Below are 218,850 nucleotides of genomic sequence, written 5' to 3'. Positions count from 1 at the left end.
CGATTCCTGACTCCAAAGTCCAGCGCTCTAGCCACTGCGACACCTCCTATAAAGAAAGGGAGGGGAGGGGTTGTTTAAATTATAATGGCAAACCTTTTTGGACATTGCCAGTGTGGTTTTGCTTCAGTTTTACAGAGATTTATTTCTTTTTTCTTTCTCGGTAGGAGAGGGAGAGACAATAAAAACTGGCTAATTAAAAACAAGGTGGTTTTGTTTTTGTTTTGTTTTGTTTTGTTTTTAAGTGGGAAAAAGGGATGAATGCAAAAACTTGATCTTGGATCCAAGCAGGCTGCTGTTGCGGGGTCCAGAGCAGCCAATTCCCTCAGATAAAGGGCAGCATATTGGGATGGTCGCAGGTTGCTGCAGCGCTCACAAGGAGCTCTCTGTCCAAGCTGCCCCACCAAGGAAAAAAGTCCCTTCGACCTAGTTTAGAACAGACCGATTTGTTAACAAGTCTGTCTCTCAAGTAATCCCCAAATTCTCCATCCTCTCCCACAAAAACTCTTCTTTTCCATTCTCCTCCCCCACCCCCACCCCCCAAAAAAGGAGGAAGGGAGGGATCTTTGGAGGCCCAGCCGGGGAGGGCAACCAAAAACGGAGAATGGGTCAAAACAAAACGCGGGGCCGATCACTTCCCAGAATCCGACCTCCCATAGGGTGTCGTGAATGGCTAGAAGCTACCTAAGGTTCAAACTGAGTAGGGGGATAGAGGAGGAGAACAAGGTGGAGCAGTGGCATTAGTGTTCTGGGTGGCCAAGGCAGTATGTATAGCACCTGCAGTATGCATCCATTGCAGCTTCTCTTTTTACCCCAGTGTTGCAAACTTTTCCGAACAGATTTCCCCTTAAGGGTGGGAGGGAGAAGTGACTGGGTAAATTACCGCCCTACGGAATCTCCTGCCGGGTCATGTAACCTGCTGGGGAAGGGGAAGGATTCTGCATACCAGGAGCTCTTTGGTATTTCTTAGAAGAAAGGGTGATACTATCTTTTACAACAGGTTAGTTGTACTGGAAGCCCTATAAAATCTCGCAAACAAGGGAAGTATATTCCAGAGTCCAAGGAGTCACTGAATGCTACATTTGCATAGTCCGCTATCATCTCCAAATCAGGATTTCTCCACAGAATAGGGAACTAATAGAGAATTCGCCTCTTGATTTCCTAATTTCTTTCAATATTTCCAATGTACTCAAGTCTGAACGTGGAAGTCACCCTTGACTTCTCCCTCACTCCTAACACCTAATCCTAGAATAAATGTGGGTGTATGAGGTTCATGGGGGAAAAGGATGGACTTTGGTCTCAGATTTAGCAAGTAAAGAAAAATCAAAATTCGAATAGGACGAACAGTCTTTTGTTTCTTTTTATATCCCCTGCACTTAGCACAGTACCCAGCAAGAAATAATTATTGACTGAGAAATATATAAACAAGAACCATTCCTTAATAAATAAGAGGATATGAATAGGAAATTCTCAAATAAAAAAAAGCAAACTATCAAAAGCCATATGAAAAGAATGCTGCAAATCAGTAATTAAATTAAACAGACTCTGAAATTCATCCTCAACACCTCACACTTATCAGATTGGCAAAGTTGATAAAAATGGGAAATGACAGTTTTTGGAAGAACTGTGGGAGAAGTTCACTAATACATTACTGGTGGAGGAGTCATAAAATAGTCCAATCATTCTGAAAAGCAATTGGGCACTATACGGAAAAATAAAATCATTATGCTGCGTATATCCCAAAGAGATCAAAGAAAGAGGGAAAATATTTATAACAGTAGTTTCTACTGTAACAAAAAACTGGAAATAAAATAAATGCCCGTCAATTGAGGAATGGCTGTGTAAATTATGGTAAAGGAATGCAATGAAATATTAGTGTGCTATAAGAAATGAAGAAACAATTTTTGAGAAATCTGGGAAAATTTGTACATATAAGTTGATGTGAACTGAGCAGAACCCGAGAACAATTTGTATAACATTGTAAAGAAAGTTTTAAAATAACTCTTTGTAAAACTTCGATTTAATTGTTTTCAATAATGATGAACCATGATTCCAAAGGAAAGATAAGGATATATACTAAGCACCTCGTGACAAAATCGATATAGGTAAGAATGGGACCTGGAACATCTAGGTGGCATAGTGGATAGAGTGTCAAGCCTGGAGACAGGTAGACATCTTCCTGAGTTCAAATTTGGCACAGTTACTAGCTGTGACCCTGGGCAAGTCACTGAACCTATTAGCCTCAGTTTCGTCATCTGTAAAATGAGCTGGAGAAGGAAATGACAAACCACTCCAGTATCTTTGCCAAGAAAACCTCAAATGGGGTCATAAAGAATCAGATATGACTGAACAACAAAAAAGAATAACACATTTTTCTGACGTGAATATGGGGATTTATTTTGTTTGACTATGAACAGTTGTTATTAGAGTTTTGTTTTTCTTTTTTCAGTTTGTGGATCGTGATTTTGAGAGGGAGAATAGAGTTGACAAAAAGAAAGAAAGAAAAGGTATTGAAGTAATGAAATTAATTAATTAATTATTTAATTATTTTGCGGGGCCATGAGGGTCAAGTGACTTGCCCAGGGTCACACAGCTAGTAAGTGTCAAGTGTCTGAGGCTGGATTTGAACTCAGGTCCTCCTGAATCCAAGGTCAGTGCTTTATCCACTGTGCCACCTAGCTGCCCTCTATTGAAGTAATTTTTAAAAATTCACAGAAAAAAAAATCCAAACAGAATGAAGGTTAGAAAGAAGCAGAGACAAGGCAGAAGAGCTTTAAATATTACGTATTGAATTTTTTTATATGTTTAAAAGGAAAAAGCAAGCTATATATAACCAAGATTGATGATTTCATGTAAAATCCTCTTTTTTTCTGAAAATACTCATTTTATATGGTGTCTTTTGAATTCAAAAGAAAATAAGGAAATAAGAAAAAATAAATAGACAAAAGGACAGATTCAGAAAAACCCAACATGTATGAACTGATATAGAATGAAATGAACAGATTCAAAAGAATAATTTATTAAGTGACCACAACTTTATAAAGAAAATAACTCTAAAAATTTTAAGAATTCTGACCAAGGCAATGACTGGTCATTACTCAAGAAGAATGATGAAGATATGCTTTTGAACTAAAAGGAAGAATGAGACATTTTCAGAAACAACCAGGGATATGCTAAAATCAACCAGAACCAGCTCTCAAAAAGATTATTAAATTTTCAGTGTAAGCATTTACACCTTGGAAATCAGCAAATGCTAAAAATCAGGGCTTTATTAAGCATTTACCAGGACATCCTTGGACATACCCAATGTATGAATTTGTTTTTTGTGATTATATTTATTTGTTACAAGGTAGGAATGATAATGATAGCACTTTATTTTTAAAAAGAAAGGAAAGTGGGGGAAAACCATCAGTAAATCATTAAGGTGTATACATAAGAGAACAGAAGGAAGAAGGCTCACAAAGAAAACTGTTGAAATAACAATTGTAAACAAAATACACAAAAACATCTGTAGGTAGTGGAGATTCAGTTTCATATATGATCTTCTATTTCTGTTCTTTGAATATGGAAATATTCATCTGTTAATGCTTGTCAAGTACATAATGATGTAGATAGGAGAAAAAAAAAGGGGTTAACAGAAAAACCTAAGACCCAAGCTCTAATTCAGATATAGCTCTAAGAGGGATTCAGACCCCAGTTAATGGATAACAAGTCAGGATGCTAGGTTCTGTTACCCACATAAATCAGTACCCATAATGGTAACATAAAGGGGCAGGTTATATAACAATCATACACTGACAAGCTATAGAAATTCAAACTAGAAATAAATGAAAAATGAAGATGTTTTGAAACTAAGCATGGGAATCAGAAAGAGACATGCACAGAAAAGGCCAAATTTGTCCCCAGATTCACCTTATGACGTGTAAAACCCCAAAACACACCTCCACAGAAGAAAGGTACCCGCCTCAGGGGTTGGCTTAGGACCCCAGGAACTCCAAATTAGGATAGGCCCTCCCCCATACCTCCCTAAGGTGGAGATTATTATAATGAGACTGATAATCAATTTATCCGTACTATAAATATAACTGTCTTTCACTATTCGAGAGATACCTTTCTGCTTTTCTTGTTCTTTCCCTGTGATCACTCACAGTATTGCAATAAAACTTGGGAAACGGAGTCACTGAGTCTTGTCATTCTTTTGGGACAACGCACGATTAATTTGACCCTAATTCCATCCCACATCAATAATAATAATGAATAGGAAAAAATTCTTTATAAAACATGATTAAAAAGAAGTCTACAAAGAGTCAATTTTCCAAGGTATATTCAAGAACTTTATAAATATGTTGCCAGGGTTGTTGAATGCCAGGATCTCAATGACTCTGGAGGATCTTCTCTAGGAAGCAAAGAGACTGGGGAAGACCTCTCCTGAATTACAAAGACCTCTCCTGAAGTCAGAGGACTTTCCCAGGATGACAGAGGATCCTGGGACTAAACTATTTATAGATATTAGAAGAGAGCTCAGTTTTGGAGTTCCAGTACCCTTGAAGAATATATTTCTACCAAAGTTCGGGGTATGCAGTTACCTGAGAGTAGCAAGTAAATGATCTGCCAAACCTAGAGAATGAGAAGTCAGAGGAGGGAGTGGTGGCACAGTGGACTGGGGCTAAGAGACCAAGGTTTAATGGACAATTTAAGCAGCTGGTGAAAGTGAAGTCTTTCTTCCTTTTTTTCTAGAGAGCAGTGCTAGAGAAATTTCCATATCATAATTTAAATCTCAATTGCTTGCTTCAGACATCTCCGTAGATCTGCTAGGAGGAAAATATAGACGGGAAGAACAAAAGTGATAGAAACATCTGCTTATCTGAATTTTTACTAGTCTAGTCAATTTTGCTAATACGGCCATTAACAATGAGTTTATCTAATCCAATTCACAATTGAGAGAGTGGAAGCCAGCCCTGGGGAAAAGAGTTTTGCCTGTTTATTCTGAAAATATTCCAGAGCATAACTACTCAACTGCATTTGAACCCAGAAGGAGAGAATATTTAATAAGTAGAGATAATGGAGAGGAATGGAGGATATTTAGGTCATCTCTGAGTGTACCTGAAAGGCCTTGTAACACACACACACACACACACACACACACACACACGTCTATACAATTACAAAATATTCTTTAAGTAAATAAAGAAGGACTTATTTTTCAATGAAGGGATATTCAAAGCTATTGAGTAGGTCACACCAAAATAATTTAAATGATAGTGCACAAATATAGAACTATAACAATCAAACTAACAGGCATTCTTTTTTTTTTTTTTTTGGTGAGGCAATTGGGGTTAAGTGACTTGTCCAGGGTCACACAGCTAGTAAGTATTAAGTGCCTGAGGCCAGATTTGAACTCAGGTACTCCTGACTCCAGGGCCAGTGCTCTATCCACTGCGCCACCTAGCTGCCCCCAGGCATTCTTTATAGAGCTAAACAAATAGGAAATAGGAAAATTCATTTTAAGGAATGAAAACCCTAGGATCCCAAGGTAAAAAAAAAAAAAAGTGAGAAACAAAGGGAAATACAACTTTGAGACCTCAAATTCTACCATAAAGCAGTAATCATCAAACTTAGTCTTAGCTAAAAAAATGTAAAAGTAGATCAAACTAGATGAGTAAAAATCAATATTAATTGAATTCAGTAATTCAAGATCATATAAGACAATGCTACAACTGATGTGGGATGGAATTTGGGGTCAAATTGATTGTCCCAAAAGAATTACAAGACTCAGTGACTCAGTTTCCCAAATTTTATTGCAATGCTGTGAGTGACCACAGGGAGAGAACCAGAAAAGTGTAAAGGTATCTCTCAAATGAAAGAAAAGACAGTTATATTTATAGTATAAATAAATTGATTTATCATTCTCATTATAATAATTTCTACCTTGAGGAGGTACAAGGGAGGGCCTGTCCTACTCATTATAATATTCTCCACCTTGGGGTGTTATTTGGAGTTCCTGGGGTCCTAACCCAACCCCCGAGGCAGGTACCTCTTTCTGTGGAGGTGTGTTTTTTGGGTTTACATGTCATAAGGTGAATCTGGGGACAAATTTGGCCTTTTCTGCACATGTCTCTTTCTGATTCCCATGCTTAGTTTCAAAACATCTTCATTTTTCATTTATTTCTGGTATAAATTTCTATAGGCTGTCATTTCCTTTATTGTTATTTGACCTGACCCTTTATGGTCCTGTTATGGGTACTGATTTCTGTGGGTAAGATAACCTAGCATAAGTTATCCATTAACTGGGGTCTAACTCCCTTTTAGAGCTAATATCTGAATTAGAGCTTGGGTCTTAGGTTTTTCTATTAACCCCTTTTTGTCTCCTACATCACAACTACTATGAAAAAGAAAACACTTTTTTTTTTGGAAGACACTTTCAATGTGATATTCCAAAAGACAAATAATAAAGACATAACCAAGATTAATTTAGCCCACAGAAGTGAATGTAATGATATGGGACTTCTGGGGAGAGAGTAGTGGTGGTGGAATGGATTTTTAGTAGAATAAAGAATTTTTAAGCATTCTTGTTGTTATAGGAAATTAGGTACATTAGCATACTATTGGTGGAACTATGGATTTGTTCAACCATTCTTGAACTTGTAACTATGGAAGTAAAATCACTAAATTCTATGGATCTCTGCTTAAATATACTCCAAGTTCCAATATATACAAAATATTTATAATAGCACTTTTTGTTTAGTGAAAAACTTGAGAAAAGAGTAAATGTCCATCAATTAGGAGATTGCTGAACAAATTATGGCTTCTGAATGTAATGTGATTTTGTTGCACTTTAAAAAAATGCTGAATTATGTATGAACTGATGCAAAGTTAAATAAGTAACCCCCCCCTCCCCAAAATGTATACAGTGGCCATAATAATCCATAGTTAAACAACATTGAATAAGATCAGAACTTTGATCCATGAAATAAACATTCCTAATATTGAAACATGCCTCTCTCATCTTGGCACAAAGATAGGTATGGATGTGGCTATGTTGTTATATTGGACATACTGGATGAGAATATGTTGTCCTCATGATTGGATATTGGATTGTCATAGTATACAAAGACACACTGTCATAAATGTTAGCCATGGTCAGTGTGTTGGTTTGTTTTGCTTCTATGCACTTTGTTATAAGTGAGGATTCTTTTGAGATTGGGTTACTGGGATGGGACAACAAAGGAAATAATAGTACCAACAAAATATTTCTTAAAAGTAGATAAAATGCAGATTATCTAGATGATAACATGTAGAGGGAAGGATAGACTATTGAAGTAATTCATCATTACCTTGAAAGGCATTACAGGTGGACAGCTAACTGGACCAAGTGGTGCTTTGGAAGAGGAGACTGTACAACATTTGGGAAATGGTATAATGGTCTCCATGTTCCTAAAATATTTATTATTTAAAAAGTCATTTTTTTAACACCATTGTTCTCCCAGTGATAATATATATGTGTAGCTCCCCATCACAGAATATGATGATTTCAAAAGAATTTAAATTGTGGTTGAACTTCAAAGGGCAATAAACTACAGCACCAAGTCCTACAGGAAGCCTTTTTAAAAAAAAAAAATCCTCATAGTTGCTAGTGTCCTCACCTCTGAGGTTATCTTCTGTCTACTTTGTGTCAGGGCTGTACCAATTTTTACACACACACAAACACATATATGTATGCATACATATAGGCCTGTGTGTATATATATATGTTGTCTTCCATATTAGAAATGTAAGCTCCTACAAGACAGAAAATCTTTAGCTTTTTTCTTTGTATCCCACATGTTTAACATAGTGCCTGGCACAGAGTAAAGGCTCATAAATGCTTGTTGATTGATTGATTGATATAAGCAGACTGTAGCATATTACTGGGATTACTTGTACCAAAGAAATGACATGACAGATGCCTTTAAGGATGTGTATGACTGGAATAGGAAGTAGAACAGCCATGTGGCAAAAAACAACAACAAAAAACAGAGAGGCAGCTGACTGATATGTTAGAACCTCAGTTTTATGATTTATGGAAGTATGGAGATGAGAATTTCACAGGGTGGGTCATTATTTGCACCAGTAAACAGTATCCACACTAATGAGATTAAAAGTCAATTTAAGACTTAGGTAAAGGGAACATATATCTCTTCAACTCAACTGTAAGAACTTCAAGGGATCAATATTAATCTTTATGTCACCCACATTACCTAGCACAGTACTTTGTATGTAGCAAGTATACATTAAATATTTGTTTGAATGAATGAACCTTGTTTGAGTCTTTCCAGATAGGGTATATAGCACATATTTTCAACTGAGGTTAGAATATTTCTGCATAGCTCCGTTATGTTACACTCAGTGGGAATTTCTAGTGAAGTAGATCCAGGACACTATCTGGCATATGTTCCTTCTGTTGCCCTGTTGTCATTTCTCAAGTCCTTGTAATTAACTCTGGTTATATATGTCACCATGTTTCCAATTTAGGAATCACATGCAAAAGTCCTGAGTGAAACACTGCTATTTTTAACTACAACTTGGAATTAAATTACTTAAGTCTAACTTTTTGGATAACTTCATTCAGATTCTTACTAGGATTCCAGTAAAAAGATAAGAACAGTGCTTCTTTATTAACTCCTTTTATGCAAATTTGTTCTTTATTTGGGAGGGGACTTGCTACTGTAAAGGAGAAATTAGAGAGAAATATTCATTACTTAGTATTCCCATTGTGCTTTGGAATTTAAAAAATTTATTGATCTCCTTTTTGGTTGATTCTATTTTCTTGGTCCCTTCCTACAATATATAAACATTCTACAATCACAGGCTCTCCAATTTCTAATTTCTGCCTTAGGATTATCATCACAATAACTCAATGTTTCAATAAGCCTGAAATTCTAAAACAGCAAAAAAAAAAAATTAAAAAATGAGAAGAGAAATTGAACTTTATAGCTTTAAATGAGGTCTCTCAAGGTATATTTACACATTTATTTTAATAGTCATTCCAGGTTATGAAAGACTGCTGGAAAAACAAAACAAAACAAAACATGTCTCCTATTTCCTTTTGGATGCCCTGTCACGCTTGACAGAAAACATTCCTTCTAATATTTACAAGTTTAAAAGCTGGGGCCAATCAACCATTAGAGCACAGTGTCTTGCACATAGTAGGTGGTCAATAAATATTTACTGAATACATGAATAAGGAGGGGGAGGGCAATTGGATTGGTCAATCAAATAATTTTATCCCAATTAAAATAGGTGACAATATGCTATACCTTAATCCCTTAACAAGGTGAAAATGCATCAATTGAATTAATCCATCATATGGTTAAGACCAAATGAGGAAAAAAGATTATTCAGTTTAGATGTCTTTAAAAGTTATTGGATGGGGCAGCTAGGTGGTGCAGTGGATAGAGCACTGGCCCTGGATTCAGGAGGACCTGAGTTCAAATCTGGCCTCAGACACTTGACACTTACTAGCTGTGTGACCCTGGGCAAGTCACTTAAACCTCATTGCCCTGCCCCCCCCAAACCCCAAACAGTCTCTTTTTGCACATGATATGATATACTTGTGAAATCCTAGAGATTCAACTAAAAAGCTTGTTGAAATGATTAATTATTTTAGCAAAGTAGCAGGATTATAATAAACCCACGTAAATCATCAGCATTTCGATATATCACCAACAAACCCCTGCAAGAAGAGATAGTAAGAGATATCCCATTTAAAATAACTGCAGAGCATAAAATACCCGGGAGTGTGCCTGTCAAGACAAACCCAGGAAGTACATGAATATAATTACAAAACACTTTTTATACAAATAAAGTCAGATTTAAATAATTGGAAAAATATTAATTGTTCATGGGTAGGCAGAGTCAACATAAAAAATGATAATTCTACTTAAGCTAACTTACTTATTCAATAATTTCCTAATTAAATTACTAAAATATTTTATTGAGCTAGAAAAAATTATAACAAAATTCATTTGGAAGAAAAAAAGGTCACCAAAGGAATTAGTGAAAAAAAAAATGTAAAAGAAGGAGGTTTAGCAGTACCAGAACTTAAACCATATTATAAGGCAATATAAAACCTATCTGGTATTGACTAAGAAATAGAAAGGTAGATCAGTGGAACAGAGTAGACATACAATACACAGTATTAGATGATTATAGTAGCTTTGGGATAAGAATTTTTTATTTGGTAAAAATTGTTGGGAAGACTGTAAATCATTTTGGCAGAAACTAGGTATAAACCAAGATAAAGTCAAAATAGATACATCCCCTAAACATCAAGGGAAATATTGTAAGAATATGGAACATATTACCTATAAGATTCTGGATAGAAGAATTTATGAATAAACAAGAGACAGAGAGCACTGTGAGATGTGAAATGGACAGCTTTGATTGCATTAAATTAAATAGATTTTGTACAGGCAGCCAATGTAGTCAAGATTATAAGGAAAGCAGAAAACTGGAGGGAAATTTTATAGACAAAGGTCTAATATCCCAAGTATATAAAGAGCTTGGTTAAATTTATAAGAATGAGTCATCGCCCCATTGATCAATGGTCAAAGGATATGAACAGGCAGTTTTTGGATAAAGAAATCAAAGATAGCTAGATAGATGGATAGATAGATAGATAGATAAAATGCTCTAAATCATTTTTATTATTATTGTTTTTCTTTTTTGCTGAGGCAATTGGGGTTAAATGATTTGCCCAGGGTCACACAGCTAGTAAGTGTTAAGTGTCTGAGGCCAGATTTGAAGTCAGGTCCTCCTGAATCCAGGGCTGGTGCTTTATCCACTGTGCCACCTAGCTGCCCTTGATTTTATTTTTATTATTATTATTTTTCTTTTTCTCTAAATCATTATTGATTAAAGGAATGCAGATTAAAGCAGTTTTGAGATATCATCTCACACCTATCAGATTGGCTAAAATGATAGAAGGGGAAAATGACAAATGTTGGAGAAGATGTGGAAAAATTGGGACACTAATACACTGTTGCGAACTGTGAACTGATCTAACCATTTTGGAGAGCAATCTTGAATTATGCCCAAAGACTTATAAAAATGTGTGTACCCTTCAACCCAGCAATCCCACTATATTAGGCCTGTTTCTCAAGGTGATCAGGGAAAAAAGGAAAGAACCTATATGATCTAAAATACTTGTAGCAGCTGCCTTTGTGGTGGCAAAGAACTGGACATTGAGGGGATATCCATTAATTGAGAAATGTCTAACCAAGTTGCAGTATTTGCTTATGATAGAATACTACTGTCTTGTAAGAAATGATGAGCAGGTTGATTTTAGAAAAAATCATGGAAAGACAAATGAAATAATGAAGTGAAATAAACAGAACCAAGAGGATATTGTATACAGCAACAGCAATATTCTTCAAAGAATAACTGTGAATGACTAAGCTATTCTGAGTATCATAAAAATTAAAATCAACTACCAAGGATCTATGAAGGAAGATGCTATCCAATTCCAGAGAAAGAACTGATAAATAGAAGTATGCATAGCATGATTCTCCATGTGTGTCTGTGTGAAATGGTGGCTTTCTCTAGTACAGGGTGGGGAGGGAGGGAGGGAAATAGCTTGGTACTTAAATATAACATTAAAAAAAAAGAATAACGAAACAACAACAACAACAACAAAAAGATGGAATGATATGGAGGATAGAGAACTGGCCTTGTTGTGAGAATGATCTGTGTTCAAATCCTGACTCCAACTCAAATTAATTGTGTGATATCAGACAAGTCATTGAACCTTGCAGTGCCTCCAGAGAACTCTCTAAGAGAAGTTGCTGATATGATTGGTGAAGGGAGTTGGTACATTGAGAGGTCTTGTACTTATGAAATCACAAATCTAGATTAAGAAATAGTAAACATTAATAAAATATATTTAAATAAATGCACATTCCTGGTTTCAAAATACCAAGGTGACTTGTTGAATACAATTTACCAACAAGGTCGGGGGTAGACTACATATTCTCTTAGGTCTCTTCCAGCTCTAGACCTTACCTAAGACATACTATTACCAAAAAAGTTCACTAGGCTCTCAGGATGTGTGTGAAAAATACACATGTCCTTGGAAGGGGTATTTCTAACAATTTTGGTTAAGATTGTCCATGTGACATTAAAAAGAGAGGTCTCACTAAAAGTCTCTCCATGTGTGTGTGTGTGTGTGTGTGTGTATGTGTGTGTAGAATATCACCTATTACTCTATCTTGCAGGACAGAGCTTTTGATTGCATGTTGCAATACAGCCTAGTCTCTAGATAGATGCTAGGCTTGCAGTGATGGCAGCTAGATTATTGAGTCAGGCCAACAAGAAGTTGCGTATTATTTTTCAAAAGATTGTGGGGAAAACTCAGAATATCTCAGGGCTACTTGACTCTTATATCTACACCTAAGCCACCAAGACGTCTGTTGACCCCTCACCCTTTGCAAAGTAGGACTGATAATGTGGAGAACATAGCTTTGTCTCTGGGTGGTAATGAAATGATCTAGCTTTCACATCATCCTCCAAGTGGTCTTTCTTTTTAAAATCATTTATTTATTTATTTATTTACTTACTTATTTATTTATTTATTTGCAGGGCAATGAGGGTTAAGTGACTTGCCCAAGGTCATACAGCTAGTGAGTGTCAAGATTTGAACTCAGGTCCTCCTGAATCCAGGGCAGGTGCTTTATCCAATGCATCACCTAGCTGCCCCGAAGTGGTCTAAGGAAAACAAAAAAGCACATTTGAACCAAGGATTGAAGAATAATCTTGAGTCTGACATAGAATCAGAGACTAGAAGAACTCTATCATTCCTAGTGAGCATTAGCTTTCTTCTATGTAAAATTTAGCATGAAGTCTTTTCATCTCACAGTTTCTCATCACCCCATGTGTACACAAACACTAGGAAATATTTAAAGGGTACCACCAAACACTGGTTCTGTAGTTTTCTCTAGTAGCTAGGAGGCTTAATGGGTAGAGCACTGGGCTTAGAGTTGGGAAGATCTCAACTTAAATCTGGCCTAAAATGGTTACCAGCTGTGTGATCCTGGGGAAGTCACTCAACCTCTCTGTGCCTCAGTTTCCACATTTGTAAAGTGGGAATAATAATAACACCTAACTCACAGGATTGATGTGAGGATAAAATGAGATATTTATAAAGTGCTCTACAAGACATAAAGTGCTATATAAATGTTAGCTATTATTATTGTAGTAGTAGCCAATAATTTGGAAAATTAATCTTTTATATCTTTGTGTACATACGATGTATATGAAAATATGTTCTAATTAGTTTACATATATGTATTTCTCATTTGTATTTTAACTATCTGCCTCATAAAATCCCATTTGATTAAGGACAACGTCCATGTTTTATTTATCTTTGTTGGTTCTTGATAATATATTTGTTGAATCACTAAATGAATGAATGAATGAATGAATAAATGCAGAGGTCTACCAGATGGAGAAGACTGTCTAGCCACATTTGTATAATCCACATAATCTCCTATGGGTATCACTAAAATGTCTGGAAAATCTCAGTTCTTTTCTCCACTATTCTCTTAAAATTCCTCCAGGATGCCCCCTGGAATCCCAGTTTGAAAACTATTATTGAAGGGAATAAATCTGCTAATAGATGTAGAGTTTGGGGCTCAAATTAGGAATATATAGTGTCACTGAATCTTGAAAATGGGTAAAATGCAAAGGGATGATGTCACAAGAGACTAGACAGCATTTTATCCATATTGCTTCATATTTCTAAATGTAGGAATTCTTAACTTGGGGTCCATGAACTTGTTTTTTTTTTTTTGGTGGGGCAAGGAGGGGTTAAGTGACTTGCCCACAGTCACACTAGTGTCAAGTGTCTGAGGCCAGATTTCAACTCAGGTCTTTCTGAATCCAGGGCTGGTGCTTTACCCACTGTGCCACCTAGCTGCCCCCCATGAACTTGTTTTTAAAAATATTTTGATAAATGGAATTGGTTTCCTTTCTAATCCCATTATTTTATGTATTTAAAAACATACTTAAAAGGGGTTTGTAGATTTCCCAAGACTGACAAAGAATCCATCACACACACACACACACACACACACACACACACATTAAGAACTCCTGTGACCTAGTGTGATTCACAGTTCTCTAGAAAATGTTATTAATGGTTTTTTACACTCAGGCCTTTAGTCCTAATTTATTGTACTTAAGCAACACTTCCATTTAAAAAAATGGACTGCACACACTTTATCTGTATGAGAGTTATTAAAACTTAATGAAATGAACTTGAAATTTATTTTTCCAGTTTCAACATTTTAAAATATAAATACAAAAGAATTAAATAAAACATATAAGAAACAGTGCAAAGGCAATTAGCCAAGTAGAGCGTTCACAGAAATGCATCATACTGTCATTATTGTTTGTCCTGTGCCCCCCACATTCACTTATACAAGTATTGTGAATCTATACAATAGATCCCATGGGAGTAAGAGGGTAGGACTAACTAAAGACTTCATATAGTTCCTATTAAGAACATACTCGGGGAAATAACCAAGATACTATAAGTGGGAAGCAAAGGAAAACCTATCTAATATGTAAAAATCAGGGTTTGATATTCATAGGAATGATAATATCGTGGGATAGTTTCCCACTCTCAATCTCATGCTTACCTTCATCACTGTACAACTGTCTTTGAGACATGACATGCCCCCTAATATTTATATATATTATATATGTATTTATTAATTATAGCTCAGAGTAAACCGGAGCTTAACAGTCTTAAAAGTCAACCATGTACCATGCAGTTACCTTGCTCCTAAACAATAGTAGCTAGGAATTTTTCCTTATATACATTTCATTAAAAAGTAATATTAATTTGTCCCTTTCTTTTGAAAGGCTCTTAGAAGGTTGAAAGTGGCAGTGAATGAGGCTGCTCAATGGTTAGAATTGCCCTGCTAAATGATCTGCATCTTGCTTCCTCTCCTTCCTCTGATCAAACTTTTAAACTGGTCTAAAAGGGCCAGAATCAGGTCTCAGAATTTAGGTTTCAGAATCAGAACCAAGAATTAGTTCAGGGCTTATTCATACATTTTAGTTTAGCCAGCATCTTTACATGTCGGCCCATGTAAACTGCTGCATTCCCAACTGTATAATCTCTCAGCTAATGAAGAGCAGAGTTTGGGAGTTCACTGAATCAGCCAGCATTTCCTAAGTTACAGCTTGAAACAAAATAACACAATCACTTCTATACAAAAGGAAAAAAAATTTACATTATAGGAAATAAATATACATGTTTCTAAAGTAGAAAGAAAATGTTAATGGTCTGTGGCACTTAACTTATATACAACAAGAAGGACCAACCCCACAAAAGGTGTAATTAACAGCTGTTGTATGATATGATAACAAAGAAAATAAGCATAGTCTAAGTTGTCATCAGTTATGGGTTTTACATTGGTACTACTTAGAATATTTATTTTGTATTACTGTAATTTTTTTTTTAAAGTAAAAAACAACAACTCTCTTTGAAAGGGAAGAATAATGACCCAGACTGCAAACATATGTGAGCTCCAATGTAGCTTCCAATGAATCTTCTCTAACAGAATTTTGAAGTTTGTTTTTCCCCCCACAATCCCCAGTTCTTGCCAGTCCTGGATCTGTTCTCCCCAAGGACATGGGGCACTAAATAACTTAGCTTTAAGTCCTTCTCACATTGTGTGAACGTTAAGACTGATACTTTCCCATTACCCAGCACCATACTGGGAATTTTTTTTTTTAAATCACATTTGCTCAACAAAGTGGAGGCTCCCCCTCTTTGAAGTCCGTCTGAGAGAGATTCGGTTTTTGCTGTTACAAGCATCTTCCTTCTCATTAAGCCCGTGTTGTTTTCCTGAGAAGTCATGGAGGCACACATCACCATTCTGGACACTGAAGGAAACTCCATTCTTTTCTGTAGAGGCATTTCCTAGAGGAAGATTAGCAGGTTCACTTAATGAATTAGTAGGATGAAACATTTACTAAAACATGAAAACAGCCCACACCTTCCTACCATATGCATTGCGAAGAAGCTTCCTCCTTAATAATTGTAGGGCATAGTTATATTTCATTCTGGGATCAGAGAATCATAGGTTTAGAATTGGAAGGGACTCTAGATATGGATTGAAAAATCCAATCCATTTCATCTAATCCTCTCATTAATACAACCTCTTCCTGAGGAGATATGGTAAAAAATCCTAAGTATTCCTCTGCCTTTTTTTTTTGGAGACTGTGTCTCCCTGTCTCCTCTTAGATGGAAGGATAGCCATCACTCATGTATCCCAGTACTCATCAGCATTGGAAACTCCTGCTCAGCTCTGCTGACTTGGTCTGTTTTAACCCTCCTTAGACAGCCTGATACCCTTTCACTTCCAAGGTGTCACCATGTTGGTACTGGATTTGTGTGTACATCTGATTACCTTTTGTCTCACTGTAGCTCAGAACTCCTGAATTTAAGCAATCCACCAGCCTCTCAGCAGCAGGAACTACAGATGAGCACAATTGTGGCCAGCATTGATATGCTTCTTATTATGTCCTGTTGCTTACATTGTCAGTGACTCATTGCACACCTATGACTTCCCTTCCCTTTGGAATTGAATTTCTTTTTTTGTGACCCCAAATTAAGCTGATCTTTTTTTTTCCTGCTCAGTATTTGGAAACTAATCTTGCCATACTGCTGTTCATAGTAAATGATGAGAGTGCTCACTCTAAAATGGTATAAAGCTATTAAGGAACTAGCATTAATTACATCCCTCAAAGGGACTGAACATTTTTTATTTTTTCAGAATCTGTGTACATTATGGTAATACCAGCAGATTTTGCTGACTTTGGGAGATCTGGGATTTTGGGGGCAGACATACTAACCGCTTACAAACTGTATTCAATAAGTCATGAAGAGTGATGAAAAGCATGAGAAGAAAAGTCATTCTAATAATTACTAGCCGAGGACAATTACACTGATTTAAATAAAAATAGATATATTAAGAAGCAAAACACATAAAGACATAAAAGATAAAGCTGATTTAAGTAAAAAACACCCCAGTTTTATAAAGGAAGAACAAGTGAATATTTCTGATACAAATGTCAGAATTCCTGGGCTTACAAAGCATAGCAACTAAAATCTGTCCACCTATTGATAATATAGAAAGCCGTGTTTTATCTTTTACTATTGTGCAACTGAACATTGACTAAAAGAATCAACATCAGAAGAAAGGATTAGTAAATAGGATAAGTCATAGTATAGCAAGGTTTAAGCATAGAGGAAGCGTCTAGTTAAGATGTCACAGGAATTGGTGTGGTTATTTGAGCTTTTCAATGTGGCTCTTAAGGAGCACAGTCAATGGAATTTAAAGATGATACTCTGTTCAGACTTTGCAACATTAAAGCTTTGTATTCAGTAACAATTCAAAAGAGAAGTGGATATTCTTTTGAAAATCAGTTCCACTGTACACTAACATGAATCAAATTCTGGATGAGTATTTCTCTTTTATACTGGCAACCATTTTAATGAACAAGTCATATGTGATTATGCTCTGGACTTAGAAATGATGTCACAAGAGGATAGATCTACTTTTAAAAGTACATTAAAAATAGCTCAAGAAATACTTGATGGAGATATACATACCATTCCCATTTGCGTGCACTGAGCAATCATTATTCACTAGCAGGGTGGTAGAATTAGTGGAGTTACTGTTTGATTGTAAGGAATTTGAAGAACTGGACACTCCTTGGTTTACAATCTGCTTCTTTAAACCATTAGTAGCAGTTCTACTCCAGTCTATAGCAGAATAAGCATTACAGAAAATAGTGCAGTTTGTTGAAGCAAAAATGCAAGGGACAGGTATATGGGAGATAATGAAATCTAGAAACTACTATCACACTTCAAGAGCTTACAAAGCAATTACATCAATACCTGATTGTTCAATAAGTAAACCAAAAGTTACTAATTCTATCTTCAGCTCCAGCTGATGAACCTAGTCATGATACCTTTGACCTGTTTGCTCAGTTTGGCTACCATCATGATGGGTACAAGGCACCATGGCTGAAATGACCATGTGGTGATTAGCCATGACTATTTAGAACTTGATTGGACTCTTTGTGCTGCATTCCAGTCTTTTCTTGGCCACAGACTCTAAGATCTCATCAGAAATCACAAACCATACTATTTTAGAAGATGCCTCAAAATAAAATTTATTTTTATAGAAAACGCTTCAAAATAGCATTTTCTCATTATTTCCTATTTCTATTTTTCTCATTATTTCCTTTTTCTCAATTTTCTCATTAAAAATAAATCTGAGGGGCAGCTAGGTGGTGCAGTGGATAGAGCACCGGCCCTGGAGTCAGGAGTACCTGAGTTCAAATCTGGCCTCAGACACTTAACACTTACTAGCTGTGTGACCCTGGGCAAGTCACTTAACCCCAATTGCCTCACTAAAAAAAAATAAATAAATAAAAAATAAATCTGAGCCAGGTGCTGGATAACCAAATTCATAGAATTATAGGATTGTAGAGTTGGAAAGGACCTTAGAGATTATTTAAACCCTCATTTTACAAATTATTATTATTTTAGTTTATTTATTATTTTATATTATATAATTTCTATTATAGTTTATTATTATTTATGTTTATTATGACTAGTTTATGCTTTTACAGCACATTAAAATTTAGGAAGCACTTTCCTCACAAAAATACTATGACTTAGTGTAATTATTATTATCTCCATTTTTCTAATTAGGATACTGAGGCCACAAAAGTTGAATTTATTTGCCCCAAATCACAATGGTAGTGAGAGAGCTGGGATCAGAACCCAGGTCTTCTAAATCTTGGTTGTTATATGTCCAAAGGGAAAAAAAGACAAATTAAAATAATTCAAAATATGCTAAGAACTATATAAAGAAATTGGTTTGCTCATCTACAAATTGATTAATGGAACCTGCCCAATCTAGAATATATAAGATGAATATATATTATGAACAATGAAGCTAATTTTTTAAGTTAATTTTTTAAATTTAGGAAGTGTTAGAAAACAATCAAGTTAAAATAGTCTTTCATAAAGAATCTCATTAATTTAATAAGATATAAAAATAGCAGTTGATTTTGAACTCCACTTCAGAGACTCAAAGAATTTCAAAGTTGGTAGGTAGTTCAATGGCCATCAATTCCAACATGTACCTAAATAATATTCTCTCTCTCTCTCTCTTTTTTTTTTTTTTTGCTTAGGCAATTGGGGTTAAGTGACTTGCCCAGGGTCACACAGCTAGTGAGTATCAAGGGTCTGAGGCCGGATTTGAACTCAGGTCCTCCTGAATCCACTGCACCACCTAGCTGCCCTCTAAATAATATTCTCAACAAACGGTCATCTGGAATTTGCTTAAAGACCTCCAAAGAGGGAAAACCTACACCTGAGTCAAACTATTGCACTTTTGGATACCTGTAATTGTTAGGAAGTGTCTCCTAAGTTTGCCTCTTTGCAAGTGCCACCCTTTGCTCTCAGTCCTGCACTCTCACCAGATAGGATGATTCTAGTCTGTTATTCTTCCTTACAACAGTCCTTTAAATAATTGACAAATAATTAACAAAATTATTACCTCCTTATTCCTGTACCTTTCTTTTAAATTTAAAAATTTTTAATTTCCTGGACCTTTTTTAATGCAAATTAATTGTATTTACTTTTGTGACTGCGCTATCATTTTTGACATTTATATTGAGTATGAGGTCCACTAAATTCCCCAGATTTTTTTCAAACAAATTGCCTTCTCACCATTCCTCCAGAGACATATCTGAAGTTGAGTTTTTGAACCCAAGTGTAAGGCTTTACATTTATCTCAGTTTTTTTAATCTGTAAAATGAGAAGGTGGGCTACATGACCTTGAAGGTTCCTTCCATGTTAAAAGATCTCTATTAATTTCATATTTTTTAATTTAGTTTGGTATTTTAGCCTGCCAAGATATTTTTTGAATTTTGACTATTAGCAGCCTCATTAAACATTATTACCTGCAAATCTAATAAGCATGTCATCTATGTCTTTATCTAATTCACTAATAAAAATTTGAAACAGCACACATCTCTGGAGCATTCCACTGAACACTTCCAGGTTGACATTGAATTTTTAATGAATATAATGGAATGGACTACTAGACTACTGGACCATTGAAGTATCAACAAATATTTGAAATTTTATTTTTAAAAAATTGAACACAACATTTTTTGAGTACAAGACTGAATTTGAGCAGGTTTCATTGATCATTTTGTTGATTGATTAGCATATTTGGAAACACTGTTTTCTACATTCAGGCCTTAATATCTATATCTATATATAAAATCTCTATAGAGTCCACCTTTAGATCCTCTACAAACTTAAATGAAGAAGAAATAATATTTATGTAATAATAATAACAACATATTGTGCATTTTTACCAGAATTTTCAGCCAGCCTGTATCTGCCACAACAAAGGTATCGTCTCCACTGTTTCCGGACATTTTCCTTTGCTACACAATAGAAGATGAATATGAAGAATCCTTAAAAAAAAAAAAAGGAAAAGTAACTTAATGATTTTATAATTTTACAGGGTTAGATGCTGATGAAAGGTAACACAATATGTTTATAGCTAGTTCTTAGATGATGATGAATTTATTTAATGTAATTTTATTTAATATCATTAATGATATCTAAACAGGATTAATACTCTAATAGCATTCTACTTAATAGACAATAATGTGATTTGATAGATTTTGGAAAAATAATTTTTAAAAATTAAATATTTTCAAGTTATTATGGAAGCTTTCTAGCTAAAGGAATCTAATGATGAATCTCTTTTTTTGTTGTTTTTGTTTTTGTTTTTTAGTGAGGCAATTGGGGTTAAGTGACTTTCCCAGGGTCACACAGCTAGTAAGTGTTAAGTGTCTGAGGCTGGATTTGAACTCTGGTCCTTCTGAATCCAGGACCAGTGCTTTATCCACTGCACCACCTAGCTGCCCCGATGAATCTCTTTCTAAAGTGAATAATACTTTTTTAAGGTGAATACTCTCCTCATGCCAACACTTCACATCCCTTCTCCTGTCAACTTCCTTGCTTTGTAATAGCAAGTTTTTTCCTACTGGGGTTCACAGGAAGATGGGTGTCTTGAATGTTGTATAGGATCAAAAGATTATAGATTTAGAGGTGGGAGGGACCTTTGAGGATATCTAATTGTAATCCTTTATTTTATGGATGAGGAAACTTTGGCCCAGAGGGAATTCGATGACTTGCCAAAGGTTACGGTGTAGTAAGGGGCAGATCTTGAATTCAGGTCTTCTGACTCCATATGCAGGACACTTTCCACTGCATTACAATGCCTATCCTGATTTCATTCAATATAAGCATTTGATTTCATTACCTTTTCCCTAAATTTGCTTTATTCGGTATCTTCTTGAGTCGCAGTCCCACATTTTTAACTACGTATTGGATGTTTCCAACTGTATGTCTAAAAGGATCTCAAACTCAACATGACCAAAACAGAACTCATTATCCTTTCCCCCAAACTCACTCTTTGTCTGAACTTCTGCAATTCTGTTGAGGGCACCATCATTCTTCTAATCAATGAGGTTCATAACCTTGGAACTCCCTCCCCCATTACATCCAATTTGTTGCCAACTCTTGTCCATTCTACCTCCACAACTCACACTGCCACCACACTAATTCAAGCCCTCCTCACCTTTTACCTGGACTATTACTACATTTAGCCTCTTCATTAGATACCCTACACTTGAAGTCTCTCCCCTCTCCAACCTATCCTTCACAGCTACCAATGTGTTATTCCTAAAACACAGATCTAACCATGTTATTTTCCTCCTTAATAACTCTAGTAGTTCCCTATAGGTAAATGCTCTACTTGGCATTTTAAAGTCCTTTACAACTTTGCTCCAAACTAGTGTTCCAGCCTTATGAATTATTCCTTCATGCACTCCTCACTCTAGCCAGTCTGGCCTTCTTGACCCACAAAAGAAACTTCTAACTTCCCTCTCTGTGTCATCTCCACTATAAATTAAATACACACCCTCCTCATCTCTACTTTTTAGAATCCCAAGTTTCCTTCAAAGATCTTTGGGACCATTTCCTACCTAAGGCTTTTCCTGATTCTCCCTAGCTTCCAGTGCCTTTCCCCCCAAATTAGCTTGTCTTAATCAAGTAAAGTATTAAGATAAAACTATGTTTCATTTTTGTCTTTGTATTCCCAGACCCTAGCACAGTGCCCGGCTCACCGCAGGTCCTTAATATACCCTTGTTGGTCGATCAATTAGTCCTATCAGGTTATAATGCAACAACTTGGCATGTCATTCAAATTAGGAACTAATATATCATAATAAAGGCAGTAGATGCTTGAATATAATTTGTGGATGACAATGATTTATGGAAATAATTTGCCAGATATTTCATTTACCTCATTCTAAATATTGTAAGTTAAAACAGAGACTTCATGTAACCCGCAGGCATACTTGATGCTTTCCAAGCTGAACAAAATAAGGAGAAAGAGCCATAATATACAATTAAATTAATCTCAGGTTGGGATTTCTTGGAAAATAGCAGAATGATTTGTTGCTCTGAAATAAGTGAAACCACAAAATGACATTTCTGGAGCCAAAAGCAATAGAAGAACGAGATGAGGAAAGCATATGGGAACACAAAGTTAAAAAGCAATCTTTAAGAGAAAGGCTAAAAGCAAAGTGAATCCAGAGACAAGGTATTACTGTTGATATACTTCTGAAGGGCCAGCCTCCATGCTTTCTACTGCCAAAGTGTGGTCTAATCATTACAAAATTAACCAAGTCACTGAATGATGGATACTTTTTTAAACAATAGTGACCTTCACAACTCTGAAATTTTCTTTTTTAAAGAACACAATTATGATTCTTTCGGAACACATGGACTTAGTTGTGCCTAATTTTAAAATGGGGAGCTCTTATTTAAAGGACAATCCACAAGAACCTATCTTTCCAGCTTATTGTCCTGTTATTCCAGTGGTTTGCTTTTCTAGAATTCATCATAAGGAAGACATGCTCCTAAGACACATTTCCCTACCTTTTAAATATTTCCAATCAGTAGCCACAACCTTAATTTTTACTTTAACTTCTTTTCCTCCTACACACACACAGAAAAAACCAGCTAGAATTCATAGAGGGGATAAATAGGACTAAATATGAAAATAACTTCTGGGGCAGCTAGATGGCGCAGTGGATAGAGCACTGGAGTCAGGAGTACCTTAGTTCAAATCCGACCTCAGACACTTAACACTTACTAGCTGTGTGACCCTGGGCAAGTCACTTAACCCCAATTGCCTCACTAAAAAAAAAACAAACAAAAACCTTCCAAGCTTTCAAGCAGTATGACTAGGTAGTCCACATGGCACAAAACAACAGAAAGAGGGTCACTCTGGAATTCCTTTTAGGTTTCTCCCTTGCTGTCCAACTTCTCTGATTTCCTGATTCTCATGCTTTTGGAGGGATGGGCAAATTGGTGGTCTTCATAGGAATGCCGTCTCTCATTATCCCTTGGTAGTCACTACTAGAACTTCTAGGTTGGTTTCCGGGGGGCCCCTTTGGTACTCCAAGTGTCACAGGGGCTGCTTACCATAGTACCTTATACAAACTAGGTACTCAACAGGTGTTTGTGCTTGGACAGAACCTGCGCCTATGTTTTTGATGCTGATATAAATTGGTTCTGTGTAGCTATGAAATAATATTATGTAGTTATATTCTGAAACTCCCATGACCTGTTGTTCACTTTCTTTCATTTGATCTTAAAAAGCTTTGTAAGTTAAAGAGGGAACATGCAGTGTTAGCTTCGTTTTTACAAATAGGAAAATCAGAGAGGAGATGGAAGGGTATTATGCCAAGGCTAAAACAGTGAATCAGCAGTCTTTTCAGGCATATAGCCCTCTTTTGTCCTTCAGGGTGAAATCTTGCAGAATTATATCAACCAAAAATAATTTAATGGATCTAGAAATTGCCTTTCCTTTAATCAGGAGGATCACAAAACACTCTTCTCAAAGGCAACCTGTCTTTTAACTAAAATGCTTTTATCTCCTGAATAACACACTTTGCACAGCACTTCTTATTTCAAGAACCAATTGAAAATTATTTCTATATATTTGTTTATAATAGTCAACTAGATGCTCTTTAGACTAGCTAAAATCAGAAAACTTACCTTGCAAAGTATTGAAGATGGCAAAGAGGTATATGAACAAAAGATTAACTGGTCCCCAGGCAAAAAACGCAAATCCCCAAGTAATCCCCAGTAGAAAGGTCAGGCCAGCAACACTTCGAAGGTCCTGAATGCTTGTTTTCCTTTGGGCACCGAGTTGCTTCTTTTTTTTAATACGACAAAGTTGAACCAGTACTACAATAAACATGCTGACATTCAACAGGAATATCACGCAGAAATAGCCTACCACGGTAATATAAAATACAACACTATTGTTGATCCAACAACTAAAATGGAAAAAGGAGAAAAAAAAAAACAAGACAAAGAATAAACCATGGCATCATAGACTACAAAATAGCATAATTACTCTATAAAAAAGATCTATATGTGCATAAACCACGAAAGGAGAAAAGTAACACAGCTCACTCTACTCATTACTCCTTCCTCTGAAATCTCAAGTAGAATTTACATCTTCATAGAAAAGTAAAAGGAAATTATGAAGGTGGTTGGTTGAAGTTATTTGAACTAAATTACAACTTTCAAGAATTTACCCCATACAAATACTGTAATGACTACTATATTTCATCTGCTATCATCAGCTTAATGTAATTTTTCTTTTTTTATAGGCTTATATAAAGGACTTCAAAATTCTTCCTTTTATTTTCTTCTATTTCAGTAGCCAAGTGGAATTTCCAACAAGCTTGCTATATTACAGTTCTGACCACAAGAACTGTTATAAATTTAACCAATTTTTATTAGGAAGGGAGCCTCTGCCAACATAGTAATTCCTAAATGCATTTTTTTCCCCTGAAAATTCAGTTTCCCAAAAAGCAACAGTAACCCTTCTTGAAGATCTGTGCTTACAATTCATCGGGTGAACCATTAGGGAATTTTCCATAGGAATCAAGTCCATAGTTATCAGGTGAGATAGCCAGCACAATGGCTATGATTACAGCTGGGACACCTGGAAGATTGAGAAAAAAAATGTTATATAGGGTTCTATGTAACAGAGAAAATACAGAGAAAATCAGATAATATTACACAACATTTATTTCTGAGGACTAACAAGAAGAAGGGTCAAGGGTCATGTAAACTTACTTGCACCAGAAGGTAAACTATGTGGGTCGTATATACAACAGAGAAGTGTTGACAATAACTGAAAAGAAAATCTGTAATGATACAAACAGGTGCCCCCAATGAACTATGTTAGACTGGTTGATTGCAGAGCCTGACCTGATTGGCGGCAGGAGATCATTTGTATTTTATATGACAGAGATACATCTCATTGTCTGAGTGAGACCCATTTTAGAAAAAAGAACTAAGATATCTGGCTTTACAAGCTTTAGTAAAGAAGATTAAGATTAGGACTAATATGAAGATCACAATGACTTCTTCTTCAGGTACCCTACCTCTTATCCCAAATAGAAATGAGTTGAAAAAACAGATCGTCTTTTACACTAAAAAAAAATCACACAACTAACTGTAATGATTAAGAGAGTGAAGGGTCTTGAAATCATGACATGGGCAGAACAGGAATACAAAGAGGATAAATAATGGTGAATATTTGACTTAAAGGAGAGAAGGGTGTCATGTTAATTACAGCGTATTAGAAGAGAGATCTGAATTCTAGTTTTGGTTTTGATTATTTCAATTTTAGTTCATGAACTATGAGACATTGGACAAGTTATTTAAACCACTCTGAACCTCTGTAAAGTGGGGACCTCAAAGAATCTTGTGAGGTCAACTGAGATCATGCCAATCATAATTTATGTATATATTGCTTTAGGGTTTCCAAAAGAACCTCTAACAGCAACTCTGGAAGGTAGGTGCATAAGTATTATCATCTCCATTTTGTTGTTGTTCAGTTATTGCCATGTCCGACTCTTCATGACCCCATGGACACACCAGGCCCTTCTTATCCTCCACTAGTTCTTGAAGTCTGTCCAAGTTCATGTTCATTGTTTCCATGACACTATCTTTCCATCTCATCTTTGGCTGTCCCCCTTTCCTTTTGTCTTCAATCTTTCCCAACATCAGAGTCTTTCCAATGAGTCCTGTCTTCTCATTATGTGGCCAAAGTATTTGTATTTGACCTTCCAGTGAATAGCCTGAATTGATTTCTTGAAGTATTGATTGATTTGATCTCCTTGCCGTCCAAGGGAATCTCAAAAGTCTTCTCCAGCACCACAATTTGAAAGCATTGATTCTGTGGCACTCAGCTTTGCTTGTAGTCCAACTCTCACTGTCATACATTCCTACTGTAAAAAACCAAAGTTTTGACTTTATGGGCCTTTGTCGGCAAGGTGATAGCTCTGCTTTTTTAGTAGGCTTTCCAAATTTGCCAAAGCTTTACTTCCAAGGAGCAAGTGTCTTTTGATTTCATAGCTGCAGTCACCATCTAGTGATCTTTGAGCCTAAAAATATAAAATCTGACACTGCTTCCATTTCTTATTCCTCTGTTTGCTAGGAAGTGATGGGACCAGTTGCCAAGATTTTAGGATTTTTTTATGTTAAGCTTCAAGCCAGCACTCTCATTTTTCACTCTCATTAAGAGGTTCCTTAAGTCCTTTTCACTTTCTGCTATCAGAGTGGTATCATTTGTGCATCTGAAATTGTTGGTATTTCTCCGAATAACTTTAATTCCAGCTTTTGATTCATCCAGCTTGGCATTTTACATGATGTACTCTGCATATAAGGTTTTTTGCATATAAATTAAATAAATAAGGTGACAATATACAGACTTGTTATACTTATTTTCCAGTCTTACACCATGTTTGGTTTAAATTGTCACTTGTTGACCTGCATACAGCTTCCTTAGGAGACAAGTAAGATGATCTGGTACTCCCATCTTTTTGAGGACTTTCCACATTTTGCTGTGATCCTCAAAGTCAAAGGCTTATACTTTTCTGGAACTCCCTTGCTTTCTCCATAATCCAGCAAATGTTGGCAACTGGGTCTCTAGCTCCTCTTTTTCTTTGAAAACCAGCCTGCTCCTAGGTGTACCAAATCTAAAACTATACTATAAAGCAGTAGTCATCAAAACTATTTGGTACCGGCCAAGAAATAGAGTGGTGGATCATTGGAATAGGTTAGGCACAGGAAACACAGTGGTAAATGACTACAGTAATCTACTCTTTGATAAACCCCAAAACTCCAGCTTCTGGGATAAGAACTCACTATTTGTCAGGAAAACTATTTGCCAGGAAAACTGGAAAACAGTATGGCAGAAACTAGTCACAGACCAACATCTTACACCATATACCAAAATAAGGTCAACATGGGTATGTGATTTAGACATAAAGGGTGATACCATAGGCAAATTAGGAGAGGAAGGAATAGTTTACCTCTAAGATCTATGGATAAGAATTTATGATCAAATAAGAGATAGAGAATATTATGAAATATAAAATGGATCCTTTTGATTACATCAAATTAAAAAGGTTTTATATAAACAGAAGCAATGAAGCTAAGATTAGAAGGAAAGCAGAAATCTGGGAAACAATTTTTACAACCAGTATTTCTGATAAAGGTCTCATTTCTAAAATATATAGAGAACTGAATCAAATTTATAAGAATACAAGTTATTCCCCAGTTGAGAAATGGACAATGGATATGAACAGGCAGTTTTCAGATGAAGAAATCAAAGCCATCTATTGCCATATGAGAGAATGTTCTAAATTACTATTTATTAGAGATATGCAAATTAAAATAATTCTGAGGTACCACCTTGCACCTATCAGATTCGCTAATATGACAAAAAAGGAAAAATAATAATTGTTGGAGAAACTGTGGAAAAATTAAAACACTAATGCATTGTTGGTGGAGTTGTGAACTGATCTAACCATTCTGGAAAGACATTTGGAACTATGCTCAAAGGGCTATAAAACTTCATGCCCTTTGACCCAGCAATACCACGACTAGCTCTATATCCCAAAGAGAGCATAAAAAAGGGAAAAGGACCCACGTGTACAAAAATATTTATGGTAGCTCTCTTTGTGGTGGCAAAGAATTGGAAATCGAGGAGATGTCCATCAATTGGGGAATGGCTGAACAATTTGTGGTATATGATTTTAATGTTATACTATTGTACTATAAGAAATGATGAGCAATCAGATTTCAGAAAAACCTGGAAAACTAAAGTGCTGAGTGAAGTGAGAAGAACCAGGAGAACATTATAGATAGTAACAGCAACATTGTGTGATGATCAACTGTGATAGACTTGGCTCTTCTCAGCAATATCCAAGACAAATTCAAAGGACTTAGGATGGAAAATACTCTCCACATCCAGAAAAAGAATTGTAGAATATGAATACAGATTGAACCATACTGTTTTCACTTAATTTTTTTCCTTTCTCGAGGTTTTCCCTTTTTGTTCTGATTCTTCTTTCACAACATGATTAATGTGGAAGTATATTTAGTGTAATTGTATATATATATATAACCCATATCAGATTGCCTGTGGTCTTGGGGAGGGATGGGAGGGAGGGAGAAAAATTTGGAACTCAAAATCTTATAAAAATGAATGTTGAAAACTATCTTTACATTTAACCGGAAAAAATAGTATTAAGGAGAAAAAAAGAAAAAAAGAAAACCATCCTGCTCTTCTGGTAATTCTCAGTTCATATATTGCTGAAGTTTAGTTTGCAGAATCTTTAGCATAACCTTGCTGGCCTGTGTACAGTGTCCACAGTGTAATGGTTAGGCAATTTGAACATTCCTTGACACTGCCGTTCTTTAGAATTAGGATATAAACTGCTCTTTTCCCAGTTAGTAGCCACTGTTGAGTTTTCCAAATTTGCTGGCATATTGAGTGCAACACTTTAACAGAATCATTTTTTAGGATTTTAAATAGTTAGGCTGGAATTCTATCACCTCTCACTGGCCCCATTGCTAGCAATGCTTCCTAAGGCCCCCTTGACTTCATTCTCCAGGATGTCTGTCTCTAGATCAATTACCATACCATCATGATTATCAGTGATGTCAAGATCTTTCTTGTATAGTTCTTTTGTATATTATTGCCACTTCTTTCTTCTGTTTCTATTAAGTACAGATGAGGAAAACGAGGCTGAGTGATTTGCCTGAAGCTGGCCTCTCACTCAAATCTCTTTTAGTGGAACACATTTTCCACTGTGACACTGATCTTCAGTGTATAGTAAAGTGCTTTGAAAGCAGAAAAGCACCATACAAATGTAAGGTATCATTATTTAAATACTTTAAGAGCTTTCATACAGAAGAGGACTTAGCTGCATCCTGCTTAGCTCTAGAAAACTGGTCTAGAACCAATGAGTAAAAACTCTAGGGAGGAAGATTTTCGTTCAATATTGTGAAGAACTAGTCCCTCAAATTAGGGCTATCTGAAAATGGAATGATTGTTTCATTAGGCTTTGAGTTCTAATTCCTGGAGGCATCGAAGCTGAAGTTGACCATCTCTCAAGAATCTTGTATGGGACATACCTTCACTGGTTGGTTCATTGTACAAAAAGACATCAGTTTCCTTTCAATGAAAAAAACTCTGTTATTCTATAATCCACTATAGATACAACACATACTTAGAGATGATTTTCCAGTTAGTGATGGTTTTTTCACCTGAGACACTTTTGGATCATTCATGAATAATAGTTGATTTGTTGGTTGTTGTCTTTCATTCTCAAAGAGGGACAAAATGACATCCCTATATTAAAGGTATAGACTGTGTGGCTGATCAGACCAATATGAGCTCTGAAGGTCCTACATAGTTCACATGAACATTTGGAATGGAGATGTCTTTAAATTTGTGCATCTCATATTTCTTTTAATCTACTGCAATTACACTTTGCTCATAGAGCACAGCTCCTTCTTTTGATGTGGGCATAACATGTTGGGCACTCCTTTGCTAGTATCTCTCATGTTATGCACACTTACATGTGGGTGCTTTGCCCAAAGGAATATACATTTCTTGAACTAGAGCTCTGTTAAACCAAGCTTTGATATAGCCCATTCAGATGTAAATGGAACTCAGTTTGTCATTGTTTGGGTTTTGTTAGCTCAGAGTGAGTGCCAATAGAAAACCTGAGAATTTTTCCCTCAGAGATTGTTTTTTTTTTTCTTTTTGAGTAAGTAAAAGGGGTTTTATTGCATTGTTTCTTACCTAGCCTTAATCACTGAATGGGTGTTGCTTCAGACACACTGAAACCTGGGAAAGTCCTTAGCTTAAAAAGGTCAAGGTTTCTCACTACATAAAAGCCCCATCTCCAGTCTTCCTGATCTTGCCACTGGCCCCAGATAGCCCCAAAGGAGAAAGTGAGGCTGATGACTTTACACAGCCCTTACTCATTTAAATCCACTTCACTTGCAAGTCGAGACATCACTTTCCTCATGTCATTGGTCTTTTTTCAAGAAAGAAGGACAAACAACAACAACAACCACCAAAGTTCTTCAGAGAGGGTGTCCTTGTATCACTTCTTCTGACCTCCATGTGAGTGCTTACCTTGTGTGAGTTCTCTGTAAAATAGTCTTTTAGGCAAATAGTCTATTAAATGCTAATGTTTGCTGTGAAGGTACATCTTGAAGTTTTATTGTTTATGTAAACAGAAGACAGTGTTGTTAATGAGGTCATTAGATGCAGAAGTTTTCAGTAATAAGTGACTATTGTTGCTGTTTCAACTTCATTCATCCTAAGGACTCCCTGTCATGTCTGGTAGTCTGTGCCTACTCTTACATTAAAATCACCCAGAATTATAAGCTTATCCTCTTCTGGCACATTGATGATGAGGGTATCCAGGTCTTCATAAAATTCATCAGGGTTGGTCATGGTGGAAGCATACACATTGATATGGTAGCCATGCCCTTTCCTTCAAGTGACAATTGCATTATCATGAGCCTGTCATTCACCCCTTTTGGGAGGCATACAAGCTTGTTGACTAGGTTAGTTTTGATTGCATAGTACTCCCCATGACCGAGGTCACTCCAGAAAAAACGTGTATCCATCTCCAACTTCAGTAAGCTAGCCTTCATTTGCCAGCCTTGTTTCACTCAAGTCTGCTATTTGGATGTGATATCTACTGGATTCTCTTGCAACAATAGCCCTTTGTCCTTCAGGTCTACTGGATTTCCTCTTGTTCATAAGTGTGCACACATTCTGTGTACTGATAGTGAATAGAATGATCTTTGCAAATGTTTTTGGAGATCTTTTTTTTTTGGTGTGTTTTGACCACAGGGTGAGATTCCCACTTACTGAGGTAACCGGGCCAGGATTGAGAGAAGCAGAACATTTTTAGGGTACCTTTTCTAACCCCTTCCTCATGCCAAGAGGTAAGCAGTGTGGTCCTTCAAAAAGGCTGCTCAGACACTCAGGGGGCTCCCAAATTCCATTGCTTCTTCAGTACAGTGAGAAGATGACCCATGGTCTGGACTGCCTATGTGCAGGGTCTTGACTACAGCTCCCAGTGTATCCAAATCTCCTGCTTCATCATTTGCCTGTCACCACAGGACTGTGAAGTAGGTAAAAGTGGTAAAATGGTATGGGTGATGTCTTTTGATTTGCACATAAATTGTATTTAAGTGATGTAGAGCTGTGCAAAATCATCAGCCTCACTCTCTCTTCTGGAGTCATTTGAGTCCAGTGGCAAGACAAAAGTCAAGACAACTGATGATGGCTTGGGATGTAGTGGATAAGCTTGTTATCTTCAAAGTAGAACCAAGCCCTAAGTGCTCTAGTCCCTTTCATGGGTATTGAAAAAAATTGTTCTGATTCACCCATTCTGCTGGGGAAGTCTTCACACACTTGGAGTTGGAACCCTTCCACTCATCAAAGGGTTTGAGGCCCATGGGTTACCCTCAACCTGGTTTGGCCTGTCTGTCAAAATAGTTTACTAGGGTGTGGCCACTGCACATGCTACAGCTTCTTGGAGACACAGATGAGAGTTGGGTGAATCACGTGGACACCGAAGATAGAAAACAGCCTGAAAAGGGTTTGGCACCAGAAGAACTAATTTTACTTGAATGAATCCTACTACACTCCCATGAATAATAACAACAATAATAATAGCTAGCAATTTTATAGAGTCTGACAAATGCTTTACATATTATACATACACATATATATCCATATATATTATGAATCTGTGTAAGTTTGGGATTGAGAGAACACAGTGCAAAGTGAATGCTGCCAGACCTTATAAACATTTGCATTTTAGCTTGGTTTTAAAAACACCATTCTTCAAATAGCAACCATGTTGTTATTTATGTTTATGTTCACAGTTCATCCTGAAATAATATACACCTACTCTTGAAAGTGGTGGCATGTGGTTGCCCTTCGGGAGACTACTAAGAATTAAGGGGTTTGGTGGAAATGAGCAAAATACTCAGCCATTTGTTGTTTTTACCCAACTGATCAAATATAATGATTAGCAATTGTATAGTGCTTTAAAGGTTGCAAAGCACTTTACAAATACTATTTTCTTATTCTCTCTTAAAAACTGGGAAGTAGGTGCTACTATTATCCTCATTTTTACAGATGAGGAAATGGGGGCAGTTTAGTGACTTGTCCAGGTTCACACAATTAGTATATGTAAGAGGAAGGATTTGAACTCAGATCTTCCTCTGAGGATCTTGCAAAGAAAATCATACATACCCCAACCCACAATGCAGAACTTGAGGATATACTTCCTTATATAGGTATTAAACACTTTGACAAGAGCCAGGTACATATGGAAAGCTTCTAGGCCCATCCAAGTAAATGAAACCAACAGGAAATAATGAAGAAATACTGCCACAGAGATACAGAGGACTCGAATGTTATACAGAGCAATCCATGAGTCCAGGAGAAACACTAAATTCAGAAGGAGTAAGGCAGCACACAGCTGGATGAGGATTTTGGAAGGGTAGTCTCTCCGGATTTTCCTGAAAAAGAAATGGGAGAAAAATGGCATGATATCTTCCTGCAAACCTTGGTGTGAACACTCATGTGTCAGGTTCTCTTTGAAAGCTCAGAAGCATCATTCTGTTCATATAGAAGGAAGGGGACCTCTGTATGTCTCACTCTCCTCCTTTGGAAAAAAGCAAATCTAAATAAAAAAGAATGGCAGTGACTAAGAGACAATGAGGGTGCTTCTTGCAGATGTGAGGATTCAGTCTTGGGCATGTGTTATCCTGTCAGTTAAATTAGTTCAGTAGAATCTGAGGTAGATCACTTTGAATAGGCTTACTATTCTACAGTGCCCAGACATAGAGCTGGATAGGGCCTTAGCGGTCCAGGGTTCTTAATCTTGTTTGTGTGTTATGGACCCCTTTCACAGTTTGGGGAAGCCTAAAGAACTCCTTGGAATAATGTTTGTAAAAGTATAAAATCAGCTACATAGGGATCCAAAGGAAACCAATGATAAAGGACAGTTATCAAAATACTGAAGAAAGACAAGTTCATGGACTCCAGGTTAAGAACCTTGGGTCCAGATCAATCCCCTCACTTTACAGAGAAGGAAACTGTCCCAGAGAGTTGAAGTGTCTTGCCCAACATCATCCCACAGTAAAGTAACTAGGCCAGGATCCAAACTCAGATCTTCTGACTCCTAAATCTAATGTTTTTCCTATTACATTAGATATATGTAATTATAATGATATATGTAAAATGTATTTGATATACAATATGTTACACATAGCACATACTACAATATAATGCACATTAATATACACCCATCTTCAAAATTAATAACAATAAATATAATTATATATAACATAACAATATGTTATACATATATATATAATTAGACATTACACAGACTGCTTCTTTATGACATGGATTTATGTGTTTGTAATATCTATTTCTCATGTCTCATCTAACAGAATTTCATCACCATAGAATCATAGGGTTTAGAGCTGTAAGACTCCTCAGAAATGTTCTAGTCTAACTCTATGAAATAAATCCTGATTTTATGGATGATGAAACTGAGGCCCAGAGAAAGACTGTGACTTGCCCCAAATCATATATGTATCTGATGTCAGAGCTGACATTTGGACACATATGATCTGATTACAGATCCAGTGCTTTTCCCACTTTGCTGGGATATTTGCTAAAGCACCATAGAACCTTATAATGGTCACTTAACAATTACAGCTATTTAAAAGTGGGATGGATGTCCTAATAAGAGGGTGGGGTACCCCCAAACTAGAGGATGACCATTTGTCACAAGGATTGTTCAGAGGATTTTCTTAGTCAAGAGTGGTTAGGCCAGATAGTCTCTGAAATCCCTTCATAGTCTGAGATTCTGCTATATCATGATGTTGCTTGTTATAAATATGTAAAATAGGAACCTTAGAATATAAGTAAATTAAAAAAGCATTTAACTAAAGGCTACGGGGATGGTAAAACGATTTCCTTTAAATCATAGCAAAACAATTTAATTTGTTACATAAAAAATTTTGTGCTTGAAAAAGTATCTCTGATTAAATCGTTCCAGGTAATGAATAGCTTTTTGGCAAATTAGTCTGAGAATTTTTCCAAGGACCCACTGGCAGGTCTACATTCCCATTCTGGTATCCAGATTTTTCCAATCTAAGAGTAGAAATGGAAATTAGTTTTTATTAATTTCCTAGTAAGTATCCAGAATCCAAATGCTAGGATTTATATTTAGTTAATATTACAACCAGAGGAAGTTTGGCATGGTGGCTAGAGAACTGGCCTTGAAGCCAGGAAGACCTAGGTCAAAGTCCTGCTCCTGACACACTTTGATTATTTGACTGAGGGCTTAACCTCTCAGTGCTCTGCAGTTTAACCTTTAATTCTCTAAGCCTGAGAAGATTCCAATCTGCACTGGGAGAGAGAATTTCCTCACCTGGAATGGAGACAGAGATGGCAAAACAAAGCAGTATGATTTTCCCCTAAAAATCTACCAAAGATACTGCCTATTTTATGAAATTTTCTATTCCTGCTGCTTGGTATACTAAACTCTTCCCTTCCAATGATTTAGTCAGTTCCTGAAACCCCATGTCTATTTCAAGAAACCTTCTTCAACCAGCTAGAAAAGTAGTAATAGATAGCCTCTGATATATAACTTTTCTGATACTTTACACAACCCTCCACTAAATTGACAATTCCTTGCATCAAAGAATCTTAGAGCTGGAAGAGACATCGAAGATCTCTATTACTTTCACCCATTAACCATTTTTTTCGGCTAAATGGATCCAAGAAAAATATTATATGTTCTCTAGGTCTTCTCCAGTCTAAAAACCCTTAGATCCATCAACTAATCCTTGTACAAAATGCTTTAAAGTCCCTTCATCCTCCTGGTAAGCAACTCTTAGATATGTTCCAGATTTTCAATGTCTTTACTAAAATGCAGAAGTTGGAGCAGAGCCCAGTACTCTGGATATAGTCTGACAAAGGCAGAATACTTTGGGATTATCAACTCCCTTATTCTGAATACAATATTAATATATCATTAACATTATTTATAATTATATTATTATGAAATTATAATATAGTCAGATCAACTTATTACATAGTAATGTTAATATATTATAAATACATAACAAGGACATTAATAGTATGATACAATATATATATTTTTGCAGGGCAATGAGGGTCAAATGACCTGCCCAGGGCTACACAGCCAGTAAGTGTCAAGTGTCCAAGGCTGGATCCGAACTCAGGTCCTCCTGAATCCAGGACTGGTGTCTTATCCACTGCACCACCTAGCTGCCCCCTGATATAGTATTGATATTAATACAATGATACATTTTTATATCAATATGCTATATCAATATAGAGATATATTATTAATATTTTATAAGATATTGATATAGCCTAATACTTGTATTCATTGTTTTTTATTTTTCCTAGTTACCATGTCCAACTCTTAGTTTATGTGGAGGATGAGATCCACCAAAGCCCTCGGGTCTTTTTTTTTAAAATATAAAAACTGCTGTCCAGCTACATTTCTACTATTCTTTCCTTTTGCAATGATGATGTTTTTGTTTGTTTTTTGGTGGGTCAATAAGGGTTAAGTGACTTGCCCAGGGTCACACAGCTAGTACATGTCAAGTGTCTAAGGTGGGATTTGAACTCAGGTCCTCCTGAATCCAGGGCTGGTGCTTTGCAATGATGATTTTAATCAAAGTGGAGAGATTTACTTTATATTCCTAATGAATTTCATCTGAATCCTCCTATCACGTCATCCTGTCAAGGTAATTTTGAATCCTGCTTCTGTTTTCCATTGTAAGAGTTATCCCTTTTTAACTTTGTGTCTACAAATTATCTAAGAAAGCTATCTTTCTATGCTTTGATCAAAGCACTTTTATGAGAAGTCTCCATTTAGGTTCCATTAGTGAACATTCTCTGGAATGGGTCATTCAACCACTTCTGAATTCATCTATTTGTACTATCGCACAACTCACATCTTTCCATTTTTTCCCAATTGACACAAACACTTAATTCCATATGCATTTTAATAGCTCTCCACATTATTAATGTTCCCCTTAGATTTCAATTATTCAGGAGGAGAAAATGAGGAAGGCCTACTGTTCACTGGGCAGATTCCCTGTGGCAAACTTATAGGACAACATAGACAAGGGTCACAGAGGGTGGATAGGTATGGGGCGGGGACTGAGATGTGCATCAATGTAAGAAATATTCAAATTTATGAGCTCACAGATTCTTTGGAGCACATCTAAGTATTCAGGGAACTATCTTTACATGATACCTAGCAAAGAGGTAACTAATGAATTTTTGAGGATGTCATTAATATCCTTGTCAAATAATGAGACCATGATTCCAGTTGAACAGGGGGAATACTCACTCAAAGGCTATGTAGGTTACCAGGGTAACTGAAAGAAAAATTGCAGACAAGCCACAGCCAATATAGGTGATGAATGTAAGAATCAGCATCTGGACAGGTGGTAAAGTTGTTTTGGACAAGTCCTAAAAGAGTAGAGATTATGCTTACTACAGACTCTCTTTTAAAACAACATATATATGTATAACTTATATCTGATTGCTTACCACCACAGGGAATGGTCAGGGGAGGGAGGGAGAGATAAAATTTGGAGCTCAAAACTACAAATTAAAATATTTATTATTTAAAATAAAAAATAAAATAACATGTATATCATACTTTGAGGTTTAGAAAGTGCTTTAGATGTTATATAATTTTGATCCTCAGAACAACTCTGTGAGATAGGTACTGTTATTATTCCTATTTTATAGATGATGAAACTAAGGCTGAGAGAAGTTAAATGATTTTCCCAAAGTCACATAGCTATTGTCTGATGCAGGATTTGAAATCAGATCTTTTTTGATTCTAAGTCTAGCACTCTAGTCATTATACCACCTGGTTGCCGCTAGCAATATTCATAATGAAATAAAAGATGGCTCTACATTTTCTGATGATTATTATATCTGAATTTAGTATTTTTATGGTGTTCTTAGGTATTTTTCAGAAATTCATTTGTGGGTAGATAGAAATGAGGGGCAGCTAGGTGGCGCAGTGGATAGAGCACTGACCCTGAAGTTGTGAGGATCTCAGTTCAAATCTCACCTCAGACACTTACTAATTGTGTGACTTGGGCAAGTCACTTAACCCCAACAGCCTTAAGCATCAGGGGCCATCTCCAGTTGTCCTGATATATATCTTGCCACTGGACCCAGATGGCTCTGGAGGAGAGAGTGAGGTTGGTGACCTTGCAGGGCCCTCCTTCACTTGAATCCTGTTCAGTACAAGTCATGACATCACCCCAATGTCATGGTCCTCTTCAAGAATGAAGAGCCAACAACATCAAAAACAACAAGAGATAGAAATGGATCCAAGAAGACAGTAGTACAAATTGAACCTCAGACTGAGCAAGCCACCTAAGTTCTGTCTACCTCAGTTTTCTCATCTGTAAAAAATTAGCAAGATGCTTGCACATACTTCATAAGGTTGTTGTGAGGATCAAATGAGGTAATATTAGTAAAAGTTCTTTGCAAACATTAAAGCACAATGTAAATACTAGCTTACATATATATATGTGTATATATACATATAACATACATACATAAACACGTATTTGTGTAGGTAAAATCTGTAACAATAAAAATAGCCTTGCATTCTATGCTCCTGTATTTTCATTAGCTCAGGAAAATTAGCCATTCTAAGACATTCAGTTGTGTTTGTTCACTAGTCATTTTATTTGGTAGCTATCACAAGATGGTGTCCATACACTACATAGCACCTAGCCCTTAAAGCTGAGGTCCCTTTAAATTGTTACATTACCAGCAGAACTCCGAAGCTTGTAAGGTGGTTGCAAGAGCAAACTGTTTCATTCATTCTCTTGTCTTTCACTGTGCAGCCCTCAGATGACCAACCTCCTCTGCCACCTGTTAGCATTGTAAAGAATACATATCCTATCAATGAGACCACTGGATGTGTGTGAACTAAGGCAGGGGAAAAGGTAACAGCAACACCTACCATTTTTGCTTAAGTCCCAAAATGCACATTTTACTGTTAAGTTATCCTACAAGGGAGAAATAAGACACTGTTAACAAACACTACATGAGAAAAGTTGGAAAGCAAGTCATATTTGGAAAAGGGATGTGGAATTTACACTTTCTCATTCTTTTTATGCCTTATATTTAGAGGGAGAGTTGTCATCTAAGGTTTGTGTCTAGAGGCAAATGGACCTCACAATCCTTAAATTCCCTTGTTATCTTATTCCCTCAAGCTAATACTGATTTTACTTTCATCGGATATCCTGGTACTTTGTACAATATTGCTCTTAGGCACTTATTGTATTTAAGTTTGTGCATTTGTTTATATTGGATATTACCTCTACTAGATAGTAAAGTAGGGACCATGTCCTTTTTTTCTCTAAGCTCTGAATGTAATGTGTAAGACATAACAGAGAGAATGGAGAGAGAGAGAGAGAGAGAGAGAGAGAGAGAGAGAGAGAGAGAGAGAGAGAGAGGATAGAACATTATTTAATCAGTTACGATGTGCCAGACACTGTGTTGAGCTCCTTCAAGCAGTTTATATTTAAATAGGGGAGAAGACAACATGTAACAGGGATAACACATAACAGCTGGGATAAGTATGTGTTTGGTGTCCATGAAGTTACATGGAAGCCTGATTCCAGGAAAGTTAAGGCAAAAGCTCACCTCCTATTAGAGCCTAAGGTAGTTCCAGGGACAGTCCAAGCACTTGATAAATATTTCTTGAATAAATGAATGAATGAAAGAAGGATGGTGGAGAGGAAGCGCTTCACACACTGGCCTGACTAGAGCCTTGGATGAATTCAAGTTTTCATCCCTCTTTGTTAGAGCTATGACATCTTCCTAGGTTAAATCTACCGAGAAGAATGGTTGGCATAAAATCATCATGAGTGGTTTACCTGGGTAGGACTTGTATTCTGTAGTGTGACAGTCACATTTTCTCTTAAGTCCTTTATTGTTAGATTAGTGACACTTGAAGATATAACATAACTTATCAGAGAGAGATTCTTCAGGGAGGGGTCCTAAAACACCAAAGAATTAATAAAGTGATCAAAGGGAAAAAATCATTAGGCTGACAGATGTTGGGACTTCAAGAGTCCTTAGACTTCCTTGGGCCACCCATGGCAGCAACACTCCAGAATGAAACTGAACCAAATTAAAATGTAATTGGGCAATATTTAACAAAAGAAATAAAAATACAATGGAACATAGATAATGTTAATATGTGATATTCTGAGTCACTATGTGGCCCATAGGGATCCTTAATTCTAAATCCTAGAAGATTTAGGGGCCCCTTTTTCTATCTGAGTTTGACACCACTGGCTTAGTCCAACTCTCTCACTTTTTAGGGGAGGAAACCATGGTCCGGAGACATGGGACTTGCTCAAAGAGATACCCCTGCAGGCAGAGCTGGAACCAAATCCCAGGTTGTCTGATCTACAGTTTGGAGCTCCTTTTATCACTCCCCATATTAAAAGGAAATCAATTGAGAAATGAACATAAATTATAAGCACAATATCTTTTTTTTTAATGAAGTCATTTTATTCACAGTGAGTTTAGGGATATTGAAAGGAAACAGAAGAAACTGGCAGAAACCTTACCTGAAATAAGGTAGGTGTCTCAAAAAAGTTGAACTGGATTCGAGTTGCTAGCTCTGCCTCTTCAGCTGATAAACTGTCCAACAACAGAGTGGGGAGGGTAATAATACCGATACTATTTTCAGGAGCTTGAGTGTCCAAAGTAACCTGAAAATCAATACATAGACATATGATGGATTTCTGGAGATAGTTTAAGAAGGTTGAAGATTTGAAGTAGGGGGGCCCCCGGGGGCAGAAGTCAGTAACAAATTTAAAAGGATGATCTGACAACACTCGATTAGACAATGGGACTGAAGTTAAAGTTATTGCTTGATACCATTTAGGCAGTTTGCCTTCAGCTTAATAAACTACCTTGAGAACTGATAAAGAATGTGGCAGATTTTTACTAGTGCTTGACTACTCTTAGGAAGAAATTACCTTTCCATTTTTCCATAGTGGCCAAATCGAAAAGGAGCTCATGGTATAGTGGAAAGAGCATAGTCTTTGGGATAGGGGGACCTCAATTTAGATTCTCTTCTGGTACTTGTGGGATAGTGTGACAGTGTGGTGCATTAGAAAGACCTAGATTTGGAATCAGAGATCCTCGTTTCAAATCCTAGCTCTGTCACTTACTACCCTACTCTCAAGAAGCTTGCATTTTGATGAGAGAAACAAAATGTACATTAATAGGAATATACAAGATATATGAAGTAGCCTTAGGGGGATTTGCATATGGGAGATGAGCAAAACCAAAAAGAAGGAAGGAATATTTTAACATTGACCAGGAACAAAGGATAGCTGTGGGAAGCTGGCAAATGACAACTGTGGACAAATCATCTTTGTGGACAGCAATAATGGTGGCAGTGGCTTCTTCCATCCATCCATCCATCCATCCATCCATCCATCCATCCATCCATCCATCCATCCATCCCTCCATCCTTCCTTCCTCCCTCCCTCCCTTCCTCCCTCCCTCTCTCTCTCTTTCTCTCTAGCAATGGTTTCAAATGATGATGAATCTAAAGGTGAAATGCCAAATAAGGTCCATCAGGTCAATGAACAAACTTTGCATGTGCCCTAGGTGGGAATGTCTCTTCACTCCCTAACCTTAATACCTCCTCCCCACATACCGTAATTAAAGAAGCATTATTGTCAAATGTTAAATATAATAAAATAGCTCAAATTACATTGAAATACAAATTGTACTGAAATAAAATGAGATAAGATGAAATATTTCCACATTAAATAAAAATAAAGGTACTATTTACCTGAAGATCTGAAGGATCTTGGGCAGCAAAAGTAGTTTTGGTGAAGGTGCTGGCATTGGTTTTGACTACAGCCAGAGCCAAAGAAGGTGAGGTAAAACTGATGGTCTTGTTTGAAAAATTCAATTTAAAGCCAATATCATCCACTACTTTTAACAACCTATTATAGAAGAGAAGACAGTTCAAAATATAAATTCTCCTTGTTTCTAACTGATCATTAATCTCAGCAGAATACACTCTCCAGAATGAGTGTTTCAGAACTGGGAGGGACTTCAAAGATACCTAGGCCAGTCCTCAGCTGTGGCATGAATTACCCCTTAACAACAAACAGGGCTGGATTTGTCATCGGCTGTCCTGTGCCAAGTCAAGTCGTGGCCCTGTTATCTATGTGACTTTGGGGAAGTCCTTTACTCTCTCTGGGCTTCAGTTTCTTCATCTGTAACATGAGAAGTTTGGACTAGACGATTTATAGGATATCTTCCAATTCTAATTCTTTGATCCTATAATCTTCTACCTGAAGATTCTTCAAATATTTGAAGACATTGATCATTTGTCCTTCCCGTCCTACTCCACCCCAACACACACATATGTGAACACCAAGTCCTTTCTTTCTAGGGCTAATATGGCAGAAAAATTGGAACCACAATCATTTCACAACATTTTGATGGACTAACAGAGATTCCCCTGACCACCTGATGGCGTCATGGTGAAAAGTAAGGAGGAATAAAATTAAACAAGTTATGTAAAGAAGATAGTCTTATACACTGTTGCAACCACTATTTGTTTTCCTTGGATAAGAGACACACCCCTTCAGTCTTGTCTAAATGGTTACCTCAACCCTTCAGTATAGTCCAAAAGGATTTCTTTCACAACTGTAAAAGTATTTGGTCACCTCCCCTTGCCTCCTAACACTTGAACAAGAAACTTCTCTCATTCCAGTAACAAATCCTGTCAGCTACATGCCAAATATTCCCCTAGAAGGCCTCTTTTTCTCCTTTGGACTATTCCCCCTTTCCTACCTCTCCTTCTCCTGTGAAAGGTGTTACTTATCTATCCTATGTTGTCACAGAATGCTGCTGACTGACCATGTACTTGAGTAGGCCTGAAAAGTTATAAAAATCAAATAGGTATCCCAGGAATTTAAAAATGATATCTGCCTTCTTCCTTAGCATGCTAATACATTTCTTTGCTTTCAGTTTGGCCTCCAGTCTCTGACCCAAAGTCATTGTATCCTCATTGATGGTATGTTTTTTGTTTTTTGTTATTTTTGGTGCGGCAATGAGGGTTAAGTGACTTGCCCAGAGTCACACAGCTAGTAAGTGTCAAGTGTCTGAGGCCAGATTTGAACTCAGGTCCTCCTGAATCCAGGGCTGGTGCTTTATCCACTGTACCACCTAGCTGCCTCCATGATGGTATGTTTTTTCAAGAGGTCTCAGCCTCTTGGGTTGAGAGAATTCTTTAACACTAAACATGCCTAATTCTTATAATTGCTTTTCATGCTATCTTTGGATTTCTTCAAAATCCTTTAAATAAACTTCAGCTTTTTAGAACTATAAGGGATGAAAATTTAGAGTATTTTCGAGGTGGAAGGGACCAGCTTGTTAATGTTCCTCCAGATTGAGTCGGGGGGGGGGGTAGATTATAGCAAGACTATCATTTCTCATGCTCTGGAGACCATGCTTCTATATGTAGCCAATATTTTAGACTTAGTGTTGGTATACAAGATCATTTCTGGTTTCTTTATCTCCTGAAGAAGTAACCTGGGTTCTGTTGGTTTGGAAACCAACACATACCTTTGAGACAAAGGGGTGAGCAGGGCTGGTGGGGCATGGAGGAGTCTGCTCACTTCACGGATCATTTCCTCTGCAAGACTAGGCTCCAAGCTGTCTGCAGACAGAGACTTTTCCATTTGGGATACTTTGTTCTCAATTTCAGATGCACTTATGCTGCTGGTGGTAAAATTTTCTATGGCAAAGAAACAAATCTTCACTTAGCACAATAATCACATAGGGGAGTAATGAAAAATTATCATCAGAAATTTGGCTAAGCGCAGGTGGAACAGATGTCAGCCTGTGACCCAAAGGAAAAGCGAGGATCCGGGAGGAATTAGAGAAACAGTTCCTATATACCTCTTGTAGCTGATCGTCACCATTCTCCCTGGCCTAATGTATACTACTTTGTTCCCAAGAAATCAACTACTGGAAGGAGAGAGAAGTGGTCTGCTTCCTCACCCACTACCCAGATGCTAGATAGACCCTCCACTGTTTTCTCCAAGCTTTTTCATTGCTGCTTATACTCACTATATACTCCTCCTGTATGTTAAGGAAAGGGGTCTTTGGACACTCTATGTGAATTGGAGACAAGTAGGTTATAGTCTTCATTAGAGCAACATTCTCTCCACCAAGAGCTAGGGAATTGATCTAGTTGTGGCTTAGGGTATGGGGAAGGGACAGAAAAAGGGAAATAGCCCATCAATAGTGAGATAAGTCCCTTGGAATCTAAGTCTCTTAAGGGGAATGAATGGGGATAAATACTGGTCAGTGGTTCTCAAATTTTTCTTTGCTCATTGTATGGTATTATTTGCCATGAGGCATTATGGCATGCTGAACAGTTGTCAACAAATAAGAGCTCTTGGGAAGTTGTTCTTCCAGACTAATTATCTGGGCCTTGGGATTCCTCCATGTCTCTGTCTCCTCTTATTTCTCCACTGCCTTATGTCTTTTCATCTTTAAGATTTGTATTGCAGGAGGTGGTTGTATCCCTTGGCATGGAAAGGAGCTATTGTGAACTTCCCAATGCCAAGCCAGGAAGAGCGGGCAGCAAAATTTGGTTTGGGGTGGGATATAGGGTGGAGCTAGCACCTGGGAATGTGGAAACTTTAGAAAGGGGAATGGGGGTGAGATGACCTTTGGAAATAGACAAAGGTTAGCAATTCTTATCATTCAGAAGGACGCTTCTGTTTTCTTTGGTTTCTGGTGGTTCATAACATTCATAGCAATCTTAAACGGAGCTGGGTTTATGGTGAAGAAAGAAATAGGTGGTTTATAATTTTTTATGTTTTAAAATGGATAAATGAAGAGCAAAATTTTGCAGCACACTTCTGCCATGGCAGAATAATTGGTGTAGGTTCTGTGTGGAAGATGAACAAACATTTCAAAAGTTGCACTCTGGTTTCCATTAGAAACATTGTGATTCAATGGGTTTAACACTTATGTATTCGAGTGTGCATTCAAGTTAATTTAATTTAGCAATAGAGTACAAGCCACTGTGGAGAGATAGAAAGAAAATACTGCCCTTGTCTCTAGGAAGTTGGCAATCTATTAAAAGTCTCTCTCTGTCTCTGTCTCTGTCTCTGTGAATGAGTGAAAGTGACAGAGAAACAGAGAGACAGAGACACACACCCATACATACACAAAGACAGAGACCCTGAACTGCTTATGTGCTTATATATACTGATTAAACCTATGTACATATTTTTTTTTTCTCCAGGCCAAAGCAAAACTTGTGGAAATGAGAATATTTTGAAAGTACCCAAATGTTTAACTTTAAAATCCAGTGAGAATAACCCAGGAAAGTTAATAGGTCTTGTGACACATTCTAACTTTCTTTAATTTGAACTGAATTTTTGTTGTTTTCTGTGATACCTCATGGTCTTCAATATCAGCACAGTGCCTGGAACATACCAGGCATATAAATAAATGTTTATTGACTGACTGGCTGACATCTTGCTTTGCTGTTATTGTCGCTGAATTGTTCAGTCATGTCCAACTCTTTGTGACCCCATTTGGGGTTTTCTTGGCAAAAATTCTGGAGTGTTTTTTATTTCCTTCTTCAGTTCATTTTACAGAGGAGAAAACTGAGGCAAACAGGGTTAAGTGACTTGCCCAGGGACACACAGCTAGTAAGTGTCTTGAACTCCTGAAGATGACTGGCACTCTATCTGCTGTGCTGCCTAGCTGCCCTGACATCCTGCTAGTTTGGTTCTTTTCACTTCTGTGAAGTTGCCCTTAAATTCTCTTGGCTTCTAAAGCCCATCTGTTAAAAGAGAAAGAGGTAGGTGCAGCTAGGTGGTGCAGTGGATAGAGCACCGGCCTTGGAGTCAGGAGGACCTGAGTGCAAATCTGGCCTAAGACACTTAACACTTACTAGCTGTGTGACCCTGGGAAAGTCATTTAACCCCAACTGCCTCACAAAAAAGAGAGAGAGAGAGAGAGAGAGAGAGAGAGAGAGAGAGAGAGAGGGGGGGGCAAGCAAAAAGCAGTTCTAAGTTACAAGTAGAAGCTCAGGATTTTATTCAGGAATTTAGAAAACACTGATAGAGGAATCCTATGATCTCTTCCATCTCTTATTTGTGAGTCAATCGGTGTGAGTACATTTAGCTCAAAGGCTAGGACAATTGACTCTTATTTCCCTGCTAAGCTCTTGGGTGCTGACAGAGGACTTGGCTTTGGTTTCTATCCACCAAATGGAACAAATTTCTGAAGGAAAGTCCAGCTGTCACTCATTGAATTTAAAATCTGGAAAATATTCACAATGATTTTAGTTTCCTTCCCTGCTATTTGTCTCTTTTTTTCTCTTTTCTGCAACTTAATAAATATCCGAGGGGACACACTTCTACATTTTTTTTTTCATTCGAACAGCTCTCAGACCAAAAGTGCTTTTGGAATTTTAAAAATAGCCATTTATAAACTTTTTCTTCTCCTTTACCTCATGAGGACAAGGAAACCTACTCTTGTCAACTGATGTTTCTCTTCATCTCAAAATGATTTCCGGGGCAGCTAGGTGGTGCAGTGCATAGAGCACTGGCCCTGGAGTCAGGAGTACCTGAGTTCAAATCTGGCCTCAGACACTTAACACTTACTAGCTGTGTGACCCTGGGCAAGTCACTTAACCCCAATTGCCTCACTAAAAAAAAAAAAATGATTTCCTCATTATCTTGGTCAAACGAGTCAAACTCAGCTGTATTTGTATTTTAGGAATGATTTCATGGGAAGTTGATTTTTTTTTTTTTTTTAGTGAGGCAATTGGGGTTAAGTGACTTGCCCAGGGTCACACAGCTAGTAAGTGTTAAGTGTCTGAGGCCGAATTTGAACTCAGGTCCTCCTGACTCCAGGGCCGGTGCTCTATCCACTGAGCCACCTAGCTGCCCCAATGGGAAGTTGATTTTAAAACTGATGAGACAAACTTTTGGTGTTGCAGTAAGGTATAATAGCTCCTATTTCCACAGTACTTCAAGGTTTGCAAAGAGCTTTATATATATATTATTGATTATTTTCATAACAACCCTGTGAAGTAGGCACTATTATTACCCCATTTTACAGATGAGGAAATTGAAGCTAAGAGAGATTAAGAGATTTACTTAGGGTCACACAGCAAGTAAACAGATGGGACAGGATTCAAACTCTGATTTTTCTAATTCTAATTCCAACATTCTATAAACTAGGGTGTTGAAATAGGTTTGAGAGACATAGTTTCTGGGTAACTTAATAATTTTATTAATAATGGCAGCATTTTAATAGAAGGATGGTCATTTGGCTATCTCTGTTAGACCAAAGACCCCTCATGGAGCTGGTCTTATGGTTTATATGTCCTTGGAAGAGCAGATGGTCCTGACGATGGTGATCAACTCTGATTGGTTAACAATTAATGAGAAAATGAATACTACAGGGAGAAGGTGGGATATATTACAATGAGGGTCTTGGGGTAGATGACTTAGATCACCCAAATCTTGGTCAAAGATACTTCTCAATTTCCACATCACCTGTCTCACAAAAAGGAAAATTGTGTTGATTCCCAGATATGTCAGAGTAAACACAATGAACAGGAATGTACACATTACCCCAAACTTAGAATTTCTTTTACTGTCTTTGGTTAGATCTCAGCCTTTGTGGCAGGGTAAGTGCTTTAGAAAGATTTCCCACACCATTTGGCTTCTGGATGAGGAAGTAGAAAACAGTAAATACCTTGGTCCCAATACAATAATTATCAAATATGAGAGAGAAACAATAATTTCTCACACCACCGTGCAATCTAGTTCCCTCAAGAAAGGAGCCACATAGTTTAATTGCAAAATTTGCTACCCAGAAGGCTAATAGCTCCAGTATTTTATGTTATATTCTTAACTTGGTTTTTCATACTTACCTGTAATTCCATGAGGTAATCTAGTCGAGAGGTCAGTAACAGAAGTAGAGATGTTGGTAGATGGGACTGAAGAGTTAATAGAAGGAATGGAAGATCTTGTTTCCAGGGTGCTTGGTGTGGAAGCCTCTGGTTGAGGCAGCCCAGAGACACTTTGACTGGATGGTTGAGTGGGAGAAAGATGAATATCCCAGGTCGCAGACTGAATGAAAGGTGTATTAAGTCCGTTCCCAGATGATATATTTGGAGGAATAAAAATTGGAGTAATTTTAGGTGGAAAGGTAATGAGAGGAGAAGCTGGAATAGATTTGCCAGTAGAAGGAAAAACTGGACTGGGTAGATGACTAGAATCATGACACTTGACTGGGTCTTTTAGTTCACTAAAAAAAAGGAAAAAGAAAAAGAAACAAAAATCCAAGAAAACAAACATGAGCCATAATTGAAGGTTTTAGAGAACTATCTCTAGCATACCTTTTAAAATTTACTACAGTTGGGGGAGAAGGGGCTGATGGCAGAATTCTGTCACTCCTACATCTTCTGCTCTCTCTACCCCAACACTCAGAGCATCGAACCAAAGCTAGAGGCTGCTAAGTAACATAGAGAACTTCTACAATAAGACTCACCTAAGATTACTATGATTCCTCTAGTCCAATCCTAGAGCGTCTATAAATGCCCTAATGTATTGAGAAGGAAGGCCTTGCAGCACGGCACGGACAGCATTCTGTGTAATTTAAGATTCTAAATGTGGATTCTAATCTGTTCCCCCAGATTTGGGGGAAACTGACTAAAATCACTGATAAAACGAGTTTAGGTTTTTAAGGGTTTATTGAAAAATAGAAAGAAAAAGATTGAAAACAGAATTCCAACAGCCTGGCATTCCTATCTTTCCTCAAATTTCCTGTGAAGTCCTCTGCCGCCACCACCACCATCAAGTCAGGAACCCAAAAAGAGAGAGAGCTCTCCACACAGGCCCTCTTTCCTCCTTCCTGTCTCCTCCCAGAAAATAGGAGGCTCCTCAAGTTGATTGGCTGGTAGCCTTGATAGACAGCACCCATGAGCAAACGTCATTTCCTGACGCCAAGGAAAAGCCACATGGCCTTGCCCTCTGAGGTATTTTCCTCATGGCGGAGCTTTCCCACAGCAAGTCTCCAGTAGGTGGCATCATTCTAATCATTCCAATTCAAATGTCATTTGCATTTCATTATAGCAAATGCTATAGACAGATGAGCATACTTGAGGGGTCCAAGGCTTTGAAATTTCTCACACATGGAGTGAATTTGTCTTTTCATTCCTTCAACATGCTACATTCTAATCATGAATAAAAATGACTTTTGGATTATCTGTGATTTTGGATAATGGGTCCTAGGTGCTGTCTGTTGTGGTACAGTCATAACACCCATGCAACATAGACAATAACACAGCATCATCTTAAATTAAAATTCCTTCAATGTGCAATTTTAGAATCTCTCACTCAGTGTTATTAGAGAATAACTAAATCAGATGTTCTTTTTTATTACGGAAAGTGATAGAACTTCTGTTTACATACCATTGTAATTCTTCTAAATCTTTGGGACTTGAAGGGCAATGTGTCTTGAAGGAGCAACAACACTGTTCTAAATTGTGCAAGAAGGAAAAGAATATGAACTCTTGTTAGCCATCCTGAATTCAACACAGTTGTCTAAACAAAATATTACACAGAGGATTATAGGTATAGAGATCTAGAAAACCCTAGAGGCCACTGAAATCAATGCCTTCATTTTAGAGATGAGAAAACTGAGGCACAGAGAGGTTATGTAATTTGTCTAGGGTCATACTGCCAGCAAGTGTCTCAGGCAAGCTTTGAATACACATCTCACTGACACTAACTACATCCTGTGACCTATCCATTATTCTATGCTGCCTCTCCATTAGTTCTCATAAGTATATTGTGATAGTACTATATAGTACTATAGTGTAATAGCCTGAAATTGGTTATATTGGTAGAATGTAGGCTTTTTCTTTGTATTCTTAGAGCATAGCATATTACTGTGCTGAATAAATGCTTATTGCTGGATTGGTCATATAAAATGGCTTCTAGTAGTCTGGCTTTTTTTCCTTGGAATTATTTGGATTTTTAAAAAATAATAACATGCCTGCTATCTATCTAGTACATGTTCTATGGACATATGAAGAATTCTTTATTTCCCTCCAGTAACTGTGTGTGGTAGGTACAAAGGAATCAAATTTATTCCACCTAAAATTTGAAATATAAATTATGGGTTTTTTGTTTTTGTTTTTTGTGAGGCAATTGAAGTTAAGTGACTTGCCCAGGGTCACACAGCTAGTAAGTGTTAAGTGTCTGAGTCCGGATTTTGAACTCAGGTCCTCCTGAATCCAGGGCCAGTGCTCTATCCACTGTGCCACCTAGCTGCCCCATAAATTATGTTTTAATAATTAAAATATGCGTGCAGGAAGTGGAACTGGGCCCATGATTTCATTGGTGTAGGGAACTCCTAGGTGAAGAAGCTTTTCCTAAAAATGTAGGTTAGCAACTGCTCTGTAATTAGAGTCTTGGTGAGCTGTCTGGGATGCTGAAATGCTAAGTGGCTTTCCAAGGGTTACATAGCCAATATATGTCAGAGGTCAGTCTTAAACCAAGGACCTCTTGGCTTGGAGGTCAACTCTGTATCCAATGTTCCATGATGTTTCCCACAATACAAGTTTTCTTAAAGGAATAAACAATCTGAAAATGAATATCACAATAAGAATAAAGAGAACATACCTATTAGACGCACTTCTATTTTCTTTAAGGTAAGCAGCAAAGGGCAGATGTTCACTGTCATATTCACTTTTATTGTGAATGTACAATTTGATATGCTACAGTGTGGAAAGAAATCCAAAAAAGAATTGCATATCTAACCAGGATTTTGGGAAGTTTGAAATGTAAGTATACATATGTATATATATTAAATGTATGCATATATGGAATATTTTTAAGCACAGAGAACTTATTTTTGTCCAGTTGCAAATTCTCCCCTTCTCCCATCCAATGAGAAAGCAAGAAAAACAAAACCTATTATAAAAATATACAGTCATACAAAACAAATTTCTGAATTAGCCATGTTAAGCATATTCTTGACCTCCCAAATCAAATGATTGAAGAAACTTTTACAATATTTCTCCTTTTATACATATTTACAAGGATAAATACATATATACTTATGTGTATAGTTAGTTAGCCAGCCAGCCAGTCAGTCAGTTAGCAAAGTAAAGTTCTCATGTGGTAATGAAAGACATTGCTTGGCAGAGATTTCCCATAGGGACAGAAAACAATAGCTCCTCTAAATACCTCTGGTGTTCTAATCTGAATAGCCCTGCTGGTCACTGAAGGGGCTTTGCATTTTTTTTTGTTTTATTTTAGCTAAGATGAAAAGGCTTGATTATAATAATAATGTATAATAAAACTATTACTGCTGCTGCTGCTGTTAATATTACTACTATGACTAGCAGTGGGCATTTATATAATTACAGGTTTGATCCAGAAAATAAGTTACAATTAAATAATGTTTTAAGGGTTACAAGCACTTACATACATTATGTCATTGCTATTTACTACAACCCTGTGAGATAGAGTGCAAAATGCAACCTCTCTATTTAAGATGAGGTAAAGTAAGACTCAGCAAAGTTAACCTAAAGTCATAGAGCTAGTAAAAAGTGGAGACAACTTGAAACCAGGTCTTTTGGCTCCGTGTTAAGTGGGTTTTCCCCTCACTACATCTCATTGCACCCCCTATGTATATGTATATGTATATGTATATGTATATGTATATGTATATGTATATGTATATGTATATGTATATGTATATGTATATGTATATGTATATGTATATTCACATCCACATCACATCCACATCCATCCATCCACCCATCCATCTATCCGTCTATCTATCTATCTATCTATCTATCTATCTATCTATCTATCTATCTATCTATCTATCTATCTATCCATGCTTTCTGCATGTGTGTATGTATGGAAATAGAGAGAGGGTGAGAGACAGAGAGAAATATAGACAGAGGCAGAAACAAAGAGAGATAGAAGAGAGAAGGACAGAGAGAAAAAGAGGGAGACAGGAGAGAGAGACAGAAGAGAGAGAAGTAGAGAGTGAGACAGAGATAAGCAGAAGAGAAAGACAGATTGAGAGAGAGGGAGAAACAGAGATAGGCAGAGACAGAAAGATAGAACAGAGACAGACAAAGGAGAGACAGAGACATAAAGATAGATACAGTGATAAAGAGACAGAATGAGAGAGACAGAAACAGACAGAAGAGAGACAGAGAGACAACAGAGAGAAAGAGGGAGGCAGAGACAGAGATAGAGGCAGAGGCAGATAGGAGAGAGGGAACATAAATCTCCAATAAGATTCCATTAATGTAGTGAGCTCCCAGTGAGGAGATTCTGTATCTGCAATTGTTTTTCTGCATATTAGAGTTTTACAATTTCCCTCCCAGACCACTGAGAGGTTATGGCTTGTCCAGGGTCACTCAGCCAGTATGTATCTATCACAGGCTGGAGTTGAATCCAGGTCTTGTTGACTCAAGCTGGTTCTCTATACACTATACCAGGGTGCTTCTTGTATACTTGATATAAGGTAATATGATATACCTTAATTATATTATTATAATATTGTTCTGGGGCAGCTAGGTGGCACAGTGGATAGAGCACTGGCCCTGGAGTCAGGAGTACCTGAGTTCAAATCCAGCCTCAGACACTTGACACTTACTAGCTATGTGACCCTGGGCAGGTAAGTCACTTAACCCCAATTGCCTCACTAAAAAAAAAATATTGTTCTGAGGTGCCAACATACTATTCCATTTAAGACAGAGCATCAGCATGCCCATTTACAGGCATGATGAATAAAACATAATACTGTAGGTCTGTTTCTCTTGCTAGCACAAACAAACCGGATATATTGAGACTTCTACCCTTAAACTATTGGATTATTCATCTAGGAATATCTTTAGGGATAGGTAGTACAGATTAACACCTAAATCATTCCTATAGGGATGCTATGACCCTTAGCAAAATGTATCTTTCCTCCTCCCACCCCTTTACCTCTTTTTTTTCCTCACTCTCTCTTCTCCTCTTCCCCCTTGTACCAAGATTTTTTTCTGCTTTTCCTTTTCCCTTTTTCTTCTCCTTTGTTAAACCTTGGTCTGCCAGTGGTGCCCAGACACATTTTTTAATGATTGGTTGCACTCAAGACTAAATATAACCTTATTTCTACCAGTAAGACCAGATCTAGGTGGGAGTCAAAATGCCTGAACTTAAATCTGTTAGCTCATCTGCAGAATACCTACAAGACCTTGGATGCCTTGCTTAACCTCTGTGCTTCATTTTTGTAAAAAGGACATAACACCATTTATCCCTCTTTACTTCTAAGATGTGCTCTAAAGAGGAATGAGATAATAGATGTGAAAGTACTGTGAACTTTTAGAAGAAGAACACTACATTAATTTAAATTATTGTTCTGCATGATGCCCTGGAATACCAGATGGCTCTAAATTAGAGATGAGGCAAATAAGCATAACTAGGACTGGGAAGTATTATATTTCTTATTAAAAGTTAAAGAATATAATTTAAGAATTTTAAAAATGACTGACCTTTGGTTCTGTGTGCTGCATGCTATAACATAAGACTGAAAGGGGGAAAAATGTTATTTTGGCAAAGTGAAATCTGTCAAGTACCTGAACCCAGGGATTCACTCAGAATCACAGAATCTAAGAAATGCATAAGATTTGAAAGGTCGTCTACTCTAGCTACCCAAAACAACTCTGACAGACAGTCATCTAGGCTCTACATGAATACTACTATAATGGAGAACTTGATAATAATAATAACTGATTTACATATATTTATACACACATGCATATATGTATATATACATATACCTATTTTTGTGTATATATACAGTAAAGTAGTTATGTATGAATATCTAAAATATAATAAAAGCCATATATGTATATATGTGTACATATGTATGTATATATATAACCGCTTTGCTGCACAAATCAGTCTTTTCTGCTGTTGGATGACTCAAATGATTAGGGAGATCTTTCTCAAATTGAGCTCAAATTTGTCTTCCCAGAACTTTCATCTAATGGTCCTAGTCCTGCCATTTGGAGCAACACACTTCAAATCCCCCTTCTTTATGACAATTCTCTGAAAATTTAAAGATACTGATATCTATCTTCTCAGAAATATAGTAGAACAATATCCCTTACTGTTCTTCCCTGACCCCCATTCCTACAACAGCCCCACCAAGTACCCATACTAATGAGTAAATCAAAGGAATAATCATGCTTACCTCGCTTAGGCTTTCCAGTGTTTTGTTGAGTTCTGAAAGTCTGTAAAATAATGGGATTTGAAATTAAATCAGCTTAAGAAAGCTATTAAATAATTTTATTGACAATAAAATAGGTATACATTTCTTGTGTATGACATTTATAATGTTGATATTGTAAGGGCCAAATTTAGTATGGGAAGAGTTCATTGGGTGGCTCGCCTTAATATTGGGGTAAGAAAGGAAATAGCCTCTTTCAAAAACACAAAACAGGTTTTATTAATGGGAACAAATTCAAAACACAAGTGGGATTAATAGAACTAGAAACAATGTATAAATCTCTGGAGTAAAAAGGCCCCGTGCACTCCGAACCTGCCTCCAGAACAGCCAGCTCCAAAGAGCTAGCTTTGCCTCAAAAAACACAAACTCACCACCACCCGAAATCTGTAGCTCTAAGGAGAATTATCTTGCAGTCTCTTCTGTTTTTGTCTGAAGTTCAAACACCAGCAGCTCCTCTGACTGTCTCTACCTTCCTCCCCCGTTTCTCTCACAACATTCTCCTCAGAAAAACTCCCTAACTGCCTTTTCCTCTAATTCCTCTAACTGTCTCTCCCACAGGAAGGGGCGTTTTTTAGCCATGCTGAGTCTCCAATTGGCTCAGATACCCAAATGGACTGTTAGGGGAGGCTTAGTTACTTAGTTTCCATAAATGTTCCCTGTGGTCAGAATTCCTCTTGTTTGTTCAATTATCTACCAAAGTACACACCCATCTTCTCTTAGGCTTTTCAAGCTTACATTTCTTTCAGTCTGACCATAATGAAGCAAAGATAGGGTTATGAAAACCCCGAATTGCAATGAATTCCTTACAATATTAAGGGAATGTTTGGGAAGGGGTATAATAAGAGATATCTCTTAGGAGTGAATCTCTCACACAATGAAAAATGATATGCATTGATTTAAATTTTTTTTTTTTTGCAGGGCAATGGGGGTTAAGTGACTTGCCCAGGGTCACACAGCTAGTAAGTGTCAAGTGTCTGAGGCCGGATTTGAACCCGGGTACTACTGAATCCAAGGCCGGTGCTTTATCCACTGCGCCACCTAGCTGCCCCCAAATGATATGCATTGAGAATCTGAGTTTCTGTTCTGGATTTGTAATGAATGACAAGATCTTACAGGTGGACCTGAATTCCAGTTCATCTATAGAATTTTGCTATTCATTACAAGTGTGTGAACAAAGAATCAGTTCTGTAACTACACAGGGAAAGAAACAGGGCTAGTATTAAGCAAAATTTCAAAGGAGAGGAAATTTGTCTTTGGTGTTCTCCCACTTCCCAATCTATATTCCTCTTCCACTTTTTTACACTTCCTTTCCTTACACCATGAGCACTTCGTACCCTAATTCTCTACTAGGTCAGCATTCCCCAGCCCCAGTGCACTCTGAATGTTCTCCTCAGAGAACACTGTTGTCTTTAGATAAATTCCCATGATCTACAATCATATCTTCTTCCTTCATCCTTCTTAATCCTCCCCTATAAAAAACTCTTCATTCCCTTAGTGTGGCTGATAGCTTGGAATAGAATCTGATGAAGTTAATCCATACTAAGGTATGCATAATTGAATTCAGGCCTTCATCTGGGGCCTTAAGAAGATGGGGCTAAGAAGAGAGAAAATTCAGGGATGGTTACCCATCAAAATAGTCAAAGCTAATGTGACCCTACTAGAATTAGTGAGTTACAGACACACTAAACTATCTACTGTTTCCAAATGCATGTGAGTAAAATGGCCTGTTAATTAAGACAATATTTATCATCAAACTGAATAAAAACATTTTTTCTTTTTAGATCTATTTTTCCCTTCAAGGATCTTTTACACCAATTGAATAAACATTTATTAAGAGCCTACTATGTTCCAGGCATTGTGCTAAGATCTGGGCATACAAAAAAAAGATGCAAAGATCATCCCTGCCCTCAAGGAACTTACAATTAAATGGGGAAGACAATATACAAACAAATATATACCAAACAAGCTAAATATAGTATAAATAGGATATAATTTAAAGAAAGCAAGTATTGGAATTAAGAGGATTTAGGGAAGGCTTAAAGGATTAGCTACACACACACAGATTTCTATCTGAAGGAAAAATACAAATGGATAGGTCACAAAGGAAATTAAAATTCAGATACAACATCCACCAAGTCCCAGATCCAACTGGTTGAAATCTGTTAGTTTTATGTGCTCCAGACCCATCTTTGCTACATGTTATCTATTCCAAGTGTAATTATAATGTATTTTTCTGGGAGGATTGAAAACAATATTTTGACCTATTTGAATATGGGTCAAAATTTCATTAATATCTGGTGAGATTTTTGGAGAGTTGGGAGATTTCCTCAAAGCAGGAGAGTTCACAGCATGCAAGGCTGACTAATCACTGTAGCTATGGCATTGTTTTTAATCTTTATTTTATTTTATTTTTGGCTCTTTTTAATCTTTATAATGAAAAAAGTATAGGTTACCCATTTTAGGTGATCAAGAAAAACTATAATTGTTCCCTGGTGTATGCCAACCTAAAGAAGGACATTTTGGAAGTATTTGTAATGTATTTGAGAATGCTACTTATGTATGCTTCTTTGTATGAATTTCTTTGTATTTTCTTCTTCAAACTGTTGTTGTTGTTTGTTCTACATTATTGAAGAGGACCATGACATCAGGGTGATGTCAAGATTTGCAGTGAATTTTATTTAAGTGAGTGAGGGCTATGCAAGGTCACCAACCTCACTCTCTCCTCCAGAACCATTGGGGTTCAGTGGCAAGATATATATCCGGATGACTGGAGATGGCACCAGATGTTTAAGGCAACTGGGGTTAAGTGACTTACCCAGGGTCCCACAGCAAGTAAGTATCTGAGGTGAGATTTGAACTCAGGTCTTCCCAACTTCAGGGCCAATGATCTATCCACTGTGCCACCTATCTGCCCTCTTCTTCAAACGAAATGTCTAGGAAAGGTATGCCTTAGACAATCAATCAATTAGCATTTATTAAGCACCAATTATGTGCCTGGCACTGTTCTTGGCTCCAGTGATACAAAGATTAAAAAACATTGTTCCTGCTCTCAAGGAGCTTGTAATGACATTCAATGAAAATCTGACCTCTCCAAAAAAGGCATGAATTCTATTGTTCATTTGCTCAGTCCAACTCTTCCAGACCCCGTGGACCATAGCACTCCAGGCTTTTCTATGCTTCACTTTCAAAGTCTGTCCAAGTTCATATTCATTGCTTCCATAACACTATCTATCTATTTCATCCTCTGCCATCTGCTTCTCCTTTTGCTTTCAATCTTTCCCAATATCTGGGTCTTTTCCAATGAGTCCTGTCTACTGATTATATTGCCAAAGTATTTTAGCTTTAGATTCAGCATTTGTCCTTCCAAAGAATAGTCTGAATTAATATCTTGAAGTATTGACTGATTTGATCTCTATGCTGTCTAAGGGACTCACAAAAGTCTTTTCTAGAGGCACAGTTAGAAAGTGTCTATTCTGTAGAGCTCAATTTTCCTTGTGGTCCAACTCTCACAGCCATATGTTGCTACTATAAAAAAAAAAAATCCATAGCTTTGACTACATGGACTTTTGTCAGCAAGGTGATGTTTCTGCTTTTTAGTATGCTGTCCAGATTTGCCATAGTGTCTTTTAATTTCATGGCCTCAGTTACTGTCTGCAGTGATCTTTAAGCCCCAAAATATAAAATTTGACAATGTTTCCATTTGTTTTTCCCTCTATTTGCCAGGAGGTGATGAGACCAATTGCCAATATCTTGGTTCTTTTGATGTTAAATTTCAAGCCCGCATTTACACTCTCTTCCTTCAATTCTCATAAAGAAGCTTCTTAATTTCTCTTCACCTTCTGCCATTGGTATCATCCAAATATGTGAGATTGTTGATATTTCTCCAGACAACCTTAATTATAGCTTTTGCTTTGTCTAGCCTGGACTTTGGAATGATGTACTTTGCATATAAGTTAAATAAATAAGGTGACAGTATACAGCCTTGTACTTCTTTTCCAATCTTAAATCAATCAGCTGTTCCATGTTTGGTTCTAACTGTTGCTCCTTCATGCGCATACCGGTTCCTCAGGAGACAAGTAAGATGATCTGGTCCTCCCATCTTTTTGAGGATCTGCCGCATTTTGATGTGATCCCCACAGTCAAAGGTTTTAGTCAATGAAGTAGAAGTAGATGATTTTCTGTAACTCTCTTGCTTTCTCCATAATCCAGTGAATGTTGGCAATTGGGTTTCTAGTTCATCTGTCTCTTCAAAAACCAGCCTTCTCTTCTGGTAATTCTTGGTTCACATAATGCTGAAGCCTAGCTTCCAGAATCTTAAGCATAATCTTGCTGGCATGTGAAATGAGCACAATTGTTTGGTAATTTGAACATTCTTCAGCATTATTCTTTAGGACTGGGATGTAAAGAGATCTTTTCCAATCCAGTGGACAGTGTTGAGTTTTCCAAATTTAATGGCATATTGAGTGCAACACTTTAACATCATCATCTTTTAGGATTTTATGTAGTTCAGTTCCAGTTCTATCACTTCCACTAGCCTTATTGTTATCAATACTTCCTAAGGCCCACTTGACTTAATTCTCCAGGATGTCTGTCTCTAAATCAGTATCCACACTATCATGGCTATTGGTGATATTAAGATTTTTCTGGTATAGTTCTTCTGTATATCCTTGCCACGTCTTCTTAATCTCTTCTATTTCTGTTAGGTCTCTATCATTTTTGTCTTTTATTATGGCCATTTTATGTTCAATTTCTCTTTCCCATTCTATTGTTTTCTTTCTTTTCATTACTCATTTAAGAAAAATCTTCTCTCTCCTTTCCATTCTCTGGAATTTTGCATTCAGTTGGGTATATCTTTCCCTTTCTCCTTTCTTTTTCTCTTTTCTTCTTTCCTCCACTATTTATAAAGCCTCATGAGATAGCCATTTTTCTTTCTTCTTCTTTTCTTTGGAATTTTTTTGGTTTTATTCTTGAACAATATTGCAAACCTCTGTCTATAGTTCTTCATATATTATAACTAATAAGTCTATTCATTGCTTCTACTTTATAGCCACATGTAATGTTATTTAGATCATGCCTATGTGGGTCTGTTGGTTTTCCCTACTTTCTTCGATTTAAGTATGGATTTTGTAATAAGAAGCTCATGTTCTGAGCCTCAGTCGGCTGCAGATTTTGTTTTAACTGACTATATACAGCTTCTCTACCTTTGGCTGCAAAGTATGTAATCACGCTGACTTTGATATTGACCATCTGGTGATGTCCATGTGTAGAGTTGCCTTTTGGGTTGCTGCAAAAGAGTGTTTGCTATGACCAGTGAGTTATCTTGATAAAACTCTATTAGTCTCTGTCCTGCTTCATTTTATACTTTAGGGCCTGTCATTCCAATTATCTTTTGATTTCTTGCTCCAGTATTCCAATCCCCTATGATGATGTTTGTCTTCATAGAATTGTTCAATTTTGGCCTTTTCAGCAACAGTGGGATTTGAACAGAATGAGTTCTACAGAGTTCTAACAATAATTCTTCTTATTAAGATGATTAATAAATCTTGCTGAATCTCAGATACCAATGGCATCAATACTCCCTCCAATTTCCAACCAATGAGAAGAGGATGGCACCATATAATTTGGTGCTCAGTGACTATGTACATAACCATACAAAGCAAATTGACAAATCTCTCTTTCTTTGCTGCCAATACCAAAAGAAAAGAGGACTGGGCACTACTTTAAGAGAATCAATCAAATAATATATTACTTACTTTGATTTGTTTAATGGTAGGTCTTCAATTAAAGTGGCATTGACCGCATCTTGGTTCTGTCAGAAGCATAAAAAGTTCAAGACGGTTAAGATACTAGTTGTACCTCATTTCTTACACCTTAACAGGAAGCTATATGGTCACTTTGCAGCTACATTCCATAGCCCTATATAAAAGAATAGAGAACTGGATTCCTATCTGAGAATAGAATAGGCAACCTATCATTTCTGTTGTAGTTGAACCTGGGATTTTTAGGACAAGATCTGGATAAAAAGAGGTCTGAGATATTTATTTCTGACATACCCCATTCTGAAAGTCCCATGGAAGCTAGGTTTTTTACTCCTCCCCTATGAGGTATTCTGGTTACTTTATTGTAATGGGTTTTTAGATAACACCAAACTTTCTATAATGGTAAAAACAATACCCTAAACCTGGAAGAAGGATCTAAGAATCAGCTCAAGAATTACCAGGAAGACTGGAGGACAACCTAGGACAATCCTAGAGTTTTCTGCAGTTGGTAAAAAATCAATCATTCAATCAAGTATTGATTAAATGACTAATATGTGCCAGGCACTATATCTCATGGGAACTGGTTGGAATGGGACCAACTTCAGAAAAGTGTATGGTCAAATAATGTTGGATTTGATTAAATTCTATTCTTTCTTAGTGAGGAACTTCTAACATACACTGTATTTTACAGTAGTAACAGAATAGGATTGTCTCAAGCATTTCCTGCCCTGCCCCCCCCTTTTTATCCGAGGGAAAACTAACTAACAATTATTAAGAACATGCTTTGATTGTTAGGAACTCATATTCAGTTGTAGTACTTAATAAACCAGCAGTTCTGCAGAAGTCATTGTTTAAACTAAAACATTTTATATATTAAATTCATAAGTATATGAGGAGACATAGAGTGAACCTTGGGGTCCAGAAGACCTCTGTTCTTTCTCTCTTTGGTGAGGTCAAACTTTACCTCTAACCCCTATTGTCTGTGTGACCCTTGTCAAATAACTAACCTCTCAGTGTGCCAGGTACCACCTTAAGTCTCAAAACAATGAAGAGATTTGCAATGATAGAGGAACTTTCTTCACTAGGAATTCCCTATTCTGATAAAAAAATCTGCCATTATCTCCCCCACAAATTATTTATATAAACAACAATTAATTTAATCTTAATCATAACTAAATATTTATTATTTTATTTATTTGTTTCCTCCCCTTCCCCAAGTTTTCAAAAGGAATAAAACCTACCATGTTCATATCCTGGGTAATATTGCTTTCTTCATGGTCTTCAAATGTTGCCACACCCCTATAGAACACTAAAAAACAAATAAAACATGTTGAACTTTGTGTTTTTAAAGTCTGAAGACTGAGGTTGTATTTAAATTTTTTTTAAAGACTCATACTTTTAGTCATACGCTTAAAAAAATTCTCATTTAGTTAGAGAGTCAGCAATTATTTATTAAGCACTTACTGTGTGTCATGCACTCTGCTAAGTGTTGGAAGTATAAAGAAAGACAAACAAAAAACATTGCCTGCTCTCAAAAAGTTCATAGTTTAATGGAGTAATGCTATTTAACATATTGTTCTATCTGCAGGATGCTCAATCAATTAAATAATTAACAAGCATTTATTAGTATTTGACAAGTACTATGTGGGGTACAAATATAAGAAAGTCTCTACCCTCAATGAACCTAGATTCTACTGGTTCATTTCCAATTAATATTATGTGTTAACTGTTTTAGAAGAGTAACAATCTCATCAGATGTGCAGAACCTGTGTCCATTTGTCAAAGGCTACCATATTGCTTCTCCTTTCCCAAGCTGTGACATGGAGTGGGGCCACAGTATAAGAGATCTCTCCACACCTTAGAGGTCCATATGTGCATGCTTTATGTTCAGCCCTTCCTTCCCCTCACACCCCCCCATTCAGGTGCCAAATAATTTCCAATATCCTCCCTGTTCAATTAATTTTCATTCCATTCAATACAGTCAGCTCCAAGAGATAGCCTCAGCACCCCCACCCTGGCTTTGGAACTGCTAACAATGCTCACAGTCCAACCCCTAACACTTGATTAGATTGCAGTTGTATCACATTGCATTTCCCCCCATTAGTGCCCCAAAGTGATTAATTTGCTTGTTTAAATAGACAGCAGGAGTTCAGCAAGGGTAAGGGGTCTAAGACACTAAAAGGTTAAGAACCCTTGCCTTTAAGTTAACATGGTAGTTCAGGCAAAGTCCAAGCTGAGGCCTGTGGAGATCTGAGGCCTTCCCTCTTTTCCTTTTAGCATAGGGAATTTCACTGGAATGTTAAGAGCTATGCTTTTTAGATGGAGCAGTGGATAGAACACCAGCCCTGGAGTCAGGAGTACCTGAGTTCAAATCCGGCCTCAGACACTTAACACTTACTAGCTGTGTGACCCTGGGCAAGTCACTTAACCCCAGTTGTCTCACTAAAAAAAAAAAGAGCTATGCTTTTCTCACATTTGTACCTCATGTGGTACTTGGCAAATACTCTCCTCCCTTATGAAATGCTTGATTACTATTTAATTGATTGAATACTCTCCTAGTGGGCAGCTAGGTGTCACAGTAGATAGAGTGCTGGACCTGGAGTCAGGAAAGCTCATTTTCCTGAGTTCAAATCTTCCCTAAAGACACTTACTAGCTGGGCAAGTCATTTAACCCTGTTTGACTCAGTTTCCTCATCTGTAAAATGAGCTAGAGAAGGAAGGGACAAACCACTGTAGTATCTCTGCCAAGAAACCCCTAAATGGGTTCACAAAGAATTGGATATGACTGAAAACAACTGAACAACAAGTCTCCTGATAGACTGGATTTCTTGAGAGTGAGGACAATTTTTTGTCTGTTTGCCACCTCTTAAAAAAATATCCTTAGCACCTTTTAAATAGCCCTTCCCCCTTTAAAAATATCTCTAGCAGGTACAGCTAGGTAGCTCACAGATAGAGCAGTGATCCCAGAGTCAAGAAGACCTGACTTCAAATCTGGCCTTCGACTATGTGACCCTGGGAAAGTCACTTAACCTCGGTTTAACTTAATCCACTGGAGAAGGAAATGGCAAACCACTGCAGTATTTTTGCCAAAAAAGTTTCATAGACTTAGTACATGGGGTCACATAGAGTTGGACACAACTGTCATTGAACAACAAACATGTGTCGGGCACTGTACTAAGGGTGGGGGTACAAAGCAAGGTAAAAGTTCCTGCTGTCAAGGAGCTCACTGTCTAATGGGGGAGACAACATGCAAACAACTAGGCACAAACAGGCTATATACAGGATAAATTGGAAATAGTCAACAGAAGGGACTGGGAAAGGCTTTCTGTAGAAGGTGGCCCTCCACTGAATACACTACACTCTTCTTTCCTCTTAATGTATTTTTCTAACTCTTTAACATCATGTTCATACCTCTATGCTCAAGCGGCTCTGTAAATGTAAACAACTATAATCCCCTGGTGTTTTCCTCCTTGATTCAGGGCCTCTGCTTGTTAGTTTAAGTGAATGAGCACCTAAATGTATGTGGTAGCTATACAATACTTTCTAAGTAGTGAAAAAAATGAAGAATTCATTCAAATAATAGTTCATTTAGAGTAAAAGAGGAAAACAGTAGAAAGAACCCATGATGTGGGATACAGAATTACTGGGTTCAAGGCTCAGTTGTGACACTTACTAGCCCAGTGAACCTATGAGCAAGTCATTTAAGCTCTCAGCCTCAGTTTCCTCAAGATAAAATGGGAATAATAAATATCTATTTCAAGGTTGTATTGTGAGGCAAGTATCCTTAGGCATTATATGAATTAAGTTTAGGCTACAAAGTTAGTTTGAACAACTTAACCCTTCTCTACTTCCTAGACCCTAAAATGACCACTTGTCTTAATTTCAGGTAAATAACAGCTTCTATTAGAGGCACAGAGTAGGACTGGGACTTCTGAGGTTTTCTCAGGGGTACCTCTTCTTATGCTCTGTGGCAGTTGGGATTCAGTCTTCTGTACTCTCATTTAGTCAGTCAGTCAACGGTCATTTATTAAGCACTTAATGTGTGTCAGACATACTGCTAAGTGATAGTTGTTCACTCAGTAGTGTCCAACCCTTCATGACCCTGGGGACCATAGCATGCCAATGGGGTTTTCTTGGCAAAGATATTGGAGTGGTTTGCCATTTCCTTCTGCAGTGGATTAAGGCAGAGGTTAAAGTGATTTGCTCAGGGTCACATAGCTAGTAAGTGTCCGAGGTTGGATTTGAACTCAGATCTTCCTGTTTCCAGGCCCAGTGCTCTGTCCACCACACAACCTACTTGGCACACAGCAGGCATTTCATAAATGTTTATTGACTGAATGACTCACTGCTAAGAAGCAGCAATTATGGCATCAGGAAAACCTGAGTTCAAGTCTTGTCTGGGACACCTGCTAGCCTTTTGATCAAAAGCAAATAATTTAGAATGTGTCTGATAGAATGTAAACTCTGGAAGGCCAGGTACTATTTTATTTTTGTATCCTTAGAACCCAGAACATTGCCTGGGTCATAGCTCTACTTTTAGTAAATGCTTGTTAATTGACTTAACTTCTCAGTGGCCCAGGTGATTTCTTAAGATAATGAATTATAGACCAACTGCCAATTCGCATCAGTGAAAGCCATTTCTACGTGAATAAAAATCATAGGTCTCTTTTGGACCGAAAAAAAAATCAGAAAGGGTACTTTATTTTCTTTCAGAAGCAAAAACAGCCAATATTTTCCTGCCAGACTCTACCAGGAACATGGTGCCCAGAACACAGCTCAAACTAGTAAATTTTTCATTTGTTTACCGTAATATTTGGATCTGAAAATAAGTTGTTTACATGAAACTGCCTTCTTCCTTAACCAAAGCCGATCTGATATCACTTAAAAGCTTCATGCCTGAGCTTTTCAAATAAATTATTAAAAAGTTAACTATGACCACAGCTAAGGGAATAGGCCCCCAAAATACTTCCAGACTGACCCCATTTTTATTACTGAATTCCTAACTCCTTAATATTATAAAATGCTCAGATAGCTCCCACTCTCTTTCCCTTTCCTGGGATCTCTCCCTCCAATTCATTGCTGAAACACATTTTCTTTTAGTCATCTTTTTTGTTCCTGCTCTCATAGGTTTTAATGAGGAAACACAGCCCTGGTGCCAAGATGCTATGAGGAAGGTGGTTGTTCCTTTCCTTCAGGGCCCCAGCAGAAAAAGAAAACATTCAGGTTTCAAGAATAGCATGCTCTCATGAGATTTCCACCTCAATTTTAAAAATAGCGGATAATTTGAGCTGGGGAAGGGAAAATACATTACTGGCATTAGTGTATCAAATGAGCTTGGTAGAGTTCAGGCTTCAAACTCCTAGCATAATGAGTTGATTTATGCTTAGCAGACTATAACCTTTCTATTAACACATTATGTATTATTTATAGATTTATTTTATACAATGGCTTGAAAGGGACTCTTTACATGGGAAGCAGATTTGATAGAAAATGTGCTCATAAGATAATGAGAAGAATTAGTGATATATCTAATTAACACCAGGATATCACTAGCATATTTAGAGCTGGAAAGGACCTTTGATATCATCTCAACTAACCAGTGGTTCTCAAAGGGGGTATGGTCCAAAGACTCCTAGAGACCCTTTCAGGGGTCCTGAGAAATTGAAATTCTTTTCATAATAACATGAAGCCATTTTATTTTCTAATATGGCAAATATTAATAGACACAATCCATATAAACAAAAGCTCTTTGGAGGAGACCTTGATAATTTTTAAGGTATAAAGATACCAAACAGTTTAAGAATCACTGATTCTTGGGCAGCTAGGTGGCTCGGTGGATAGAGCATTGGCCCTGGATTCAGGAAGACCTGATTTCAAATCTGGCCTCAGACACTTGACACTTACTAGCAGTGAGACCCTGGGCAAGTCACTTAACCCCAATTGCCTCACAAAACAAACAAACAAAGAATCACTGATTCTAGTCTAACACCCTCATTTTAAATAATCAAGGTAAGACACTAAAAAAAAAACCAAACAAACAAATAATCAAGGTAAGAGGGGCAGCTAGGTGGCACAGTGGATGAAGCACTGGCCCTGGATTCAGGAGGACGTGAGTTCAAGTCTGGCCTCATACACTTGACACTTACTAACTGTGTGACCCTGGGCAAGTCATTTAACCCTAACTGCCCTGAAAAAAAAATATCAAAGTAAGAGAGGTCCAGGAAAGATATGCAACTGGCCTAATGTCCAGCCCTAAGTGGCTGAGCCAGGATTTGAACCTGGGTTGTTTGGACTCCAGATCCAGCTCTTTTTTTTTTAATCTTTGGTTTCTGAATACATTTAAATATGTGGTAAATAAATTTTACTTAATTAATAAAATAGACATATATTAAACATTCACTTTTATTAAGTTAGTTTAATAGCCACGAGGGCCATTGTAAGATCTTGAATCAAAGAGATAAACCCCATAGAATTAGCTATAGATAGGGGAAAAAAAAGAAACAAAACCTACCTGAATTAGATCATTATTCACAATAAAAGAAATTTCCTGCAGAAAAAAGCCAGGAAAGGTGATGTACTCACCTGAATCACTGCAGACAGATGACAGATTGCAAATGTTACTCTGAGATTTTACTCCTGCAAAGAAATAGTAATGCTTCTGACTCATGTTATCAAGAGTTATGTCACATATAGCCAGCCCCGTGTTTGCAGATTCAGTTATCTGATGGGTGCATGGTCCTGGAGTATTAGTGAAGCAAAAGCAAAGTGTACCTGAGGAGCTCCACAAGAGGCAAATCATTTAATCTCCTAGTTTGTGACTAGAGGAATTTGTCTCTTTACTACTCTTCAATCTTTATCTTTTTTTTCATTAAACTTTCATTAAAAAAACACACCATACCACAACAAAACAACAAACAAGAGACAAGGAAAAAACCCTTAAAGTCTTTCCTTTGTTAAATATACTTGCTTATATGTATGTATGTGTGTGTGTGTGTGTGTGTGTGTGTGTGTGTGTGTGATTCATGAACCTGTAATGAAATTCTATGGTATAAATATAGCTGAACATAAAATATATAAATTATAATAAATGTATATATAGGATTATATTAACATGTGCATATATATATATCACACACAGTAGTATAATTTTATTTGATTTGTTGGAAATATGTATATATAAAGGGTATCCTGAAATTCTTTAAAATTATAAACAGTGCAGTTTTAGCTTAAAACTGCAATGAGAATTTTGGGACACCATATATAAATATGTCTGTTTATCTGTCTATCTATCTATCTATCATCTATCCATTTATTCATCCATCCATCCATCCATCCATCTATCCATTCATCCAACTATCCATTCACCTATCTATCTACATTTGCCTAACACTATGTGGGTACTCTGAAATAAATTCTGTTCTTCACTTAAAACACAATTTAATATGTAATCCTCCAAAAAGTTCTTCTTAAATGCTATCGGCTTTCAGATAAAGAACTGGTGGAGTCTATTAATTTTTGTTTTTTTGGTCCAAGTTTTCTTTTACAAAATGACTAATATGAAAATATGTTATACATGATTGTACATGTATAACATAACAGATTGCTTACTATCTTGAGGAAGGGGGAGAGGGAAGATAGCATTTAGAGCTCAACACTGAATGTTAAAAATTGTTTTTACATGTAATAGGGGGGAAATAAAATATTACTTTGAAAAAGCAGATCTTTTAGATTAAGAATATCTTCATTGTCTAACTCACCAGTACAATAGCCCTGGGGAAACACAAGTACTTATGGTACTTATCTCTCCCTAGGTATACTCAGAGTGCATACTTCAGTATTGTTTTTCTCATTATTAAAGTGCAAGTTTCCTAAGGGAAGGTAATGTAGTTGATCTTTACCATTATCCTGAAGTACCTAGTAGGTATAAATATCTGTTTACTGACCACAGATTTAATAATCAAAATATTGTAATAAATATAAAGAAAATATAAACATTGACTGTATGTCCCATTTTACTTTTTAAAAGAACAAAGTCTTTATATTGATATTAAATCATACCTGATGTATTGAAGGTTTTTAATACAGTGATTTTAGCTTTTTCTGCAAAGAAGCAATTTTTAAAATTAGAGAATTGCTGATTGTTAAAAAAAAGTCTGTTATGAGAATCCTTTTTTAGTGCGATTTTTAAAAAAGCCCCATGGACATTGCTGATACAGCAGCACCAAGGAAATAAGTTACTTTGGGGACCACAAATATGTTATAATTATACCATTTTCAGAAGGGTAGGTACAAGGATTTGTCGTATTGCATTTCCATGCAGTAGCAACCTTGAACTTACCTAATTAAACCTCAATGTTTTCATTTCTCAAAGTTTTGTGAGATTAAAAAATATTTCTGTACTTCCCTTGGCTCATTGCAGTTATTTAGCCTTATTTTTATAAAGCTTGGAAACTAAGGGATGAGTTGGTTCCAGCCCTGCAGGTAGTGAAGGGAAGGCCAATGTATGAGAAGAGAGTGGGTAGGGAATGAAACTTTAAAGTAATGGCCTTGGTTAATGGGGAATCATGTAAGTGTCATTAACATACCAGGACATTCTGCAATCAATTTTTTTGTGTGGGAAAAACTGCCCTTTTACATTCCCTTATGACATAGGTCAGCATTATCCCCATTTTATGAGTTAGAAAGAAGCTAGACACAGCCAACAAGAATCACAGAGCAAAGCAACAATAGAACCATGCTTGTCTAAGTCTCCAGAGTGCCTCCTTCCCACATCCCACCATCCTCCCTATCCATAAAGAAGATGCTCAGAATAGTTTGGCTGCTCTTTTGTACTACTGGGTCCTGAATTTGGCTTAAGAGGATGGAAGAAAGTAAATAGTCATTTTTAGGAAAAGTAATTGTAATTCTGTTGGCTACTGGAATATCAGCCATGGTATGGCTGAGGAAAATTTCCTATTAGTTGCCTCTTGGGGGTAAAGGCTCCACTGGCCAGTACTATCAGTCCTTGTGAGGCAGCAAAGTGCCTGAGAGCTACTAGTCATACTAGCATTCCATTCCTCATCCTCAATTCTCAAAAGAGACCCACCTGCTACCCAAAATGAACTGGCCAGCTCCCTAGGGACAGATGGAATTCATGACTAAAGACATAGAAGAAGCAGTAAAGAGTGTGATTCAGATGCATTCAGTGGAGGGATAGCCAACTGGGAAGCTTTACTAATGTGTACAGGGCATGAATTTTCTGAAGAACTAAGCCAAGGAAGACCATTTGATCCATTCAAATGGTTTAAGGGCTGATACTGGAAAAATTCTTAAGGATAGCTAGGGTTGGATTAAGTAATTCTGCTTTTTCAGTATTTTAGAAATGCCATTCTTTCATATTATCTATGAATTTTTCTCTAGATTTCAGTCTTGTGGGCTGTGGTTGGTGGCATTTCTGTTTGAATTTGGGAAAGACTGGTGTGTAGTCATCCGAACTGCCTAAGATAAATAATCTGTGTTAATACTTTCTTTTCCAGATCTAACACATCCTTTTGTGCCTGGTTCCATCAAAACTGTTGTGACCTTTGCTAAACCAGCAAGTCAAGGTTAAGAGGATATTCAAATTACATTAAAATAATTAAAGAAGAGTGAGCAGGAGGGGACAATTGAAGGCAGAGAGGAGACAGGATGGTTGGGAGAATTTTTAAGCTAAATCCAGCTGACTGGGTGACCAATGAAAGAAACATGCCATTAAAATTTTAAAATAATTGACATTACCTGCTCTGCTTAGAGTGGACAATACACTTGAGGTACCATCTAAAATGAAATGATATAAGTTAGCATAAATATAAGATGGGAATTTAGAAAATGCATTAATTCTTTAGTAACTTAAGTACTTTTGATTCTAGGAAACTTGTTGTTACAATGGTATCCTATGAAATGACTAGTTGTATGATCTTGATCAAGACCCTTAACTCCTCTGAACCACTGCTTATTCATCTATAAAATGAGGTGATTGAAACAGATGACCTTTGAGGCCTATTCCAACTCTCCATCTATGATACTATTTATGTTTATTTTTGGCATTTTCTCTCCTGATGATGGTGAAAATTCCTCGAATGAATCATTATATTTCTTTTTTCTTTCCTTTTTTTTTTTTTTTGGTGAGGCAATTGGGGTTAAGTGACTTGCCCAGGGTCACTCAGCTAGTAAGTGTCAAGTGTCTGAGGCTGGATTTGAACTTCAGTCCTCCCAAATCCAGGGCCGGTGCTCTATCTACTACACCATACAGTTGCTCCTGAATCATAATATTTCAAACTGTATTGGAAAGATCATACCACCCCTGTTGAACCAGATTATCCCGCCATTTTAGGAGACCGACTTCATCCATTTCAATGGACTATAAAACATGTCACCTACTGGCCAAACATTTGGAAACAAACCTCTCCAAACCTGACTAAGCTGATACTTGAGAGATTCCTTTTCTAGGACTCTACTTGAAATGCCCAGAGTATAGTTTAAGTATTTAATGAATGCTTGTTGACTTGCCTCTTTAGCTTTTTGCCAAAGCTTGTGTTCTACTGATGATAACAGTCTCTGAGAGGCCCTGCTCTGATGAGACATGAAAGTAGGACCTTACTGGAATATAACATTTATAGTATCTGTATACATCAGTATATCTAGGATCTGAAATTTCATCACTGAAGTAGCACAGTCAATTTAGAAGGTAAGTCTAAAAACATTTGCTTCAGGTTCAGAGAGATTAAATAAGTTGCCCACAGCTAATTGAATACTGTGAATTCACACATCAGCACATCAGAGGAGGGGTGAGAGTTCAGGTCTTCCTTGCTGAAAATCTAGTACACACATTCCCGGGAGGGGGGAAGGAAGAGGGGGGGAAAGGTTAGGGGAGTGGCATCCCTGCAATCTGGAAAATTTGCAGAAATGTTTTTGGACCTTCTCTTTCTACCAGAGAAGTCTGAATTATTATGGTATTAAAAGATAAAAAATGTTGATATTATACAATACTATACCTTTATTTTATGCATTTCTGAGTTTCTAAACCTTTTCTGTGTTTTCTGTGGGCTCCTCAAAACTTCCCCCAAATTCCCATTTAATTTCTTATGCCAATCCATGATATATTGAAACGGTAATGGAAGGAGTCTCACTGTGGAAGGGATAACTGTAGTTTGTTCACTAAAATATGCCGTTGTTATGGTAGTGTGTATAACAGTGGGCTTGTGTATATATAAGTAGTAGTAGAATAGTAAAAAATGCTTGTTTAGGGGGCGCAGGTGGTACATTGTTCAGCAAGGAAGAGGTTCTCACTGTCCTATGGGGAAGAGAAGAATGGGATCAGGAGCTGATTGCTCCAAGATTGCCACTTCTTAGGGAAAAGTGTTCAGGGGAGTAAAAAAAGGGGAAATGGAGCTGGTGTATCAGTCACAAGCAGTTTTGTTCAGTGTAGGGAGGGAGACTGTTGGATCCTGGGTGGGCCAGAGCAATTGTGGTTTTTCTCTCTTTGTGTTTTTACTTTGATGACTGGGAATGTGTCTGAATTGATTCTAGGTTGTGGTCTGTGCTGCAACTGAGTCTATACACCAGGGTATCAGAATTGGAGGAGTAAGCAATAAATGATTCTGTGGTCCAGATATAATTTAGAGCTATCTAAATACTACTACTACTAACTATGATGATGATAATAATAATGATAATAAGGAGTAGTAGTAATAGAAGTAGTAGTAATAGAAATAGTAATAGTTAGCATTGATATAATACCTACTATGTGTCAGGCATTGTACCGAGTGCTTTACAAATATTAATTGTCTCATTCAATTCTCACAATATCTCTGGGAGGTGTGTGCTATTATTACCCCTATTTTATAGCTGAGGAAACTGAGGCAGACAGAAGTTAAGTCATTGCTATGAATTACACAGCTTGCAAGTGTCTGAGCCCAAATTTGAACTCAAATCTTTCTGACTCCAGACGCAGTGTTCTATCCAGTGTCAACTAACTGCCATGCCTACCTTAGGTGTTCCAGGTATAGTAATGTCCCATCCCTGGATAGAAGATGCCCCAGAGATGAGCTATGGGATGTAAAGTGGTATACACTGCGGTGGCTCAGTAGTGAGGAAAATAAAATCATGGAAATTTAGAGCTTGACAGCATCTTAGTGTAAGGAAGGGAGATTTTGGTTATCCCCATAAGTGATATGGTCACAAAAAGGAAAGAGTAGATAGCAGAGCTAATGAGGTATTAAGGTTGTTAACATGGTATTGATAACAAAAAGGTGATTCCATATATGTGGGGTGGAGAGGGAATCTGGTTCTCTTTTTTACATTAGGAAGCCTCTAGTTTAAACCCTTTCTTTTTTTTTTTTTTTTAGTGAGGCAATTGGGGTTAAGTGACTTGCCCAGGGTCACACAGCTAGTAAGTGTTAAGTGTCTGAGGCCGGATTTGAACTCAGGTACTCCTGACTTCAGGGCCGGTGCTCTATCCACTACGCCACCTAGCTGCCCCAAACCCTTTCATTTTTTATAGATGAGGGAACTGAGGTCAGATGAAAAATAACTGAGTACCCACAAGGTTCTGATAGAGAAATTACTGAGTGACTATTTCTAATTTTAGAATTTACCTCTTCTCCTGTGGTTACTGCCATGATTGATCTTTTCTGTTGCCGTTTTCTCTCCCTTTCAGTCCCTTACAAAGTGTGGAAGCCATTTTAGGCAGAAGGCCATTTTGGATTAAAAAGCAAAAAACAAACAAGCAAAACAACAAAAAAAGACCTCTGCGAAATGACAGTGCCCACCTATATATCCCTTGTGTCTCTGTATAAGGATTGTGAAACTCATCAACTAATCCATTCACTGTTCCAGTGTTTTGTAGGGCTATAAATATTGTTGGTATCTGATTCAGCAATCGGAGAATCTGTCTACACAGGGAAAGCTCTCCATCCATGGAATAAACTGAGTAATTGTTAAATTCCTGTGTTTCAGTCTAATTTAGACAAAATGCATTCTTTCCCCTAATTTCCTACCATTTCTGCCTATCTGCTCTCTTACTTTATTAGAGTGAGTCACATTCCTTCTAAATTCTTTCTAGTGTTTTTAAAGTTTCTTCAGTTCCCCAAATGTGTGTATGTCTGAGAAAGAGAAAGGCATTGGGCAATCTCTTGCAATTATTAATTTCCCTCCTGATTTTGTTTGTTATTCCAATAAAATCACAGGTCTGGATTATTTTGTTAAAGCTTTTAGTGTAACTTTGTATGGATTTAACACTTGGTGTGATAAGGATATAAGTAAAAATGCTTAGTCAGGGATTGTGGTTTTAAATATTATATTCAGCTGGTATTTAGGAAAAATTGATTCAGATTTTGTCTGACTTAGGCGTTAACTCACATCCTACTCTACTGGAATTTTCTCAATGGAGCTCTCCGGCATGCAATGTGGTAATGAAATCTTTCTCCTAAAAATGAAAACCACCAGAGAGTTTATCATTTTGGCTGCAGTTTTGCAAAAGTGGAATCCATGTATCAGCATGTGCCAATTCACTAAAGAACAGATAATGGTAGCCCAAGGAACTTATTTTATGTTTAGTGGCTGAGCCCACAAAAAGCCTAGTAACTGTTGTCATACTACTGTGCAGACAGCCCTTTTCCTGCATAATAATCACATATTTTAAATTATAACATTCCGGGCTGCTGTTTCATGCTTATAAACATGTTGGTTCTGATGCCACAAACTGGGGTTGCTTATAAGGCATGGTAAATAAGATTGTTTAGCTCATTATACCACCAGCTACAGAGGGAAAATGTAATTGTACAGAGGAATCTTTAAAGAGTTGTATAGAGGAATAGTTTTTGTTTTATTTTGTTTTGTTTTGCGGGGCAATGGGGGTTAAGTGACTTGCCCAGGGTCACACAGCTAGTAAGTGTCAAGTGTCTGAGGTAGGATTTGAACTCAGGTCCTCCTGAATCTAGGGCCGTGCTCTATCCACTGTGCCACCTAGATGCCCCGTTTTTTAAAATTATGTTTTGTTTTATTGTCACCTTCAAATTTATCCCTCCTAGGGGAGTTCATCCTTTTAAATAAAGGAGAGAGAGAGAAAGAGAGAGAGAGAGAGAGAGAGAGAGACAGACAGACAGACAGACAGACAGACAGACAGAGACAGAAGAGACAGAGAAAGACAGAGGAGACAGAGACAGAAAGACAGACACAGAGAGCAGGTAAGTAAAATGAACAAGTATGTCAACTGAGTCTGACAAATATGTAATGTTCCACACCTACAGAACCCCCATTTCTACAAAGAAGGGAGGCATGCCTTTTTCTCATCTATTCCCAAGAGTCAAAGTTGGTCTTTATAGTCACATAGCTATCAATGGATGATTTTACTTTTATGGAAAGTGAAGCCATTCATTTAAAGAAGCAGAACAAGGTGTGCCAGTTTGCCTATCCCCCTAGAGAACCAACCAGTTCCATGCCTTTTTTGCTGACAAAATAAGGAGCCAATTTCCATTTCATACTATTAAAATATATAGTAAAAACCTTCCACATAAAAGACAAATTTGCAGTTGATTTTGAACACCTTGTGCCTCCAAACCCAGACTGAATCACAATGAAGTCACTGGATGTGATTTGACCCATTTCAAAATATTATTTCCACCTAAAACCTGTTGGCATTTTCTTGGAGAGCAGGCTAAAAGGTGTAATCAGAATGGGTGGATGGTGCTCCGAGTTTGTAGAAGGAAAAGTATGGGTTTGAGATGACTTTATGGAATGACCGCAAATAGCCTCTTCACTCCATTAAATGAAGAAACCTCAGGAAAGTTTTTTTTTTTTTAAAGCCCGATCAACAGCCATAAACCATTGTCCCTTACCTGATTCTGCTTGACCCACATAAGCATATACCATGGTTCCCACCAGACTTTACTGTTTGGGAAGGAGGTGCCTTATTCCTTCCAACACTCTGTTTCCACCATGCTCCCTGACCAACCCTCATATTACATATAAGTAATATGCCTCAGTAGACATCTAGGTAGTGAGGTGGATAGAGCACAGGGCCTGGAGTCAGGAAGACCTCAGTTTCCACATCTGTTAAATGAGCTGGAGAAAGAAATGGCAAACTATGCTAGTATCTCTGCCAAGAAAACCCCAAATGGGGTCATGAAGAGTCAAAGGCAGCTGAAAAATGAATGAACAACATATTGCCTCGATAAAGCTAGTTTGCTGTAATGTTTCCTTGTATTGTATGGTATCCCAAACTTTCCACAGTCTGTATTGACACTATAATAATAATACTTTTATATGGTATCCTAGTATTTGAGGCATATATCCAGAACCAACATTTTAATCACTTTTAACAGGTTTAAATTAAAATTCAAATAGCATTTATTAAGTTTCTCCTACGGACAAGGCATTGCTAAGTGACAGGGAGACAAAGATGAAGCTTACAATCCAGTGGATGGAAAGGGACGTGAATGTAAGTAACTATAACAAGATTTAAGATGTGATTACATGTAAAGGGCATGCCAAATACAATAGTCCCTAGACATTCAAAAAATGAGTGAATGGGGCAGCTAGGTAGGTGGTGCAGTGGATAAAGCACCAGCCCTGGATTCAGGAGTACCTGAGTTCAAATCCGGCCTCAGAAACTTGACACTTATTAGCTGTGTGACCCTGGGCAAGTCACTTAACCACCTCTACCTTGCAAAAAAAAAAAAAGGAGGGATCATCTCTAGTTGGGGTGACTGGGGAAAGCCTAATGGAGAGGCTAGTCCCTGAGTTTAGCCATAAAGAAAGAGAAGTATTTTACCCAGTAGAAATGTCAGGGAAATCCATCCTATACATGGGGGACAATGTGTGCAAATACAGTGCTCTGGATTCTACTGTCCCATACTCTCTCCCATGATGTGTTAAGACATGTGGAGAATGAATTGGAGGCCAGCAGCTGAGAGCAAAGAGAACAGTTAGGAGTTTATCGTAATAAGGTGTGAAGTAATTAGGGCATGAGTCAGGGTGGCAGTAGAAAATGGGGATCAGAGAGATAGGGGAAAAGCAGCCTGGAAACTAAAAAGGGAGAAGTTATCAATCAAGAAGAAGGTAGGGGCAAATACTAGCATCAAATGGGGAAAAGTAATCAAGAAGGATTAGAACTGTGAAGAGATTAATTAGGGGTGACAGATGATTTTGACATACTAAAATAGTATAGTGGATGATGGAAACCAGATTACAAGAGTTTAAGAAAGGAAGGAGTGTAAAGGAATTTTGGTTTTGGTAGTGAAGGAGAATCAAGGCTTTAGAATGATAAGAGGTATTGGAGTCCAGCTCTCTCGTTTTATCAACAAAAGAAATTTAGGCTGAGAGAGCTTAAGTGGCTTGCTCAGGTCACACAACTAGTAAGGGAATGTGGGTCACACAACTAGTTAGGTCTTTGGGACTCAAAACCCAGTACTCTATCCAGTCTATGACCTGATTTGCCTAAAGAGAGTGAGAAAAGATGATAGTTTGAGAGGGTAGCAGGCAAAGGAAGATTTTTGTCTTTTAAAGACAGGGAAGATTTGAACATAGATGTAAGTAGATGGGATGAGCCAGAAGAAAGGGGAGGAGGAAGAGAGACAGAGAGAGACACACACACACACACACACACACACAGACACAGACACACACACACACACACACACACACACACACAGACAGAGCCAGAGAAATAAGGAGAGAAAAGAAGAGAAGAGAAGGGGAGGAGAGAGAAGGGAGGAGAGCAGAGAAGAGAAGAAAGGAAGAGAGCAGATATAAGGAGAGGAAAGGAGAGGTGAAGAAAGAAGAGAGAATAAGTGAGGAGAGCAGGGGAGAGGAAGGGAGAGGTGAGGAGGAAAGGGAAGGGTGAAGGGGAGGGAGGAGAGGGCAAGGAGAGGTGGGTTGGGGTGAGATGAATAAGCAACAGAGCAAGGTCCTAAAGAAAATAATAGGGAACAGATCACTCAAAACAACATACTATATTCTGAAATAATTTATCAATATATATCAACACCATGCATTGTTCTGATGGGGGGGTTGGAGCTAAGAGAGCAGCACAACAGAAAGTATAGCTAAATTTTACCCCATAACAACTCCAAAGAGATTTAGAAAATGAACCAGACCAAGTCCTAATTGGGAAATCCAATAAAAAAAAAATCACAGTGAGTCATTTTTTCAGCCCAGATTGGCCTCAAGAGACAGACAGAAACATTTGTAGACACTGGAGTTAGAAGTCTTGCTAGGAACAGTCATGATAGCACAGGGAGAGGCTTCATTCCAGGGCAAGAAGAGGCCCAGATCCAGTACAGTGAGGTCTAAAATCATGCAGGGTACAAAATAGATACCAACTGGCAGCTCTGTTGCTCACTATTCAGCAACAACTCAGTTCTATCTCACAGATCCTGGGTAGACTGAGGAGAGGACCTGTGCTTAGGGGTGGCATTTCAGAGTGAAGGGCAGTGGCTGGCATTTGTCTATGAATGAAACAAGGAGGCGCTTCAGGAACAAGCAGCAGATGCATGACTTGGACTCCCCCACCCCCAGTGGTGGAGTGGGGTCTCATTTCCAGCCTCCAGCCCAGTCTGAAGCATTAAGTGGAATAATCAGGACAGGATTCACAGACCAAGGGGGAAAGGACCCAACAGTTTTTTAGGTGGCTGGTACTGCCTGAGTTCAGCACCAGTCTACTGCAGATCCAAAGGAGGCAAGCCCTTAGGCTTGCTGCTCAGACCCAAGAACTGACAAGAACTGACAGAGCTCAGACCAGCAAGCTAGAAATCAGACTTTGCTCTGGACCAGACCTCTCTGGGAACCCTGACTACTTTCAGGTCCCCAGCATGAATGATCTTAGAGATTCTGGACTAATACAAGAGTTAATATCCCAAGAAAGTAGCAACAACAGGGCCAACTCACACATTCTTTTTTTTTTTTTTTCAGTGAGGCAATTGGGGTTAAGTGACTTGCTCAGGGTCACACAGCTAGTAAGTGTTAAGTGTCTGAGGCCGGATTTGAACTCAGGTACTCCTGACTCCAGGGCCGGTGCTCTATCCACTGCGCCACCTAGCTGCCCCATACACATTCTTTCCAGAAGTGTGCAGAGTCTGGACCTAACAAAAAAGTCTAAAACCAGATAATAGGCTGGAAGAATGAGCAAAAAAAATAATCCCAGTATAAAAAGTTACCATGATGACAGGAAAGCTCAAGACACAAACGCAGAAGAGAATGATTCCAAAATAGCTACGAAGTCTCAAAGTAAAATTCACAGATTTAACTAGAATTCCTGGAAGAGATGAAACAGGAGTTTAAAAATGTTTTGTATGGATGAAATGAGAGCACTAGAAGAAAAAATTTTTTTAAAAGAATAGAGCCATGGAAGAAAGATATAGAAAGAGAATGAACAATTTGGTACAAATGGACAAATGGTACAAAACCTCACTCAAGCAACAAACTCTGAAAATTAGAATTGCCCAAATAGAAGATAATGATTCTATGAGATGAGAACTTTTAAAACAAAGCTGAAAAACTAAAGAGAAAGTTGAAGAAAACGTAATCTGTCATGTTGAAAAAGCAATGACATTAGAAAATAGGTATAGGAGAAACAATTTAAGAGTCACCTGAAGGTTATGACCAAAAAAATAAATAAATAAAAGAGCCTAGACATCATATTGCAAGAAATTTTAGAATAGGTGGCAGCTAGGTGGCACAGTGGATAAAGCACTGGCCCTGGATTCAGGAAGACCTGAGTTCAAATCCGACCTCAGAACTTGACACTTAACTAGCTGCATGACTTTGGACAAATCACTTAACCCTTATTACCCACCCAAACAAAAGTTTAAAAAAAAATAGAATAAGAGGGCAAGTAGAAATTGAAAGAATCTACTGGTCACCTCCTGAAAGAAACCTCAAAATGAAAATAACCAGGAATGAAATAGTGGTAGTCCAAGATTCCAGGTTAAAGAAAGAATTCTGCAAGTAGCCAGAAAGAAAGAATTCAGGTACTGAGGAACCACAATCAGAATCACACATAATTTAGCAATCACCACTATAAAAAGATGGAGAACCTGGAATATTATATTCTAGAAGCCAAAAATATACTCTTTTTTTTTCCAGGGCAATGGGGTTAAGTGACTTGCCCAAGGTCACACAGCTAGTAAGTGTTAAGTGTCTGAAGCCAGATTTGAGCTCAGGTCCTCCTGAATCCAGGGCTGGTGCTTTATCCACTGTGCCACCTAGTTGCCCCCCAAAATATACTCTTACAGCCAAAAATAACATCCAGAAAAACTGAATATAATCTTACAGGGGAAAAATGGATCTTTAATGAAATAGAGGATTTTCAAGCATTCCTGATGAAAAGACCAAAGCCAACATATGAGAGAAGTATAACAAGGTAAGCATGAAAAAATAATAAAAGGGACTAAACAAGGATAAACTGTATATATTCTCAAATGGGGAAATGATACATGTGTACCTTCAGAATCTTATCAGGAGTCATAAAGGGAGTTGAATTAGATGGAGTTCCTGGGGAATGGGTCTGTTTTGTTTTGATGATTTAAACAAAATGGAAAGGGAAAGAGGAATACACTGACAGTGGAGGAAAGGAAAGGAAAGGGAAGGGAAGGGAAGGGAAGGGAAGGGAAGGGAAGGGAAGGGAAGGGAAGGGAAGGGAAGGGAAGGGAAGGGAAGGGAAGGGAAGGGAAGGGAAGGGAAGGGAAGGGAAGGGAAGGGAAGGGAAGGGAAGGGAAGGGAAGGGAAGGGAAGGGAAGGGAAGGGAAGGGAAGGGAATCTCTTATATTTGGAGTGTGCAAGTCTATACATATAGAGGAAAGAGTAGAAAGAGCAATTGACACCTAAATATACTCTCATCTGAAAAGATCAAATGGGGGAAAATACATACACAGCGTTGGGTATAGAAATACATATTACTCAACAGGGACACCGGAGAAGGGAGAGGATGGAATAAGAGGAAGGGAAAGTTAAGGGAAGGATTGGTCCTAAGCAAACTAAGCTCTAACTAAGGATGTACAGGAATATTTATTGGAAATAAGTTGTGTACATCAATTAGGGAATGACTGAACAAGTTATGGTATATAAATATAATTGCATGTACATATATACACATGTGTGAACATATGTATTACATATATGCATATATATAAACAATCATAAATTGTGCTGCAAGAAATGATGAAGGGGATTGTTTCAGGAAAAATATGGTAAGTGTGTAAACTGATGCAAAGTAAAGTACCAGGAGTATGTGTTATACAGTGACAACAATCTTATAATGAGAAATAACTTAGAAAGGCTTAGAAACTGTCATCATTGCAATGATTAATCATGATTCTAAAGCACTTATGATGAAATATGCTACCTGCCTCCTAATAGAGAGGTAATAGAGTGAAGAGTGTAGATTGAAACATTTTTTTTTAACATGGCCAATGCAGGAATTTTTTTTGCTTGATCATGCCTATTTGTAATGGGTTTCATGTTTCTAAATTGGTGTGGAGGGGTGAGAGTAAGAAATTATGGTTTGTTGTTGATTAAAAAAATAATTAATAAACTAAATATTGATGCTGGGGCTTGAGAATAAGAACCCTTAGTCTGAGCAATAAAATTCTTACCAAGGCTTGTTGTTTCAACTTCTGCCACCTCTGCAAAAGAAAAGAAATGTTATTACTTAACATGTAACACTTTAAAAGTAGAAAACGCAAATTTTAAGAAAACCAAACAAATTCATACCTGGGGTACCATTGGGGGATGTGATTAAGGTCATAATGGAGGCATCGGCTACAAGGTAAAGAAAAAGGAGAAAACTAAGTAGGCCTTCAAAGCAATCATGAATTTAACTTTGGGGAGGCTGGAGTTTGGAGACAAACTTTTAAAAAGTTAAATTATCTTTATCCAGTCCAGTCATAATCACAGAGGGGCATTATCCTATTTGAGGATACCTCTAGGACACAGCTAGAATGCTTTCTTTCTATTCCCTGATTTATTTATATTTTTATGTGCACCATAAATATTTCTTTAGTCCCATTTATGCCAACTTCATGGAATCTTGCTTTAAAGAGTATGCCACAACAAGACATTAAAACCTACAGGGGTGAGATCAACTTCACAGTGGGAGGGACGAGCCTAACCAATTGCTTTGGAAGCTTTTACTCACATTTTCTTTCATAAATAGAAAGGTGACATGAAAAACGAACGAGAACTTCAGAGAAGAATTTTTAAAGAGGAAATCAAATATGATGCACAACTAAGACCAACAAGGAATAAGAAATGCCATATCATATCAATCAGAATTGCCTAAGACACCCAATGTGTTTTAGGATCCAGAGCTTAGCACAGTGCCTAGCACTGAGTAGGCACTTAATATATGTTTTTCATTAATTGATATAAGAAACACATTGGTTCATGATAGTAGACATGTAAAATTGGGAAAAAAAATTAACTTTTTTTTTGAGGTAGCAAGCTGGGCCATGGGATATAATGCTAGACCTGGAGTCAAAAAAAGTTGAGTTAAAATCTGGCCTCAGACATTTACTAGGTATGTGACCATGGGTAAATCATTTTAACTCTGCATCACTCAGTTTCTCTATCTGTAAAATGGAGATAATGATAGTATATACTTTCCAGGGTTATTATGATGATAAAATGAGATCATATTTGTAAAGCATTTTGTAAGCCTTAAAGTGTTATATAATTTTGTTTTAATTTTAAATTTTGTTGGGGTATTGATTTTTACACAACAAAAAACAAAAGAAGGTTGTCTTTAGAAAATTATTGGTATGGGGGCGGCTAGGTGGAGCAGTGGATAAAGCACCCGCCCTGGATTCAGGAGTACCTGAGTTCAAATCCGGCCTCAGACACTTGACACTTAGTAGCTGTGTGACCCTGGGCAAGTCACTTAACCCCCGTTGCCCCGCAAAAAAAAAAAAAACATTATTGGTGGTAGTTTAACTTTCATGATATTCATCAATCAGTCAGTCAATAAGCATTTATTAAGGGTCTATTATGTGTCAAGCACTGGACTAACTGTTGAGTATATAAGGCCAATGCATGAAGTGTATTCCATAGAACCTCCAAGTCAATTCCTGCTTGAAAAATTTAACACTAGCTGGATTAAGTTGTTAATTTGGACAAAGAAGTTAGAAAATTGAATTCTATTTTTTCTTAACTAAAGGTTCATTAACAACAACAACAACAAGAATTCTAGTGTCTTAGATATGGAGTCCAGAAATAATCTTTATGTTTTTGCCACCACCAGTTTTTCTATATTGGCCTGTTTATGTTACACAATTGCCCGAGTATAATTGGTATAAAGAGGATTTCAACGATTCATTTTGGGATTAAACTACTCTTCAACTCATTGCTGTCCCACAATTTCCTGGTGAGCTCTTTTTTTTTTTAAGTAAGCTCTTAACAAATGTGATCCCTATTAAGATTATCAAGCTATTCATGAATCACTAATGAAACATTTCTAACTATAAGTGAATCTATTCAACATATTTTTTCAGGTTTAAATATTACAAAAAGTGAGTGGATAAACTTCTTACTAAGTATGACCGAATAAGCAAAACATTTTACAACTAAACCAAGCTTATATTTGCATCAGGGTACATATCTGTCAGCCAACAAAGACACATTCTGGGTGTGTCGAGGCACTTGGCTAGCTGTCTGTTTGAGAACGCCCACGTGTACACGTATTGGCTGATACACATACACACACACCCTGTCTGTCATGCATTACTGTTTCCATAGTTTGTCATCTTCATTTAAAATAAAAAAAAAAACAAATAACGACTAGGATTGTTCTTGAAAAATAAGACAGGGCCCAGTGAATAACCCTGGTGATGATATTGAATGAGTGGAGCCTCCTTTTTGAGTAAATTCAGATATTATTCCAGGACACCAGTTTCACTGAAGGAAAGGTCAACTTATGGCTGGTCTACTGTGACTGTAGCAAACCGGCTGCATGGCTGCATTGTCTATAACCTGCTAGGCCAGTATCAATCAACATTTCTTTCAATGAATCTAAGAAGTCTCAGTTACTACCATACACAAAGATATTCTGGGTTATTTGATAGGAGATCCCACGCCATGGTAGAATGAAGGCCTGGCTTGGAAACAAGAGTGCCTCGATTTAATTGCTGATGCTTCCTAGCTGTCTGACCTCAGGCAAATCAGTTTTTTAGTCTTAGTTTCCTTGTCTGAAAAATGGGGAATAATAATAGTACCTACTTCACATGGTTATTGTGAAGATCAAATGAAATAATAATGTCAGTTCCCCACAAATCCTAAAATTATACATATATATAATATGAACATATATACATATGTAAATATGAATATAAATATATATGTGTATGCCCATACACATTTGGACCAAGTTTGTGATTTCATTGGTGAAGGGTGAAGCAACTCCCTTTTCAAATGCATATCAACACCTGTTCTGCAATTGTTAATCTTAAAACACTGCCTGGAAGAATGAAAAGTGAAATGACTTGTTCATGAACACACATCTAGCATGTGTCTGAGCCTGGATTTGAACTCAGGTCCTCCTGACTCCAGGGCCAGTGCACTATGCACTGTCCTAGCTGTCTCTAGACCATCTCTTCTTAAGAGCCTTTCTAGTTCGAACAGCCTCTGAATCATGCCTTCCTCTTATTCCTCCCAACACTAGCATTTTAAATGGGTCCCAATGGATTTCTCGAGTAACTTTAACTTCTTGAAATAGGATGTTGAATTCTCTTGCTCTAGAGCAAGAGAGTACTTAGAGGTACACACTCACATGTGTATATATACACGTATGTATGTATGTATGTATGTATGTGTAAAAAGGCAGACCTCTAAGTATATAAGTGTATATATAGAATATACTTATATATACACTTAGTGTGTATATATAAACTAATATATATATACACTTAGAGGTCTGACTTTACACACACAAATACATACATGTACACATATGTACATACATATATGTATATGCACACACAGGTATATATTAAACAGATATTCCCTGTGTAATCACATATACACACATGTACACACATACATGCACACATACATATACATATATATATCAGGGTGCTGAAGGAAGGCTCATTAAATAGGACTTTCAAGGGAACAAACTGTCTTTCTCAGAAAGGGCATTTCTGAAAAATTGGTCCTGGCATTTGTCTCCTCAGACTTTTGAGCAAGAACACTGAGATTATGAGAAATATAAGGTATTGTCATAATTCAAAACCATGAATTTACTTCACAGAATTCTACATGTTGATATCTCAGGCATGTCCTTTTTCGCATGTGATTGATTTTTGCAGGATTGTGGGTTATTTTTTTTAATGACATAATTTGAGATTGGGTAATTCAGTGGGTTTTTTGTTTTGCTTTTAAGATGGCATATCCATGTCTTATTCAGGCTAGAAATGTAGAAGCCACTCATGGGCCTGACCCCACCAGGGAATGGGCATGGGAACTTTGACCTGCTCTGTTTTTAACCTTGGCTGGTTTGCCCTCCCTTGGGCAGCCTGGTAGCCGTCCACTCCCAGGGACGCACCGTACTGGTGCTATATTTAGTGTGAATACCAATTTGCCTTATTCTTACTGCAGCACAGGCCTCTTGAATTCAAGCTTTCTAAAAGCTTCAGCCTCCCAAGTAGCAGGTATAACAGGCATATGCCACCATGCCTGGCAGGTGCTTGGTTAAACCTTCATTAGGATGTCAGTTATGCTGGATTTGATTCTGGGCCTCAGACATAACTTTATGGGAGGATAAAAAGAATATTTTCCTCAAAGTAATGATATGAGATATATCTATGTTAAATAATATATGTAAAGTGCTGCATAACACTCTTACCAGCCATGGTTGTTCCAGTTGATGGAGTGGAATTATCAGTACTTGCTGTAGGAGGAGGGGAAAGTTTGAAATTTAGTTGATCTATTAAGAAAAAGAAATATATAAATTAATGTTGTTAATAGCAATTGAAAATAAAGTGGTAGTTTCAAATAGCTACCAGCAGAGGGCAATTACTGTCTGTTAAGTTATATTACCAATTAATCTGTCTGTCTTGGTTTCTGATTCTAAATAGGAATGCAATTAAAAACAATTTTTTTTGAAGAGTAATCAAGCCCTTAAAAATTATCTGGATCTTTATATGAAATTCCAAGTTATCTTATGTGTAAGTTGTCTTATGTTACTCAATAAGTTTAATTCTTAATTTTAATACTTCTTGGTGATTCATAAAAAATGCAATTGAAGGTAGAGTTGTCAGACAATTGAGCTCTAATAGCCCTCAAAAATAAATGTAGATGGTGTGTCATGTTAATTTTTTTGTTTCTTTCTTCTCAGACAATGTGGGCCAGAACTTTTTGAGTATATAACTTGATCCCATTCCTATCAAGTTCTATATTTTTAGTAGATGCACAAAATGATTTTAGACCATTAAGTATTTTTATTATCATTATAACAAGGGCATAGTCATAGTCACTTATACAATGATAATTAAGCCTCTAGAGGCAGTGTAGTGCAGTCAAACTAAGTCAACAAGCATTTATTAAGCACCTACTGTGTGCTAAGCACAAGAAAAAGAACCAGACTGGGAATCAAGAAGAGCAGAGCTTAAGTCCTTTTTTTTTTTTTTTAAAACATCAATAAGCTATATGATCATGAGCAAGTCACTTAATGTCAGTGCCAAGTCCACTCTCTAAGACTCCAAGTTATTGACGAGTTGCCAGTCTGCAACAGTGGAGGTAGTTTCCTTTCAAGGAATTTCCTTTAATGATAAAATTGCAGGTCCAAAGAAAGGAAGGAAGGGAGGGAGGGAGGGAGGGAGGGAGAGAGAGAGAGAGAGAGAGAGAGAGAGAGAGAGAGAGAGAGAGAGAGAGAGAGAGAAATGAAGGCAAGAAGAAAGAAAGAAAAATGAAGGAAGGAAAAAATAAAGGAAGGAAAAAAGGAAGGAAGAAATTGATTAAGTAATGAACTTCCAAAGGGGAAGAAAAGCTTCTCAGGCTAAATTTACAAATGGAATATCAAACACTTAAAGATAGATACATGGTGACACATAGATAGACAGATATAGATAGACAGACAGACAGAAAAAGTCCCACTTGAGAAAACTCATACCAGCCATTTTCATGTCAAGCACAGATCAAATTCATGTCTCCTTTGGACAACCTCTCCATCTTTGCTCCAGTGTCCTCATTCAGGAGATGCCTCATCCCTTATAGCCTCTTTCTTTGGTGAGTTTCTTCATGAACTTTCATTTGAGGAAGCTCTCAGGCCAACCATATTCACTTCAAATCAGCATCGCCCCTCCCCCTATGATTCTCCCCTGCTATTTCTCTACCTTCTTGCCTTCAGCTCCTTTCTAGGTATTGCTTTTCCTCTTTGAGAGTAGGGCCTGTCTTTCTTTTAGCCTGTATTTGTATTCCGTGTCCTTAGCAGAGTACTTGGTACACAGTGAGCACTTAAATGTTTTTCCTGTCTGTCTGTCTATCTAGTCATCATCTATCACTTTGATTAGAGCCAAATCTGATATTTTAAAAAATGGAATATATCCTAGGGTAAAAGTTAACCCAGCACTTAGATAGACCTTTATTTTCTATGTAGTAAGGGAACTTGGAGAAAATTTTTATTATTGGAACAAATAAGACCAAAAACAAAGTAGAGTTATAGCCAATAGAGCCAGTCCAGTATGTAATGGGACTTTAAAGAAGAGAGAAACACTTCAAAATAAAAGCTTTTAAAAAATTATTTCCTCTTAGTTTCTAAATTCTTTAAGTTTTATTCACATTTTTTGCTCTCTCTGTCTTTGTCAGTCTGTCTGTGTCTCTCTGTTTCTGTATCTCTCTCTTGTATGCAAGCCAGCTTCAAATTCTTAAAAGTCTAAATGACTTTCTTATATGCCTTATAATTTCCCAGCCATCAGCCTGTTTCCCTTGGGTTGTCTCACTGAACTTCCCCTCCTTTACTTAAAGAGACTGGTTGTAATTTCCAGTGAGTCATAAATTTGAGTTCCCTGCTCACGTTGGCTGGGTGAGGACTGTAATCAAAAGGGGAAAAGTGTTCTATAATTTCTTACTTTCCTTTGGAAATCATGGCAGAGCAGATTGCAAATTATCATCCCTTTGTTAAAATCTCAGATTAAACTACAAATGTACAAGTAAAGCTACAGTCACTTTCCTTTAGTTTCTATATGTAAACCTCCACCTTATTTTTATGATAATGCTTTAGTTGGGGGGGGCAGCTAGCTGGTGCAGTGGCTAGATCACCGGCCCTGGATTCAGGAGGACCTGAGTTCAAATCCGACCTCAGACACTTAACACTTACTAGCTGTGTGACCCTGGGCAAGTCACTTAACCCCAATTGCCTCACCAAAAAAACAAAAACAAAAAGAAACAATACTCTAGTTAGGCTAGGGAGTAGGGAGAGTGGGGAAGGAGGTGTTAGCATGTTGCATTATCTAGAAGAGCAGAGATCAAAGCCACTGAGATGAGCCAGGGCATAGGCATCCCTTCTTGCACAGAGGGCCGGAGCATCCACTCCCCAGCTGCTTATCATAGATTTAGACTTAGAAGAGGCCTCAAAGACCATCTAGTCTAACTCTTTCCCTTTACAGATGAGGAAACAGAGTGCTAGAGGAGTTAAGTGACTTTCCCAGGGTAAAATAGTCAGTAAATTTCTGAGGCAGGATTCAAACTCAGGTCTTCCTTTCTGCAACTACAATACTCTCTCCAATGAGTCACCTAGGGGTCTCTCCTTGACAAAGAGAATCCTTAGAAAATTCTGTCTGATTATTGGTGCTGATGAGACCTTCCCAACTTCATAAATCACAAGATGACAGGGTGTTACAGCATATATCACATTTTGCTCCTATAGTTTCTGACTTCTTTTACCAAGAAGGGAGTGAAATATTGTTTGTAATACAGGCAGCTAGGTGGTAAAGCACATAGAGTGAAAGACTTGGAATCAGAAAGATATGAGTACAAATCCAGCCTCAGATGTTTACCAGTTGCCTCATCTGTAGAAGAGTTCTTGTGAGGATCAAATGAATTAACACAGGTAAAGCATTTTGCAAATCTTACATTGCTATGTAAATACTAATTGCTATTTATTATTATTATTACTATTATTATCACCATCATAATGATTACCAAGAGTTCAGCTTCTTTTTAGACTTTTAAAGGATATTTACATTATTGATGAAAGAATTTCTGGCTCAGCTTTATTAGCTTTATTGAAGATGAGCATTTCCTAGTTAGTTTGCAAATTCTAGAGAAATCCCTTAGTATTTGCTAATTAGGTTATTATTTTACCTGGTGTAGATCTACCCCTTTTTCTTTCAGTTCTTTAGTAGGTAAATCTTTACCTAGTCCCTTACCTTGTGTAAAAATTCTAATTATATCCATCCATGCTGCCTTGTCCTAAATAAGAGTTGTCTTTTTTACTCTGGGACTATGCTCTGAGCACATAATAAACCAATTATTAGAATGTCTCTGCACCTTGATAAGTATGATGGCAGCAGTACCTATCAACAAATACCAGAGGATTTTTATATCACAGTCATGGTGTATGTCCTAATTTGTCCTGATTGTTTTGGTTCTCCTGATGACTTTGTGCAATTCTGCCTCACTTAAATCCAATTCACACACAAGTCAAGACATCACTGGTAACGTCTTCAAAAATGAAGGATGAATAAAAACAGCTACAGCAAAAAACTTCAATAGTCATTAGCTCATACAAGTCCTTCCAGGTTTCATTGTTTCCAATATTCTAGGGGCCGTCTCCAGCCCTCCTGATCTATATCTTGCCACTGGACCCAGATGCTGTGGAGGAGTGAGGCTGGTAACTTTATATAGTCCTCTCTCACTTAAATCCAATTCACTGCAAGTCATGACATCTGTCATGGTCCTCTTTGAGAACAAAGGACAAACAACAACAAAATTCTATTACACTAGAGGGTCTTGGGCTCTGTGATCTTGTTTTTTAAAAACAATATCTTTTTTAAAAAGCATTTTATTATTTTCCATTTACATATAAGGATAGTTTTCAACATTTGTTTTCACAGGATTTTTTTAGTTCTAAATTTTTTTCTCCCACCCTCCCTTCCCTCCCTCCTTCCCAAGATGGAAAGCAGTCTGATATAGGTTGGATATGTACAATCACATTAAGCACAAAAAAATAATATCTTAATAATATTTCAGTATAACTGGTTTTCTTGTAATCCTATGTATTTTATATATTAAAAATACTATTTTGAGGAGGGGACCACAGAATTCCTCAGACTCTCAAAGGGTCTAAGACACCAAAAAAGGTTAAGAAGCCCTGCATAATTCACGTATCAGGTTGTCCATCCATTCTATAGTCAATGGTTATTCACTTGGTTTTCCATTTTTTTCTTTCTCAAAAAAAAGGGATTAACTAGATTCTTAGAAACAATGTGATACAGTAGCAAAAATACTTGCTTAAGTGTCAGAAGCCAAGGATTTGATTTGGTGCATGGTGATTTATTAGCTGTGTAAATTATTAGTAAGTCACTAGAGTATTCTGCATCTCCATTTCCTCTGCTAAAATAGGCAATAGTGATTCTTCCACTAGCCCTTTCTCAGGTTGTTGTGAGGGAATTGTATTTGAAAGGCTTTGTATGTGGGGCATCATTTTAAATGTGTTATTGTTATTACATGTATTACATGTTATTACATTGTTCTTACTTGTATTTTGCCTTGTATTTTAGGTCAGGGTAAAAGGCACTGAGACCAGCCAGGGCATAGGTATCCCTTCTTACCCAGAAGACCAGATGATCCACTCCCCAGCTGCTGATCATAGATTTAGATTTGGAAGGGATCTCATAGACCATCTAGTGCCATTCTTTCATTTTACAGATGAGGGGCACAGCTATATTCTTTCTTTCTATCTATCTATCATCCATCTTTCTATCTATCTACATACATGCATACATATATACATACATATCTATGTAACAATTAAAATATGAGAGATATAGTTTCTAGGTAATTTAATCATTTTATTAATTGGCTAGAGGTTATTAATAAAAAGAAGTCTATTGGCCATCTCTCTCAGACCAAAGACCTGTGATCCCATGGCCAGTAATAACTGTAGGAGGTCCATCACATAATAATCAAATCTAAATGGTTGACATGATTGGAGGTGAGTTATATTAACACATATGACATCAGAAAAAGAATTTAAGACCCCTCATCCCAAATACTTTCCATCTAGGTACTGGCTATGCAAGGCAAAGTCCTTCAATTTATCTAGACAAATGAATCTGTCTCCACCCCAGATTCTTGTAAGCTTGATTTGGGCTTAATCCAGGTGAGGAGATTTGATAGAATCTCTCAAGGAGAGCTTGCCTTTGAGTGGGGGATAGGGAGAAAGGACTAAGAAAGAAAGGGAAATCACTGGGTCCCCTAAGATATCAATGATTAATAAATGCTTCTCACATATATTTACAGATACTGATATTGATATGTGAATTAAATCTGTATATATCAGTATATGTGTATAGATCCACACATGAACATACATGTGCATGATATTATATTTGCATATATCATAACATAAACATAGCCTTTTATTATTATTAGGCTTTCACTCACTCTATATGGCTACATATATAAATAAATGGCAAACCACTCCAATCTTCCTGAGTCCAGGCTAGGCACCCTATCCAAGGTGCCACCTAGCTGACTCATTGTTGTAGACAGCTTGCTTAATAACCAATATAGACTTGACCTTTATGCCCAGAACAATGTGACTAGTTATTAGCAGCAATTTTTATGGAAGTTTTGGGTTTGCAAAGAGCTTTCTTCTTAATAACTCTGTGAGGTAGATAATGGCTCCTCCAGAGCCATCTAAGTGCAGTGGCAAGACACACATCAGGATGACTAGAGATGGCCCTGGATGTTTAAGGCGATTGGGGTTAAGTGACTTGCCCAGGGCCACACAGCTGACAAGTAGAATGCCAAAGGCAAAATTCAAAGACAGATCTAAGTCTGAGTCCATTTTTTCCCACTTTTTAATTAAAAAAAACCCTCCAGATGTTTCTATATAGCCGAAGATGTGAAATTCGGTACACCCAATAGCTGAATGCTAAATTGAATAGCTTCCACCCTGATGTTTGGCAGCAGATAACCAAAGACGTAAAATGTGGAGTGGCCTCAATACTATAAATTTTGTGATGCACATGTGCTCCCCTAAGTCACGTCAATGATGGTAGCAACTGTCTCATACCACAGTTATGCCAAGACAATGTAGCAAAAAGGAGACATGACTATTAAGCTTCTTGCCTGTTAACGGTATAGTTTGTCAGGAAAAGTAAGAGATGAATTCTAGAGGTGAATTCGAAATCTACTACTGTTTCCCATGTGTAAACATTTTTGACCCAATTCAAAATTGTTGTAATCTGGTGGCAGTGTATCTCTGGATTTCATTACTCCTCCACAGAGAAGTGATTAAAAAACAAGCCACCACGCCTTAGTACTAAAATAAATGCACCCCAAACAAAACAGCACTTTTTGTGCAAACATGATTGTATTGGCGCTTCTGGAATGACAACAAAAACTAAAGTGATATTTGCAGAGGGTTTTGATAAATAACAAAAAAGTAAATAAAAACATTTCTAATTTGGCAAGACCCCTCTGGTACTGGTTTCTGTTATGATCATCTCATATCATGTTGCTGGTGCTTTATAAATATGATTACATAACAGCTTAGTATTTATTGAACGATTAATAGTGATGCAATCGAAGAAAATTTCAGTTGTTAGTTCGGTGAACTTCCAGCAAAACTCCCCAAAGTAAATGCATAAGACAACACTGAACAGGCAATAGGCAAGACCCTGAGAGCTGTGGCCCCAGAAAGGATATGGAGTAAATAAGAAATTAAATTTTCGTGATCCCTTTCTCCCCACCTCCCTCCCCCCAAACCTGTCTCCCTACAGCAATAATGCCAAACACAGCCATATGTGGCCCCCAACAGTCCTGAGTGCATCTCAAACAGATTAAAATATAATTGGGAGATATTTAACAATATAAATACAAATACAATAAAACAGAGATAATGTTACACTTTAAAGCTAAATCAAAGTGCAGCCAGCAGGGAGCCTTATGTATGCATGAGTGTGACACCACTACCCTAGAGAGACATCTAGGAATCATGCATATTTCACTCTCTCTCCCTGAGAAATCCCCTTATTAAAACCAGCTTTCATATTCCTACTGAAATCTAAGTGATAGCAATTAAGAGGACTACCCATCTCCCAGGCGACATGCATGATTTAACAAGGATCAAAATGGTTTTAGATAAATGCTTTTTATCAATTTAAGGGAAAATCCATTTATACTAATACTTTTAAGTGTTTTTAATAGAAATGAGATGGGCAGCTAGGTGGTGTAGTAGATAGAGTACTGGCCATGAAGTTGGGGGGACATGAGTTCAAATCTCACATCAGACACTTACTAGCTGTGTGGCCCTGGGCAAGTCACTTAACCCCAATTGCCTTAAACATCCAGGGCCATCTCTAGTCATCCTGATGTGTGTCTTGCCACTGCACTTAGATGGCTCTGGAGGAGAGAGTGAGGTTGGTGACCTTGCATAGCCCTCCCTCCCTTAAATCCAATTCAGTATAAGTCATAACATCACCCTGATGTCATGGTCCCCTTTGAGAATATAGAACAAAAACAACAATAGAAATAGCGAGTGGTGAACTTTATCAAAATCTTTTTCTGCATCTACTGATATAATCATATGATTTTTTAAAACTTTTATTATTAGTGTGATCAATTATGTTAATAGTTTTTTATACCCAAATTAACTAAAAGGGCATATGAATAAAGATGCTATCTGTATTCAAAGTAAAAAACTGATAAATATAATTATTTATAGAATAATTTGATATATCACATCACCATCTGTGGCCCACAGTTATAAGTCAATAAAACAAAACATAAGCATGATGAATATATCATTTCTCCAAAAGAATACTTCTTCAGGTAAAGGCAGCACATTAGAAAACAAAAAAAACATCATTTTACTAATGTCCCGTATTGATATCAACACTTTTCACAGTATTTTCTATTGTCAGAAGAGTTTTAAAATTGCTTTTCTATTTGGCTTCAGCATAACTATTTTATGTGTAAAGAAAATCATACAGTCAGCTGATGCTTTCCTTATAAGAAGGAATTTAGTGAAGACTTCCAATAATTAACAAGATAATTAATTAACTAGTTAAAGGTAAAAGATGACTAACTGGAATGTTCCAAGGTAAAGTGGCTTGCTTCTTCATTGATCACTATTTGGATCCTAAAACATAGGTCAGAGACACTTGGGAGGTGGCTCTTTAAATCTCTGCCCTAATTCTGGAGGATTGTAGTTGTCCCCTCCCTCCTTCTCTTAAAGTGTACGCTGGATTCTTATAGGGATCCCCATCTTGCTGTAATGTCTCTACAGACGGTATGCAAGGGAAGCAGGTTGTGGGTGTTTTCAATAGGTCCTTTCAAAAGCTATCTGCAAAAGGCCTTGGTGGCCTAATGTGGGAGCAATATCTGTTAACTAAAGCTTCCTTGAAGCTATTCTGAGTAATTTCTTCAATTTTCATGACTGGAGGTGGGTGGGAGAGTAATGGAATGGGTGTGTGTGTGTGTGTGTGTGTGTGTGTGTGTGTGTGTGTGTGTGTGTGTGTGAAGAACTGGGTAGAAGGTTTTGGGAACTTGTCCTTTAGAAGTGAATCCTTCCCCTCCCCACTATTCTCTGCCCTTTTCTCCCATTCCCTCTCATTTTTCAGAGAAGGTTATTATAAAAGCCTTCTAATTGGTCTCCCCAAATCATCTCTCTCCCCACTTCAATCCATCTTCCACACAGTTGTCAAAGTGATTTTCTTGAATATAGGTACAGACTGGGGGTGTGCTGGAACAAGCTTCAACAGGCTCTCAAAGAGCGGATTGTTGAATTTTTGGCGTGCGCCTTTTCACCTTGGAAATCACTACAGAGCAGGGCTTGATTTATTGCTTGCTGTCTTAGACTTAAGAAATAGATGAAGAGGCAGCTAGGTGTTGCAGTGGATAGAATATTGGCTCTGGAGTAGGGAGGACCTGAGTTCAAATTTGGTTTCAGTCACTAGCTGTGTGAGCCTGAGAAATTCATAACGCTATTTGCCTCAATTTCCCCATCTGTCAAATGAGCTGGAGAAGGAAGTGGTAAACTAATCCTATATCTCTGCCAAGAAAATGGGGTCCTGAAGAGTCTGAAACAACTCAACAATGATGACTTTGAAGAAGTTATCCCACTGCTCTGGGTTTCAGTATTCCCTTCTATAAATCAGGGAAAGGAGAGGTCTGGCTAGATATTTCAAGTCTGCTTCAACTCTCAATTCATACTTCCCATGATCTTATGCTCCTTCCATGCTTTGGGACCCAGCTTTTTAAACTGTGGGTCACATAACTGAATGTGGGGGCCATGAAAAACTTGGCAACAGTAAAAGGTTTTGTATACCTATTTTATATACCACGGGGTCATGTAAAATTTGTCAGGTGAAAAGTGGTGGCTAGAGGAAAAAGTTCAAGAAGCCCTGCTTTGGAAGATGGAGCTGTCATGATAAAAAATGCCATCCCTGGGTATCAAATCCTCTGGTGATGAGTGGTGTTTAAAAGAGACATACCATCTCACTCTGGAATCATATTTAAAACTTTTCCAGCACAGGAGGACCTGTAGGACCTCTTTTTTCTATGCATTTGGTCTCTGAGAGCCCATCAGTGAAGAAGTGAAAGGAGCAATAATTTTGAAGTATGTATGTATGGGGGAGAGGTTCAAATTCCAACATTGCTACTACCTACCTTGGCAAATCATTTAACCTCTTTGGCCTCAGTTTCCTCTTCTGTGATTTAATTCTATGATCCTAGATCCTATAATTTTGTAGTATGACATCACATCATAATTTAATTTCCTTGGCATGTAAGGATACTAACCAGTGATATATTCTCCCCTAAGTATATTTTAGACAGCTAGATGACACAGTGGATAGAGTGCTAGGACTAGAGTCTGGAGGACCTGATCTCCAATCTGGCCTCAGATACTTACTAGCTGTATGACCCTGGACAAGTCACTTAACCCTGTTTGCCTCAGTTTCCTCATCTGTAAAAGGATTTGGAGAAGAAAATGGCAAACCACTCCAGCATCTCTGTCAAGAAAACCCAGAGTCAGACACAACTGAAAACAACTGAACACCACACAAGTATATTTGGGAAGGAATTACCATACTAGAAAGCTTAGCTCTTTCCTTGCTGTGGATCACTTCCATGGGTTGGGGTGGGGAATTGGAATTGCTAATAGCAAGTGCAAACCAAGCACACCCAGAGGTCTAGTAAAAAAGGTTCATTAATCTCCTGGGGCTACAGCTAGCAAACTAAAACGATCTGTCATAAACTATTAATAGACTTAAAAAACAAATAGAAGGAAAATGATAAGGCATTACTTTGGTATCTGGTGGACCTGAGCTCTCCTCTTGTCTTATGATGAGAGAAAAGAAACAGAAGGGGATAGAATAGAATCCAAGGAACACTGAGAAAGGATGGCTCAGGCACTTTCCTGAAGATCCCTGTATCTCATTAGTTGCATAAGGGTATTAGCACAGGAATTCGACTCTCAGCAAATTCAAGCTTTGCACTGTCAAAGAACTATTAGAGTGACCTGATGTCACATAATTTTCTGCTGCTTTAGGATCATGGATCTGAAACTGGAAGGGACCTCAGAGGCCATCTAATCCAAACCTCTCATTTTACAGATGGGGAAACTGAGGCACAGAGGAAGTTATGGGACTTATCTGAGGTCACACAGTTTAGCTGCAGGGCCCCAGATCAATAATCACCTGCTACATTGCCAGGTATTACTCCAGCAAAGGGGATATGAAGTCAAAGATGAAACAGGCCCTGCCTTCAGTAAGCTTCCATTCTATCTAAGCTTCTATGACGTGCACCTATAAATATATACAGAATACATACAAAATAAATAAAAAGCTAATGTTTGTGGGGGAGGTACTGACAGTGGGGGAGAAGAAGAAAAGACGTACTGTAGATGGTAGAATCTGAGCTGATTTTTAAAGTAGAAGAATCCATTAGGAATTCTAAGAGACAGAAGTGAAGAGGGAGTGTGTTACAGGCATGGGAGGCAGCTTGGGTAAAGAAAGGCCCATGTACTGGAGATAGAATGTTGGGTTCAAAGCACAGCAGGAAGGCTATTTTGGCTGAATTAGAGTGTGGAAAGTGAGGGGGGTAATAGCTGAAAAAAGTAGGTTGGAACCAGGGTGTGAAGGGCATTAAATGCCAAACTGAAGTTTGCATTTGATCCTAAAGGTAATATGTCTTCAGAATCTAGGGACAGATTCCCGCCCCCCCCCTCCCCACCGCCACCTCCCATCGTATCACACTTTTTTCTCCTTGCTGGCCCAAACCTAAGGGCTGCTATCAGTGGCTAAATGTATCATCTGGCACCATCTACATTGCTCCTCTGGCAATTTCAGAATCTCTTTACTAATGGGCTTTTCTATGGAGGATGTGCATATGGAAGAGTGAGTGTGAGGTATCTGCTTGAGTAAATAGGCAGACTACTAACAGTGTGGCCTTCATAGAGTATGAACACTTCAGCAGGATGTTAAAAATTACTGATTGTGGTATTAATCATTCTCAATAGAGTTACTGCCAGCTGTTACCCTCATTAAATGCATTCAACTAATTCAACAGGAACATGGCAAATGCCTAACTCTCAGCCTGTCCCTTATTTTCCCAATGAATAGCTTAATTTTTTTTTCATTATGAAACCCTTAATTTCACTGGTTTTCTTTTCTAGGTTTTGGGAGGCCTTTTTGAATAACAGTATAATAACTATTTATTTATTGTTGCTTTGGTAATCATGTGAAAAAAGACACTGATGGTGGGGTAATTGGAATAGATTATAGAAGAAAGAACACTAGTCTTTCTTTAAGTCTTAGTTTTGTTATTACTAGCTTTGTGACCCTGGGCAAGTCATTTTAATGTTCCTGCATTTCAGTTTCCTGATACATAAAATATAAAAGGGTCATACAATATGGTCTCTAAAGTTCTTTCCAGTTCTAAGTCTATGATCCTCATTTTTTGTCTTGATCAGAATCCATCGATTCGGTCTTGTCTGACTAACACCAATACCATCTGTAAAGTTGTCTTGGCAAAGATACAGGTGTGGTTTGCCATTTTGTCCTCCACTGGATTAAGACAAACAGAGGTTCAGTGACTTGCCCAGGATCACATAGCTAGCAAGTGTCTGAAGCTAGATTTGAACTTGGGTCTTCCTGAATTCAGGCCCAGTGCTCTATCCATTGAGTCACCTAGTTGCCTAAGCACTATTATACCCATTTTAAAAAAGAGGAAATAGGGGCACAGAGTGGCTAATTGACTTGCCTGTGGTCAAATGAATAAGAAAGTCAGGGTTCCTTTCGTTTCCCAAATTTACATTTATGACTGTGGCATGAGATGCAATATTTGAAATTAAAAGTTCTCTTTCAAGTCCAATAATAGTGCACAGTCCTTGGGGCAGCTAGGTGGCACAGTGGATAAAGCACCGGCCCTGGATTCAGGAGGACCTGAGTTCAAATTTGACCTCAGACACTTGACACTTACTAGCTGTGTGACCCTGGGCAAGTCATTTAACCCTCGTTGCCCCACAAAAAATGAAAAAACCAACAACAAGCAATCAAACAAACAAATAGTGCACAGTCCAGGCACAATCTCTTAGTTAAATAAATAACTTCAAAATTAAATTGCAAGCATAAAGTATACCAGACATAGTTACATTTTGAGAGACATAATTTATCCCACAACAAAAAAGAACCTCACTAATTCTCTCACTGAAAATAGAATAGCAAGAGCTTTAGGAGGATTGGTGTATTTAATATTTTATCAACCCTTGCTCCAGAGTGTCTGCTTCTCATATTTAGGTTTGTCTCTGTTGCCGAATGATTGAAATTGGCTATTAGTTTGGCTCTATGGCCAAAATACCTTACTTATTTCTTTTCAGCTAACGAATTACTCTGCTGCTTTAAAATGAAGCATTTTTATATTCATTCACTCAACAAATTTATCCTATCTACGATGTGACGAGTTGTTTTTGTTCATTTTTTCATACTCAAAGGGGAACAGTGACATCACAATGTTGTGGTCAAGGTACAGTGTGTCCAACTGTGACTGATCAGTCTAATATGAGCTCAGGAGTCTCTACCACAGATCAGACACAAATAGTCCATTTGAGTATTTGGGATGGAGATGTCGAGATTTGTGCAATGTGCTATGGGGGATATAAGGGAGGATAAAACGTAAACCTAACTCTCCCATAACAGTGTAGGAAGGGAAATTAGACATGCACTAGAGGAATTAAAATGGGAGGTGTTATGTAGAAGTAAAACGAGAGTGCTGTGTTTGATCAGAGGAGGGAAAATTCACTTCCAGCTGATATATTTACTGCTTCTCCCCACAAATTGGATAGGTGCCTTTTTTTTTTTGTAGAATTTCTTGTTAATTGTAAGAACCTTGGATTTCTTTGAGGATGTGGGTAACAATGGCACTGGGATTGTAGACTTTAAACCCTAACCCTCAGATCTCAGATCCTAACTTGAAACCAAATCCCCAAACAAAAACTGAACAAATTTGTAAGCAACTGACTCAGGGTTTCTGATACTTTGAATAGGAGGGTACAGTTATGCCTTGTTGAATCTTTCTTCAAATTTCTTCCGTACTCAGCTCAGATCAGTTCAATCTGTAATCTCTTCCATGTACACACTTCTTTCACTCTATGCAAATCTCAATCTCTCATTATTTAAAGCGCAAATTAATATAGTAAGCAAGATTGTAGGGGAAGTTTTTTAAATCAGTCGACTGATCAATCAATTTATCAAAAAGTATTTATTAAGCACCTACTACTTGCCACTTTGCTAGGCACTAGGATGCAAATGAAACAAGCCCTACTCTTGAGATATTTACATATGTAGATATATACAGATGTATGTATAGATATGCACATTTAATGAAGGAAAGTATTAGCAGTTGAGGGATCAGGGAAGATGTTATGTAAAAGGCAAGATCTGAGCACAAAATTGAAGTGAGGGATTAGATGAAGTGGAGGTGAGAAGGGAATATATTCTAGGCACGGGGAATGCCCAGTGCAAAGGCACAGGAGATTGAGGGTCATATGTGAGGACCAGAGAAAAGGCTGGCTTGGCTGTACCCTATGAGGAGTAATGTTTAATGAAGCAGGAAGGGTAAGTTGGGCCCAGGATGTGAAGGGCTTTAAAAGTCAAACACAGGAGTTTACACACAGTTTTCACAATTAATATAAGTAGTGGTAGTAGCTAAAAAGCATTCATATTTATTCATTAGCTTACAAATAACCTAATTAGACAGGCTAAGTTTTTTTGGGGGGAAATTAAAATAGCATTAACTTTTAAGTATCATTTAACTGAGATTTTTAAGTAATTCAAATTGGTCTAACCTCAATTATCCCAGATATAATAGAAATTTTACTGTATGTTCAAATGTGTGTTGAAAAAAAAGAATCATAGACTCAGAGTTGGAAGGGACCTTAGAGATCAGTTAAGTCCAACTCTTACCAGAAATATTAATCCTGCTTTCTTAGCCCCCTAACAAGTAGCCATCAAGCCTTTACTTGAAGACTACTAGTGATGAACTCATTACCACCCAAAATAGGTGGCACAATAGATAGAGTGCTAGGTCTAGAGTCAGAAAGACCTGAATTCAAATATAACCTTAGACATTTATTAGCTATGTCACCCTGGACAAGTCACTTACCCTTGTTTGCCTCAGTTTCCTCATCTAAAAAATGGGGATTAAAAACAGTACCTACCTTCCAGGGTTGTTGTGAAGACAGAACAGTGCCAGGCACATAGTAAGCACTATGTGAGTAAGTTTGCTATTATTCCAGTTTTGGGAAGCTTTGATTATTTGAAAATGTTTGTTTCAGCTGAGCCAAAATTCCCCTCCCTTTAGCTTTCATCCACTGTTACTAACTCTGCCTTCTCAAGCCAAAAGGATAGGAACTGGAGCGGAGCTATGATTTTACTGGCATGAGGAACTCCAAGGCAAAGAAAAACCCTCTACCAATGCAGGGCAGCACCTTAGAGTCTTGGACAGCTACCTAGAACACTGAAAGGTCAATGATTTGACCAAGGTCATATAGTCAGTATGGGTCAGAGGTTGGGTGTAGACTCAGGTCTTCCTGGCTTCAAGGATGGCTCTCTATCCACTGTACAACCCTGCCTCTTGTCAGTCCTAACAGAAGTTTGATCCCTTTTCTATAGGCTATTGTTGTTGAGTTGTTTTAGTCTTGTCCAACTCTTTGTGACCCCATTTGGGGTTTTCTTGTCAATGATACTAGAGTGGTTTGCCATTTCCTTCTGCAGCTCATTTTACAGATGAGGAAACTGAGGCAAACAGGACAAAGTGACTTGTCTGGGGATCACACAGGGTCACACAGTTATTAATAAGTGTTTGAGGTCAGATTTGAACTCAGAAAGATGTCTTTCTGACTCTAGGCCCATCACTCTATCCACTGTGCCACCTAGTTGCCCTAGCTCTTTAAAAACCTGACAGTCCTCATGTCTGTCCTAAATCTTTGCTTTTTCCAGACTAAACATTGGCAGTTTCTTCAACTGGTTCTCCTAGGTCATATTGTCCAGCCCTCTAAACATGACTGTCTTTTTCTGAATTTGCCTCTTTTGTCAATATTTCCAAAGTCTGGTGTCCATACAGAATACAATCCTTCAGCTGTGGCCTGACCAGGCCCGAGTAAAGCAGGTTTGTCATTGTCCTTGTTCTGAATACTCTATATCTATTAATGCAACCTAATAACATCCTATGGATTAAATTCCCAGGCAGAGAAAAACAGATAAAAGTATAGATTATTAAATAAGAAAACTGGCATAATGAATAATAAAATAATTATCCTAAGCACCATGAAAAAAAATCTCTAAGACCATTTCTGACTATTAAATGATCTGATTATTTTAGTTTTGAGTATCATCAATCTACTTCCTCATATTTCCTCATTTTAGGAGTCTAAGCATTTGGCTTTAGCAGTATATCAAAATACATTTAACATAGCATTTCTGAGGAACAGCTAATTAATCATTAATAAAAATAAATCAGCTAAATAACTTTGCATTCCTCAGGTCTCTCTTAATCTTTATCCAGTCCTTTGTGGGGGTATAAACCCAACCCAGAATGTATGAGTCACTTTGAAACTTTGGTCAAAGGCCTGATTAAAGTCATTTAAAAGTGCTTCCGGGAATAAGCCTTTGACCTCCAAAGCTTGTGCCAAAAACAAAAGAATAGTCATTGAAATGGTTGTAACTCATAGGTTTTAGGGGAAAAAAAATCAAAGTTTCATAGGGATAATTAGAATCTGAACTAACCAGCTAGTCCAGTGGTTTTTAATCCTTATCATGGGGATGGAGAAGTGGCAAGATTTATGTGCTGTTAAGAAATGGAGAATAATTGTAACATCTTTCTTTAGCTCCCATTCCTTGCCCCAAGAAGAAATGATAATGGATATGGCAAGGATTTGGAGGTCAAGAGCAATGGAGATGAAAAAGGAAGACAAAGGAGGAAAGGAAGAAAGAAAGAAAGAAAGAAATGAGGAAGAGAGGAAGGGAAGAGGAATGATGGATGGAAGGAAGGAAGGAAGGAAGGAAGGAAGGAAGGAAGGAAGGAAGGAAGGAAGGAAGGAAGGAAGGAAGGAAGGAAGGAAGGAAGGAAGGAAGGAAGGAAAAATGTTTTGTTTTTGGTGGGGTTAGAAAGAAGCATATGATCATTAACAGCATGAAGTCCAAGACCTCCACAGACATTATGACTTCCGATTAGAGAGATTGTGTTCGCCAATCCCTACTGCCCATGCAAATCTGCGTATGTGGGAACCAACACTTTTTTTTTTTCAGGCAATGGGGGTTAAATGACTTGCCCGGGGTCACACAGCTAGTGTCAAATATCTGAGACCGGATTTGAACTCAGGTCCTCCTGAATCCACTGTGCCACCTAGCTGTCCCTGAACCAGCACATTTTGGTCTATAAATATCTCACTCCTTTTTAGTTGCTACTACTTAATTAACTGAATCACCCCTACATTCCAAAATGATATCACAGGTTCTCCTTATCTGTGGGAGCAGATTGTACAAATCACCATTTTTGCCCCACCTAAGTACAAACCAAGCACTAATCCCAATGGTTTTTTTTCTTTAAATTTCTAATAGGACTTGGGAGGAGGGAGTTTTTCTGCTTTTCCTGCCAAATCTTTATAACCCAGCATTTAAGGAAGAAGCACAGGGTGTGAAGAAAATATTTTAAAGCTGGATCACAACGTGCAGAAGTCTCTTCAGGGTCACACCACAACTACCCATGACTTTGCTGGAGGCTTATATCTCAGTGGCTAAAGGGATAAAAAGGCCTGGATTTAAATCCAGTTTCTGACACACTGGGCAGCTAGGGGTCACAGTGAATAGAACACTGGGCTTGGAATCAGGAAGACTCAGTTTGCTGAGTTCAAATCTAGCCACAGACACTTACTAACTGTGTAACTCTGGGCAAAGTGGTTTAACCCTGTTTTTTTTCAGTTTCCTCATCTGTAAAATTAATGAGAGAAGGAAATGGAAAACCACTCCTGTATGTTGGTCAACAAAACCCCAGATGGGGTCACAAAGAGTACATTGGGACATTGAGTTGTGCAAGTCTAGGCAAATCACTGAACTTCATGAAGGACAAAACCATGCCTGGAGTACCTATCTCACAGGACTGTTGTAGTGAAATAATGTTTGCAAATGAAAATACACTTCTAAGAGTACACATAGTGGGGCAGCTAGATGGTGCAGTGGTTAAAGCAGTGGCCCTGGATTCAGGAGTACCTGAGTTCGAATCCGGCCTCAGACACTTGACACTTACTAGCTGTGTGACCATGGGCAAGTGACTTAACCCCCATTGCCTAAAAAAAAAAAAAAAAAGAGTACACATAGTATCTCTCTTCCCATGCCCCAAAACATAAATTCTTTGAGGACAGGACAGTATTTTAATTTTGTCTTTAAACGTCTAGTGCTTAGAGAATCTTTTTTTTTTTTTTGACAGAACATGTGATTTCACTGGTTTGGGGGCTTTCAAAGAAGAAACTCGCTTTACCCATGTAATGTATATTGATGTCTGCTCTTCTTAGAACGTTACCTGGAGGCACTAAGAAATTAAATGTTTTGTTCAGGGGCACATAACCACTTGATGTCAGAAGTAGACCTTGAACTGGGGTCTTCTTGACATTGAGGCTGGGTCTCTAATCACTTTTCTAGTTGCCTCTCACCTAGCACTTAGTAGGAGCTTAAGAAGTGCTTGTGCATTGCTTGATAAAATAAATCATAATTATTAGCTTGGCATGCACTGGCTGACACACACAGTTGCAGGAAGAACTTATTTCTGTCAATTTTCCGAATATGAGTGTTGTTGCTTTGCCTGTGATTCTGAACATAAATGGGCCATTTAGGCTTTATTTATTCTATGTACCCCACAAAAAATTATGTTTATCCACCTTCCAATAATACAGCAGGAACTATGAACAGAATAAGGTTTCATAGCCAATCAATGAGTCATGTAGCAAACATAAATTAAGTCAAACTAAATGAATCAGAATCTTTCAAAGCTGCCTAGAAACCAGTGCAGGCCCAAGTTTACACATGAGTCAATGAATTTGTAAGCGACTAATTGAAGCTAAATTGTGAAAGCACATACAGAAAGTTAGGCCAAGAGGGACCTAGTCATTTAGTCCTTTCCAGTTGTGTCTGACTCTTTGTGACCCCATTTAGAGTTTTCTTGGCAAAGATTCTGGAGTGGTTTGCCATTCCCTAAGACAAACAGGGTTAAGTGACTTGCCCAGGATCACACAACTTGTAAGTGACTGAGGCCAGATTTGAACTCAGGAAGCTGAGTTTTTCTGACTGCAGGCTTGGCATTCTAACAGCTGCAGCACCTGTCTGCCCAGAAGGAACCTTAAAAGTCTTTTATTCTGGTCTCACCTTTGTTGATTCCTACCCCTCCTCCCCTTTTAAAAAAATCTTTTAAAAAAATTATGTGTTATGTGGGTTGGCTCTCTGACGAGGAAAGGGATTCTGTGGGAAAATTTGATGATGCAAAAAAAAAAGGCACCAATAAATTTAAAAAACAGCACAGACTTAAGAATAAGAAATAAATTAGGGTACTACTCCAAACTTTAGACTCAAGAAGTGTCTTGAGAAATGGTTTTCAACTATTTCCAAACTGGTTCCTTTGACAGATCTATCAATAAACAAATATTTATTCATATTTACACGGTGATTTTATGGTTTACAAAGGGCATTCCTCAGAACCCTATGAGGTAATGCAAGCATTATTTTTCCCATTGTGTAGCTGAGGAAGCTTGGGTCAGAGAGCTCCATTTCCTCATTCATGGTCACAGTGTTAATGGGAGCGAAACCCAGGATCTTGATTCACATATCTTTCTTTCCATGGTGCCATGTTAAGGGAAGACAGTTTGAAGGATGGGATGATACGCAGGTTCAGATGCTGCTGGGTGATCACAGAGACAAATTCCACTGGATTCAGAGATTAGGAAAGTATTGAGGACCCTAGAGCACTACTGATCACTACTGAGTAGGAGCTGTGTACCATTTTACGCAAGGCAATTATGTTAAGGCTAGGTAGAGCAGTGAATAGGGTGCTGGGCTTGAAGTTAGGAAGACCTGAGTTCAAATGTGGCTTCAGGCACTTACTAGCTGGGTGACCCTGGCTAAGTCACTTAACCCTGTTTGCCTCAGTTTTCTCATCTATAAAATGAGCTGGAGAAGGAAATGGCAAGTCACTCTAATATAATACAATAATATTGACCAAGAAACCCCCAAATGGGACACAAAGAGTCAGACATGATTGAACAACAAAAAATGTATTTAGGACTCTGGAGGATACATGGTAGAGCACATGATTGAGGGTATATATACATACACCTCATATGTTATACACATATACACTTATGTACACATACACACAGATGTGTTTGTACATATATATGTATATACACATATTTACAGGAAGGAAGACAGTGGGTTTTAGAGGTGACATGAATTTTAGACAGGCTGACCTTCAGATAAAGGGAGACTGAAGTGGGAATGTTCACCAGGTAATTGAAAATTAGGCTCAGAGTTGTAGATAACAATCATTCTACAGCCTTTATTCAGTGCCCACCTTGTGACATCAAATGTTCTAGCACCAGGGATACAAAGATAGAAATGAAATACTTTCTGCCCTCAAAGGGCTTATAGTCCACCTGGTACACATTTAAATATACATATATATATATATATATTATTTATATATATATATATATATATATATATATATATACAAAATGAATAAATGGAAGGTCATTTTTTGAGGGGAGGAGGCCCTGGTAGCTGGGCTGGATCAGAAAAGACTTCATGTGGATAGTAATGTTACTACTGCTATCCAGTTCAAATGTACAGAAATGGGAGATAGCATGGTGTGTGGAGAGTTTGGCTATGCCACGGGGTGGCATAAATTTGGCCTGTTTGTCTAGACCTCAGAATGTGTGAAAGGTAATAATATGCAGTTAGCATAGAAAGGTAGGTTCGATTCCGGTTGGGAAAGCTTTAATTTTAAAAAAAAATGGGATCTTTATTTAATCCTGGAGGTAGTAGGGAACCACAGAAGTTTACTAAGCATGGGAATAGGAGCCAATGTTATAAGGGTTCACAGTTCTGTGATATAGGCTGAGCTGGTTTAAAGAGGCTCACAGGGCAGAGAATTGAGAGAGAAAAGTGGGGTTGTATTTCTGGAAGTGCCTATAGCAAAGATAGGCCTTGTATTGGCTTAGAAAGATAATAAATTTGGAGATTATAGTGCATGAGATCACTGGAGCAGCCCAAAGCCATAATTGTTTCCGAATGGAAAACTCCTGTAAGAACAGAATTATAGCCATTTTCTGCCATTATGTCATTTCATACCTCTAAAAGAATCATATCTATTAGGAAGTTCTTCTTCAACTGCAAAAAGGCATGAACATACCCCAGGAGTGGTAGGTAGTCATTGTAGTTGAATCCTGTGCCCCACCACGCAAGTCATCAGCACTTCACCCAATAAGAGAATAATAACTTATGAGGGTCACTGGTCTTCCAAGAGATTGTTAGTGCTACCTTTCTTTGCTGCAAAGAGATACTGAAAAATCTCTTGAAGGAAGGAAGGAAATAAACTTTTATTTAACACCTACTATGTACTGTTTGGGCTGCTATGTGGTGCAATGGAAAGAGTGCTAGGCTCCAAGTCAGGAAGACTCATCTTATGGAATTCAAATCTGGCCTCAGACACTTACTAGTTGTGTGAACTTGGGCAACTGTGAACCCTGTTTGCCTTAATTCCTCAACTGTAAAATGAACTGGAGAATGAAATGAAAACCACTCCAATATATATATATATATATTTTTAGTGAGGCAATTAGGGTTAAGTGACTTGCCCAGGGTCACACAGCTAGTAAATGTTAAGTGTCTGAGGCCAGATTTGAACTCAGGTCCTCCTGACTCCAGGGCCGATTATCTATTCACTGTGCCACCTAGCTGCCCCCACTCCAGTATTTTTGCCAAGAAAGAGTCATACACAACTGAAATGACAATAACAATGTGTCAGGCATTGTGCTAAGCTCTTTACAAATATTATCTCATTTGATCCTCACAACAACCCTGGTAAAATTGTTACCCTCTTTTGCAGTCAAGAAAACTGAGGCGGACAGAAGTTAAGTGATTTGCCCAAGGTCACACAGCCTGTGAGTATCTTAGGCCATATTTGAACTCATATCTTCCTGACTCCTGGCTCATGCTGATCAACTGTGACCAGGGGCCTATTGGTAAAACTACTCTGGTTGTAACTTGTAGAGATAAGAGAACTTATAGATCATTAAGTTCAGCCCTCCCATTTTACAGATGAAGAAATTAAGTTGCAGAGGAACAAAAGTTACTTTCCTAAGGTCACACAAATAGTAAGTAGCATAGCTGGGATTTAAACCCAGGTCTTCTGATTGATACGTTGCACCAGGCTGCCTCTCTCCTCTAGCAAAGGGTAATTTTTAACTAACGAGGCTGATGATGCTTGTCATATATATGACATATACATATATCGACATATACATGCATACACACACATACACACATGTACATACATACACACATACACACATATACATACACACACACACACACACACATATATATCCATTCCTAAAGGAATATCTTGTTTTGGTGTCCTGTCTAAGAGAAAGCATTTAGCTCTTGTACTTAGATTTTTCTAAACACAAGAGACAATTATTACAACTTGGAATGAACTGTGTATTTCATTTCTTTCCTAGATACACCCATACCACTGGGTCCTTGATTATAGAACTTATTACCCCCTACAATATAATTCAGAAATTAATTATCTACTGCTTTGTGAAATTTTCTGATTGTTTCATGTACATCAGTCTTACTTCCCCAACTAGATTTTAAAGTCTTTAAAGGCCGAGATTGTGGCTTATTCTTCATTGACTCCAACAGTTAATGTAGTGCTGGCCACATACAAAATGAATGAGATGATGGGAGCATACTCATCAACCATAAAAGTGTCGCTCAATAGGGCCTGTGATCCATGTTCTGTGGTATTGAAATTTTGGTTTCCCTCACTGGGTAGTTTTTCATTTATTTAGTTAGGATGATTCACAATTAAAGAGTTTTCTGGTTTATCCAGTGAGGTTTCTCTTTGGTGGCCAAGGAAAGTTCTGTCTATATTTTAAATATTGTTTCTTTTAATAATATATAATTCATAATAACGATAATGTACAGTCGTATGGCACTTCATGGCTTTTCAAAGTTCTTTTACATATCTGATCTCCCTGGGGAACTTTGCCTTCTTTACTTTCCTTCTTCAACTTTTAAAAAAAAATTTCCATTTTCAGATATGAATTCTCTTCCTCCCTTTTGCCCCTTCCCCACCCACTGAGAAGGGGAAGACATACACACACACACACACACACACACACACACATATATATATACACATGCATACATATATGTGTGTGTGAAGTCATGAAAAACATATTCCCATATTAACCATGTTTAACTTATTCTTTATAATTACTTGAAATCTTTTCTTCCTCCCCAAATGAATTCTATTTATTTTACGGAATTTGTCTTTTTTCTAAACTTTCCATTTTGGTTTTGTAAAAGGATTATGTTAGGGGCAGGTAGGTGGCACAGTGGATAAAGCACTGGACCTGGATTCAGAAGGACCTGAATTCAAATCTGGAATCAGACACTTGACACTTACTAGCTGTGTGACCCTGGACAAGTCACTTAACCCTCATTGCCCTGCCCCCCCCAAAAAAAAAGGCACCTTACCTTGCTGGGATGTAACCAGAACCATGTGAAACCAGATAATAGCAAAGAATATTTTAAATTTCAGGAAAAGACCTTCAGTTCTGCCAAGACTGTAGTACTGCCCTCCAGAGGAAATCATTCTAGAAAATAAAAAGGGAAGACCATCTATCATTCAGTTCAATTTAATTAAATATACAGTTTTCTAAAAATGTCTATTGTGGGACAGGCACTAGGTATACAAAGAGAAAACTAAAACTAATACCTACATTCAAGGAGTTGATATTCTACTGGGGGGGGGGTGTTGGGAAGGAGGGATATACCACTTATGCATATATGTAAATATCATCTATATGCAAAGTTATACACAGTAATTTCAAGAGGAAGAATGCAGCAGCAATAGAGAGGGATTAGGAAAGGCCTCTTGGGTGGCAGCTAGGTGGTGCAGTGGATAAAGCACCAATCCTGGATTCAGAAGGACCTGAATTCAAATCCAGCCTCATACACTTGACACTTACTAGCTGTGTGACCCTGGGCAAGTCACTTAACTCACTGCCCCACCAAAAAAAAAAAAAAGGGAAGGCCTCTTGTAGGAGATGACACTTGACCAGTGTTTTGAAGGCAGTTAGGGATTTGAAAAGATGGAAGTGAGAAAGGGGTGAATTCCAAATATGGGAGACAAACTACACAAAATTATGGAAATGGGAGATGGACAGTTGTGTAAGAGGAAAAGCTAACAGACCAGTGTGACAGAAAAAAGACTGTGGAAAGAAAATTATAAGATGGAAGATTGGAAAGGTACATGAGGGGCAATCTATGATAGGCTTTAAAAATTCCAGACTGAAAATTATGAATTTTAGCCTAGAGGCAATAGAGAACCACTGAATATTTTTTAAGAGTAGAGTGGTGGGGCAGCTAGATGGCACGGTGGATAGAGAACCGGCCCTGGAGTCAGCAGTACCTGAGTTAAAATCCGGCCTCAGACACTTAACAATTACTAGCTGTGTGACCCTGGGCAAGTCACTTAACCCCAATTGCCTCACACACACAAAAAAAAGAGTGGAGTGGCATGGTCAGATTGTGCTTTAGGAATATCATTTTGGTAGCATTTAACCAATTATTTGTAAAGTACTGTGCTAAACAAAGCACAAGACGTAAAGATAAATAAGACATGGTCTTTAACCTAAAAGGGTTTAAGATCTAGTAAGAGACACCAGTGCCAAGGACATAATTCTTTCCTAGAGTATGGCATGATCTTGGACTAGGGGAAGAATTGTAGGATCAGTCAGTCAGTCAGTCAACAAAAATTTAGCACTTACTATGTGCCAGGCACTATATAATGAGTACTAGAGATACAAAGGAAAGCAGGACCAGTTCCTGTATTCTCTTTTATTAGAAGAGAATATATAAATAACAAGATATATAGATATAAATAACATCTATCTATCTATATTTGGAGAAAGAGAGAGAGAGAGAGAGAGAGAGAGAGAGAGAGAGAGAGAGAATAGATAGAAGGGAATATCAGAGGGCACTAGCACCTGATGGGATGAGGGAAGGCTTTCTGTAGAAGATGGGATCTGAGCTGAATGAAGAAAGACAAAGAAACCAGAAGTGGAGGTGAGGACGGATGGTTCTCCAGGCATAGCAGACAGCCAATGCAAAGGTGTGGAAATGGTAGATGGAGTGTTGCATGGGAGCAATATCAAAAGTAGGACACTATAGCAGGATCACAGAGTGTGTGGAGGTGACCACAATGTGAGGAAATAAATGGTTTGGAACTCCTTGGATGAATTTAATGAATGAATTTAAAACTTTATCATATCATGTTAAAATTAGTATGACTCCATTCTTTATCCTTGCCACCCTATTTAGTCAGTTGCTAAGTGCTGCACATGCTTGAAGGAGGCAGTGGTATAATTTGTTGTTGTTGAATCATGTCTGATCTTTCGTGAGCCCATTTGGGGTTTTCTTGGCAAAGGTACTAGAAGGGTTTGCCATTTCCTTCTCCAGCTCATTTGACAAATGAGGAAACTGAGGCAAACAGGGTTAAATGACTTGCCCAGTGTCCCAGAACTACTAAGTGTCTGGTGCTGGATTTGAACTCAGGAAGATGTGTCTTTCCTGACTCCAGGCCCACCTAGCTGCCAGTGGTATGATAGAAAAATGCTAAACTAGGAATCAGGATATTTGGGCTTGAGACCAGCTCTGGTACTAACTTTTTGTGTTATCATTGAAAAATCAAGTCACCTCCATGGGTTTTTGTTATGTAACCTTAGGAGATGCTAAGTTAGGTCCTGGAGATGTTCTGAAGCCCTTAGAAGTGTAGTAGGGATTTGTGAAAGGCTTCTTATTATGCCCTTGGGATGAGAAAGCTCTCTAACAATAGACTGGTGACTTTGGGATGTCAGTCCTAGACTAGGAAAAATCACTTTCTTCTGTGCTGCTACCAGAGCTGCCCTGTATCCTCATGCCATAAACAAAGGGACACCAGGAAACACAAAGGACACGATCAACCACAGGTAAAACAGCAGTTTAGGAAAAAAATGTTATTGCTTCAGCCTGATGCAGTCCTTAACAGAACAAAAGGACATGCTTAGACACTAGTGCCAGTTGCGATCAGCTGAATTAAGGCAAGGGCAAATTGCTCTCTCTTGATTAGCTTTTTTTATTCATCACTCCTACCACTGGAGTAAGCACCCACAATTAAAAAACAAACAAACAAACAAACCAAAAACATTACAGTCTTATACCTCGCTGCTTGTCTTTTAGCTTTTCTATAAATATTTATCTATTTCATAGCTATTTTGAATGGAATTTATCTTTCTATCTCCTCCTGTGTTTTTGTTACTAATACACAGAAAAAGTTATATTTTTGTGAATTTTTTAAATATCCTGTTACTTTGCCTCGATTATTTTTTGTTTCCATTCATTTTAGTTAATTTTTATGGTTCTCTGAATAAGCTGTTATATTTTCTGCAAAAAACCCCAGTAATTTTGTCTCTTTTTTGTTTTCTTTTGTTTTCTTTCTTTCTTTCTTTTTTTTGCTAGTAATTGCTACAATCAAGTGCAGGTTAGCCTTCCATTTAGAAAGGTTAAAAGTTTAAAGAATATCCCTCCATTCTCCAGATTGTCAGGGAGAATGAAGTGTCCTTTAAAAAATGAGAAAAAGGCTTTCATGTAAAAAGAAAGAAGGAAAAAGATATGAAGAGGCAGAAGTGAATTCTGAGGTATGTTCAAAGGTCAGATAGGGGAAGAATGTGGCATATAAAAAAAAAGAGAAGCATCATTGAATATGTGGGCATAACTTAACCTCTCCAGGTCTCAGTTTCTTCATCTGTGAAATCAAGATAATAATAGTGTGCCCCTCACAGGACTATTGGGAGGACCAAATGATATAATGCATTGTAATGATTGGAATAACGCCACCTGCTGGATACTTACTGTAGAGGAGTTCTGCCCATGAAGGGAAGGTCTTTGAGGGCAAGACCAGGAGTCAGGAAGTGACGCGGGCTAGTGGGAGGAGGAAGGAAGAGACTGGCGCTCAGTCTCGCTCTCTTTCCTTTGGACGCTGGCGGAGAAGGGAGCTAGAAATGTGCTCTCCCTTTAATAGATAGGAATCTAGGCCTTTTTCTCTCTCTTTACCAAACTCTTATTCTCCTTAATAAATGCTTAAAAGTCTAACTCTTGCTAAAGCTTATAATTTATTGGCGACCACTCATTAGATATTTTAGACAGTTTAGCTAGAATTTTAACCCTTGACAGCATGAAAAGTGTTTTGCAAAATTTAAAGCCAATATGTAAATATCAGCTATTATTATTATGTTATCATCACTTTGATTTTTGGATAATATTCAAATTGATCAAGGACAAGTCATTATCATGTTATTTTATTTTCATGTTTTATATTCTTTGGAGTACCGGCACAGGTTGTAGAACTGTTATTTGTAATCGACTTTTTTTTGTAACTGAATAAGATAATTGGGATGTAAGTTCATATTCTATAGAATCATAGAAAACACCTTTGGATAATACCTATTCTGCAGTTGATAAATGGTCAAAGGATATGAAGAGTGAGTTTTCAGAAGAAGAAATCAAAGTTATCAATAGTCACACAAAAATGCTCTAAATCACCAGCAATTAAAGAAATGAACATTAAAATAATTGAGATACCACCTCATACCTATGAGATTGGTTAACTTGACAGAAAAGGAAAATGAAATATATTGGAGAGGATGTGAAGGAACAGGGACACTAATGCACTGTTGGTGGAGTTGTGAACTGATACAACCATCCTGGAGAACAATTTGGAACTAGGTCCGAAAGGCTATACATGCCACTACTAGGTCTATATCGCAAAAAGATCAAAGAAAGGGGAAAAGGAACTATTTGTACAAAAGTATTTATAACAGCTCTTTTTTGTGGTGGTAAAGAATTGGAAAGTGAAGTAATGCCCATCAATTGGGGAATGGCTGAAAAATATGTAACATATAATTGTGATGGAATACTATTGTGCTATAAGAAATAATGAGCTGGATGACTTCCTAAAAGCTTGGAAAGACTTATATGAACTGATACAGAGTGAAATGAGCAGAACCAGAAGAACATTGTACACTGGAACAGCAATATTGTATGATGAACAACTGTGAATGACTTAACTATTCTTAGGAATACAAGGATCCAAAACAATCCCAAAGGACTCATGAAAAATGCTATCTACTTCCAGAGAAAGAGCTGATGGCATCTGAATACAAACTGAGGCACACTATTTTTCACTTTCTTTTTTTCAAGTTTTCTTCTACAAAATGACAAATATGAAAATGTTTTACATGATTGTATATATATATATATATATATATATATATATATATATAACCTATATCAAATTGCTTACCATCTCAGGGAGGGAGGAGATATAAGGGAGAGAGGGATAGAATTTGGAACTCAAAATTTAAACAAAATGAATATTAAAAATTGTTTTTACGTGTAACTGGGAGGAAGTAACATTATTAAAAAAGAAGAAGAGTGAAATCTACCTGGGAAAATGTAATTGTTAAATATTTAATAAAATAAATAAAAATATTTTTAAAAAGGAACTACCTTTGGGACTTTGTTAGCTGAGAACATGAGAAGGATGGCATATACCTCTTCCTGTTCCCATATAGATCTAATTTCTTCCACTATTGTGGTTGTTGATGTTGTTGTCAACTGACTGGACCTATGATTTCATCAGCATAGGGGAGCCCCTATAGATGCATATTAACACTTGTTTTTGTTGTTGTTACATTGAAGAGTCAGAAATGGAGCCATCAGAAAAGAATTATATGACTTCACAGGTGCTACCAAGTAAGATATGAGAGGAAGAAGAGAATAGTAATGCTGGTTGGTGACAACTTGTGTAGGGAAGACTGGGATAGCTATTTATTGACCTGACATTAATAGCAGAGGGGTCAGCTATCATCCCAGGGCTCATATCAGGAATGTGATGGAGAACATCCCAAGATCTGTCAAACCTAATGACTGTTATCCATTTCTGATGATGCATGTGAACACAAATGATACTGCCAGAAGGAATTTAGAAAGCATTGCTGAGGATTAAGAAGCCTTGGGCAAGAAACTAAAGACTTAAAGGGAACAGGTGGTAACTTCATCACTCCTGCCAATCCAAGGCCACAGTGTCAGAAGAGAGAGTCATATTTGGGAAGTGAGCAGTTCATTAAAAAGATAGTCTTTGAGAATAAGTTCAGGAATTTTGAACCAGAGCTAAAAATATAGAAATCATGGGCATCTTGAAAAGAGATACAATACAGACCTAACAAAAATATATCTTTTTCTGGATTCTTGCACTGAATTAGAGGGGCTTTACACTAAGCAAATATGTTTATTGAATTGAACACAATTTAAGCCGAAGGAAAATGGGGGAAGGAGAACAATGTTTATGTATATATGCTAAACTAGATACCACAGAGAATGGCTATAATGTAAGAAGAACAGAAGTAGGGATGACTAGAAATTCATAGAAGATAAAATCCAAGAAAGGAGCCAACTGTTGTCATAGTTGTTATTTTGTAATTAAAAATCTTTTTAAAAAATATTTTTCCTCTTAAAATTTTTTCTTTTTTTCCAATTTTTTTCACAGTTGTCTGTATATAATGTGTCAAATAAGAGCATAAGCAAGGTAACATAGAGGTATTAATTCAAGGAATCAAATAAGTATGAATTGATGAAATGTGAATGGAAAAACATTTATTAACTACTCACTATATGTTAAGTACTGGTCTAAAAGTTTGGCTTTCAAATAAAAAAAAGGAAAGGCGTCCCTTGCCCTCAAGTAGCTTCTGCCCTAATGGGGAAATGCAACACACATTGAGGAGTGTGGACCAGGGAGGGGATACGTTGGCCAGGAAAGTTACAAGGATGCTAAATGGAGCCATTGGGGAGAAAATTGCACTCCAGCCCAATGGCAGAGTTGATTTAATGTCATTCTAGAATTGGAAAAGGAGAAGAACAGAGGGGAAAAGGACACCCCATATATAGTGGTATGGCAGTTGGTCAGTAGATGGTTGGAGAGTAGGGAATAAAGAATGATTAAGGTCTGTCTGAAATTGTGGGCCTGTTGAGACAATTAGGTTTGCTGGGATGAAACTCACTACTAGAAATTGGCTGCATATGGTTATATCTTACTCAAAATAACTGGAAAAATTGGGGTGGGGGTAGGAGGTATGGAGAAGATTAGCATTATCTATTAATAATATATATTCACATGAAAAAATCTAAGAATCAGATGAGAAAGAACATTTGGGTGAAGATCAAAAGAAAGAAACAAAAACATATTATCATTGGAGTATACTTTGGAACACCTGGATAGAAGGATGAAATAGGCAAGGATTTCGGGAAGAAGATCACAATCAGTCTTCAATTAAAGGGACACGTGCTGGAGCTTTCTTCTCTCTCTCCCTCTCACCCCTTCCCCCCCCCAAAATCCCTAGAACATCCAATAATTCCTTGATTTGTCTTAATGATAGTTTATCCTTCAAAAGGTAGAGAAACTCATTTGGGTAAAGTCTGTTCTATATTTGATTCCCATCAACTGAAAAGAATGATGTCTAGAAATGAAGGGAGCTTTGGCCAAAAGTGATTGATCGATCATATAATTTGAGAGAAAGAGGAGGAAAGTTGGGCATAGTCTGACATGCATTTTTGACTTTGAGATAGAATTCAAAGGGGTCAGAAAAAAAAGATAAGTAATATGTCTCATTCTGACTTTTTGTTGGCTCTGCTATTCCATTCCAAAATTTGATTTGAGGCATTATTATAATGTTGTTTGGAGGGGAATGTTGGGAGAGGTCAGGTGGGTTGCTGCTTGCAAACCACCACCTTGGCTCTGCCCCTCTGTCCAATTTCTAAACCTAAACCATCATATATTAAATTATCAGTGTGTAAGGGTACCTGGCCAGAATGGCAGACTTTTAATCACAGGCTTTTTCATTAAAACTGTGAGACACCAAAGCCTACTGTTGAGTTGACATGTATGCAGAAATTCAAACAAATCCTAATATCAGTGTAAGTCAACACATAAGTAGTAAGATAAGTGTGCCGAAAAAAAACTCATAGTGTTTTCCAAAAGAAAAATCCAAATGGCTTTTGGACTATTTAATCATTCTCAACTCTGTTAGTATGTAAAAAAAAGGAGGCTACACTTTTGAAAGGGTATTTTAATTTAGTTTTAATACTTTGAGGTTTCTTTATGTATGCTATTTGAGCATCAAAACATAATGTTCTAAGCTCTCTGAACTCATGACACTATTGCTCCAAAAAACCTCCAAATAATGCCATAGGACAATTCCTGGAGCAGCAGAACCCACAAAAGAATGGGCTGAGATCATTTTGCAGCCAAAGGACAGCTTAGAAGGTTGGCAGGAGGGAGCCCTTGTTTTGGGACAGGAGTGGAGCCCAACCCTGTGGTCACCCTGACACAGATCCAGTCCCAGGCAGGCTTGCCATACAAAGAGATCCCTAGAGCTTTTGAATCAGCTGCAGTGCCAGAGTCTTTTGGTCCTAAGCTCATAGTCTGGTGAAAGGTCTGAGTGGTTATCTTAGGGCAGATTACAGGGTTTTCTGCTGGTGCTGAGGCTGAACTTGGGTGTTTCACCCCTACTGGGAACCTGGAAGTAGGCCTGAGTGGCAGTGGCCCAGGTGGGGAAGGGGGTGCAGGCTCATCAGAGATAACAACCACAGCAAACAAAGTTTTGCTGTCTGGTTAATTAGCAAGTTGGCCTGAGGTAATCTACAGACCAGAAAACAGGCCAGGTGAGTGAAGAACCTTCCCCTCCTTAAATCGTACCACCTGGCACCCCCTGAAACTTGGGACAGTGCAGCCTGGAAACAGTGCCCCACTTTAAGAAAGAATTAAAAGTCAAGTAAAAGACAGGCAAGATGAGCAGACAGAAAAATATGAAGAACATAGAAAGTTTCTTTAGTGACAAGGAAGATCAAGGTATACCCTCAGAAGAGGATAGCAATGTCAGCGTTCCTACATCCAAAGCTTCCAAGAAAAATATGAATTGGTTTCAGGCCATAGAGGCTCTCAAAAAGGACTTTGAAGATAAAGTAAGAGAGGTAGAGGAAAAAAATGGAAAGAGAAATGAGAGTGATGCAGGAGGGTCATGAAAAAAAAAAGTCAACAGCTTGAAAAGCCATATTGGCCAATTGAAAAAGGAAGAACAAAATCTCTTTGAAGAAAATCATTGTTTAAAAATTAGGATTGAGCAAATAGAAGCTAATGACTTTATGAGAAATCAAGACACAATAAAACAAATCCAAATGAATAAGAAAATAGAGGGCAATGTGAAATATGTCCTTGGAAAAACAGCTGGAAAAAAATCCAGGAGAGATAGTTTGAAAATTATTGGACTACCTGAAAACCATGATCAAAATGAGAACTTAGACATCATCTTCCAGGAAATTGTCAGGAAAAATTGCCCTGATATTCTAGAAGCAGAAGGTAAAATAGAAATTGAAAGAATCTACTGATCATCTCCTAAAAGAGATCCCAGGAATGTTATAGCCAAATTCCAGAATTCCCAGATCAAGGAGAAAATATTGCAAGCAGCCAGAAAGAAATTATTCAAGTACTGTGGAGCCATAGTCAGGATAGCACAAGATGCATCGGCTTCTAATTTAAAGGGTTGGAGGGCATGGAATATGATATTCCAGAGGACAAAGGATTTGGGATTACAACCAAAAATCACCTACACAGCAAAACTGTGTATAATCTTTCAGGGGAAAACGGGACTTCAATGAAAAAGAGGACTTTCAGGTATTTGTGATGAAAAGACCTGAGCTGAATAGAAAATTTGACTTTTGAATATAAGACCCTAGAGAAGCATAAAAAGGTAAATAGGAAAAAGAAATTAAGAGGTCTATTAAAAGGTTAAACTGTTTATATTCCTACATGGGAAGATGATATCCCTAACTCATAAGAACTTTCTCAGTATTAGGGCAGGTGATATAAATAAATTTAGACAGAAGGCACAGGTGGGAATTGATTATGAAGGGATGATATCTGTAAAGCATTTATTTTTTATCTTTTCTGTGGGGTAGTTGGGTTAGTCAGGGGGTGACATGCATGGGGTTGCATAGTGGGTGAGTGTCTTATGTCTGAGGCTGGATTTGGGCTCAGGTCCTCCTTGGTCCAGGGTGGGTACTTTGTCCACTGTGTCACCTAGGTGCCACATGCTGACATTTTTAGGGCAAAATTGAGGGATGAGAGAAATACGCTGGGGGAGGGAGAAGGGGAGAGGAAGAATGGGGTGAAATCCTACATGAAAGAAACAGGAAATGGCTTGTGGAGTGGGGGGAGAGATAGGGGAGGAGGAGCAGGGCAGTGAATGAGCCTTACATTCATCAGAATTGGCTCAAAGACCTTAATCTCATCAGAGTTGGCTCCAGGAGGGAATAACATACACACTCAATTGGGTGAAGTAATCTAATCCTGAAGGAAAGTAGGAGGAGAAGGGGATAAGGAGGGAGGGGTGAAAGAAAGGACGGCAGATTGGGGGAGGGGGAAGCCAGAAGCAAATCACTTTTGAGGAGGGATAGGGTGAAAGAAGATAGAAAATAGAGTAAATGTCATGGGGAAGAGAATAGGATGGAGGGAAACAGTTAACAATAATAATTGTGAAAACAATTTTGAAGAAAAGGCAAGAGTAATGTAAGTTGATGATGATTGATGATGATTGGATGAAGATGGAGATTGATTGATGACAATGAGGATGGATTGATGATGAGGAGGATTGATGATGATGATAAAATGTATGGTACTGGCTTTGGCGGGCTATTGTGAAGAAAATTCTTTGAAAGGTATAAGGAACTATATAAATAATATCTATTACTGTTGTTGCAAGAATCAACCTCATGGGTTTATTGTAAGGAAATCTCTCTTTAAAGTACTATATAGGGGGCAACTAGGTGGCACAATGGACACTTACTAGCTGTGTGACCTTGGGCAAGTCACTTAACCCTCATTGCCCAACAAAAAAAAGTACTATATAAATGTAGTTTACTATTAAAAAAATGATGAGCAGGATGCTATCAGAAAAACCTGGAAAGACCTACATGAGCTGATGGAACATGAAATGTACTGTATACAAAATAACAGCAATACTGTAAGATGATCTGCTATGAATGACTTGCTTATTTTCAGCAATGCAATGATCCAAGACAACTATGAAGGTCCTATGAAAAATGTAGTCCATCTACAGAGAGAGAACTGATGGTGTCTGAATACCAATTGAAGCATAATTTTTTGTTTGTTTGTTCCTTTATCTGAAGTTTTGCTTTTGTCTGTTTTCTTTCACAACCTGGTGAATGTGGAAATGTTTTGCATAACTTCTCATGTATAGCTTATATTGAATTGCTTGAGTTCTTGGGAGGGGGAGGGAGAGAGGAAGAGAATTTGGAACACAACGTTTTAGAAAGAAATTTGATGTCAAAATTTGTATTTACATGTAATTTGGGGAAATAAAATTTAATGGGATAAATGATTGACAAAATAAAAATTTTAAACTAGCATATATCTTTAAAAAACCCCAAACCCATAATGTTCTGTTCTGCATAATGAGGAACATTATAGTTGGCTTCTCTCCAGATCCATTCTATTCTTGGACCCAAAGCCAAGAGGCTCTATTATAACTGGACAGGTGGGGGGAGATGAGGTCAGGGGCAATATGGTAGATGGCATTAAGCATCTTAAGGGACCTCAACAGGGAGAGAAATGAAAGAGAACAAACAAGATGAAGTTTAATTGAGACAAGGACAAAATTGCATGTGCCATGCACAAGTTCATGATCAAGAGAGAATTTCTCCTTAAAAGAAATGACCAAATAAGGAAGGTCAGAAATGCCAAGACAGAAAAGATTGTGAACTCCATGCAGTTATTGATTTTCTACCTCCAAACTTCAAAGTATTATTATTTGGAAAGTTGTATCTATTCCTGCTCACATACTACTGATGTTACTAGAAGATCATGCAAGATGGGATTCCCTACATATTTATGTTATCTAATCTTAGTGGGACCCTCACCGCTACATGCCAATTGTTTTGTCCTTCCCTGACTATCACAATTTCTACAGTGGCCACTCTGCTTGCTCCTTAGACTTCCCATAACACTTCCTTCCCCTCTCCCTCTTACTTCCTACTTTAATAATAACAATAACTATCATTTATATAGCTCTTAAAAGTTTTCAAAGCAATTCACCTAAGTTATTGCATTCAAGCCTCACAAAACTCTGTGAAGTAGGAAAAAAGGAAGGAAGACACAAGCAAACAACAAATATGCATTCATCAAGCACCTATTATTTACCAGATACTGTGCTATGAACTTTACAAATATCTCATTTGATCCTCACAACAGCTCTGGGAGGCAGGTACTATTATAACTCCCATTTTACAGTTGAAGAGACTGAGGATGAGTGATTAAATGGCTTACCTCAGGTCACACAGTCTGTAAGTTGCTGAGACAAAATTTGAACTCAGGTCCAATGCTATAGACCTTATGCAACCCCAACTTTGATATTTACTAGTTATGTGACTTTAGGCAAGTCAATTCTTTTTCTCTACTTCATTTTCCTCATGGGTAAAATGAGGGGACTGGACTTGATGGCCTCTCACCTATAGATTTGTGAGCTTCTAATCCTAAAATCCACCCTAGAATACCTCCAGTAGAAGAAATGTTGGGCTGACTGAAAGTTATTTGAAGGATGGTCATGTGACTTGTTCTTATTGGCCCCAGAGGGCAGAACCCATAAATTTCTATCATCTTTTGAGCTGGGAAAGTCCACTTTCAAAATGTCTCCTCTCAAGACATCAATAAGCACATACAACTCCTATGTCTTTACCTTAAGGCCACCATTTTCAGTTCCTGGGGAGAGAAGAGTGTATAATTGCATAGACTCCCCCTGTCCTTCCCCAAGAAAGCCTGTCTGCTTAGATGTACAGTGAACTATTTTTTTGAATAGCATGTGAAAGAAGAGGTTGAGCTAATCTATTGGCCTACTTCCTTAGATTACAGAATGCTTCTCTGATAAAAGTTCAATCCCTCTGAGCCAGCCAATCATCTTGGAGCAAGTCCCATTACCTGTGAACCAACCCAGAAGTTCTATATTCTCTCAGCAAGGCATTGGTTGACATACTTAACACTCTGTCTGGAAAGAACCCACAAACGAAATATACCTTTCAACAAAGTCTCACACCCCATAATCTTATCGTTTTGATTAGAGAGCTGTTCTTACAAGTTGATTAAGGAACTATTTCTACATTAGTATAATAACTGAAAAGAAATGCCTGACTCACCTGACACAGGGTTCAGAATAAAAGATATGGCAACCTCCACCTTGTGGAAATCTGAAAATGAAAAAGTCAGAGAGAATGAGTTGTAGTACCATAGAGACTAGAATGTTTCAATGGATTAGACCATCATTTATAAAGTGCCTACTAAACACTCTGAAGAGTTTCCAAGGAGATGAAAAATAGTTATTTTTCTTTCAGGGATCTGGCAACCACATGGAATAAGAGCAGAAACAAAGCTGCAAAAGAAATGTGTCTATATTTTAATAGAATGTATGCATGTCAACTATGAATGCATTATCCATGTAGTATAAGGAGATTGAAGCTAAGACATTTTTCCCCAAGTTTCATAGTTGGTAAGTATATGAGGCAAGATTTGAACTCCTAATTCTACATCCAATACCCACCAAGCTATTAAAATATGCATATTTTTACCTAGCAATATCACCACTCCAAAGAGATCGAAGAAAGAGGAAAAGAATTCAAATGCACAAAAGTATTTATAGCAGCTCTTTTTGTGATGGCACAACAAAACACTGGAAACTGAGGATGTGTCCCTCAAAGGGGGAATCGCTGAATAAGTTATGGAATATGAATATGCTAAATTATGATTTTGCTGTAAGAAATGATGAAGGGAGTGGTTTCAGAAATAAACTGATACAAAGTGTAGTGAGTAGAAGCAGGACAACTTAACCAGTAACAATACTGACCAACCAGTACCAGAGAACTCACAGTAAAACATGCCACTCTCTTCTAGATAGAAAGATGATGGACTCAGAGTGCAGATTGAGACATGGATATACATATATGTTTATAAATATATGTGGATGCATATGTATGTGCATATATATGTGAGTATATGTATATACATGTGTATATATGTATATCTGGATATAGTCAATGCAAAAATGTATTTTCCTTGATTATATATGTTTATAGGGATTATGTTTTTCTTGTTGTCTTAACAGGGGTAGGGTGGGGAAGGGAAGGTGAGAGGAAGAGTATGAAAACCTAAAAATAAAATAAAATTGAATAAAAAAACCCAAACAATACTCTATCCATTATACTACCCCATCTATGATATTTATTACCCGTGTGAGCAGGGGCAAATCACATTTTCTTCTTAGTTGAGTATGTTTTAAATACAATGTGAGAATATGTATAGTACCCAGAGCAAGGGGGTTTATGGTTCCTATCGTACTCTTCCCTAGTCAGGTCACTTCCGGAGTATTGTGCCTAGTGCAAGCCATTATATTTTTATTTTATTTTATTTTTAATTTGTGGAAAAAACAAACACTTCCATAACATAGTACAATAAGAAAGATGATTGTGCATGAAATTGCAAATTGACCATGTACAACTGGCCATTCCTTTCAAGTATACAACAAAATTATCTTGTAAATTTCCCTTTTTTCTCCTCCCCTTTTCCACCTAGAGATGGCCACCATCAGGCACAAATAGGTATGTGGGCATACATATATACATATACATACAGACACAGACACAAATAAAATTATTCTACATATACTTCCATTTATCAGTTTTTCTCTGGATGTAGATAATGTTTTCCCTCATATGTCTTTTATAGTTAATTTGGGTATTTATAACAGACAAAATAACTTAATCCCTTAAAGTAATTCTCAAAACAACATTGCTGTTACTGTATAAAATATTCTCTTGATTTTGCTTATTTTGCTCTTTACCACTCTGTGCAGTCTTTCTATGTTCTTACAAAATCATTGAGCTCATCATTTCTTATAGCCCAGTAATATTCCATCACAATCATATACCACAACTTGTTCAGTCATGCCCCAGTTGATGCCACCACAAAGAACTCTGCTATAAATATTTTAGAACATATAAGTTCTTTTCCTTTTTCCCTAATCACCTTTGGAAACAGACCAAGTAGTACTATTTCTGGGTCAGAAGGTATAGGCAATTTAATAACTCTTTGGGCATAATTCCAGATTACTCTCCAAAATGCTTGGATCATTTCACAATTCTACCAACAATGAATTAGTGTCCCATTTTTTCCACATCCTCTCCAACATTTGTCATTGTTCCCTTCTATTATTTGCCAATCTGGCAGGTATAAAATGATATCCCAAGGTTGTTTTAATCTGTATTTCTCTAATCAACAATGATTTAGAGCATTTTTATATGACTATAAATTGTTTTGATTTCTTCATTGGAAAACAACCTCTTCATATCCTTTGGCCATTATATCGATTGGGGAATGATTTGTATTCTTAGAGATCTGACAAAATTTTTTTTTATATAAGACCTTTATCTAAAGAGAAAATGTCTATAAAATTATCACCCAACTTTCTGCTTTTCTTCTAATCTTGGCTATATTTGTTTTATTTGTACAAAACTTAAAAAATTTAATATGATAGAAATTCTTCATTTCACTTAACTTTGCTCTCTATCTCTTGTTTATTCATAAATTGTTCACTTATCTGATGAGTCGTATGTTCATGTCCTTCCAATTTTCTAGTAAAATATTTCTTTATATCAGTTCATGTATCCATTCTGACCTTATCTGGGTCCATGAGATATTGGGCCATGCCCAGTTTCTGCTATACTGCTTTCCAGTTTTCCAAACAATTTTTACCAAATAATGAATTCTTATCCCAAATTCTTAAGTCTTTATACTTGTCAAATACAAAGATATTATGTTATTTACTTCCATAAATTGTATGTCTATTCCATTACATTGATCTACCTTTCTATTTCTTAGCCAATACCATGTAGTTTGATAGTTACTGTCTTATAATACAGTTTAAAATCTGGTACTGCTTAACCTCCTTCCTTTACACTTTTTTCCCATTTTTTCCTCATTATTTCATTTGATATTCTTGACTTTTGTTATTATTTTTTCTAATTCAGTAAAATATTTTTTTGTTAATTGGGATGGTGTTGAATGAGTTTACCCAAGATGAGTTTGGGTAAAATAGTCATTTTGATTATATTTCCCCTATCTACCCATGAACAATTAATATCTCTCCAATTATTTAAATCTGATTTTATTTGTATTAAAAGCTTTTTTGGTAAATTTTGTTTAAATAGTTCCTGGCTTTGTTTCGGCAGCTCTACTCCAAGGTATAAAATACCTGTCTAGAGTTATTTTAAATGGGGCATATTTTTTTACTATTTCTTCTGGCAGAGTTTTGTTTGTGATACGTAGAAGTGCTAATGATTTATATTCTGCTACTTTGCTAAAATCATTAATTGCTTCAACTAATTTTTCAGTTCAATCTTTGGGATTTTACAAGAATATCACCATATTGTTTAATACAAATAGAAACGAACCAGGCTACATCTAAATGAGAGTGATCAGTATGGTCTGGTGGTGTGGAAAACACATTATATGAGGAATGGTTGAAACTAAGGCCATTTAGCCAGGAAAGAAAAGCTTCAAGGGGAAATTCTACCTTTAAAAAATATTATTCTTTTAAGGGCTGTCATGTGGGAGAAGGGTTAGACTTATGCTATGAAGTTTCAAGGGCAGCTAGGTGGTGGGAGTGCTGGGATTAGAGTCAGGAAGAACTGAGTTCAAATTCTGACTCAGATATTTATAGCTGTGTGACCCTGGGTAAGTCACTTAACCTTCTTTGCCTTAGTTTCTTTATTAAAATGAGCTGGAAAAGGAAAGTATCTTTGCCAACCCCCCCCCCAAGCTCCCCCAAAGCCAGATAGGGTCATAAAGAGTTAGATACAACTGAAATGACTGAACAACAACATGAAGTTTCAAAGAAGAGCTTAAGCCTAAGTTTCCTCATTTGTCAAAGAAAAGGTTGGACTAGACGGTTGGAAAGCACAGTAAATAGAGCATGGGACTTGGAGTCAGGAAGACGTGAAGTCAAATCTGGCCTCAGACACTTACTACCTGTGTGACCCTAGGTAAAACATGCAACCTTTGCCTCAGTTTCCTGTAAAATGGGGATAATAATAGTACCTCCCTCTCAAGGTTGGTGTAAGGATAAAATGAGATAATATGTGTAAAGTGCTTATTAGATGTCTCAAAGGATCTTTGCAACTTTAAACCTAAAAGTGAGGGCAAAAGATTGTAAGTTACTAGGAGACAGGTTTTAGCTCAATATAAGGAATGATTTTCTACTTATTGTAACGATTAGAAAATGAAATGGGCTGCCACTATTATAAGATATTGAGCTTTCTATCACTGGAAATATTCAAATGGAGTCTTTATAACCAAACACTTGTCAGGAATGTTTAAAAGCAGATTCTTGCATTAAATGTGGGGTCAGGGGCAGTGTTCAACTAAACATACTACACATATCCTCTTGAGAGAAATGGTTATTAATAACCAATAATCTGGGGAGATTCAGGGCTCTTCCCTTTTTACAAAGTCCTGATTTCAAAAATTCAGTCTCTTGTAGGACGTTACTGATAATGAGATTGATTGAATTAACTCTTCTCAGTTTTAGGCAGACCCCAACCAACCTTACAAGGAATCTATTCTGAGGTAGGGAAGTCCATTGTATTCTACTAACTGTGTGACCCTGGGAAAGTCATTTAACCCCAATTGCCTCGAAGATCCAGTTCATCCCCAGTTGTCCTGATGTATATCTTGCCACTGGACCCAGATGGCTCTGGAGGAGAGAGTGAGGTTAGTGACCTTACACTGCCTTCTCTCACTTAAATCCAATTCAGGGCAAGTCATGACATCATCTCCCGATGTCATGGTCTTCTTTGAGAACAAAAGACAAACAGCAACAGCCTCTCATTGAACATCCACTCTTCCAAGAGTATATAAACTGTAAGCCTGCCTCCATTATTGTCTTTTGGTCTAAGAGAGATGGCCAAATAACCATCCTTTTATTAATAACACGCTGGCCTTATTAATAAAATGATTAAATTACCCAGAAACTATGTCTCTCCAACCTTTTTAATTGTCACATCCTACATATAAGCATCATAAAATTTTAGAAATAAAGCCCTAAAATCTAGTTCACTCCTTCCATTTACTACTAAGAAAATGAAGTATCAGTGAGGTTAAAATAAAATAGTTGTGACAGATTTCACAGAGTGTTTATAAGAGAGTCAAGTAAAGAAGCCAGGCCATCTGATTCTAAGTTGATTGGGTATTTCAATATGAAACTTTCAACAACAACAACAAAACCAATGCAAATAAACACATGGAAAATTTTTTGCCTTTTTAAGCTTAAAAAATGACTAGTTTCATGCTTTAACACATCTCAAGATATCTGAGAGTAGGACACAAACTATATAATATATTATAAATGAACCTGAAAATTACTTGGGGTTAATAAATGCTTCCCCACATGTAAGTGTGGGATGTACTATTTAAAAAAAAAGCCAGTGAACTAATCTGATGAGGAATTGAAAGAAGGAATAATGTGAATTGGGGAGTTTTGACTTATAGTGATATATTTTACAAGCTGAAGAAAAGGCATAATCCCCAGGAAAGAAAACTGAAGCACATAGCACTGGAAAAAAAATTCATTAAACACATGTTTCAAAGAAGACAAAAATGTAGGCCAAGCATATTGTTCTATTCTGGAATAAAATAATAATAAACATATGACCTAGCGCTCAACATGTAATGAATTGGGATTAACAATTGGATAGCATTTTGATAGTTAAAGAGAGAGTCAAATAAGTAGTAGGCTGAAGTTGGAGCTTATTTCATTTAATATCTAGGAAAATGAGCATTTCAACTTATTATGTTGTAAGGACATTTGGAGAGAAAATATCAAAGTTGTAGCACACATTTTCTTTCTTTCTTTCTTTTTTTTTTTTAGTGAGGCAATTGGGGTTAAGTGACTTGCCAAGGGTCACACAGCTAGTAAGTGTTAAGTGCACCACCTAGCTGCCCCTGCACACACATTTTCAAGTAAATTCAAAGATGATCCTAATCACACTGGGTGACTCAAGGTTATTCAGTTCATGAATGAAAGGCAGGTGGTGTAGGAATGAGGGTCCATTTGCTTTCATGGTGTCTTTCTGGCTAGGGAAATAGGGCAGGGGTAGGTCAAAGATCTACTTCAAACACATCTTGGTCTATCTAAGCAATAGGGCTCACAGGTCTAAGCATCCATGAAGGAAGAAAAACAAAACAAAACAAAACAAAAACCCAACACTTTGGTGCTGCTTTGGGTACTGCTTTCCTGAGCTTCCACTTCACCCATTTCTACCCAAAACAAAGTTAACCAAGACTAATTAAGATCACCAGAATGGGGGCAGCTAGGTGGCACAGTGGATATAGCATGGGCCCTGGATTCAGGAGGGTCTGAGTTCAAATCTAGCCTCAGGCACTTGACACTTACTAGCTGTGTGGCCCTGGGCAAGTCACTTAACCATCACTGCCCTACCCCTCCCCCCCCCCAAAAATCACCAGAATGAATATTATGGTCAGAGCTAAGAAGCTAGTTGATTGGGCCGTCTATGGAAAATCATTTCAATTAGTAAGGGGGAAAGAATGGATGTTCAAGCAGACAAATAAAAATAAGATGCTTCATGGAAACAGAAATTGAGCTTTGGGGATCAAGAAGAAACATTTTTCCCTTGCTTGACTGAATATATGGTGTGTCTCAAAAGTCTTAGTGCAGGGGCAGCTAGATAGCACAGTGGATAAAGCACTGGCCCTGGATTCAGGAGTACCTGAGTTCAAATCCGACCTCAGACACTTAACACTTACTAGCTGTGTGACCCTGGGCAAGTCACTTAACTCCAATTGCCTCACAAAAAAAAAAAAAGTCTTAGTGCAGTTAAAGCTATCACAGTTTAAAGTAAAGGAAGCAGGGTAGTACAATAGATAGAGCACTGGGCCTAGAGTCAGGAAGACTTAAATTCAAATCCAGCCTCAAATATTCACTAGCTGTGTGACCCTCAGAACATCACTTAAGCTCTGTCTGCCTAATTTTCCTCAATGATAAAATGAATATAATAATAGCACTTACCTCCCAGGGTTGCTGTAAGGGATCAAATGAGATAATATTTGAAAAACACTTAGTATAGTACTTCACTCATAGTAGGCACTTAAGTGGTTTTTTTTTTCTTCCCTTCTAAACTGCCCTGCATTTCTTATAAGGACTTAAAAAACATTCATTGGAGAGGGAGGAGCTAGGAAGGTGAGCAGGCAGATTTTGGTCAATTAAAAATTTTAAATTAAATTTAAAATGCTTTACAATCCTTAAAGTACTATATAAATTGTTGTTTGTCCTTCATTTTTTTTTTGTCCTTCATTTTTGAAGAGGACCAGCAATATCATGGGGTGAGTGAATTGGATTTAAGTGAGGCAGAGTTGTACAAAGTCTCACTTTCTCTTGAAGGGCTGTTGTAGTCCAGCGATAAGACAAAAGTCAGGATGCCTCATGATGGCCCGGGATGTGGTGGATACCCTTGGATGGCTGACTGAGCTCTAAGTGTTACCCAGATCTTACTTTAGCTTCCTCCATGGGATTGGAACAAATTGCTCTCATTTGCCCATTTTGTTGGGGGAAGTCTTCACATGCCTGGAGTAGATACACTCTAACTCACCTGTCAGGAACCCTCAACCTGGTGTAACCTGTTTACCAAGGTGGTTTTCCTGGAGTGTGGCCACTGTACATCCTACAGTTTCTTGGAGTCACAAGTGAGAGTTGGACGATAAGTGGACACCAAAGGTGGGTGAGCAGCCTTGATAAGGGTTCAGTAGGCCCTCACCCCAGAAGTGCTAGTCCTCTCTGAATACCCATATACCCCACTATATAAATGTTACTGATATGACATGAAAGTATATATGCATGCTTCTCAAATCTGCAAACACCCTGAATTTAAGATAAAGAGATAATTCATTCACTGGATAACAGAAATGGATTCTGACAGGCTAGAAGAATGTATTACACCGAAGATGAAATTTAACATAGTTACATTTTAAATTCTCAACTCAGGTTCAGAAATCAACAGCAGAAATTCAGGATAGAGGCAACATGGCCAGATGACCACTCATAGGAAAAAGATTTAGGGGTTTTGGGCAGCTGCAAGCTCGATATGAGTCATGACTGTAATGAGATTGTCCAAAAAGCCAGAGTGATCTTAGGTTGCATTAATAGCTCATAGTACTCAAAAAAGGGAAATGGGGGCAGCTAGATGGTGCAGTGGTTAAAGCACCAGCCCTGGATTTGGGAGGAACTGAGTTCAAATCTGACCTCAGACACTTGACATGTACTAGCTGTGTGACCCTGGGCAAGTCACTTAACCCTCATTGCCTGCAAAAGAAATAAAAAGGGAAATGATGGTTGCATCGTACTCCATGATGGTCCAAACTAGAGGTACTTGATTCAGGTGTGTTTGTCACTTTTTAAGAAGAGTATTTAGAGGAGGCCCAGAGAAGTGGGACCGGAATTGTGATTTGAAATCATATTATTTGCAGAATCGGTAAAGGAAATGTTTAGCTTAGAGACAAGAATATATAGGTGGATGTGTTCACTGTCTTCCAATGTCTGAGGGGCTTTCATGTGGAAAAAAGATTATGTAAGGACAAGTTCTGGAGAAGAGCAGCTCTGGAGAAGAAAAGGAAACCTTTCAAGGTGATTTGAGAGAAAACTCGGTGGTCAGTTTGCTCTTAACAGAGATCTAAGAGAGTTAATCCAAAAAGTTAAGAGCAAGAACAATATAAAATGGAGACTCTTGGCTCCAAAAAGTTTAAAGTACAAGGGGAATTTAGACCATTGGACTGATATTTCTGTCAGTGCCAAAGAACAATGATGTGTATATAAAATGTAGGTTTAGGAAACGGAACACTGTCTATATATGAAAATGACCAAGGTTGGCACTTTAGAAGAAATGAAAAATTGTACTTCTTTTCTTCTTTACAGAGCTGGGGGATTATGAGTGTGAAAGATTACATATGTTGTTCAACTCAGTTGATATTTTGCATAGGTTTTCTGAACTGTTTTTTTCCTCTCTTTTAAAAAGTTATTTGGGGGGGCAGCTAGATGGCGCAGTGGATAAAGCACTGGCCCTGGATTCAGGAGTACCTGAGTTCAAATCCAGCCTCAGACACTTAACACTTACTAGCTGTGTAACCCTGGGCAAGTCACTTAACCCCAATTGCCTCACCAAAAAAAAATTTTTTTTTAAAAAGTTATTTGTTCAAAGAATGGCTCATTGGTTGGATAGTGGGGGATATATTTGGAAATGAAGGTAATAAAAACAGATCAGTAAAAATGAGAATTTTTTAAAAATGTAGATTTTGGGGCAGCTAGATGGCGCAATGGATAGAGCACCGGCCCTGGAGTCAGGAGTACCTGAGTTCAAATCCGGCCTCAGACACTTAACACTTACTAGCTGTGTGACCCTGGGCAAGTCACTTACCCCCAATTGCCTCACTAAAAAAAAAAAAATGTAGATTTTTCTCCCTGTTAGAGGAGAAGGTAGATTATACCTACTGCCTCTCTCCATTTCAACTTATCAAGGAAAATGGAATATTCTTGGAAATAGAGGAAGTTGCTTCAAGGGAAAGCAAAAAAGAAAGAAAAAAAGAGAATGAGAAAATAAAAGAAGCCAAAGAGGTAGAGAAGAATATTAACTTACAACATGAAATTGGAAAAATGTGACATAGGAAAGAAGAGGAAAAAATGAATATTTGGAACTTATTCTGGGCCAGACTTAACTCTGGATAGTCCAGCGATTAAGTCTCAGGGTTAGATTATGTGATATAGTGGTTCATAAATTGGTTCACTGAAAACAAGATTTAAATAGATACCATTCTTAATTAGATTCAAAATAAAATGCTATTTCTTTCTTCTTCCATTAACCAAAACAAATAGTAATATGTGGTCAGGAAAGCTTTTCCACAGTATCATGGAAATTATTTTTCTGGGAGTATCAATTTCCCTTAGAATGAGCCTTTTAAGCCCCTAGGGACAAGGAAATAAAATTAATAATTCAAGTCCTATTTTCTAGGGAATAATCAAATTCCAAAGATAGCCTCCTTGCCCAGTCTACATAAAACAGGAAAGCTCCTCCTACCACAAAAATATATAACAGGTTCTTCTCTGAGAAGGTAAAGCTGGATCCTCCGGAGACAAAGTAGCTGCTTTCTGCTTCATAAAAATATGATAACACAAATTCCTCTATAGAAGAGAACCATCCAGTACTAGTCAGAGGAAGAAAAGATGGGCTATAGCAGATGTCAATTCCTTGCTAGGGGGTTACTTAAGTGATCATTAATTGACCTGACATAAATAAAGGAGTATAATTGTCTTCCCTGGTAATGGATCTAGGTAGAGATGGAGAATCAGTTAAGATATGCCAAACCAGATGACCACTGATCATTTCTATTAATTTATACAGGCAAAAAATATATATATACTTTCAGAAAGTATAGGGGGCAGCTAGGTGGCACAGTGGATAGAGCACTGGCCCTGGATTCAGGAGGACCTGAGTTCAAATTCGACCTCAGACACTTAACACTTACTAGCTGTGTGACCCTGGGCAAGTCACTTAACCCCAATTGCCTCACAAAAAGAAAAAAAGAAAAAAAAAGAAAGTATACAGAAAGCACAGCAAGGCGTTAAGAAGTCTTAGGCAAGGATCCATACCTTGGGTATGTTTTGATTGAAAATGGGGTTGATGAGAGAAAGGCAGATTTGCAAAGTGGTAAGAGGGTGAAAGATGTTGGCTTTTGGACCAGGAAAAAGATGGGCTTGGAAGATACACACACACACACACACACACACACACACACACACACACACACATGATGAACTCTCTACTGTTTATGGTATCTGGCTTGGAGGATATAATGGTTTCAGAAGTGGGATATATACATACAAACACATAGCACACTTATATATGTGTATATATATGGCTTTTGGACCAGGAAAAAGATGGGCTTGGAACACCCCCCCCCCATATGTGTGTGTGTGTGTGTGTGTGTGTGTGTGTGTGTGTGTAGGGAGAGAGGAGAGGCAGATAAGGATATTGTAATCAACATAACCTTTGACATATGCAAATGTGCTAAGGAAGGGTAACTAACAAGGTGATCTATATACAAAGAGGTAAACCAGCCTAGTAGTGATAATTGTACTTGGTGGGATGTTATTCATGACTGGAACATGGAGATGGGAGGGTTTAGTTTATTTAAATGAACATTAGAGTAGTATTGGGCATCAAGAAGATATACTTATGAGGACCAAAGGAGTGAAAAAAAATCATTGCAGACTACCAAGTCCGAAAAAGAGTTGACAGTCGGTTTAGGAAACAGAACTGAACAAATGGTACTGAGGTATTATAGCAACAGGGGACTTCAGTTATCTAGACATATGTTTGTTTTCTAAAAACAAAGCTACTTGGGGCAGCTAGATGGTTTTGTGGATAAAGTACTGGCCTTGGATTCAGGAGAACCTGAGTTCAAATCCAGCCTCAGACACTTGACACTTAACTAACTGTGTGGCCCTAGGCAGGTCACTTAACCCTCATTGCCCCACAAAAACAAAACAAACAAAAAAACAAAAAAACTATTGATATCTGAGGCTGCTAGGTGGCAAAGTAGAAAGAACTTTGGATCTGGAGTCAGGAAATCCTGAATTCAAAATCGACATCAGATATCAGCTATATGACCCTGGGAAAGTCACTTAACTTCTGTTTGCCTCAGTTTCCTTAAGTGTAAAATTGGGATGTACTAGTACCTTTCTTGCAGGTTAGCTGTGGGGATCAAATGGCATAATATTTATAAAGTACTTAGCGCAATGCCTGCCACATAGTAGGTGCTTATATAAATGCTTACTTCCTTCCCAATCTTGTATCTCCCAGAATTATTGGAACAATCGAATAAAATAACATTGGTAAAGTGCTTAGCATAGTGCCAGGCACACAGCAAGCACTTTAAAAATGTGTGACCACTTAGAGATTTGCCTTAGTGAAAATGAAAAGTTCATTGTTCATGACATGAAGGAAAAAATAAAAGGAACTAATATTCTGAGTCTGTTTGTGACTAATAAGGAGGAAGGAGGCATGGTGAAGAGCATTTAGGTGATTATTATTGGAAGGAGAAACAGAAGCCATAGTGTTGTAGAAGTAAACTAGATAGGGGGCGGCTAGGTGTCGCAGTGGATAAAGCACTGGATTCAGGAGTACCTGAGTTCAAATCCGACCTCAGACACTTAACACTTACTAGCTGTGTAACCTTGGGCAAGTCACTTAACCCCCATTGCCCAGCAAAAAAAAAAAAAAAAAGAAGTAAACTAGATAGTCCAAATGGAAGCAGGAAATGGATGATAAGTTTGGAGGAATGATATAATAGCAACTGGAAACTTAAAATATCAAGACATCCAAGAGAGCTCTATCTTAGCTAAAAAGGAACACATGATAAATTCTTCATTTTGGTTAAATGTTAATTTGACTTTTTTTTTTCCAGTGGAGAAGATGAAAAAGAGGAGTGCTATCGCAATTTAATTCTTACCAAAGCAGAGGAAAGAACTGGTTATTTTGGAGTAGTAACAGAAATGATGGGAACCTTGGGATAAAGTGGCCACTTTGTCTTAAAAGATTTTAATACATAAGAAGGGAAAAGCCATCCATTTGACATGTAGCCTAGATGTCAGGAGAATGGATTTTAATGAGCTCCTATGACCTACAAAAAAAATGCTGGCCCCAAAGGGACAGAATAAAACTTGGTCTGCACATGAAACATACATGAGTCTGTTGAAGGAGAAAATGGACTGATCTCTAAAGAGACCAATTCAAATGCTCAAGGAACTCTTTACCTCATTAAAAAATTTTTTAAAAAATGTACAGAAGATGGAATTAGAGCTCTGGGAAAATGGTAGTGTGCCCTCTATCCTTGAAGGTGTATAAATAGAGGTTAGATATCTACTTGTAAGAGATGTTTTACAGGAGATTCATCCATCAAGCAGAGAGCTAGATAAAATGACCTCCAAATAATGATTTACCTACTTTTGGACTATCAGTGTAGGGTAGAGAGGCATGCACTTTCAGACCTGAGGGTTTCCTTAACCATACTTCCTTGGGACACATTGAAAAATGACAGATACACATATACATGTGTACATACATAAATACATACATACACATACTTAAATATGTCCATACACATATAACTATTTAAAAGCATCAATAAAACCTTTATTTTCAAAAACAAATAACCTCCAAAGTCCTTCCCAACTCTAAGACTCTTTGAGTATATGCAATGATAAAATGAGACACATTAAATTGGTAGGGTTATGCTCTTCAGATACAGAATAGGCATTCTCTAAAATTGTAGTAGATGGTTTGAGTTCCTCCTCCATATTTTTTTTTATTTTAAATTTTAAATTTTTTGGTTGGGCAATGAGGGTTAAGTGATTTGCCCAAGGTCACACAGCTAGTAAGTGTCAAGTGTCTGAGGTCAAATTTGAACTCAGGTCCTCCTGACTCCAGGGCCAGTGCTTTATCCACTGCACCATCTAGCTGCCCCCATATGTTTTACAGTGTGGATGAAGAATCCTAAGAGAGGAATGTTATGATGATAACTCTGTCTTGCTTTCTCCAGTAGGCTACTCAGATCCACAGGGTGGCAGACTACTAGGCTGTGTGTCTAAAAACACTGGCCACTGCTGCCTTTTCCCCCCACACCTCAAAGAATGCACACAAAATGCAAATCGTTGGCCATGGTACAAAGCTAAATTTTCCTCTGATCACCCATGGCCAACCTGGAGGAACAGAGTGGTATTCCAAAGGATTTAGTCCTCATTCTGTTCTTTAATGTTGCTTAATCAGTGACCTGGATGAGGGAACAGAAAACTGGCTGCTTATGTTTACTGATAACACTAGCACTCTGGAAGACCAGATCAGAGTTCAAAGTGACATTGGAAAATTAGTTAAATTCATAAATGTAAAAAATCAGAGATACTAAACGCATATTTTATAGATCATAACAATATAAATGAAAACCAATAAATGTTCAATAAGCAAAAGTGTAAAAATGGAGACTTAATCATGAAATTCTAAATAATAAGTGGGTCAAAGAACAAATAATAGAAACAATGAAGAATTATGTGAAAGACAATGATAATAATGATACAACATGCCAGAATTTTAGGATGCTGCCAAAACAGTCCCCAGAGGAATAATTATACCCCTAAGAACATACATTGGACAGCTAGGTGGCACAGTAGTTGGAGTGCTGGGCCTGCCATCAGCAACACTAATCTTTCTGAGTTCAAATCCAGTCTCAGACATTTACTAAATGGGTGACCCTGGGCAAGTTACTTAACCTTGTTTGCCTCAGTTTTCTCTTCTGTAAAATGAACTGGAGAAGAAAATGGCAAATCACTCAAGTAACTCTGCCAAGAAAACCTCAAATGGGGTCCTGAGAGTTGGACACGACTGAAAAACGACTCAACAACAAAGAATATACATTAGCAAAATAGAAAAAGAAAGGATTAATCAACAGAATATGGATGTTTAAGAGTTAGAGGGACAACAAATCAACCCAATATAAGCACAAAAGAGGACATTTTGAAAACTAGATTAGAATAACTATAGTGGAAACAAAAAGGCAATGAAACTGATGAAACCAAAGGTTAGCTCTTTGAAAAGACTAGCAAAATTGATAAATCTGACAGCCAAGCTGATAAAAAAGAAGAAAAAATTGAAATTTACCAAATGAAATATGAAAGGGGAAATCATAGCAGAGAATAAAAAGAATTATTAGGACATACCATGTACAGTTATGTGCCAAAAAACCTAAGAATTTAAAAGAAACAGGATTATGTGCAAAAACACAAAATATTCAAATTTACAAAACATCAAATAAAAAGCTTAAATAATCCCATCTTGGAAAAGTAAATTGAGCTACACATAAGGAACTACCTAAAGGGGAAAAAAACACATGGGTCTAGATGAATTTATAGAATTGTTTCAAACTTTTAAAGAATACGTGATACCTTTATTATAGAGATTACTCAAAAAATTGAGAAAGAAAGCAGTCTATCAAACTTCTTTTATGAGTCAAGTATAGTCCTAATTTCAAAACTGGTAAATGACGAAGCAAAGAAAGAGAATAATAAAGGTTACAGTGATATTAAAGTTAATTTACAGATTTAGTGCTATACCAATGAAACTACCAAGGGAATACTTTATAGAGATAGGCAAAATAATAATAAAATTCATTTGAAGGAACAAAAGATCAAGAATATTATGGGAATTAATGGAAAGTGTAGGAATTAGAGGAGAAAAGCACTTCTAGACCTCAAACTATAAGCTACTAATCATATACCAAAAACCAAATCATATAACCAAAACCATTTGGTACTGGTTAAAAATACAAAAAAAGTAGAACAATGGAACAGACCAGACCAGGATGAATCACAAATTCTTGATCTCAATAACTCAGCAGTTAATAATCCTCCAAATATAAATTTTGTTGTTCAGTCATTTTTCAGTCATGTCCAACTTTGTGACCTTATCATAGATAATAGAATGGCTTGCCATTTCCTTCTCCAGCTTATTTTACAGATGTGGAAACTGAGGCAAACAGGGATAAATGACTTGCCCATGGTCAAATAGCTAGGAAGTGTCTGAGGCCAGATCTAAACCCAGGAAGATAAGTCTTCCTGACTCCAGGCCCAGCACTCTATCCACTGAGCCACCTAGCTGCCCTGGCTGTTACTTAGGAAATAATTCCTTATTTGACACAAATTTTTGAGAAAACTGGAAAGGAAATTAGATTTTACCAACAACAGATATCATATACGATAATCATTTACAAATGGATGCATGCCCTAAACATTAAAGATCATACCAAACTATCTTTCTAACCTCATTGTACATAACTCTCCCATATTCTGTGATCTAGCCAATGTCCTCTCTGGTCCTCATAGATGGTCCTTCATCACACATTTCTGTGTCATTGCACTGGCAAAATTCCATGTCTAGAATGAACTCCTTCCTCTCTTCTGCCTCACTGAATACTTCTCTTTATTTATAGTTTGGCTCAAGGATCACCTTCTACATGAAGTTATTCCTGATTACTCCAAGTGCTAGCTCCTCTCCCAAATTATCTTATATTTAGCTATTTTGTTTTTATGTATCCTTATGCTGTTTATACTTAAATATATCATTGTCTCCTCCATTCGACTGTTAGCTCCTTGAAGAATATGGATTGGTTCATTCTTTGAATTTGTATCTTTGGTGCCTGGCATAGAGCAGGTACTGAATACATTCTTGATGGATACCACAAAAAAATTAGAAGACAAGCACATAGTATACCCTTTAGAGCTATGGATAGATGGTAGATTCTTAATGAAACAAGGGATGAAGGTATAAAAATATATGTACAAATATAATATACAACTATAACATATAAAATATAAAATAGATAATTTTTATTAAAGCTTTTATGTGAACAAAGTCAATGCAACTAGGTAAACAAGGATACCTGGGAGAAAAGTCTTTGCTTTAAATATTTCTGATAAGGGTCTGACATCCAAGATTTTTTTTGTTGTTGTTCACTCGTTTTTAGTCAAGTCTGACTCTTCATTACCCCATTTGGAGTTTTCTTGGCTAAGATACTAGAGTGATTTGTCATTTCCTTCTCCTAGCTCATTTTTCAATAGATAGGAAACTGAAGCAAACTGGGTTAAGTGACTTGCACAGGATCACACAGCTAACAAGTGTCTGAGGTCAAATTTGAACTTAGGACTCCTGACTCAATCCAATGAGCCACCCGGCTGCCCAGTCTAAGATTTCTAGGCAACAAATATAAAAATACACAACCCAAAGCCATTCCCAAATAGATAAGTGGACAAAGAATACAAATAGACAGTTCTCAAAAAAAGAATTGCAAACTATCAACAGTCATATGAAAGAATGCTCCAAATCTCTAGTAAGAGAAATGCAAATCAAAATAACTCTGAAGTTTCACCTCATACCCAGTGAATTGGCAAAGATGACAAATAATAGGAAAAGTCAATACTGTAAGAGCCATGGAAGGATAAACACATTAATAAATTGTTGGTGATGTATTTTTTTGGCTGTAGGGACTCTTAAACGCCTTTTTCTGTGATAGGAATACCCAGACAGATGAAACCACAAATTTTTCAGGCACTGATGCGATGAAAGCTAGACCAAACTAGGGGAAAAGGGTCAGAGAGAACTTGGGTAAACTGGTCTCAGATGACCACATCTAAACACTTGTATATTTCTTTTGTCTCTTGTTTCTTTCTTCCTTTCCCACCTCACTCTCTGTTTCTTTCCATATCCTTTCAATTTTGAGGCCCATAAACTCAAAATTGTATAACTGAACACATGAAATCTCTCTAATCTCAAAGCAGATTCATTATCATGGTTTCAAGTTAGGAGATAGGGGACAATTCTATCATTTAATAGGAATGTGGCCTGAAACAAATTATTTAGCCACTCTGGGTTTCACTTGTCTTGTCTATTAAATGGGGAGAATGGGACAGTTAGGTAGCTCAGTAGATGGAACACTACATTTGGAGTTGGAAAGACCTGAGTTAAAATCTAGCTTCAGATACCTAATAGCTGAATGACTCTGAGCAAGTCCTCATTTGTAAAACAGGGATAATACTGGCACTTACCTCCTGGGATTGTTATAAGGGCAAAATGACATGATATTTTAAAAGTACAAACCTTAAAGCACTCAATAAATGTTAGTTGTTCATATTATTATTATTATTATTATTATTGTTTGTTCAGTTGTGTCCAACTCTTTCTGACCCCATTTGAGGTTTTCCTGGCAAAGATACTAGAGTGGTTTACCATTTCCTTCTTCAACTCATTTTTGACATGGGGAAACTGAGGCAAACAGGGGTAAGTGACTTACCCAGGGTCACACAGCTAGTGTCAAGTGTCTTAGGGTAGATTTGAACTCAGGTCCTCCTGAATCCAGGGCCAGTGCTCTATCCACTATTTCACCTAGCTGCAGGATTATTGTTACTACTGTTGTTATATAATTCCTTACTGCGTACAGGCAAAGGGGGGGGGGGGTTGGTGGTGGTGTATTCTTTTGGGAAGTCTTTCCTGATTCTGAGATTTTTTTATTCTTCCCTTCCCTTTCTAGTTGACTTCATTCTCCTTGCTTCCCTACCACAATCAGTTTCTTAACTATCTTTTAGGTTTTCCAAGTTGTCTCTAGGCTGCACTGCATTGTTGGCCTACTCTGCTGAGAGCCCCAGGGCAGGAGCCAGGGCTTAAGGGATCCAGGAACTTCATCCAAATGACTCACAGACAGCTAATCAGAAGGCTTCAGTTTAGAAAACTCCCCCTCGGTAGGGAAGAAGTGAACCTTCTAAACCAAGGGTTCTCATGAAACTTTTCATAGGCTAGAACTAGTGCTCACATCAGCAGAAATGGGAAGCCATTATCCTGGTCCAGTCAGTAATTCCTTCAACCAAGATCTATATCCCATCCTATTTCATAGAATCTTTACATTTTTAATCTATAGTTCAAATAGGGGAGTTGGGTCTGAACCTGGGATGTTACAGCGAATGTAGCTATTAAAAGTTAACTGGGAGGGAAAAGCATTTTCTGCCAGTGAAAAAAAAATGACCAGGAAAAATTGAGATAATTGTCTTAGTTTCAAATGAGTCTCCAAACTCATATTTTCTAATTAACCGTATGACCAATATTTTCTAATGAAATGTAACTTCCATTCCTATCTGAGCCATGATGAAATTTGGCCCTTTCCTCCAGTTAGCTAATTCTGTTTTCATTTCACATTTGTAATAATGAAAGGAAACATTACTGGAAAGGAACAAATGTAAGATAGCGAAATGGCTCAAACAGATAGAGAAAGGGACTTGGCATTGGGAATACCTGAATTCAAATCCAGCCTCAGATACTAGCTGTGTGGCCCAGGGCAAATCACTTAACCTCAGTCAGCCTCAGTGTCCTCATATATATGAAATGGGAATAATAGTAGCACCTATTTTCAGTATTGTTGAGTGGATAAAATAAGATAATACTGATAAAGCTCTTTGCAAACCTTAAAGTATTATGTTAATACTAGGTATTATTTACCCAAGATTACATAACCACAGCTGAGATTTGAACCTAGGTCTTCTGAATACACAAGCTAGAGCACTTTATGTTCCACCATAATGTCAAAGTATTGGTATTACTGAGATCACAGATGTACTGAATTGCCCAGTAATAATAATAACTCTCATTTATGTACCACTGTACATAAATGTATACTGTACTGTTTACAAAATGTTTACTGTATGAGAGGCCAAGGAATGTGAAGAGTTGTCTCAGTTAAGCAGTGGATAGAATACCAGTGCTGGAGTCAGGAAGACTAGCCTTCCTGAGTTCAAATTTGGCTTCAGACACTTAGTAGCTGTTTGCATTAGTTTTCTCATCTGCAAAATGAGCTGGAGAAGGAAATGGCAAACCACTTCAGTATGTTTGCCAAGAAAACCCTAAATGGGGTCATGAAGAGTCAAACCCAACTGAAAAATAACTGAACAACAAGAGGAAGTATTAGTTAAAGTCAGAAAAGATGGGCAATTCCAATACTATTCAATTGTACAGGGGTATTACCTTATGTATCTCCTGTGTTCAAATGAACAGAAAATATATCTACAAGCACACCAAAAAAACTGCTCATGAGGATCCATAGGATGCGTAAAAAAGGAGACCTAAAAGTCAGACTTTTATGGCTATGTTAAAGATAAATTAAGTCTAAAAGGCAACAACAACAAATTACTTTTTGAAGAATATTTCCAATTGTATCTTTGCTTCCCTTTTCTAAATGTTGGCCATTTATGGCCTTTGATCTGTTTCAGGCACTTCTAAGAATAATGTGTTTGGGTGTTTTTGTTTGTTTTAATCTTTAGCCTTTTAGAAGCATTGTTTTTCTATAACTTGTACCCTGTTATTATCTGTGGGTTTATGCTAACTGTGCAATTACTGTCTTAGATAACTCAGCCTGGACACGGGGGATCCATCATTATTGGCTGTGGATTGGATACCAACAATATGCCTAGCCCTCTGCTTCTAATGAATCATTCACATTTGTGTAGCATTTTTTCAATTTACCAAGTGCTTTCTTCACAACAACCCAATGTTGCTATCATTGGGGCACTATCATTACCCCACATCTCACTGGTTAAGAAACTGAACCTTTCGGGGCAGCTAGGTGGTGCAGTGGATAGAGCACCAGCCCTGGATTCAGGAGGACCTGAGTTCAAATCCGACCTCAGACACTTAATACTTTCTAGCTGTGTGACCCTGGGCAAGTCACTTAACCCCAACTGCCTCACCAAAATAAAAAAAAGAAAAGAAAAAGAAACTAAACCTCTGACAGGGACTTGCCCTAGTTCACACAGCTAAGGGGCTTTGAACTGGACCTTGAACTTTAATGCAGGTATGGCTCGAAGTTCATAAACTCATAGATTTAGACATGGAAAAGGCCTCAGAGACCATAGAGTCCAACACCATTTCACAAATGAGGATATAGAGACCCAGAAAAGTGAAATCAGTTAGTCAATAAACATTTATTAAGCACCTACTATATGCTAGGCACTGTGCTAAGCATGGGGGATACCAAAAGAAATAAAAGATAATCTCTGCCTTGAAGGAGTTTACAGTCTAATAGGGGAGACAACAACATTTAAGGACACAGGGTAAAGGAGTCATTGTGATGGAGGAGAGATCAACCTCATGGAAGAGATGATTTTTTGAAACAGATACTTGATGATAATTACAACAGCTGACTTTTACATATTGCTTTAGTTTTTTCAAAGTGCCTTACATAGATAATCCCAAATGATCACTATGGCCATAGATTTTTTTTTTTTTTTTTTAGGCAATGGGGGTTAAGTGACTTGCCCAGAGTCACACAGCTAGTAAGTGTCAAGTGTCTGAGGCCGGATTTGAACTCAGGTACTCCTGAATCCAGGGCCGGTGCTTTAACCACTGCGCCATCTAGCTGCCCATGGCCATAGATTTTTAAGGGCAGGAATGAGGGGAAGCTATTTTAGGTGATGAGCATGAAATAAAGAAAGGCAAATAAAATCCCACTTTCTACAGGAAGCCCTCTCTAATCCCTCTTAATCCCAGTGTTTTTCCTCTTTTAATTATTTCCTATTTATCCTGTATATAGTTTGCTTTGTATATATTTGTTTGCATGTTGTCTTCCCCATTAGAATGTAAGCTCCTTGAAGGAAGGGTCTGTCTTTTTGTATCTCCAGCCCTTATCATAGCGCCTAGCACATAGTAGGCACTTAATAAATGTTAATTTAATGAATTAATGTTTACCAAATGAATGAATATGAAATTAATAATTCACACAGAAGGGATGGTTCAGTTGTCACAGGGAAAATGAGTTGGGGAGTTTGACTTTCTAACAGTAGACAGACTAATGGTTGTTCTTTCCTATTTCCATCATAAATGTCCCTATTCCAGAGTAAGATACTTTTAGTCTGTTACTAGCTGTCATGAACTCTCCCACTCTCCCATCCAGGGTGGTTGAATTCTTAATCTTACCTGATACAGGATGTACTAGAAGGCCTAGAATTTAACATTCCCTTTGGACTCTATCATTCTTTCTTTTTGCTTTTTTTTCAGGGCAATGAGGGTTAAGTGACTTGCCCAGGGTCACACAGCTAGTAAGTGTCAAGTGTCTGAGGCTGGATTTGAACTCAGGTCCTCCTGAAACCAGGGCTGGTGCTTTATCCACTGTGCCACCTAGCTGCACTGGACTCTTATCATTCTTTAGGTTTCTCTTTATATTGGGAACTACAAGTGGCCCAGAATATACTATACAATTCAAACTAAATGCAAATATTCTTGGGAGAGGAAATATATTAAATCTACCTGGTCTTTTACATCTTAGTGTGAATTAGTTTATAAAAGTCCTTTGTACCTGAAGAGTAGCCAGGAACAAATTCTTAAGAGAAGAAATGTCATACCCAAGAAAGGCATGTCTAAATGGTGCTACAAAGGGGAGACCCTGGGGAACCAAGAGACAATATGAAGAGAATGTTGGGCTTTAAGACAGAGTTATGTCTTGAGAAGCCAGAGGGATAAAGACACATATAAAGGGAGAATACCAGATCCTAGAGATTAGTGGAGATCATTAGGTAGTTTCTGGGAAAACTCATGACAGCTATGCTTAAAGTAGCAGAAGTGTTGGAAGCAAAGGGAATTTCTGCTTAAAGCAAAACCTTTCACCTTCCATGATTTCCACAGTGTGCAGGGAATGAGAAACTGATTATGAGACACATGTATAGGACACAGACTTAGCAAGGTTAGGGAGCCAAGCAATTTCTCAGAACTAGGGAAATCATGAAATTCAAAGAAATTCAATTCAACATGTATTTATTAAATGCCTATTATGTGCTAGGTTCTGGGACTACAAAAACAAAAATAGAAATAGGAGTGTGTATTCAATTGGTGGGGAATAGCATGTATTCAGATAAATATAAAATACATACAAGGTAAATTCAAAGTCACTTCAGAATGAGATAACTGTTAACAACTGCAGTAATCAGAAAAGACCTCGTATGAGAGATTGCCCTTGATCTAAGCCTTGAAGGAGGTGAGGAATTCCAATATATCAAGTTGAAGAGGGAGAGTATCCCAGTAATTACCTGTTCTTTGAATATTCTTTTTTTTTTTTTTTTGGGTAGTTGAGCCTGGGTATGGGTGGGGTGAGTAAGGTTTCAGAACCATAAACTCAGATGTGAATCCGGGGGCAAATTCTGATCAGTTAATTTTTTTTTCTTAGCAATCAGACCAGTACAGAACAAATTCCCTGACTTTCTACTACCCCCTGACTGACACAGATTATTCAGCCTCCTCCCCCTCCTTTAGTGTTCCTCAATCATGAGGCATTTCACTCTCTCATAGACATAAAAATATGACTTTTCACCTTAGGACCAGTTTCCAAGACCCCAGAGAATGGTACAATAACTCTCATAAGACGAGTGAGGCAGGAATTCCAGGCACTACAGAAGTAAAATTCCCTACAACATTCAGTCCTGCATGGGCTTTCTCATTGTAAACGCATTATTAACACCACAAGGAAAATGAGGCAGCTGAATTATGGGGAGGAAGCAAATTAGAAGCCACAGTTAAGATCCCTAAGAAGTGTACCTGTCCTTCTCTCTAGGGGACGAAAAAAAAAAAAAAAGCAGAGACATTCAGGGCTTTCACTGCTAGTGATTGAGATGTAACCTGAGTCCCTGCTATGCCTCCTGGAGAAATAAAACCTCCATTGGGGAGATGTTGGGGGAAAAGATGCTAGAGATGTCTATTCCACCTCCCTTTGAACCATGTGACCCCCTGTAGAGGACAGCCTTAAAACAGGAAAGAAGGTAGGTAGGTAGGTAGGCACTTGTCCTGAGGCCAAAGTATCATGGCTACAAGGGTCAGGTATTCCTGGATGTTTTTACTTGCATATGTGTGGGTGCCTTCCCTTTGTGTTATGAGCTCCTTGAACCCTGTTGTTAGGCTTGTGCTGGCCAGCTTACCAGGGTCTTGGGAACAGAGAACGACAAAGATTTGTCAGAAATAAATTTGCGTCACAAGGTCAGAAATAGGTGTGTTTAACAGCGTCTTCTAAACCAAAGAATGTAGTACACCCCAACAATATTAAAATGTAATTGGGAAATATTTAATAAACTACATAAAAGATAGATAATATTAATATGTAGTTTTCTAAGTCAATATGTGCTGTCAAGGATCCTTATCTATGACTTAGTGAGTGGTCCCCACTTCTTTTTGAGTTTGATACCACTATTCTAAGTCATTCCCTCTTCTAGAGGTCAAGACCCCGACATACACACTGTACTATCCAAAAACCTTCCAGCACAATGAGAGGGAAGGAGAAAAGATACCCTGTCTTCTTCATGATCAGTTCTCCAGCATCAAAAGAGTGTTTGACATTGGTTAATATGTCTCTTGGGTTGTTCTTTTGTTGTTTAGTCCTTTCAGTGGTGTTTGACTTGTTGTGACATAATTTGGGTTTTCTTGGCAAAGATATAGAAGTGGTTTACCATTTCCTTCTCCAGGTTATTTTACAGATGAGGAACCAAGGCAAACAGGGTTAAGTGACTTGAGCAATGTCTCGCAGCTACTAAGAATCTGAGGCTGGATTTGAATTCAGGTGTTCATAATTCCAGGCCCTGAGTTCTCGGCTCCATTGTGTCACCTGGCTACCTCTAGGGTATCTGCTTCCAATGAAGGAAGAGAGGGGTTGAAGTTGAAGCCTCAGCTGCCCTGAATGTGAATTTCAACCTGTTATATACCCTGTTCCCTTAAGCCTCTACCATTCCCTCTTTTGCTCTCCCTGCCTCCCTCAGTGTTCTGCTCAACCATAGCTCAGTGGAGGATAAACTTCAGCTGACTTATTTATGCTTTTCCAGCATGCCTGACTTCTGGAGACCCAGGTCATCTCCCTGTGGTCAGCTACAAAGAACTTAAGCCACTAAAGGTCTGAACTGTGCTACAGGATGTGGGGAACTTAAGTTCATCAGGTTTAAGATACATTGAAGGCCAAACACCGAGTGAAGGGTCTGAGGCCCACAGAGCTCCGAGACACCCAAGATGAGCAACTTATCCTTTGGATGCTTTGGTCCTTCTGGTATTTAAAGAAGATGAACACTACAGGATTCTGCTAATTTACTTATGTTCTGACTGAAAACAGAGAGAAAGAATGGTCAGACAAACAGACTTGGTCAACCTCATATAGCCTTACCTTGTGTCAATGCTATCTACTGCCCTTTAGAATGTGGGCTTCAGAACCCTTTGGAGCTCATTATCAGAAATCTGAGGAAAGTGCACACAGGGGCATACTGCTGGAGGGGTGGCCTCTTCCTGCTTTTCTTGTCACCCTGCTCCAGCTGGAGGGATCAAAAGTAGGCGCTCTTTTCTCCAGCATCTTAGGACTTTCCTAATTGGCACCAACAGGAAGTTGAGTTTCTAAGTTATTTTTAAAGTCTGGATCAGTGTAGATAGTGGTAGAAGACATAATATGGAACACTCCAATGGTGGAAAGTCTTGTATCACTGTGAAATTTGGCAGCTGCCCCAGTTACTGACTTCACAGCAGAAGCGGTGCTATCCTTTTAAAACAACCCTGTGCTCGGTCTTTCAGTGTGTTTTTCCAGAAGACCTGGCAGACAGAGTATTTGACAGATAAACCAGTTTTAACTGACATCCTGAATGGAGTCCTCTGAAGGTTGTAGAATTGGACACATAAGTATTCCATAAAATTCTACCACCCAGAAGTATCTGGACACAACCTTTCCCCCTAAAAATTTGCCATGGAGTGATGCAGCATATAATTAAGTGACTTTCTGCTGGGCTCCTTTCTCCTTCTTCACTCTCCTACATCGTTATCCCAGCATCTTAAAAGGGATTTTTCAGTTACCAATGTGATATTTCCTGCTCCAACTGGTGTGGGAGTATTATTTTTTCCCTTGCAGTGAAAATTTCCAAGTCTTTTCCTGAATATCGTAAAGGAAAATATATTTCCAGATATGTGTAAGCTCTTTAAGAGTAAGAGTTATTTCTTTCTTTGTATTTGTACCACTAGGACATAGCACTGTGCTTGGGACATAGCAGATACTTAATAAGTTGCTTGTTGACTGATACAAAGATTGGGAAGCAGAGAATGCTAACCCAGGAAACAAAAGTCAGTGCTAGAATCCAGGAGCCCCAGGGCAATATAAAGCAAGACCAACAACAACATCCAAAAGTGCAACTGAAGGACCCTGGACCTGGCACAATACTCCAGTTTAGGATCTAAAAGATGGAAAGATGAGTAAGTAAAAGAAAATAACAACTAGAATTTAAAAAAACAGCAATAAGCTATTACCAATCTATAGATCCCTCAAAAGAAAAAGCAAGTAATTTTGTAACAACTGTAAGCAGAGACTTGAAGGAAAGAAAAAATTTTCCCCCCACAAAACTACACGAATACCTAAAAGAAATTTTTTTTTTAAATGAAAGAAAAGGGGCAGCTAGGTGGCACAGTGGATAGAGCACTGGCCCTGGATTCAGGAGGACCTGAGTTCAAATCTGGCCTCAGACACTTAACACTTACTAGCTGTGTGACCCTGGGAAAGTCACTCTGGGGTTTTCTAAACATACTATTATGTCAGCTGGAGTCAGGAGTACCTGAGTTCAAATCCGGCACTTAACACTCACTAGCTGAGTGATCAAGTCACTTAACCCCAATTGCCTCACTAAAACAAAAACAAAAACAAAAAAACAGAAAGAAAAGCCCTGTGGGAAAGAACTAGAAGGAAAATAAGTAGCTTAGGAGAGACAGTAATATACTTAACACAAGAAATAGACTCCCTGCAAACTAGAATAGACCAGACAAAAATCAATGATTCTATGAGATACAAGTCATATTAGAATAAAATCCAAGATTATTATTATGGTTTTCAAGGAATACAGTGATTTTTAAATTGTCTCTCCTTGACCTGTTTTTCAAATAAGTTGTTTTGATATCAGAAATTTTACATTCTCTTTGAAAAAAAGAAATCATAAATAAATACTACCCACAACTATTAGAACATGAGGGCAAAGTAAAGATAGAAAAAATCTACTATGCACCTCTCAAAAAAAACCGTAAAAGGAAAAGTCTTAGGAATGTCATAGTTAACATCCAGAGCTTCCAAATCAAAGAAAAAATATAAGTAGGCATCAAGGAGAAGTTAAAGACTAAGGAAGTATTGTCAGGATGAGATAAGACCTGGCAACTTCTTCTTTTTCATTTGTTTGTTTTTTGGGTTTTTTTTTTTGCAGGGCAATGAGGGTTAAGTGACTTGCCCAGAGTCACACAGCTGGTAAGTGTCAAGTGTCTGTTGCCAGATTTGAACTCTGGTCCTCCTGAATTCAGGGCCAGTGCTTTATCCACTGTACCACCTAGCTGCCCTGGCAACTTCTAATAAAAATGAGAGAAGATCTGGGAATACAACAACAAACAACAACAAACAACAACAACAACAACAATGACGACGACGATATGAGATATAAACAAGACTAATATACTATGCAAAGCTGAATATAATCCTATTAGGAGGAAAATGGACTTTTTACTGGAACAGAAAACTTTCAGGCATTTCTGATTAAAAGACCAGAGTCAAGCAGGAACTTTGCAATTCAAACTAGAGTTAAGAGAACCCTAGAAAAGTAATTATTTGAATAATTGGAAGCAGCTGTGTGATGATATAGTGCTAACATTCTAATAGGGGAAAAGAAACAACTGTCCCTTCAGAATTGTAATATAGTGAAAAGGAGTTAAATAAGAAAAATAAAGGACCTGGGAGTGAATTGCTCTATACTAAAAGTTTATAAGGGGAATGTGAAAGGTCGGGGGTGGGGTGTGAAAGGAGGCTAAACTAATGTAAAAAGGAGATAGAAGGGGGTAAAACCATGCTATTTCTCATAACTTGAGTGGGAGAGAATATACAAACATGGGAGGAAACTGACCATTAGTTGAACCTCACTCTTACTTGAAACGAAAGAGGATTGACACAATTTATTGTAGAAATACATAAAACTCAATAGGGAAACAAGCAGGGGAAAAGGAGAGGGGTAGTTAAGAGGGTGGATAAATATTGGGGATAGAATAGTCAGAAATAACAACAACAAAAACCCCCAGAAAAAACATGCCCAACATTCTGACCCTGCATAAAGGATTAAGGGGTGGGGAGAAAAAAACCCAAACAAACAAATAAAAACAACTGGAATCAAAGGGATGCCTTAAATTGCCTCTTAGCCAACTGGGGAATGGGCAAACAAATTGTGGTATATTAATGTAAAGTAATATTATTGCAACAGAAGAAATGTTGAAAAAGAAATCAAAAAGAGAATTCTACAGAAAGTTATATCTCCATTACATCCTGCTTACTTTTTGCAAAATATATGATAAATTCTATGTTAATTTCAAAACCATTCTGCTTATCTATGCTTCCTTCTGTTAGAAATGCTGCTAACCATTCAAATAGTATTGCACAACTCTAGTGTTAGCAGCTCTACTGTTGCAGCTTGAGTGTTGCTATCAGGTTGCCACTCAAAGAATCAAAGCAGGCAGCAGTTGGTGGGTGAAGGCTTCTTTATTCATCTTCATGAAGATGGACACTCTTCTGAATGTGCCAGAAAGTGCACTGAAGTGAGGTTCCTCACCTCTGCGTATACCCTCAAGGGGTCCCCTCTGACCAATCACATTACAGTATTTTACAATTTCTCATTTACATACTTTCCCCCTATCGACATATGGCATAACAATAACAACTAATCAGATTGTACCAAGTGGACCAATCACAGTGCTAGAAACTAGTCAGGTGGTACCAGTCAACCAATCAGATTTTACAAACTATGATACCAAGTCATAACCTATTCTGGGCAAGAGTGTCAGCTCCTCCTTAGAACAATGCTGTTTTAACATACATAACTCTTCAAGAAAGAAAACCTGACTCAGGGTTTGACCAATCAGATTGCAGCCTTAAGCCCCAACCCTATGCTGGGGTAAGAATGTCCCTATTCCCCACTAAAACAGTGCTTGTGTAAACAAAACATTTAGAAACAAAACAAAACAAAACTCAAGTCGGGGCTTGAATTCTGAGTCACGTGGGGATCACCTTGGGTGCCTCAAGGGGAACTCCCAGCCCAGCCTGACTCCCACAAAACCCAGGCCCCTCTTCAGGCCCTGCTCAGGCCCAAGGCCAAGGCACCTCGGCTCCTCAGAGCCTCGTGGGCTTGGCAGCCCCCTACTGGGAGGTTTGGGCAACAAAGATGCAGGGCCTGAAACCAGATTCACTCTGCCTTTAGGGCTCTGAGAAGAGTTCAGATATAGTCTTTTCTCTCACTTCTGTATTTCTTTCTCTTTTATATGTTAGAATGGCCTTTTGGGGGCATAATTGTTGCTAACGCGCACTTCCTCTTTCAATTTAAAATCCCATCAAAGGAAAAAAAAGGAGACCCTTATAACACATAATTATAATAAAATAAAATAAATTTATTCACATACTAGCCATGTCTAGAAATTTATATCTTAGCAGAGAGTAAAATGAGCAGAACTGGGAGCACAAATTCTTTAAGAATAACAACATTGTAAAGAAAATGACATGGAAAGTCTTAAGAACTCTGATCAATGCAATGGCCTGCCATGGCTTCAAATGATAATCAAGCATATTAACCCACTTTATGATCCAGACGTGATGGATGTAACATGCTGAGAGGTAAATTTTTGTACATGGCTATTGTTTCAGTTTCTTCAACTGTGAAATAGGGATAAAATTACATGTACCTCACAGGGTTGTTGTGAGGATCAAAATGAGATAATATTTGTAAAGTACCTGGAACATGATAGGTGCTTAATGAACGCTAGATTCTTTCTTTCCGTACCTTCTCCGCACCTTAATGTTTTCAAGTTTCTTACAGGCATTCACAGGTTAAATAGCTCTGAGTCACAGGGTTAATATATGTCATAGGTAGGACTTGAACCAAAATCTTCCTTACTCTGAGACCTATGATTATTCCATGGCTGCAAATGCCACTGGCTTTCATTTAAAATTTGCCATTCATAAGCAGGGATATTTATGTGGATGTACTCATAATTATCTAAGAGTGCATTACAATCAATAAAGTAATAACAGGTAGCCAGGTTACACAATGGATAGAGCACTGGGCTTGGAGTCAGGAAGATCTGAGTTCAAATCCAACATCAGAAACTTCCTGGCTGTGTGACCTTGGGCAAGTCACTTAAACCCGTTTGCTTCAGTTTCTTGTCTATGAAATGAGCTGGAGAAGGAAATGGCAGTCACTCCAGTACCTTTGCTAAAAAAAAACCAAACAAACCCAAATGGGATCATGAAGAGTCCGACATAACTGAAATGAATGAACAACAACAATAAAGTACTGAAACCACACTCCAGATGCCAGTTTTCTTAATAAAATCTTGTAAATAAGTACTAAAAATGTGTTGGCATTCACTTTTAAAAAATCATCTCATCTTCCCTTCTTTTGTAAAACTAATACAATCAATGGTCTTTTCTGTTATTTAAACTAAATTTTGACTTACCCTAGATGAACAGATAAGTAGTTATTCTCAAAGATGTTAAAAATGGATATAGACATGGATTAGTGGATTTTTAAAAGACTGTAGACTTTTTTTTTTTAACTTGCCAAGTATAATTCTTAATTCATTGGTCCAATAAACATTTATTTGACATTTATCAAACTAGTTTATATCTGTAAATTGTAAATTATTACATAATGTAGATAAGGGCTTGGACTGTGATTTAATTGGTTGACGGACCTTCTTGGATGAGAAAACTCCATCTGCAAATGTAGGTCTTCACCTCTGAATTTTAGAATGTTAGAAAAGTTGTCTAGAGCAATGGTGTCAAACTCAAATAGAAATAGGGCCACTAAATGTCCATAAGGATCACAGCAGGCTGTGTATTGATTTAGAAAAAACACAGATTAACATTATCTATGTTCTATTGCATTTTTATTTGTTTTATAAAACATTTCTCATAGTTTAATCTGGTTTGGGAAAATTTGGTGATGCTGTGAGCTTCATGTGCCAGCAGGCATTATTAGGTTATGAGTTATTTGAAGGAAAGAACTGCATTTTGCCTCTTTTTGTTTCTCTAGTGCCCGTCACGTAGTAGGCTCTTAATAGTTATTGACTGATGATTTGACACCTCTGGCCTAGAGTGCTGAGATATTATGTGACTTGTCCAGGAGCACACAGTCAGTATGTAGTAGAGGTATGACTTTAAATCAGGTCTCCTTGGCTCTGAGGTCAGGTTGGTATTCTCGAATGTCACATTACCTCATGCTCAAAGTGTTATGTACATAATACTAATTATGAATATTGAGATGGTGCTTTGAAGTTTTCATGGTGCTTAACACAGTGTCTCATCTGATCCTCATAATAACTGTGAGAGGTAAAGTGAGCTATTCTATTTATTATGTCAACATTATTATTATGAGTCCCTATGATGTAATGTGCTTGACACCTGAGAGGTTTTGTTGTTGTTGTTGACTTGTTTTAGTTATGTTTGACTCTTCATGACCCCATTTGGGGTCTTCTTAGCAAGGATACTGGCGTGGTTTTGCCATTTCCTTCTCTAGCTCATGAGGAAACTGAGGCAAACAGGGTTACGTGACTTGGGCAACATCACATAGATAGTAAATATCTGAGGCTGGATTTGAACTTATGTCTTCCTTATTCCAGGCCTCATGCTCTACTTTGACACCTAACTGCCCCAGATGCTGAAGAAGACCCAAATCTAAATAAGACAGAGGAGTTATAGGTGGAGGAAAGGGGAGAATATAAATGCAAAAAAAAAAGAACTAAATATGCTATGAGATCTGATAAAAGAGAAATAACTTTCCAGTTAGAAGAACCAGAGAAGACCAGGTGGTAATTGATGATGGCATGAACTAGGTAGAAAGATAGCATACTCAATGGATAGCATATTGTGTTTGGCATCAGGAAGATCTGAGTTCAAATCTCATCTCGATGCTTATTATTTATAATCAAGGATAGGTATTTTTGTCTACCTGAGTCTCAGTTTCCTTATATGTAGAGTGAAGATAATAGCATCTCTAATACCTACCTCATAGGGTTGTTGTGAGACTCAAATACTGTAACTTCTGTAAAAAATTGCAAACCTTACTGTGCTATATTGTTATATTGTTATTACTAGGGCTGGGTCTTGAAGGATGGGTAAGATGGCAACAGGTAGAGATCAGGGAGAAGGCACTGTAAGCATAAAGTATAGCTTGAGCAAGCATGCAGAAGTGATAGAATGGAAAATGTGTTCAGAAGATGGCAGGCAGTCTAGTTTGGCTGGAATATATGTCATGTGAAGGGTAGCAATTGAAAGTGAGGTTGGTGGGGCAGCTAGGTGGCACAGTGGATAAAGCACCCAGCCCTGGATTCAGGAGGACCTGAGTTCAAATCCGGCCTCAGACACTTAACACTTACTAGCTGTGTGACCCTGGGCAAGTCACTTAACCCCAATTGCCCCTAAAAAAAAAAAAGTGAGGAAGTGAAGTGATGTTGGGAAGGTTGGATGGAATCACATTATGGAGGGGCCCAGACCTGCATGATAGGGGGACTGGCCAGTGACTTAACAATTGTACAGGATCCATGTAGTGATTTGGCGAAGATGCTTTCAGAAATGTATGATGAAAATGTTCTCGCCCTACCCATTTCAGTGGATACCAGAATATTTGCATATATCTTCTTACTTTCATTAAGTTCTTTTCCATGAGGTGTCAGGGAGAACCTTCTATATGCCAGGCACTGTACTAAGTGTTGGTTATACAAAAAGAGGCAAAAGATAATCCCTGACCTCAAAGAGCTCATGATGTAATAAAGGAGACAACAGATAAACAAATATAATCAAAGCAAGGTATATATAGGATAAATAGGAAATAAATGAAGTAAGACACTAAAAATGAGAGGTTGGGGAAGGCTTCTAGTAAGAGAAGGCATTTTAGTTGGGACAAGGGGGTCAATAAGCAGAGTGAAAGACAGAGAGTGGTCCAGGCATGGGGGACAGAGAAAATGCTCAGAGGCTAGAGATGAAGGGTCTTATTTGAGGAAGCCAGTATCACTGGATTGAAAAGTATGTGTTGGGGCAGCTCGGTGGCGCAGTGGATAGAGTACCAGCCCTGGATTCAGGAGGACCTGAGTTCAAATCCGGCCTCAGACCCTTGACACTTACTAGCTGTGTGACCCTGGGCAAGTCACTTAACCCCAATTGCCTCACCTAAATAAATAAACAAACAAACAAACAAATAAATAAATAAATGAGTAAGTAAATGAATGAATAAATAAATAAATAAAATTTTAAAAATAAAATAAAAGTACGTGTCAGGGAGTAAGGAATAAGAAGACAGGAATGGTAGAAGGGGGCTTGGTTATGAAGGGCTTTGTATGCCAAGAGGAACAGGTTATGAAGGGCTTTGAATGCCAAGAGAAGCATTTCTCATTTGATCCTGGAAGCAAAAGGGAGCCATTGGAGTTTGTTGAGTAGGAGAGTGACACACTGCTTTAGCGACTGAATGGAGGATGGATTGGAGTAGCGAGAGATGAGGTAGGCAAACACACTAGTAAGCTATTGCAGTGGTCTATGTGTGAGGTGATTAGGGCCTGCACTAGAGTGGTGGCAGTATCAGAGGAGAGAAGGGGGCATATTGGAGAGGTGTTCCACAGGTGAAATCAACAGGCCTTTGTAACAGATTGGATATGGAGAGGTAAGATGGAATGAGGAGTCTAGGTTGACTTTGAAGTTGCCTCCTAGTCCTGATGGATTAAAGAAGATGGTGTTGCCAACTCCAGTAACAGAAAAGGTAGGAGGGGGCAGAGTTGAAGGGGAGAGATAATGAGTTCAATTTTGGACAAGTTGAGTTTAAAATTTTTATTGGACATCCAGTTCACGATGCCCAAGTTTTACTTTGATCTATGAGATAAACTATGGAGAAGACAAAGAAAAAGAAGGTGAGCAGAAATTTCTTCCCTTTTAGAATTGTCGTAATTGTTATTTTTTCAAGAAACATAAAGAGGATTTTATGAGGAATGAGTCTGGAGAGAGATGGGCTTTGAGTAAGGGCTCTGAGAAAAGTTAAAAATACCATTTTCCTTCAAGAGAGAGACTTTCTCTTATAAATTTATTGTAACCTTTATCTTGGGAAGGTGAAGAGGATTCTTGAGATTGGTCTTTGTTATCCTGAGTGAATTAAATAGTGTGGGGCTATATTTTCGGAAGTGAAATGAAGTCAGGGTTTGAGATAACTTTTGGTGCAATTATCCTTATGGCTAAAATATTATAAATGACTATGACTTTTTTATTACTGACCTAATTAAAATAATTTATTGTTATATATTCAAGAATTATAATATTTGGGGCAGCTAGATGGCGCAGTGGAAGAGCACCGGCCTTGGATTCAGGAGGACCTGAGTTCAAATCTGAACTCAGACACTTAACACATTATCTGTGTGACCCTGGGCAAGTCACTTAACCCCCAATTGCCTCGCTAAAAAAAAAAATTATAATATTTATTCCTAGGAGATTGAGTTTAATATAGAGATATGAGTATTTTAAGATAGAGAGCTATGAGTAACTACTATTTAGAAAGGAGGTTCTCTAGTTTATTAAATAAGTGGTAATTAATAAACTGAAATGTGGGCTCTGAGCTTACTTTATAAATCTAGAGATGAAATATTATTAATTTATGAGGATATATACAAATACATTCCTAGATTACTCTAGACCTTGGGATGATAAGATTAAGTCAGGAAGCAGAATGAAGGGTGATTTACAAAGTGAAGTTGCATAGCCCTGTTATATGTGAGGGGCCACCCTACCAATCCCACGAGCATACTTGATTTCAGAGATATGAACAAAAATGTGACCTTTTTTTAAACATCAACTATAACATTCACTCAGTCATGATCACCAGTGTATATTGTTATGCCTATGTTATAGAGAAATGGGTTACAAAAAAATTCATTTTAGAGATCAACTCTCCTCAGAGTAAATACATATAATGATACATATATATTCATCTCCCATAGAATGGAAGAATTAACAGGATGTTAGTGAGCTGTGGTAGTTAAAGGAACACAGGCAAATTTCATAGAAGAAATGAAAACAGATAAACAAAAAAACCCAAACTGCCTAAATTGAAAACAATCTCATGCAGCTTTGTGCTCTTGTTCTCTGGTGTCTAACTCTTACACAGCCTGCTACGCATGACCCACATGGTCACCAATAATTTAATTGGACTTCATACTCCTGGGCTCCAAATAATAAGTTGACTCTCTTTGTTTCACTGGGTGGGGAGTATGGAAAATCCTGTTCAGGTCTGTCAGGCTACCTACCAAATAGTGTCTGAAATCATGTCTGGCTTCTGTGAAGCCAAATCATAGCCATGAATCCTTTTCATTTTCTCACAGAGCCTCCAAGTAACCACAGCCCAGTTTTAAGCAGGGAAGATCCATCCTGTAAGAGACTGCTTCTGTCACGGTAGAGTGCCTTAATCTAGATGTCTCAATGTTCTCCTGGGCTAGTTTTGGCATTGACAAAATTGCTGTGATTTCTGGGAGGATCTTTCTATCTCAAGACCCCTCCCCCTATTTGTGGAGGGCTGAAATTCCCTTAATAAGGTACAAAGTGATTCATTCCAAGAGCTCATTTAATGACTTGAAATGCAAAGAGAAATCAGAATGCTAGAGTCTAACAGGACCTTAGACTTTAATTGGTTTGGCTCCCTTATTTTGGAGATGAGGAATTTGAAGATCAGAGAGGTGAGATGACTTGCCCATTGTCTGGCACCTTGGTCATCTCTGAGTTGGGACAAAATTCCAGGTTTTGTGAAAGTCTAGTAGACTTTCCATTACATTGCCTGCTGGAAGAGCCAAGACTGGCTTAAATGTTAATTTTGATTCAACAAGTATTTAGTGATCATTCACTCTGTGCAAGACCCTATCATAACCTTTTCCAAGAGCAGGTTTTGGCCACTGGGAGTAGGGAGAGAAGATGTGTCCTTAAGGGAAGAAGCCACATAAATAGAAGAAAACTTTTAAAGGAGATTCAGACAAAGTTTGTAGAAGAACTTTGTACACAGCCTTTTTCAGTTCCCTTCTGAAATGTCCTGTCATTAAAGTGGATACATAATCATTCAGTGAGAATGACTCCAGAAGGCACCTGTCTCATTACTCTACTTACTTCTCACTACAGTATAATGTATGTGACTGCCTTGAAAACTGGAGAGTATGACTAATACAATTGGATAGATGGCAAGCAAACTTTGAAAACAAATTTTGAGCTGAGCATTTTTCTCTCCTTCATATGGCTTGTTCCTTTTAACAAACATTGGATTTAAAAAAGTAAAACCAATGTTGCCATGCTTGCTTATATCTCCCCCTGAATTGCCCTCACAGTTTCTCTCTTTCTATATTTTTTTTTTAATGTTTCATTCACATTTTGCTTTCAACTCTTTCCTTTTTGGCAACGCTTTTCTCCCTCCCCTCAAGCATATCCACATAGAAAGCCTTCCCACATAACAAAGGTATAGTCAAGGGGAAAAAGGGTCACAATACTCCTTTCTAGAAATGGAGGTTTCATTATGTACGTATACCTAGGGTCTGCCGTCTCTTCAAGAGGTAGAAGGCATGCCTCATCATCAGGTTTGCTTTTTTTTTTTTTTTGGAGTTGTGATTGGTCATTATATTGATCAGAGTTCTAAAGTCTTTCAAAGTTGTCGTTTTTTACGATATTGTGGTCATTGGATAAAAAGTTCTGGTTCTGCTTACATCACTTCATCAGTTCGTACATATCTTCCCAGGTATCTCTGAATTAATCCATTTTTAAATTTCTTACAGCAGGGGTAGGTAGGTAACACAGTGGATGGAGCATCAGGCTAGGAGTCAGAAAGACTCATATTAGAATGAGTTCAAATCTGACCTCAGACACTTACTGGCTGTGTGACCCTGGACAAGTCACATCACCTTGTTTGCCTCAGTTTCCTCATCTGTAAAATGAGCTAGAGAAGGAAATGGCAAACCACTCCAGTAACTTTGCCAAGAGAACCCCCAAATAGTGTTATGAAGAGATGGACACAACTGAAAAATGACTGAACAACAAATTTCTTACAGCAGAATAATATTCCCAAACCATAATTTGTTCAGCAATTTCTCAATCACTAAGAAATAACTTTGTTTCCAGTTCTTTGCTATACCAAAGTGTTGCAGTACAATAAAGATTTAAGTGCCTACAATGCAGTAGGTACTATGCTATAAATATTATTGTACATGTGAGTTGTTTCCTTTTTTCTTTGTTCCATTTGGGGGTATGTCTAGCACTGGCATCCCTGGATCAAAGAGTCACAGTTTAGTGACTTTTTGGGCATAGTTTCAAAGTGCTTTACATTATGGTTGGAAAGAATAACACTCGCACCAACAGTGCCTTGGTGTGTTTGTCTTCCCACACCCCCTCCAACAATTACTATTTTCCTTTTTTGGTCTTTTGCCAATCTGAGAAGTATGAGGTAGAATTGTTTTAATTTGCATTTTAAACTATTATTTATTTGGAGAATTTTTTTCATATTACTATTATTGATAACTTGGATTTCTTTCTTTAAGAATTTCCTATTTAAACTCTTTGATCATTTATCTATTGGGGAATTGGTCTTGTTCTTACATGTATGTGTGTATATATATATATATATATATATACACATACACAGACATATATATATGTATCACACACATATCTATATGTATCAATTACCTATATATTTTGGCTATCATTACTACAGAAATCTGCTGAAAAGAGTTTTCCCAGTTAACTGTTTCTCTTTAAATTCTAACTATATTGATTTTGGTTGTGCAAAAACTTGTCAATCCTATATGATAATATTGTTGTTTTTTTTCCTCATGATCTTCTCTATCCCTGTTTGGTCAAGAACTCTTCCCATAATCATAGTTGTGAATTATGATTCTCTAAATTGTTTATGATTGACCTTTTACATATAGGTCATGTATCCATTGGGAGTTTATTGTAGTAGAAGATGTGAAATATTGACCTCAGCCTAATTTCTCCCAGACTACATTTTTTTGTTTTCTCAATAGTTTTGGCTGAAAAATGAGTCCTTCAGTCCCAAAGGACTAATTATGAAACATACTATCCACCTCCTAAGAAAGAACTGATATTGACTGAACACCAACTGAAGCCTGATATTTTTCATTTTCATTTTTTCTTTTATTCAAATTTTCTTAAACAAAATTACTAATATGGTAATGTTTTACATAATTGTAAATGTATAACCTATATCTGATTGCCTACAGCCTTAGGGAGTGGGGAGAGGAGGGAAAGAAGGAGGGATAGAATTTGGAACTAAAAATTTTAAATAAAAATGTTTATTATTGTTATTATTATTATTAAAAATAAGTCATTGCCTCAAGAGCTTGTCATTAGGTTTATTAAATACCATGCTTCTGTGTTGCATTGCTTCTGGATTCTATGAATGTAATATTGCCCATTCATCAATTTTTCTATTTTTTAACCAGTACTAAATTACTTTGAGATTTGGTCCTCTTTCTCACTTGTTTTCATTATTTTCCTTTAGGTTCTTGACCTCAAGGTCCTTCAGATGAATCACATTATAATTTTATCTATTTTATACAATCATCCTTTGATTGGGCTGAATCTGTAAATTAATTTAGGGAGCAATGTCATTTTCATTATATTAGCACAATTCAACCATGAGCCATTAATTCACCTTCAATTACTTAAGTCTTCCTTTATTTCTATACAGTTTTGTAGTTGTATTCATATAATACCTTTGTGTATCTTGCTAAGTGGACTCCCAGGTATTTTAGACATTCTGTAGTAATTCCGAATGGAACTTTTTAAAAGCTCTTTATGTTTGGTTTTGTTGGTAACATACAGAAAAGCTGATGAATTTTTAGGGTTTATTTTATATTTTGATCCTTTACTGGTTATTAATTGTTTTTATTAATTTTAGTTGAATCTCTGGGATTCTCTAAGGAAACCATCATAGAATCTTCAAAAAATGAACATTATATTTATTATTTACCTATGATTATATTCTAAATTTCTTTTCCTTATCTTATTGTTATAATGAACATTTCTAAAACTATATCAAATAAACTGACGATGGTGATACTGTTGGTGACAACATACATCTCTTTACAGCTGATCTTGTTGAAAATGCCTGTGGCATTTCCCCATTACACATAATACTAGCTCTTGGTTTCAGATAATGTTTACATATTTAGGATATGTTCATTTGTTTCTAATTTCTAGGTTCTTTTAATAGGAAAGAGTACTGTCTTTGTCAAAATAGTTTTTTCATCTACTGATCATGTTAAGTTAATCAATCAACTTTCTAAAGTTCTAATTTGTTTGCTTTGCTTGTGACTATTTTTCCCCTTAACTCTCCTCTCCTCCTTAAAACCTGTCCACCTTTTCCTGCCCTCACCTATTATCTGTTTAGTTTAATGCATTTATACACCAAAATCTGTTTCTGTCTCTCTGTCTCTGTGTGTCTCTCTCCTCTCTCCATCTCTGTCTGTCTCTCTGTCTCTCTCATTGTCTCTGTTTTCATATTGCTCAGAAAGGGGTAAGGTCATGAGATCCCTTTTCCCTCTATCATTTCCTCTGTGCTTTATATGATTTTATGTACTTTTTCATTTATATGAATGAAGTCCTGCCTCTTTCCTCATTTCTTCTCTAGTGTTCCTTTTTCCTTCCCCTTTTCTTAAGGCCAACAAAACATAGTAAAATCACACTTAAGTTTTGTGTTTTTCTTATTTAATTCCTTCTTTGATCTTTGCATTTCAAAGTTTTTGCTTAGATCTAGTCTTTTCATCAATAATGATTGAAAGTTTTCTATTTTATTAAAGATCCATTTCCTGTCCCCCCTCCCCCTTTTAGCATTATGTTCAGTTTGGCAGGGTAAATTATTATGGTAGCAAGCCTTTATCTTTTGTTTTTTGGACTATCGTGTTCTAAGACTCTCTCTTCTCTCTGTCTCTCTATCTCTGTCTCTGTCTCTGTCTCTCTCTCGGCAATTAGGGTTAAGTGATTTACCCAGGGTCACACAGCTTGTAAGTGAAGACCTTCTTTTCTTCAATGACTACTTTGTTGCCAAGTCTTGTGTGATCGTGACTGTGATTCCCTGGTACTTGAAATCTTTCTTTTTAGTGCTTGTAGCACATTTTAAAAATTTATTTGGAAACCCTGAATTTTGGTTGTGGCCTTCCTGGATGTTTCCAGTTTGGTGTTTCTTGCAGGAGGTAGATTCTTTCTAGTTTCACTTTGTCTTCTGGTTCTAAAGATCTTGGGCAATCTTCTTTTATTATTTCTCTAAATATGGTGTCCAGATTTGTTTTGTTTTATTTGGCCTTGGTTTTCAGGAAGGTTAGTTATTCTTAAATTATCTTTCCTCAAAATGTTTTCCAGGTCAGTTATTTTTGATAGTAGATATCTTATGTTCTATTTTTTCAATCATTTGATTTTTCTCTAGTATTTTTGTGTCATTGAAGAATTTAGTTCCTTTAGCACCACTCTAATTTTTATAAAGTTCACACTTATTTCTTCCATAAATTCTTCGTGGCCAACCCATTTTTGTTTCTCTGCTTGCAGTTGTTGTGATATTATTCTTTTCTCCCAGATTTACCTCTTAGTCTTTTCTTAACCCTTAATAGTCATAAATTGTGCTTTGCATTTGTTCTTGTTTCCTCTTATTTTCAGCTTTAATTCATGGTTTGGTTTAGAATTTCCCTCCATCACTCTTGGATGGGTGGGGTAACCTTTCATTTTGTTCCTATCTTCTTTGCAATATAGATAACAATTCCAGTAGCAATGTAAATGGGGTGGTCAGTACTAGACCTCACCCTCTGCTTCAATCTCTAGCTTCTCAATCTCCCGGAGGCCCATAGTGGGTTCAGACCTGGTCTAGTCTCTTTCTCACTGCATGATCCTCAATTGCAATTGATTCTGTCCTCAGCTGTGCCCTTAATCCCCCAGTAAGATTTGTGGAAATCATATTGGTCTTAAATTTCCTGACTATCCCTCCAGATAATGGTGCACAGGTACTGAGTTGCCCCTGTTTGTACAGTTGGGTCCTCTCTCTGTCCCTGGTTTGTGTTCTGATTGGCCATTATTTGGCTTAAGGAGCTAGCACCGGTTTTCTACTCACTGTTATGTGTTCTGGCTGGGGGGTGGGCGCAGCTAGGTGACACAGTGAATAAAACACTGGCCCTGGATTCAGGAGGACCTGAGTTCAAATCTGGCCTCAGACACTTGACACTTACTAGCTGTGTGATGTGACCCTGGGCAAGTCACTTAACCCTCATTACCCCGAGCAAAACAAACAAACAAACAAAACCAAAAAAAAAAAAAACCATTGAAAAAAATATCTCTACCAACCTTTGCCTGATTCTGCTTTTTGTTCTGGAATGGATGGAGAGGAGCTGCATCTTCCTTTTTTTAGGATAGCTTTATCATTGCTCTTCTTGGGCCTGTTTTTAGCTCTTTCCTGATAGGGTCATAGCTTGTGTGGGAAAGCTGGGTCTTCAAGATGCCAGCTTAACTGGGAGTTGAGTTCAGCTATTTTAGTAAAATATCTACCTTTGTTACAAGGTACAAACAGTCTTCCCAGTTTACCAGCAATTGTTTTTTCTTTCTTTTGGTTAACTTTTCTTAAAATCGCCTTTCTTTACATAACAGGAAGTTCCTGGTTTTCTCTTCCATAGGAAATCTCTAATGTTGTAACTAGGTTCTAGGTTTTTCCTTTTAGCTCCCAGATCCTCTACTATTTTCTTCTAATCCCATCTTTCTTTCTTTCTATCATTCTTTCTTTCTTTCTCTTTCTCTTTCTTTTTCTTTCTTTCTTTTTTTTTTTTTTGCAGGGCAATTGGGGTTAAGTGATTTGCCCAGGGTCACACAGCTAGTAAGTGTCAAGTGTCTGAGGCCAAATTTGAACTCAGGTCCTCCTGAATCCAGGGCCGGTGCTTTATCCACTGTGCCACCTAGCTGCCCCAATCCCATCTCTTTCAAATAAATATTCAGTAGTACTTTTTCTTACAATGCCATTTAATTATTCTGTTTCATACACATCTGGAATGGTTCAAATACTTGCAGAATTCATGTAATTTTTTTTGCATGTTTTGATTTTTTTAATGCCAGCCTGGCACTTTTATTTCAGTTAGAGTTTAGCTTCAGCTAGTGTTTACTTTTGATGGGAGAAGCTAGGTTTCCTTTCCTTAGCGTCCTGTGTTTGCCTGGTATTCTGTGTTTAGAGAAGGAGAAATGGGTTCAGAGGGCTTGTAACTTGCCTTAGGTCACAGAAGAACCCAGAAGACAGAGATCGCTGTCATGGCCTGTCATTTCAGCATTCCAAATGTCATGTTAACATGAAACAGGCAAGGGGCGGTTAGGTGGTGCAGTGGATAGAGCACCAGCCCTGGAGTCGGGAGTACCTGAGTTCAAATCCGGCCTCAGACACTTAACACTTACTAGCTGTGTGACCCGGGGCAAGTCAACCCCAATTGCCTCACTAAAAACAAAAACAAAAACAAAAACAAAAACATGAAACAGGCAAGCAATCTGTCTTAAACTCCACAGCACCATACTGGAGGCAGGATGGGATTTGAATTTGGAGTTAGAAGACCTCAGTTTGAATGAAGGAGCTTTGTAATCTTAGCTAAGCCATTCCCATCTCTGGGCTCCATCACCTTCATTTTTCAAAAGATGTACTAGACAGTTTCTAAGGACCTTACCAGCCCCATAATATGTGATCCCAACACTACTGATAGTCCATGGTTTCATCCCACCACCAATGCTGCAGTTTTCTCCCCCAGTCACCCTTCTGCCTGGCATGTAGGTAAGCAGAAACAGTGGAAGACATAGGATTTTCTACTTTTTTCCCCAGGCCAGTTTTAGATGAAGAGCAAGTGAAGAAAATCCTTTTCTAAGGGAGCAATATGGAAAGAATGCTGGATAACCAGTTTGAAGTCCTGGGTTCAAAAATGATCCCCCTTCTCTGTAAAATGAGAGAGTTGGGGCCCTTTCAGCACTAAGTCTAATTCCATGAATGCTTAACTGAGAACAGGATTTGATCCCAAGGATACTCATTAACTAAAGCTACATGGATAGAATATAACATGCCCTCTTCCCTTGCATCTTTTTTTGTTTGAGCCTTATGAGAGATATTCTTTCAGTCCAGGAAAAAGTCAAACACAATAAATGCTTGGGGTTAAAAAAAAACCCAAACCAAAACAAAACAGTAATGAAAAATCTGTCCTTGGCTCACGAGAAACTGTCCTGTGTCTGCCACCTCATTGATTTTATGAGGCTCCCACAGCACTCAAAAAGTACTTCTGGTAACTCACAACACCAACAGCCAAGAAAAGAATATTCCGTCACTGACTGAACAAGATTGCCTGTGCCCGACTCCCAGAAGAAACCAGGCTGGGCATGCTGGAACCAGGCACTGGGCTGTGTAAAAGTTCATTCTGTTCCACAAGTCAAGCCTTTTTTAATGACCTACTATGTGCACAGTCCTTCACAAAGTAAAACAGCTCTCTTTTTCAGGAGCAGCAGTATTAAGTGAAAATAGATTTATTTTGGCCGCTTATTTTTATATTGGAGAAAAGTTACAAAGGCTTGGGATGGCACTACGGAGTGTCCATTTTATAGACTGTTGATATCTGAAAATCCTGGAGTTTCTGTAAACTAATCTTCACAACCCATGTAGGTAAAAACCAGGGACTTGCACCCCACTGACACACTGGCTCAATTCTGGCCCAGAGACGAGCATCATTTTAGATTGTTACTTTGTTCCAGCTCAATTAGTTCATACATATTTTTCAAGAATTTTTACATTCTGAGTAAGTCCAAAAGAAAAATGCCTGGAACAAGCAGCCTCAGTTAAAGGAGGTAGAGATCGCCAAGACACTGGTGTGAGGCCACAGTTGCTGAGACCAAGGAGTAGGGGCCAGGATGGGGGGCAGGTAGAAGAGGAGGAGGTCACCCCAATCTATCAGTTATCTTTATATTAATTAAAAACTAATCGTTTTTACAAACTAAGTGATAAACTCTTGTTTCTACACAAGGGAAGGAAGAACGCTGACTTTATTGCTTTGGAAAAGAACCTTGATCTCCCAATCCTAGTTCTGGCTTTGTTTTCAATACTGATTTGCACTAGATTTTGTTGTTGTTTTGGGGTATGTGTTAAGTATGATGCATTTTAAAGGTTTAGTTTTCATTGAAAGAAAAAATTTTAAAAATTGAGGGTTAATGCAGTTGGGGCTTCCGCAACTGGATAAGATTAGCTGTAGTCTTTGATTTTGAGTTCAGTTTGTTTCAATCTCTGTTTAAAAGACTTCAGGCTTTTGCATAGCTAAGAACTGAAAAAAAAAAAAAAAAGACCCTTTGCTTTGTGTAACTGTCAAACCAGGAAGTCAAAATCATTTGACCACAGTACACTTACCTCAACCCCTTGATGTTCACAGATACGAAACTCTACCTCACCTCAAACAAAGTACGTATATACAAGCATTCTCTAGCCCCCAGCTTTCAAGAGAAATCAAACATTTCTGCTCATCTACGACGAGGATTCCATGTCCTTTTTTTTACCCCATGTTCCCAAGGAAACTAGGCTGACATATTGATCTTGTGAAGAATGCAGGTACTGGCCATGGGTTTAGGACTACAAAGTTTCTGGAGTGCCTGCTCTGTGCTAGCCCTGGGTTGTGTTGGATAAGTTGCTTATTAGGTTTGCTTCAGAAAAGAATCATGGATTCTCAGACTTGGAAGGGAACAGAGACCTGATCCAAGCCCTTCATGAAGCACAAATCCCCATGATGAACCTTGACAGGTACAAATCCAAGCTATAATTAGAACACTTCCAGTGATCCACTGTCATTATTAGAGGCAGCATGGCATCAAGGTTGGTGTGTTGGAACCCAAGTTGGAAGACCTGGGTTCAAATTCTGCCTCCTACACTTATTAATTGTGTAACTGTGGGGAATTCATTCGCTCTCTGAGGCCTTAGTTACTTCATCTGTAAAATGAAGGTGTTGGATTTGATAACCTCTAACATCCCTTGCAGCTCTTCATTCCCAGTTTCTTTCCAAGGATCTCTGTATCATGGTCATCCCAGATCTTTAATAATATACATATAACATACTTACTAATATATTTATAATATATTTACATATATGTATACAACATATTTACAGATATAAAATTTCTTTATGTGTGCAATGTGTTTATATATGATTTATACATGTGTGCATGTAACACTTTTACATATTCATGATTTACTACCACATGCATGTATTTACATGTATACAACACACGCACGTGTATACATAGTATATATAATACACGTACACGTGTGAATATGATGTATATTAATGTGTATATGCACATACAGTGAATACACATATGTGTATGTATGTCCGTGTGTGTATGCATACATCTCCATATATACACACACCAGACTTGTAATTTTTTGATAAAGAGAATGCCTTCTATTTATGCAGATAAGCACCTTCTCTGCAATTTATTTTAGACAATTGCTTGGAGGCACTAAGGTTAAGTGATTTGCCTAGGATCACACAGTTAGTATAGGGCGGCCAGTTGGGACAGTGGATAGAGTGCCTGGCCTGGAGTCTTCCTGAGTTCAAATCTGGCCTCAGATACTTGCTAGCTGTGTGACCCTGGGCAAGTCACTTAACTCTGTTTGCCTCTGTTTCCTCATCTGTAAAATGACTCGGAGAAGGAAATGGCAAAGCACACCAGAATCTTTGTCAAGAAAATTTCAAATGGGGTCACTAAGTTGAACATTTCTGAAAAATGACTGGACAGCAATAACAACAACACAATCAATATATGTCAAAGGCTTAAACCTGAGTCTTCCTGCCTGAGGCTGGCTCTCTGGCCTTTGCACCAGAGGTTCTTAATCTTTTTGGTGTCATGGACCCCTTCTGTAGTTTGGTGAAGGCTATGGATGTCTGAATGTCTCCATATAATTGAAGGAAATGCTAAATTTCAGTTAGAGCTGAGTGAAAATAAAGATATACTTTCCCCCATCCAAGTTCACAGACTCCCTAAAATCTCTCCATGGATACATTGGAGGACCCTAGGTTAAGAACCCCTGCACTATACCGTACTTCCTCTCACCAAGACTTTTATTGGACTTTAATCAAATCAAAACCAAAATTTCCTATAAAGAGAAATTATTATATTGATGTTCTAATAATGTTGAAGGAAGGAACAAAGAAAGCAGGGAAGGAAAGAGCAAAAGAACAGAGAAAGGAAGGGAGAAAGAATGCCCAAACTGAAGAAAACCTTAGAGATCACTAACCAGCCCAGAGAATATAAGTGACTAGCATAAGGTCACATAGACTAATGTAAGTACATGCAAATTAATAGAGTTCTACTTGTAGAACAGTGGATAATTCAGCTTGTACTGTACATGTAAAAAAATTAATAAAATGATTAATTTTATGTTTACCCAAATGCTGTCCACAGAGGCAGCAGAATGCCATTCTTAAAATGCCAGGTCTTTCAAAACAAAGAAGAAAACAAGGTTAAAGTATTCATTGGTAGAAAGGAAGTCTAATTGGGATTTTTAAGATGATAAGATTTATAGCCGAAATGAGTGGAGGGGGGTAATTAGTCTAATCCCCCTATTTGACAGCTGAGGAAAATGAGGCCCAGAGATGTTAGCTAAATTGGCTGAGATCACACAGCTTGTGTCAGAGCAGAATATGAAACCGAGTCCTATTACTTCAAAATTAAGGAAGTGACTTGCCCAATGTCACATAAATAATAAGCAGCACGAGAATTCTAACCCAAGTTTTCTGATTCAAAAGTCAGTGACCTCTCCACCACAGTATGCTGCATGTTTCAGCTCATGGAGAAATAAGTTGCTGAGGCTTGGCAATACAATGAAGTAGACAAAATTTGCTTTAATAGTGGAGGCTTCTTTCCTGGCCCTAATACTGTGCTATTTCCCATACTATTTCAGGAGTCAGAGCGCTCATGTTCTTTTCTTGGAAAGGTGTAGCAAAAACTGATGTCAGGAAAAAGATCTGACAAGGTCCTTTTCACCAAGGTGTGAATAAGGCATAAATATTACCTTTCCAATGAATGTTTTAGTTTTGGATCATTTCATTGCTGAGAAGAGTTAAGTCTATCACAGTTGATCATCACATAATATTGTTGATACTGTGTACAGTGTTCCCTTGGTTCTGTTTATTTCACTCAGCATCAATTCATGTAAGTGTTTTTAGGTTTTACTGAAATCTGCCTGTTCATCATTTCTTTTTTTTTCTTTCCCTTTGTGGGGCAATGAGGGTTAAGTGACTTGCCCAAGGTCACACAGCTAGTAAGTGTCAAGTGTCTGAGGTCAGATGTGAATTCAGGTCCTCCTGAATCCAGGGTTGGTGCTTTATCCACTGCACCACCTAGCTGCCCTGAATGTTTTAATTTTAACATAAGGCCCCAAACCTTAAGGTTCTCCATGCAATTTCATTAAACTAGAGTCACCTGTGGGCAGCTCTTTGGGGAATCCATAAAAGGAAGGGGTTCCCTTCTTGTCTGAAATCACAAGTAAGTGACCATCTAGCTATATATTCTTTACTACATACTATATACTAGCTATATACTCATATACAAAGTTTGTCTCACCTCTCCCATAAGTATTTGAATTTTGATCTTCAGGTATTTCCTGAAGGGCAGCCCTGCTGGGAACAAAAGCAAAATATGCTCTTAAAACATATTCTTGAGATCTTCTATTAAGTAGGGCCTCCAAAAACAAACAATAGAAAGATGAAAAAAATTCCCTTTCAGAGCTCTCATGTTTAGTCAGGTGGGCAGCCCACATTGGAGGAGAACCTGAGCTAACGATGCTGGCTTTATGGGGGAAAACAGCACACAGTGCCAGGGAGTGGTTTCCAGCTCTCCTCATGGAAAATGAAAATGTAGGGGAAACACATATCATGGATCATTGGAAACAAGGACTTGGAAAAAAGTGGGTCTGGCACAAAGATATCTGTTGCACTCTTACTACTAGCTCTTCCTCCCTGTCAGTCAAAAAGCAATTATTAAGCACCTACTATGTGCCAGGCTCTATGCTAAGTGCTGGCCATACAAAGAAATGCAAAAGATAGTCCTTCCTTTCAAAGAGCTCATACTCTAATGGAGGAGATAACCATTTACATACACACACACAAACATACATACATACATACATACATACATACATACACATGTTGCTGTTGTTCAGTCTTTTCAGTTGTGTCCAATTCTTCATGACTCCATTTGGAATTTTCTTGGCAGAGATACTGAGAAGGTTTGCCATTTCCTTCTCCAGCCCATTTTGTGGATCAGGAAACTGAGACAAACAGGGTTAAGTGACTTGCCCAGGGTCACACAGCTAGTAAGTGTCTGAGATTGGATTTGAATTCAGGTCTTCCTGACTCCAGTCCTGTTGTTCTATCCACTGGCCACTTAGCTGTCTAAATATATATATACACACATATAAACATACATGCAAACACATGCATGTACCCATACATACATACACACATGCATGCAAGATAAATTTGAGATAATTAATGGAACAAGCCTGGTCCTATTGTCCTAGAATGCCTATATCAGGATGGGACTTAAAGTTGCAATTAGGCAAAATTTCAGCTCTATGAACGTTTTGGAGTGGGGAGAGGAAGGACAAATGGATTGAGAAATTGCTGTAAAAGAAGCTAGATTATCTTTCTATATCCTCTAACTCTCCTATCCCCCCAAAAAAACCTTTTTTATATTGGGCAAGACCCCTGGGTCTCAGTTTTCTCATCTGTAAAGTGAAGCGGGTGGTCTAGATGGGCTCTGATATCTTTTGTGGCTCTAGATCATGAGACATTTAAGCCTGGCCTATATTCACCCAGGTAGAGGCCTAAGAAATGGGGAGATCTTCATTTTAACTAGCTAAAGGTGAGCACTATGGTGAGGATATTGTTTTGTTTTTGTTTTTGTTTTTTGCAGGGCAATGAGGGTTAAGTGACTTGCCCAGGGTCACACAGCTAGTTAAGTGTCAAGTGTCTGAGGCTAGATTTGAACTCAGGGAGTCCTGAAGCCAGGGCCGGTGTTTTATCCACTGTGCCACGTAGCTGCTCTTATATGGTGAGTTTTAACTGGAGTGAACACATGAATGAACTGGGATCATGATCAAGAAGGAGAGCTTACTTTATGAATGGATCAGAATCTGTGTCAGGCCATTTTTACCCTCAGAACAAACTATAGGTGAGTCCGATAAAGCAGATGTATTATGCCTCCCCCCACCACAAGAAAAGATCCTGAAGAACTGACCTCATTCCCTGGGATATTTCTAATTTTCTAGTTGTTCAATGCCATGTACAGACTTACCCAACTTTATTTTGTTGAAATGAAATTTTACTGGAAGCCATATTCCCATTATATAGAACTTGGAGAGGAAATAGAGAATGTGAGAATAGCAAATATGCTCTTCACTTTTGTCCTCCTTCCAGACCTCCTCCCCTCCCCTCCTCTTCCCTCTCCTCTCCTCTCCTCTCATTTTCCTTAGCTTTTCTTGCCTTGCCTCCCCTCCCCTCCCTTCCCCTTCCTTTCTTTCCTTCCTTTCCTTTATTTTTTCATGCTTTGTTTTGGATAGGAAGGGAAGTGTAATGGAGGTCTGTTTTTTCTTCATGTGGATGTTTGGAGTTGAACTGAGTCTTAGGAAGATTAAGAACAAAAAAAGTGAGACGAGTTCAGTCCAACTCTCCTGTCCTGTCTGCAGTGCAGACGGCACATTACTATAAGGGTTTTCCTCCTTCAATTTAACTTAATAAAATACAAAATCATAATAATTAATAATCAATAAAGCACTTATTAAACAAGATATTGTGTTACCTATAAGGGGATAGAAAAGTGAATGAGGTGCAGTCTTGGCCCCTGTCTTCTTATCTAGCAGGATAAGACATGGACCCACAAAATATAGTATAAGTGCATAGGAAGGTTCAAAGTACTATGAGCTATCCAGATTGGGAAAACAACTTATGAAGGGTGATGATTACATGGACTGGGGTCAAAGAAAGCACTTGTACTGTAGTATAAGATAAAATAGTCTTTTGTATTTGTATTTTGTATTTGTATTTGGATGGACAAAGTATTATTCATATAAGTAACTTATGGGAATATGTAAATAACTTCATTATAAAAAAATTTAAACAAAGTGCTTTATTTTAATCTAATCTTCCTTTGACCATTTTTCAGGTTTCAACCAATTTAAGAAGCATTTCTTCTTTTTTTTTTGGATGAGGCAATTGGGGTTAAGTGACTTGCCCAGGGTCACACAGCTAGTAAGTGTTAAGGGTCTGAGGTCGGATTTGAACTCAGGTCCTCCTGAATCCAGGGTCGGTGCTCTATCTCTTCAACAAGTATTTCTTAAACACCTACTATGTGCAAGATGACTTCCTAGGCACTGAGGTAGACAAAAAAAAGCAACTTTCATTCAGACGTTTAGCACAATGAACACACAGCCCGACCAGGTAACCAAAAGCATTTTGCTCCCAGTTTTCTTTTTCTTTGAGAGCCCAAATTTCACAGAGTGCCCTCAGGCCAAAAGTTTCAAGAGGGCAGCTATCATGTGTCACATTCACAAGAAACACCACTTTCCCTTGCCTGAGGGTGTTGGGAACAGAGGACTAAGAGCCAGAAGACATGACTTCTTCAGTTCTTACCCATGCTATACTACCTGTGTGACACTGGGAAAGCAACAACCTTTCTGGGTCTCATTTTCCTCATCTGCAAAAAGACAGGGCTGGACTAGAGGACTTTTAAGGTCTAATTACAGTTCTATGATTCTGTAACTACTCACTGAAATGAGAAAAGTCCCATAGCTGAAAGTATGTCTTCTTGTCAACACCAGTTGGAATTTATTTCCGTATTGCCCACCTTTTCATATCATGTTTTCTTTCCCCATTTTGACAAATAATTTAGGATTTGTTACAGGGAGTAAATTGCTTCAAAACAACTCAAAAGAGAAGAATCATCAATTCCAATCTAACTCTGTCCATAATTATAACAAAAGCAATAATACTCTGCTTTTTTATGGGTGTTTTTTTTAACATTAGGAATTAGAGCCCTAAGTTTCTTGCTATTTAAAAGGCTCCTCAAGTTGCTAGACTTTCTCCTATGTTTGTGAAATATACACAGCTCCAAGTTTTTTCTTCCTTTTCAAAATAAATATTTGTGTGTGTTTGCAATAGGGAAAAAATTGCAATACCCAGCTAACTCATGAGAAACATTAAAATAACACTTTGATATAAGATACTGGCAAAGGAATAAATCAGTATGAACATGAAATCTTGTGCAAAAAAATTTTTTTTTGCATGGCAATGGGGGTTAAGTGACTTGCCCCGGGTCACACAGCTAGCAAGTGTCAAGTGTCTGAGGCCGGATTTGAACTCAGGTCCTCCTGAATCCAGGGCCAGTGCTTTATCCACTGTGCCACCTAGCTGCCCCCACAAAATAATTTTTTAAAAGTCTAATATCCAACTTGAAATAGGAGGTTCAAAAGTTATGAATAAAATCTCAAAAGCAATTGTTAGGCCAATATTTCTAGTATTTTCTTTGCCCTCCCAAATGACTGAATTTGCTAATTCTGATCACATTTGAAAGAGTTGAAATATATAGAAGAAAGCAGAACTATAAAACTAAAAATATATTTTAAATGATGTTAAAGCTGACCTATTTTTGCTCTTGAGAATTCTATTTGGACTATATATGGTTTTGGCACCACATTTGTAGGAAGGATTTTATTATCTAGAAAGGCAGTGTGGGTTTAGTTCATTGAGGGCCATCTTCATAGTCAAGAGGGCCTGGGTTCAAGTTCTGACTCTAACACATAGTAGCTATAAGATCATGGGAAAGTCCTTTAATGGTTCAGTGCTTGAGAAAATTCTCTAAGATTGCAAGTTATAAACTCATTCACAATCAGCATTGGTAGAATAAATTTCTATATAGACCTTTCTATAATCCAATTCAATCTTAGGTTCGGTGAAAAAATAATTTAATTAACATTCAGAAAACATGAAAGCACCCCCAAATCATGTTAGAGTATCAGTTGAAGAAGCTAGGGACATTTAGCCTCCAGAAGAGAAGACTTGAAAAGACATGATAGTTGTTCTTAAATATAAATGATGATTGTCAAGTAAAAGAAGAACCAATCTCTAAACTAGATGGGGGGAAAAAAAAGATGCTTTCGAAGCAATTAGATCTGGGGGCAGCTAGGTGGCACAGTGGATAAAGCACCAGCTCTGGATTCAGGAGAACCTGAGTTCAAATCCAGCCTCAGACACTTGGCACTTACTAGCTGTGTGACCCTGGGCAAGTCACTTAACCCTCATTTCCCCACCAAAAAAAAAAAAAAAAAAGAATGACAGCTTTGGGCAGCTAGGTGGAGCAGTGGATAAAGCACTGACACTGGATTCAGGAGGACCTGAGTTCAAATTTGACTCCAGATACTTGACACTTACTAGCTGTGTGACCCTGGGCAAGTCACTTAACCCTCATTTCCCTGTCCTGCCCCCCCCCCCAAAAAGCAATTGGAGTTGTCCAAAATGAAATGAACAGAATTGAAAAGTAATGAGTTTTCCATCATTCAAGGTATCTGAGGAAAGGCAAATTGTCAGGGATGTTGAAAAGGTGATTCATGCTTTAGATGGTAGTTGGAGTAGGTAACTTCTGAAGTCTCTTAAAATTCTAAAATTCTGTGACTTTATGATTCTGTGATTAGCACTCATCGTCCCACGGTGGATGTGATAATCAAATGAGATAATATTTGTAAAGTGAGGTAGAATCTAAAAGTATGTAGTAAATGTCAATCAAAACACTTGCTGCTTTCATAAAGCTATTATTATCTAGGATGGTTAATAGAAAGAATTCACGATTTTTATTAGTAGTAATATTAACTGAGTGATGCAGATTTTTAATCACACACAAAAACTCTGATCTTCCTCTCTTGGGCCCAGATGCTGAACACAAAAGGAATCTGGCTCAGAAAAATAAGAAAATTACTGGATCAAAGAGAAAGGTTTTTTCATACACAGAGCCATAACTGGGGAAAGGCAGTCTGAGCTTTGCTTAGGCCGCTGGAATTTAGAGAATATAGACAGCATCATCTAGGGACAGGCTTTCCCTGACACTCTGGCAGCTGGGGTGAACTCCTTCCTGGACAGGCCCCTAATTCAGTAATGGTGGCCTTCCCTTAGGTAGTGCTTCCTGAATCCAGTAGCTATCTTTCTGGTTTGGGTCCCTATGCCTTATTCCCTGTAGCAGTGGCCAGTCCTTCAGAAGCATAGAAACTTTAGTGTCCCAGGACTTGCTTTCTTCCTTTAGTTGCCATAATGCTATGGGTGCTCTTTCCATACTCCCCCTTCTCCTTCACATTTCTAGTCATAGCTATCTATTAACACTAATTTAATTCCATTAAAAAAAAAAACCCTTCTATTTTACAGATATTCCGTTCACATTACACCAAGCTGGATTAAAAAAAAAACACATACAGGTTTACATTTCACAGAAAGCTGGAAACACAGTTTCTGGAAATATAAATGACTGCTAAGCATAATTCTAGAAAAATAATCATTGATGACCTATGCGCACATAAATACATACATTCAAAAACATACACACATATTGACATATAAATTTCCTGATTTCATTCTCACCCCAAACTGATGAAATGCCATTTTAGTCTAAACCCCTTCATTTTGTGGGTGAGGAAAATGAATCCTAGAAAAGATGAATGACTTTCTCAAGGTCACACAGATAGTAAGTAGCATGGCTTGGATTTTAATTTAGGTTAGTCACTCCAAAGTCAACATGCTGTCTTCTTTACCATACCACCTTAATGTCTTTCATTGTATCTTCCAGTGATATCCTTTCCAGGTTAGGATGATGGTAAGAACTTTGTTCATGGGTCTTGATTTGAATGATACCACTAGTGATGGGATTTGAACCTGGGTTGTTTAGATGGTGCAGTGGATAAAGTACCAGGCCTGGAGTCAGGAAGACTCATCTTCCTAGAGTTCAAATCTGTCCTCAGACATTTACCAACTGTGTGTCCCTGGGCAAGTCACTTCACCCTGTTACTCAGTTTCCTCATCTGTAAAATGAGCTGGAGAAGGAAATTGCAAATCATTCCAGTATCTTTGCCAAGATAACCTTAAATGGGATCCCTAAGTCAAACACAACTGAACAACAACAAACCTCTGACCCTAGAGTAAAGGTATTTAACCTGGGGTATGTAAACTGTTAAAAATTGATAAGTATATATGTCAATAGAATTTTTTTCCTTTGTGTTCCTATGTATTTTATTTTAGGTATTTAAAAATATTGTTCCAAGAAAGGGTCCATGGGCTTCAACAGATTTGCCGCAGGCATCCATAACATAAGGACGGTGAAGGACTCCTACCCTGGAGTGGGTGTTTTCTCCCCTTGGTTTTTCAAAGGGGAGTTGAGGGAGGGGGTAATGCATAATAGCTTAATACAAAGGATTGGTGGAACTTCCGTGCTCAAATGGAGGAAATCTATCCATTTATGTCTTAGAAACCTGGTATTTCTAATCATGACACTAGTCTTCTTAGACATACGTGGCAACCTAAGAAAGTTAGTTCTCTTTTGGAAAATTTAATTTTGTTGGTGCTGAGCTCTAAATTTCAAAGGGCTTCATACACGTCATTCAGCCAGCCAACATGCATTTATTTAGCACTTACTATGTGTCAGACAATGAACTAAGCTTTCATAGTTTAAATGAACTAAGACTTTTGGAATATTCTATACACCCCGACTATGTTGTGTATACATACATATCCATACACACATACATCCATACATACATGCATGCATACACATATACACACATACACATGTATATCAGTATACACATATACACATATTTCTGTATGTATACATACATACACTGAAAATTAGTAGAAATACTTCCAAAATTTAGCAGGCATACAAAGAAATGGTTCTTAAATAAGATTTCCTTTGATACATGGTGTATCCAAAAATTTAACTGCACTGACATTTTGGGGGGGGCGGTGTAGACATCCTGTAATGAGATAATGCTGAACATTTGACAGTGATGATGAACAAGTTATTTTTTATGTGTAAATTTGCATTCTTAATTAAAAAAATACTTGGACATATTACTAAGGCTATCTTTCCCAAGAATACTTTCAAAAGCTATAAATGTAATATGGTGTCCCAAAAGTCTTAGTGCAGTTTTAAGCTTTAATAGTTTAAACTAGCTGCATATACTTTGGAATAGGCTTTAAGTATTTATAATCAGCCTGTACTCTAATATATTTATAACTTACAGAGGGGTCTTTATGAGCTTTCCTCCCCCCTCCACAAGTCTACAATTTAAGTTTCTTAAGGTCAGGAATTGTTTCCCTTGTTTTGCCCTTGTTTCTTCACTATTGACATGAGTAATCACATTGGTGAGATCACAGAAGCAAAGGTACTACACAGTATTCCAGAGTGACACATCTGGAAACTGCATAGAGGTATGATGTACACTTCCCACAGCAGATATCGATTTAAATATGTGTGTATGTGTGTGTGTACACACACACACACACATATATATATATATATATATATATATATATATATACACATACCCACACAATTCAGAGTTATCAGTATTTACCCATCATCTGTACCCAGGAGCTTAATAAATGTTTGTTGTACTTGTTATATTGTAGCTAAGCACTGAGTTAATACTTATTCGTGATCCTGGCATGAATAATTAAAACTTTGATGGGCTATTGAGCGGATGATTTCTTTTAATAAACCATCATTAGACAAACCCCCTTCTTCTGGTTTTAGAGGCTACAATAGCAGCAGATGTTTCTCCACTATTTAAAAAAATGTTTTTATTTATATTGCTATGTTATTTTTTATTCAATTTTACTACATTTTTCATTCCAAATTCTCTCACCCTCCTACTTTTTCAAGACAGAAAAATGCAAATTTCCCCCACCCCAAGCCTACAAAAACTTTCAGAAAGGTTTATTCTAAGAGCTTATATATATATATATATATATATATATATATATATATATATATATATATATATATATATATATATATATATATATATATATATATATGACAATTCCAATTCCAGCCTCAGAGTTCTCCAATTTGGAGAATTAAGCTGATAATTTTCTCCTATTCCTAGCCAAAGGGATTTTCAGCACATAGTTAATACTCAATAAATGCTTGTTGATGGATTGTATCAGCCATTTCTACTGTTCTCTAAGTCAGTATGCTAAAAGAACTAGAGCAACACATGGTTTAAGTTTCAAGAGGGCGGAGACTGTGTTTTGTGCATTTTGATTTACACAGTGCTTAGCAGGGTCATTTGATAAATTTGTATTGATTGACTTATTGATTTAAATATATCCTAGGTCTAACAATTCTCTATATATCAATTTAGAATTATCCAAGAAAAGTGACTATATATTGTCTCTACCCTTTGACTTAGTGATCCCATTACTAGGCATCTATCCCAAGGGTGGCCAATATATAAGTATTTATAGTAGCACTTTGTGGTAGCAAAGAACTGGAAGAAAAAAGTAGATAACTCTTGATTTGAAAATGATTAAAAACCCATAATGTAATACAGTTGTGCAATAAGAGATGAGAAATATATGGAATTCATAGAAATGTGGGAAGATTTGTATGAACTGATGCAATGAGAATAAGCAGAAGCAAAATAATATACACATTGACTATAACAACGTAACACTATAAATGAAAAAGTCATTAGAAGGAAAGTGAACTCTGAGGAAATTTAAAACCCAGGGAAGTCCCAGGTGGGGAACATAAATTTGGGCATGATTTTATACTTTATTAGATGCAACTGTTACTATATTAGTGTTTCTTTTTGTTTCCTTTTTTTTTGGGGGGGGCTTAAATATTTTTCTCTGTAAACAAGGTATTTTCAAATTAGAAGGGATTCCCCCGAAAAGATTTTGATATAAAAACAAAAGGCATGAATGAAATGTTTAATAAAATAAGTCTCTTACAAAGAGGAGAAAAAAACACAGTCAAGAATTCTACACAAAAATATAAACAGAATTACAAAATGGGAATGGAGACGAAAGAAGACAGTGTGTATTAAATTTCCCTTAGGACCTAATGTTTTCCTCTGGATTCTGGCACAGATTTATTTGCATAGCTGTGCTTTGAGAAACAAAGTAGAGTAGTGGGTAGAGAGATGACTCTAGGGTCAGGAAGACCTGGGTTTAGGTCTAGTCTCTCACATCCTAACCATGTGACCTCAATAAGTCACTTAGCCATTTGTGCCCCAGGCAGTTCTCAGAGTTTCAGAGCAGATGCAGATTTGTTTTGGAGAATGAAATTTTATCATTGCAAGTTCCCTTATACAAATGAAATCACAAGATCATTCTTTAAAAGCGGGGTAGCTAGTTGTCACAGTAGATAGAGTACTGGACCTGGAGTGAGAAAGTCTTGAGTTCAGATGTGATCTCAGATACTGGTTTTGTGACCAAGTCACTTAACTGCTATTTGCTTCATCTTCCTCATCTGTAAACAGGGTCATCATGAGGATCAAGTGAGAAAATATTTGCGAAATGCTTTTCAAACTTTGAAGTGCTATATAAATGCTGGCAATTATTGTTAAAACAAAAAGAAATATTGATCTTGGGCTACTACAGTAAATGAAATTTTTTTTTAATCTACCAATCACAATACTTTAGTAGTCTGCCTTCCAAAATGATCACCATTGGCTCTGTAGCAGAATCTGCTACAGAATGCATCTCTCTTGGACCCAATCCAAAGTTATAGTTACCAAAATACAAAAAGGACCTCTTTATAAGACAACCTTATCCATAAAGTGGTCTTACAGAATGTTGCTTCAGGGTTATTTTATGATGAGGCTGCAAGTGTAGTTTCATCATGACCTAAGTAATATGAGGTGGTTTAAATCTCTCCCATTTCCAGTCTATCCTTCCTCTATGCAGCTAGCTGTCAAATTGATCTTCCTTAAAGCACAGATCTGACCATGTCACTTCCCTATTCAAATAGATTCCAGTGCTTTTCCATCACCTCCAGGATCAAAACAAATAAAAAAAAATCTTCTGTTTGACATTCAAAACCTTTCATAACCTGGCTCCTTCCTAATTTTTGTAGTCTTTTTATACCTTACTCCTTCCTGACCCAATACCTCCTTCAGGTACTTTATGATCCAATGACACTGGTCTCCTTTGTTCGTTGAACAAAACACTACATCTCCTAATGCTGAACATTTTCACTGGCTCTTCCCCATGCCTGGAATACTCTCCCTCCTCACTTCTGTCTCCTGCCTTTCCTGACTTCCTTCAAGTCCCACCTAAAATCTTCTCTTCTATGAGATTCTTAATCTGTCTTAATGCTACTGCCTTCCATCTATTGGTTATCTCCAATTTATTCTGTTTATAACTTGTTTGTATATAGTTGTTTTCGAATTGTTTTTCCCCCATCTCCCCCATCTCCCCCCCTCCCCCACTGCCCAATGCCTTTTACGGGTTTTGTTTTTGTTTTGCAGGACAATGAGGGTTAAATGACTTGCCCAAGGCCACACAACTAGTAAGTGTCAAGTGTCAGAGATCGGATTTGAACTCAGGTCCTCCTGAACACCTGACTGGTGTTTTATCCACTGCGCCACCTAGCTGCCCCATGCCCACTGACTTTTAGAACAAGGACTATTTTTTTTTTTTTTTTGCTTTTCTTCGTATCTCCAGAACTCTGTATGCCCAGTGTTTGGTTCATAGTAAATACTTAATAAATGTTTATTGACTGATATCAAAGAAGTTTGATTCACCTTGAGACCTCCAAATAGAACAGCTACACTCTCTCATATGGTCTTAAGTAGTAAAGTAGAAAACTTTAAATGAAGTATTTAAATACATATTTATGTGACTCCTCAACCTCATTTGTACTGAAGGCTAACTTCTTGTATTCCATTTATTTCTCCTCACCTTCTATATGTTCATTTTAATGTAAAAATTATGTTCTTTGCCTAAATACAGTGTTTAATGAGAGACTGGAAACTTTCAGAAAGTAGAATGTAATATATATATATATACATATATATGTATATATATGTACATACATATACATATACTTCTAAGTTTCATTTGCACAGTGAAAGAACCAATGAAAATATTCAATATATTTATTTATCAACTGACTATAACAATAGAAGTCACCACAGTACATAAATATTGCACATGGGAATCTTTTTTATATACTGACATGCAACTGACTCAATTTAAAATTCCCCAAAGGCTTATAACAATCCTAGGGAAAAAAAAAAAGAGTAGTAGAGCCCCTTTTGCCAAATCAGTCTGTGAAATTCACTTTCCCAGGCTCTCCTCCTGAAGACACCAAAATAATTACAGATCCTCATCATTAAAGTTCAAATCATGATTTCTTTTTTAGTATTTCTCTCAAAACATTGTTTTCGGGGGCGGGGGGAGGACACTCTAAGACATTTGTTTTATTGGCTGTGAAATTATTTTGGAGTTAAAATGCTCTGGCTGAGTCTATTTCAATAGCTTCCTAACTAATGTCACCTTGCAATAATGGGATGGTAAAAGCCAAAAGGAACCTGATCAGCTTTGGCATCACCCGCAGGACATGTAAGACAATATTCCTTAAGCACTGAGGGATTTCTCTCTTTCCTTTTAAGGCTTTGCATTCTGTGTGTAAAAAGCAGAGGAAAATCCTGCAAGATCTGGGCTGAATGCTCCTGCAGCTCAATTTGTAATTCACTCAATAAATAATGACCTGACATTTATATGTCATTTTACAATGTCCATTCATACCCTCATTTGATTCTCATTACCATCTTGGTGGGTAGGTAGGGCAGGTATTATTAAGACCCTTTTAGAGTGGAGGTGGCTTTCATTCCTCTCCAAGCTGCACTCTTTATACTCTCTGTCCTTTCTCTACCATGCCACAGATGCTTCCTCACTCTGAAGTTCACTCCACTCCTGTACTTCTCACCTTGGAAGTACCCTCTCACTCACGGCCTCTTCCTCTGATTGGCTCATTCCTCCCAGAAAGTCCATTTTAAAAAAAGAGCCTAGCCCATCCATGTCTTCATTCCTTTCTAGGCTGAATGCCTGATTGAACACTTTCTCTATCATGACTTTCTGGGTACCCTCTCCTTTTGTTTCTCCTCTTTTATTTTCATCTTCCTTTTATGAGTTGTCTTTCCCCATTAAAATGTTTATTTATTTATTTATTTATTTTTAGCGAGGCAATTGGCGTTAAGTGACTTGCCCAGGGTCACACAGCTAGTAAGTGTTAAGTGTCTGAGGCCAGATTTGAATTCAGGTACTCCTGACTCCAGGGCCGGTGCTCTACCCACTGGGCCACCTAGCTGCCCCCCCCCTTAAAATGTAAACGTCTCAAGGGAGAGGCTGGGGAGACTGTCTTTATTTCTGCCTGGCACATAGTTAAAGTGCTTAACAAATGCTAGTTGATTTCACTTGGCTTGCCCAAGGTCACAACTAGTCATGGAAAACCCAGGATTTGAACCATCTTCTGATTCTCAGTGATGTGCTAATTCTACTATACAAGCTGGCTCCAGAAAGTCCATAAATATGGCCAACAATCTGTATCTCCTTCATTTCACATGCAGATTTTGGGGTGATGATCTCTCCAAAATAAAATCTCAGGAAATACTACTTTATTTATTTAAACATGCTTATATCACATAAACTCTAACCTTTTCCTTCGGAAATAATTACATTGCCAAACACAAGAACATGATCATAACAACAACCATTTAAAAACTCATCTCTACAGAGAAAACTTACAGAAGAGGAACAAATATGCTACTAGTCCTCAATTCGAGTCAGGAAACAAAAGTAATGTCCTCCTTTACTGCCTATGATTATAATTAAGTATTATATTAGCTATTAAGAAAAATAAGATCTTTTTTTTTCCAGGAGTAAAGGAACTGTCAATTGCTCAAAATGATTTTATCTATTTATCTGTCTGTCTGTCTATCTATCATCTTTTTAAAGACCTTGTTGCCATAGTTCTCAGCCACACTCCGTTACAAATTTGAACGTTTTTCCCACTAACATCCTCCATGTCTTGTTTATTTCCAAAAACTCAACCACAACCTCATTTACTAACAAGTAGTCTTGTCTCCGCTGCAAGTAACCTAAGTTAGAGACACAATCAGTTAACTCCCCAGACCATCAATCCTTGTCGTTTTCCATTCTGCCTATACTGATTTGTGCTCTTCAACCTGTCTCACGTATCAGAGCCTCTCACTGTGGAGAATAGATACTTCCACCTGTTATTTCCATTCTACTAGGAGCCTTTTGTCAAGGCCTTTAAAAGAAAAACCACGACTGAACAGAGACAGAACTTTAATGCCATTCACACTATCGGTGTGATAAGGTTATATCCTCAAGAGACCCAGTGTCCATAAACTGAGCCCAAGCTCAGTGTGAAGACCTGCGCCCCGATCTTGCTGTTTGCCAATGTGGATAGCGTGAATCAAAAGTTCCTGCAAAGAGATCCCTTTCTCTGAGGTAAGTTAAAAAAAAAAAGTACATACGTTTTTATTTAAAGTCTCGCAAAATCCCCTCTCTCTATCCCTGTAGCTGGAGAGAGCGCAGTGCGAGGCCCTTTCTTCCAGAAATCACAAGGAAATCTCAGCCAGGAAATCTAAGCGTGTTTCCAAGCAACTTGTTCGCTCCTTCCACAGATGGACTCGGACTTTCCACACTTCTCCAGGGTGTGTGCCTGGAGCTTCGCTCAAACTTTCAGGAGTCCAGCAGTACCTCCGGGGTCCTCCCCTCGCTGACCTGGCTCTCTTTATCTGGGAGGGGAGGCGACTTAGGGGACAGTCCCGGGAAGGCGAAGGAGTGACTAGTACGATCCTCAGCTTAGACAGTACTCCCAAGTGCCGCTCCCAAGAAAACGAGGAGGTCCGTTTCCGCTGGCCTCAGTCTCCCCGCACCATCCCTATTGCCCAGGCTCTGTCTTTATCATCTATCTATCTATCTATCTATCTATCTATCTATCTATCTATCTATCTATCTATCTATCTATCTATCTACTATCTATCATCTATCTACTATCTATCATCTATCTATCGTCTATCTTATCATCTATTTCCGTTTCCTTATCAATATCTATCATCTTTCTTCTGTCAATCTATCCTTTTTATCTATCTCCCCACATCACTATTTATTTATTCATCTCTGCCCATAATAATCTATTCTTTATCCTTCCCATTCCAAGTTGACACACCCATCCCACCTCCCTCCACTGGCCTCCCTTCTGTGCCCATGCCTTTGTCTCTTACCTATACCCCGCTGCTGCTGACTGGCTCCCGAGGCTGATGGGGAAACGGGCCTGCCTGCCCGCCCGCCAGGCTTCTGGTCCGTTCTTCCCTCCTCTCCTCTCCTCGAAGCCTCTCTCGCTCGCTGGCTCTCTGATTCCCTCCGCCAGCTGCAGAGAGCGGCGGGGCTTGTCCCGCCAGCAGTAGCTGCAGGCGGTGGTAGCAGAGGCTGCTCTGGGCCGGGAGGGGGTGAGGAGGGGATGGCTAGAGAGGTGGAGCGGGGAGGGAGGGTGGGAGGAAGGCGAGGAGGAGGAGAGTAGGAGAAAAGGAGGGGTGTGAGTAAGGCAGGCAGACCCGGGCGGAAGCCTAGGGGGAGGGAAGCGGTATTAGTAAGACTGCATCGGCTGTGGCTGTTGGGGCTGCTGTTGAACATCTGGGGTGCTCACTCTGCAGCGTTGTTCTTCGACAGCCTGGCAGCCGAAATCCCGCAGAGGCTCACACGCGCCTGCTGCTAGTTCTCAGAACCCAGGCTGATCTGATCCACTTTATCCGCTGACGCCTCCCTCGCACCCAGATACCTGTTCCAACCCTTCGGGAAGTCAACAGAAGAGGATTCTTTTGGCGTCAGTTATTTCTTGGGATCTGGGCTCTCCCAAGGAGTACATGAATGTACTTTGCAAATCCCCACACTCCAGTTCTGCGTGACTCAACTCATGTCACGAAACCGGTGTAATAAATTAAGAGAATAATTTATATAGCCCTTCGCATTTTACCAATCGAGTTCATGTTCACAGACTAGTCAAATAACCTTATTTGCTTATCACGTAACAAACCAGTGAAGCAGGAAGGGCATGTCTTTACGAGATCTCCATCTTATTATGGATGAGGAAACTGAGGCAGCAGCTGTGCTCAAAGTCACAACAGAAGAGTGCTGTTATGACAAAGACTAGAACCCCAGGGCTCCTCAACCAGCTAGGTGCTTTTTACTTTGACTTCTTAAGTAGTCTTATAGTGTCTTGGTGTTGGGGAGAAAGGAGGGAGAAGGGAAGACGGAAGGAAGTAGTGATTAGAGTGGAGAGAGGGAAGCATGAAATCAAAGGAAAAATAATATCAGATTATATGAAACCTTGTTGCTAAGTTATCCAGATTCTTATATTCCCCTCCTCCACCCCCACCCCCCAACTTCCTGCTTTCATGGAAAAATGTCCAGGTAGGGGATTCTGTAAGATCCTCTTTGCCCTCTCCACATTCCTTTTCCTCACCTTCAGAATCCCCTTCCTTTCTAACTCACGTTAATAGTTGGCCCTACTCACTATAGGCACAAATCTTCGAGGCATAGAAGCACAACATCGTTGCATTGTGCTCCATGAACTTTATAAACTTTTCTCTAACTTGCTCAACTTAAACCAGGTTGAAACCAATGGTCAAGGGTAAGCCATTAAAAAAAAAATCACACGATGGGACAGTGGCTCAGGTTAGCAAGTATATAGGCATTATTGATTCTAGGTCAGTTGAGCTGTATCGGGAAGGGCATAGAGATTTTCTATTGTTTTTAAAAATTAAAAACATTGCAGGGCAATGAAGGTTAAGTGACTTGCCCAAGGTCACACAGCTAGTAAGTGTCAAGTGTCTGAGGTCAAATTTGAACTAAGGTCCTCCTGAATCCAGGGCCTGTGCTTTACCCATTGTGCCATCCAGCTGCCCCCAAAATCAGTATTAATAGCTCACTCCAGATGGCATTGTGTTTTACCAAACAACATATATATGCATATATATTTATGTATTATACACACACATATATATATATATGCACACACACTATCTATTCACACATACACACACACACACACACACACACACACACACACACACACACAGTTTGGTGGCACAGTGGATAGAGCACCTGTCCTGGGGTCAGGAAGAACTCAGTTCAAATCCAGCTTCAGATACTTACTAGCTGTGTGACCATAGGCAAGTCACTTAACCTTCTATGCCTCTGTTTCCTCATCTATAAAATGAGCTGGAGAAGGAAAAGGCAAACTACTTCAGTATCTTTGCCAAGAAACCCCCAAATGGGGTTATGAAGAGTTGAACACAACTAAACAATAACACACACACACACACACACACACACACACACACACATATATAATTTGAATCTCACAACAGGTTGGTACTATCCCTATTATAAAGACTAGGAAACTGAGGCTAAATAACCTGCTGAGTGTTACACAGATACTAAATCAATTTGAACCCAGTCCTTGACTACAAGTCCAACATTCTGCCTACTGTACAATGATGTCTTATTACATTGATTCTGAATCTATTAGGAATTTGTTTTTAAAATCCAGAATTACATCAGCCATAATTGGGCTATTAAGATTTATCCTTATAAATCAACCAATTCAATACACCATAATATATTCTAGATCTACATTTTTCATGAGGAATTAAAATTGTTTTGCAAACATCAGCTTATTTAATTCTCAAAACATTCTAATTGGATAAGTCAACAGAAAATATTTTCAGACCTACTTTTGGAAGAAAGAATTAAGGGAGGGAGGGTGGGGTCAAACAGCCGATCCAAAATTATACATAATGTTAAGGAGAGGGTTTTTGGGTAGTCTTTTTTTTTTTTTTTGGCCTAAGTAGCATATAACAGTGAAAAGAACATTAGATTTGGGGATAGGGAAAGAGGGTTAATCACCAGTTCTTACTACACATGTGACCTTAAGCAAATGGCTTAATAATTCTGGGCCTTTGTTTCTTCATCTATGCTAGATGAAACGATCTCTAAGGTTTCTTTCAGCTCTAAATCTATGATCCTACCTGTGATTTCACAGGGATAGGAATTTCCTGTGTACAAACTCCCTCCACTGATGCAGATCAGTAATTAATCTACAACTAATATATATATATATATATATATGTGTATATATATATATGGATGGATGGATGGATATATGGATATATATCACGGGTTCTTAACCGGGGATCTGTGAATTTATTCTTTAATATGTTGACAACTATTTAAAATAATGTTTCCTTTATAATCTATGTATTTTATTTTATGCATTAAAGAAACCCATTATTTTGAGACAGGGTTCATAAGTTTCCTCCGACTATGAATTTGATCACAGTGAATGAATATGATGCTGGTATTTTATATAAATTATATAAAAGCAAGCTATACAATAGTAGTCACTTGAATTTCAAAAATGAAATTTATACCTCGTTACATATCATATGCTTTGAAAAATATGCTGCTGGGGTGGGAAGAAACTTAAAATATGCAAAAGAAGAATAATTTTATTATACAGGGAGATAACAGAAATATCCATATTTATTTTTATCCCACTGTAGCTCAGAACTCCCAAGCTCAAGAAATCCACTGACTTCAGTCTCCCTGGTAGCTGGAGTATGTAGTGGCAGGAGTATGCCACTACAACTGGCCAACTCGGTTTTTTTATAACCTATTTATCAACATTTAAAGGACAGTGAAGTGGTGCAGTGGATAGTGTGCCAGGCCTGAAGTAAGGAAGACCTGAGTTCAGATCTGGCCTCAGATACTTCCTAGTTCTGTGACCGTAGGCAAGTCACTTAAGCCTGTTTGCCTCAGTTTCCTTATTTACAAAATAAGCTGGAGAAGGAAATGGCAAACCACTCCAGTATCTTTGCCAAGAAAACTCCCAAAAGGGGTCACAAAGAGTTAAGACACGCCTGAAAAAAAATTACCGAACCACCACAACTTTCAACATTTAAAGCCTAGCCAGTGACTTTACGACTAGTGGAAGTAACCTGCAGCTAACATTGTCCTTAGCATTGTCCTCAGTCCCTTCACTGCTAGGAGTAAGGTTCAGATTAAATTATGGAATTGGCTGCTTCAGAATTCAAGGGGTGCTTGTGTTTGCATGATAGTCATATATATCCTAAATAAACTTAATCTGAACATGATGATTGTGCTGGTATTCCAACTTTGTAGTTAACTCTATATCCACAAGGCCTGAGTGGCCAGATATCACAGGTTGGTCTTCCCTGGGTTTGTTATGAAACTGTCACCCATAATGAAGGAATCTTCCTGTCCTAAGTCATCCCTTGCCCTATCCCCTTAACTTTCCTGTGGAAAAGGGGAGGAGTCCCTCTCTTCCCCAAACAGACTAGGACAGAGGTACTTATTTTGTTATGTGGACTCTTTGGCTTCATGTGAAGACTATGGACTCTTTCACAGAATAATTTTTCTACATGCATAAAATAAAATTTAAGAAATTTGAAAGGAAACCGATTATATAGGTAATTTTTTCCTATCCAAGTTCATGAACCTTCTGGGGTGCTTAGACACCAAGTTAAGAACCCCTATACTAGGAAGAGCTTGGAAAATGGCCGATTTGGGGGGGATGGGGAAATGAGAGTTAAGTGACTTGCCCAGGGTCACACAGCTAGTGTCAAGTGTCTGAGGCCAGATTTGAACTCAGGTCCTCCTGAATCCAGGGCCTGTGCTTTATCCACTGTGCCACTTAGCTGCCCCCAACAGCTGATTTGTTAATAGCATGAAGCAGATTGATTCAATAGGCTTATTCTCTAGGTTGGTATATGTGCATAGGATCATTTGAAGCCTCTCTAAAATTATGGTTAAATAAATATATGGAAGTTCACCAATTCTGCATTTTCCCTAGCCCTCGGGCTTGTTACTTAGTCATTTTTTCTCTCTCTTTTTTATTATATTTTATTGTATTTATTGGCATCGTGGCTTATAGGTTAGAGAGCCAAAGTCAGGAAGACCCAGATGCACATCCTGCATCTGACATCTAGCAATGGTGTGATCCTGGGCAGGTCACTTATCAGTCAGTGCCCCCAAGCAACTGATGAAATCATAGGTACTGTCTGTGTCTTTCCCCTCCCCAATATTGTCAACAAATTGACCCTTTAAAAAAAGTATTTCCAAGCATATGCCTCCCATCTCCTGTAAAGTATCTCTTGCAATAAAGGATTAAAAAAGAAACTAGACAAAAACAAAAGTTCAGCTTATCCAACTGACTCATTCACTGTTGTTGGTCCTCTTTCTGCAGGACACACTCGATCCTCCCCTCACACTCATTACTCGGCTCATTCCTTCCAGTTTCCCATTATCAGCACTCTCTACAATGCAGTGACTGATTCAGTCTTCCCATTGGGCTGGGACCTCCTCACATGCTCCTGAGCATTCTGAACCATGGCTAGGTCTTTCCTTCAGCACATTCAGATCAGTTTCTTCTAACCTTCAAAATGACTAGCACCTGCTCCATAGGAACTTCCTTATGCTTGAAAGTAGGTTCAAAAGAATAACTAGTAGCTCAAATGATACAATAATAAATTGTAGAGCCCAGAGTCTGGAAGACCTGAGTTCAGAACCAGCTTCAGACGTTCACTAGCTATGGGATTTTTTTTGGGGGGGGGCGGTAGGGCAATGAGGGTTAAGTGACTTGCCCAGGGTCACACAGCTAGTAAGTGTCAAGTGTCTGAGGTCAGATTTGAACTTAGGTTCTCCTGAATCCAGGGCTAGTACTTAATCTACTGTGCCACCTAGTTGTCCCCTGGTTATAGGATCTTGGGCAAGTCACTTAACTGCTCTTTGCCTCATTTTCCTCAAATGTAAAATGTGGATAATCATAGTGCCTACCTCCCAGGGTGTTTGTGAGGACCAAATGAGATATTTGTAGGTACTATGATTATCCCCATTTTATAGTGTCTGGGGGGGGGAATTACATGAACTAATTTTTGTTAAGCACTTATCACAATGTCTGGCACATAGTAGGTGCTATATAAATGCTAGTTATTATTATTAATATTGTTCTTCTTAGGCATCCAGCTATGAAGTTCTTGTTGGCCATTCAGCCCCAGGATGGTAAAACCCTTCCTTGCTCCCTAGAGTCTGAGAAGGGGACAAAAGGTTACAACCTTGAGTTCAGGAACGAAATTACAATGACAACAATAATAGCTAGCATTTATGTAACACTTTGAGGTTTGCAAAGTGCTTTATCTATGCTATCCCTTTTGGTTCAGAGAAGAGAATGATGTCAGGGCAGCTAGGTGGTGCAGTGGATAGAGCACCAGCCCTGGAGTCAGGAGTACCTGAGTACAAATCCAGCCTCAGACACTTAACACTTACTAGCTGTGTGACCCTGGGCAAGTCACTTAACCCCAATTGCCTCACCAAAAAAAGAAGAAGAAAAAGGAGGAGGAGGAGAAGAGAATGATGCTATTTTGTCCCAATACTTCTCCTTCCTACAGATACCCTTCGTGTGGTCAGTTATAAATAGAATGAAAAGAGAGACTAATCATACCAGGGCTTGGAATGCTCTTTAAACACAAAGCAAAGCAAAACAAAGAGAAAGAATCTAGTCTATAAATTAATCTCACACAATGATTCTAAAACATGCTGCAGTCTTGCCTGCTAGAGAGAGGAGAGAATGACGGTATATTATTATATGAGAGAATGCAGGAAGAGAGTACATAAAGAAATATGAAGAGTGGTCAGGTACATTGGGCTAGGTGTCAAGAAGCTTTAATTTTCTTCCTGGCTTTTATCATTAACTAGCTGTGTGACAACGGGGAAATTAGGCTCATATATAAAATGAAGGGTTTTATCTAAATGAGTTAGCTAGGTGGCAAAGCAGATAATATGCTGGGCTTGGAGTCAGGAAGATTCATCTTCACAATGATGCAGAAAATCACACATAGCCTCTGATCTTGTCTATCTCGAACAGGTACCCTGGCTTGGCTGTGTTCCAAGCTGCAGCTGCAGCTGCAGGCCTGTAATGTCTGCTTTCCAACGTTGTCTGTCTCAAGGCTCTGGCCTTGAGGTACCCCAGCTGCAACACCAAGCCTCCCCTATCCACTAGGTGCCACTATGCATCCTTTGTTTGATGAATAACTGACCTCATCTTTGTTTGATAAACTTGCCACTATACCACACCTACTCTTTTTGTATATAACCAGGTGGGCTACAAGACTTATTGCCTATTGTTGGAGGATTGAAACCCCTTTTGGGTCTGTGCATAATAAACTCTCTCTTTCTCTCCACCTTGAGTACCTGGATGAGTATTTTCTGTGTCAATTGTGCTGTAACATTAAGATAAAATCTAGCCTCATACACTTACTAGCTGTGTGACTCTGGGCATGTCACTTAACCCTGTTTTCCTCAGTTTCATCATCTATAAAATGGTCTAGAGAATGAAATGGCAAAGCACTCCAGTATCTTTGCTAAGAAAATCCCAAATGGGATCATGAACAGTTGGACACAACTCAACAGAAACAACAACTGATTGGCAACAAATGAACTGTAAGGTCTTTTCCACCTTTAAAATTCTGATTCTCTCCTGCTGCAATGATTGTTTTGATAGGGTTGGGTCAGAAATTTAGAAGTGTTTGTGAAAATGAGGCAAGACAGCAGGGCATAGTAGGTAGAAGGCAGGCCTTGGGAGTCAAGAAGGCTTGGATTCAAATCTCTCCTTTGACCCATACTAACTATTTGATCCTTGGCAAGTCATTTAACTTCTAAGTGCCCTGGGCAAATTTTTAAGACTATTAGTTACAGAAGAGTTGCCAGTTTTCATCAGTGGAGAGAGTTCCCTACATCAAAGCAATGTCAGAGTAAGACAAAAAAAGGCCCCCAAATGAAGTAAAGATGTGATGAGTATAAAGCCATGTGTTTTGAGAACCTCTGGGCTATGTTTTTATGTATTACAATTGTGAGGGCTTTGCAAGTCACAATAGTGCAAGAACTATTGGGCAATAGGTACAATAAATAAATCACTGTTCGTGGAAAAAAGGCCTCTTGCTTATGAAAATACTGAATGGACACAATTGAACATGTTGTCATTATGTTTGAATGAAAGTTACAAATGGGAATTTAACGAAAAATGAAAACAGATTTTGGACTGTCCACAGACAAGGCTAGTGGGACCAGCCCTCTCTAGAAAAATGTTCCAACTGAGTAGGGGAAAAGCTGATGTTTCCAAGCCAAATCCACAACCAAACAATCGTGATGAAACCAAACTTAATCAGTATTGCATGATTAGTTGGAAACATGCTATGGTATATGTTTGCCAGCCATTCCAACATTCTGTATAGAGAAAAGCACAATCTATGGTGCAGTAGAAGGATTTTTGTCTTTGAAGTTAGAAACCAAAACTTGGGTTCAAATTTGGTCTCTGACATCTATGACTTTGGGCAAGGTAAGTCAGGTTCAGTCAACAAACCAACAAGTATTTATTGTGTTTACTACGTGTTAAGCAGTATGCTAAGCAAGGGGGTACACATGAGAGAAAAGAAAGATAGTCCCTATCTTCAAGGAATTTAAAGGGAGATGCAAGGATAGGGGTAGGGAAAAGCCAACTGAAACAAAGTATGGTGAAATTTGAAGGATTGAGGTTGCCTGGTCTTGGCTCCCTTCCAGAAAAGGGAGAAAAGATGAGGAGTCCTGTTTTGGACATGTTATTTTTAGGTATCTAAGGGTTATCCAGTTAGAAATGTTCACTTCAGGCACTATATGCCTCAGTTTCCTTATCCGTAAAATAAGAAGTTTGGACAAGGTGTCCTTGTGGGTCCTTTCCATCTGTAGACGTGGATGTTGTAGATTCTTTTGTCCCTGGACAGGTTCATTATGGTTTTAAAGGTTGCATAAAGAATGGGAGGGGGAGGGAAGGCCTCAGGTGAAGAGAGGCTCTTTCTCATGGAGTAAGAATGAGATTCTCTAATTTACGGAGGCCCTGTTTACTCTTTGGAGACACAAAGGGTTTCCTAGGCCTGCTAGTGGAACTTAGACACGAGAATTGTTATACTGGATAAAGCTAAGGTCAATTCAAACCCAAGACTCTCTGCCAACAAAAGGCACTTTGTAAGTTTGCTTTAAATCCACTTCAAAGGCTTCTACTTTGAGTCTTTAACCCATTATGGATCTGTCATCCATGAATTTGACCCAAGCTATTTTGGAAAAGCTTTCCATATTTTACCCTAGGTAGTGCAGTGAAGAGAATGTAGGGACTACAGTCAGGAAGACCCAAGTTCAAATTCTGCCTCAGACACTTACCAGCTTTGTGACCCAGGGCAAGTCACTAACCTTGTTTGCCTCAATTTCCTCATCTGTAAAATGAGCTGGAGAAAGAAATGACAAACCACTCCAGTATCTCTGCCAAGAAAACCCCAGATGGGAGTCAGAGAGTCAGATGCAACTGAACAACATCTCTTAGGTCATGGGGATCTTAAATGAGTATGGGTGGAGAATCCATTGTGTTAAGTAGAATTCCCTCTATTTGTCATAAACTTCTCGTTCTCCAACCATGTTGATAATGATGATATTGATCCAAAGTTGTAGCATTCTGAAATTTGGTAAACTAGCTCATGTTTTCTCAAACCATATCTGTCATGGTTTCATAAACCTTGATTGTATTCCCTATAATCAATCATTATTTTAGAATGAAGAATCTCTACATTATGTCCTTCTGTTCCATTCTCCACTTTATTCAAGTCTCTTTTCCATTCATCTGCTACCATCTCATACTTCCTACTTAGGATTTTAGGACCAGAGGTGGAAAGGTCTCCAGGACATCTAATACAACCCATTCATCTTACAGAACGAAACTGAGAGCCCGAGAGGTAAACTGCAAGGCATGTGGGTCCTGGGCAAATATTGATTTTTGCAAGGCCTCTGTCTATATCATTTATCTAAACAATTTGATTAAAAATTGTGTTATAAAATTGATGGGCCTGAGTGAGGTATATTGATGCATTAATGAAGATTTATAATAATTAGTTTGCAATATCAACCTTTTCTTAAGTAGTATTGTGATTTAAAATAATGAGGCATACACAGCTGAAATGACTGTCTAAATTGGATCACTGTCCTTCATTCCTTTATAAAAAAATAAAAATATTTTGTTATTTTCCAGTTAACTGTAAAGATAGTTTTCAACATTTGTTTTTATGAGATTTCCAATTTCAAATTTTTTCCCTCCCTCTCCTCCCTTCCCCCCTCCCCAAGACAGCAGATAATCTGATATAGATTATATATGTACAATAACATTAAATATATTTCTGCATTAGTCATGTTATAAGAGAAGAATCAGAACAAAAAGGAAAAACCTCAAAAAAGAAAAGCAACAGCACCAAAACCAAAAGAAATAGTATGGTTCAATCAGCATCCATGTTTCACAGTTCTTTTTTTTTCTTTTCCTGGATTAGGAGAGCCTTTTCCATCATGAGTCCTCTGGAACTTTCTTGTACCGTTGTATTGGTGAGAAGAATCTAGTCTATCACAGTTGATCAACACATAATGTTGATGATACTGTGTACAATGTTCTTCTGGTTCTGCTCATCTCACTCATCAACGATTCATGCAAGTCCTTCCAGGTTTCTCTGAATTCCTCCTGCTCATCGTTTCCTACAGCACAATAGAATTCCATTACATTCATATACCACAACTTGTTCAGCCATTTCCCAATTAATGGGCAGACCCTCAATTTCCAATTTTTTGCCACTGCAAAAAGAGCAGCTATAAATATTTTTGTACATGTCGGTCCTTTTCCCTTTTCCATGATCTCTTTGGGAAAAAGACCCAAAAGTGGTATTGCTGGGTCAAAGGGTATGCACAGCTTTATAGTCCTTTGGGCATAATTACATATTGCTCTCCAGAATGGTTGGATCTTGTTTTTCATTCTTGAAGAGGACCATGACATTTTAAGTGAGGGAAGGTTGTGCAAGGTCACCAACCTCTCTCTCTCCTTCAGAGCCATCTAGGTCCAGTGGCAAGATACACACACACACACACACACACACACACACACACACCAGGATGCCTGGAGATGGCCCTCGATATTTTTTAAAGCAATTGGGGTTAAATGACTTGCCCAGAGTTACACAGCTAGTAAGTCTCTGAAGTGAGATTTGAACTCAGGTCCTCTTGACTTCGGGGCCAGCACTCCATCCACTGCACCATCTACCTGCCCCTCTAAAGTGGACTACTATTGTGGTCAATATTGATGGCTGGTTTTAAAATTCCATAGACTGACCATTAAAGAGTGAATCCTTCCACCCATCTTCTTGGCTATTCAGAACCTCTTTCATCATAGATTCTAAGAAAATAATTTCTATTTCAGTGCCCAAAGCCTCTCAACATGTCATAACTTCATTTTCAGGAAGTATTTTCAACGTCATTTAATACCTGGTACCCAGAAGTTATAATGCACTGAATAGCTTCCAGGCTTGTGCTTGAAAAGGTTTTAAGGAATGATTCTCTGAAAATGTTTAAGGAATGACAAAAAAGTACAGATGAAACACTTTTAAATTTAATGTGCATTATAAACATCTTCTCCATCACTTTCTTAAGTTTAGACAATCAACAAAACAATAAATCAAGCCCTGATTTGTAGGATTTGTTGTCACTGATGGCCCCTTTGTTGAGTTGTTTCAGTTGTGACCCCATTTGGAGAATTCTTGGCAAAGATACTAAAGGGGTTTGCCATTTCCCTCTCCAGCTCTTTTTACAGATGAGGAAACTGAGGCAAGCAGGTAAGTGACTTTCTCAGGATCACATAGTAAGTAAATGAATCTAGATTTGAACTCAAGTCTACCTGACTCTTGGCTCTGTACTCTATCCATTGTGCCACCTAGCTGCTGTGTTAGCTATTTATCCTCCCCAATATTACATAGTCTTAGAAAAACTGAAAATTTTGTGTTTTTTGCATCAATATGTGTCAAAAAATGAAACAGTGAATTAAAACTTTTCATCAATGAGAACTCTGTTTTAGAACCTTTTGCATGGGAGTGGATAGTGTAGGTGTGGGGGGTAGGGGAACCTCTTCATAAAAGGCCTGATAATGACATTCATTAAAAATATAATTTTAAAAATTATTTGTTGGGTCTCATGCAAAAGTTTAAATTATTATTTTTAAGTGTTGGCAATACAAGAAAACAGAGAATGTAACATTGACCATCTTTGTTTTATAGTGCTCTATTTTGTTAAAACTGAGATAAAATATCTTTTTTGAAATAAAAACTACTTTTTATTGAATATATGAAATGTATTGTAAGGGCTAAAATTCTAGCTATACTATCTAAAAATCTAATGAGTGGTCACCAATAAATTATAAGCTTTAGCAAGAGTTAGACTTTTAAGCATTTATTAAGGAGAATAAGAATTTGGTAAAGAGAGAGAGAAAGGCCTAGATTCATCTATCTATCAAAGGGAGAGCGTGTTTCTAGCTCTGCTCTCTGCCAGAGTCCACACGAAAGAGAGAGAGCCAGTGTGCCAGCCTCCCCCTTCCTCCTCCCACAAGGCAACATCACTTCCTGATGCCAAAGAAAGCTGCATGGTCCTGCCCTCAGAGGCCCTCTCCTCATGGCAGAGCTTTTCTACAGTAAGTCTCCAGCAGGTGGCGTCATTCCAATCGTTACAGTATCAAAAGTATAATTTTAAAACATATATGTTTGAACTTATGTTTCAAATGCTGAAACAAACTTATAATAATATTTCATATTAAAAGTTATACTATGCTTTTCCACATGATTGTTTGCAATGGTTTAAACACATAAACATGAAATATATAAAATCAAAATATTCCATTTTATTCACAAACCATCTGTCCTCTAATGTAACAAACTTCATGTGGGAGAGGACAACATTCTACACATTATAATCAACTACCATGCATACAGTTTGATGGAAGCTAATAAACAGCTCCTATTAATGATAGAGAATTTTAAATTTAGGCTTGTTACAGTTATAGTCATAACACTAATTATATATATATATTTGGCTTGGGCAATGAGGGTTAAGTAACTTGCCCAAGGTCACACAGCTAGTAAGTCTCAAGGCTGAATTTGAACTCGGGTCCTCCTGAATCCAGGGCTGGAGCTTTATCCACTGCGCCACCTAATTGCCACCGATTATAATGTATTTTAAAAACAAATGTTAAGAAATAGGGGCTTATTTTGTGAATAGTTAATAATTTACTTCAAATGCCCAGAATTCTTAAGAAGTCAATGTGAGGCATATTAGAACTTCCAAGAAATAATATAAAAATATATAAAACAGCTACTCAGAACAAAAAAGAGTATGCTTCTAATATTTAAAGATTAAAAAAATAATGAAGGGTACAGCAGATAGAGTGCAGGGTCTAGAGTCAGGAAGACCTGAGTTCAAATTCAGCCTCTGACATTTACCTTTGTCTACCTCAGTTTCCTCATGTGTAAAATGAGCTGGAGAAGGAAATAGCAAATCACTCTACTATCTTTGCCAAGAAAATCCCAAATGGGGTCATGGAGAGTCGGACACAGCTGAAAAAACTCAACAACAAAATAATATTTTAGTGAGAGCAAAAAAAGGTTTTCCTACTGTTGATAAATACAATGTTTATTTCACTCATCTCCTTTTATAGTCTATTTGTGTAAGTTTCATATTGTAACATATTAATACATTCATACATTTGTATAATTTATAAGTAAACCAATTGTTTTTTTCTTTTAGTAAGGCAATTGGGGTTAAGTGACTTGCCCAGGGCCACACAGCTAATAACTGTTAAATGTCTGAGGTCAGATTTGAAATCAAGTACTCCTGACTACAGGGCCATTGCTCTATCCACTGTGCCACCTAGCTGCCCCAGTAAACCCAATTTTTACTAATGGAATACAGTGTCAAAATAGAACACTGACCTGGGGTACTGAATATTTAAGTAACTTGCTATGGTCCCACAGCTAACAAGCATATGTCAGGGACCTGCCTGCTCTAACCCCAGCTCCCTCTCAACACCTCCTTCCAATGAGTTGAAATCTGCCTCTTTGCAGATTATAAAGGACTACTTCTAGTCCTGCCCTTTGCCCCCTTTCCAAAAGCAAAGGAGAATGAAAAAAGTGTGATTCCAAATCCAAATTGTACTATTTCTATTATTTCAAAGACAGGAATTGAGATATCTAGTCAAGGTGGCTCTGTGGTTTTAGACTCAGGAAGACATAAGTTTGAATCCTGCCGGAGACACTGGCTGTGTCACCCTGGACAATCACCTAACCTTTCTTATTCTCTGTTTCCTTACTGATAAAATGGGAATAATAATAATAGTTCCTACCTCCCTGGATTGTTGTGAGGAATACATGAGATTTCACATGTACACATAGACATACGAGTACAAAGTGCTTTGCACACCTTAAAACCCTGTGTAAATGCTAGCTGTTGATATTATGACGTCCCTCTTATATACATGATCCTACCTCTTGGCATTTTGGGGGTGGGAAGGAAAGAGACATTTGGAGGAGAATTACTCCTTCATTTAACTACTTCATTGTGCTGTTGGAGAGGTTTGGCAATGTCATTTTTCTCTACCATGCTGAGGACCACAAATCCCATAGAAGGATTGTTACAGCATCTTTGACAGCCAGGGTAGAGCATGGAAGACACAGAGGGCTCCCAGAAGCCTGCAGAAGTCATGCTAGGGGGTAGCAGACAGTGATCCATATCCAGCATATGGTCTGAAGGGCTCAGTCCCCTTTCCTGTGAGGGGCTAGGGGACACTTGCAGTTTTGTTCCAAGCCAGCTCAACTAAGTGTTCTGAGCAGCCCTTCTCCCATACCCACCTCAAAATCTAGGGACTGTGTGACTGCTTGGTTATGATGAGTGACATCCTCCAAAGAGTGGGGCCCTCTGAGGCACTGTGCCAGGGCAGGGGTACTGAGTATTTAAGTGACTTGCTATGGTCCCACAGCTAGCAAGGGTATGTCTTGGCAAGCAAGGGCCTGCCTGCTCTAAACCAAGCTCCCTCTCAACACTTTCTTGCAATGAGGTGAAATGTGCTTCTTTGCAGATTATAAACGACTCCTTCCAGTCCTGCTCCCCGCCCCATTTCCTAAAGCAATGGAGAATGAAAAAGTGTGCTTTGTCTAGGACATGCTTGGTCTGGTCTAAGGGTGGTACAGGCTGTAATCTTTTTTTTAAAATATTTATTTATTTTTTGCAGGGCAATGGGGGGGGGGTTAAGTGACTTGCCCAGGGTCACACAGCCAGTAAGTGTCAAGTGTCTGAGGCTGGATTTGAACTCAGGAACTCCTGAATCCAGGGCCGGTGCTTTATCCACTGCGCCACCTAGCCACCCCCTGTAATCTTTTCCTTTACCATATTAGAGTATAATTAGATTAGCTGATTGGGAGTTTCCTGAGGATGAAGTATGAGATAGAAGGTAAAAATAAAAAGGAGAGAAGAGGAAGAAAGCATGGTACCAGCAGGACTAATAGTGCCATGATTAAGGACAAGAAGACCAAATGGGATATGCTACTTTGCACAGGGGAGAAAGAATTCTAGGCTTAAATTCTATAGCCACCAACACTAGTGATTTACTGTTTGTAGTAACTAAGGCTTCTGTGTATTAATAATATGAGTCAGCCCAAGGTACAGACTCATTAGTTTGTTTTGCTTGAGTCATAGCTAAATACATAGGGCTTCTGAGGCGTGTATGAGAGGATTTCTAGGGACAACATGTTTCTCTTGCTCCACCTAGAAAGATTTAAAAAGTGCAATTACTGTATCTCTGCAAGGCACCAGGCAAAATGTCCACCTGCCTTCTGGAGTAATCCAGCCTTGGTTAGGAAAACAATCAGATTCCTTTCTCACAACTTAGAGGAATAGGTAGTGGAGAGATGGAATATCAAAAAGTAACTTCAGTTGCCTGCTTTATGTTTCACTCTAGCTACCCTTTTACTCTACGAAGCGAAATGTGATAGTATTATAGTTTCTGAAGCTTTTCTAAAAAAAAAAAAAAACCAAACCCTCTTTGCTGATGCAGGAAAAGCACTCTCCGAGATTCCTACCATTTACCAACATATCTTTTTTGGCTGGGTTGTAGAGGCTATAGAGTAAAACCTTCTCAAAGGTCCTGGGGGAAAATACAGTAAGTGTTTCTAACCACATGAAATAATTTTATTTAAAATATTTCTTCCCTACTCACAAGAGTGGCAAGATAGTCACATCTCTTGTTTTCCTTAAGACATGACTCAAAACTCCAAGAACGCTTCTTTTCCCATACCCCACCCCATCCTTATCTCAATCCACCCTCCACTCAACTGTCAAACTGATCCTCCTAAGGCATAGGTATGACTATATCAAACCCTTACCCAATTCTCATTCAAGAAATTCCAGTGGATCCCTTGATAAAATATAAAATCATCTCTTCATTTTTCTTTCTATTATGGATTTTAACATATTTAAATATGATTATTATGAATTTCCCCCTCAATGATAAGTCAAAACAATTTTTTACATTTTAAAAAAGTTTTGAGTTCCAAATTCTCTCTCTCTCTCCATCCCTTCCTCTCCTTGCCCCTCCCTGAAATGCCAAGCAATCAGATATAGGACATACATGTACAATCACATAAAAGATTTCCATATTAGTCCTTTCATACAAAAAGACTCAAATAAAGGAAAAAGAATGAAAGAAAGTGAAAAATTACATGTTTCAGTCTATATTCAAACAGTATCAGTTCTTTCTCTGGAGGTGGATAATATGCTTCATCAATTATTCTTTGGAATTGTCTTGGTACATTGTATTGCTAAGAATAGCTAAGCCATTCACGGTTCTTCATCAAATAATATTGTTACTGTGTACACTGTTCACTTCACTTTGCATCAGTTCATGTAAGTAAGTCTTTCCAGGTTTTTCTGAAACCACCCTGTTTGTCATTTCTTATAGCACAATAGTATTCTATTACAATCATATACCACAGCTTGTTTAGCCATTCCCCAATTGCTCTGTTTTTCAAAGAGATCTATAACCTGGGTCCTTCCTACCTTTCCAATCTTCTTAAAACTTACTCCCCTCCACTGAGATCCAGTGACACCAGTCTCTGTTGTTCCACACACCTAACGTTTCATCTATTAACTCCAGAATTTTCTTTTTTCTTTTTTTTTTTTTTTTTTTTTAGTGAGGCAGTTGGGGTTAAGTGACTTGCCCAGGGTCACACAGCTAGTAAGTGTTAAGTGTCTGAGACCGGATTTGAACTCAGGTACTCCTGACTCCAGGGTCGGTGCTCTATCCACTGTGCCACCTAGCTGCCCCTACTCCAGCATTTTCAATGACTGAATCCCATGCCTGGAACTTTCTTTCTTCTCATCTCTGTCTCCTAGCTTCCCTTCTGGTTCCCTTTCTTTAAGTCTCAACTAAAGAACTAACATCGTCAATAAGTCTTTCCTACTACTCCATAATCTTAGTGCTTTCCTTCTGAGATTACCCCTCAATTTAACACACACACACACACACACACACGTGTGAATATATGTATACACACACACATATATATATATTTGCTTGAATGTTATCTCTCACCATTAAACTGTGAACCCTCTCTGAGAGCAGGGACTTCTTCTTCTTCTTCTTCTTCTTCTTCTTCTTCTTCTTCTTCTTCTCCTCCTCCTCCTCCTCCTCCTCCTCCTCCTCCTCCTCCTCCTCATTCTTTTTGAATCCCCAATAGATTGCTAGCACAGAGTAGGAGCTCAATAAATACTAATTGATTTATTTACTTATTGACTCTTAATAACTTCATTTCTCCCTCACAGTCAGTCATGGACACAATTTGTATTATACTATATCATGTTTAATCATATGCATATTTGAAATCGTTTCTCCTAGTGTTCCAAAGTAGATACAGGAATTCTTGACCTTGAGGGGAATGAACTAAATGACCTTGAAAGCTCTTTCTACCTTGGAATCCATGGTTCTTTTTATGAAGCAGTAGAGTTTTCTCTCCATCTCATCCCTGCCAGGCTTTGCCCCCCTTGTCTTGCCCCTTCTTTTCAGTGGTCTCTCTTCTCCAGGTACTTTATATTATTCAAATTGATTTTCCTTTACATTTAAAATATTCCCTCATATTTAAAGGAATAAAAAGGAGCTCAAGATGCACTCCAAGGTGACTTACCCTGCAAAGAGTTTAACCATTACTGAAAAAAGGTGAACACTCATTAAAAAGAGGTGTTTGAAACATTCCTAGGAAGAAAACCACACTTAAAGAAATTATTTCTTTCTCAAACAACTCTGACAACAGCAATTACAAAGAAGGGTAAATAAACAGAAAAACTGAGAACAAGAAAATAACAAAGAGACTATTAATATTTCTTTTCAAATACACATAGGTGACCAGGGTGAAAGCAGTGGTTAAATAGAAGTGACAGTGGAGTAACAGGCCTGAAGCAACATGGACTAAACCTTACAATGCTCTACCCACAGGTGAATCAAGGTGGTTTGTTTGTTGGTTGGTTTTTCCTTTTTTTTCAGGACTAAATTACAGAATGGGGGGATACCTAAATGGGGAGAGTGAAGAAGAAGATAGAGGGAAATATGTAATGTACTCTAATCAAGTAAAAGGCTAACAAAGAAGGGAAATTAACTCCTGGAGTTTCTCAGGAAGAAGGGAGCCAATAGGAGATTGGGCAAGGAGGGAAGAGAAGAGATTGAAAATGGAGGAAAAAAAGGAAGAAATCTTGTTTCAGTGGTGAGAGAGAAGACCACTAATGCTCTCAGGGGAAAAATATTTCAAACAAAGGGAGATCAGGAGAAGGAGAATCATTGCTTCTGGGGACACCAAGAAGAGTGGGAAGGCTGGACTCAGAGAAGAGATTTCAAGGTAAATGGGAAAAAAATAACCAAGGGGAGGGAAAAAGTCAACAAGGAACTGCACAATCAGTGCCATAGGAAAATTCCTACCATTGGACTTTATCTTCTCTATTGCTTGCAGAAACTTGTATTTCTAAGTGTGAGGCAAGATTAAAAAAAAGAGAGAGGGCGAACTATACAAGGCAATAACAGAAACCAGAAGAATGAACACTAGATACCTTAGCATCTTTAATTCTGTGAAGAATACAGAGACTAAATACTAAATATAAGGGACACAAATTTTAAAAATCTAGAATTGAAAGAAAAAAGAGAAAGAATGAGGAAAAGAAATACTTTTAAAAAATTAATTAATTGTTTTTTTCCCGTTACATGTAAAGATAGTTCTCAACTTTTGTTTATACAAGCTTTCCAATTTCAGATTTTTCTCCCTCCCTCCCCCTCCCCTAGACAGCAGATAATCTGATATAGGTTATGTATATACACATAATAACATTAATCCTATTTCTGCATTAGTCATGTTATAAGAGAAAAATCAGAGCAATGATGAAAAACCTCAAAATAGAAAAAACAACAGCACCCAAAACAAAAGAAATAGTATGGTTCATTCAGCATCTATACTCCATAGTTTTTTTTTCTTGGATTTGGAGATCCTCAAAGAAATGCTTTTTTAAGAAAAAAAGTAAAGGAAACAAACATTTTAAAACTAATAAAACAAGAAGTTGAAAAAGAGGGGAGAAAGGGGAATTTTACTTGATGACTTAACTGAGAGGAAGAAAGAGGGAAAGAATTAAATAACTAAATAAAAACAAAAAAATGAAAGTAAGAAAACTAAAAAACTAGGGAAATGAAGTAAAATATGGGATGTTTGAGAGTGAGGGGAAGGAGGTTTTATAATAGTCCAGGTGGAGATGATGGAGGAGTGAACTAGGGTAGGGGCTGTGTGAATGGAGATAAGGAGACAGATATGAGACAGAAGGGAGAATTGACAAGACTTGATCTTCCAGTCCAGTCTGGTTTTACAAGGTACAGAGATAGAGCTTCCCCCCATATCTGATTTAATTATGAGGTTTATTGATAGAATACAACTTGATCGGGGCAGCTAGGTGGCGTAGTGGATAGAGCACCGGCCCTGGAGTCAGGAGTACCTGAGTTCAAATCTGGCCTCAGACACTTGATACTTACTAGCTGTGTGACCCTGGGCAGGTCACTTAACCCCAATTGCCTCACTAAAAAAAAAAAAAAAAAGAATACAACTTGATCTCTCACCGTTCTCTTCCTTTTTAACTCCACCTCTTACTCTGCTTGGTTTTCTTCAAGACTTTGATCAAAAGTCATGTTTTGCTCATTTCTTCCCCCTACCCCATGTGCATTTCTTTTTCAGATCTAAGTTGGTTGGTGAGTTCCCTGTGTGTATTTATCTCTTCAACAAACCCTATCATTGAATGTTTTTCCCCTTTATTTTTTCAGAATTTAATTCTTGAGCATATCCCAATCCTTCTGGGCTGGTTTCCCTTAATGAATTTTTACTCTATAGGATCCTATTTATCTGTCTCTGAAAATCTGGTATCCCAAAATCTAGAGTATATCTAAAATTAGGCTCAGATTTCATCTCCTCTATTACAAACTCTAAAATGGAGTGGTCAGTTCCCCACAAGGTTCAGATCCAGAATAACATTTTTCCATGTTGGTTTCTTCATATTTCTTCACAAAATGATCACTAAGGCAAGTAAAAAAGTTATTAGTTACTGGAAGGCAGAGACCTAGAGGCACAGAGAGAGAGAGAGACATAGAGACACAGAGAGGGAAAGAGACAGAGAGACACACACAAACAGAGAGATGGACTCACAAACATATACAGACACACAGAGACAGGCAGAGACAGAGAGAGACAAAGAGACACAGAGAGAAAGAGAGACACAGAGACAGAGGGATAGACACACACACACACATACAAACACACACAAAGAGTCACAGAGAGAGACAGAGGCAGAGAGAGACAGAGAGACAGAGACAGAGAGAGGGATCCAGCAGATGTTTAGATAACTGGACTTCTGTGCTACATTAATGATCTATTTACCAAACTTTTCATCTATTTCTTCTTTATGCCCAGGTGGTCTGTAGTATATTCCAATGACAAAATCTCTTCTGTTGCTCCCTTCTTTGACCTCTACTCAAATATCCTCTGACATGCTTCTGACTTTTGGTCCCTAGACATACAACGATACTTCCCCACATCCCATTTTACCCATTTAGTTTCTTTTGAATAAAATATGTTCATTCAGAGCCAGTCCAGTAACGTTTTTCATTTCACCTGCAGTTCCTCATTTGTTGCCTAAACTTTGGGCATCTATCTATAGATCCTCAAAAGCAAGGGTTTTACCACTGTCTCCTTTCTCATATTTTGTTACCTTTGATTTTGTGGGTGTTCCAGATGCTATCCTTCTTTATTCTTTGTGACTGTTTTTTAGGTTCCCTCTTGAACTGTCATTTTCACCCACATCAATCATCAGAAGTGGGTAGTTGTCATCTGTTTTGATAAGTTTTAGAAGGTTCTCTGTCATGTCTCAGATTCATGCCCTAGAAAGCGAACATACTTCTTTATCTTTTTACCAGTTTAATAACTGCCTCTGTAACCTATATCAGCAAATTTTCCATTATTACTACTCTTGTGTTTTCCCTTTGCATCTCACTGAATCATTTCTCCTTATCATTTTTTTGGGTGGTTCAATAAGGGTTAAGTGACTTGCCCAGGGGTCTGAGGTTGGATTTGAACTCAGGTCTTCCTGAATCCAGTACCAGTGCTTTATCCACTGTGCTACCTAGCTGCCCCCCTCCTTATCATTTTTAAGATCATTTTTTGGGAAGACAAACTTTTCTCCTTCTTAGAGTATCCAGTTCTCTCCTCTGTAGAAATAGTCTCTAATCTATTTTTAAGGTCTAATGCCACAGGTCCTCTTTTCCTTCCCTTTCTACTCTGTGTGATATTACTCCACTCCCTATCATTCCAACAAAGGTTGTTTCCTTCCACCTCATCTACCTTCTCCCCATCAGAACCTCTCCCTGACCCATTGAAACCTTCTTTTCAAATACACATAGGTGACCAGGGTGAAAGCAGTAGTTAAATAGAAGTGACAGTGGAGTAACAGCAACAACTCAATGTTAGACTTTCAACTCCTATTAAACCTTTATTGATACTTTATATTCCCTCAAATAATTTTGAGGTCTTTGTTCTACTCCCAAAATACAACAAAACAAAGAGACTAAGGAGAGCTGGGGCAAAAAAAAAAAAAAAAGCTCTCCAGTTATTGTAATGCCACTGGCTATGGATTCTGTGGAAAAGAGCACAATTGCTAGATTTTAGAAGATTTAGATTTTAGAATTTTTTTTTAGAAGCCAAATAGTTTATTGGACATTAAATGTTTTGTTCTCAATTTCTGCCTTTATTATGAATATATGCTAGCAACAAAAGCTCTTTTCTTTCTTTTTCTCTCCCTCTCTTTCTTTTTTGTCCTTCTTTCCTTCCTTCCTTCCTTCCTCTCTCTCGTTCATCTCCTCTTCCTCCTTCCTTCCTCTCTCTTCCTCCTCCTCTTCCACCTCCTCCTCCTTCTTCCTTTCTTCCTTCTTTTCTCCTCCTCCTCTCCTTCTCCTTCTCCTTCTCCTTCTCCTTCTCCTTCTCCTTCTCCTTCTCCTTCTCCTTCTCCTTCTCCTTCTCCTTCTCCTTCTCCTTCTCCTTCTCCTTCTCCTTCTCCTTCTCCTTCTCCTTCTCCTTCTCCTTCTCCTTCTCCTTCTTCTTCTCCTTCTTCTTCTCCTTCTTCTTCTCCTTCTTCTTCTTCTTCTTCTTCTTCTTCTTCTTCTTCTTCTTCTTCTTCTTCTTCTTCTTCTTCTTCTTCTTCTTCTTCTTCCATTCTTGATATGTACAAACCTTACTAGTCTCTCTTTACACAGTAAAACTCCTTGCTGTTTTGGCAGCCCCCTGAGTGCTGAGACTTCACAAAAAAAACTAAATATTTCATATCAAATTATACCGTACTCAACGAACAGAGGGGAAATGTGGTCTTTGCATGGGAGACTAGGTCTACCTTAGAGAATCCCCGTTAATTTCTTTCTCCCCAATTGGATCTGTATAGATAGCCAAACACTGGGTTCTTTTTTTTTTTTTTTTTTTAGATATTTTATTTTTTCCGTTACATGTAAAGATAGTTCTCAACTTTTGTTTATACATGCTTTACAATTTCAGATTTTTCTCCCTCCCTCCCTCCCCTCCCTCCCCCCCTCCCCTAGACAGCAGGTAATCTGATATAGGTTATATCTATATATATCTATACATATACATATAGATATATATATACACACACATATATATACACATAATAACATTAATCCTATTTCTGCATTAATCTTGTTACAAGAGAAAGAATCAGAGCAGTGATGCAAAACCTCAAAATAGAAAAAAAAAAACAACAGCACCCAAAACAAAAGAAATAATATGGTTCAATCAGCATCTATACTCCACAGTTCTTTCTTTCTTTTTTTTCTTGGATTTGGAGATCCTCTTCTATCATGAGTTCCCTGGAACTCTTCTGTACCATTGCATTGGTGAGAAGAATATAGTCCATCACAGTAGGTCAACACTCAATGTTGATGATACTGTGTACAATGTTCTTCTGGTTCTGCTCATCTCACTCATCATCAGCTCACGTAAGACCCTCCAGGTTTCTCTGAACTCTTCCTGCTCATCATTTCTTACAGCACAATAGTATTCCATTGTATTCATATACCACAACTTGTCTAGCCATTCCCCAATTGATGGGCACCCCCTCAACTTCCAATTCCTTGCTACCACGTAAAGAGCAGCTATAAATATTTTTGTACATGTGGGTCCCTTTCCCCCTTCCATGATTTCTTTGGGCAAAAGACCTAAAAGTGGGATTGCTGGGTCAAAGGGTATGCACAGCTTTATCGCCCTTTGGGCATAATTCCAAATTGCTCTCCAGAATGGTTGGATCAGCTCACAGCTCCACCAACAATGCATTAGTGTTCCAATTTTCCCACAGCCTCTCCAACATTTATTATCTTCCTTTTTTGTCATTTTAGCCAATCTGATAGGTGTCAGGTGGTACCTCAGAGTTGTTTTAATTTGCATCTCTCTAATCATTAGAGATTTAGAGCATTTTTTCATATGGGAATAGATAGCTTTGGTTTCTTCATCAGAAAACTGCCTGTTCATATCCTTTGACCATTTCTCAATTGGGGAATGACTTGGATTCTTATAAATTTGATTTAATTCCCTATATATTTTAGAGATGAGGCCTTTATCAGAAGCACTGGCCTCAAAAATTGTTTCCCAGCTTTCTGCCTCCCTTCTAATTTTGGATGCATTGCTTCTGTTTGTACAAAAATTTTTTAATTTAATATAATCAAAATCATCCACTTTGCATTTTATAATATACTCTATCTCATGTTTGGTCAAAAACTGTTCTCCTTTCCAAAGATCTGATAGGTACACTATTCCTTTCTCTCCTAATTTACCTATGGTATCACCTCTTATGTCTAAATCATGTATCCATTTTGACCTTATTTTAGTATAAGGTGTAAGATGTTGGTCTAAGCCTAATTTCTGCCATACTATCTTCCAGTTTTCCCAGCAGTTTTTGTCAAATACTGAGTTCCTATCCCAGAAGCTGGAGTCTTTGGGTTTATCAAACACTACATTACTAGTGTCATTTACTACTGCATTTCCTGAGCCTAGCCTATTCCATTGATCTACCACTCTATTTTTTAGCCAGTACCAGATAGTTTTGATGACTGCCGCTTTATAGTAAAGCTCCAGGTTTGGTACCGCTAACCCACCTTCCTGTGAATTTTTTTTCATTATTTCCCTGGATATTCTTGATTTTTTGTTTTTCCAGATGAATTTTGTTATTATTTTTTCTAGCTGTATAAAATAATTTTTAGGTAGCCTGATTGGTATGGCACTGAATAAGTAAATTAATTTAGGCAGTATTGTCATTTTTACTATATTAGCTCTGCCTATCCATGAGCAATTGATATCTTTCCAATTATTTAGATCTGATTTGATTTGTGTGAAGAGTGTTTGGTAGTTGTGTTCATAGAGTTCCTGGGTTTGTCTTGGCAAGTAGACTCCCAAGTATTTTATATTACCTACCGTTACTTTAAATGGAATTTCTCTTTCTATCTCTTGCTGCTGGACTTTGTTGGTCATGTATAGAAATGCTGATGATTTATGTGGATTTATTTTATATCCTGCTACTTTGCTAAAGTTGTTAATTGTTTCAAGTAATTTTTGACTTGATTCTCGAGGATTCCTTAAGTATACCATCATATCATCTGCAAAGAGTGATAGTTTTGTTTCCTCCTTGCCTATTCTAATTCCTTTAATTCCTTTCTCTTCTCTGATTGCTAAAGCTAACATTTCTAGGACAATATTAAATAATAGGGGTGATAATGGACATCCCTGTTTCACCCCTGATCTTATTGGGAAGGCCTCTAATTTATCTCCATTGCATATAATACTTGCTGATGGCTTTAGGTAGATACTGTTTATTATTCTAAGGAAAGCTCCCCCTATTCCTAAACTCTCTAGTGTTTTTATTAGGAATGGGTGCTGTACTTTGTCAAAAGCTTTCTCTGCATCTATTGAGATAATCATATGATTTTGGTTGGTTTTCTTATTGATGTGGTTGATTATGTTAATAGTTTTCCTAATGTTGAACCAGCCCTGCATTCCTGGTATAAATCCCACCTGGTCATAGTGTATTATCCTGGTGATCACTTGCTGTAATCTCCTTGCTAATATCTTATTTAAGATTTTAGCATCAATATTCATTAGGGAGATTGGTCTATAATTTTCTTTCTCTGTTTTTGCTTTGCCTGGTTTTGGTATCACCACCATATTTGTGTCATAAAACGAATTTGGTAGAACTCCTTCTTCACCTATTTTTCCAAATAATTTGTATAATATTGGAATTAATTGTTCTTTAAATGTTTGGTAAAATTCACCCGTAAACCCATCTGGCCCTGGGGATTTTTTCTTAGGGAGTTCATTAATAGCTTGTTCAATTTCTTTTTCTAATATGGGTTTATTTAAGGATTTTATTTCCTCTTCAGTTAACCTGGGCAGTTTGTATTTTTGTAATATTCATCCATTTCATTTAGATTGTCAAATTTATTGGCATACAGTTGGGCAAAATATTTCCTAATTATTGCTTTAATTTCCACTTCATTGGTGGTAACATCACCCTTTTCATTTTTGATACTGGTAATTTGGTTTTCTTCTTTCTTTTTTTTAATCAAATTAACCAGTATTTTATCTATTTTATTGGTTTTTTCATAAAACCAGCTCTTAGTTTTATTGATTAGTTCTATAGTTTTTTTTGCTTTCAATCTTATTGATTTCTCCTTTAATTTTCAGGATCTCTAATTTAGTGTCTAATTGGGGATTTCTAATTTGTTCTTTTTCTAGCTTTTTAAGTTGCATGCCCAATTCATTAATCTCCTCTTTCTCTTTTTTATTCATGTAAGCATTTAGAGCTATAAATTTTCCCTAAGCACTGCTTTGGCTGCATCCCATAGATTTTGGTATGTTGTCTCATTATTGTCATTCTCTTGGATAAAGTTATTGATTGTTTCTATGATTTCTTGTTTGGCCCATTCATTCTTTAGAATGAAATTATTTAGTTTCCAATTGATTTTCATTCTACTTTTCCCTGGCTCTTTCTTACATGTAATTTTTATTGCATCATGATCTGAGAAGGATGCATTTACTATTTCTGCCTTTCTACATTTGACTATGATGTTTTTGTGCCCTAATACATGGTCAATTTTTGAAAATGTGCCATGTACTGCTGAGAAAAAGGTATATTCCTTTCTATCCCCATTCAATTTTCTCCAGACATCTATCATGTCTAACTTTTCTAGTAATCTATTCACCTCTTTCACTTCTTTCTTATTTATTTTTTGGCTAGATTTATCTAATTCTGAGAGGGGGAGATTCAGATCCCCCACTAGTATAGTATTACTATCTAATTCCTCTTGTAACTCATTTAACTTCTCCTCTAAGAACTTGGATGCTATACCACTTGGCGCATACATATTCAATATTGATATTACTTCATTATCTATAGTACCTTTAAGTAAGATGTAATTTCCTTCCTTATCTCTTTTAATGAGATCTATTTTTGCCTGCACTTTGTCTGAGATAAGGATTGCTACCCCTGCCTTTTTTACTTTAGCTGAGGCATAATATATTCTGCTCCAGCCTTTTACCTTTACTCTGTGTGTATCTCTCTGCTTCAAATGTGTTTCTTGTAAACAGCATATTGTAGGGTTCTGGTTTTTAATCCACTCTGCAATTCACTTCCGTTTTATAGCAGAGTTCATCCCATTCACATTTACAGTTATTATTACTGACTGTCTATTCCCCTCCATTCTATTTACCCCCTTTGTACTTTTCCCCCCTTCTTTCACCCTATTCCTCCTCACCGACGTTTTACTTCTTACCCCTGCCTCCCCCAATCTGCCCTCCCTTTTTATCACCCCCTTCTCTTTTCTTTACCCTTTTCTCCCTTGCTTTTGTCCTCCCTTCTCAGTCCCCCCCTTTCCCTTCCCCTTTTGTTTCCCTAAAGAGTGAGTTAAGTTTCTTTATCCCAATGAACGTATATGTTATTCCCTCTTTGAGTCAAATCTAATGAGAATAGGGTTGAAACCATGTTCCCCCCCTCCTTTCTTTCCCTCTATTATAATAGGTTTTTTTCCACCTCTTCATATGATATAATTCATCCCATTCCACCTCCCCTTTCCTCTCCTCCCCATAGACTCCCTTTTTATCTCCTTAATTCTTTTGTATCATCACATCAAAGACAATTTATATTTATACCCTCTATATAAAGTCCTTCTCTCTGCCCAAATACATTTACAGTTCTTAAGAGTTATGAGTATTATCTTCCTGTGTAGGGATATAAACAGTTTAACCTAATAGGGTAACTTTTTTTTTCCCCCTCTGTTTACCTTTTTAAACTTCTCTTGAGTCTTGTATGTTGAGATCAAATTTTCTATTCAGTTCTGGTCTTTTCACCAGGAAAGATTGAAAGTCCCCAATGTCATTAAATGTCCATCTTTTCCCCTGAAAGAAAATGCACATTTTTGCTGGGTAATAGATTCTCGGCTGCAATCCAATCTCCTTTGCCTTCCGGAATATCATATTCCAAGCCTTGCGGTCCTTTAATGTTGAAGCTGCCAGGTCCTGAGCAATCCTGACTGTGGCTCCATGATATTTAAATTGCTTCTTTCTGGCTGCTTGGAGTATTTTCTCCTTCACCTGATAATTCTGGAATTTGGCTACAATATTCCTTGGAGTTTTCCTTTTGGGGTCTCTTTCAGGAGGTGATCGATGGATTCTTTCAATGATGATTTTATCCTCTGATTCTATGATATCAGGGCAGTTCTCCTTAATAATTTCCTGGAATATGGTATCTAGATTCTTTTTCTGGTCATGGCTTTCAGGCAGTCCAATGATTCTCAAATTGTCTCTCCTCGATCTGTTTTCCAGATCAGTTGTCTTTCCAATGAGGTATTTCACATTTTCTTCTATTTTTTCATTTTTTTTATTCTGCTTGACCGATTCTTGGTGTCTCATGGATTCCTTTTCTTCCAACTGTCCCACTTTAATTTTTAAGGCATTGTTTTCTTCAGTGAGATTATGCACCTTTTTTTCCATTTGGCTAAGTGAATTTTTTAAGGTATTGTTTTCTTCAGTGAGATTATGTACCTTTTTTTCCGTTTGGCTAAGTGAATTTTTTAAGGTATTGTTTTCTTCAGTGTGATTATGCAGCTTTTTTTCCATTTGGCCAAGTGAATTTTTTAAGGCTTTGTTTTCTTCAGCTTCCTTTTCTAAGCTGCTGATTCTTTTTTCATAGTTTTTTTGTGTTGCTTTCATTTCTCTCCCCATTTTTTCTTCTACCTCTTGCAATTGATTTTTAAAATCCTTTTTGAGCTCTTCCAGGAAGGCTTTTTGTTCTTGCGACCAATTCACCTTCCCTTGTGAGGCTTCAGATGTAGACAATTTGAGGCTATTGTCCTCATCTGAGTTTGTGTTGGCTTCTTCCCTATTGATACAGAAGCTCTCAATGGAGAGGGCTCTTTTTTGCTTCTTACTCATTATTGCAGCCTATTTATTTATTCTTTAAGTTGAGGTCTGCTCTGGGGGCACCAGGGTCCCTGTTTTGGGCTTCTTGTGCAGGTGTATAGGTGCTGTGTGACCGGGCTTTTACTCTGAGGCCTTTATGGTGTGTGGAGATCCCCTGTCCTGCACTTCCTGTCTGATTGTGCTCGGCCAGCCAGGCGCCAGACCCCGGTGTCTGATCCCGCCGTTCGTGGCCCTCTCGGCCGGTGCAGGTAAGTTTTTCCACTGTCCTTCTTGGCCACCAGATTTTTGAACCAGGTTCCGGGAGCCTCAGTTGTTCGGCTGTGACCCGCAGCTCCTGCTGATTTGCCCCGACCCCCTCGGCGCTGGGTTGCTGCCCTGCGCTGGGCCTCCCTTTTGCCCGAGTCAGACCGACCTTTTCCTGAAGTCTTCTAAATTATCTCTGGTTGGAGGACTGTGTCTCTCTGTCTCTTTGCAGGTTCTGTAGTTTCAGAATCCGTCCAGAGGCTTGATTTAATGTTCGTTTTGAGGGAACAGAAGGAGAGCTCAGGCAGCTTGCTGCTTCCTCTCCGCCATCTTGGCTCCGCCCCCCCCACTGGGTTCTTTTGACTGTTATCTAACATGTTATACATAGTAAGCCCTCAATAAATCTTGTGGATTGGTTTATTGCTGTTTGTCTTTGGAGATAATGATATTACTTTTCTCTCTGAATTAATTAAATTAATTTCATGGCTCTTTCTATTTAGAAGAGGGAGTATTCTACATTTATTTATTAGTTAATGATTGAACAAGGTTAAATAACAATTCTTGTTCATTTGAAATTTCCAACAGAGATAATAGTTATTTCCATTAAGTAGACACTTATTATGCTCTTAAAATTTGAAGAGCCCTGTGCGAATCCCTGGGAAAATAGAAAACTTAAGTAACACATGGCCATTGGAGGCCTGGGAGGTGGGGTGGAGCCACAGTTTATGGCACCCACAGATAAGTATATGTGATAGTATCTGTGTCTTGTAATGTAATGTAGCAATGACTTCATTTTAGGAATAGAATTAAAGTCCCGTATTTACACAATTCTTGGTGTGGTAGAAAGGGCACTGGATTACTCCATTGATGTGGGTCTGAGCCCCTATTCTCACTACTCTGTATGCTCTAGGGTAAGTTATATTATTTCTTTGGACCTTACTTTCCTCATCTACCAAATTAGGTAGTTAGACCAGATAATCTCTAAAGTGCCTTCCAGGCCCAACATTCTGTGATTCTAATTTCAGCCTCTTTGGAATCACATTAACCTTAAAATCTTCAATGTGGTTTAACTATGATGCAGTTAAGTTTCTCAAAGTAATTTATTCTATTTCTATCTTTGTCTCAGATTTTTTCTACTCTGGTCCTTGATCAGCATTAAACCTTATCTATTTGACTGTTCTTTTTAAAAAATCACTATTATATTCACCAAGCTCTCTTCTGTTAGAGATGTAAAATATTTGGTAATTTTGAAGCTAGGGAATGCAACAGTCTCAGAAGAATGGAAGCAAAATATCACAAAGAGCAACAGAGAGGCCCATGGTAGGGTGTGAGCAGGCTAAAACCTATCACCAATGAGGCACTTTGAAGAACAGGAGTGCAAGATGTCATCAGGAGCACGGTTGTTTACAAGAATAAATAGTTTTTAGAAATGAATTTATTAGGGCAGTTTGGTAGAGGAAAGCTGGAAAAGAGGTATGGCTCCCCCTCGTCCAGGCTAGGGAAAGTTTACATTATATAGGCTTTAGATAAGGGTACCCACGTGAGCTACAGGTACACAGTTAACAATTAAGAGGATAGCTTGAAAACAAGGTAGATTGAGAAGGCTATCAGTAAATGTAAACATTCAATAAAATTTGAGTGAACCTAAAACAAAAGTTTGGGTGGAACAAAAAGAAGACCTGGGTGCAGGGACCCAGAAGAAAAATGTTTTGGGTGGATCCCAGACCTAGGGGAACTCCAAATTCCTTATAGCAATGGGAGAGTTACTGAGGTCAGGGGATTGGGTCCCAATAATCTCTAGTTACATAAAGTTAGGTTTATACAATACAAATAAATGATAACTAATAATCCATAAAACATGAGAGGAAAAGAAGATGGGTTAGTCATCCGGTAAAAGGCATATAGGGCAGGTGGACAGCTTGGTATCCTCTGCACGTCACGAGAAAGTGAGGAAGGCCTCCAACTGGACCACCTATGTCAAACTGATGGGATGGCCTGAACAATTTCTACAAGATTGACACTCATAGATGAGTAGCTATCTGCATTCTTGGAGGGAACATCTGAAATCACAAGATTCCACCTCTGTTCAAGAATCTGAGTATTTCTATGCTAGGCAGCGGTTAGAGAGCTAGCCTCAGAGTTGAAAAACCTAGACTCCAGTCAAACTTCTGACACATATTGGTGGCATGATATTGGGTAAATCACTTGACCTCTCTGCACCTCAAGCAACTAAGACTATGTGTGACAGAATGGTTGTCATTCTACATTGAGAGTAGATGGCTTCCTCACTGGAAATTCCTTATACGAATGGAATCAAAGGTCCCAAACACATATTTATATATTTCAATGCCTCAGTAAGCTGTGATTTGACTGGTAAGGGTTATTCCCTCTGCTCTCTAAAGAGCAACTCATCTATGACTTAGCGAATGACTCCTAAAATTGTGACTAAAAAAGCAATCACCCTACAACCAATTAGAAAATGAGCTTCTCTGAGCTTAGAATTTAGACTTCCTTATGGTAGCCTCTACATCAGTCAAGTGAATACTGACTATAGACTAACTAATAGGAGATTTAAAATGTGGCCATTATGGAAATATATTTTGTGTGATGACTGCACATGTATAACATATCAAATTGCTTGCCTTCTCAATGAGGGGAGAGCCTAGAAAGGGAGGGAAGGAGAAAATGTGGAACTCAACATTTTAAAAAATGTTAAAAATTCTTTCTACATGTAATTGGGAAAAAAATAAAATATTAAATAAAATGTGGCCATCACATTCCTGCCCACTTCCTATCTCCTGGTTATATTTCTACTTTATCATTTATTTTTTTTAAAAAAGCAAAAAACAAACAAAAAAACCTTTAAGCTTTAAGCTAAAGGGGTAGAATTTGGGGAAAAAAAGTGCAGTCTCAATCAGAGTAGAGGACCCAGGTTCAAATCCAACCTACCACCTGTGTTACGTTAGGTGAGTCACTTACCCTACCTTATCTTTGGCTTTCTCAACTGTAAAATTATGGGGTTGGGCTAGGTGGACTCTGAGATTCCTTCTAGCCTTAGACCTACAATCCTGTATCTGATAACTTATAACTATATCTTATCAGTTTTTGCTTCTCCTTGCCACTTCTCCTTCCTGTAGGCTGGGGTTACTGGATTTGTCAATGACCTGAAAACAGAAAAGAACCCTTTTTTTAAAGTTTTATATGAATAAATAGGAAATGCCAGGTGCTCCCTCAAATCCTACCCTCTTAATGAGCCTGAAATTACTTTTTAGAGCTGTGTTCCTTTAGTTTAGAGCTTTGGTAAATGGTAAAATGAAAATATAGTTGGGAATTGGAAAGGGAAGGAATATGCCTGTGAATCTTTTTTGGGGGGGGGGCAGGGCAATGAGGATCAAGTGACTTGCCCAAGGTCACACAGCTAGTAAATGTCAAGTGTCTGAGGCAGGATTTGAACTCAGGTCCTCCTGAATCCAGGGCTGGTGCTTTATCCACTGTGCCACCTAGCTGCCCCCATGACTATGAATCATTAAAGGAAAATACAGATAGCTCCATTTTCAGCTTAGGTAGATGCAATTTGGAAAGGCTGCTGCGTATTTGAGACTTTCTGGAATTTGCTTCCCTAGATTGATGATCGGAAATTCCTTCCCTTCCCCCTAAGTCCTCTTGACCCCTGTTTTTCTCCCCAATGATTTTATGCTCTTCTAGGATTCTATCTACCACAGTCACCTTCATTTTTGGTCTTCCTAATTTTGGGAATTCTCTGGATGAAAAGACCATTCTTTTTTGGCCTTTCTTCTCTAACAACTAAACATTAATTTTTTTGGCTTTGGGTCTCCTGCATAAACCTGGCAATTACCTTCTTATATTCCCTGGAGATATATGGAGTTGATTCCAGTTCCTGGAGTTTCTGGTGGATGTGTGTTGAGATCCCTCATCCTATCTGTTTCTCTCTGGATTCCCCCCAACCCCTTATTTCCCTCCCTTCCTGTTTAGTATTCTGGTCATCTTCTGTAATGAAGCTGACTTCTCCATCTGGTTGAAAACTGAATCCTTTGGACCATGAGCCCTGAGTTTGTTTTCTCACGTCTTTCTGACTACCCTCTCTATGATGCTTCTAACACAGGTGCCACTAGACTGAACACTTTCCTCTTAAAAGCCCATTACACCAGGTGGACCTCCCACCAAGCTGCTCTTTCCAGGACTGTCCTGTCACACCCTGGCACCAACGAACATTTCACACCTTTTCCTGGCTCGGTGGCACACTCCACCCATCAATGAGTCACGACACTTGTTCCCTACTGCAGGGGAACACTAGACTAGAATGCTCTCTTAATACAGTTTCACAAAGAAAAATACTCTGGCCAAACAGTAAATAACAACAGACAATCTTGCTCCCTTAGTCCTTCCCTCCCCCCATAGGGATGCTGCTCCATACTAAGGTATAAAAGAGCCCACAAAAGTTGTGATATGATGTGACCAATCACATTCCTGCCCTTCCTACCTCCCAGCTGTATTTTCATTTTACCATTTATTCAAGCTTTAAGCCAAAAGAACGGAGCTTTTAAAAAAGTGTTTTGTTTGTAGGATTTGGGGGAGCCCTGACACTTTCTATTTATTCATTTATTTGTTTATTCACTTGTCAGTTTCTATTTATCAACTTTTCCTATACATGAATCACAGTGCTGGCTTAGGAATGGGGGGAAGCTATGAGATTACAGCAAATATATGAAGGATATAATGTCAGTCAATCAATAAGCATATATTAAAGCTTCCACTATGTGACAGGCATAGTGCTAAGTGCTAGGAATATAAAAAAAATGCCAAATACAGTCTCTCACCTCAAGGAACTCACAACCCAATGTGGAAGATAACATGCAAATATGTACAAACAAGCTATATACAAGATAAATTGGAAATAAATCAGACAAATAGGGAATAATAGAGAATAGACTATTAGGAGGTCATAAAAGGAATGTCGGAGGCATGCTATGGAAAGCCAGAGGGCATTTAGATGAACTTTTGTTATCTTGTCTATCCTCTACTTTGGGTCCACTCAATGTACCTGAAGTCTTCCTATAATAATTGCTTGTTTTATGGTTTACAAAGAGCTTTATATACGTTATAAAGTTTGATCTTCACAACAACCCTTTGAATTAGCCTACTCTAATTTCACATGTGAGGAAATTGAGCCTCAATAAATTATGTGATCTGCTTTTGGAGAGACAGGTCAAATATCCAGTGAGTGTCTGAGACAGGATTTGAACTCCAAAGTCCAATACTTTATTTACTCTGCCATTCTGCCTCTCTGTAATTTTATGGATACCAATGGAACACATGAGCTATTCATGAGTTATCCCTATGTGAAATCTGAGCGAGGAAAGAATTTCTGACTCGAAGGAGCAGGGAAGAGGGAGCTTCAGAGTAAGCACTTGAAGGATGAATTTTCTAGGTTATATACAGTATAATGGATGATAAAGTTGGTAGTTCTATAATTCCTTTCTACTCTGGAAATCCACATATGGGATTTGTAAAATGAAATCTAAAATGCCTGTCTTGTAGAAAAGTTTATGTGATTTAAAAAAATTCTAGTGTTGGGGCAGCTAGGTGGCGCAGTGGATAGAGCACTGGCCCTGGATTCAGGAGGACCTGAGTTCAAAAGCCAGCCTCAGACACTTAACACTTAACTAGCTGTGTGACCCTAGGCAAGTCACTTAACCCCAATTGCCTCACCAAAAAAAAAAAAAATTCTAGTGTTGTTTAATAGAAATCTAGCCAGTAGATTTTGACAAAGAAGTAACTTCTCTTTCCCAAAACAAGAGGCTTTAACTAACTCTTTTGAGTTGGGAATCAGAGTCTTGCTTTGTTGCACATAAATATGTTGTTGTTATTGTTCAGTCATTTTGGTTGTGTTTGATTCTTCGTGACCCCATTTGGGGTTTTCTTGGCAGAGATACCGGAGTGGTTTGCCATTTCCTTCTCCAGATTATTTTACAGCTGAGGAAACTGAGATAAACAGGGTTAAGTGACTTGCCCAGGGTTACACAGCCAGTAAGTATCTTGAAATCAATTTGAACTCAGGAAAATGAGTCTTCCTGACTCTGGGCTGGGAACTCTATCCACTACAGCACCTAGCTGCACATACCTATAAACAGCACAGAAACAAAATGTCTTTTCCCTCAAATACCCAGATGGGTATGCAATTGTCCATTTTAAAGCGAACATACAAAATAAAGAACAGGGCAGCTAGGTGGCACAGTGGATAAAGCACCAGTCCTGGATTCAGGAGGACCTGAATTCAAATCCGGCCTCAGACACTTGGCATTTACTAGCTGTGTGACCCTGGGCAAGTCACTTAACCCCCATTGCCCTACAAAAAAAAAAAAAAAAGAATGATATGGTTGGGCTAGGTGACCCCTGAGGTCCCTCCCAGCTCTAAAACGATGAAACTGATCCCACTGAGGCACAGCTTTACCAAGTACAGTGTGAATTCAAATTTGGAGACTATTATGAACTCTGTAGGTCTCTCTATTCTGAATCAAAAGGGTAGCCAAAAAAAAAAAAAAGATGCAGCATATTTATAACACTCATTTATCTTGGAATCAGAGAAATAACTCAGACCGGGCAACCTGAACTTTGCCCCAGGCCACCAACTGTCTATTGAGGGCACTGAATTTAAAGGGATGACAACATTTATAGTTCTTCTGAGGCACAGGAACAACAGAATTTAGTACCCAATTAGCAAAACTTATTTATTTAAAGAGGAAGCTACTAGGTGTTAGGCTGGAGTGAGCCTTTCATGTACATATCTCAGGCC

General features: G+C 37.9%; 1 protein-coding gene across 1 annotated transcript; it reads right to left on the bottom strand.

Moving 5' to 3' along the window:
- Window positions 1–14,350: 14,350 nt before the first annotated feature.
- ADGRG2 (adhesion G protein-coupled receptor G2) lies at window positions 14,351–183,144 on the bottom strand. Its single transcript, XM_043994983.1, has 29 exons — window positions 183,030–183,144; window positions 121,084–121,134; window positions 108,259–108,377; window positions 84,618–84,662; window positions 80,495–80,542; window positions 80,377–80,406; window positions 69,524–69,562; window positions 67,826–67,867; window positions 66,350–66,403; window positions 61,009–61,076; window positions 59,762–59,817; window positions 53,973–54,012; window positions 53,269–53,303; window positions 50,390–50,484; window positions 49,175–49,241; window positions 47,632–48,008; window positions 43,284–43,455; window positions 41,494–41,650; window positions 40,253–40,396; window positions 39,551–39,673; window positions 38,632–38,677; window positions 38,437–38,540; window positions 36,985–37,106; window positions 32,826–33,094; window positions 25,079–25,178; window positions 24,218–24,501; window positions 20,452–20,553; window positions 17,660–17,812; window positions 14,351–15,964 (listed from the first exon to the last, which is right to left on the bottom strand). The coding sequence occupies exons 3-29, from the start codon at window positions 108,374–108,376 to the stop codon at window positions 15,780–15,782; spliced, it is 3,075 nt and encodes a 1,024-aa protein (XP_043850918.1). The 5' UTR covers window position 108,377; window positions 121,084–121,134; window positions 183,030–183,144; the 3' UTR covers window positions 14,351–15,779.
- Window positions 183,145–218,850: the final 35,706 nt, after the last annotated feature.

Source organism: Dromiciops gliroides, chromosome 3, assembly GCF_019393635.1.
Source record: "Dromiciops gliroides isolate mDroGli1 chromosome 3, mDroGli1.pri, whole genome shotgun sequence".
Classification (NCBI taxonomy): Eukaryota; Metazoa; Chordata; class Mammalia; order Microbiotheria; family Microbiotheriidae; genus Dromiciops; species Dromiciops gliroides.
Note: the sequence above shows the minus strand (reverse complement) of the source record. Positions and strands in the feature narration are given on the sequence as shown.

Coding starts and splice junctions, on each gene's coding strand:
- ADGRG2 (XM_043994983.1), bottom strand. CDS start 108,376: ATGATTTCCTCTGGAGGGCAGTACTACAGTCTTGGCAGAACTGAAGGT. Junction 59,818..61,008: donor TTACCCAGGATATGAACATG/GTAGGTTTTATT, acceptor TGCTTCTGACAG/AACCAAGATGCGGTCAATGC. Junction 38,678..39,550: donor AGAATACAAGTCCTACCCAG/GTAAACCACTCA, acceptor TCTCCCTTGTAG/GATAACTTAACAGTAAAATG.